General features: G+C 38.8%; 3 protein-coding genes and 1 long non-coding RNA gene across 6 annotated transcripts; 3 read left to right on the plus strand and 1 right to left on the minus strand.

Moving 5' to 3' along the window:
* Nucleotides 1-6298: 6298 nt before the first annotated feature.
* On the plus strand, nucleotides 6299-53662 carry LOC117287954 (collagen alpha-1(I) chain-like). The gene is made up of 46 exons (XM_033768615.1): nucleotides 6299-6468; nucleotides 27532-27545; nucleotides 27801-27869; nucleotides 28013-28063; nucleotides 28205-28258; nucleotides 28609-28686; nucleotides 29116-29199; nucleotides 30092-30136; nucleotides 30263-30316; nucleotides 30920-30973; nucleotides 31248-31958; nucleotides 32345-32398; nucleotides 32713-32766; nucleotides 33074-33127; nucleotides 33751-33795; nucleotides 34252-34305; nucleotides 34647-34691; nucleotides 35055-35108; nucleotides 35333-35386; nucleotides 35991-36098; nucleotides 36486-36584; nucleotides 37027-37125; nucleotides 37698-37751; nucleotides 37939-37992; nucleotides 38356-38409; nucleotides 38756-38809; nucleotides 39469-39522; nucleotides 39853-39906; nucleotides 40260-40367; nucleotides 41467-41520; nucleotides 42047-42100; nucleotides 42510-42563; nucleotides 43130-43237; nucleotides 44196-44249; nucleotides 44547-44600; nucleotides 45218-45325; nucleotides 45526-45903; nucleotides 46631-46702; nucleotides 46842-46913; nucleotides 47614-47631; nucleotides 48037-48120; nucleotides 48605-48773; nucleotides 49550-49653; nucleotides 50308-50373; nucleotides 50632-50838; nucleotides 51539-53662. The coding sequence occupies exons 1-46, from the start codon at nucleotides 6384-6386 to the stop codon at nucleotides 51686-51688; spliced, it is 4257 nt and encodes a 1418-aa protein (XP_033624506.1). The 5' UTR covers nucleotides 6299-6383; the 3' UTR covers nucleotides 51689-53662.
* Nucleotides 53663-63193: 9531 nt separating this feature from the next.
* On the plus strand, nucleotides 63194-127393 carry LOC117288440. Its single transcript, XM_033769302.1, has 71 exons — nucleotides 63194-63378; nucleotides 71294-71521; nucleotides 72002-72457; nucleotides 74628-75056; nucleotides 75295-75717; nucleotides 76669-77109; nucleotides 77364-77795; nucleotides 78505-78924; nucleotides 79480-79914; nucleotides 81079-81510; nucleotides 82260-82685; nucleotides 83140-83559; nucleotides 83845-83852; nucleotides 84316-84372; nucleotides 84641-84691; nucleotides 85264-85317; nucleotides 86560-86637; nucleotides 87476-87553; nucleotides 87927-87971; nucleotides 88739-88792; nucleotides 89362-89415; nucleotides 90190-90243; nucleotides 90660-90713; nucleotides 91614-91712; nucleotides 92050-92103; nucleotides 92903-92947; nucleotides 94139-94192; nucleotides 94873-94971; nucleotides 95374-95418; nucleotides 96004-96057; nucleotides 96544-96642; nucleotides 97330-97383; nucleotides 97915-97968; nucleotides 98570-98623; nucleotides 99829-99882; nucleotides 100469-100513; nucleotides 100900-100953; nucleotides 104540-104584; nucleotides 105693-105746; nucleotides 106760-106813; nucleotides 107245-107352; nucleotides 107472-107570; nucleotides 107724-107822; nucleotides 108491-108544; nucleotides 109269-109322; nucleotides 109583-109636; nucleotides 110489-110542; nucleotides 111238-111291; nucleotides 111875-111928; nucleotides 112449-112556; nucleotides 112699-112752; nucleotides 113417-113470; nucleotides 113875-113928; nucleotides 114338-114445; nucleotides 114906-114959; nucleotides 115534-115587; nucleotides 115753-115860; nucleotides 117399-117506; nucleotides 118564-118671; nucleotides 119411-119464; nucleotides 119903-119956; nucleotides 120620-120673; nucleotides 121062-121133; nucleotides 121289-121360; nucleotides 122105-122128; nucleotides 122287-122343; nucleotides 123058-123214; nucleotides 124053-124156; nucleotides 125165-125239; nucleotides 125796-126020; nucleotides 126353-127393. The coding sequence occupies exons 1-71, from the start codon at nucleotides 63282-63284 to the stop codon at nucleotides 126497-126499; spliced, it is 8778 nt and encodes a 2925-aa protein (XP_033625193.1). The 5' UTR covers nucleotides 63194-63281; the 3' UTR covers nucleotides 126500-127393.
* A 14401-nt stretch (nucleotides 127394-141794) lies between these two features.
* Nucleotides 141795-216432, plus strand: LOC117287750 (collagen alpha-2(I) chain-like). Of its 2 annotated transcripts, XM_033768252.1 has the most exons (69): nucleotides 141795-142009; nucleotides 147344-147571; nucleotides 151240-151698; nucleotides 152399-152863; nucleotides 153628-154050; nucleotides 156148-156570; nucleotides 156863-157297; nucleotides 158857-159288; nucleotides 160286-160711; nucleotides 161236-161655; nucleotides 162945-162952; nucleotides 164230-164286; nucleotides 165506-165556; nucleotides 166455-166508; nucleotides 166766-166843; nucleotides 169125-169193; nucleotides 169957-170001; nucleotides 171482-171535; nucleotides 172455-172508; nucleotides 172718-172771; nucleotides 174012-174065; nucleotides 174911-175009; nucleotides 175250-175303; nucleotides 177265-177309; nucleotides 177797-177850; nucleotides 178595-178693; nucleotides 178930-178974; nucleotides 179876-179929; nucleotides 180575-180673; nucleotides 181174-181227; nucleotides 182619-182672; nucleotides 183728-183781; nucleotides 184676-184729; nucleotides 185523-185567; nucleotides 186094-186147; nucleotides 188298-188342; nucleotides 189266-189319; nucleotides 190162-190215; nucleotides 191201-191308; nucleotides 191431-191529; nucleotides 191846-191944; nucleotides 193136-193189; nucleotides 193814-193867; nucleotides 194659-194712; nucleotides 195343-195396; nucleotides 196006-196059; nucleotides 196421-196474; nucleotides 197693-197800; nucleotides 198845-198898; nucleotides 199741-199794; nucleotides 200370-200423; nucleotides 201014-201121; nucleotides 201510-201563; nucleotides 202066-202119; nucleotides 203575-203682; nucleotides 203883-203990; nucleotides 204166-204273; nucleotides 204908-204961; nucleotides 205109-205162; nucleotides 205550-205603; nucleotides 206358-206429; nucleotides 206584-206655; nucleotides 207068-207091; nucleotides 209416-209472; nucleotides 210616-210772; nucleotides 212396-212499; nucleotides 213395-213469; nucleotides 213792-214016; nucleotides 214687-216432. In XM_033768252.1, the coding sequence occupies exons 1-69, from the start codon at nucleotides 141913-141915 to the stop codon at nucleotides 214831-214833; spliced, it is 7938 nt and encodes a 2645-aa protein (XP_033624143.1). In that variant the 5' UTR covers nucleotides 141795-141912; the 3' UTR covers nucleotides 214834-216432. The 2 variants fall into 2 exon arrangements, with proteins under 2 accessions (XP_033624143.1, XP_033624145.1); XM_033768254.1 differs by lacking the exon at nucleotides 156148-156570 and having other exon boundaries at nucleotides 141796-142009.
* A 19875-nt stretch (nucleotides 216433-236307) lies between these two features.
* On the minus strand, nucleotides 236308-240663 carry LOC117287747. Of its 2 annotated transcripts, none has more exons than XR_004518836.1 (3): nucleotides 240624-240663; nucleotides 239957-240060; nucleotides 236308-236329 (listed from the first exon to the last, which is right to left on the minus strand). It is a non-coding gene; the product is annotated as an uncharacterized LOC117287747 (long non-coding RNA). The 2 variants fall into 2 exon arrangements; XR_004518835.1 differs by lacking the exon at nucleotides 236308-236329 and adding an exon at nucleotides 238097-238135.
* Nucleotides 240664-288358: the final 47695 nt, after the last annotated feature.

Raw genomic sequence — 288358 nt, forward strand, 5'->3', positions numbered from 1 at the left:
AAATTGGCCATGAAGATCAGAACTAACCTTGAATTGCTCTAAAAATATTACAATCCATCTGGGCTGATTCTCCCACGGATATCCTTCCATTCTTTACGTCCAAAGACTCTGAGAGTTCATGGTTTGAAAAATAGAAAAAAAAAAATAGAGTTTTGTTCTTAAAAGTGCATTGTGTTACTTTTTAGGGCGAGTGGTTACTATTACAAAGGTGGAGCTACTACCCCAACCCCCTTTTTGCTGGTTATCTCACTGACTGTGTTTAAAGTTGCTGGAAATGTTTTCTATTATATCTTAATACTAATACTCGGTTCCTATATAGTGCTTTATCACACCTATAAAGGGGTGTATCAAATACACTTGATTTCTTGCAAAGTATGTGGAGCCGCGTTTTGAGACGCATTCCTTTAATAAAGCACCATGTCATGGTTTACACGGTGCTTTGGCGCAATACGCTGCTGATCAAACCAGGCACACCAGGGTGAACCTGGTGCTCTAGGTTCTTTTATGTGTGTTTCACAACATACAGGACTAACTGCTTTACGTCCCATCCGAAGGACAAAGCATTATGGTTAAGTGTCTCACTTAAGGACAAGGAGGTCATGACTGGGACTCGAACCCAGTCCACACTGTGTTGATCAGAAACACCAGAGCTTGAGCCAAGTGCTCTTAACTGTTAGCCCACGACACAGCACTGTATGACGTCTGGCTGGATCAGACATGTTATTCGTTTAACTTTAGTCTGATTTCCGTGTAGAATTTGTTTTGCCTTTGGAGAAAAGTGTGTACTAAATTGAAAATTTTATTTGAGCCTGCATGATGTTTACATGGAGAATAGCTCTTGTACTCAATAAAATTTTCCTATTTTTTTGTCTCCAATATTACCCAACTTCATGCCTGTTGTATGCGAAATTGTTAAATCTCTTCTGGTTTTCAGAATCCATTTGAAAAAAAAAAGGTAACAAGAATCTTAAGTCTCAAAGCAATGAGTGCTGTTTTTGTCCTACCAACTATTTTATCAAATATAAATTCATAAATACCTCAGACAGTTTCGCCATTCCTATTGGTGGAGAGCGCGTCACATGGGTGTGTATAAACCTTCACTTATGACCAGTAAAAAAAGTGTTGAAACATGGGCGTGACATGCGAGCATGCACCTGTGCTTATAAGACAGTTTCTTCATTCCTATTGGTCGAGAGCATTGGCTGAAACAGTTCACGCGATACGCGCGACGCGCACAGCATTCCCTTATAAGGAGTGGTGTTGTGTTAAAAGAAATTATTGAACAACTATAATTTTTGCATTTATTTTACTTTTTGACCGAAAAGGTTTTTATGAATTGGAAACAAAGTGTGTTGAATCGGTTTTCAACTAGTGGATTAAACCCGCCGAGGCCTGGTTCTTGATAATTTACCTCAACTTCTTCTCAGTAAAATTATCAAGAACCAGGCCTCGTTGGGATTAAACCACTTGTTGAAAACCTCTTCACCACACATTGATTCCCTTATTTCTTATATAGTCAGATCTTCAGGAGAAAAAAAAAAGCATGTTCTGCTGAGTCTATATTTAACTAATATATATCAGATCTTCTGAGGGATTTTTTGTTCCCCTCCAGGTGATCCTGAAAACTCAAAATGGCACAATCAGCAAACCCCACAAGTACTCTCAGAGGACTGCTGCCTGTAAATTCTGCTGAGCATAATTTCAGATATTGTGTTTTATCCATTACTTCAAAATGTTGTCACTTGCTGGTCTGGGCTCCAAAACAACCGCACAGATGTTGTCTTTTGTAAGACTTAAAGGGAAGTTACACTTTTGGTAATTGTCAAAGACTAGTGTTCTCACTTGGTGTATCTCAACATATGCATAAAATAACAAACCTGTGAAAATTTGAGCTCAATCGGTCATCAGAGTTGGGAGAAAATGATGAAAGAAAAAACACCGTTGTTGGACGAATTTATGTGCTTTCAGATAGGAATAAAAGACTTCTACTAGCTAGAAGTCTTGTAATATTTTAGTGAGAAATTACCTCTTTTTCAAAAACTATGTTACTTCAGAGGGACTCATTTCCCAAAATGTTTTATACTATCAACAGCTCTCCAATGCTAGTTACCAAGTCAGATTTTAAGTTAATATTTGTTTTGAGTAGTTACCAAACGTGTACCTTCGCTTTAAAAGCACTGGACACAATTGGTAATTACTCAAAATAATTGTTAGCAACTTACTTATATAACGAGCAATTGAGAGCTGTTGATTGTATAAAACAACGTGAGAAACGGTTTCCTCTGAAGTAACATATTTTTTTGAGAAAATTACCAACGGTGTCCAGTGCCTTTAAGTTTGTTCTTCATTCTAGACATGGGACTGTTCAAGATTTGAAACATTAAGAAGTCATTGAATTCTACTCTAATTTGCGTCTTCCCATGTTGACACAATTTCAGTTTGTTGCAGCCACTTGTTTTCTCCATTTTCAACAGGGAACAATGTTTTAAAGACAGTGGACACTATTGGTAATTGTCAAAGACCAGTCTTCTCACTTGCTGTATCTCAACATATGCATAAAATAACAAACCTGTGAAAATTTCAGCTCAATCGGTCATTGACGAGGCGAGATAATATGAAAGAAGTAACATCCTTGTCACACGAAGTTGTGCGCTTTCGGATGCTTGAAATCGAGACCTCAAGTTCTAAATGTGAGGTCTCGAAATCAAATTCGTGGCAAATTACTTCTTTCTCGAAAACTTTGTTACTTCAGAGGGAGCCGTTTCTCACAATGTTTTATACCACCAACCTCTCCCCATTACTCGTACCAAGTAAGTTTGTATGCTAAAAATTATTTTGAGTAATTACCAATATTGCTCACTGCCTTTAAAGCTGGGGATAAAACCTTCTTGAAATCTGAACAAATCATCTTGCAAATGGAATGTTTTCTTGTGTGTAATTTCCCTTGACAAATTTCCACATGGTTTTCAGGATAAGCAAGCAACAGCTGAATACCAGTAACAAGCAATATGCAACAAATGGATACTTGGCGAGTAACCCTGTTTTTATGGTGGAAGAAATTTCATGCTAAGCAGATTGTTGTGCTTAGCAGCTCTATGAAATTGGGCCACGTACAGCAACCAGACCACCAAATGATAGTTTGCTGTAAAGAGTAGAACATTGACTTGAAATAGTCCATTGTCAATTCAGGAAATTAACTATACTCTGATCTATTCAGTTATATAGGACTATAAAGTCAAGTGCTTGTGACTGATTGTTGCCAAGGGGTTATTGTTTCAATCTGTTTTTGGCCACATCATCTTTTAAGGTTAAACTACATCACTGGTCTACAGAACAGTAAATTCATTCCAATAGTTTCAAGACTAGTGAAAAAAAAAAAAAATCAGGTTATCCTGTTTTAGTTTGAAACTAAGTCGTTGCGAGGCCCGGAAGAAGGATGTAATGAAACATTACCGGAGAAAGGGTGCAAGCAATTAATGTGCAAAAGTGTGTTTCGAGACAACTATAAGCGGAAACATTTAATTGTTTTTTTTTTTCCCTGCCAATATTAATCATTATGGGAAGGTAACATTCTGCATGTGAATGGGCAAACATGTCTTTAAGGGTCATTCAAGCAACACACATGTAACATCAATGCCATGTTTTTCTCAGGAGCCATTTTATTGCTTACAGTTTTCTGCTACTGGGACGGAAAGTACTTTGGGTGCCATAAATCCTTGTACTCATTTTTGGAGCACATAAGAAGTTGTTGAAGGATTTTGTGGACTTTCATATGCATGCTTGTTCTATTTTGGTGTAATCAAACTAATATGCTGGTAACCTTGGTTGTCTTTAACTGTTTTACCCAAGTCCATGTATGACTGATACGATAAATACAATTTAAAAATTGCATTTTAAGGGGGGGGGGGGAATTACTAAATATGAAATTTGTCTAATGAAAGGTTCTGTCAGTTAAGAAAATGGAGAAAAGAAAAGCATAATTGTTTTTTGGGGATGAAATACTGCAATTAACAATTGTTAACCCTTTTCTGAACACATGGTTAATTTTTGGTGATTATCAGAGAAAGAAATTACAACCTGTTGATTGTTGTCTATGTAAATGTTTTGCCACTGAACCATGTGAAATGAAGTTTGTGATTGGTGAAGACACTATAGGCCTGTTTGGGGGGGGGGGGGGTTGGAATGTGAAATTGTTCTATTCTTTAAACGCTCAGTCTAATTGTTTGGCAAAAAAGAAATATGGAACTCAGCAACTTCATTCCCAAGGATTACCGCATAAGTAAAAGTTTCTTGGCAATAGCACAGATATCCAAAAAGAAGCTCTTTAATAATCTTGACTCATAGCACTAATAGCAAACTTTTATTTCCAGAGCAAAACGTTTAATGTTCCTGATATAATTACCAGAAAAATCCACCCCAGTATCCTGGGGGGGGGGGGGGTACCTGTGATGTGATGCACTTCACAGCTACTCAGGATTCGTGTAAACGTCTCCTTCCCCACAAAGGGATTGATCCCTTTAAAAATGAGTAATGTAACATTTCCAGACTTCCCTCCCACTTATTATTGTTAGACTCCAGAGCTGATGTCCTTCACAACAGCTTTACTTAGCGAGAAAAGAGTCCTCTTTAAAGTGACAGTTTCCTTCAATATTGCTTTAATACATCAAATGTTGTGGCCTTTTCAATATTGAGAAAATAGATTTAGCTGTTGCAAACTGCTTATAGATGCAAAACATACTAGTTTAGTGGCCCTATGATGGCAGGGTTTTTCTCAAAGGCTAATCTTGGTCTCGGGAGCTGGCTGTTCCTTTACTGCTGAAGTGCAGTATTCTTGATTCATTTGATTTTGTGCAATTTCAGCCCAATTTCATAGACCATTTCATAGACCTCTGTGAAATTGGGTCCAGATTGCACCAATTCTGCTTTAGGTAGAAATGATTGCTCAAAATTGATTTGTTAAGCAGAAACTAGCAGAATATTATTTTTTATTTTTTTAAATGCTAGTCAAAGGTTGTACATGTGGTGTGGCTGGTAACCATATTCTGGTGAGCATAAGTTTGTTGTGCTTAGCTAGGAATAGTTTTTGGTACAAAGAATGCTTACCCACACTCCTATTAAAATGTATCCCTTTTTTTCTTTAAGATTTTATAAAGCAGAAATTTGTTCCTGTTTTTAATTAACCAAATGTGGCCATGACGTGTCACAGCAGACATTAGTTGTGTCTACATGTAGTCACCCAGTTGTTTAGAAGTTTGGGGTTTTTAATTTTCAGTTTGTCTAGTGGACAGGTTTCCATGTCTATAAGGTTTTTTTGGTCAAATCTATTTAAAAAATGCCAAAGATATTTGTGAGTTGTTTGAAACAAACTTTGGGAATGCGTTTATGTTCGTGTATTGTCACAAAATATAACTTTTCAAATTTAGTATTTCATGTTTCACCTCACGCAAAAATGCACTTATGTCCACCCAACGTTTGTATACACCTATGTATGTGTGATAACTAATAGTAAAGCAACTCTAAGGTTGAAATCATACCGGAACTTCTTAAAGTTTAATTCTATTAAAATGGAAGTTATCTTATGTTTATGAAGATTAAATACAAGTGTTTTATCCATGACTCATTGGTCAGAAGAAACTGCTACCATAATTCAGTGAATATTAGTGAACAACTGCTCTGGATGACTAAGTATTACCTCACAACAAGCAAGATATTCTTAACTTTAAAAAAAATGGTTTTACACATTTTAAAAATAAAACAAAATATCAAAATATCACAAAATATGTTTGAAAATACTATGTCAAAGACAGGGAATGAACGTCGTTTTGGCAGTTGAGAATTCTTTTTTTGTTTGTAAGTGTTTATTTATTTATGATTGACTGGCACCATCCATCTAGTATGGCATATCCTTAATCACACACTAAAGGAAACAAAGTGAGTCACTAATCTATCTGAACACAGTGAACATCTAGAGATAATTGGGAAGAGTGTCTACTGTGTCAGCCAAAAAAGAAAACATCCATTACACAAAAAAAATGGCGACATAAGCAAGCAGTTCCGAACTGCTGACTTGACAAGGGCATACCGTTCCCCAAGCCCTGGTTTGGTTGGTAGAACCAGCAGCTAGCCTAGCCTCTACACAAATTGTCTGCTTGCTCAGGCCTTTTTCCTGCCTAGGTGTGTACAGCCAGCTAAACTACTACCCATAGGAGTTTTACAGGACTGTGATTGGACTAAAGAATGACCCCTATGTCAGCTATCCCATAATAAGAGGAATAAAACCAGCGGTATTTCTGTGTATCGGAGAGCCCCAGCCGAGGAACTGAACTGAGGCCACATCTCCAGTTTTTAAAACTTTATTGAAGGGACTACAGAGATTGTACATCATGTATAGCTTTGTAGGTCTATCCACCCGTTACAGGCGGTTACTCCTGGTCATAGCTGTTCTGTTCACCATAGCCGAGGCCCAATGTAAGTCAATTTTATTTTCTATTTTTTTCCCCCCCAAGTATAAAGTTTCCAAAGAAGTTGTGTTTTTTTTTTTGTATTCTTGATTCAATCTCATGCATGATGGTAAAGTCAACAAGCTTACTTGTGTGTTTGGAAACAAAAAAACTTTGAGCACAAACAAAACAAAATGTTTATGAAATTTTTTTATCCTGTGTTTTTCACAAAGTTTTTTTAAAATTTTATTGCATGCTTTTAAGAATTACTTACAATCTGAATGATGTTTTATCTCAAAGCACTTTTGAAATGCTCTGCATGCCTGCCTCTCTCCCACATACCCCCTAACGATCCTTGCCAAAATCGCTAAAAAATATTGTGGTTTATTACTTGATTAAAAATTATTTACGGACCCAAAAAAAAATTCAATTGTGAATGGGTATTTATCATCTGTAATCGTATATTCTTTTGTACAGTGGGAGAACTTGTGTGGACAAGTTCATTTGTTTTTTAAATAGTCTTTTGTTGTTGTTCTATCATTGGGCTGTACTCTTCGAAGTTCCAGTTTGAGAAAAATTCCTTCATTGAACAGACCAGTTGAAACAAAAGTCTACTCATCGCAAAGCAAATTATTGTACATATTTCCAGTTCCAACTGTTTGGTGATACTTTGTTTGAAAAAACATGTTGTTTTATCTATGAATACTTCCATGTCAAGAATTTTGGTTTTGCCGTAAGCGGCTTCTACCGATTGCAAACCAAACGCAGAATATGTTTTCCATAAATCAAGTCTTCAAAATGATAGAACGTCTGGTGGATATGAGTAACTTTAAGTTGTTGTTGATTGTACCCTGTTGTCCGTTGTTCTACTAGCTCCAAGGTAGTCCATCATTTATAGCCTCAGTGTGTTAGACTCTGGGAGTGATCAGATAGCAGTGGTTTGAAGTTGGTGAAAGCAAATCACACGTTGACTCGAGCGATGACATGTAAGGGACACTTGATCAGGAAATGATCATTTAAAGACTAAATCTTGATTCAGGACAGAGCTAATGGTTCCAAAACAAACACACTTCAAAACTGATAGAAGATCGTTTCCACTATTTTGAATTCTCTGATTGGATTAGATTGTAGCCTTTGTACAAAAGATCGTTGTAAGAATTGTCTTGAAAAAAATTTGGACTGATAAAAATCCGTTTATTTTATTTCTAATTGGTGAAACTGAAAGGAATCACTTGCTGGTGGTTGAGTTTCACATTTTGCAAACTTGCCTAAAGTTGATCTTGTCTGTTGTAAGAGAAAAACCGTTCAGAGAACAATGCAGATACTTATAAAGATTGTGTTCTATTTCTATCCATTTAAGTATTCCATGTTTTACCAGACATATCCCCTCCCCTGAAAACTAACCCTTGTGTGACCATAGCGGTCACAAGCTTGTACTGAAATGCCCTCAGTGGAAGAAAACAAAAATTATTGGACTGATTCAACCTTTTTTTCCAATGTTTCCCATATTAAGAAAATTAAAATCATTTGGTTCCTGAATAATTTTCACGACACTTTTCCTGAAAATAACAGGGCAAAAAATCAACAAGATTAACAATGCCAGGGCGTATGGTGATGATTAAATACATAAATTAATGGTCTTGACAGGACTACCTTTTTCTTTCCAGTCTGCTAAAAGCAATTAAACATTTTAAAAGAAACTCCCTAATGAAAAACACTTGCTACATTTACAATTTGTTCAACACCAATTGGAACACACTTTGCCAAGTATTGTCTTGTCTCGCCCCTGTTTAATATTCATGAAAGAGAGGGAGGAGTCAAGTTTTTGATTGACATTTGGTTTTTGTGCTTTGTAAGAAATAACTGCTGGCTCAGCAACTTGGATCAAAAGGCTTTAAAGTTATGTTTCTCTGCAAGCTCAATGAAAAGTTCCTTTGTTCAAATTTCTTTCTTTTTTACTAGGATTCATATGTAGTGATCTTGTTATTAGTTGTCGTCTTTGTTGAAGATTGTCATGAAGTTGTTGGAAGAGTTTCTATGTGACTTATTTTGTGTTTTCTTGAGATGTTTATTTGCTGGGTGGGGGTAGGTAGTTTCAACGGAAGGAAAATATTACCAAACCCAGTTTTATGTTGTTGAAGATTGTCTTGAAGTTGTTGGTAGAGTTACTACCTGTTTTGTGTTTTCTTTGCATGTTTGTTTGCTAGGGGTGGGTGGCTGTGTTGAAGATGGTTTCAGCACATGGACAATTTTACAAAAACCTAGATTGTTTTGGGGAACTTTTCAAAGTTGTGTGAGAATATCACTCGGTAAAGGCAGTGTGCCAAGTCTACCCAATTTGAACAGCTAAATCAGCAACTTTTTGTGAGATTCTTGAATGACCCTGAAGGATCTGGCAGATGCTGAGGTACCCTCTGACCTGACAAGGCTGATATTAGTTCCACTTGCTCTGGGATCAACCAAAAAGCTAATAACTCCCCTCCAAGATTGATTAGAGCAATTTAAACTTATGTTCCCCCCTAAGGATTGCCCTGCTCTCGTTTTTTGTTGTCTTTCTTTTGGTGAGCATGTAAGTTTAACAAGGCTTGATCGGGTTTCCAAATGACAAACCGAGCAACCCTGAAATTTGGGCCCCAAAGAAGTCTCCAATTGAACTCATTTCTTTGATAACAGTCATGGGACAAATATTTTGAATTATACCCTCCTCTTTTGTCAAGGCTACTGGTATTTCACATCATCTTGAAATATCATCAAAATGCAGGGAAAACAAAGTAACTTGAAAGATCATTTTTCAAAACTGTTTCCTCGGGGGGACACAAAGACCCAGCGGCCAGCCTGTCAGATTAGTTGAGCAGGCATAATGGCAAACAGCCATAAAACTTGGGGGAAAGAGTTAACAGAATTGACTTGTGACCTCGGTGAAGCTGGTTTGGGCCAATCAGAAGTTGCCTCGCAAAAGCAATTTAACAGCTGACGTTGCAAACTGGAGTCTGGGCCTTGCTCTACGGTGTAAAGGTTGGCCATAAAGGGGAAGTCACTGGGAAGGTCAAAATACAGATGGGTTTCCCATGGATTTGGATTTGGAAGGCCATTGAGGTATTTTTTTTTTTTTTTTTTTTTTTTTACTTACTACTTTTTTGTATACTACCCAGGGTTCCAAATTACTACAAAGAGAGAAAAAAAGGAGGTCACATGATTTTGCTCTGTCAGCAAATGCGTGGGGCAAAAGGCTTTTCTCAGCAATTTTTGCTCTGAAGGTAGTAAACTGTTGGTCGATCGCGCACACAGGTACACATGGGAGGCTCTGATTGGTTGTACTGTTGGTCGATCGCGCACACAGGTACACATGGGAGGCTCTGATTGGTTGTACTGTTGGTCGATCGCGCACACAGGTACATATGGGAGGCTCTGATTGGTTGAAAGTGTGTTAGTGTTCTCTTCTAACTGATTTTGAAGGAGAAAAACAAAGCCTCTGATTCGGTTGGGAATGTGATTCTGTTTCATTTTGTTGTCTTTGTATTGTAAATCAGAATGTAGTAGGCCTATGACATTCTGTAAACAGTTTCTAATTAAAAACTGAAATAGATTCAGCCACGCATGGATGTATTTTTATGAAGTAAAGGCAATTTCCTAGTCCAGGTTTCTTTGTTCAATTAATTTATATTTTAATTTTCAAAATTTTTATATAAGTCTTTTCCTTTGCAACCTGTTGGAGTTACTCTTCATGAAAATGAATACTCTGAGGTTAAAAGAAATTGCAAAGTTTTGCCTTCCATCTAGCAGTTTCCCTTCGACTACCAATTAATTTTGTTGTCGCTTTCATTTCTTGCATTGATCCCCCTGAAGTTTCTACTCATTGGTAAATTTAAGCACTTTGCAGTTGTTTGCTGTTTCATTGCAGAGCGATTAAGCGTTGAAGATTTGCAGTCATTTGAAAGTTGCAGTCATTCCAAAACAATAATGAATGAAAAAGTATCGCTTGTGATATCTGAACTCTTTGTTTTTATCAAAGATGATCACGAACTTAGAACGCCAGCAACTTTCATTACTGTAGATTATCTGTACTCGTTACTGATTTGGTGTTTGTTTTCTGTAACTTTTATGTTGCATTTGCATGGACAAGCATGTTGTACATACAAGTAAGCTATGGTGGTTTGATATTGAACACCACAATTTTTTTTCACTTTTCTGAAATTTACTTTTTTTTTTTTTTTTTTCTATTTCTAAAACTTTGGGCTTCTTTAGCTTTTCTCGGAATGATCATGCATGAGATTGAACTCTTTATCTAAAAATTCTTGTTGGCATGTTATAAGTGTTTTTTTTAATTGTATATTTTGTTGATTTTGTTCTTTTGTGTATTTACTGTATTGCATGTTTGCCTGTTTGAAATGATTTGTTATTGTATTGAATTGCATTTAAAATGTTATGCTTGTTTTTGATTTTGCATGATGTTGATGTTCCTGTGTTTTTTTAATTTTTATTTTATTTTTTTAATTGCATGCATGACCAATTGTTTGAAACTGTCTGTCTTTGAACTAAGTTTCTTTCCAAGATTTCTGTCAAGTTTCCACCTCTAAAACACATGTCTCAAAATTACTTTTGGACTGCATGATATGTTTCAGAAACTGCATGTCTCGTTTAATTTGAACTGCATGACAAACAAAAGTTACATGCGTGATGTTTTGTAACAGCAAATTTTGTTCCAAAAAAATAAGCGCACATTTATGTGCAGACATTGATAGAGAGAGAAATGTCTTCTCAAACGTTTTGCAGCGTTCCTTTTTTTTTCTTCGGGAAGGGCCAAAAACTTATAAATATTTGTAGACGATTGCCCAAATCGAACCCCCACCCCCATAAAAATCTTGAATATGAAGGAGCACAAAAAGTGTTATTAGATGTTCAATTTTTTAGATATGCTCTGTGATTGGTTAGCTGTGCTTGACTGACCAGTCATCAGCCAATGTACTCCAATCTAGTAATTAGGAGGAATTATTGGCAGAAATGTTGAGTTTAATGGTTTTGTTATTTGCATGTTTCGATTTCAAGTTTTAAAGGTTAGTGTTGATCCATTTTTAGATTCAATTAAAAAACATTTCATGAAAATGAATCCAGATTTCTTCTAGAATTTTTATTTTTTTTCTGTCGGAAGATTTAATTTGAAAATATTGTTTTAGACAATAGTATTTCTGCAAATATTCCATCTGAAGATTTTGTTCCGATCTTTGTTTCTTTCCATAAAACAAGTATAGCTAAACATTTTGCAAAATGGATCAACAAAAACCTAAGATTTCTTTCATTTCATTTTGATTTTATGTTGATGTTTTAGTTACTTTCTGTGCAGTCATTATGGTCCACTTGTTTCTCCTCCGGGACTCTGGCTTCCACTGATCATGTGACCCAAGTCACATGATTTCTTCCCTCCTTCAAGTAGAAAAGGCTCTACAGTTCGAACCTGGTGACTTTTCAAAACAAAGAGTTGGTGTTGTTGATTCCATATATGCTTTATCCATCTTCATACCCCTGTTTCTATGGCCTCCTCCCCTCTATTGTCATACAGAGCATTCTGTAGCCTCCCATGTCATTCTGTTGCCTCCAAGATCTGCAACCTGGTTGCATCATTTCTTACATTTTCCTCGTCTGTCTGTAACCTCCCCTCCTTATTGTAGTTTCCATATCATTCTGTAGCCTCAAAGATTTTTTGTGAAGCCTCCTGTTTTTACCCGCCACCGTTTTGTAGCCTCAAACCTCATTTTGTTGTCGCCCACATCATTGTTTTGACTTTTGTTGATAGTAGTTTTGACCGCTGTTTTGAAATTGTTTTTAAAGTAAGAGAAGTTTGTCTTTGTTTGATGTTGTTGACGGATTTTTGTGTCTGCTCTCCACACAACCATTAAAGTCTCCTTTGCCATTTTTGTATTCTTTGTTTGTTGAATTACGGAGAGTAGAGTGGCTTGGAATCTTGTTTGTGTGAGGATGTGAGTGAGGTTTTGTGTTTTTTAAACAGTTTTATGAACAGTACAGAAAACAATTTATCCACAACTAAAACTTCAATAGAATAAGTAAAGGTTGATGTAAACTTAAGAAAACAATAAAAGTATGAGACATGACTTTTGCTGACGTTGGGTTTTGACATAAAAACTAAACACAGACCCAGGTACTCAACCCAGGTGTAGTGCATTTGTTTTTTTTTGTATTTGAAACCTTCGAACATAAGTACATAAACATGTAAAATTGTCCTGGTCAAGACCAAAGTAAAAAAAAAAAAAAAAAAAGTTTGATGACAAGGAAAGTGGACCCGGAAATGAAAACTTTGAATTTGTGGAATACTAAATGATTAAAGAATATTTAGTTTTGGTCATGTCACCTTGAAATCTTTTGAAGTTACAACTTGGATTTATACCCATCCATCCATTGATTTAACACGGGAAAAAAATCCCATGATATCGTTGGTGGGCCTTAAAAATGAGAGGCGGTTTGCTGCGGAAAGTTTAAAAATGTTTGATCGTTCACCCTTGCCAAATAAAATTTAATATTGGCATTGATTGAGTTTAAAACACCGATTCAAAACGACTATTGAAAATTGTGATGATTTTGAAACTGGATAGTTCGCGTGCCACATTTTGGTTCCAGTGTTGCCAGGAGCTGAGGAAGATGCCTCGTCGTCGTCAACGTCGTACTCAAGCTCGACATACTATGAGAATCATCTTCCGTGTTTTCACTTGAACGAGCTCTACATGCACGGATCTGAGTGGAAGTATAATGATTGCACAACGTGCTTTTGCGATAATTCCACAACTAGATGTGACATGGAGAGTTGTCCGCGATTACCATGCTCTGAACCTATCAAGCTTGAGGGTGAATGCTGCCGAAAATGCCCTTTCTGTAAGTAAGCTTTTGAATCAAAGGGGAAATTAATTTACTTCTTGGTGGTTTTATTTAAGAAAAATAAAGATTAAATTCTTTTAAATTTAAGGGCCTTTTTAGTTAAAAATTGCATTCTCAAATTACTAAGGAAGTAGTGTTTTTTTAATAACCTATAAACTGTATAACCTTATAACCTAAATTTTGTTCAATCAAATGATGCCCATAAGAAATTCCAATGACATTGAAATGGCATTAATCATTTCCGGCCCCTATTTCTTGCTAGATGTAATGACAACTGCAGTATGTTTGAATACTTTTGTGAAATCAAATTATGCCGAAAAAGGAAGTCCGACAAAAATGAAAAAGCCACTAATAACTTCCCGCCCTTTTTTCTTGCTAGATGCAATAATAACTCAACTGTCGCCCTCATTGACGGGGGCCTCAGGATCTGTAGCAGAAGGAGAGGAAAACAGAGTCCAACTTGATCTCGGCATAAATTTTGTCGATTCACAAGATACCACATCAATAAATGGTAAAAAACTCTGGCAGTTAAGTGTCTGGACCAGTCGAGATAAAAGGGGCGAAGCTGCGAAGGTTGGTTTTGTTGAGCAAGCCTTCTCGACGGCCCAAGAAAACACACCCTTGCTAAAGAGGAGTCCATTTCGCTTTCGCTATATAAATTACCCGATGGACTTGACGGGTGAGAGATGTTCAGATGTTAAGTTCATTTGTGTGAGATTGGCACAGGGGGAGAAGCCAAACCCTGATTTTTTCTTCAGTGCTGAGCCGGATGATGAAGTGTTGAAGGAGTGTATTGAAGCACCTGCCTGTCATGGTAAGTGTGTACTGTAAAAAAAGTTGTCCGTTTGTCATTTAAAAAAAGTCAAAAGCAACTATTTGAAGTTTTCTTCATTGTATATTTTGTATGCGGTGACACCATGTGTATAGCTGCTTGCTGGGTAGATTATGTTCTTTTGAGAACTGTCTTGCTATTTATTCTAATGCTGCAGAATAGATTTCTTTTTGGAATTTGAGAGATTTCTTGGTTCCAAATAGAACTGGTTTAAGTAGATAATGCAAAATGCCGTGAGCCCTGAACCAAATAAACAATGATATCCTGACCATGAAAAAACTTAAATCCCACAGTTTTCTTCATGTTTTTGATGTTTTCTTCATATCTTCTAAAATGATCTGAATAAGAAATGATAATAATGCATTTTTACCTCAATATTTCTGTGGAGGGTGCTGCTGCAACTTACGCCTACAACAATATTTTCTAACTCTTTTGATTTCAGGTGTTGTCATAAGGGGTCTGACATGGAGCTACAAAGCAATGACTGTAATTGCTGGTCAGGCAAACCCACTCTTCATCAATGCAGTGGCTCACTTCACCTCCACCAGTAGTAGTGTGTCCGGGAACAGACTATGGCGTCTTGGTATTTTCGGATCCAAGAATGAAGAGGGGACCGGGGAACGGTTCAACTACGTCCGACAGACACTGCCAGCAGCAGATGCCAATATGCCGTTGGTGGACGGAAACGATATCAAGTATGCCGATGCTATGGCAGAGTTTGATATCGCAGCAATTGGCTGCAATGGATTCAATTATGCGTGTATGGAGCTGACGAAAGGGGACAAGCCATCCCCCGATTTCACACATTCGGTTTTGGATGACGAGGACGGTGACAATATTCTGACGCTTTGTGAAATGGCGACATGCAGAGCTGGTAAATATAACTTACAAATTGAAATAGTTTCCTGAAATCTTTTTCTAAAACTTTGCCTCAACTAGAAATACAACAACTGAAAAGTTAAATAGCTTTCTGCAAATGTTTTCAAAACTTTGCCTTATCTAGAAATACAACAACTAAAAAACTTCTACTATAAACAATCAAAAGAAAATAGAGAAAGACTATTCATGTAAATTGACAAGTTTCTTATTCTTGTTTTTGCCCAGTATCGCACATTTTAGATATTGACACTGAGCTTAAGTATGGGTCGATCCTTGATAGTCGTCCTATCAACCCCTTCAGCATCACCATGGAGATCGATGGTGGAAATGTTGGAGCGGCAGGCGAGGACCTCTGGAGAGTCAGTGCCTTCGGCAGCGAATCGCCCGACGGGCTCGGGGAAAAGTTTAACGTCCAGTCCCAAGTCCTGAACGAGGAGCAGCAGGACATAACGTTGGAACTTCTTCGACCGATGGATCTCGGTCCCGTCAATTTCAATTTTGACATGACCGATCTGACTTGCAAACAGGTCAAATACATGTGCTTGTCGTTCAGCAAGCTGGACGAGGCCACCACAGTGTTTTCGTTGCATCCTGTCCCAGACGAAAGCGTTCTCACACAGTGTGAACCGACTCATTGCGAGGGTAGGTAACAAAGTAGCATTTCAGTAACCTTCTTTAAAAATTGTAAATTAACAACATCAAGTGTGCACTTTTTATCTCTGTTCTGATTGAAACGGCTTTTTATTTGCAGTTTGTATGTAAGTGTTTAATGTAAAAAAGGATTTTAAAATCACTTGATGAAGGTATGGTGGTCCCATATCTCTGAATTGAAAATTTGTGCATAGATTGCAAATTTTTATCTAGAATATGCATTTTATTTAGTTTGTGTTTTAAACATTCAAGTTTTTATATGAGTTTCTTAGAAATGTGAATTTAAGATTGTGATGGTCTTTCTTTTTCTTGTTACTTTCTTCTTCTGTAGCTGTTTATGCTCGTCAGTTAGCCTGGGACTACGAGTCCGAGGAGATCACTCTAGGAATGAAAACTCCACTCGTGTTGAGTAGCACAGTCCACTTCACACCAACGGGTGAGAATGTCACAGGCACGGACCTGTGGAAACTCACACTCTTCGGAGGGAAAAACAAACGGGGGACAGGGGACAGATTTACTCCCACCGAACAGCTCCTCGATGCCTCCCAATCTGCTACACCCTATTATTCGGGGTCAACCCTACAATTCGACGGCATCTCGACCAGGTTTGAACTGGGGGCGTTGGGATGTGCCGAGTATGACTTCTTCTGTATGGAGTTCTCACAGGCTGAGAATTCTCAACCTGAGTTTCATTTGCTGTACGAGACGAACACGACATCTTTAGTTCATTGCAAGAGAATGGAATGCTCATCAGGTGAGTGCTTTAATGGCTTCAATATTGGTGTACTTAGTCGTTTTTGATTGAGGAAATCAGCCGGTAAATAAACACAGGAAGAGGATGCTTGACTTACTGTCGCCAATTGTTACGAGCCTTAATTAAAATCAAACTTCAAGAGAATAACAAGTTTTTCAGACACAGTTTTTAGAAAACACTAGGAAACGACGTCATTACTTATTCAAACCAAGGTTATAAAATTGAAAGGGTGTGGTTAAATTAGCATTGATAAGCCTTTGGAAGACTCTGCTTGGGTCGAAACGTCAAGCCATTGTCTATCTTTAGCCTGAAAATAATATATGCGGACATGTCTCTAACCTTTTAGTTTGAATTGCCTCTATTCTAGATTCTAATTTCGCAAATGAAACTATTTTTCGATCGAGCAGGTTTCAGAAATTTGATAAAAGGTCTTTAAAATATGTTTCTTTGGATTCGTCTTGCAGTGTTGTCAGCGGAAAACTTCCAAGCCCAACTCGTGAAGGGCTCCATTGTCGATGGCCGCCGCAGCAACAGGCTACAGCTCAGAGCCTCAGTTGACAGTACCGATTCTGGCATTGAGGGCGACGATCTCTGGAAGATGAAGGCTTACGGCAGCACAAACTCTGATGGGAGTGGGGTGAGGTACAACGAGTTGGACCAGGTGCTGACCAATCTTCAGCAAGACACGGGCGTGGCAGCTCATGATACCCTGAACTTTGTTCCTATCGGTCTGAATTTTGATATGGAGGAACTCGGCTGCAGCGAGGTGAAGTACATCTGCCTGGAGTTGCAAAGGGACCCCAGCTCATCTGTGATTTTCTCTCTGGAGTCTGAAGGCGGGCTAACGAGGTGCATGGAGTTGAGATGCGAAGGTGAGTTGTTTCATCAAAACCAGAAATTTAGTTTATTTCAATCGGAAATTCCTAAGCATTCAAGGAGCATGCAGTTGTGGTTAATTAAATGTAAATCTTAAAAAGTTTGAAAAATGCTCACTCTTAATGAACAAATAAATCAATTGTGGTTCATCTTCTTTTTGTATTTGAACTAAATCTAAACAATCGTAGGGTATTTTCTTTTCTTACATTTACAATTTTTAAACCCTGAAGAAAGGCACTCTAAAACTTTGAATTGGTGGGCAAAAGAAGATGTACAAAAATGTCCACATTATATTTATTGAGAAAATAGAATGAGCTGTTGCAAACTGTTTATCAACAAAAAGCACCTGTGGTATAAACGCAAATAATTGGTATGGCCTGATGGTTCAACCCTAGCAGAATCTGTCTCGAAAATATATTTATTTAAACATGTTTTTGTTTTGTCATTTAGGTGTTTATGCTAAGAGTGTTACCTGGGACTATCAACCAGGGAGTATTACCCTAGGCCAAGACAGTCCTCTGGTAGTCAACGCAATGGTAGAAATGGCCAACATGGGTAGCCCGATCTCCGGATCCAGCCTCTGGCAACTCGGCCTATTTGGCAGCAAGTCCCCAACAGGCGAAGGTCGACGCTTCAACGCCAAGAGACAGATTCTGAGTCGGAGTCAGGAAAGATTGGATTACGCCAAACTGGGCACCACGCTAGATTTCAGCAATACGGGCACCATCTTTGATATCGGAGCAATCGGCTGTACAGAGTATACCCACATCTGTGTTGAGTTTGAGCAGTCTCAGACGCCGAGGCCCGACTTTTATTTCTTCACCGAGGATGGCTCCTCATCTCTGGTTCAATGTCAAGAGAGATCCTGCAACTCAAGTAAGATTTAGGAACATCTGTTCTCTTTCCTCCTAGAAAATAATTGTTATCAAATTTTGTTGGTATTATCAAAGGTATTGAAAAGTGTGTATTTTTAGAAAAAGGACTTGGTCTAGTCTTTGATTTTGAAATGGTAAATCAAAGGACTAGGTCTAGTCTTTGATTTTAAAGAATCAATTACTTTCAGTGATCACACAAGACATAAACTACATAGCAAGACACTAATATCTTTCCAATCGTAACTGTTTTCTTTTGCAGATGTTGCTGTGAAGCCTTTAACCACCAACTTGCGAAGAGGGTCGATCGTTGATAATCGTCCGATAAACCCGATACGGTTGGATCCAATGATAAGCAGTGTCGATCTGGGTGTGGCTGGAACAGACCTGTGGCAGCTATCGGCCTATGGAAGTAATAACGACGATGGAGCAGGCACTCGCTACGCTGAGCAATCTCAAATCCTCAACCAGAGACAAACCAATAAGATGCTTCCCCCCGATGGGGACGAACTTGATTTTGGGCCCATCGACATGAACTTTGACATGACAGGACTTGGCTGTGCTGATGTTAGATTTATCTGCACAACATTGAGTCGAGATCCGAGGGCGAGTGTTGAGTTTACGCTAGAGCCCCAGCCAGATCAGTCTGCACTGACCAGCTGTCAGCCCTTAGTCTGTGAAGGTAAGCCACATCATTTTGTAATAATTTTGTTGTTGTAAAAAAATATGATTTCTTTTGTAATCATGTAGAGTCTTTGTGAGATGGATGTGAAGTTTTATAAGTGAAAGGTATTCTGATCAGTGCTCTACAATTTCTCCTCTAGGTATTTATGCTGAAAAGCTTGAGTGGACACTTGATACCGCAGAGGTTGTCCTGGGTCAAAAGAGTCCGGTCATCATCCATGCAAACGTGACAATGGCCGACTTGGGATCAGACATATCTGGCCAGAAACTTTGGAAGGCCAGTCTCTTTGGCAGTAAAGACCCAAACGGTGAGGGTGATCGATTCAGCGAGAGTGAACAGATCCTAAACCAAGAAGGTATCAGTCAATCTGCCCAACGAGGATTAACGATGGTCCTTCCGGACAGTTCCACTCTGTTTAATGTTGGAGCCATTGGGTGCACTAACTGGAGATACGCCTGTTTAGAATTTGGACAGATCAACAGCCCAAAGCCTCCATTCCACTTTTTCACAGTCGGTGGTGAGCCAACACTGATCAAATGCCAAGAAAGACCCTGCTCTTCAGGTAAGATAATTTGTAGATTAATTTTTAAGGAGATATTCATTGTTTTCAAACACTAATATGGGACAATTTGACAAATTATTAACATTTGGTTCTTCTTCATCTTCTGCCAGGAATAGATGTTCTTTAGTCACTGACTCAATCTTTGGTTATTAAATTAATTTGTGCAGTTTTTTTTTCGTAGTCTTCAAGCGCTACCACTACCTTTTTAGTGTTATCTATCAGACTTACATGGCTATTCTTATTCTGTTCATTTTCCCTTTAGCTCTAAAACTTAATCCACTGCAAACCTCTATTACATCTGGCTCCGTTGTTGATGGCAGACCGCAAAATCGAATTCAAATGCAAGTGTCAACAGATGGTAGTGATGTTGGTGTCGACGGAAACCGTCTGTGGGAACTAGCAGCCTTTGGTAGCAGCAACCCTGATGGATCGGGGACAAAGTACCTTGAGAAACGCCAGGTTCTTACCCCAGCTCAGGGCGACACTCCTTTGAATCCTGGAGAGCTCCTGGATTTCGAAGTTGTGGACTTTGATCTTGACATGAGAGACAACGGATGCGGGGAGGTTCAGTATGTATGTGTGGAACTCAGGAAAAATCCGAGAGCATCTGTGGACTTTGTCATCGAGCCTGTACCTGATGAAAGTGCTCTGACAAGTTGTCAGCCAGTCAAATGTGATGGTAAGTACACTCAACTCTAGCTATAAAGAAGTTCTGCGTGTAAAGAATACTCTTATCTCATTTCTGCTTTTGTGGTTTTGTGTTTTGTGTTCTCAGGGGAACAAAAGCTCTGGACTCAAATTCATAAAGACTCTTAGCACAAAAAAATCCTTAGCACAAGAAAAATTTCCTTGGCAAAAATGTTTACCATCCAGAATACAGTTACCATTATAGTCTTTTATACTCGAGTCTTTTCTTGCTTAACTAAGAATTTTTTTGAAGCAGAATATTCAGCTGAACAGCTTGATGAAAGTTGGAAGTAGCGATGCTGACATATTACAGCTTGGTCAGTTGATTTTTCTGGCATACTTCATAATACTCATACCCATGTTGTTTGTTTTGTAGGAGTGTTCTTCAAGTCACTTGAATGGTTGTATGAACATGACACCATCATGCTTGGTGAGGAGACGGACATGACCGTCTTTGCCATCGTTGAGAGCAAAGAAGCCACCAGAGATGTTGAGGGGGAGGGTCTCTGGCAGTTGAATCTCTTTGCAAGTCGCAGTGACGACGGCGTCGGTGAACGTAACCGCTTACAGAGACGTATTCTCAAAGAACCAACAGCTAGCCAGCCTCTTGCCGGTGGGACCCCCCTGAATCTCCTCGATGTCAAGGCATCGTTTGATTTGGGTGCGATAGGATGCGGTGACTATGGGTATCTCTGCCTGGAGTTTGAGAGGGGCCAACGTCCAGAACCAACATTTTACATGTTCACTGAGGCTGGGACAGAAACACTTGTCAGCTGCAAGCAACGAACATGCCAATCAGGTGAATAAAAAAATTAATTAACATAATTCTTTAAAATACTCCTTTTTTCAGGAGACATCCACATTAGTTTGAGAATTTATGAACCCCCAAAACTTGCATATCACGGTTTCTCAATTGAATTATACTTATTAGAAATCTTTCTTCTTTCTGAACAGCCATTGGTATATCAGGCATGGAGTCATCACCTATCTCGGGAGATGTTGTCGAGGGTAGACCAGTAAATCCGTTGATTTTCAACCTCTCGGCCATCCCCGCTCCAGACACATCAGGCCTCAGTGGCACAAACCTTTGGCAAGTGAGCGTCTTTGGCAGCGACAGCCCAATCGGCGAGGGCCCAGAACTGAATCCCCAGCAGCAAGTTCTCACTGGGGATCAGCTTGATTTGGACCTGGAACCAGGAAGCCCCATTGATTTCGGAGCTGTAGGCGTCAGCTATAACATGTTAGGCATTGACTGCGCTTCAATGGGTTATATCTGCGCTAGACTCAGTAAGAACCCTGCTGCGAGTATTGACTACACATTGGAAGGGTCACCAGATGAGAGCGTGTTGGTGGATTGTCAACCAGTGGATTGTAGAGGTAAGAAGCTTGAACACAAAGTTCTTATAATTATGTTCAGTTCTTTATGACTTCTGTTTGGAGAGCTTATTTCAACCTGTTAATTGTTATGAAGCTGTTGCCCAAAAAAATATGCTCTCATAATTGTACCTTTGTTTCTGAAGCAATTGAGCAATTCCATTTGTGTTCCACTCACAGGTGTTTTGGCCGAGGCAATGAGCTGGGAGTACACTGAAAGAAACACTGTGATCAACCAACCCAGTCCGTTGACAATTGACGCCATTATCTTCACAAACGATAGCCGGCAGTTGTCTGGTTCTGATCTGTGGCGCTTGGGTCTTTACGGGAGTAGAAACAATAACGGCACAGGCCCACGTCTCAACTACACTGAGCAGATACTGAACGCAAGAGCAGCTTCAACATCTCTACCCAGCGGGTACCCGTTGTCTCTACGGAGTGTGCAGACTGAGTTTGATATCGGTTCACTTGGATGCTCAGAATTCACCCACATTTGTGCAGAGTTCACCCAGGGGGAGAATCCATCCCCAGAATTCAAGTTTGAAATTTCTCGGGGAAGGGACGTTATAACTGAATGCATTGAAGTGGAATGTGCCGCAGGTAAGAACAGACAAAATCCATTCAGTTTGAAATCAAATCTTTGGATAGAATCCATGAATTACCCCTATCAAATTGAGCTTTCAGTAACTCTTTTTTTTTGTATTCACTCCTACAGATGTCATATTGTCTGGGCTTTCTGCTACAATGTCCGACAACAACGTTGTTGAAGGTTCCGGTAACCTGTTCAGACTTCTTGTCCGAGCCACGCCTGCCCAAGACTCAAAAGGTGTTGCTGGTACCGGATTGTGGCAGCTTGATTCATATGTCACCCCTGATCCGACATCAGATATCAAGCTGGCGCCACAGACTCAGATCCTATTAAAACCACAACAAGATCTTATCCTCAGACAAAGATCAATCCTAGACTTTGGGAGCGTCGATTACAAACACGATTTGACATCAGTACAGTGCAATGAGATGGGCTATCTATGTGTTGAACTCAGCAAAGGACCCTCACCGAGTGCTACGTTTGATCTGCTAACCGTACCTGAGGGAAGCATCTTAAAAGCTTGCAATCATTTGGAGTGTAAAGGTGTGAGGGCTAACAGTATTGACTGGTCCTACGAAGCAACCAACGTGGTTCCTGGCGAACAGACTCCATTCTCTATTCAAGCCAGTGTCTCAATGGCTGATGGCACGCGGGAACTAAGCGGAGACGGCTTATGGAGGCTTGGTCTCTTCGGAAGTCGGAGTCCAGATGGGATCGGAGAGAGGCACGACTTCGTTCATCAAACCCTCAACGACGATAAAGCAAGTCAAATGATCGAGTCTGGTAAAAATCTTGGCTTGGCTGACATCAATACACAGTTTGATGCTGGTGCTCTGGGATGCACTGACTTCAAGTACGTATGTGTAGAGTTTGCAAAAGGTGACAATGCAGAGCCCGATTTCAGCTTCACAGTTGCAAATAAAAGAAGTGAATATGCAGAGGAGAAGATAGTTTCCTGCAAACCAGCTCCTTGTGAAGCAAGTAAGTTCTACTTCATTTATTTTATCAAAAAAAAAGACAAATTTCATACATGTACCCTCTTATAAGCATGATATTATTAAACTAGAAATAGAAGTATTAAATGTAATATTTTATGGGTTTGCTCTTTCTTTCTCTCTCTCAAAAGGAGCTGAGTTTATCAACTTGAATGCAAATCTCATGGACACCAATCCAATCCTAGAGGATCATCGAGACAATGAGGTCTCCCTTTCCACTGTAGCTCTAGCTGGTCTCGACAGCAGCTCAGTCATGGGAGAGAACCTCTGGAAACTCAAATCTTACCTCTCCCCTAACCAAGACGGTAGAGGCAGGAAGTACGCAGCCACCGAGCAAATCTTATCCCCTACCCAGCAGAATGACCCGCTGAAGCCGGCTGGCTCTCTGATCTGGGATGACATGAGCGTGCCGCTTGACATGTCCGACTTAACTTGTTCCAAGACGCCGTATCTTTGCGTGACTCTGGAGAAGAACACGGACCCTTCAATGGAATTTACAATGCATGGAGTTCCAAATAATGGTATACTGACTGATTGCGTCGACATCACAAGTAGATGTGAAGGTATGCTGTTCAATTCCATCCATCTTTAATAAAACGTTTAAATAATTATACACTATTGAGAAGAATCCTGCTGTTTACGATAAACGACAACAAAATTGTTACTTTTTATCTTGCACAATTTTTTTTTCTTCTTTTGGACTTGAATAGAGTATACAAAATATTTATTGCAAGATAATAAAGTGGCTCATATTGCTTCATTCTTTCTGAAAGTTTGAAGGGTTCACTGCACTTCAGCCAACCTCATTAATGCATTGCACACAACAAGCTCCCACATCATTGTCCAATTAACCATGATGTCATCATTGTTTTTCCTAACACCAGGGGTGGTTGCCACGGGCATTGAATGGAGCCATGAAGCCAACAACTTCATGGCTGGACAGCCAGCTACTTTGAGCCTCAATGTCGCCATCCCAACCACAGAGGAGAGTCGTGACGTTGACGGCCTGGGGCTGTGGCGACTTGGCCTCTTTGGCAGTAGACAGGCGGATGGAGGGGGCCAACGATTGGGAAATGTCGACCAGATTTTGAACTCTTACCACCAGGCAAACGGCCTCAGCGGTGGGAACCCCCTGCAGCTCAGAGATATAACAACTCGATTTGATCTAAGTCAGATTGGGTGCACCGACTATCAATATCTGTGTGTGGAGTTTGACAAGGGGCAATCGGCTCAACCTGATTTTGCTTATAGAGTGTCGACGGGGGAGAACACGCTGGTTTCCTGCAAGCCACAACCATGTCGAGGTACTTTAATTTTGTTGTTAATCAAGTACATATTATTCTTGTTAACCTTTTTAAATTGTTGGACATTTTTGGTTTGAGTTGATATACTTGGGGACACTTTGAAAGAAAAACCAAACAAAACAAAACAATAAAGTGACATTCAGGTGAGAGTTGTGGTAACACCTTGTGTAAATCTCTTTTTAGTAGGATTAAACCAACACTCATTCAGAAATCATTTTCTCAATCTTCATTCATTTCACACCATATTAATATGTTGTTAGCCAAGGTGTCACAAGCAAAGAGTTTGTTTCACTAAAGACTTGACATTCTGATTTTACTTTTTTTTTGCACAGGTGTTTATCTCACTGGTTTGGTTAGCCAGCCGGGCGTAATGGAACTCCGAGAAGGGAGTACAACAAATGAAATTGAGTTCTCCTCGGTGGCATCGAGCTCTCCTCTTGGTGGCGGAGTGGAAGGCCTCAATCTCTGGCGGTTGGCTGTCTATGGAAGCAGCCGGCCGGGAGGTAATGGCCCCCGATACGGCTTCCAATCCCAAGCCCTGTCAGGTTATCAGAGCAGTATTCCTCTCCGGCACGCAGGAGATAGTCTGGACTTCCGCACCGTCCGAACCAACTTGGACATGAGAGGAGTCAGGTGTTCTGATGTGAGACACATCTGTACAGTGCTTAGTAAAGACCCAATGTCGGTGCCACCGTTTCAGTTGATGGCGATTCCAAGTGAAGAAGTGTTGAAGAGTTGTTTTCCTGTACCAAGACGTGCATGCACAGGTTAGTCCCGAACACTTCTCAGTTTTAATCGTTGAACAATTATAAGTGGCTATTGTTCATATATATTGAACAACTGAAGGAAGCTACTCTTCATAAGTTGGAATTAATCTGTGGTAATTTGTGTCGGATTTCAAGTTTTAGCAAATTCCTCTCTCTTTGTTTTCCTCAGGTCTGGTGTTAAGCAATCTTGATTGGAACATTGACAATGGAAAACTTCTCAACGACCAAGGGAATGATTTTGATCTGGATGTCCGAGTGGACTCCCTCCCAGGTGGTGCCCAAGTCACTGGGAGCCGCCTCTGGCGAGTGGGCACCTTCGGAAGTAAAAACGGCGATGGGACTGGAGACAGATTAGGCTACCGAGGGCAGATCCTAGATCGGCAGACAGCCTCTACTTCTCTCACCCCAGGCTCCTTCTTGGAAATGGACAACATTCCCACATCATTTGATTTCTCTAGGCTCGGCTGCGGGTTAGAGTATCAGTTCTTTTGTGTGGAATTCGCAAAAGGCTACAAGGCTGAACCGGACTTCAGCTTAAAAGTAGAGAGCGGCAGAGGGAACAGTCTAATCAAATGCAGGGAGGTTGAATGCAAGAAACGTAAGTTTGTGAATTGCTGTTAAAATATTTTTTGTTTAACTTCCTCCATATTTATAAGATATTGATATTGAAAATAAACCACTTCTTTTCTTCAGTATCTGTTATTATTATAGTATTACTTTTTATCTTGCAGCTGTGGAAATTGCACAAGTTAGAGCAGACATTGTAGGAACCAATCCAGCTTTGGTGGAGGGATCCACTTTCAATAGAGTGATGTTCACTTTCGAAGCAACCACAACCCCTGACAGTGGCTCTGTGTCTGGCGAGAGACTATGGGACTTGTCAATCTTTGGAAGTCAAAACCCTGTTGGTGATGGTGTCAAACATGCCCTTAAATACTCCTACAATTTCAATAGATATCAAGAGGCTAAGACGGCCACAGGAGGCGGTGTAATAAATTACGGTTTTGTTGACACCAATTTTGATATGACTGGCTTAGTGTGTAATGACATCAACTTTATTTGTGCGACACTAAGAAAACATGACAGTCCCTCGCCAGATTTTGAGCTCGTACCGGTACCCGATAATCGTGTCCTGACAGACTGCTTTAGAATCAAGTGTGATGGTAAGAAGAATTGACTGAAATTGTTCAATTATTTTTCATTTGAAATACACTAAAATTACCGCTGATTTCACAAGTCTGTACACAGCAAAGCCTGTTGACATTATCCCCTAGTTGGATTATCAAATGTAAACTAGATCTCAATCGAGTGAACTTAATCAACATATAAATATATTGAATTCACAACTTCTGTAAAAAGTGTTAAACTTAAATAAATAAATTGTTTTTTCCTTTTTTTTCCTGCAGGTGTGATTGTAGATGGTACTCGGTTAGAGCTGTCATCACAAAGTGAAGAGCTTGACCCTGGCGTGAATGAGATGGATTTCTCTGTTTCTGTTGTATCGAGTAACAATGGTGCAGAAGTCGAAGGCAATGACTTGTGGAGGCTGGAAGTGTTCACGGCTAAAGACAGGGATGGCATTAAGGACAAAACCGTCCTGCAAACTCAGTCTCTGACCCCCAACTTGGCGAGTAGAAATCTTCGCGCCGGGTCACAGCTGATGTTCACCAATCTTGCGGCGGAGGTGGATCGCAATCTTGTCAACTGCCAAGGGAAAACGTACATTTGTGTTAATTTATACCGTGGGGACAGACCCTCTGTTGATTTCAGACTCGAGGGTTCCTCAGACGGGGCTCTCACGAACTGCAAAGAAGTTAGCTGCGCCAAAAAACGTTAGTTAGTGGAAAAGAGCTACTTTCGAAGAATCTCAGAATATATCTGACACTTTTCCTTCGACTGTTTTTTGTTTACTGTTCTTCTTTCAAAAAGGAAGGTCTTGACTGTTCAAATTTACTTCTTTTCTCTGATAATGGATGAAAGAATGTGGTGTAGTGTACAGTGGAATTTTTATGTTTTTTTTTGTGTGCATGGTGTTTAAAGTGAGATACAAAAGGATTCTTCATGTTGTGTGAGTTACTGCAAGGTTTGTCTGAGGTTTACTTTTCTGCTTTCTGTTTTCTTGTCATTTGTTTGTTGGTCATATCATCTGTATGTCAAATCATTAACCCTCGTTGAGCAATATATCATCACAGCCAACAACACCACTCTACCAAAGAAGTGTCAATTCCCTCAAAAATTACGAAGCCAGAGTCTTGGTTAGCATTCTGTTTGACCCTTTTGGATATGTTTTCCCTCCAATATTAACTAGTTCTTTCTATTTTCTTTTTGTTCTCTCCTTCTTGTGTTGTTACCTGATCGCCTGGATCCTTCTGCCAACAGCTGCCAATAAAATTGTAAGCAATCACTTTCCCTTCTTTTATTGATTTAGCTCTGATACATTTTAGTGTTTTCCCCATAACTGTCAATATTCTATGCAAACAAGCATTTCTTCACTTCTATAAAATGTTGACTTTTAAAACTGATTTCTTTAACACTCTGACAATGATGTTTAGTACATTCTGTTTAGTCGTGGTCTTATCGAAATCATGAATTTTTGATACTACTTTCAAATCCTATTATTTATCGGGATTTTTGTTTTGTTGTGGCAGTTTGGCGCCAAGGGTGACCGAGGACCAAAAGGAGAGCCTGGAGAGGCCTTCGGAGGCGGTGGCAGCGGGGTGAGTATTTGAGAAGGAGATAATTTTTGGAGTAAATCGTTTTTATAAACTGTGTCCAGAATGTTGTTAAAGACTTGTAAAACGATAACCATGTTTTTAAAATAATTTGTTAATGTGTCTTTTCTTCTCACCTTCATTTACAGTTTGTACCAAGAGCTGGGCCACCAGGAAACCCAGGACCCCCAGGACCATCTGTAAGTATTTATGAGTTTGCATTTTTTGTTAAAGTATTTTTAATCATTCTTGTTCTGCTTCTTTATTTTTCACATCATTATTGTGTTTGTTTTGTAATCAACTTTGTTTCCCCCCCCCGTGTTTCTCCTTCTCCATGATAGGGATCTCGTGGTGAGATTGGTGATTCAGGACCATCCGGACCCTATGGACAGAAGGTGAGAATATAAAAATTACAAAAACCTTTTGATTGGTTTAGAGCACGCCACATGATATGTCTTAGTTTTACTGAAAAGCCGCAGGAGTGTGACATGCCATATCTGAATCAAACAGTTTACTATACCCTTGGCAACCAATACATTATACCGATAGCTACTAGTGTACTATATCAATAGCAAATGGTGTATATTTATAGAACACTCCTAGGATCACCTCGTTGTTTTAACCATAGCACTGAAAGCATTCAATATTTGTATACTGTCATATTGCCGACCTCTCTATCAATTCAACCTTGTAAAAAATATTTCTTGTTCATCTAAAAAAAAAATCATGTTTTTCATCCTTTCAGGGAAATGCTGGATCTCGTGGATTGAATGGACTTCCCGGTCAACCTGGACGCGCTGGACCACCAGGACCCCCAGGAACCGTATGTACTATTATACATATCCAGTAGTGAATGTTGCAAACTAAACCATTTTTGTTGCTGCTCTCTAAGTTTTGTCTTGAAGTTATACAAAAACGATATCTCATCAGAAAAGAAATGGTGCATGCACTGAATCCGTTTCAACTGAGAAAGCTGCATTTCCTTTACTTTGATTGTTCTGATTTTATCTGCTTTATGAAGTTTATATAAAGATGCATTCTGTATAGTGAAAAGTTGATGATGTTATATGAATCATCATATTTTTCACACACACAAAATAATTGTTGGCTTGTTTTTATTTTTGGCGATAAAAAACACATGATGGTTTTCAACACAAAAGACTGCATGCTTTTTTGTATAATGCCTTTTATTTTAAAGTTTAATTTATGTTCAATTGTTTTTTTTTTTTTAATCCTTCCCTCCCCATCACAGATTGCCCAGAGTGCCAACATTGGACAACAATCTTACAAGGGAGTCCTCCCAGGAGCCTACCAGTACCCACAAGCCTCCGTTCAAGTAAGTTCTGGTTATTTCAAAAATCTTCCTTCTTGGAACATTTTTTCGCTCTCCTTGCCCCTCCCCCAACCACATACCTTTGTTAGCAAAAGCAAAAGCAATGTTCATATTTAAGACTTTCTTCTCTCTGGAACTCCTCTCTGGAAGGAAAACAGTTACAGGCATGTGATTTCTCAGGATTTTTGTTCCTGTTATCAAAGTTCTTAAAGCCATGAGCCTTCAAGTTTTCTAAAGAAATCGCTTAAAGCCATTATACACTTTCGGAACAGAAAAAAAAAGTTCACAGATTTACAAATTATTTACAGGGTTTACAGAAGGTAATGGTAAAAGACTTCTCTTGAAATATTATTCCATGAAATGCTTTACTTTTATTAAAACAATTATCAATTCTCGACATCGAGAATTACTGATTTATAGTAAACACATGTCATGACACAGCGAAACAGGCAGAAACAAGGGTGGGTTTTCCCGTTATTTTCTCCCGACTCCGATGACCGATTGAGCCTAAATTTTCACAGGTTTGTTATTTTATATGTAAGTTGTGATACACGAAGTGTGGGCCTTGGACAATACTGTTTACCGAAAGTGTCCACTGGCTTTAAGAAAGAGGTTCACATTGTATGTAAACCTGTAGTTTTGTACTTCTGTTGATGCATACTTTCTGTTAATTTCCAACATGTTAATATCCCCGCATGATATTCTTCCTACTAATGTCTTGTTACCACATTACTACAAAGTAAAATGATTCTCAAAATGCTTTATACTATCGAAAGCTGCTATACTTCTTACCAAGTAATATTTTATTGCCATTAATGAAAAGTGATTACCAAACAAGTCCCTTCGTTTGTATTCATTTTTTAATATATTGCTGTTTTGACGTTTTTGTTTACAGGGACCCCCAGGACCACGTGGTCTTCCAGGTAGCGCAGGAAACCGAGTAAGTTGATGTTAAAACAAATCATAAGGTTTTTAATTCTCGATTCAATAACTATCATTTTGTGTGTTGATGATATGTGTTTGGGAAAACATTTGTTGACCATGATTTTTTTAATTTGCATTCTAGGGAGCACAAGGTTTGATGGGACCTGCTGGACCTACTGGTGAGCCCGGACCCTCTGTAAGTTGACTCCCCAAGTTGATTATATTTTGAGCAAGTCTCTAGTGTATCTTAAATAAAATACAACTTGATGGAAGACTCTATCTTCTCTCTTAAGAAAACCAAACTTGTTTTCAAATTGGATCCGAACGGAATTCTTGGAAATAAAAACCTCTGTTGCTTGGACATATTGAACAAGACTTCTCAACTCATTTCTGTCTGGCATCTTTTCCATTAAATTTCTTCTCCGTTCTAGTATCTTTCCTGTGAGTTCTATCAACAAGTCAATAAGCCTTTTTGAGGTATGGCGGACAAGATACGCGCATGTAACACGCCGCGACTGATGCCACGCTCACCATGTTGGTGGTCATTAGGTTTACGTGAAAACGCCGCGTCGCCTAAAATGGGCACTTCACTGAATAACATATGTTCTATTTCTATGGTCAATATGCACAAATTTACCACAACTTTACAGTGTTGTAGCATTGTGTCTGCCATACCTCAAAAAGGCTTATGAAAGCGATTGAAGCTTTACTTTAATGGTGAATTAACAATTAGATGCATCAGCTTTGGATCAAAGACCTGTTTTTTTTATTGGGATTTTGTTTTGTTTTTCTTTTCTAGGGACCATCTGGACCCGCTGGACCCCCAGGACCTCAGGGACGTGGTGGTGATGATGTAAGTGTTTGTTTCAAATAGAAATAAGTTTTAATCGTTTCCTATTGTAAATGATAATGCTGGAAGAATTAAGACCCTCTACTCCATAAACCAGCAGGCATTTTGATCAGAGGAAATTGAACAGAGGAACTATTTGATGACTTAAAAAATGTGCTCATTTATTTGAGTTAGATATAAAAAACCGTACTTAAAGAGGAACATAAAACTAAAGCATTATGGCTGAACAAACCGCATATAAGTGATTATTAATAAAGTATACTTGGGGATTTGATAGGGTGACGATGGCAAAGATGGAGCCCAAGGACCCTCTGGACCACCAGGAAGCACTGGACCAAGAGGTACCCCAGGCAGACCAGGATCAAGTGGCATGAAGGGACATGCTGGATTCCCAGGACTTCCAGGAATGAAGGGAGAGACAGGAAACAAGGGAGACCGTGGATCTGATGGTGCAACTGGCCCCTCTGGTGCCCCTGGTCTTCCAGGAGCCCAAGGTTCACAGGGAGAGAGAGGACGTAATGGAGCCCAAGGAGAGGCTGGCCCAGCTGGTTCTGATGGTTCCCCAGGATCCCAAGGACCTTCTGGCCCACCAGGACCATCCGGTGCCCCAGGAATGCCAGGACCATCAGGAGCAAAGGGAGATGCTGGTTCCCAGGGAGGACGTGGACCACAGGGTCTTCAGGGTGTACGTGGTGAGCGTGGATCAGATGGTTCTTCAGGAGCCCCAGGAGCACCCGGTGCAGCAGGACGTGATGGCAGCGTTGGATCCAAGGGAGCAACTGGTGCCCCAGGACCCATGGGCGCACCCGGATTCCAAGGAGCTACTGGAGCCCCAGGACTTCCAGGAGCAGTTGGAGCATCTGGAGCTAAGGGAGACCAAGGAGCACCTGGACCAAGTGGTGAGCGTGGAGAGAATGGACCACCAGGACCCACCGGTGAGAGTGGACCACAAGGAAGCCCAGGAGAGTCTGGACAAGATGGAGCCAGAGTAAGAACTCATCACATTTGTTTTTCATGTATTGCCCCTGAATTTGATTATCTTTAGTGTTAGGTATATTGCTAAACTTCATTTGTGAAAATTCTTATCAAGCCTCTGGTGCATCTTTGGAAGCCATGAAAGGCCAATAATTATAAACATTCTTGTATTTTGATCAGTAGTTTCCCGCCCTCGAAATTGCACACAAACTTGTCATTCTTAAACTAGCGTCTAAGTTATCACAATCATTGTTCTTTCCAGCAAAAAGATTTATTAATTTGAGCATCCAATTTACCTTGTAGGACCCTTGTAAAATTTGAGTTTTGAAAGTATCATTTTTGAATCTTTGTAAAATCAGAGTATTGTTAGTTTTAAATGATTGTTTTTCTTTTCCTCAGGGTTCCCGTGGATCCCCTGGACCAACTGGACCAATTGGTGCCCCTGGCGAGCGTGTAAGTAACTTTTAATCCATCACCCAAGTCTAAACAAGTTAAGGGTTTAACTAAGAGTATATGACTGGAGCTGGACTTAAATCTGTGATCCCCGGACTAACTTGCTGGCGCTGTACAAATTGAGCTATCTAGCCCCAAGGTTGGCAGTCTGTTTGGGGTACCATTCAAAAACCATTTAATCTTTAACTGCTATGTAGCCGGGGATCAATCCCAAGTTTAAGATAAAACCTGGGAAGCAATGAGGTGTGTGTATGTGTTTGTTTGGTTTTGTTTCTGTTCTGGAATTTACATTTGCTTGTCTTCATTTTTTCCAGGGATCAATCGGACCAATTGGAGCCCCAGGACCTGCTGGACCACAGGGAGCTAAGGTAGGTCTTGTTTATAACATGAGTAATTTGAAATTGTTTAAATTTTATATTCCTAAAGATCTTGTAAATATGTAATAAATAATAAATGATATGAATATTTATAATGCGCCGGTATCCATCACACAAGATGCTCATGGCGCAAACTGGAAAATTAATAGAAAGAGAAAAGTATAGTAAATACAAAGCTACTACAAGAACCAAAAGAAGAAGATTTGCTGAGTAACCCAACTTAGAAACGTTAACGGTGTTGAAATCATGAAGTAAATGGTGCAGATTCTAAAATAATTCTTTATTTTGTATTGTTTAGGGAAACACTGGAGAGCGTGGAGCCAGAGGAGAGCAAGGACAGAAGGGATCCGAGGTAAGTCCAGAATGAACAAAAAGTCTTGAAAAATGTAAAGAGTAAGAAAGATAATAACTCATGGAGTATCATTGCCGGGTGTTCTATGCACCCGACTCCAGCTCTGGGATTTCAGAGAGGGTTTTCTTTTTTCAGAGCTCTGGGTTTCCAGCAAGATGTGGATTTGAGTCCCGGTTGTAACACTTAACCTAACACTTAATGCTTCATCCTTTGGATTGGACATAAAGCTGTTGGTTCTGTTGGTCCCGTGTGTTGTGTAATGCACGTACAAGAACCCAGTTACACTTTTCAAGAAGGGTTTTGCGCGAGTATTTCTTGCAGTGGCTGCTGAACTAATGCACCCTCTGAGACGCTTTTGGATGAAGTGCTCTAAAGAACAATAATAATAATTGCATCTCGCTTCAAAGATGACAGTAAATACATACCTCAAAAATGAAAATAATACTTTGGGGATCTTGTGAGACATTTGATATTTGCGATCGTGGAAGTTAATAATATCTTTGATTTTTGTCTCGATGCTTACATCTTGAGGATGCTGTGATGGCCTCATCTGAGGAGAGAACAAAATGGAGGGAACTTTGCCATCTTATTCATGTTAAATTCTTTGTTCTTTCTTGTAATAGGGAGAGCCAGGACGTGCAGGAGAGCCAGGAATACCAGGATCACGTGTAAGTTTTTTATCAAAGTTCTGGAAAAGTATTTGTTGAAGAACCAAGCCATGTCCAAATTGCACATCCTTTTGGCTGTGGCTAACAGTAACTGTCAGGATCCAAAGAAAAAGTCATCAGTTGGTGCACAGCCTCACTATTGGATTCAATTTTGTGGTCTGACTCTGCATTTGAAACTTGTTGATCACAATTTATTGACAACAACAAATTCAGGAAAGTAGGACAATTATTGACAAGTATAAGTTTCGTCTGAACGACTTACTAGTATATCACTTTATTATTAAAAAAAATTCTTTAATGACAAAATAATATTCAATCTGAAAAGTTTCACACGTTCATGTTTCCAAGACAGAAGACAACTATGCTGTTGAAGTTCACAGAATCCTGTTTTGACAGAATGCTATCTTCAAATTGAAAATCATTTTCAAATTTGTCTGTTTTTTGTTTACTTTGTAGGGATTGACCGGAGCCCCAGGCAAAGAGGGACGTGATGGAAAGCCAGGACCAGCTGTAAGTATTTCTCCTCCACTCTCTGTGTCTCCGTTAAGGCGCGGTCACACAGGCCTCGATAATGAGAACGAAAACAAGAATCTTAACACAGACGCCCTTGATTGGTTGAATGAGCGTGGGGGGTATTCTGCGTGGAGCAATTCAACCAAAAGAATGCATCATCTTCGCGTCATGATCGTTATCGTTTTCTTTATCGCTGCAGTGTTTCTTCGGCTTTTACTCGAGGAAGTTGATTCCTGACTTCTAAAGATGCCATTTGTATGATTAATAAGAAGGCCTTGGATGAGTGCATTCTGCTTAAATGTGATAATTACCTCCATTTTTCTCTTTCTCATCAACAGGGACCATCTGGTGATGACGGTCGCCCAGGTAACCAAGGAGCTCAGGTAAAACAAAAATCTAGTCTTGTCTAAGCCAAGCATTTTTATTAAATGCTCTCTTGTTTGAAAATTTAAGAAATTACTCCGCGGTAACACAGTTAATCACGATCCTATAAGCTAAAGTAGTAGTCCCAGCCTATTTTCTATACCATCCACCCGGGTAATAGTTAATAAGCAGGATAGTTCTTTTCAGAACTGAGAAGTCTCCCGAACCCCCAAATTGATAAAACAGTATGATCTGTGGGAGTAAGGTGTTGCTAGTTTAAGTGAGATACATTTCTTGAAAACTAAGTTTTATCATGGGTCTACAACAAGTTGAATGAATGCCCATTTCTAAAATTAACTTTTTGTGTTTTATTTCTTTTCCAGGGAGCTCGTGGACTCCCAGGAATGCAAGGACTACCAGGAGCCCCAGGAGCAACTGTAAGTCGGCCATCTTTTCCGTTTTTGAGATCTTCTATTATGTGTTATTCCACCAGGTCATTTAAAGATAATTAACAAATGCATTTTTAAGCTTGTGTATTGTTGTTTGATTATGCTTTCTCAGTTTTCTACCTTTTATTTTAAGCTGGAAAGGTTGACTTTCAAATGTCAATGTTTAAAAAATTGATTACTTAATCCAGTTTTTTGTGTTTGACTTCCTAAAGGGTGACCGAGGAGCTGATGGTGCCCCAGGACCATCCGGTGCTCAGGGAGCTGCAGTAAGTATTAAAACCCTCTTCCCCATTCCAATCCTAAATTGCAATTCCTCCTCCATCTTTATTTTAGAGATATACTGGCGTCCTTCACATGCCCCCAAGGCAAAGTATATACCATTGGTTTTAGGAGCCATCCGATAGTTATAACCCTATTCAAATGTTGATAATATGTGCAAAAAAACTTTGTAGGGTTTTTGAGATATTTACCCAAAAATCTGGAGTGGTTTTTTACTTCCAGGAAGAATGATCCATAATTGGAATACACAATCTGTTTCTGCGTGAAACGCTTCTCAGGTTCAAAATTTGCTGAATCCCTTTCTCTAACATTCCTTGGAAGGAAATCAGTTCTCAAATTGATAAACATTATCAACAGTTGCAGTGCTTCTTACCAAGTTAGATTTTATATATTTTTTTTAGTGGAGTAATTATTACAGGTATATCCTCCCTCTAAAACATAGAAGGCTTACACTGACCCCCCCCCTCCTAAAAAAAAAACCCAAAACACCAAGTTGACAAGATGCTTTGCAAGCCATACATGGATGTAGAATTTTTTTTAATTATTAAGATGGAGGAATTATCACTGTTTTGTTTTATGTGAATTCCACAGGGTGAGGCTGGAAAACAAGGAAATGCTGGACCCCCAGGACCCTCTGGAAGCCCAGGATCTCAAGGAGAGCGTGGACCATCTGGACCCCAGGGAGCCGGTGGACCAATGGTAGGTATAACTTACTCCCAACAGCAGTCGCGGAATACTTAATGATAGGTTCGATAGGATGGAACAAATATGTACCTGAGTTTTACTTCATAAGATGCGGATTGCTATAAAGGAAATTAATGGGTCGCAATAACCAATCTACAAGGTATATTTTTTTGATTGGTAAAAACACAAGTACAAATGTGAGTTTCCCTTCAAATTTTGGCCCAAAGAGGCCTTCTTTTTCAGATAAGAAGCCATTAAAGAATGGCATCCACATTTGAATGACATGACCCTTTCGTTATTGTGCATAATAGCACTCCACAATGCTACAAATAGAAGCTAAATACTTGAACCACGGACGGTGTATAACTTAAGCCAATCTTGTGTTTTTTTTTCTTTCGATAGGGACCCCCAGGACCAAGCGGACCCGTTGGTGAGGTTGGACCTGCTGGAGATGTTGGACCACCTGGTGAATCTGGACCCTCTGGACCAATGGGACCACGTGTAAGTTACCACTTAAGAAGTTACCACTTTGTTTAATTCCAATATTTAAAATGAGACAGAAAATTTTTCCTAAACCGTTACCTGTCACTGAAGTGTAAGTTGGTAAACTGGTCATGCTGTAAATTAAAAAGTCATTTTTGTTTAGAAGATATGTTGTTGGATTGATTTAATATTCTGCTTCTTTGTTTGCTGCGAGTGCCATTGATGAGCCCAAATTGTGTTTCCTCTTTTTAAATACTATGCAAAGACTACTCTAAAATATAGGTGTCAGCTTAGCAACTTCAGATGGCGACATCTTGTTGTTTCCAGTTTCATTTCACTTCATAACTTTGTAGTCTTCACCATGTCAAGTCTTTTTCACAGTACCTCCCCTTCTTCCCCATCCAGTAATTGTAAAACTAGCCTTTTGTTAAACAGACTGTTTTCTTTTGTCTTTGCGTAGGGCGAGCGTGGATCTGGTGGTGAGCGTGGACCCGCTGGACCCTCAGGTCTTCCAGGAAAGCGTGGAACAGCTGGACGCAGTGGATCTGATGGAAACAAGGTAGGACTAGTCTTATTCATCAATCTATAAAAATCCTGAAACAAGCTCTGTTCTAGGTGCTTTATAATTGTTCACTGAAGCCGATTTCACAAAGATCTAAGATTGATCTGAACTGCAAATCAGTCGTGTGATGTCACAACACAAATCACTATGGTAATACTGACAATTTTGTCTTGCGATGAATTTAATTGCTTTGTGAAATCGGCTCAGATCTCAATAACAAGAGCTCTTTAATGGTGTCGATAATGGGCCCCTTTTGTTACATTTTTTTCAAACACATAACTTTGCGTTATGCGTAAATACAGTGTGCAGCATGTGAGTTTTCAAAAGTCTCTCGTGATTGGTCTGACAACCACTTCTGCGTAGAAAATGTTGAGCTCTACATGCAGCTCAAAGCCAACATATAATAATAATAACAATAATAATAATAATATGACTTGTAATGCGCACATACATGTACATTATCCACCCTGCTGGGTGTTCAAAGATGATGCCTATCTAAGAAATGTCATGGGAATCGCAGTTTTATGTGACCTTACTAAAGTCGTTTTTAATTATTTTCATTGTAACAGGGAGAGCCAGGACAGAAGGGAGATGCTGGAATTCAGGGACCATCTGGCCCACAGGTAAATATTCAATTATTCTGTGTTTTAATTTCTTTTCATTTATTTAAACAAATAACAATTTTAAATTTTAAACATGAAACAAGGTGTGATCTCCAAAATTTGCAAGAAAACCTACTTTTATTGATCGGTTAAAGAAAACAATTATTACAAATTTGTGATATTGATAAACTATTCATTTTGCTTGCAGGGAGCCCCAGGTGAGCGTGGACCCGCTGGACCATCAGGACCTGCTGGACCAGTTGTAAGTCATTTTGTTCATGAAATTCATAAAGTTCTAATAATTATTTCTGAAGATTACTCTTAATCAACTTTTTTTTTTGATACTACGAAAGTGGGCCAATGTTGTATACAGCAGTTATTTTTTCTAATAAAGGAAACTTTGGTGTCATCAACCGCACCAGGTAAAAGAATCAAATGATGAAAATCTGAAAAATTTGCAAGGTACTAATTAAAAAGGTCTCCTAGTTCAAACCTTGTTAAAATGTTCCACATTGCTCACCCTGCACACCTTATTGGTAGATATGTGCACTATAAACGACTTCATTATTCTTATAAACAATTGTGTCATAAGAGAAAAACTAATAAATAATCCTTTTATTTTCAGGGATCTGTTGGACCATCTGGAGCCCCAGGACCATCTGGATCTGATGGCGCTACTGTAAGTAATATTTAGTTTCTTTCATCTCACATTTTCGGTATTTTGGTGGAGGTCATCAAATACTGAATTTTTTTTGTTTGTTCAACTGCTCTTGTCAAAACAATTGTGTCTATTTGGACATTAAAATGGATTTGCAAATTGCATTGTTTGACTCAAAATTACGAATTTGTGTTTATATGAATGGAAAATGAATATGGAAATCAGATTAAACTGAGAAGCTTTGTTGTTTGTGTAATCTGTTGCTTGTAGAATTTGATAACAGTTAGGTATGAGTTTACCAAACAACTTTTCCTGTCGCTTCAGTTTTGTTGTATCTTAATTATTCTGATTTTGATTCGTTTTACAGGGACCCATTGGACCTATTGGACCATCTGGAGCTATTGGCATGCCAGGAGCCCCAGTAAGTAACACTTTACATTAAGTTGTAAACGATGTGACCTATGTTTACAATCAAACCGCCCTCTGTCGACAAAACACTGTACACGTCATGTTTCGCCGGACAAAAAGACGCGTAGTCATGGTAAAATTGCGCGTACTTTCTAGCTGGCTGCCGTAACACAAAGGTTTTGCCCAGTGGTATGTGCGCAAATCCTATTCTGGTTTTCGAGTGACGTCCGAGGTCACATCGTCTATAGTCCGGTCCTTCAGAACATCAGAACATCAGAAGATAAAAACAAGCATATACCTTTGGTCTTCGGATCCTGTACAGATAGATATATACAAGAAAGTAGCCTGTGAAAATTTCATTTCAAAAGGTGGTTGCGCTTTGAGATATCAATCCAGAGTGATTATGTCCACGCAGTAAGAATAATCCATAATTAAAATACACAATCTGAAAAATGTTTGTGACGGAAACATTCCTCGTATTCAAATATTTTTCCGTAACCACATATCAATGATATACTTTATAGTATCAAAAACTTCTGTACTTCTAACCACGTAAACTTGCCAATTTAAACCTTCTTCCCTTCAAGATAAAACATATTTCATTTTTGTTCTTTGAGATTGATAAAATGTTCCAGCTTAAAACTTAATCTTGTTTTTTTCTCCATTTTTTAGGGAGATGCCGGAGAACCAGGACCATCAGGTGCTACTGGACCACGAGGAGACACTGTAAGTTTTTGATTTCTTGTCTACTCTTTCCTTTAGAAATAGAAATATTCTTACAGCAAAGAGTTCAGTTTCTTAGTCGTGGACTATTTCTTCAGGAGAAAATGCCCCAAAACGAAGAGGAGTTGAATCAAGAACTGTAGCTAAAGATTTTACAGATTTGCCACCTCCTATATTCAATTCACTTAAAAAAAAAAAAGGATGATAAAAGTTAACACTTACCTTTTTGAAACTGATTTTGATTGATTGATTGATTGATGAGTTTTTGGGTTTGTTATTATTTATTTTGGAAAAGCTCAACCATTAATTATGTTTTGTTTTTTTTAAATGCAGGGAGAGCAAGGAGCATCTGGACCCCCAGGACCACAAGGTTTCGCTGGCGCCACTGTAAGTTTTGGTTACTTTAAAAAACAATTTCTTAAATTAATTAAATACATTTGTTATTTTATAATTTGTTGTTTTCTTAATTCTAAGTACCAGAAGTTTCCTCTACATAATTAAAAAAACACATTATCAAAAGTGAGTTTTTGAAGCTGTCATTGGAGGTTTTTGTTTGTTTTTTGTATAGTTACGTTTTCATAATTCTTGATAAGTACGAGAAATTTCCTCTAAAATATAAGTATTCTTACGAGGATTTTTGTTATATTAATTTTTGGTTTTTACCCATATACTACAATGTGGATTGTTGTTGTTGCAAACTGAGCCGCAACTGGATGTTTTTTATTTTGTTTGTTTGACAGGGCCGCCCAGGAATCCAGGGACAACGCGGAGAGAATGGACCATCTGGAGATAGAGGAGAGTCTGGACCAGCTGGACCAACTGGAGCCCCAGGTGATGCCGGAGCCCCAGTAAGTAGCCAGGGTGTCTTGGCCACCTTAACATGCTTGACCAACAGATTTATAATAAATTGAACATGCATATTGAACACAATCGACGTTAAATTTGCATCGGGGATAAACAATATTAATTTTGGTTTTTACCCATACTTCGATGTGTGTTAGCACTGTATACTCAGTACTTTCCCCCGAGTCCTGTGAAAAAATATCACCGGCATATTACTCGGCTGGGATTCAAATCCACGACACTTGAACACATTATCAATATGCGAGCAAAAATTTGAAAAGGAAGCAGCAAGAATACAATTAATTATGTTTGAAATCAGGTTGGCTTAGCTGTTTCTTTCTTTGTCTTTCAACTTCTGTGGAACCAGGATCAAATATCGCCAGAGCCTTTGCATCTTGAATGGGTTTTCAGTCTCTTGTTTTTTTTAGATTGAACAAAACTAAAACTGAACATTTCTTTGGGGTCCCCTATTATAATTAGCCTTGTTATTTACGCTTTGCTGGTGGATGTACAACAAAGCAAGTATAATTTTAGTTTTGCATCAAGGATAATTTTTTTTATTACCCTAACACCTATGTGTACTAAGCACTGTATACTCAGAGTTCTGTAGAATAAACCCACAAGCAGATATGCTGTTAAAGACCCTGGACACTATTTGTAATTGTCAAAGACCAGCCTTCTCACTTGCTGTATCTCAACATATGTATAAAATAACAAACAAATACAAATTTGAGCTCGATTGGTCGTTGGATTTGTGAGATAATAATGAAAGAAAAAACACCCTTGTCACACGAAGTTGTGTGCTTTCAGATGCTTGATTTCGAGACCTCAAATTCTAAATCTGAGGTCTCAAAATCAAATTCGTGGAAAATTACTTCTTTCTCAAAAACTATGTCACTTCAGAGGGAGCCGTTTCTCACAATGTTTTATACTATCAACCTCTCCCCATTACTCGTTACCAAGGAAGGTTTTATGCTCATAATTATTTTGAGTAATTACCAATAGTGTCCACTGCCTTTAACTTCATATAAAATCTGCTCAAAATCGACAACTCATGGTTAATAATTTGTTTGGTGCTAACTGTAAGTGTTTGATTGTTTACAGGGACCCGCTGGAGCAGTTGGCGCCCCAGGAGACCGTGGAGAGTCTGGACCACAGGTAAGCTCAAAGACAATGCTAAGCATCAGTTGCCTTAAATACATCAATTTAAATAATATTTGTGCTATTTTTTTGTGATGATATTTCATTTGTTTGGAAAACTGAAATCATGGTGTAGGATTGCTTTTATGCTGGCATTTTGTGATTATATATTTCCTTTTTTTGGAAAACTTTGAAATTAAGATGTAGGATTGGTTAACATTTATCCTAGTATTTTGTGAGGATACTTCACTTGTTGTGAAAAATGAAATCATGTGTTGTTTATCTGGAAGTTCTTTTGTCTATAATTATTATCGCTGGTTGCAACAAGCGTTGGAAAAGTACCAAAAACATTGCTTTTGATCGGACTGTTTTCTTTGAAAATATGAGATCCCCTCAAACTGTTATGCTTAGTTTCTTTAAAGCTTAACAAGTAGCTGATGAAAATTAGTTTTCTTATAGGAATAAATCAGTAGCATAACGCCAATGAAAATATTGTAGGATATGATTATGATGAATTCTTCAATTGTTTTTCTATTTGTTTTAGGGATCTCAAGGACCATCTGGACCCATGGGACCAGTTGGAGCACCAGGACTTGCTGTGAGTATTTTTTGATCATTTTAAGGATAAAAGTATTTGAAATGATGGGACCAACTTTGGGGTATTTCAACTGTTGGAACAAACTTTAGTTGCAGGTATTCTGGATTCAATCAAATGTTTACCACTTTAAATGTTAATGTTGCGATGAATTCAAATTGCGGATATTTCAAATGTTTTGTGTGAACAAATTTCATTTGTAGGTGGTTTGGGTTCAAATATCATCTTGAGTACTTTAAATGTTGGGATGATATAAAGAGTTGGATATTTCAAATGTGGGGGGGGGGGGGGGCGTTAAATTTGTTTGAGTATTTCAAATATTGAAGTAAGATCGAGGTTGCAGGTATTTAAAATGTTGAAACAAAAAAATTGTTATGAAGTTTGACTAATGGTTGTTTTTGTTTTATTTTAGGGACCAACTGGACCAGCCGGACCCTCTGGCCCATCTGGAAATGACGGACCACCAGTAAGTGACATTACTCTTATCTTGTCTGTAATTTTAAAACATAACTTGGATCTAGATAAAAAAAAGAAGAAGATTATTCAGCTCTGCTAATCTGTCGTCAGTCAACTATATTAAGCCATGTTTCATTGACACTACGAGCAATCTACAAAACATTTAATTGTAAGATGACATTATGCTTGCCTATGACTACAGCAAGCTAGTCAAAACTTCAAGACCCAAAAATAATTCACCCCATGCTAGTTTTGTTAACAAAGAGAAGTTCTCTTAATCCGCCAAGTGAAATAAGTAGTTCAGGCCGACTTCCTACCTTCCACCCAGATAGTAGTTTATAAGCAGAACAGTTCTTTTCAGAACTAAGTAGTCTGTAGAATTCTGATATCTACTCCGCGGCAGTAGATTCAAAAGCAAGACTTAGCTCCCAAAACAAAACTACATGGCAAAGTAGATATACACACGTGGTACATGTATGACTGCAAACCAAGTATACATTAATAGCTCACCATGCAACACCTCAATATATTCTTGAGCTGTCACTAAGTTTATCTAACTTTTTAACAACTATATAGGGAGCCCGCGGAGAATCTGGTTCCCCAGGCCGCTCTGGAGACCAAGGAGTTCAGGGACTTCCCGGACCATCTGGAGAGAAGGGAGACCGTGGAGATGATGGTGATGTTGTAAGTTTACTATCCATCTATCTAAAGACCCCTTTCAATACGCGCAGCGTACTCACATGTGCCTATCCTGGGTGTCATTTTGGGTGTCAATATCATATACAAACATGCACAAAAGAGAGTTGACACCCAAAATTACGCGCATGGTTCTGAGGCTCATTCTGTAATGTGTAAGAAATCAAGAGCTCCCCCTTGCATAACGAGAAACGCTAGAGGTGCTGAGGTCACTCGCACGTTTTTACGCACAGAGAACAGCTATTGTCCAATGATCTGCCTCTTTTTTCAGGTGCGACTTGATAGGCAATGGTTCTATCTTCCTTCAAGTACAGATTCTCTTGTACGCTTGGAGACTCCCGAGTAATGACATACTAAGTGGGTTGCAAAGGGTCCTCGGACTGTTCTCATACAACAGGCATCTTTCGTGCTGAATAATCAAGCACAAAGTCATACATGGGTAGGGTTTAAAAGATGCTGACGTCCTCTGTATGTCAGATGTTGAATTGAAGTGAGGATAGTTAGAAGATTCTTAGGAGACCTCAAGGGTCTGAGCAACTTAACTGGCGATTGTTCTGGCCACCGATTACATGAAACTGCTTAAGCTCAAAAAGTACAACAAAGTTATTCTTATCAGATTAAGTTTATCAGCCAAAGAACAATTCCACATATACCATCTGTGACTGGTATACAGCTCTTTTTTTTACTCAGCATAAAATTTTAAAGCGTATTTTCTGCTTAAGCAGCTCTATGAATTTGCACCGTTCAATTCCTTTGTGTACATTTGGATTCCCAAAATGCCGGACATGATAGGTGCATGCAAGTTCACTGCAAGTCATGCAATTTTCCATCCAATCTTAACAATTGAAAACATGCAGTTCTCTATTGATGTTGTTTGTAGATTTATTTTAAATAAATCAACTTATCCTTTTGTTTTACTATTGTTTTAATTCTTGTTTCAATCCAGGGATCTGCTGGACCCCCAGGACCACCAGGACCTGCTGGACAAATCGGAAACCTTGTAAGTGAAAAAGCAAACCAGATATTGATATTGTTTTTGATTTTCTAACAAATATTTTCTGGTATTTTATGAGAAAAAAACATTATTTGGATTACATGATAAATTTGATAAAAATGGTTTATGAATACTCAAGAAAACAAAAGTGGCTATGATACAAGAAAGCAAAGTAATTATGATATCTATTTGAGGACGGTCATGCATTGTCCAGCAAAACTTACATTATTTTTGACTGTATTGATTTTCTTGCCTCTTTCTTCAATGGAATACTTCAATTGTGTCTCTTTTTCGTTCTCCTAGGGAATCAACGGACCACCAGGACCACGTGGAGGCTCCGGCCCAGCTGGTATCAATGTAAGTATTTATTGCAATCTCAGAAGTGAAGTAGCCTTCTTTTGTTGCTGGGTGACGTGGACTGACATGTTGTACTTTACAAAATGTGGGGGTCGAATCCTAGCCTGGTCAATTGCTACACTGTAACATTCATTCATTCATTCATTCATTCATTCATGGTTTAAACATTCAAATTAATTAATGGCAGACAAAGGCTGAATTGCGGACATTTTGTACATCAAGTGAAAAGATAACAAGAAAGCTAGTCAAAAATGCAGACAAGAAAAAAAACCCAGTAAAATTCACAAGGCACAAATGAAGAGAGAACACTTGTGTCACTTGCAACACACTTTGCATAGTTGCTTCCCTCCACCCCATGAGTTCAAATGGGTACCGGCGAGAGTTAGCAGGCGGAATAGCAATATTCTAAGTTGTTTAATGCTATTTAAACCTGATATAAACGGCAGCCTGATGAGTCTTATTGGCTCGGAACAGACTTAACTTTGTCTTTTGTTTGCCTTACCTTGTGCATCTGGGGTAAAGCACTGATTTTGTCCAGAGTTTTGTTTATGTATGTTGTCAGCGCGTTGAGTATTTTTGATGTTGGATCTGAGCTCGTTTTACTTGTGAAATTTCAGGGAGAGGCTGGACGCTCAGGAAATGATGGAGCACCAGGAGAGCGTGGAGCTCCAGGAGCACCAGGACCTGCTGGCATTGCTGGACCATCTGGAGATGCTGGACCAGAGGTGAGTCATCAAGTCTTGGAAACTTTACAAGGAATTAACTTGGCGTTTTCCTCTTAAATGTTCTTCGTAATATGAGTTTACACTTAATTAGATAAGAAAACAAGTTGGATTTCATCGGTAACTAGAGTTGGTTTATTGTGCTCCAGGTAGAGGATTAATATTGTAATAAACACTAATGTTCAATTTGACCAATTCTACAGGGTGAGAATGGACGTGACGGTGCCCCAGGACCAAGCGGAGCTCGCGGAGATAAGGGAGACCAAGGACCAGGAGGACCAACTGGACCACCAGGAGCCCATGGCCTTGCTGGAGCCCCAGGACCATCTGGACCCGCTGGTGAGCGTGGAGACTCTGGCTCATCTGGACCTGCTGGACCCGCTGGACCCTCTGGAGCACGTGGAAACACTGGACCTTCTGGACCCGCTGGCCCATCTGGACCTGCTGGTGAGCGTGGATCTAATGGAGCACAAGGAGCTAAGGGACACCCAGGACAGCCAGGCCTTCCCGGAATCCAGGGACCACCTGGAGTTGCTGGAGAGATTGGATCCCCTGGTGAATCTGGTGCTGCTGGACAAAGAGTAAGTGCTCACGTTTTATATAGGAGGAGAGTCTTTTGTTTGGGGTTTGTTTTTCAAATAAAAAGTATTACTTAAAGGCAGTGTACACTATTGGTAATTGTCAAAGACGAGTCTTCACAGTTGGTGTATCTCAACATATGCATAAAATAACAAACCTGTGAAAATTTGAGCTCAATCGGTCGTCGAAGTTGCGAGATAATAATTAAAAAAAAAAAAAAAAACACCCTTGTCACACGAAGTTGTGTGCGTTTAGATGGTTGATTTCGAGACCTCAAGTTCTAAATCTGAGGACTCGAAATCAAATTTATGGAAAATTACGTCTTTCTCTAAAACTATGGCACTTCAGAGGGAGCTGTTTCTCACAATGTTTTATACCATCAACCTCACCCCATTACTCGTCACCAAGTAAGGTTTTATGGCAATAATTATTTTGAGTAATTACCATTAGTGTCCACTGCCTTTAAAGTGGAAATTCTTTCCCTGGTCAAGAACTGATCTCTCCAGTTTAATCCTCTTGCCAAAATAAGTTCACTAAAACCCCTTCCCTGTGAGCTATCCTACTTTACTAAGTAAACTATTTAAACACAGTGTTTCATCTTGGGTTTTTGTCTGTAAGTGAATCTTAAAACTAGCAGCAGATTACTTGAAAACTTGTCAGAAGAAACGTCTGAAAAAAGGGTAACATTGGAAGTTAACTGCCTCTTTCTCTCATTTCATTCTTATTCAGGGACCCCCAGGACAGCGTGGAAACAATGGAAAGGATGGTGTTGCTGGACCCCGTGGATTTGATGGACAAGATGTAAGATAATTTCTATATCTTCATTTCTTGAACTGCTCGTTGAAAGCATTTTGTTTATTATTTTTATTATTTTGTAGTGATTGAAAACACCCAAAAGTCTGAATCTAATACTTTTATGATTGTTTGCCTTTATGAATAGGGACCCCGTGGACCACGTGGATCTGATGGACCATCTGGACCCGCTGGACCTGCTGGACCCCCAGGACCCCCAGTAAGTTGGGAAGAAGTAGAATATTAATACAAAGACATGTATATAAGTCCATTACAATGCTCCCAGGGCCTTGACAAAAAAAGTAAACTTCACAAAAAATGTCATCAAAATACATACTTGCGTAACGAGTTTGAAATGGCGCCCTAATAAATATGATGTACAAGAAGTAATAACTCAATCAATATAAAACACATAATGGATACTTATAAGAATAGACAAGCAGAAAAACCTGGACATGCTGGGAAACCATAGAGTGATTGCTCCCACACATTAAGAATCAACTGAACACAAAACAAAATGTATCATCTAGACACAATTCAAGAGACTTTGGGCTAATTTCATAGTGCCGCTTAATATTAAGCAAATTTGTATGCTTACTAAAGCAGACAAATTTGCTGAAGCATAAGCATATTTCACAGGTTAGCAACAAAATAAGGCAGGTTGCTTGCGCGTTTCTAGGGATTCGCATTGTTGCGTCACTCATTTTCATAAAGTAAGCACCGGATGGTTGGCATGGATTTTTTGTGCTTGTGGTTTTAGCAGCGCTATCCATCTACCACCTGAAAATTAATATCAACCATTTTACATGATATGTAGCTATAGTAAGCACATTTCTAACTTGGAATTAGAGAATATGTGTACAATAAATTGAGATTGTTATTAACACATTTTCATGTTTTCTTGTTCTCTTTCATGACAGGGACCCCCAGGAGAGGTGGTAAGTGAAAACTTTCATTTTGATTTTACTCAAAAAAGTAATTTTTACTCATTTAAAGACTCAGATAATCTCACAACTTTAATTGAATTCAGCAATTTATTAGTAAACATACAAAGTGGTTTTAAAGGTAAAACAAAATTTTTCTTTCATGCAATGTTTTCAGCAAAAAAAAAACATAAGTAAGTTTTTGTCACTTACAATTTAACAAAAATAACATTTTGTACAGTTTTCTTTAACAACAATTTCTTTGAACAAAAGTCAAGCAAAATAGCTGCAGTAATCTATTTAAACTACATGGAGATTTCGTTTAACAAAATAAACCCACGAGAAGAAACTAGCTTTTGGTATTCATAATAACCACACACTGCTGTGCTTCATCTCTTGTTCATTCTTTCTTCCCAACAGCAAGCTAGCTACGGACTCTCATACCCATACGCCGCCAGCGCAGGAAAGGGATCAAGCGACCCATACGGTAGCTATGGTGGATATGTAAGTATTCAAAAGCTATCATTCATTGAATCTTATACTCATTGTGATTTACTGGGTTAGTTCTAGCAAACATTTTAATTCGCATTTGGAAAAGTTCACATTTGTAAAAAACTTGCAAGTGTGAGAACCAACACTATTACTCTCCAAATGTTCTTGATTTCATTGTGTTCTAAAGTGCAATGTCCTGGGTTCCTGGGGTGTCAAAATTCTTGGTATCCTAGACTGGACTATTCCACTTAACTGAGGGGGAGTCAATTCCTAGAGTTGTTCATTTGTGTGATGTGTGGGCTTTGAACTAGTTGTGCAAACAAACTTCAACATGAACTCTTTATCTGTCACCCTAAAAAAACGTTAGAAGCACCCATGACTCCACAAATGTGTAGTCTCTTGAGCATAATAAATTGTATGAACTTAAAATAAAAAAGAGAAAGTAAAGTGATGGGTCATGCATACTAAACAAAATTCTGTTGTTTAATTCCCGCAGTACGGAGACAAGCCAGTCAAGGGCAAGCCCATGGATAACACCGAGATCAGGAGCGCACTTGCCTCACTCGACAAACAGATCAACAGCATCCGCTCACCTGACGGCACCAAGGGCAACCCAGCACGTACCTGCAAGGATCTCTTCATGTGCAACCCAACTTTCCCAACTGGTGGGTAACCCCCCCCTTCTCCCCCTTTCACTGTCCACCCCTGTGCAGGAATCATATATTGGTACAGTTTACTGTGCTTTTCTGATCAGGGCCCAATTTCATAGTGCTGCTAAGCACACAAAAATTTGCTAAGCATGAAATTTCTTCCCTGATAAAAACAGGATTACCAGCCAAATTTATATTTACATAGTGCTTGTTACTGGTATTCAGCTTTTGTTTGCTTATTCTGAAAATCACATGGAACTTTGGTTGGTAAACCTGTTATCAAGGAAGAAATTTCATGCTAAGCAAATTTTTGTGCTTAGCAGCTCTATGAAGTTGGACCCAGTAGAGTGTGGTTTTGGGTCCCAATCTTGACACGTAAAGAACCCTGCCGTTGATTTCACAAAACTCTTCCTAACTTAGGATTAATCTTAGGACTTAGGACGAGTCCCAACCCTGCACTGTAGCATGCAGACCTTAAAATTAATCCTAAGTTAGGATGAGTTACTCATTCTAACTCGAAATAAGACGAGTCTTAACTCTTTGTGAAATCGACGGCAGCTCACTTATCAGTAAGAGGAGGGGTTCACCCTGGTGTTTTTCTGGTGTGGTTGGCTGCAGACTGCACCATACACCTTGTGAACCACTACATTGTGCTATCTAAATGAATGGGTCGCATATCTTGTCGAAAACAAATCAGCACTTTGAGACACCCTTGGATGTGATTTATAAGAAATGAAAATTGTTCCTACTTTTATTATCATTATTAATTCTTTTTATTTTATTTTATACAGGACACTACTACATCGACCCCAACCAGGGATGCACTCTTGATGCCTTCAAGGCCCAATGTATCAAGGAGACCGACGAGACTTGCATTGAGGCTAAGGATGTTGAGGTAGCTAACCCATGCCCCCCTCCCCTCCCCTTCTACCCCTATCTCTGAGCAAATGCCCCTCTTGAAGCGCGGTTTTAACGAGGAACTCAGAGTTATCTTGAAATTAGGCCGTATCCGAATTGGCGGCTACGGCTATGGCTAGGGCCGTGTCGTTGTGCATTGAAGTATAGGATGCCCTTAGCAACACCCATGGCAACGGTCGTAGCTGCAGCCGAAGCCACCAATTCGGACACGGCCATACTTTATCTCCAATTTGTATTGTGAGATTGCATGTTGCTTAGACCATTACCAAGCACATCTTAAACTGAACCATGAGGCAAACAAAGAAATGAAGTCTTGCTGATACATTTCACTTTATGTAAAGTGTGTTCTACAATTTGTCTTGTCTTCTCTAGGGTGCAGGGCAATGCCAGGTAACAGTAGTGTGCGCTCATTTTATAATAATAGTAATAAGTTTAATAGTACAGTATTTACATAGCGCCAACATTCATGGAAAAAAACAAGCTATAAGGCACTTTGCACAAATTGTCTGTTCCCTGCAGAGAGCATTGCAGTTAAAAAAGTAAACAAGACACTGTTTCAGAATGATGTGTTTTTTAAGGCTTGCTAAATTTTTGTTTTTTAATTAACCGTTTTGTCCTCTTTATCTTTCAGTACAAGACTGTCTTCAGTGGTACATCTAAGAGCGTCTACTTGAGCACCCTCAATGACGGCAAAGTTGTAAGTAGTTTAATTCAATGTTTTTCTTGACAGTAAAATAGGTCTGCTTTAACCAAGCTATCATTTTTAACTGGTCAAATCCGGTTTGACCAAGTTAAAGTTTTTAACTATCATTCTGTTAAACCAATTTATTATTTATAACCATCTCATCTGGTTAAACCAAGTAGGTTAAATCTGGTAGAAATCCTTTTGATACTTATTCATAACTAATTTGTCCTTGTTTTTTTTTTGTCTTTCCTTTTTTCCCCTGAAATTCAGATCGAGTACAACATCACCGATGCTTCCCAGCTTACCTTCCTCCGCCTCCTGACCACCAACGTCTCACAGACCATCACCTACAACTGCAAGAACTCCATCGCCCTCGGTGATGCCAAGAGATCTCTCAAGCTCCTCACCAGCAGCGACGTTGAGCTGACGAACGAAGAAGGGAAGAACCAGTACGATGTGATCAGTGACGAATGCACAGTAAGTTTCTATGTCTACCTTATTCAATAGACCCCCCTTGCGTATTATGTCGCAAGCTTAAACAACGCCCTCACTGAGGTCAAAGGAAGACATTCCATCAGCTGAAAGTTGCGCGTGTGGCGATTACAGACATGAACATATCCAGTGTTTGGCCCAGGGATGGCAGTTCATGGAAGGGGCCTTCTTTGTCTGTTTTAGTGGAATGATTGAGTTGAAAGAGACGTTATCATTATTCACACAGCAGCCAATACAGCAATTGAATAACTTTTTCTTGAAAATGCGCGCAAATTCCGAATAATGTTAATTGATATCTCATAATCTCCAGTTTGCTGTATTAAACAGCCTTGTGCTATTTCCTTTTTTGAAACTGTTTTTAAAGGCCAATGTTGCAACAAAATTGATGTACTTTTACTATTGGAGAGTTTTGCTTTCAAAGCCCAGAATTTGCTCTTCAGTTTGGGAAAGTCTGACTTGGCTCAATTTGTATGGAAGATATTTAATGTGTAGGTTCATCAGAGACACTAATTTCAACTGTTTACCTTATTTCCACACCAGGAAAGTTGCTGTAATATTACCTGATACAATTGAAATTCATAAGTAATGCTCTGCAGTCTCCGAAAGTCTTGACTTGGCTCATTTTTTATGTTTTTCTGCGACTCTGTTTTTAACCGTTTACTTTTTTTCTTTTTTCCCGCAACAGGTAAGAGATGGTGAATGGCACAAGACAAGAGTTGGTTATGAATCCACAACAAGAAGCAGCCGTCTACCGATCATCGACGTTGCCGCAGGCGATATCGGCGGTGTTCTCCAAGAGTTTACTTGGGAAATTGAGCCAGTGTGCTTCGTCTAAACAGTCTTAACCAATAACATTGACTCTTGTGTGAATATAGTAACTTCTCTAAATATTAAACATGTCTCAGTGCTAGCATTCATCAAGTAGCCAATTTTTTATGTCTGTCTTTTTTTTAAAAACCCCGTTCTAGAGAATGCATTGTCTTATTAAATGACCTCCTTAAAAGTAGAAATAAGCAAAGTAGACTGCCTCATTTTCATAAAAAAAAAAATACTTTTTTTTATTGATGTGCATTTCCAATGGTGCTTTAAGTAAATGTTTGTTTTTAAGTATTCAGTGTCTCAATGCATGTCCTACTTGAGCTTAAAAAAAATCCCATAACATTTGTAGATTAAAACACAACACACTATTCCATTGAAATAGATTGCATTAGAAACAGACTACTTTATGTATATCAGTTTCCTCGCCTTGACTGCAGGCATAGAAAGTACTGAAGTAAAATCAAACAAAACTGTTATATTTTGTAACTATTAAAGCCAGTTGCTGTGGGTAACAATATAAAATTTGAAATACTTTCTACGGTTTTGCATTTTATGAGGTGTGTTTAGATGTAGAGTGGTTATTTTAGTAAATAAATGACGTGTGCTTTGAAATTTTGTCCAGAAGGAAAGAATTATATCTGAAATGGTATCCATCAAAGTTTGAAGATTTCGTTGATTGATTCCAAGGTACAGGTCCAAAGTGTCACAATCTTGCCAACTGTATTTGTCCAACTGAAAAAAAAAGTCTTAAAAGTTTCTTTTTAAAAAACAAAATACTTAAAATTGAAGCAACCATGCTGACTCAGGTCGACCCTTGAGGAAGTTTCCTACATTCATAAACAAAAATTGTAGTAATCTATATATTTTTATAACAAGTAACCATTGTATAATCTACCAGTATATTGTGATCACACTTTCCAATTTAGTGTTTAGGACAAAATCATGCATGTTGTTTATACAAGGGGTTAATCCCTGTAAATTTAAAAAAGTATTGACAAAATATTGCTGCATTTTGAAAAGGTTAAATATACATCGTGCAAATGTCTTCCATGGGAAAGACTTGGTGCTTCTAAAAAAAAAAAACAGTTGTCTGAAAGTTGCCTTTTTCATTTCTCGGTTCTCTTCTGATTTATCTCCTTCTTCCACTAGAGGGCGTTGATAAACATGCTCAAAGGGGTATTAACAATGCAAGACCCCTCATAAAAATAGCTGTAATTTGTTGGGTAAAATGTGAACCCAAAGTGCAATTCAGCAAATTAATGTAGCAGAAAGAATTGGTCTTAAGTTGATCTATTTAAGACAACAATTCTTTGTTCTTCTTTAGTGATTTCTTGCCACAGCAAGTTGCCTCACTAGTATCCCATTGTGCAAGTTATCAACCTCTCAGCCTGTTGGAGGAAGTGAAATTGGTTTTGTATCAAAATATATATAAAATATTTGTACAAAAAGATTATGATTTTTCAGTTGCATGAATACACTGCCCAGCTAGCGCTTGCTTGCAGATAGTACAAACTCTCACTCCACGTGATTCTACTTTGTTCGTGTTTCTTGCTTCACCCTCTGAACCTTGTCTTTATGATCAAACTCACTCCACTCTACCCAAATCTGGCCCAAAAATATGTTCACAGACGAAGAAGAAGTTTTAAACTTGTGGGGGTTGGCAAAGCATCAAAAATTGTTATTTGTTTGGAGCTGAACCCCCCCCCCCAATTAAAGGGAAATTGATAAATCAAAGCAAGGGAAAGTCAAAATTATGACTTAGATCTCAGTGGTGCTCAGTCTTAATTATGATATACAAGCCATACAATGTATGACTTGTTCTAAGTCTATTCGTGAAAAATAATAATTTTCCTTCAGTGTTTCCAAAAGTAGATTGTCACAATATTACAGGAAGTCTGTTTTCCATTTCTTTTTTTTCCCCTTCAGAAAATTGTTTTGGATAAGGCCTGAAAGGTATATTAAAACCTACACCATTTGTACTTAAAAGTCAGCCCTTGTACGAAATAAAATGTTTCTACTTTATTCATCAAATCAAAGGACCAATATCATGCCTGCAACAGAGGAACCCCCCCCCCCCCCCACCCAAAAAAAAAAGTAAAAGTGGGGTTTTAGACGGATGCCAAGCAGCTCGTATGGCCCAAGAAATATCCGTTCGAAAAAGTAGTATTAGAAAGCCATTATATTTGGTTGTTAATGTTTGGGAAAGTATATGCCTTATATTATATAGAAGAAGAAAATCCCCAAATGCAATAACTGAACTTTATCACACACTTTTGGATCGATCAAGGCCAGCAGAAGGAACAAAATAATCTTGTTCCATGTTCTTGGAATGACTGACGGTTTTGGTAGAAAGTGGCTGGCATAAAGTGTTTTCCTTCCCGCCTAACAAAATCTTCCGCCCTCTCTAGTCTACGGCGGATAGTCTGCATTCATTGGCTGAAAATTTAAGGGTTTATCGGAGAGTCGTCACTGATTGGCCAACCGATCACGCGGGGGGGGGGGGCTGGTGACGTGAAATTGGTGTCTATGCTGGTGGAGTAGTTTGACGGACGACCATTTTGTACAATCCACAACGAATTTTAATTTGAGTACCTCGTCATGCATTTAATTAGGAGGGTAGTGACACTAGTGTTACAAGTTGTCAGCGAGCTGCATACCCGGTGGAACGCCTGCTGCCCCGCCCCTCCCCCGTCTTACTGCATGGGTGTTAAACATCCGTGCTTGGTTACGTTGGTGGCGCTCATTTCCTGTTCCACATTTTGTATTTTTCCTGCTCTCAATCTCATCCTGTCGCTTCGAACGAAGATGCACTGTTTACAAATTGTAACGTTTATAGATGACCTCTCATTAACTAAGCTCTACTCATTCATGAGTCATGACAAGATTCTTTCTACAACACCATTGTAATCTTTATGATTGATTTGAACACGCTTTTGAAAAGCAGTTTTTTTATGTCCTATTTTGTTTTGGAATTTGCCGGAGTTCTTCTTTCAACCCAAGGATGATCTCAACACATGATCGTATGAATTTGAAGTTCGGTAAGTAAAGCTACATCATGATCAGTCACATGGCCGGCTTTAGTACAGTACCCAATCCAATCACGTCAACCCCCCCCCCCGTTTTTGTCCAATACTTCGTACAATTACCCCCCCCCCCCTGCCCTCACAACCAGTTATTAATACTTGTCAAGCACGCAACTAGAGCTCATTCTAGAAAATAAGGTGCATCCTTATATAATGATTATAGTTTCTGGAAGTAGCACGCAACTACTTCTAGAAAATATCCTGGTGTCATGTGTTTTCAGTAGGATAACAGGAAAATTGTTCACAATCAAAAACTGAATGTTTTTTTTTCAAATCGGAAAAGTTTCCGTATGGCGCCACCACTTTTTCATTCGAAATAAAATAATATAGGGATTATAGTATCTAATTTACCTGATAGATATATCCCTTTTTGTAATAAATGAGTGAAAAAGTGGTGACGCCATACGGAAAGTTATCCTTTAAATCATCTATCCAATTTTTTAACAATAACACTTACACTTCATGGTGTGTTGAAATTTTTAAAGTTTTGGTTTTACGTTGTGAGAGACAGTCCGCCATTAACAGTGCTTAATGCATGCACGACAATGGAGCAACGTCATATGTTTTCACACCTTTCATTGGTTGGTATTTTATTGAATATTCCGAAGCTAGTATTGCGTGCAAAATAAATCAAAAACATTATTCAATTACTACTTAACAAATTTAATTACATTTTTGTCCCAAGGCATTATGGCTACTATATTAGAATCGAGAGATATCATAAGGCATGGTAGTAAAACACCCCATCCCCCTTAAAACAAATCCGTTTTCCCCCATTTTAGACCAGTAATGTTTTGTTTCAGGAGATAAGAAACCAATCTATGATATATTCTCTTTAATATAGACGTAATATTTTTTACGCTTATCGGAATTTATTACAGTATGCAGTTAATCACTTAAAATATTTTAATTTTTTCCTCATATTGGCACACCATAGAATCCCAAATAGTAACCACCTCACGTGATCCATCTAGTGACTAAAACAGAATGAAACTCAATCTTGCAGATAGTAATTCTGTTTTGAACTTTCGAGGTTGGATGATGTTTCTTTGACTCAATTTGAATGTTGGCATAATAATGCACTAGTGATTTGTACCAAAAATCAATCATTTTATAAACATTTGAGCATAACCAACGACAGCATGATTAAGCCTGATGAAAATACAGACTGTGAGTAAACTGCATAGCTTCTGTCACCGGTGCAGCTTGCACAATCTCGCGGTAAACGGGAATCAAAGTTGGGGACCGAAAACATATGAGGGTCGATAACGTATGACGCTACGATATAAGGCTCACGGGGGGATAGTTTCTAGAAGTAGCACGCAACTACCTCCGATCCGACCATGGTACAAAATCATTACAATGTTTTGTTGAGGTGTTCATGTGCATATCACTTATCAGTGCAGTCAGGGTATTTCTTTACAAAAGTCATGTGGGTAGGTTGGATAACTTTCCATGGCGCCACCACGTTTTCACTAATTTTTACAAAAAGGGATAGGTTGTCTGAATCTCATTGAGGTAAATTAGATACTATTATACAACACCCAAGCAGATCCTTGTCATTTGATTGGAGGATTGTCCGTCACGTGATAGCAAATAAAAGTACCATTGCACGCTGAGTCACTCGCCGTGCTTTTTCGTTCCATCCGAAAAGTACCATTGCACGCTGGCACGCTGCCAGCGTGCAATGGTACTTTTCGGATGGAACGAAAAAGCTGAGTAAAAACATCACTGCGTGCGCGTGTCTTTGGTAACGCAGCAGGTGTTACTGCAAGAAGGCATAGTAAAATTACTAGCATTCGGCTTCTACAGTTGAAATTGTTTGTTTTGAAAGTTGTTTCTTTCAATCAAAATGACAAAGTTCTACTTGGATGTTATATAAAACAAATAATGAATGTTTTTCATTCGTGCAATGGTGCGAATATGTTCATTCGTTGAAAGCTGGAATGTTCCATTCAACTCGGCTCCGCCTCGTTGAATAGAACATTCCATCTTTCAACTCATGAACATATTTGCACCATTGCACTCATAAACATTCATTATGTGTATACTATTATTTCATATCGAAGTGGTGGCGCCATACAGAAACTTTTCTGTAGGTTTTATTGATTGAAACATGGAGGAAGGTAGTTGCGATAGCGTAACCCTCCTCCCGCCATTGGGAGGGTTAGGGTTACATTATATCCCAATAGGAGGGAGGTAGACCCAGCTGGGGCGCTGTATTAATTTTTAAAAAAATTTGACATTATCAGTGATATTAAATATCAGTAGGCTATGACCGATAATGTCAAAATTTAGAAAAGAGGAATACAGCGCCCCCAGTTAGGCCTACTGACTCTAGGAGGAAGGAAATAAGAAGGAGTTTGAATGAAGGGGACTTCAAAAGGCGAACCTGGGGTAGGCCTTCTGTAGTTTATAACAACACCTCGTACATGTCGTAATCACCCAGGTCAAAATTGCAGTTGAACCCAGTTAACTGGGGTCAACTGGTTCATCTGGATAGTGACCAAACTCGTCCATTTTCCATATTAACCAACTGGTTTGGACTAGGTTTAACTGTGTTCAACTAGGTTTAAATTATAAACCAGTTGGTGTCTGTCCATTTTCCATATTAAACCAACTGGTTTTAACTGTATTGAACTAGTTTATCAACTGGTTTTCAACTAGTTCCAGTTAAACACAGTTTAACTAGGTTCAACTAGAATTTTGACCTGGGCACCGACACCTTATTATACAAACACTGTGCGACCTAGAGTCTGGGAGTTTGCGCGTGGGTGCACTTGGTTCTTCTCATGCAACTGAAGATGGCTTCATATGTCGTATGGATGCATAAAAAAAAGGTGCTTTTAAAAAAAAAATTCAAGCCAGATAAGGAAGCAGTGAAAATATGGAAATAAAAATCTGAAAATAAAAATCGCAGAGCCATGTTTTGCGATCATCCATTGCACGTGTGTAAAAAAAAAACAAGCACTGGTAGTATAAAAAGGAAATCACAGAAGAATAATGCGCCTCATTTGGAAGAAAGTATCATCAAAGTCAACAGTTTTTTCCATTTGCAACTGTGTTCATCTTAAACCCATGTAATGAAATGTGTAGCTTTCAAAATCTGTTAAAATTATACCCAAATCAGGAAGTGTAGACACTAAAGACACTGGATACTATTGGTAGTTGGCAAAGACCATTCTTTTCACTTGGTCTGTCTCATCATGCATAAAATAACAAACCTGGAAATTTGAGCTCGATTGGTCGTCGAAGTTGTGAAAGAAAAAACACTCTTGCACACAAAGTTGTGTGTTTTCCGATGCTTGATTTTGAGACCGCAAAATCTAATTCTGAGGTCTCAAGATCTAATTTGTGGAAAGGTACTTCTTTCTCAAAAACTATGTTACTTCGGAGGGACCCCTTTCTCACAATGTTTTATACTATCAACCTCTCCCCATTACTCATTACCAAGTAAGGTTTATGCTCATAATTGTTTTGAGTAATTACCAATAGTGTCCACTACCTTTAAAGTTGCAAAAGAATGTTAATTTTGGTTTTTAAGTACGTAGTAACAGTGCTAACACACATCAGTGTGTTAAAGGTTAAAAACCAAAGTTAATAAAACAATAAAGTGTAGATAGATGGTACAGAATTTGTTTTTATTCATTTTGAAAAATTGCATACGTTGTAAAGGATTTCTTGATGTTTTGTTTATTTGTTGTTGTTTGTGGGGCAAGGGGTTAGTTAAGTGTTATCGAGTAGATTTTTTATGTCTTAAAGTGAATTTATCATTGAAAGTTAGGCTAATCTCTTGAAGAACCCTCAAAGAAACAATTTCCTTGAGACTTTTACATGATCAGCTATCTTCAGCACATTGATGACCTTGACTGTTGAAGCTTTGACTAGGTCGGTTCTAACTGGGACAACATATCGTATTGACTGTTTTTTCAATTAGAGAGAGGTAGTACTGCTGTAGCGTTCTTGCAAATAGTGGCATGGCGTGGCTAAAGGTCAGAAGCATAGTCCCACAAGTACACAGTCAGCACTATATCCTACAATTGATGCAGTCTGGTGCCTAATTCCCCCTGGAGTCTTACTTGAACTCCAAATATCACAATTTAGAAAATATTTTAGAGGAACAAGGAATAGTGTAGGATTTGCATGCTGGAAGTGTAACTAAGAGAGAGTTTTGCTGTATTAAAAACACCATGTGAATATCTGGTTTGAGTAACTTGGTGGTTCTCAAAAGAATTGATCGGTCGGCCCTCTCCTTACCAATATATTATGAATGCTTACCAACACTTGCCAATGCCTTTACGAACGTTGCAAACGCTTACGCACGCTTTACCAACGTTAACAATGCTTACGAAAACCACCCCGAATTACCGTATTTGCAACATTCGCTGAAAATTGAGCGATCTTCGTAAGGAGGTGGGGAATAATTTGTGAAGTTTCTGAATTTGTTACCAACGCTTACAAAGACACGGCGAATGTTGCGAAGCTTGAGTGATTGTCAAATCCGATAGCATATTCGCTGGCATATTCGCCATGTGAGAGCAGCAAAAAGTGACGGATCTTCGTATAAGGAGGTGGAGAATGACTTGTGAACGTAGTGAATTTGTGGCGAATGTGGCGAAGTTTGAGTGACTGTTCAATATTTCCGTTCGTAAGCACATTCGCTAGCATATTCTCCCTAGTGTGAGAGTAGCATAAGCACTAAGATTCATCTTAAGATGAGTGAGTGCCAGCATTACCATAGTGATTTGCAGTGTGACATCAGACCTTGCTAACAATTAAGATTGATTCACAATCACAGTTTAAGATGAATCTTAGCGCTTTGTTATACTAACACAAGCTGGCCAGTAACCAGCTGCTGGCTATTAATTCATAGTTAAGATCACTCTAAACAATTACAATTGATAAGTTTGATACAACAAAAACACAATACAACAAAAACTATGGCAATACTGACAACTCATCTGAAAAGTAAAATCTTAGTGCTTTTTTAAATTGAGCAAGGGTATTCTTTTGATTCAGTCCTACCTTTGACTCCTCGACACAAAGAACAGGATTTGCTTCTAGAAATCTGACCAGATCCAATATTAATGGGGAAAAGATACCAAGGGGGCAAATATCCCTGTCTGATGACTAATGTATGGACGGAGATAAATGATAAAGTAGTCTACATTCATGAGAGTTTCTAGTTTGAAATGGTTTTGAGGCATAATGCCAGCTCTCGGGGCAGGGCATGATGCTTGCCCTTGGGGCAGGACATGATAGCCCTTGGGGCAAGTCATTATGCTAGCCCTTGGGGCAAGACATGATGCTTGCCCTTGGGGTAGGACATGATAGCCCTTGGGAAAGGACATGATAGCCCATGTAGCCCATGGGGAAGGACATGATGCTTGCCCATGGGACAGGACATGATGATAGCCCTTTGGGCAGGGCATGATGATAGCCTGTGTGGCAGGGCATGATGCAAGCCCTCAGGGCAGAGCATGACGCTAGCCCTTTGGGCAGATGACACTAGCCTGTGGTCATGAGATGATGAAAGGGCTAGCATGCCCTGCCCCAATGGCTAGCATCATGCCCTGCCCAGGGCATGATGCTAGCCATTGGGGCAGGGCATGATGCTAGCCCTTGAGACAGGGTATGATGCTAGCCTTTGGGACAGGGCATGACGCTTGCCCTTGGGGCAGGGCATGATGCTTGCACTTGAAGTTTAACATTTTTGTGTGAGTCTTTTTGTGAAACTTTAAAAAAAAATGTCTCACACAATGCCCTGCAATATTTCGACCAATCCAACCAAACTCTACAAACCTGAGCTCAGGTGAGAGATTTCACAAAGGGCTAAAATAAGATTGATCTTAACTGCAAATCAATCATAGTGGCTGAGTAAAGTGTAATCTGTCACAAAACAAATCACTATGGTAATTATACTGATAATTTGATTTGTGATGATTTTTTTATTGCTATGTGAAACCGACCCCAGGGCCTGATTTCATAAAGCCTTTAATCAGAACACTCTGCTGAGCAAATTTCTTGGCTCGCTAAGCAAGAAATGATCAGGGTACCAGTCCCACCAATGAAAACTGTATGGTATTCTGGCTGGTAATTTGTTTTATTTTATTTTGTTATATTTTGCAAGTTTGGGCTGTTTGAAAACTGATGAATAACACACCATGTTTAAAGTCTCACATTCCCAATATTAATCCAGGTGTGGATTTCACAAAGAGTTAGGACTAGTCTTATCTCGAGTTAGGACCAGTTACTCGTCCTAACTTAGGACTAGCCATACGTTTTGTATATCTCCTAGGACTAGTCCTAAGTTAGGACTAGTTCTAACTCTTTGTGAAATAGACCCCAGGTGTCCTTGTGTTAAACTGTGTGGAAGGCTTTGACCTTACAATGTTTTGCAATTTCGCTCTCATCTTATGTGTGCCAAAAGCCATGTTGCTAGATTGAGTGGAATGTCTTTTCCTAAATAGGACTATGGCAAAAGAGGGCGCCTTGCATGAAAGCACATTGGATCAAGCGATAGTATTTGGGCGCTGCAAGTCCCTCTCAGTACATCCAGAATGACTGAACTTTAAAGGCCTAAGAAGCTGACCTCCCCCCCCCCCCTGTTTACTGGCCTGGCTTAATCCTTGGACCGATGAGTTTGAAGAGTAGTATGCCTAATTGCCTGTGGATTTTTAAAACCCTAATTGTGCAAGAATTTGATGTTCTTGATAAAAAAATATCATACATGGTTTTTTTACCTCGAAAAGCAGGCTCTGTATTGATATTTTCACATGTGTGTTTCTTTCTTTAAGTATATAAATCTGCATAATAATAATGATTCTACCTTTAAAAGGGTGTTTTAGTGGATTTGAGTCCACACAATTAGGCAAATAGCTGTGCAATGTTTACCATTTATTTCACCACTCGTGTTTCTATGCAACATATTGAACAAGCTTTATATAAAAATCATGATGCAATTTATTTTTGATGTAATTATTAAACAGAAAAAAAATCAGGCATCCATGTGAAATATGTCCTTTGAAGGATGAATGAGAGAGAAGTGCCAGGTAAAAAGTCAAGTTGAAGTTTGGACTTGTGGCCAAGTCGTAAAATGTTTGTTGCGGTGGTAGGGTAACATCCTGTATGCGACCAACAGTTGTTAAACTGCTTCTCCTGTGAGACTTCTGCTCTAACCATTTTGGGCAGTTGTTGAGACTCGAGAGTCAGCTGTTTTTGGAGAGCCGAGTAGTTGCGTCAGAGCCATTGCTGCTACAAACATTTAACGGTTTGTTCACAAGTCTAAAGCTGATCTTAGAAGGAGAAATTTGTCAATCTACCTTTTTGAAGTATGGATTTGATGTTTGCCACATGGGGATTAGCCAGGCCCATGTTTTATTCTTGCTCCATGGTTTATTTAAACTACTGAGGTGGTCGCTGGTCCAGATCCCGCTCTTGTCAACTTTTTCTTAGTTCAACCCAAAGTCTTTGCTCAACCCAAAATAATGTCAACTTTTCTATAAAAGCCAATTTTTCTTAATTTGTTTTTCAAATTAACCTAGTCAGTTTCCCTTATGGTTTATTACTTGATTTCTGAAATAAAATGTTGCATCTCTTTAAGGTTATTCCTGCCGCTTACAAAGTTGTATCATAAACTTGGGCTAGATCCCTGGCTGTTATGGCAGTTACAGGTTGTACAGCTTCTGACTGGCACCACCACACAAAGAAATTGACAAAGTGGGGAGACCGCCCACATTGCAGCTAGATTATGGGGAGGTTGTAGGTTCAAATCCCGCTTTAGCCAACTTGTCTTTGTTCAATTCAACCCAAACTCAATTAAAGTTGACACAGTCAGTTTCCCTTGTCATGAAAGAAGTTTATCAGGCTGGTAAATTATCAAGTTTGTAAATGAATTTGAAAGTAATTGGCTGTGTTTGTAGACAATTGTTTTTACAAAGTTTCCCCTGTGTTTTGTTACTTCAAATTAATGAGTGATAAAAATGTTGTCAACAGGGAAAATTCACCCATGATTGTTGTCATTTTTTGTGTGCTTGCCTTATTTACAAAGCTTGAACTTACCACTTACTTAGCCACAAAACGAATGACCCCAAACTATACAATGGAAACACAGATCCTGTTGGCTTGTTTCTTGGTGTTGAACAAAGCATTCCCAAAAAGGAAATACCAAATCATGTGGACCTTGACTTAAGATTTTATTATTTCAGTAATGCCCTGTCTATGCCTTAACATGTGTTATAGATATACTCCAGTCAAGAGAAGGCTTGCAGAGCCTATGGGGCTGTGGTGTCACCTTACAACATGCAGCCAGTACTGTGTGACCGAGGGAGTGTCTCTACATGCACTACTCAGCACAAAAAACAGCTTCCTTCCTATTGGCCGAAGGTCTGGCCATGTGGATCCATCCATCCCATAATAGGCAGATAAAACCAAGCTGCACCAAGTGCTGAGCGAGCCTGCAGCCACTGAAAGTTATTGGCAGCTAGATATTCCACATTGATTCTTGGTCACAGAGATTGTACAACCATGTATAGCTTTGTGGGCCAGACAGCCAGCTATCGCTGGGGCCTGCTCCTTCTTTTAGCTGCCGTACTTTTTGTAACAGCCCAGGGTGCATCATCATGTAAGTAGATAACTTTGTATTGTTTCATTTTGCATGAAAACAAAAAAAACCTACCAAAAAATCTCTAATCGCCCAAAGTATTTTTTTTTGATTTTTTGTTTTGCTTATTTTGGGGGTGAATTTGACTGAGATATATCTCTCATGCATGATGGTCTTTCAAGTTCACTTGTGTGTCCCTTGCTCTCTTTTATACGGATTACATTGAATCTATTCAACTATGATTACTGTAAGGAGCAAAAAGGTTATATAAAGTGGTATGGTGGCTATTGTTTCTTGGGTGTAAAAGGCCACAGTTTTTCTTGTAATAGTATCGTAGGGAATCGTGGAATGGAAGTTCCATTTGTTTGTTCAGTCTTCTTTAATTTACTTTGTTAAACTCATATTTGTATGTATGTTATGTAGCTTTATTTGAAGCTTTGCATGGTGTGGATCTAAATAGGAAGTAACTATAACTTTATTGTAAACTTGCGGGTGAAATCATTAATAAATATCTTTTGGTTAGAAGGAGTGTCGGTATGGCGGCTCTTTTCAGAGCCAAAACTCGTCCGAAAAGACTTTTATACAGTTACCTACAAGTTTACTTATTCCAGTATTCTGCTTGTCCAATATTGTGAGTTAAAAGTTGCAGATTCCATACTTTGTTCAGTGTAAAGACATGTTTTTTTACCTACAAAATGTAAAATGTTTTGAAAAATAGACAAAGTGTAATGTTGATACTCTGCAAGGGCAAAACCAGTGACTTTTCTTTTGCTGAAGGCAGGTTCATTCAACCGATCTAGATAGGAATAAACATTGGTATCATGTCAGCTTTGTTATTTAGTGTTTAATCTAAACTCTATATGGCTAGAAACGACAATCATTCAGAAAACTTTTGACAAAATATATTAAAATGGGTTCACCATCGATAGGTTGACTGAAGGGGAAAAAATAATGAATTTGATAAGTTTTGGAAAATATCATTTGTAAGCACATTTGTTGGCTTAAACTTGTGATGTTCAATTTAGTGAAATAATAATTTAGATTTGTAAAAGAGAACATTACTACCAAACATGCATGATATTTTTCCTATTTAGGTCTGATTGCAGATTTTTAGGCAGTCAGAAATAGTGGCAAAATCATTCCATAATAAAAACTCTATGAAGAGCCTAAATGAAATTTGTACTTAAAAATAGGGAAGACTGCAGAATAAAGCTTTTATTATTAAATTTTTCTGGCAATTGATCATTAAATTTATTCTTTTCTTTGGTTGGGAAGAGTTTGATCCTACACATTAAAAGCTATGCTAGGGGAGACCAGCTTCACAAAGAAGAGTTTTGTTTATATGAAAGGGGGGGGGGGGGGGTTACGCGGCAGACAAACATAGTAACAGACAAGGACTCTTGTATAGGATTTAGCAAAAATTGCCAGCTTGCAGTATTATAAGTATCTTGGGAGTGTTGGTGAAGTTATGTGGCATCTGACCTCGGCTAAGGTCACAGCTGAGGTCAGACACACAGCTGGGGATAGGGTTGTGAAAAATGGCTTACTCCTGCAAATTGGACTGGGTTTACTGCTAGCCTTGCAGTAAATGATTGATTTTGAGGCGCCCACTGGGACAGCTTGGGAAACTGAAAACTGCCATACTTGCATTATTAACACTCCTTGGGATTTCTTTAAAAACTTAGTTTACATTTTAACAGTTGTGATATGTTGAAGATGTAGCACTTAATTAAACAAACTGAAAGGATTCGTTAGACTTGATTTGTAGGCTTAATACAACTTTAATAAGAGTTTAAACAAAAATACTATGCTATGACTATGCGGTTAGCGCTTCCAATCTGAAAAATAACTTTCATTTTAACTAGACATCAAACCAAACATGTCTACCTCATCGGAAAGCCAGGCCAACCAAAGGACAGATTATAAATAGAAAAAGTTTGATATTTTTCCAAAACCTCTGAGCAAAATCATTCATGGGGTAAAATATTTTTGGAGAACCTTCAATAAAGTGGTAGAACGAGGGTCACTCCCAGTACCATGCACCTTTACATGTGGTTTTCCCATCAAGTCCAACGAGAAACCACTGCTGCTGAGTTGTCAGTGTGGGCGGAGCCTATTCAGATGACCTGGCAGGTTAGACATGATTGACATGGTATCAAGGAAGTTGGAGGCGGAGCCCAGCAGGAGTCCTGGGCCAATCACAGGAGAGAGGCACACCGTGCTGGGCTCTGTGATGCTATACTGGTTACAAGCATGGAGCTTTAACAAGCAAGCTGAAAAACTGCAATACAGCAAATTGGTCCAGTAGAGAAAAGTGTGTTATTCCCTCTCTAAATTTTGATATTCTTACTAAGTGGCAGCATAAATATTGAATAGTTGAGGATTTATTTTACCATAACTGTTTGAAACATGACTTAGACAAATAATCTGAAAAAGGAGAAGAAATAAGACAGGATTTATTAGGCCTATTGTATCGATTAAGGTTGGAAAACATGTTGGAAGCTAGCTAAGCAGGAAATATTATCAGGATAACTTATAAACACGGGCAGCTAGTTATTAGCTCTGCTATTCTTTATTTTAGTTCATTTGAATTTGTTTTTGTTTACCTTTGTTTTAGTTTGAGGTTGAACTTACATGTCTGAATTGCATATTATTTTATTTCAAAACACATAGGGCTATTTCTTTTTAAATTGCGACAAATTCTTTTTACCCAAAGTAAATCAATTCATATGCAATGCTCTGGAAAATCTTGAAATGCACAAAAGGATGAAAAAGGTGCCTTTTAATTTGTTTTCTTTTCTTTACCAGCGGACACTTATCCGAGAGAAACCACTTTCTTGGCTATAACTTTCAAAATAAGTTTGGTAAAGGGAATTACTTCTATGGAGAGACTGAGAATGAATGCCTTTATTTCACTATTAGCTTCAAACTTCATATTTCATTCAAAAAACATACAATCTGTGCTCAAACTGATTTTTGAAGTGAAATTTGAACATAAGTTATGAATAAATTCAGTTACCTTCACTTATCTAAGGTATCTCATGAAAAAAAGATGAAAGTTTAGAAATAAATTCTTGACTAAAACATTGTTAAAAACTAAAAGTCATGTTTGAACTTTATTTGATTTACTTACAATTTTGTAGCGAGCTTCTTTTTCTAATTTTGTTTTGGTTTTGGTTTTGGGGGGTGTCCATAACAAACACAGAGTTATGGTCGTAGCTTGTTTGTACATGTAGAAACATAGTTATTGAAGATGATCAAAGAATCAATTATCTTTTGAGCACAGAATGTACTTGTCTTTATCTATGTTTGTTAGCTTGACTCTTCATTTTAGAGACTGACTTTTTTTCTCTCCTTCTTCTCACTGAGATTTCAAATTGTTCATAATATCAGTCCATCGTTAGTTTTCACCGTGTGGATTCAATGAGTCTGCATGACCATGCATGAGAGTAGTTGACATACAAGTTAGCTTGTAACTTCCAGGGGTGGGGTTCAAGGTGGCTAAAAAAGGTGGTCAAATCCTTTCAAAGAAAAGGGGGACAACAGCATTAACTTTTCTTCACCTGTATCAAAGTGCCTACCTGATTTGCCCCCTCCACCCCTCAAAAGTATCCCTCAACCCTTGAGTGTTTACCATAGTATAAGGGAGCGACCCTCAGAATTGTTTTTAAAAAAGAGTGGAGCTTTGAAAAGTCTTAAGTTTGTGAAGGAATCGCAAGTTATTTTTATTTTATTTTTTTTGGGGGGGGGGTTAGATTTTTGTATAACTTTTAAAAGTGTTTGATGTCACTTTATGTACATTCATTTTTCTGAGGGAAAGGGTTGATCTTAGACTGTACCATTCATGCATGGGTGAGCATCTCATCCAGTTACAAAGCTTCTTTGCATGTTTTCCGTTTTTTATGCACGTTTTATTTTTTTATTTTTTTGTGCATTGCATGTTTCCAAAGTAGCTCATTTTGCCATATCTGCATGCATAGTGTAATTTTGTTGTTTCTTTGTTGAAAATGTTGTCATAGCATTGTAGAAAAACTTCATAATTTGTGTAATTGTTGTTGCATGAATTCCCACTCCCCTCCCAAAACTTTTTAAATTTATTTCTTTACACATATTTTTGCATTGACACTATGAAATGCAGCCACATTTATCGACTGCTTAAAGGAAGTCCATGTAATTGCATGTAAAGAAAAATATTCAAAATACACAATGATACTTTTGATTGTGATGAAGACTTTGGAGATAAAACAGAATAATTAATGAAATTACATTATATAAAAAAGCGAGAAATACAAAAACAATGTTATGTTTGGAAACAATTAATTTGTCCCACATTCACATGAACTAAAAACAACAATACTAATATATTTCATATGTTACTAATGCATTTTGATTGGCACTTCATTCTCTTTCTCACTAAGTGGATATTTGTACTTTTGTATTGATGCATTTTGTTTTTCCTGATTCTTTGCTGCACAAAGTGCTCCAAAGCCTTTTCCCTCTGAAGATTGATGTTGATATTTTCCAGATTGTGGTCACACTAAGGTGGATGCAAGAATTTAGATGTTATGCCGAGTGTAAATTTTGTGCATTATGCTTGTGTTGTGAAATAAAATTAGAACAGCCGTGGTAATTTTATTGAATGGTGGTCTTATATCAATGTAACCTTAATGGTCTTAAGGTTCAATGGACATTTTCAAAAACATTTCCACCAAAATTCACATCCCATTAATAGTTTTAGTAAAACAAAGTATAGACAATGTAGCAATTTCTGTTGAGAAATAAAGACAAACAAATTGGACCAAGGTCATACATTTAAGATCTATTTTATGTATTTGAAAGCGTCATTATCAGACATGTACTATCTATTTTACATACTCAAAAAGGGCCATCAATTTCTCATGTACAAGCCATTGAATACATGTTATAACGAGAGGGCATTATCACTCTAACGAGAAATACTATTGACTTGGAGATGTACCAAGGCAGCACAAATTGGCAAAACACATATTTATGCTAATATTTGTTTCTATGCAAAATTTTGAAAAACTCACAAAACTGGTCATTTTAGGTTCAAAAAGCAAACAAAAGCAGGCACTGAAAGAGTTTAATGCCTTTTAATTGGATATGCAGTAAATGTGTCTCCCCATACAAAGAACATACTACAGTCTTGCAGTAAAAACTCATTGAAGTTTGTTTGAGAAAAGATTTGTCAAAATTTAGATAATTTCCAGCCTTGTTATGCAATATATTTCAGAGTAGATAAACAAGTCTTGTCAGCATATTTAATTAACAATGAATATCATTAAAGTTTTAAAAAACTGTTTAAAAAAAATTATAACTCAACTAGACTTCAGCTCAAAGTTTGAAGGTTAGAAATTTGACAGACTTGTTTGTGCTTTTTGGATCTTCTTTTTATCCTGGAACAGACAGCATAAGTGTAGAACCCCGGGTATGGGGGTAAAGTTTGGGCAAAACAGTGGGGAATTAAAAAAAAAAACACCATTAACAGAAAGAACACCCAAGTATTAACCCAATATTAGAAATTGTACTTATGTTTTTAACTGTGTAAAAGTTTCAGCGAATCAAAGTATTTGCCCCCCCCCCCGATAACCATACATCAATGGCAGAAAGTGCGTGAACAAATGAAATGTTGAACTTTTAAAAATGCACACGTGAAAATCTGTAGTCTGTTTAGAATGCCCAAAGTTTCAGGCAATTAAGTTTACATACTTTCCCCCCAAGCATAAGCATGTGGCCAAAGTCTGACCAAAAGTAACTTAAAAACTGGCCTGAAACGTGTTGAAATAGCCATATAAACAATTGTGATTAATATGAGACAGAAATAATAACAACTTGTCCCTTTTAAGAAAGTCTTAAAAACTGTCAAAGAGTTTTAGTAAAATTTAAGTGTAATTTAGTTGGATTGTATAGTTTAAAAGGAAGGTACATTTTTGGTAGTCACTCTTAAAATTAGTGGAAATAAAAACTTAATTTTTTAGAAATACAGGAGCTTTTGATAGTATTAAGCATTTTGATAATTATTTAAAAAAAAAAACTAAAAAAACAGCTCCCCCCCTCCAAATTTGAATCTGAGAAATATTACTTTCAGATATGTTTCTCAGATTGTGTATTCCAATTACCGATAAACAAAAATGCTAACAACCTTTATCTACATTTATAAAGGTTTAAAACAATCAAACGGTTCCTAAAACCAAAGGTATACTTTCCCTTTAAGCTGCCATCATATTTTAAGTGATTTAATTTTTAAATGATTCCAGTACTGGATTTTGTACACAAATGTGCAACTTTCTTGACAACACAGTTTTCTTCTTTTAAACAAGTTCTTTTCCGAGATGAAAAATATCAGACACTTAAGGACAGTATTTAAAAGTGGTTTCATTTGATGTTGAGCAGGTTGCATACTTGTTCAGTTAGATTTGTTAAAGTTAGTTCGGTATATATAAGTTTATTTATAATAAACACATCAACATTGTATAATTTGATGCAACACGGATGAAGGTCATCTGAAAGGTAAGTTGAGAAACATTGATTGAATTTTTAATTATTTGTTCCCTGTTTTTTAGCCCTAAACTGAACTTAAAGTTTGAAACTTAAAAGCTTTAGGAGAAAGTTTTTTAAAGCTACTAAAAGCATAACAGAAATGAAAAATAATGGTATGGTATAAAATACAAAAAGATAAAATTGGGTAATAACCCACCAGGAAAACTGAGTGGGTAAATTTGAATTATTTTTGGGATAGGCAAAGAAAATTTGACTATAGTGGGATTGGAACCTGTGGCCTCCAGTTTTAGCGTGCTTGTACTTCCCCTAGCCCAAATGTTGTTCGTAAATTTAGAACTTGGCATTTGTAGAGGACCAACATAAGTGGTAGATTGCTCAGTGACAATTGGTAGATGTCCCATTCCACTAGGATATTTTGCTGAACAGAATAAAAAAAAAAAAAAATAATAATAATAATCAGTGTTTTGTAAAGATGAGAAAATAGAATTAGCTGTTGCAAACAACTTACCAACCAAATGGACCGAGAGTATAAATGCAAAAAATAGTTTTTTGTTTTGTAAAGATCAGAAAAACGTTTTCATTTTCAATCTGATATTCATTCTGAAAGGTCACTAATTGCACTTAAATAATTTCAGAGGCCGTCAAATAACGAGATAATGCCCCCACAACACTGTTGCTTGTATGTCGTCTTCTTTCAAATCTAGAAATTGAAACAAAAACATTATATGATTGGGCAATAGGAAGTTTTTCTGTGGTTTGAATTATTATTAAAGGCACTGGACATTATTGGTATTTACTCAAAATAATTGTTAGCATAAAAACTTGGTATTGAGGAATGAATAGCTGTTGGTATAAACCATTGTGAGAAACGGCTCCCTCTGAATTAACGTTTGAGAAAGAGGTAGTTTCTCCCTCAAATATTAAAATACTTTGGTGAAAATACTGGTCTATGACGATTACCAAAGGTGTCCAGTGCCTTAAAAAATTCCACTCATTAAAGGGAGGGTATACCTTTGGTAGTCACTCCAAAAATTAATGACCCAAAAAACTTGCTTGCTAAGAAGCACTGAAGCTGTTGATAATGTATAACACAATAAGCATGAGTGAGAAACGATTCCCTTCTGAGGAATGTTGTTTTAGAAAAAAGGAATTTAAAGACATCCAAGAAGTTATTCTGCATGAAAGGTTTCTCAGACTGTGTATTCCAAATACTGAAGATTTTTCCTGCGTGGACACAACCTCTCAAGATTCTCAGCAAACAGTTACAAAAACCAAAGGTATACTTTGCCTTGATAAACAGTATGGTATGTTAATTCAACACACAATGATGACAATGAAATATAAACAACCTGAAATATAAACAATGATTTACTCTCCCTTTAAAAGTTGTCTCATAAAACATGTTTTGTTTCAGCGTCGAGTTCAAGCTCAAGTGGTAGTGACTCTGGTCCTCTAAGTAACTTACCATGCCAAAATAATGATGGAGACATTTTTCAGCATGGAGATACATACAAAATGACAGAGTGCTCATTTTGTTCATGTGACAATTCAACCCTGAGGTGTGAGTTTGAAGCATGTCAGCCCATTAGGTGCCAGGAGCCCATCAAGTTTGAGGGTGAATGCTGTAAAGCTTGCCCTTACGGTAAGTGCATCCATTTTTGGTGAACTTGTAAATGGTAGGATGTAATTGACTATATTTTTGACTGTATAAGCACTTTAGATTTAGATCGTCTTGCTGTCTACTGTGTGGTTATTTTGCATCAGTGACGAAATACATACAAACAACAATGGGGAAAAAGTTTGCTCGCTTCCTTTGCATAAAATGAGTTTGGTTCACAAGTGCCATCATGCTGTAAAAAAAAAATATGGCAATATGGCAATTGAGGAAAGAATAATTTTTCCACAGTTGAGAATGACTCTTTGGTAACCCTTGTAATGAGCGCTATTTGAAGGTTTCCATCGTTTTTAAGGTTTAAAATCGATTGAAAACATGATCCTTAAATATTTAAGTGTTTTCATGGATGTTTTGGCTTTTAATTAGAGATCCTGTTTTGTAATCAAACGAAGAGGTTCTCAAATCACAGTGGCTATTGCTTTCTAACTGACTTTTTGTATTAAACAGTTGTGATTGCTGACGACGTAACGCCAAGGGTAGAGGGTGGTGCCGAGTTCCGTGGTGGTGCTGAAAATGAAATCGCCCTCGACGTGGACGTGCACTACATTGAAACGTCTGAAACGACGAGTGTAACTGGTCAAGGTCTGTGGACGACGAGACTTTGGATGAGTCGCACGGAGGATGGATCACAGGAACTTGAAGGGACGGTAGTCGAAGAGGCTCTGACCGAAGGACAACAGGCGCAGGACCTGAAGAAGCACCCAAGTGGCAGGCACGTAATCCGTGATGTCAGATACCGTTTCGACCTCACCGATTACACCTGTGACGATGCCAAGTACGTCTGCGCCAGGTTCGGCAAAGGTCCAAAACCTGAGCCAGCAAAATCCTTCCTTACCTTTTCCTTCTCTGGGACTCCTGATGAGTCTGTTCTAACTGGCTGTTCTGAGGTACAGAGGTGCCAAGGTAAGACATTTGAGATCTGGTTGGTAAAAAAGAATTCCGCTGTTCTGTAAAAAAGAAAAAAGAAAGAAATCAACATAAAAAAGTGGTTTCCTCCATTGGGAATCGTAGACTTTCAACTCCTTAAACTTTGTAGACCGTCGATTTGAGTTGATCTTGACATTGTGGCAAACATGTTGAAATAGCTACGTAGACCTGACATAAAGAAGCAACTTTTTAAAACTTGCTTGGTAAATGTCTTGGGGGAACAACAAAATTTCAAAGCATTTTCAGGAGACACAATCAACTGGAAGATCAATTGAAACTTGTTACAGAAGCAAGGATCGTCAGCTGCGGAAGCATTGTTGAAGTTCATAACCATTATACTCTTGACTGCATTAATATCTGTCTTGACTAATTGTATTGATATTTTTGTATTATTTTTATTCCATACATTACCATCTACATGTACATCAATAGAAACGGACCTTCGACATCATTCTTGTTTTCACTTGTGCTTCACATAATCACATCAGACAAGAAGATTGCAAAGAAACTATTCCAGGTTTTCACAAACGAAAACGATCTTCATTTTGACATTGTTCCGCCATATCATATTCATCATTTGCATTTACATATATACTTTGTATTAAAAGTTATGTCTGACATAAGCATTGCACACTTCATTTTACTTGTTTTCATTTCTCACTTGCACGTATGTGTAGGTATTGAAGCTGTGTGTAGACCATTGTCATTGTTTGGATCTGCACCAATTCACCATTATCAATCAAATTGTTTGTTTCACTCCATTTTGTCCATTTTTAATTTCATCTTCTGAAGAAAAAAAAAAGGCCTTGAAATTTGTTCTTGGAGAGGCACCACAGTTTCACTCTATTAAGGGCACTTCTATGGGGATAATTCAAACTTGCATAAGAACCCAGGTCGAAATTCCAGTTGAACCTAGTTAAACTGGGTTTAACTGGAACTAGTTGAAACCAGTTGATAAACTAGTTAAACACAGTTAAAACCAGTTGGTTTAATATGGAAAATGGACAGAAACCAACTGGTTTATAATTTCAACCTAGTTGAACACAGTTAAACCTAGTCCAAACCAGTTGGTTAATATGGAAAATGGACGAGTTTGGTCACTATCCAGTTGAACCAGTTGACACCAGTTAACTAGGTTCAACTGGAATTTTGAACTGGGAACTTCGCAAAGGGCACCACAGCAAAAGCTCAGGGCACCACGCCAATAGCTGTGGGTGTAGTGGGCTATTTCAAGGCCTGAGTGCTTCTAATTATTGAACCATTTTGATAGAAAAAACACAGAAAAAGAAAAAAAATATCATTTAAAAAATTGTTAATTTATAACGATTTAGATTAAACCATTGCACCAGTAAAAGTCGCTTATCTTTGTGTGAAAAAAAAGTGAGCATTTCTCTTATTGTGAAAACTAAATCCCAGCCGTTTGTAATGATGATGTCAATTTGCCCTGCAATAGCTGGACTTATTCACACGTTCCTGAACATCGAAACCATTGCCTGATTCATGTAGACCTCTTGACCTCAAATTGACCTCTGACCTTCTTCAAAACAGATTGGTGAGTTTAGACCCAACCATCTAGGAAAGGCTTATGCTGACAAATAAATCTGTTAGAGGAAAAGGTTAAAATTTGATTTGTAATCAATTGTACACCATGTTTTTCACTGTATTTTTCACTGTATTTTGCCATTGAATCACCTGTAGTATGTCATTCATATCGGTTTCATTTCATTTTCACTCGAAGTGACATTCTGTGGGATCAGCCTTGTTTCAGTGTGATGTTTTTATTGTTTTCACTTCACTAACATCAGAACATGAATGCACTTGTCTCAACTCATGAAATCAATCAGAAATCATCATCAGTTTTGATCATCAATTTAATCAGGATCACCAAAGACCTTACGTGTTTATGTTTGACACGTACTTAAACTATTGACCTCTTGCACGCATGTCACACACGGCGACTGTTCCACGCTCACCATTTTGGTGGTCAATAGGTTTACGTTCAAACGCAGCGTCGCCTAAATCGCGCGCTTCACTGAATAACACACAATGACATTGACCACCAAAATGACGCATCCCAGATTACTCTGATGATGACGTCAAGTGAATTAGGTCAATAGAGATGTAACATAGATCATCATTTCCACAGGAGTTACGATCCGAGGACTGAGGGCCTCTGGTAGAACCAACAATCTGGTCGTCGGACAATCATCAGATGTCACCATTGATGCAACAGCAACGTTTACAGATGGTAGCAGAGACATCTCTGGTAGTGGTCTGTGGCGGCTGGGTATCTTCGGTAGTAAAAAAGCTGACGGCAGAGGTGAGAAATTTGACTACCAGAGTCAGACTCTGAGCTCATCCCACCAGGCACAACCTCTCACCCCAGGAGGATCCAGGGAAATGAGCTTCACTGGGGCTAAAGCCGAGTTTGACTGGCTGTCTGTTGGATGCAACGGATTCAACTACCTCTGTTACGACTTCTCCAAGGGACCTGATACTAATCCCGACTTCTCGTTCAAGTCTCTTCCCACCGGCGACACGATGACTCTTTGTAATGAGCAGCAGTGCAAAGCAGGTTTGTACAAATTGTAAAGTTTCTTCAACATTTGAATTCCATCGTCCACTGCTTTGTCTTTTTTTAAGAAAAAAAAAAACATTTTCAAAATAATGAGACATCATTCAATATGTTCACTCCCACAAATCAAAAAGTTTCCTTAGCATATACATTCCAATGTTTCAGTGCTCTGTTTTCTAGGATTTTTTTTTTCTTCTCCAAAGTAACGAGGCACCATACCAACTTATTACTTCCACAGGAACTACAATCAGCAGCACCAGTGCCCAACTTAACAGTGGAGAAGTCGCAGATGGTCGCGCCGTCAACCCTTACTCTGTCTCATTCAGTGCCAACGGTGGTGGCACTGGCATCGTTGGAGAAGGCCTGTGGTCTATGAGTGCTTACGGAAGCACCAACGCAGACGGTTCTGGCAAGATGCTCGGTGAGACGGCACAGCTTTTCAACCAACGACAGGCCGATATGAACTTCCTGCCTGCACAGAGCACCCGCCTGAACTATGAGAATGTTGACTTCAACTTCGACATGACGGGACTCACTTGTGAAGATGTCAAATATATCTGTCTGAAGATGGCAAAGGGAGAAACTCCCGAGCCAGAGTTCAGACTCCAACCTCAGCCTGACGAGAGTGTCCTTACGAGCTGTGTGACAGCAGAGTGCTCAGGTTTGTCAAATCTTTCTACTTGTTATAATAACTGTTATTCTAATAAACTAATAAGCATTCTCTCAGGGTTTTCTTTTTGTCATTAGTTTTGGGTAAACAAAGATACATTTACTAGAGCAGGATTTGAACCTATAACTTTTTGAGTTATGTGCCAGCGCTGCAACTAAGCCGTCTAGTCCAAATGTTGGTGGCCTCCCTATTGTGGTTTATTACTTAAAGTTTTGTGACTGTGGTGAATACTAGACAATGCACCATATGATAGCTGACTGCCCACATTTGATTGTGGCATACAGTCTTTCATCAGGCATCAAAACCCGCCATCAACTGACTGTAATACTTTATTAGAGCCATTATACACTTTCGGCACAGAAAAGAAAAAAAAAGTTCACAGATTAACAAATAACTTACAGGGTTTACAGAAGGTAATGGTGAAAGACTTCTCTTGAATTATTCCATGAAATGCTTTACTTTTCGCGAAAACATTAAATCAATTCTCGTTGTCGAGAATTACGGATTTATTTTAAACACATGTCATGACACGGCGAAACGTGTGGAAACAAGGTTGGGTTTTCCCCGTTATTTTCTCCCAACTCCGATGACCAATTGAGCCTCAATTTTCACAGGTTTGTTATTTTTTTTATCAGTTGTGATACACAAAGTGTGGACCTTTGGACAATACTGTTTACCGAAAGTGTCCAATGGCTTTAAGAGAGTGATACAACGTACTACATCATCATCACTTCAAGTTTGTTTTCAAGTACAAGAATGCATAGCTTCCGAAATTGCTCAAAATAGTACAAAGAAGAGGAAAGCACAACAAATCAACTGCTAAATTACATATTGTCTGATACCCAGGATACGCGTGCACCAAGCAATTGGTTTAGCAAATAGATTTCATTTAAGATCTTAAAGTATTGATCCTAAAATGTTTTGAATTTTGTTTCTGTGCAGGAGTCATTGCGGATAGATTTGAGTGGGATTACTCTTCTACAAATCCCATGCCTGGTCGACAAACGCCTGTAAACTTCAACGCCCAGCTGTCAACAAGATCCGGAAGCCGTGACTTGTCCGGCAGCGGACTGTGGCGTATGGGCATGTACGGAAGCAGGAGTCCCGATGGCAGTGCAACGGATCGTTTCGGCTACGTCAGCCAGGCTCTCAACCCTGACGGCGCATCAACCATGCTTGACGGCGGCTCTACAATGAACATCAGGAATCAGGAAGTTGACTTTGACATCGGATCCATCGGCTGCAACGACTATGGTTATGTGTGTGCTGAGTTCACCAAAGGAGACATGCCAGAGCCTGATTTCAGATTTGAAGTGTCTGGCCGCTCTGACACCATGATTGATAACGTCTTAACGTCTTGCAAGCAACAGAAATGTTCAGCACGTAAGTTACTCAATCTTGTATTACGTAAAATACTTGCTCCTGATAACTAGAGCAGGCTATAGTTGAATCGTTGAAACCAATTAAGAACTCACTCTGCGATAGTGAAGTCAATAGCGATGGAAAAGTTATCAACGATTTTTGTTATTTAAAGCTATTTTTTTGAAGAAAAGAAAATTGTGTACTTTTAATGTTTTTAAACATTTAATGTTTGAAAATAAACCATAAACCTTAATTTTTCTGATTGGTCATCGCAGGTGCTGTCTTTACTGGTTTGGAGACTTCAATCCGAGGGGATGGTCCAGTTATCGAAGAAAAGAAGGACAACACACTGCAAATGGACATTACTGGGGTCACAGGTGAAGGGTCAACTGAAGTGTCTGGCAGCAACCTCTGGACGGTTGGCCTGTACGGAAGCGCCAGGGCTAATGGGCAGGGTCGCCGACTCGGCTACCAAACCCAGATCCTCGACCAATCCCAGATGGATCAAACCCTCCAGATGGAATCCGATCTACCCTTCATGAATGCTCAGGTGAACTTTGACATGACTGGACTCCAGTGCAAGGACGTCAAGTATCTGTGTGCTGAGCTGGGGAAGAATCGTAACGCTAAACCTGACTACACATTTGATGCTGTTCCAAACCAGAGAGCTCTGGTGTCTTGCACTGAACTCGGTGACAGATGCAAAGGTAATCTTGATCTCCACACTCTCACCATGTTAATGCTGGATCTGTAAACATATGAAGATCAATTCAGTTTGCTAAAATATCCTATAAAATATGTATAAATAAAATGATTTTTTTTGTCATTTATAAGGCCAGAAATCAATGCGTCCGTCATGCATTGTGCAATGCATTGTGTGCGCTAAAAAAAAAAGTGCAAGCCATGCAATACGAATAGTTTTTACGGATAACGCAGTATCTAATATGGATGTGGATTTATGTGCGCTGCGCGACTTTCATTTTTGCAAATGACGCACATATGCATTAGATAGAACGCATGATGGATACACAGAATTCTGGCCTTTTGATTGATAAAAAACAGTTTTTATTATACATGTAAATGTGCAATGCTTTAAAGAAAAAGTGAAAGATTAGAAAAAGTCAAACCAATACTGATTAATCAGTATTTAAAAAGATACTGATCAAAACGTTGAGTTATCTACCACCGCTTCTTTTTCAGAACCCACACAACCCTCTCTAAATAGATTTTCACTTAGTGTTTTCGCAAGCCCATCAAGCTGAAAAGTATGTTTTCCCTCAAACACAAAGTGGAAAGTTAACTCAAATATGAGGGAAGCCTGTTTCTGCTGAAAATCATGTATCTGAATTATATGTGTTTGAACCAAAAGCATCACATTATTAAACTGACTGTTCACTTCTTTGATTTAAAACCCAGGTGTAACTCTTACTGATATGGATTGGTCATACGAGGCTGGCAGGAGACAGTATGGAATGACAACCCCAGTGACTATCGATGCAACCGTACGGACCACCCCACAAAGTCGTGAACTTCAGGGCTCTGGACTGTGGAAGATGAATCTTTTCGGCAGTCGGAACGCAGACGGTTCTGGCATGAGACAACCGGAGCGTACACAGGTCTTGGATTCCTACAATCAGGCCAGAAGTATGCCAGTCGGAGGGCCAGTCGAGTTCACCGATGTCGGTACCAGTTTCCCGATGGAACAACTCGGCTGCGGAGAGTACAAATATCTATGTATGGAGTTCACCCAAGGAGACTATCCAAGTCCGCAGTATGCATTCAGGACATCTGGCCCTGGCGATTCCATCGTCAGCTGCAAGACTGCAGAATGTGGAGGTTTGTATTGTTTATTGATAGATATTTAGGATGGTGGCGGCCATCTTGTTCTCCATTCCTCATTCAAAATCAATAGAACCATGCTGAGGCTGAAAGGAAAGCATATTTCCTGAATGAAGAACTGGAACCCTGATTATCATTTTTTTTCTTTTTTTCGGGAGTTAATGAACAGTGCAAGAAAGTGCTACATGGCTGTTTAGCTCATCTCAAACTGTAAACTTTAACATTAAAAGTAGCAAGATACTTGTTCACATACTTAGGTCAAGAATATGATGCTTCTACAAGTGAACTTAAATTATTCAAAATTTTTGTACGGATCTTTTCTGTGTAACGACAGTTATCAGGGCAGTTCTTGATCAAAGTTTTGACACTGTCCTGCCAGCCTTTATTGCCCTTTCTCCCCACACCTGCTTCACCATGCCCAGACTTGAAACCCGATCAGTCCAGCCATTTGATGGGGAATAGAGCTCCTACAGGCCCCACTGAATTCCCTCAAACCCAATACAAGAGGAACAAATCTTAATATCCTCTCAAATTGCTTGTATGTCTCAACAGGTGTGTATGTATCTGGTGTTGACTCAACTCTCCTTGGTGGTGATCTCTACGAGGGAAAATCCAGCAACTCTTTACGGTTTGATACAGTCGTACAGACGACAGACGCGAGCACTCCCGTCGTCGGCCGTAATATGTGGCGCCTGAACATGTACGGTAGCCAGCGTTCCAACGGCCAGGGGCCTCGCTACAACCAACAAGACCAGGTCCTGTCTGAGTACTTCAGCAGCCGTGAGCTGATGACCCCAGGGGAGCCCATCAACTTCCAGACGATTGACGCAGAGTTCGATATGACAGACGTGGACTGCAGGAAGATGAAATTTCTGTGTACGGAGTTCAGTCGTAACCCAGAAACCGCAGTGGAGTTTGAGATGACCCCTGTCCCCAATGCGAAGGTTCTCAAAGACTGTATGGAGATTCCTGAAGACATGTGTAAAGGTAAATTAAAGAGTGTATGTACTTTTTGTAGGACAAAAAACACAATGTCCACAGATTTACACTAAACTTACCCAGTTTGAAGATAATGATAGTAGAAACCTTCCCTGAAAATATAACTTGCTGAGGTGCTGTAGTTTTTGGGAAATGAGTAAAACAATGTCATAAAAATAATTTTGGTCTCATGAGACGAAATTTATTTTAAGCATTTACAAACGTATTTTCATGACGTTGTTTTACTCATTTTAAAAAAAAAATGCAGCACCTCAGTAAGTAATATTTGAAGGGAAGCTTTCCACTATCATTATCTTCAAACCCTGTAAGTTTAATGTAAATCTATGGACATTTTGTAAAAAGTACCCAAATCCATTAAGATTGGTGCTCAGTAAACTGCTCAGTAAACTCAGTAAACTGGATTTCACAAAGAGTTAAGACCAGTCTTATGTCGAGTTAGGACGAGTTACTCGTCCCAACTTAGAACTAGCCTTAAGTTTTTAATATCTCCTAGGACAAGTCCTAAGTTAGGACTAGTCCTAACTCTTTGTGAGATCAACCCAGGTATAGCAATATTTAATCGTGCGTTAACCAGCACCCATGAAACGTGGCAGGATTTCAGCATTGTTATCCTTGGTCTTAGTTGTTGCTATAATCTCATTTTGTTAGAAAGTAAAACCTCAAACCAAAAAAGAGTTTTCAAGTTGTTAATTAATGTGTATGCCACAATAGTACCAGGGTTGCTCATCTGTAGGTTGCTATACAAAAGCTTGCCTAAACTTTTTGAATAAGCAACTGTCTCTGCAGTCAAATTTCAGCAGTATCTTGTGACTTTAACAATTCACAAATCTAACTCAAAAATGGATTATTGGTCCAACACATCTTGAACTGGAACATTAACAACAAAAATAACAAGTTCTTGTATAGCTCATTTAACAATATTGATTAAATTGATTAAAGGCGTGAGCTTGAAGTGAAGTTTAAGTAGGATTTGAAATTTTGCATGGTGGAAATACGATATAGAAAGGTTTGCGGTAACACCATGTAATGACTATCTCTAATGAGTTGGGGTGGTTCTGAAAAGAACCGTTGGTTTCAACTCTACGTTTCGATCAGTATGCTCTGATCGTCTTCAAGTGAAGTTTGTTCAACTTCCATTTTGTTTTTCTTCAGGTGTGATAATCGATGACATGGATTGGACCATGAAGGTACTGTCCGACAGTGTTGTATCTGGCCAGGCCTCACCCATCAGACTCGGCATCAACATCGACTCAAGAGCAACTGCAGGCAGTGCCAATGGTGACACTCTGTGGAGAGTTGCCACATACGGTGCCACCAGGCCCGATGGTAAAGGCAAACAGATGGGGCTTAGACGCCAGATTCTTAGCCGTGACCAGTCCAACCGCGACCTGACCGCTGGAGACACCCTCTCCTTTGAATCGGTGGATACCGAGTTTGATTTGTCCGCCCTCGGCTGTGAATCTGAGTTCCAGTACCTCTGCGTTGAGTTTGCCAAGGGACTGAGAGCGCGACCGGACTTTAAGTTCCAGACCGCTGATGGAGGAGAAGTTATAAGAAGATGCAAAGACCAAGACTGTCGCAAAGGTTAACAAACGCCCTTACTTTTGTTTTTATTCAAATAGGTTTTCAAAATACTATCATTGATTATTTTATTTATTTTATTTCAATTTTTCGGACAAAAAAAAGAAAAACAATAAAACAAGCACAGGCCGTCCAGGGAAGGGCAAAAGTAAAAAAAACTGTCATCAAAAAAGATGCGCCCTCCCAGACCTAGCTCATAAAAAAACACATTTACAAACTTGATACAAACTTTGAAAGGATAAATACCAGGGGCCTTTCTCAAAGCTCGGCTTGGGCTCCGGCTCAGGCTTAGGCTCCGCGTGCTGTGTATGCAGCTTGCATTTAACCTGCATTTTGGAGCAGCGCGTATTGCACGGATATCAGCACACGGAGCCCGAGCCATAGCCCAAGCCGAGCGTTGAGAAAGGCCCCAGGTTTCAATTTGCATCAATATTGGGTTGAACAAAAAGCTGTTTTCTGGAGCAGGATTTGAACCAGCAACCTCTGGATTAGTGCACAGGCACTCTAGCAACTGAGCTATCTAGCCGTTTTGTTGACAGTCTCCCTATTTCGTTGATATCCTTATCTTGGTATGCCAGTTATCAATAACATATCATCTTCAACTGCCATACGTATGGTAATGCAATATTGTTGGGCTTTTCTGGATGGTGCACGAAGACGGGAACATGATAAGCTGGGGCTTAGCTCGAAGAGCAAAGAAATCAAATTTGTAGCGGGCAAGATTGAGAGTAATTTTGGCTTTTTATTTACAGGTGTGAAAGTGAATGGCTTGGAAGTCATCACCAATGATTACTCCATCCTGAAGGAGAACGATCCTTACAATAGAGTCATGTTTAACATGAAGGCATTAACAACCCCAGACAGTGGTGGTGTTTATGGAGATGGTCTTTGGGACCTCACCCTGTTCGGAAGTGACAGCGAGACCGGTATGGGCCGCCGTCTAAACGCCCAGAGAGGAGCATTCAGCAAGTATCAGGTCAACAAAGACGCCTACCCAGGGGAGAACATTGACTTCGGAATGGTGGACACAAACTTCAACATGCAAGGCTTGTCTTGCAGTGATGTACGGTATATGTGTGCCGAGCTGACTCAGGGTGCCAGACCAGAACCACCCTTTGAGTTGTCACCCGTACCGGATCGTACCGTCCTAAAGAAATGTTTCCGTCAAAAGTGTGATGGTGAGTACAATACATTCATAAATTGATGATTACCGATCAAGAGGAAGAACAGGTAAACCGAAAAGTACAATTAATAGTTTCGCTTTTGAAACTCCCTCTCCTGTGTTAGTACAGTGTACATCATCTTATTTTCTTTCAGCAAACAAATAGTTTTGGTCTAAAAAAATCATTATCCAAAACGTTTGGTTCTTCAAAACTCAGCAATAGCACACCACATGTACTAATTACATCAATTTTGCTCAAAATACTTGGATGTCAAACAAACATTCCACTGCTTAAGCGATCACGCCATCATCAACGCGCCATATGGCACTTGTAGTAGTAGTGTAAGTCGAGAAAACATTTGTACATTTGTCTGAGATCCGGGTACTAAGGTTCCATTTTTAGCATAAGTGCGGATTCTTATTGAATTCCAATCATTGATTCTCTTAAATTGAATTTCCTTCTGATCCAGGTATCACTATTGACAGCACTGATCTACGTTCCGATAGCTTTGACATATCGGACGGACAAAATGAGATGGAATTTGACGTCTCAGTCACCTCCAATCCTAACAGCGGCGACGCAACCGGAAGAAACCTCTGGAGGCTGGAGACCTTCATCGCCAACACTCCCTCCGGACGCGGAACCCGCCGAGTCGTCAGCCGACAGAGCCTGACCCCAGAGATGGGAAGCCGGGATCTAAGAGCTGGCTCCCGATTGACCTTCAATAATCTCGCTGCACGCATCGACAAAGAGGACGTACCGTGCGAGGAGGGAGGCGGATATATGTGTGTCGAGCTGTCACGCGGGGACACTCCCTCTATACCTTTCACTCTGTCCGGGGCCCGCGAGGGCGCAATGACCAAATGTAGAAAACTAAACTGTGTCAAGGGTAAGAGGTCATGACGCCTACCTCGGCGGCGTGTGTGAACAAGCAATTGTATACTTTAGTTGTCTTTAACCCCTGTGTGACCACAATGTGCAAAGAAATCAACATCTATCGCTAATCCTAACTATAACATCCTGTAATCTTGTAAAGTTCATGCTAATCTGATGATGTGTGTTTTTCTATTTTATTTTGGTTGATATAATAATGTACCTTTTCTCACAACTGTTTGTTTTCTCTTCCTTGCCTGTTTTCCATCGGTGCCCTCTTGATTTGAATGGATGCTCACAGCTGTTAAGGTAGGTAATGGGAGTTGAAATGAAATGATGAAATGTTTAAACTATCTCCTGAACCTTGGTATCAAAAGTAACAGTACGATAGAGTTCATTTCAGTTTAGTTCTGTTCAGCTTATTTTCCACTCAATCATTACAAAATGCTACAAACTATGGTATTGTATACTCATTTGATGATTTTATTCATTTTAGTCATTTAACCTTAAAAAAAGTCTCCTTATTAAGCAAGCTTGTTTGGTGGAGACCTCCAATATTAATTTTACTGGGTTATGGAAGTACTGAGTAAGAACCTACAAGTTTAATCTAGTTTTACATGTAGGGAGATACAATACCATTTCTAAGTATGCAATCTTTGTTTGATTAGTTTTTGGTGTATGTCTTTTTTTATTGTGGGGGGTGGGAGGGGGTGGGGCGTGAGCGAGGAATTAATGTAATATTAACCTTTGCTTGATTGTGTTCTTTTATTAGCCCGAAAAAGGACCCAGGGGAGATAAGGGCCCCCAGGGTGAGCCTGCCGAGATGCCTGTAAGTTTGTTTTCTTACTTTTGTTAAAAACATAAGAAATCATAGCACTTGCATTGTCCAATGTTTTTTTGGAATCACAGTATGCAGAAATTTACTTTTCCAACTGTGGACCCTACTGTCCACTTTAGTTACAGGTCCCTGGTTTGAATGTGTATACCTACTCGCCAAAACACAGTGATCATTATGTTATGAATACACACAGATTCGTCATTGTTTGAAATAGAACAAGAAACTAAAGCAACAACTTTTTTTTTTTTTTTCAATGTAGGATATGGCCGCCTATTCACCACCCGGACCCCTTGGGCCAGCTGGACCTGCTGTAAGTAAAAATCAGTGATTAAGCTATTTTTTCTATTTATTTTATTTTATTGTTAAACAAGTTTCCCCCAATCAAACCTACAAGAAGAAAAATATTACAGATGAAAATAACTCAGTGGATCTCTGAAGGTTGGAATTGATATTCCTCTTGAAACAGTCTATTATTGTAGGATGGAGGGAAACATGCACCAGGCAAGAAATTGTTAAAATTGAAAAAGTCGCCTTGGAAGTCGCCTGTCACAAGGCATAAAAGGCCTCTCCAGATACGGGCTACACGGAAGAGTGAAAAAAAGGAAGCAGAGATATTTTTAAAAGAAACCCGTTCTCCTTGTGAAGTTTGCATCTCTTTGAGATGTCGCAAATAGGTTCTGGGGTCAATTTCACAAAGATAAGTCTAGGCTAGTCCTAAGTTAGGACGGGGAACTCGTCATAGCTCAAGACAAGGCTAGTCTTGTGTGAAAACACTTTGTGAAATCCACCCCTGGTGTTGAATCTCCAATGTTGCTTACATGTATTATCTAAAGCCTAAATTAATTGCAGCCTGACTAACACAAACTTGACTTCATTTTACAGGGTCCAAATGGCCCCAAGGGATACCCAGGCCGTATGGGACCAGCTGGATTCAAGGTAGGTAACCACTACTTGTAAGCATCAATCTGCCATCCCCTGCTATAAGCACCAATTTATTCTGATAATTTCTGGTTATGGAAAAACCAAGAGCGCCTCATAAAGTGAACCTAATCACTGTAGCTCACAAACCTGGGGAAACCTGTAAACAAGGGTGCTTGTTTGTTTTTTTGTTTTTTTTTAAATGGAAATGCATTTCTTAGCAAAAAATATTTCTGTTTCTCCCCGAAGAGCTGCCAATTCTCCCCAATTATGCAGAAAGTTCCCTGAAAAAAACCCCCCATCTTTCCCTGTTCTGATGAAAAATCTCCCTGATTAGTGTAACGTTTTTCTTATTATGTTGAATGTAATTCTTAATATCTCCCTGACACAACCAATCAGAGCATTGATTGACCTGCAGTGGATCCATTGAACCCCTATGAACAAGCCAGCTCTTCTCTTACCTCTTCAGTTTCCTGACGATGACTAGAGCAAGCTAGTCGAAACGTTGAGACCAATTCAGAACTGACTCCGCGGCAGTACAGTTAATTACGATCCTATAAGCTAAAGTAGTAGTCCAGTCTATTTTCTATACCATCCGCCCTGGTAATAGTTAAAGCGCGAGACAGTCTCCCGAACCTCTACTCTGCGGCAGTAGAATAAAGCAAGACAGTTCTCTAAGAACAACTCTACCTGGCAAGTAGATACACACATGGTGTTACCGCAAACCAAATATACATTGATACCTCAGCATGCAATGCCTCAAATCCTATATACAAATATAGATTGTTACCTCACCTTGCAATGCCTCAGAATCCTATATACCCCTGATTGTTGTACAAAATCTCCCTGATTTCAAGATGTAAATGTTGGCAGCTCAACTACCCCCAGTCCTTTTCGATTTGAACGTGAAACAATTGGATGCACTTGAGGTTATCTGTATTCCATCCAAGTCCCCCATCAAAAGGGAGGCAAGAAATGTTGTTGGAATATAACCTTTTCATTCAAATGCATTAATGTACAAACAGAGTGCTAAATCTCCCTAACTGCGAGAAGCAAAATGTTGGCATCTCTGATACCCCCAGTCCTTAAGAATTTGAACGTGAACCAATTGGATGCACTTGACGTAATCTGTATCCAATCCGAGTCCCCCATCAGAAAAAGAGGCAAGACGTTTTGTTGAAAGGTAACCTTTTCATTCCAATGCATTTATATACAAACCGTGTTTGATTTGCTTTGTCTGGTTTCATCTTCGCTTCACAGGGTCCAGATGGAGACACAGGAGCACCTGGACTTCCCGGAGTTGATGGAGCCCCTGGACAGCCTGGACCCCCTGGAGAGGTAAACTTTAAATGACTACACCTCATGCATATGCATGATCCAGAGCCCAATACTCTCACTTGTCCATTCACCATCTTGAGTCGGATCCTGTTGACCATGCGCACACGCCCGCAAGCCTCGAAATGGCTCACAGCAACTGCCCTGGTGCCCTGTGCTTTTGCTGCGGTGCCCTCTGCAAGGTTCCAACACAATTTTCCATTTACATTTACCAGAGGGAAAACTTGCTGTGCCCCTTCAAAAGCGTTGCTCAACTCCTGTGCCAGTATTAACAAAACACCGTTTATCGTAATCATTGTAGTTACACCTCATATATAGATTCCTCAAATCTGATTGGTTAAAATTGAGACGTTGAAATAGCTGGGCCCCCCTTTTTCTATGAATATGACATCATAGTTGAGCAATCGACTGTGCCTGCCCTTAAACAAAAAAACGGAACAGTCACAAATAGGCTGCTCGTGTGTAGGCTACTGCCTGACGATAACGTTCCGTGTCAAGGCGCGAACTGTGACCTTTCTTCGCAGACGACCTTTCACCATAGTCAGGATTGTTGATTAGAAGAATCTTTAATATCATTCAGTATATATTATTTGGTATATAATTCGCTTTGATATTGACATCACCGAGGGCCTATAACTTTACCTGTGCCGATTATTAAGCAGTCAATATTTCTATACTGCCAATTCTGTTTTCATACCGTTCTATAAGTAGTTGGTTTTACCAGTAGTTTGTGTAGCTTTGTACATTGAAGTAACTTGAATAAAATTCCCCCTTCAGGGGGAAAAAAAAACCCTCATCTTCAAATTCATTGTTTTATCTCCATATTTTGTTCTCTTTCTAGGCCCTCGCCCCAACCTACCAACAACAGTACCAGAGCAAGGGACAGAGCATGGGATATGCACCTCAGCAAGTCATTCAGGTAAGGCTGGTTTCCCCAATTTGAATAACTCTAATAATCTACTTGAATTGGACATTCAATTAACCAAAAAATAACAGGTGACATAAAACATCAGTTTTATTATTTTTACCTTTAACAGTTCCTTGAACAAAAATCCAGGTACAAATCGAGAGTAGAAATATTCAGAAAATGCGATCAACTCTTTTTGGATCGGTTCTTTTCTTAAAGAATCCATAAAGAAGACATGTACAGCAACCAAAAAATTACTATTTGCACCAAATTTATTTTGCTGCATATAATAAGAAGAAAGTTGGTACAAATCATAGTTGAATAATCCGTAAAATGTTTAGAGATCAGAGTTGGTATAATTTTGTTTTATTTTCTGCTCCTTTAGGGACCACCAGGACCACCAGGCGCCCCAGGACCATCTGGACAACGTGTGAGTAGATCCTTCAAGATTAAAAATCTTTCAAATGTCTGAAGTTGGTCCATAGAGTGAAATCTAAGGGAAAGACAGATATGTAGAAACAAGATTCACCATGAGAGTGGTTTGACCAAATCTGTATGATTTGAAAATGTACTAGTGTGGCCATCTTGATTTTCTCCCATTCGAATCAATGAAACCAAATCGAGGCTGAAAGGAGAAATAGTCTGGTTTCTTTTTGACACAATGAATTTTAATTTTGGTTTTTACCCATACACCGATGTGTGTTAGCACTGTATACTCAGTACTTTCCCGAGTCCTGTGAAAAAAATATCACAGGCACGTTACTCGGGTGGGATTCGAACCCACGACCCTTGCAATTCTAGAGCAGTGTCTTACCAACTAGACTACCGAGGTTGCCCGGCAGCTAGAGGCAGTTCGAATCCTATGTTTTGGCAGCGGGTACCGCAACGATATAATAGATAATAAATTTGCATCGGGGATAAAGAATATTAATTTTGGTTTTTACCCATACACCGATGTGTGTTAGCACTGTATACTCAATGAATTTTAGCATTCAATACGGTCTGTTGATTACAAGGAGCATGACCAAGATGGTGGCAGCATTTTTATGGTGTATTTGGGGTTAAGACTATCCTGAACGGAGTGGCTGAAAAATCATGGGGGCCAAACCATCATTTGTGATTTTGTGTGATTTTTATGTTCCGTGTGTTGAATACATTATTGCAGCTTCTTATACATGTCATATTTTGCCTTAACAGGGAGTTCGTGGAATGGCAGGCATGATGGGAGAAACTGGATCAGTTGGACAACCAGTAAGTCTTTCTAAAATAGACTTCAAACATTTTCTGTCTTTGGAGGATCAATTGTCCTTTATCCTGAAGTTTTCAAGCGACACACTATACAACATACTTATGTCAGAGGCACTTTGATGGAAAGAGTAATTTTTTTACCCTGTAAACTCACTTTCTCATCAAGTCAAATTATTTTGTTTATAAGCAGATGTTTCAAAACAAATATTTAAATAAAATATGTTTCAAAAGTAAATTAGCTTTTCCCATGAATTATGCAAATTACTTTCATGCACATGTACGGACACTGTTGGTTTGCAAAAGCAATTGAGACAGACGCTCAAATGTGTATGGGTCGCGCCATTACATTAAAAGCCCTGAACAAAAAGTGGTGTTATGTGTGCAGTTTACATATTTTATGGGAAAGATTTGGTGCATTTAGTTCCCTGACAAATTACATAGTTACATAGTATTAAACATAGTTTAATGTTAAAAACTTGTTGGAAGTGAATTATTTGTTGAAGAGAATACCAGTTACTTGTTTGTGGTTTTGGTTCTGCTGTATGCTCACGTCTATTTTGATTCTTTTTCAGGGATCTTCCGGCCCACCAGGACGTAGAGGAGAAGATGGTGATGAAGGCAGAGAGGTTAGTGGTTTAAACTTTCTCATCAAGGTAGAGTGAGGAATAGTGGGGTTGCGTCAGTGAGAAAAAGTGTACAAATCTACAGGGAAAAAGTGTGACAAGCCATTCTGAGATTTGACACTTCAGGTTTGGGTAAATGTGTGTGAAAACACCCAAACCAAACAGTGCACTACTATAGTGTCCACCATACCTTTCCAAAAATGGCTAATGGGTTAACTTGCTCTAGTTAAACAAAAAAGGACTAAAATTCGGCGGGAAAAGTGGGTGGTTGGGGGTCATCAGTGAGAGAAGTGCAACAGGTTAACTTGCTCTTTTGACATTCAAACATTTGACTAAATCAAAATCTGTTGATTTGTTTGGGTGGTTATATCTAGCTGACTGTGTAGAATGTTCTTGCAAGAACTTGTCTTGATGTTATTCTACAACTGCAAAGTAGATTTCCGAGCCCGGACGGGAATGGGGGTGGGGTTCTTTTGTTCTGAAAAAGAACTGTCCTGCTTAGTAATTTCTACGAGAAGTTAGGACGGAAATTAGCCTGCAGGCGATCACAAAACGCTAGGATCAATCCTGCCTCGGTAAGGACGAGTCGCCCGTCCTAACTTAGGATGGGTTCAATGCATCCTACGTATTTGGATACAGAACTTGGTCTCAAAGGAGACCAAGTTCCTACAAAATTTCAGAGGGATGACCAACAAAGAAAAAAATAAATGTTTGTATTAAATATTTAGTGTATATAGAGTGAAGAATAAAGCCAGTATTATTAATGTTTTGTTTTAGGGCAGCGATGGTTCCACTGGTGCCGTTGGTCGTGCTGGAGCAGCCGGACGCCAGGTAAGTTGAAGAACTCATTGCCATATAATCTTTAGAGACAGAATAGATTCAGCTCAAGAGTTAATGCATAACAAACCCATTTGCTGTTACTTTTTCACAATTAAAGTGTTTTTGAAAGGAAGTTCTAACTAAGACTGAATTTCAAATTTCAAATTGTTACAGCAAAGCTGAAGAGCAAAGCTAAGATTGTAATCAGGAGGCAGCTTTTCAAACAAACTAAGTTTTGAATATTGACACAGAACCTCTTTTAATGAGAAACATATTTTGATTATAGAACTGAAAAGTTGATAAACAAAACAAAAACGGAGCATAGGATCTGAGGTAAAAAAAAAAATGCAGCACTCTGTTGATAATTTGATAGAAGATAGTTGTAAATTTACCGCGATTAATTTTATATGTTTTGTTTTCTTTCTCAGGGTGCAAGTGGATTCCCAGGAAGACGTGGAGCTCAGGGACACAAAGGATGGAGAGTAAGTCTAGTTTCTTGTATACAATAGTAATCAACCAATGTAGATATTCATGGCCAAAAAGAAGCCAGGTTGTTTATAGCTCCAGCCTCTATGCAACGTCACAGCCCGAGTTTTTGCCAACCCAGATTGGAAAACTATGGAAAGCCATAAGTGCAAATTAAGAAAAGATCGCTATTTCTGTTAACGATATAACAAAATTTGTTGATTTTGTTTAAAACAAAACAACTAATTATGAGAGGTATTTTGTTTGATTAAATGTTTTCAGAAAATGTTCAATTTTGTTAAAAAATCTGTTTTTTACGATCTAGTGTTTTACTAACATTCGGCCAACCATGCTAACCAAGGTGGTTTGTTTATCAACAAAAAAAAGGTCTGTCTACAGACATTTCTTTTGCAAAGTCACAGCCCAAGTCTTTGCCAACCGCTGTTCGAAAACTATGTAAAGTGATAACTGTAATACCAAAAATGCATGTTGATAGCTACAGTTCGTAACGATGTTACACAATTATAAACAAATAGCGTTGAATTTGTTGGAAACAAAGCAACCAATCATTGGAGGTATTTTGTTTACTTGACAGTTTGCAGACAAGTTTGAACTAAATGTTTTGCTAACATTCGGCTGTCCACGCAAACCAGTGCTATTTGTTTATAAAAATGGAAAGGTCTATTTTATTACACGTGTTGGCATAGAACAACTGGGAGAAAAAAACCCATGATTTCTGTGAAATTCAGGTCTTTAAAACAATTGTAGATAAGTCCACGAACTACATGTAGAAGTAAGAAAAACTGAACCAAATAGTTTCAAGGGTTGATGTAGTTGGTAATTTCAATGCCTAAATACAAACTGTCCATTTGACATTCATGCTGTCGGTGTTTTCACACTCCAATCTTTGTGTTTAGGGTGGACGTGGCAAGAAGGGAGTCCGTGGTGATACCGGTGCTCTTGGAGAGAGCGGAGAAAATGGTGCCCAAGGATCTGCCGGAGCCTCTGGAGCCAGGGTAAGAGAATATCAAAACTCTAGACACTCACTTGCTCCTTTTGAACATCGATGGATGTGGTTTTTAAGAAGCATCTGCTTCAATATTGAGTTTCATTGTTTTATTTGTTTTGTTTCGCATAAAGGCTTCTACATTATGCGCTGAATAAATGCCTTGTATTGTTATAATGAGCGATTTTAGACAATATTACACACAAATGCATGCCTTCTTCAGGAAAGAACAAATGCCTTAGTTGTGTATTATTTATGATTATGCATGTGCACACTCACTTTCTGTTGAAACAGGACAATATTTTTGATGACCAGTTTAATTTTGGTATAATTTTTCTTTTGACTAGGGAGAGCGTGGAATTCAAGGAGAGAGGGGAGAGCGTGGATCCCGTGGTGTTGCTGTAAGTTGATTTTTTTCCCCCTTTTTACAAATCATTCTATGAAATAATATTACTGAAGAAAATCACCATTCAAATATAGGTCAACTAAAAGGTTAAGGGTCCTGCAGCCGATTTCACGAAACGCTAGGATTAACTCTAACTCGAGTTCGGATGAGTAACCCGTCCTAACTTAGGATGGGTTCATAAATTGGTGTCTGGGTGAAGCACTAATTATTGTCTTAATATCCTTGATGTAAATTTCACATCTGTTCAATTCACACCTATTCAAGTCAGTTTGACATGTATTTCCTTATTACACAATGCACTTGTATACATATAAAGAATGTCGACTGAACAAAGATATAATATCAAGAACTACTTACAAAAGAATTATGAAGTTGAGGCATATTCAAAAGTTTTAAATTTTGAAGAAATGGCTTATACAACAAACGAGTGAACTCCTGAACAGAACTTAAGTTAGAACAATTGATGCAGAGTATATAGGACTTGAACTGCCTCTAGCTGTTGTACAATGTCAGTGGTTTCATGGGTTTAGTGGTATGAATTCCACTCTGGGATGGCGAAGGTGGTAGGTTTAAATCCCACCTACATGTCTGTGGATTGCTTTCAAAATATATGGGAAAGCACTGAGTATACAGTGCTAACCACACATTGGTTCATTAAATTAAGTCTCTTAAATATTTTTGATATTTGCCACTTACTCTGGAAATCGGTTAATTGTTTGTGTATTTGTTTTTATAAGCACAAATAATGATACAAATTGACTCAGTAACATGCATGTTTTATTTTAATTTTACAGGGAACCAGAGGCCAAGATGGTAACGATGGTGAGATCGGAAACGCTGTAAGTATACAATAAGTGTTTAACCATGTTAGGCCATGATCAACCCCCGAATGTGGCTAAAAAATGGGGCTAGAAAATGCCTTTCAAGAGAACATCTTGCATGTTACATTATTTTTGGAGATTCTTATCAATATGAACCTGCTGAATCCAAATATGATTGTTTCCTTTCCCAAAAGTGTGCACAAAGGGGTGAAAATATACTGGTTAAAATGTCCTCCTTCAGTTCAATTCAATAAAACTTGTATTTCAGTATTGGCTTCACATGATGATAAAATACATATTTGATGTTTTTATAACATTAACAGTGACAGTTATAAACAGTAGCCAACATTATTAACAAATTAGAAAGGCAAAAATTAGGGTTTGATGAAGCCTTTGCTTTAGTACCCTAACCTATTGACAGACTAACACTGCGTATAAGACTAACAAAGACAAAGACAAGGGACAACAAGTTGATGATCTCATTTTTATCTTCAAGTATGCGCTAATCCACCAATCAGATTTGCAGAATGGAGTGGTGATAAAAACCTATATTGCACGGCTAATATCACTACCTGTGTCTTGTGTGTTCTACATGTATGTCATGCGCCAAGTTTGCATGAAGATAAATGTGTTATCACACACTCTCGTGGAAATACAGAAAATATAGTGTGTCTGCGTCCCATATCCAACTCGGGCCTTCGGCCTCATTGGATATGGGACGCAGAAGCGGTGTTTGTTTCCGTACTCCACTCGCGCTTGTATGATAACTTATAGTGTACCAACAATACAACAAATTTGCAAATTGGTTAATTAGAAACAAACATACAGATATATATAATTAGTAGCGGGCGCACTGGTGATGCTGCTTGCACATCTGCACGGGACCGCAAGATGACAAGCGCGTCATTCTGCACGAGCGTTGAATATCAAAAGCCGTTCGAGTTTTTTTGGTATTGAACGCTCACGCGATGCTGTTTGTTCAACTTACAAAATGGCCGCACAAACACACGCTTTGCGATGGCTGTTTTGTCAACCTAGAAAATGGCCGCCTGTGTGCATGCCGGGGCGCGTACATGTATATAGGCCAGTGCGCCCTCTAGTTCTTATATATAACTCTATGGAAACAAATGATTGAGATGTGGATTGATGCCAATATAGTTCCTTATAACGAAAACTAAAAACTTGTTTATCTTTCTTTCTTAAATGAAGGGACCAGTCGGAGCCTCAGGAATCATGGGAGCTGTTGGTGCTCCAGGTCACAAGGTAGATAAAAAAACTATGTTTTGTTTGTTTGTTTGTTTGTTTGTTTGTTTGTTTGTTTACCTAAAATGTAAACTATTACATGGTGCTATGCAAAGGAATTGGCCTTATTTATGTACTTCAAAAACGTAGCTCCGCATCCATAGTACCTTACATGAAAATACTGGAGGTTGAAGTGCCTGGAGCGTCACTGAGTGACGGATACAAGCGCTATTTAAGAAGCCACTATTATTTTTGGTAGTATATAACAATATTTCAATAAATTTGTGGTAACTTTTACATATAGATGTATCTCAAGCAGTTTAAAATTTTAAAACATCCCGGGGTCGATTTCACAAAGAGTTAGGACTCGTCTTATCTTGAGTTAGGACGAGTCCTAACTTAGGATTAATCTTAAGGTCTACATGCTACAGTGCAGGGTTGGGACTCGTTCGTAGTCCTAAGATTAGTCTTAAGTTAGGAAGAGTTTTGTGAAATCGACGGCAGTATCACACAGTGGGAACTTCACAGGCAAACTTCTCCGGTTGTTTTTACCTCGGCTGTTTTTTAATTAAATAAGCTTACAGGTGGTTTATACCACATTCAAGTTTTGTAGGTATTACCATTTGAATCCACAGTATATTTATTATATGTGTTTGTGTGATCCACACTTTCTGATTTTTGTCAATTTTTGTCACCACCAGGGTGTAGCAGGAGAACAGGGTGAGAGTGGTCTGCAAGGAATCGCGGGTCTCCGTGGTGAGAGCGGTGCAGATGGTGCTCCAGGTCAGACTGGTCCAGCTGTAAGTTTCGCTTAAAAATAAGGGAATAAAAGGGTAATGATGAGTTCTTAAACGACCGTTTAAGAACGAGTCACTACTCTTTTATTCCCATTCATAAATACCCTTTTGTGAAAAGGCGAGACGGTTTCACAATTCTAGACAATCTGCCACTTGTTTCCTTTGCGAGTTGTTGAAGTTTGCAAAATTGTCAAAATATTTTGTTAAAATGTTTTGTTCGCGTTTTGGTGGTGTGTATACGCACATGTACACACATGTCTACCACTCATAGCTATGAATTGCGTCCAGCGAAGCAAGCCTGTCTTCAATAGCTCCAGCTGGTCATTATCAACCCTTTCAACAAAACACAGATTTGACCTATTATCTTAAATTGATTGAATTCCTTGTTTCCTCCTGATGTTTTAGGGATTCGCCGGCAAGGATGGAGAGACTGGATCAGCTGGTGACATGGTGAGTGTCATCTATTACTCATACCCAGATGGTTATTTAAGCTTGTTTGATTCACCATGAATGCTTCGTAAAGTTGGGGAGGTAGTGCCTTCTGCTCTACCAACCAGGCTTCTGATGGATGGTACCCATACCTACATCCTTATGGACTGTAAAGGGGGAACCCTGTTTCAGCCTAGGAGTAGGTGACAATGATTAATGGAAAAGAAAATGTAGCCCGCACCTTAAAGTGGCCTTCACGCCTTTTAGTGTCTGGCAACTTGCATTAAAACAAATAGTATTGGAATAAATAACAGTCTTGATCATTGACTTAGGCCAATTGATATCTAGTTCATATAACCAAGGCGATTGACTTTAATTGCTACTCTTCACCAAGGAGTGAGATTTTAAAAATGGGTACAGATTGTTAATGTGAATGCACTAATATTGGTTACCTCATAAGGTGTTGATATAGCATCAGAAATTATCAAGACCTGAGGGTTGTAATAGAGACGCTCTACTTAAAAAGTTCCGTACAATTACCTTATTAATATCAACTCTCTTGTAAGACAAAGTCTTGACTCTCTGTTTTTTCTTTTTAACCTACAGGGAGCCGCTGGTGCACCCGGTGGTGCAGGTATGACTGGAGCCCGAGGATCAGCTGTAAGTATCTCTTTTTGATACTTGTGTCCTTAAGCAAGACACTTAACCATTGCTTCGTCCTTCGGATGGGACGTAAAGCCGTTGGCCCCATGTGTTACGTAATGCATGTAAAAAAGAACCCAGTGCACTTATCGAAAAGAGAAGGGGTCCGCCCCGGTGTTCCTGTCTGTGGCTGCTTAATGCACCGTAGCACCTTGTTAACCCTTACAAGGTGCTAAATAATTGGGTCTCAGAATTCATCACTTCAATAACCTATCTTTCTGAAAGTTTGTATATACTCAGCGCCTTGAGTACCTGTTTGGTAGATACGTGCGCTATATAAGACTTTGATATTATTATATTATTATTATAATTCAAATAAGAATTGAGACTTTCAAAAGTTTTATTGACCCGATTTGTATTGCTTTTTGGCTCGTGTAATTCAGTTCTCATGAACTTGTAAAACTCTGTTATGCTGAGTATTGACTGTTGTTGCTTTTAACACAGGGAAGCCGTGGTGCCGCTGGCGTTGCTGGTGAGGCCGGAGCTCAAGGGTACGCCGGACTACAGGGTTCACGCGGAAGCGATGGTGCCCGTGGCGCAAGAGTAAGTCAAACTTTGTTTTCTTTCACAAGGTTTAGAACATTTTCACTCCCGGGAGTGATTGATCTAGGCGTGCCTTTTTTCTTAGCATGCCTTGCTTGCTCATGATATTGGTTCATAGCGCTTGAAAGGTTTGAACAAGAGAGCACAAGTTGTCACTTTTGGGAGCAAATCGGCATTGTTTTTTCAGTACACCTCTACCAAAGTTTGGTGACAAGAGGTATCGATACAGCGCACTGCCAGAATCTGGCACATTTTAACTGCATGTAGGCCTGTGGCCGATCCACTCTACACGCCTGTTCAAGTTTGGTAACCGGCAAAAGAGGGATCAAGTCAAAGACCACCTTGTCCCCTCTTTTTTTTCTTTGATCTTGTGATATGTCTAACTCTATACAGTTTAGGGTGACTGCGGAAACTCAAGATTCATTTGAAATGGACTCACGTCAAAATACTTAAATTTTTGACATGCGATTGCGCCATACAAGTCCTCAAAAGTTGTTGACAAGCATGCACGCAAAATAGTCATTTTTGGGAGCCAATCAGTGTTGTTTTTCAGTACATCCCTACCAGGGGTTATAGTGATGGTAGCAAGGTATCGATACGGTGCGCTGCCAATTGTATCTAGGCTGAATAAGCTGTTTACAAACAACGCACCCTCACTGTTATTCTTTCTGTTTGCTTTGATTCCAGGGAGCTGTTGGAGTCCGTGGAGAGGTTGGACAAGACGGTTCTGATGGTTCTGATGTGAGTCTCTCTGTTCTGATTACTGTTTTATTTCTGCTATTTTTTCTTGATTGTTACCATATGTCTGTTTTGTTACTTAAAAATATAATAATTCTGAGGAATAATTTCAACCCTTTTATTAAATTCTCCTGACGATAACTAGAGCAAGCTAGTCGAAACATTGAGACCAATTCAAGAATTGACTCCTCGGTAGTACAGTTAATTACGATCCTATAAGCTAAAGTAGTAGTCCCAGCCTATTTCTATACCATCCGCTGAGGTAATAGTTAACAAGCAGGACAGTTCTTTTCAGAACTGAGAAGTCTCCCGAACGCTCGAACAATCTACTCCGCGGTAGTAGAACAAATCAAGACAGTTCTCTAAGAACAAACTCTACATGGCAAGTAGAAACACACATAATTTATTGAACTTATTATTGCGCTCTCACCAGGACTAGCCTGTTCGAGAGCGCTTAACAATTTAACACATGGTGATACCGCAAACCACGTATATATTTATATTTTCCTCCTCACTTCTATTTGTCCTCTTCAGGGTCCCGACGGTCCAGCTGGACCAAATGGTGCTCGTGGACCAATGGGCGCACGTGTAAGTACTACAATTTAAAAATGTTGAACATTAGAAATCTCACATATACACATTTCTCGCCTATGCCAAGAGGGTTTTTGCTAGGCCTCCTGGTTTTCTTTTATGAGCTGATGTGGCTTTCTACTTTAGGCGCCCTTGCGTGCCAGCAGCTTGAACATTGTAACAGTGTTGTTCACAATTTAGCGTCTCAGCTGCAAGTAAGGATGATTAGCCTCCCAAATCATTAGTATAAAATGCACTTCTAATGGCACGGTTGGTTTGGGTGGCACGGTTGACTTGTGCGTAAAGCGCTCGCCTTTCACCAAGGTGACCCCGGTTCGATTCCCGGTCGGGGCCATATGTGAGTTGAGTTGTGCGTTGGTTCTCTGCTGTGCCACAAGGGTTTTCCAGACTATCCGTTTTTCCTCCCTCAGGAAAAAAATCAAACACTTTCGATCTTGGCTGTGCTCCGTGGTCATAATGGGTTGATGTGGCTGGCAGCTGAATGCGCCATTGCATGCCTGCTTCTCGAACACGTTGTTGCCGCGTCGATTAGCCCCCCAAATTATTATTATTATTATTATATTGTGATAATCTTTTTCATTCATTGATTCTCTATTAGGGAGGTGTAGGTGCACCAGGACAACGAGGCATGGCTGGAGGAATTGGACTACAGGTAAGTCATTTGTGGATGAAGCAAGGATTGCAGCATGGAAGATAATAATAGACCTTTATCGTGGCGTGGCTTTCTTGATTTTTCTCTATTCCAACTCATTGTAACCAAACTGAGGCTGGATTTCTTGCATTTTGCCTCGTGGTTTATTTGATTCTCTGTTTCATCACAAACCGACCTGGTCTTGATGAAATGGCTGAATATTTAAAACATTTTTGTATGTATGTATGTATGTATGTAATGATGAAATAATAGTCTGGTGCCATGAATGTTGCGCAATGTGCACATGTGCACCCTGCTGGGTGTTCAAGGCGCATTAAAACCAAAAGCAAGCGAAAGAAAACGGACACAACTAAATTAGCCCTTGAAAACCTGTGACATAAGATTAGTTTTGAGACGAGATTTTAGTCTTTGTGGAGTCATTTATCAGTTTGGGAAGCTAGTGAAGAAACCAAGACACTGGTTAAAAACAAAACACTTTCTAATTTTCCCTTTTACCCTGTCTCAATATCCTTTCCGGAGCAACTGTTTTCTATAAAAGCGGGGCACATTTGCTCAATCATAGCATGAGGCAGTGGTCTCTGTTCATTCTCCCAATGCACAACGCACCTGTTGGAATTGTTTGCGCATGAATTAATAAACATAAGTTTGATTGCATTTTTGCTGTTTCTTTTAAAGACGCTAGATTTCTTATCTCCCAATGCCTAATGAACCTGTTGGAACTGTTTGCACAGTAATTAATAATTAAACATAAATTTGATTGCATTTTTGCTGTTTCTTTTAAAGAAGCTATATATCTTATGCATTGTGCCCCAAATATCCTACACCCTCTGATGTGCTGTCCCCCTCAAGATCATTTTTGACCGGTCGTGACACTTGTGTCCCTGAGCAAGACACTTAACTACAATTGCTTCTCTCCACCCAGGGGTAAATGGGTACCTGTGAGGGCAGAGATGGTTCTTGTGATTGATTTAGCCGAGAAGCGCATATTAATGTTGCACAAGGCTGTATACTCCCCACCAGGGAGCTGAGATGGGTTTAAGGAGTGATTTAAGGCCCAGTGACCAGGGGTAATAATGTGAAGCGCTTTGGGACGCCCTCCGGGTGTGAAAAGCGCTATTTAAAAACGGGTTATTATTATTATTACAAGTATTGTGTACATTGTATTTAGTGAGAGATGTTAATTTTGTTGTTTTTGTTTTCACCAGGGAAATTCCGGAGCCCAAGGAGCTATTGGTGCCCCAGGAGAGAAGGGAGATGCTGTAAGTCTCTTGAGATTGCTCATGTCACAATCACTCTAGTTTGCATTTAAAAGACGACTTGTATGTCCAATGCACAATTTCACTCACTAACTATACAGCATATTAACCCAGAGATCGTCTGCTCAGTGCGATGAGGTCGTTTAAAACACCGGACACCTTTGGTAACTGTCAAAGACCAGTATTTTTACTTGGTGTATCTCAACTAATGCATATAATAACAAACCTGTGAAAATTTTGACTCGATTAGTTGTCGATGTTGTGAGAGAATAATGGAAGAAAAACACCCTTGTCGCACAAGTTGTGTGCTTTCAGATGCTTGATTTTGGGACCTTAAAATAAATTTCTGAGGTCTCAAATCCAAATTCATGGAACATTTTTAAGTGAGAAAGAGTTATTGTATTGCAATATAATCTGTATTGACACAATAATAGAGAGAGTAGAAGAAAGAAAGCAAACTCAGAAATTATGAATAATAAAGAAAAAAAAAGCATCAATGCCCCCAAATTGTGTGTTAAAGACCAGTTTTTAAGAAAAAAATGTATGATCGTGTTTTGATATGTATTATTTCTTGTTTTTTAATGTCTAGGGTTCCCCAGGACGCGTAGGAGATGCCGGAGTCCCAGGAGCAAGAGTAAGTAGAATTTTTCTTTTGCTTTTTTAAACTCCCTGTCTAAAATCGACATCTTCCACTTGTCTTCTTAATTTTCCCTTTCCCCCCCCGTTGTCAAAGTGGCGATTTTTCACCTTTAGGCTGGATTTGACAAAGGGATAGTATAATGATTTTGCAAGAGTAATTAGCAAATTTGTTACCATCGTTGCTTTTAAACTCCCTGTCTTAAATCAACATCTTCCACTTGGCCTCTTCTTTTTCCCTTTTCCCCCGTTGTCAAAGTGGACATTTTTCACCCCCAGGCTGTATTTTACATAGGGATAGTACAAAGATTTTGTCCCTTGGTAAGTTTTAAACTTGAGAACAGACTATTTTTAAAATTTATCCTTGATGTTTTGTGAATACAGGGTTTGCCCGGATCTGATGGACGTGCTGGAAACGACGGAAAGCCAGGACCTGCTGTAAGTTTGGAACTAAATGAAGTTGTTAATACTTTATAAATAATTTTGTTTTAAACCAACACTTCAGCAATACGTTTTGACATTGGAATTTTTTGACGAAATACCTTTGCTACATGTATACAGTCGACTCCCGTTATTACGAGCTCGCATGTAACGAGGTTCCGGTTATTACGAGGTTTTTTGCCGGTCCCGAACTGCCCGGTGCGTGTTTCAATGCATTAAAATATGGATTATATGAGCACGGAAGTAGCGAGAACACGGTTATAACGAGGTAATTTTGCGGTCCCTTGGAGACAAAATGTATTGTTTTCAGACGTTTGTAGCGAGGGCCTGGAATAAGTGTGTAAAAAAAGCTTACCTTCGTAAGAGAAATGACATGAAGCCCTTAAACCCCATGATCAATACAATAGAGGTGATAATTGCATGGTGCTCGTAGAGTGCCACCAGTCTATTCAACGGACTGGTTTACCCAAGCAGACAATAGAGGGCTTAAATCACGCGCGTGGCTCAAAACCACCAACGGTTTAGTCACTGACAATCCTTCTCAATTTCAAAAACATGCCGCTTACTTAATAAATTCATGTCGGCGAACGCACTCGGCAGTATGTAGGGGTTCTAATGATTAATCCTTGCTCGTATCATCCATGCAAAACTTCAAAAACGTCACCGCTGTTCGAGTTCTTTTTTTAGTAGAGCCCCTTTTTCAATTAAAAATAGCCCAAACAAAAGATTTTCTAAAACCCCCTCCTGAGTGAGTTGCACTTCAAACAATTTACCGCATCAAATGATTATAAAAAGGGGTACATTTTGGGACCATCTCTCATACGTTCATCGTAACTGTAACTGCCACATTCGTAAAAGAAAATGGCTAGCATCAAAACCAAGCGTAAGTGTCTTACCCTCGATACCAAGATGGAGATCATCCGGGCTGTGGATGCGGGGGCAAAGAAAGCAGAGGTCGGTCGCCAGTACGCCATCGTCTCCAGTACACTGTCAACCATTTTGAAGAACCGAGATGACATCAAGTCAAGATTTGAGTCGTCGAAGTTTCAACCGTCAAGAAAAAGATGCCGCACTGCTTTGCTGGAAGATGTTGAGGAGGCACTCCTACGGTGGTTTCAAGGGATGCGCGCCAAAAATCTTCCCGTCAACGGACCTCTCCTTCGCGAAAAAGCAGAGCGGCTGTCCGAGATGTTGGGGCACGGGAACTTCCAAGCAAGCTCGGGTTGGCTTTCCCGATTTAAAGAGCGGCACGGCATTCTACACAAGCAGATCTGCGGGGAAAGTGCCAGTGTTGACCCGACATCTCTCACGACCTGGCTGAAAGAAACCCTTCCCGGCATCATCCGTGGCTACGAAGCCAAGGATATTTTCAACGCTGACGAGACTGGTCTTTTTTACCGCCTCACTCCAGACAAGACTTTGTCATTTAAAGGTGAACAGTGTCATGGTGGCAAGCAGAGTAAGGAGCGGATGACGGTGATGCTGTGTTCCAACATGGATGGTTCCGAGAAGCTCAAGCCACTTGTCATCGGGAAGTTCAAGAACCCACGCTGCTTCAAGAATGTCCAATCTCTTCCGGTGACATATCGGGCCAACCGAAAGGCATGGATGGTCTCAGATCTTTTCACCGAATGGGTCCGGCGTTTGGATCGAAAGTTTTCCCGTCAAAGTCGCAAGGTTCTTCTGTTCGTGGACAACTGCGCGGCTCATCCAAAAGTTCAAAACCTTCAGGCCATCACTCTGCAATTCCTACCTCCAAACACGACTTCCCATCTTCAACCCATGGACCAAGGTGTCATCATGAACATGAAAGTTCACTATCGGAAGCATTTAGTGAAAAGTCTCCTTCACAGCTATGACTCAGGTGAAACTCCCAAACCTATTGACGTTAAGCAGGCAATTTCAATGCTTTTTGAAGCATGGAAAAACGTGAAACCGGTGTCAATTGGGAAGTGCTTTGCAAAAGCAGGGTTTGTCGAAGATGGTGGAGAGACTGACGATGATGGAGAGAACGGAGACGGAGACGAGGAGACGGGTGAAGATGAGGCACAACCTGACAACATCTGGGAACGTATGGCCAGGCATCTCGATCTCCCCGCCGTCTCTTTTAACGATTATCTCAACGCAGACACAGGTGTACGGTGTACGGATGAGCCGACGGATGCTGAAATCGCGGAGCAAGTAGCAGTGGAGATGAATGGAGAAGAAGAGGAAGAGGAGATGGAGATAGAGGAGGAAGATGATGGTGACCAACAGCCAACAATGTCCCTTCGAGAGGCACATGACACCATGCCCAAACTGCAAGACCTCCTGTACAGCCTGAAAGACACCAGCAGCGAAGTCTTTGCTGCCCAGGCTGTGCTGAGTGCCTTCCTCGCACAGAAGATGGATAAAGTCAAATCGCAGCGCAAGATCACCGATTTCTTCCAGAAGTAGAGGAGAAAAATTTAACCAAACCGGCTCTTTTCAGAGCCACCACAACACAAAAGAGATTTATTTCATGCAATGTCGTGTCCTGATTAAATGAATAAAGGTTCCCCGTTTCCAAAAAGAAAAGAAAAAAAAGAGAAAAAAGTTGCCCTTCCCCAAGAGAAAACAAAGGTTGCCCTTCCCCATTATTTAATTTTTAAAAGGAGAGAAAAACAAAGGTTGCCCTTCCGGAATAATTAATTCAATCAAATGAAAAGACAGAGATGATTTAAAAGACACAGATACGCAAAGATAATCAAAAATAAAATTATTTTAAAAGACACAGATACACAAATATTTAATGAATTAAATACTGAAATAAGAATTAAAAGGAGAAATTGAAAAATTAAACAATACAATATTATTAAAAAAGGAAACGGCAAAGTAACTGATAATCAAAAATAAAATTATTTTAAAAGACACAGATACATGTACACAAATAGCTTCCTTCAGTCCATGTGCAACTTAACTCCAGAAACATCTCGCTGGTGTCCCACGCTTGACATGCTGTTATCATGATACTCCATGTCGATCACCAACGAAAATGGACGTTCAGTGCATGCATCATGTTCATACCATGCGCTACGCGGCAGAATCCACTCGCTCTGGACGGCAAGTTGACATCTCTTTGGTATATTGTTATCATAAATTGTACCAAATATTACATTTCCCTGATTAATCACTCAATATAAGACATTTAGCAATGATATTCTTGTGTACAAGATGCTCGTAATGGCTGTTCTGATAAGCAAACAGCTCCGCGCAGGCTAACACAAGTGTATATGCATGTACATGTACATGTACACGTGTTGTGTGCATGCACAATGAAGACGTATGTATCTATATTTAGCGCGCTCCGGTTAAGACGAGATTCGGATAATACGAGGAAAATGGGCCAGTCCGGCGGACCTCGTTATAACGGGAGTCGACTGTATATTACAAATTGTGTCCGCTGTTTCAGTTCTTTTGGATTCCTTTCCCACTCAAGTCAATTCTTTGTTCACCCCCAAATTCATTTCAAAATTTACCCAGTTAGTTTCCCTTGTGGTTTATATTGATATTTTGAACATAATCTTTTAACAGTTTATTGATTTTCTTCTCTTTTTTTACACAGGGCACACAAGGAAACGATGGAAAGCCAGGACCATCAGGCCAAGTCGTAAGTAGTTTTTTTTTGGTAACAATTCCTTTTTGTCAGTGCAAAAATAATGTATCTCTTAAAACTGCTTTTACATTACACGCTGGTTGAAAGTGTCATATTGTTGTATCTTGCTTCAAATAAATCACAAAACCAATAGGCGCAGAAATTTAGCTCTTTTGTGCGAGACACAACATTGTTGCTCATTTGAGATATGAAGTTTTAGCTCTGACACGATTTGTCATTGATAGCTTTAATCGCTTCATGAGAAATATTAAACTTTTTACACTAACAACATCCTCAACCCACGCACTCTTGACAGCAAACTCACCTTGTCTCTAGCAATGATAACATTCTTTCGTTGAAGGATGAAGGAGAATTAAGTTTTGTCAACGCCACTTGCAGCTTTCTAAGAAATTAGCTAAGGGAGTGGTAGTAAAGCTTAAGAGAAAATATAAACAGTGAAAGAGCAATACACCCCAACATCATCTCTAGTTTTTTTTACACCGGTCTCACAAGCTTGTATCTGTTGTAATTATTTTTTAATTTAAAAGGAAGGTACACGTTTGGTAATTACTCAAAACAAATGTTAACTTAAAAACTGACTTGGTAACAAGCATTGGAGAGCTGTTGATAGTATAAAACATTTTGGGAAACGACTCCCTCTGAAGTAATTTAGTTTTTGAGAAAGAGGTAATTTCTCACTAAAATATTAAAAGACTTCTAGCTAGAAGTCTTTTATTCCTATCTGAAAGCACACAAATGCGTCAAACGAGAGTGTTTTTCCTTTCATCATTTTCTCGCAACTTCGATGACCGATTGAGCCCAAATTTTCACAGGCTTGTTATTTTATGCTTATGATGTGATAAATCAAGTGAGAACACCGGTCTTTAACAATTACCAAACAAGAACAGTACCTTTTAAAAAAGATTTTGTGTGCAGAAAGCGTTCAAACTATCAAATATTTTCAAAGGAGGGGTGTTGCAAAAAGCTCAAGAGTTTGCATTCTCTTGGAGACTACAAAAACACATACAAGGAAAACCTGACCTGAGTTTTATTTTAATAGTCTGGATAGACTGAGTAGTAAGTTCAAGAAATGATGATATTTTTGTTGGTTGTTTCTTCACAGGGACTTCAAGGCGAGCGAGGTGGCCCAGGATTACCAGGAGCTAAGGGATCTACCGTAAGTTTAAGTCAAGTCTTTTGAGTAAAAAAAAAAGTCTTTAGGCATAATTGAAAACAACATCACACAAAGTGTGTTATTTTATTTACTGATGTTACAAGTCATTTAGCATTTTTTTAAATTTTATTTTAATGTCTTTTATTTGTTTGTAGATATCTTGAGTTATTATTGTTATTATAGTGGATTATACTTGTTTGACTAATATTGTAAAACAACAACAACAACAACAACAACAACAATAAGGAGGTAAGGTGAAGCAACAAAAATATAAATGGATAAACAATAAGATGGTAGAGACACTAGTTGGTGAGACACAGTTCTAGAGTTGCAAAGGTTGTGGGCTTGAATCCCACCCAAGTAATACATGTATGCCTGTGATTTTGTCCACAGAGCTCGGGGAAGTACTGAGTATACAACACGCATGATTGTACATGGGTTCAAAACCAAAATTAATGATAATAATAATAATAATAATAATAATAATAACCTTACTTATAAAGCGCTTTTTACAAAAGCGATACAAAGCGCTAACGAAATACAATAGCAACAAAACAAAAGATAAACTACATGCTTTACAGACAAAACAATGCAATTAACAATGATACAATCTAGAGTAACTTAGGATAGAGGTGGGTTTTTAATTGGGATTTGAAGGAACTCAGGGAATTGGCTAAACAAACAGATTGAGGGAGACGATTCCAGCATTTTGGCCCAGTTGCAGCAAAAGCTTTAGAGCCTACATTGGTACGTGATCGTGGGGCATTCAATACAACAGCTGAAGTGGATCTTAAATTATACAGAGACTGGCGGGTGTGGAGAAGGTTGCTCAGATAAGTTGGAGCTTGGTTAGAGAGTGATTTATATGTGAGTACTGCGTTCTTATATTCAATCCGCTGCAAAACTGGTAGCCAATGCAGGGTCTGGATGTATGCGTGTATTTCGGTTTCTTGTAGATAAGACGGGCGGCTAAGAGGGTAGATGTTTTATTTATTGTTATTATTTTTATTTTTCAGGGAGAGTCCGGAAGACGAGGATCTGCTGGACCTGCTGGAGCCAGAGGACCTGCTGTAAGTTTTTTTTCGTAGAATTTTATTTACTGTCTAGGGGTTTAATTTCATGGCTCTGCTTACCGCCGAACTCTGCTTAACGATCACCATTCTTCGCTTACTGTGCAAGCGCAACATTTCTGCGCTAGTTGTGTAAGTGACGAAGGCCTCGTCAATCTGGAGTGGTTGCGTCCACGCAGGAAGAACAATCCGTAATTGGAATTCACAATCTGAGAAACAGATCTTACAGAAATGTTTCTCAGATTCAAATTTGGGCGAGGGGGGGGGGGGGATAAAATTGATATAAATTTATTATATATTTGTTTATCACATTACTTTGACACTATTCTGCAGAATCGTATTAAACCTCTTAGTGATTTTCACGTTCCGATTTTTACACAAAAAATTCTAAATTAATTTAATTAATTTATGGTGCGTTTTTTCTTCTTCAGGGAGATGTAGGCGGAGACGGACCCCAAGGTATTGCAGGACCCACTGGAGCACAAGGTTCACGCGGTGATTCTGGACCTCAAGGATCTCAGGGACCTGGAGGACCAAACGTAAGCTATTCTCACTCCTGGCTCTTGTCTTGTATACACTTAATTTTGGTTGAAGTAGTTTGCTCCATCTGTTGAAAAGTGACTTTTTAAAAATTGTGTGAAATGCTTATCCCCACCAGGGACAAATGGGACTTACCGGAGCACGAGGAGCCAAGGGAAAGAGAGGAGTTCCAGGAGTCGCAGGATCAGCTGGCCAAGCCGGACCCCAAGGGATGTCTGTAAGTTTCATTTTCAAAAGTTCTCAAACATCTTCTGAAGCCAACCATGATATGTATCTCTGAATTCGATCAAACATTTCAAATACTTATTTAATGTTAACTTCAAAAATGAAAATCTACCTTTTATAATTTTTTGACATTTCTATTTTTCAGGGAGACCGTGGAGCCCCAGGAGCCATGGGTGTAGCTGGAGCCCCAGGATCTGAGGGAGAGACTGGTGTAGATGGACGCGACGGATCATCTGGTGCTCCTGTAAGAAAACTTTGTTTCCAGAAAAGTTTCATCCATCCTGAAAAGCCCCTTTCACACAAGACAAATTTCCTGGGAAATTGCAGGATTTTTTTTTTTTTTTTTTTTGGGGGGGTCTTATTATGAATCGCTTACCCTTGTAAACTCCTGGCAAATATATGCCTGGGGTTATAAATGAGCTTACCTCGGGGGCCTGTGTTAGTTTTTCTCAGGACAATTTAATCGTGCAAAATGAATGTGGGTTGGGATTCAATTTCCTCAGAAATGTCCCCTAGCCTTATTTTGTGGACGTTGTGTCTGTAGTCACTACTGTTCATAGACAACAAAAAATGTGACAGATGAGTGTTACTGAGGGTTTTAAAGAAAAAAGTGTGTTTGGACAGTGAATATATTCTTGGTTTGCTTTTGTGTAAAAAAGGCAGTTGCTGGGGGTGTTGCTGAAAAATAAGTCAAACAACGGGAGAGCAAAGAGAAGTTATGAGTTCAAGGAGCACTAGTAAATGGCATTTCAACCCGTAGTTTCAACGCCCAAAATGTGATATATTTTAAGACTGGAATGACGTAAGAAACACAGGAGAGTGACAAGTTTCATCAGGATGAACAATGAATAAATTAATAATTTTAATAAATGAGTAATAAATGTATGTTCTCTTTTTTTTATGCTACAACAGGGTAACAAGGGTGCCTCTGGTGATGTTGGACGAATTGGAATTCCAGGACTTCCCGTAAGCAACATTTCAAAATAATAATTTGAATGAAACAAACAAACAAACAAACAAACAAACAAACAAATAAACAAGTATTTCTATCATTATACTAATTGGTTTATTTCACGTTTATCACACAAATAAAAGCTTCACAGCCTTAAGAAGGCTGAATTGAGTTTCGTTTTTACATCATTAAGAAAAGTTACAAATTATCTAAGCCTGTATACTAAAAGAATGTCACAAAAGGTGGAAGTGCACTCTCTAATTTGCTTTCTTTTGGGCCACATGTTTGGCTTCATTCCAGTTGTAACCTTTCTTGGGTTTTTCAATAGTATGGCTCCTTGTCAATTCTCAGGCCGTCAAAAGTTAATGGCCTAACGTTTCAGAGTCTTTCTCTTTCTCAGTTTAGTCTTTGAGAAAGCCTCTGCTGAAACAACAGGCCATTAACTATTTTTTTTACAAGTAATTTTGGCGGGTAAGCGTTGTATTTGTATTGGGTCTTTTCTTTGTATGGGCACTCCCTAACACAAGCTGTGCTTACTTGGTTGTTGCCCCCTATTCCCTGCACTTTGTGTATCACTTTGTTAACAGTGTATTTATATTGATTTAGGAATTGGAAATAAATGCTGTACTGAGCTGAACTGAAGCAGTTTGCAACAGCTTTTCTCATGAATTCTTTTTGGCCCTTGTTTTTTCCAGATAAATTGAATTTGTTGTATTTTTTTGTTGTTGTTGTTGACAGGGAGCCCCAGGTGACCGTGGTGGTGTAGGACAGATGGGTATCTCCGGAGCACCTGTAAGTTACCTTGATCAAAAATGTACACTCTTTAAATTACCAAGATCAAAAACTTATACTAATTCCAGGTCCAATGACCTTATACACCTGACTAGTCACAATAATTTCTTGTGTGTCCTTTAATTTTTCACGTGTTTTGAATCTTAGTGACTGAAAAATTCGAGTATTCTGAAATTAAAACGCTTAAAATTTTCATTGACTTGTCATTTTGTAGGGGATTTTTCACAAAATGTTATAATGTCCTTCTACTTTTTGTTTAGGGTTCACAAGGATCCACTGGCAAACGCGGTATTTCAGGCAAGGCAGGATCAAGAGTAAGTGTCTTCTATGTCTTAACTTTGGTTTTCATTCTGCTTTTTGCCTTTTTTTGTTTGAGAAAAAAGAAAAAAAACCAAAGTAGAATGTTGTACTATTGATTTCAGTGAAGATTTCACAGCTTATTTTTTCCAAGATTTCTCAGGTGTTCTTTTGTTTTACAGGAAAAATAATAAAAGTTGTGGAGTCTTAGTTATTGGTAAATACAAGTATTCTGTTAAGGAAAACATATAAAATATTTATGAACTGTAAGTTCTTTAGGAGAATGTTCACAAAATATAGTTATGAAGTCTTGTTGTTTCAATGTAACATTCTCAAGTACAATTGTAGTGTTAACGATCTTAAACGCCCCACTTGGTCTTCAGAGCTTAAGATTTATGAATTACAGGGTGAAAGATGAAAACATACAGTGGACAAAATGAGATACTAAAACAGCGCTGTATTTGCCTTCTCACTAAGTGTATCTTAACATATGCATAAACTAACAAACCTGTAAAAATTTAACTCAATTGGTCTACCAAGTTGCAAGAGAATAATAATGGAAGAAAAAACACCTTTGTCCCACAAGTTGTGTGCTTTCAGATGCCTTGAACTTGAGACCTCAGCTGAGGTCTAGAATTCAATTCAAATATTTTAGTGAGAAATGACTTCTCTCTCAAAAACTACGTTACTTCAGAGGGAGCCACTCTTCACAATGTATGGAGAGCTGTTGATGGTATATAACATATTGGTGTATACTATCAACAGCTCCCCATTGCTCATTACCAAGTAAGTTTTGATGGTTGCAATTATTTTGAGTAACTACCAATAGTGTCCAGTGCCTTTAAATGGTTCCTTTTTATTGGTTTCAGGGCAACACCGGACCCCCAGGCCCAGCTGGATCAACAGGACTTAGTGGAGAACCTGTAAGTTTTACTCAAACTTTATTTAGTCAAGCCAGTGTAGGTCAAAAAAGTTGGAACGATTTACCTGATCATATTTAACCTTGAGCATCTTAAAGATGGTTACAGGCGCATTATAAATGCTTATTATTTTTAATATTATGATTACTATTTCGTAGGATTTAAAACTTTGCATGGTGGAAATATGATAAAGTAAATGCTTACAGCAACACCATGAAATTATAATCTCTGAAGTGAGACCGGGTGGATTCCTGTTACATTGGCTGAATGAACAGTATGACAGAAAATTCGGCTTGAATTTAGAAAAACTTGTTCGTGAACTGTGAAGTAATTCCAGTGTAAGACACGCCCACTTTATACAAACTGGCTCCACTGAATTACCAGAAGCCCATAGGAGTTGCAATGAGCTAGTTATTCTTTGATGATTTATTCAACTAAAGTTTGATATTTTTGAACTTTTTACATACATTAGAATGAACAAAGACCAGACGCGTGTTGTGAATACTGGTGTCTTAGTTTGAACCAATTAGTAATGAGCACCAGATTTGGCAAATTGAAATCCGAACCCTCCTATCACCCAGACAGCATTAGAAAAGTATATTGTGCTATTGTTATGTGATGCATCTGCTTTTACATAGTCATTTGAAATTCATGCTGTTTTTTTTTTTTTTTTTTTTCCTCTTTTTTTTTCCTCGCAGGGAGACATCGGCCGATCTGGACGTACTGGACCACCAGGACCCAAGGGCAACCCTGTAAGTTTACACTTCAGACACATCAAAATGCTGTAGCTATTCACAGGGCTAGGATCTGTACCCATTATATTAGACTACATGAGTGTGCTTTCAACAGGAAATTTTCTTGCATCAGAGTTAAAGGTTTATCTTATTTTTTACTGCCTGTATGTTGTGTTCTATTATCGGTGGCAAATTAAATAATGGTAAAAAACAACAATGAAAAACAGTTTGTTAATTTGTTTTGCATCATAAACCTTATCGCAAATACTCGCTATATGCCCTGTAGGCTTCGAATGAGGTGCATGCTGGTCTAGCTAGCTATCAAGTTCGATCGCTAGCTAGACCAGCCTGCACCTCATTCAACAGTTCGAGCGTGATGGGTATTTGCGAAAAAGGTCTATGTGAATTCGCTTAACATTTGCCATTGTGAGGTAAAAACTACGGCATGTTGGGTCAACAGGTGAACATCTTGTTATAGGTGGAAGTGAATCTTGGCCCTGATTTAAGAAATGATGGGTTTGTGAGTAGGTCATTGTTTCATTGATTTAATTGGGACTTTCTTCAAAAATTAATTTTATTTTGTATGAATTTTGTTTTCAAGGGAGAGAGAGGAAGTGCTGGACAGCGTGGAGCCCAGGGTATCCAGGGAGGACAGGTGAGTTACCTGAAGTCTTAACGCACGAAATTATAAAAACATTGGGATGGGAGACACTCCAGGACCGAAGGGCCAAACTCAGACTGACAACACGATTCTACTCCAACAAAACCTTTAAAGTTCCACTAATATTCATTCAGCCAGGTTTCAACATGTCAATCTGGATCCTTTTCTTACAAAGTCATCACTTCATAGATTATTATCATCATTCCCACAAAGACTATACTTAAATGGAATCAATTTCATCATTACATCATTACATCACTCGGCACCCTGCAACAAGATATTCAAGACGGCATAGACACCCTAAAACTGGAAACGTTTATTTCAATTGCCCACCAAATATTAAACTGCTGCGCACCCTGACCCTGGGTCGACAACCCGATGGGTGATGCTTTGGTGTCGGATGTGAAGTGGTTAAATCTTTGCATGGTAGACAGACAGTTAGTCAGTAGGGTAACTTTAAGAAGGTTTCTGCAATGAAAGAGCTTGACTCTTGAAATGTTTTTTTTTTTTTCAGGGATCACAAGGAGTTGTCGGAGCCCGTGGAGAGAAGGGACCCAGAGGTTCCGTCGGTGAGGCTGGAGTCCAGGGTAGCTCTGGAGCAACTGGACGCCCCGGACAAGCAGTAAGTTGCCCCAATCAATCTCAGCTTAACAAACTGTTCACTGGTAACACTATAACTTTCAATGCACATCATCAATGTCAAACAGGTTAAGTCTCTTGTTGAAATGCGCCGGTTTAAATATTGGTTTCTTGTCTTTTCTCAGGGAGCAACTGGAGCCCAAGGAGCACGTGGAGAGGTTGGCTCACAAGGAGCTGTCGTAAGTTATTTCTTTTGAATTACTTGATTATTTTGCTCTCAATATACAGCCTTAAAACAGTTGCAGTTTGACACCAGATGACACCAGTGATATTTCATTATAATCGTGTTTCATTATTAATTTTTTTTATTTATTTGAATCTCATTGCGTACTGCTTAGGATTTTTCCCCCATTTTTTGTTAAAGTTAAAATTCCCATTTTACCTTACTTTGTTAGAGAATACATATGAAAGGCATGATTTAAACATTGAGTGGCCAAGGCAATGTCAGTTACCTGCTGGAGTTTTTACAACATAGACTAGTCCGCTGTCTGAGGGGAATTCCCCATTGACTTTTATGTACACAAACAAGCCTTAGTCTGTCCTGTAGTAATAATGTTGTCTGACACAATGACACAAATGGCCCCAATATTCATGGCCCCGCGTCTAAAATGGTGGAACACAACCCCAAGCCCGTCTGAAAGATTGTTTGATTGCTCTCAGTTAGTTTACCCCTCGGTATATGACTAGTATATTGGGATAAGCGTTGGTAGTTGTCAATTAGCATGAGTTTATTTCAACAATCCGCTCTTGCCCGTTTTGGGCGTTAAGGTGAAGGAAACAGATAAAGAAACAGAAATCAACGCAGCATTTTTAAAAGTGTTTTTTTTTCTCTGATGAATTCAGGGACCTGGAGGAAACAACGGCATGCCTGGACCCCCTGGACCATCTGGAGTTCCTGTAAGTACAAATGCATTGGTGCTATTTTTACCGATCTTGTTTTCTTGACAGTCACTTTAGTATTATTTACTTCTACATTTTGACAAAATCTTTTCTTCTCTACTTGGATAAATTGGCTTTTATTTCCTCAAATTCTTCAATATGTCTGTCAATTTAAATTGAACTTGGAGCATTTTGAGTGTAAAAAAGATGTCTTTATAAAGGATGTCTTATAAATAGGGTTGCATTCGTATTGCACTAATCCAGTTATAAAGTGTTTAAGTATTATGAGATTGGGGCAAATACATATTGTCTGATGTTTTATTTCTCTTTTTTTCTGACATATAACGTTAACTGATATAGACTGTGAGAGAATTATATGTGTGTTAACCATTTAAAGAAATTTGATTTGTCTTTCTTTGTAGGGTGCAAGAGGAGAGGTTGGACCTGCTGGCTCCAGTGGCAGAACCGGACCAACTGTAAGTTTGTTAACAAATATTAAAACAATAAAATGAACATCTGTTCTTTTTTTGCCTCCGGTTGATTTGTAACTGTGGTGAAAAGTACTTGACCCAAGCTTTGGTGTGTCTAATGGCGACACCGTTTGGAGTTTGTTTTTTAAACTTTGTTTTTGCTGTATGTAGTCCTCTTTTGTACATCAGCATTATCAAGCACCGAAAATATGCTTCTCTGCCATTTAAAAACCACTCGCCAAAACCAGAGAAGTATGTTTGCATAAGGTTGCCAACGTTCGCTAACAATGGCGGCGCACAACTCGCTCCACTGTTTGCGAAAAAAGGCGCAAATGGCAAATTGTTTGCGCGAGTGGAACGCACCCCAGTTGTGGACATTCTTTATCAATGCTTCTCTTGTTATCCATCATTACAGGGATCACGTGGAACACAAGGAGTGAAGGGTTCCACTGGTATCCGTGGTGTCCCAGGACCTCAAGGACAAACAGGATCTTCAGGAGACGACGGTAGAGATGGTGCCACCGTGAGTAGCCATGTTTTTTTTCCCCCTTGAAATACAAGTCAGTCAAAACTAAACTGGGGCTTGATGGAATGTATTCTTACTTCTACATAGATAAGTGATATTTGAAGCTTTGAATGGTGTAAGTCAAAAGAAATAAACTATAAATAAGAGTAAACTTGCGGGTGCAACATGTAATATATTTCTTTTGAAGGAGTGTTGGTTTTGAAAAGTGCCGGTTTGAGTTTGACATTTCGAGCGGTATACTCTGCTCACTTCAGGAGAAATGCGTCATTCTAAATGTAGTCAATACTACTGTGTTTGATTTGCGTTTGATCAGTGTCAATGAATTTTGGAATGGAATAAAAACACAATAGCTGGTACTTTTAGACAACTTTTCTTTGAACAGAATCTCTGGGAGGACAGAATTGCCGTAAAACCAGTACTGTTGACTACATTTGTGTCTTTCTTTTTGCATTTTTAGGGACCTGCTGGTGCTGCTGGTGCCCCAGGACCCTCTGGAATCATCGGAGCTCTTGTAAGTACTCTTTTTCTCTATTCTTAATTTAGTTGAATATATACGGCGTGACGTGGACGAGCAGATAAGAGCACCATCCTCTGGTGTTTCTGATCAGTCGATATCTGGGCCAAATTTCATGGAACTGCAAGTAGAAAATGTTGCTTTACACATTTCTTTTATGCTTCAATAAGCAGGATTCCACTTAAAGATGCTACATGTAAAATGGTACTTAAGCTAATAACCTTCCTGATAAGCATATTTTTGTTATGCTTAGCTAGTTTTGTCTCTATAAGCAGCGCTATGACATTGGGCCTTGGTCAACTATTGGATGGGATAACTTCTGTATGTTCTTTAGTTTGCCAATATTCTAAATGCCAGCTAAGTATATAACTGCAGATTTATTTGGTGGGTCTCTTCTAAAAGAAAAAATTGACATTTTAAGAACTTGATGTCCCAAGGAACAAGACAAAGCTTTCTTAAGAATGAGTTGAAGACCGAAAGAGTTGGGGATAAAGTTTTGTCAATAAGGTTGTGAACTCTCAGGATGTGTAGCTTTTGTAACACGTGTATTTTTGTTTCATTTCAATTTCAGGGTGGCATGGGATCTATGGGAGCCCCTGGACCCGCTGGTGCTGCTGGACGTCCCGTAAGTTTTCTTCCACCACTTGGTCCAGGATTTCTGATTCTGAAAGTGTTATGCTAACAATTATTTTGAGTAATTACCAATAGTGTACAGTGCCTTTGAATTGATTAGTATTAAAACACAACCACCTCTTCTAATTACCCATGATTTTATACTTGACTTTAACAGGGTGCTGATGGATCTGATGGTAAGCGTGGATCAGCCGGTCAACAGGGACCTGGTGGACGCATGGGAGTACAAGGTATCAAGGGACCCACAGGACCAAGGGGGTCAAGTGTAAGTACAACCACAGAAATCCTTTGCTCTATCTGAGACGAGAATTCTCAAAACCACTCATAGGTACAAAAACCAGATCAGGTGCACTAGCAAGGCCCACCAACTATTCTACGCTAACAAAGAGCAAGTTCGAGTGGGCACATTTTGTGGTTGACGCACTCACTCGAATGACTCATTTGGAGGTGTATAGAAATACATGCGCAGTGACGCACTCACTCGAATGACTCATTTGGAGGTGTAAAGCAATACATGCGCAGTGACGCACTCACTCGAATGACTCATTTGGAGGTGTATAGAAATACATGTGCAGTGACGCACTCACTCGAATGACTCATTTGGAGGTGTATAGAAATACATGCACAGTGACGCACTCACTCGAATGACTCATTTGGAGGTGTATAGAAATACATGCGCAGTGACGCACTCACTCGAATGACTCATTTGGAGGTGTAAAGCAATACATGCGCAGTGACGCACTCACTCGAATGACTCATTTGGAGGTGTATAGAAATACATGCGCAGTGACGCACTCACTCGAATGACTCATTTGGAGGTGTATAGAAATACATGCACAGTGACGCACTCACTCGAATGACTCATTTGGAGGTGTATAGAAATACATGCGCAGTGACGCACTCACTCGAATGACTCATTTGGAGGTGTATAGAAATACATGCGCAGTGACGCACTCACTCGAATGACTCATTTGGAGGTGTATAGAAATACATGCACAGTGACGCACTCACTCGAATGACTCATTTGGAGGTGTATAGAAATACATGCGCAGTGACGCACTCACTCGAATGACTCATTTGGAGGTGTATAGAAATACATGCACAGTGACGCACTCACTGGAATGACTCATTTGGAGGTGTATAGAAATACATGCGCAGTGACGCACTCACTCGAATGACTCATTTGGAGGTGTATAGAAATACATGCGAAGTGACGCACTCACTCGAGCGACTCATTTGGAGGTGTATAGAAATACATGCGCAGTGACGCACTCACTCGAATGACTCATTTGGAGGTGTATAGAAATACATGCACAGTGACGCACTCACTCGAATGACTCATTTGGAGGTGTATAGAAATACATGCGCAGTGACGCACTCACTCGAATGACTCATTTGGAGGTGTATAGAAATACATGCGCAGTGACGCACTCACACGAAATGGTTAAAGACTAGAGCACATTACCACCAGACGTCATATCCATCACATATATTAAGACCTTTAAAGTAGCAGTCAAACCTACCTTAAAAGCAACTCAAAACAATACCACACGAACCCACTCTAATTGTTTGGCTCTAATTCAATTCAATGCACATTTATTTTTCATGTTGACAATGACAAATTAAAAATGCAATTGAAACAATTAACAATTAGTACAATCATGAAATTATTGATGCCTCATGGTTCAACAATAAAATGTAGAGACATTTAAAGATAATAAGAGTGTGAGAATATAGATCCGGATCCAGATCCTGTGGAACTCAAGTTGAAGCTTAACATTGTATGACATTTGAATCTAACAGGGGCGTGATGGAGACACTGGACCACAGGGAGCTCAGGGACCTAGTGGACCCACTGGTGATAAGGGAAATGCTGGTGCCCCAGGAGCCATGGGAGCTAGAGGAATGAATGTAAGATTTTCTTTTTTAAACCTAAGCCATGTGTGAATCAAGTGACTCTGGCTATGGCTATGAACGTGTAACCACAACATTGAAAAGTGCGGCTTTCCAGTAATCCGGCCATAGCCACTGGCTGAAGTAATTAATTCGCACACAGTCTTACTCAGTTTGATTCACTATTTAAGAGTTCCATTATGCTTTTACATTTTGTATACTTGATTTGATCAATTCTTGTTAGCTTCTCAAGTAGATTTTAAGTGTTGCCCTTGATCCACTATGCACAAGTAGTAGTCCCGTTCGATTTCCTACCCTCTGCCTAGGTAGTAGTACATTAGTTTTTTTTTTTTGAACTTACGAATTGCCCAAATTCCCAAAGAATATAACCTGCGGCAGTATAGTAAATAACAAGACAATTGCTCTAAAGAACGTTATCTACCCAACAAGAAGATTATTCACCACCAAACAATCCAAACAATGTTGATACCTTTTCATGCATTGCCTCAAATCCAACATATGTTACCATGTTGTCAACATGTTTATTACTAAGTAGGATTTGAAACTTTGCATGGTGGAAGTAAGATATAGAAAAGTTTGCGGTAACACCATGTAATGACAATCTCTCAATGAGTTGGGGTGGTTCTGAAAAGAACCGTTGGATTAACTCGACGTTTTCGATCAGTATGCTCTGATCGTCTTCTGGATCGTCTTCTCCAGAAGACGATCAGAGCATACTGATCGAAACGTCGAGTTAATCCAACGGTTCTTTTCAGAACCACCCCAACTCATTTAGAGATTGTTATTACATGGTGTTACCGCAAACTTTTCTATATATATATATATATACCCTATTCATTATATATATATATATATATATATATTTATTACTAATGTGAACCTTTTTGTCATAACCCTAGAAACTAACCTTTGGTGGGAACTGACCCATAACCTTTGACTTCTGATGAGACTTGACCCATAACCTGCATACTTGAGCAGATGTATGTTTGAAAGTAGTCGTTTATAATTCAAATGTTTGAATTTGTTGAAAATATTTCACATCTTTATTCAAAAGGGACCCGGAGGACCCGCTGGTGCCAATGGAGAGCGTGGACCTCGTGGACCCGCTGGCCCCGCTGGTGTACGTGGCAGTGCTGGACCTGATGGTGCTATGGGATCTGCTGTAAGTTTCAGAAATGTTCATTTATATGCCAGTAGCAGGACAGAGTAGAGTAGCTGTTTAGCTGATAGTTTTAAATGATTCAAAATTACTATTGTAAATAAATATAGATTTTTAATATACATGTATGGCCAGGTATTCTGTTTGTTTTTGTATTCTGTGTTTTTATGCCAAATAAATAATGATAATAAAATAGTGCTATTCTCAATTATGGCACAAGTCTGAAATTTCTTGAATAGCAGATTTGCGTCAAAAAATCTGCACTTTGACCATTCACCTACCTCGTATAGACTTTATTCACATGACGTCATTTGAGTTTGGCGCTCTCGCCAAGAGTTCAAAAGGAAGATGTTCAATGTCCAGCCATGTGCACTGCGTGTGCAAATCTGCGAGTTTCCATGGTTTCATCATCACTTAACCTCTAAGATGGCGGCTGGATGACGTCAATGCAAAAGGTCCATATGAAATTTTGTATACAAGATAAACAAATTGGTATCTCTTCGGGCGGTGTATGTGCTTCAGTACTGATCAGAACTATAGTTGTTTTTAATTCATTCCTTTTTCTTTCCATGGTTTCATCATCACTTAACCTCTAAGATGGGGGCTGGATGATGTCAATGCATAAGGTCCATATGAATTTTTGTATACAAGATTAACAAAATGTTATCTCTTTGGGCCGTGTATGTGCTTCAGAATTGATCAGAACTATAGTTTTTTGAATTCATTCTTTTCTTCCCCTCAGGGACCTGCTGGACCAACTGGAGCTAAGGGAGAAACTGGAGCCAATGGAATCACTGTAAATATATTTTTATAAAAACTCCCTTGTTCTCTATTATCACCTTGTACTTGAAATCATAATCTTCCTCATGAATGATTTCCACCATAACTTCTTTAAAAAATTATATGCGGAGCATTTTTTTCTCATCAACAATACATATTCAACCTCCTTGAAACCACAAAAAACGGCCAAATTGAACCAGTTTATGAGGAAATATGTTTTCATAAGAATTAAGTTGTTATCAAGTAATATAAACCACTGGGGAAACTGACTGGGTAAATTTGAAATGATTTGGGTTGAACAAAGACAAGGTTACTGGAGCAGGAATTGAACCAACTACCCTCTAGATTAATGTGCATATAGTTTTTAGAAAGTTTTCTGTTTTAAACTATTTGGTGAAAGAGAGACAATCAGTGAAATAAAACAATAATGATTATTTTCCTTTTTTCTCAACAGGGACACAAGGGATGGAGCGGTAGCCCAGGAACCCCAGGACCAGCAGGACCACCCGTAAGTATTAACTGTAATAATTTTTATTGGTAAAATTTCCTGAAAATGTCCAGGTGGGATTCATTTTCATAATTTCTGGAATAGTGTTGTGAGTACACGACAGGATATTGTTGTCAGAATAAAGCCATGACTTAAACAGTGTAAGACAACAACTGTTTACATAATATGTTCTGGGAATTCTGAGAAAATGTTGAGCAACTGTAAGCCACAGCCAATAATCAGTGCTTATCAGCAATGGCTTGCTGGAACCACGGACTAGCAGGATCTCTGGCTTTCCTTTTATGCCAAATACAATGGTGGCAGTTGAGCAATCTAACACAAATTTGCTTTGTCTGACAAAAGGATGAAGTGGGAAATACAAAATAATCTCTGGAATAAGGGAGAATTTTTAATATGAATTCCAGTATTCGTTGTCCCTTTTTGATACGAGGTGAAGAACAGATTTATTTGTCTTTTATATGTATATACACAAACGATTTGCTGATAAACACGCCATCAACATTTATTTTTTTTAAAAATGTGGAAGAGTAAAGCAGTAAAAACTTTTAAATTAGAAATCAGTTTATCTTCAAAATTGTTTTGTCTTTCTTGCGACTCGATGCAGAAAATAAAAATGTCATAAACTAAATGGATTTATTTTGGATTTGATTTGTTTCTACTTAGGGCCAAGCTGGAGGACGTGGACCTAATGGACGACCAGGACCTTCTGGACCTGCTGTAAGCGCTTAATATTTTGAGAAAAATATAAAATTTTCGTTGAACAATTTGTTTTGAAAATTCAAGTGGTAGGTTTAGCAATTTTGTCAACACTAAAGCTGGGACAATATTACTGTCACGTATCAAAAATAAGATTCTTTATGTTTTTTTGAAACTCTCAGTTTTTTTAAATGAACTGTGCTGATCATTTGCTGATTTTGTTCTTCTATTTTTTCAAACTCTCAGTTGAATCAATATTTTTTTTGTGATTTTGAAAAATTTTGGAATGAAAAGTGCTGATCATTTGCTTATTTTGTATTTATTTAAAAAAAATCTCAGTTAAATCAATTTTTTTGTGATTTTGAGCATTTTTGGAATGAAAAATGCTGATCATTTTGTTTTCATGTAGGGTCTTGACGGACCAAGCGGCAGAAATGGAAAGTCTGGACAACAGGGACCTCGTGGTATGTCAGGACAAGGTGTAAGTACAAATCAATCTAAAATATTCCTCTATTTTTATCTTTGATGAAACTGTTTTTCTAATCCAGAGCAGAATATTTCAATGACGTGGTTTATTTTGAAGGAGTCTTCAAATAAGAATTTCTTATTTTGTTTTTCTTTTTCTTCCATGAACAGGGATCCCGTGGATCTGATGGACGCTCTGGACCTGCTGGACCCCCAGGACCTCCTGGCCCAGCTGGAGCCCCTGTAAGTAATCAAACTTTTTCTAGTACTCATTGTGGTGTGTCACAGCCCAAACTCTAGTGTGTCTAATTTGTGGAGTGTGGGTTCGAGTCCCGGCTGTAGCATTTGTGTCCTTTAGCAAGATACTTGATCATAATTGCTTGTTCCTGTGTACTTGGATTGGTACATGTATGTGCTCGTAAAAGAACCCAGCCGTCGATTTCACCAAACCTTTCCTAATTTAGGATTAATCTTTGGACTACGATTGAGTAAAGTTCCGTATCCAAAGATGTAGGACGCATTGAACCCATCCTAAGTTAGGACCAGTTACTTGTCCTAACTCAAGATAGGATTAATCTTAGCGTTTCGTGAAATTGGCTGCAGAACACATTACATGGAAGAGTAGAGATTATTATGTTTCTTGTTGACATAACAATATTAGCACCCTCGCTTACTGTTTTTTTTTTCCGGTTAGTAAGTTTCAATGATTAAGTGCACTTATGAATCATCCTTGGTTTCCTTTCCAGAAATATATTATTATTATCCTCGGAAAAACATCTGTGATTGAGTTTGGAGTAATAGATGAAGTTAATTCTGAACAATCGGGATGAGGAAGAAGTTGCAGTAGCAATTTAAGTTTTAGAGCAAAACAAGTTATTTGTTATATGCAATTTCATCTCCTGGAAGTTTCAATATTTATTTGGTTAATTTCTTCAGGAAAATTCTTTTCAGTTTGTATAAAGTTTCTATGTCTTTTTTTCTACACAGGGAGCTCTCAGCTACTCACAAGGAGTAAGTATTCATTTTGGAATCGCATTCTTTAAATTGTCACAAAATTCACCATACTTGCAAAATGTTAATTGCAACATATAGCATGAATGAATAGTTTTTCAATTTTGTAGAGATGAACCGAAACATGAATTATTATTGTAAATTGTTTTTATCAACAGTACTCTGGCCCATCAGCTGTTAGCGGCAACAAGGGAGCTAACCCATACACTTCTTATGTGAGTTTTTATTTATTTATCCCCTTTTTTCCCTCTCAAGTTTTTTTGGTTATATTCTTTTCACAATAAAATATTTTGCAAACCAACCAAATGGATTGATGGTATAAATGCACAAAATAGCTACTGGCTTGACGTTTCGACCCTAGCAGAGTCTTTCATGAAGGCTAAATGACAACACAACCAACATGACCAGGTAACTGAGTGTATCATAAGCAGTGAAGTGGAAATACATGCATGGGGTAGAAAACTATTATTTAGTAGAACAACTTGGTTCACTTCACACACAGTCAAGGAGAGAGTTGTTTTATACGGGAATATCAAAAGTTGCTTTTCTCAATTAAAAACTCACCTTACAACAGCATGCTTCTTCAAATTGATGCCGACTGTTTTCAAAGCACTTATTCGCCGAGCACCAACATTCTGGACATCCTCAACATCTCTATAAACCATTCCACAACCTTAAGTCTTGAAATATATATATATTTTTTTTTTCCAGAAAGTAAAATTCGCACCTTGGGGGACAGATAAACTTTTCTTCATTAGTGAAAGTTTAAAATTTGGTAGAATTTTTGTTATTGACAACTATTTGACCTAGCAACATCTATTACTCTGTTGTCTTTTTCTCAAATGCTAGAATATTAAAATTTTGGGGAAAAAATAATTTTTTAGAAACTATTTGACCTAGCAATATAATACTTTGTTATCTTTGTGTAGTACGGAGACGATGCCGAGATTGATGAGGATGACTTTGAGAGCCGTATCAAGCAGCTCCGTGTACGCATGATGAAGTTGATGCATCCCAACGGTGAGGCAGACTATCCCGCCCGCTCCTGCAAGGATCTCTTCAAGAACTACCCAGTATTGCCTGATGGTATGTAGCCCCTTATTCATCACCTCTGGGACCACTCGCCAACTTATACAAAAGTCTGTTATAGCAGCTGAACAGGCTGAATTACAACCAACCTCATCACGTCGAGCGCCATGTACAAGCTTGAGCCTGCTCGGTGATTTTTGTCCAGATATTTCGATCCAGCATGCAGGAGCTCAGCTCCTCAGCGCTGGCCAAGCTGGTGTCTCGTTTCAGAATTACAATACCTCTCACATTCTGAAACTACAAATAAATTAATTGCAAACTTGCGGGTACATCCAAGTGTAAATCTCTTTTGTTGGAGTGTGGCTCTGAAAAGAGCCGGTGTGGTCTCGACATTGCAAACAGTGTTCTCTGCTCGTCTTCAGGAGAATTAGGTTCCATTTTGTTTGTTCTCAACTTAGTTACACATGTAACATTAAGACTTGAGCAGGATTAAAGGGAAGGCACACGTTTGGTAGTTACTATAAACAAATATTAACTTAAAAACTGACTTGGTAACGAGCATTGGAGAGCTGTTGAAAGTATAAAACATTGTGGGAAACGACTCCCTCTAAAGTAACATAGTTTTTGAGAAAGAGGTAATTTCTCACTAAAATAATAAAAGACTTCTATTCCTATCTGAAAGCACACAAATTTGCCCAACAAGGGTGTTTTTTCTTTCATCTTTTTCTCGCAACTTCGATGAACAATTGAGCCCAAATTTTCACAGACTTGTTGATTTATGGTTATAATGGGATACACCAAGTGTGAACACTGGTCTTTGACAATTACCAAACGTGTACCTTCCCTTTAATCAATTAGCCGATTTGTAACCGAGTTGTTCGTTTTTTCTTTACAGGTTACTACACCCTGGACCCAAGCGAAGGCTCCTCATACGACAAGTTCACCGCATACTGCGTCAAGAAGACCAACGCCACCTGCGTCTTCCCAGAGAGGCAAGAGGTAAGAGAAACCTTAACAACTAATGAAAAAGACTGGAGTCAAAAGTCCTTGACCTACAGAGAAGCCAGAACCTAGAATTCACTCACCCTCCTCAGAATTAGTCTAATATTGCCATGATGATCTGTCTTTCACCTCTCTCAAACAAACTTTTGTATGTTTCATGGAAAATTTAAAATTGAAATCTTGGTAAATTACGTCTAATAAACTTTTTATAATGAATAGGGTAGATGGCCTTAGCTTTCGATCCAATCCGGACCTTCTTCAGAGGCATAATAAACTTTTTATAGATGTACCAAATGATTTTCCTCCTTAAAAGCTTTCATAATTATAGTTTGGTCTAACCCTTGCACAAATGCTACTTTAGTAGTTTTTAGTTTTGTGAAAACTCTGTTTGAGCAAATTCATTCAACTCAACTCAATGGGCCATATTTTTGACCGCGTGAGGGCGCTCTCAATCACTTCCGGGGGTATATTCATTCATACGCAAAACAGTTTTTAAAGATTGGAACACATTATAACCACAGACATCTAATCCATCACAGACAATAAGACTTTAAAAGGAGCCGTTATAATCCACCTCTAAAGCAAATTGAAACTACGGCGCAACAAAAGTGACCGAACGCCTATTAATTTGTGCAGGGCGAATCGCGTGTACCCCCGGAAGTGATCAAAATACTATTTATAGCGCCCCCGCGCGGTCAAAAATAAGGGGCATTCAATTCAACAATGGTTTATTAAAAATATGACTGGCAGCTAAAAACTTAATTAACGTACACATGTGAACTGAAATTTAAGAAAAATTTAAACATTAACAGGTCATTAACCAATAACTTTAAACAAAAACTATATAATACAAGAGCATTTTACAAAAAGTTTTAAAATTAGGACCCGGAGACAATAATAAGATGTCTTACCACCAGACCACCGAGCTAGCCCAATGTCTTAGAGGCAGTTAGAATCCTTAGCAACATCTACTTTTATATTTGTTATACTTTCAACTCTTCCCAGATCCCCAAGGCAACTTACTATCTTGGCGAGCCAGAGGAACCAATCAACTTCTCCGATATGCACAATGGATCAGTGGTAAGATAAGAAATTGACGTCATTCATAAATTGATTTTACAGAATGTTTTACTTTTATTAAAGCCATTGGACACTTTCTGAAAAAAATGAAAATTAAAAGTTCACAGATTTACAAATAACTTACAGGGTTTACAGAAGGTAATGGTGAAAGACTTCTCTTAAAATACTATTCCATGAAATGCTTAACTGTTTGAGAAAACATTAAAACAATATGAATTCACGATAGCGAGAATTACGGATTTATTTTAAACACATGTCATGACACGGGAAAACAAGGGTGGGTTTTCCCGTTATTTTCTCCCGACTCTGATGACCGATTGAGCCTAAATTTTCACAGGTTTGTTATTTTATATATAAGTTGTGGTAAACGAAGTGTTGGCCTTTGGACAATACTGTTTACCGAAAGTGCCTAATGGCTTTAACATATTGGTTACATTGTTATAAATGAGAGAAACAACAAAAAGGCAATGCTGAGATCTATAGGATTAGGGGTTTGCACTGTTTGTGTCAATAAAGAAAAGTATGTTGATTGTTGATATTTTCTTTGTGTTTCTAGATCACCTACAACGTTAAGCCCGTTCAGTTGACCCTCCTGCGTCTCATCTACTCCCAAGCCAAACAGAATGTCACCTACCACTGCAGAAACTCCAACGCTGTCCTAGACCGTGATGGAAGATCCAGCAAGGCTCTTACCCTGGTAGGACCCCAAGGTGTACAAATGAGCATCAAGAGTACAAAGAACGACTTGCAGTACGAAGTAGAAGGAACAGACGAATGCCGGGTAAGGAAACGCTTTGGTTGCATTTGGTTTATAACTCTTCACCCACAAGCAAAAGTTGAGCTGCTTCCACTCACATTAGGGCCCTTTAAAGGCACTGGACCCCTTTGGTTAATGTCAAAGACCAGTATTCTGACTTGGTGTGTCCCAACATATGCATTAAATAACAAATCTGTGAAAATCTGTGAGAATAATTAAAGAAAAAACACCTGAGAAAAAAAGTCTTATGATATTTGAGTGAGAAATAACCTCTTTCTCAAATGCATTCATAGTTTCATAATTAATGTTGATGACAACAATTTAATTAATCTGATTTACACCTTCATTCTCCTCAGAAACATGACGACGTCTGGAGAAAGACCACCGTTGTCTACACAACCAAGAAGACCGAACGTCTACCCCTCGTTGATGTTGCTGTGATGGACGTCGGAGAAAGCAACCAACAGTTTGGAATAAATGTCGGTCCTGTCTGCTTTTCATAAAAATGTTCTGTCCAGTGTTGACTCTATAGTAGCGTAGAATTTATTCACAGCATTAGCTCATGGGGAAGTCTTTATACTTTTTTATAAACCTATAGGGTAATAGCCTCAGCTCTCGCTGCTGTTTCAGAGTCACACTTTAAAAAAAAACTGCTTTAAAAAAAATTAAATCACAACTAAGGTTAGTTGATGTAAAAGAAACTACCGGCGTTGTTTTTGTGGTGCTTTATAAAACTTTTTACTAAAAAAAAAACATTGGAAATTTTGAAGGTGTGTGTACGGAGTGTTGAATATTTCCAGGTCGGGCAACAGCGCTTTTTGGTTGTTTAAACGTCCTGTGAACTGCTTGTTGAAAAGACAAAACTGGTGCTAGAATCCTTGGTAGGCAGGCTGGCAATGAGCTGTTTGACTGACTGCCAGGGTTGTCCCTTGATAGGTAGTAGAACTATATTTCTCCTTTAAATGTTTTAGTGCTGATAAATGTCCATGTTTTGAGAGGCGGCAAAATGCAGGGCTTCAAAATATCATTACATTTTCTTTCTTATTAACAATCAGTAAAATCAGTTTTTACTACAAATATTACAAACTTAATAGATATTGAAAAATGTACTTCTTCCAGTTAAGTTTTCTGATGTTATACTTATTCTATAATACCAGTACTTCCTTAATTATGTATCCGTTGAAATGAAAAATCGCAATTTTTCCAAACTGATTCAGAAAAATATTTGACAAGTTTATACATCTACATTTAAACGCGAAGTAAGAGTCGTCTTTTGACTAGTTCACACTTACATACATCTCCTTATCTTTCGTTATTAATAACCATACATCTTGCATTTTTGCTGCTTCTGTTGTGTGTTTTATTTAGACTTAATAAAGCTTCCCTATGTCAGAAAGTGTGTGTCGTTTAAGTAAAGTTTTTATTTAATTTCAATGCCCCTTATTTTTGACCGCGCGAGGGCGCTATAAATAGTATTTTGATCACTTCCGGGGGTACACGCGATTCGCCCTGCACAAATTAATAGGCGTTCTGTCACTTTTGTTGCGCTGTAGTTTCAATTTGCTTTAGAGGTGGATTATAACGGCTCCTTTAAAAGTCTTATTGTCTGTGATGGATTAGATGTCTGTGGTTATAATGTGTTCCAATCTTTAAAAACTGTTTTGGGTATGAATGAATATACCCCCGGAAGTGATTGAGAGCGCCCTCACGCGGTCAAAAATATGGCCCATTTAATTAATGTTTATTTGTCATGATCAACATGCAAATAGCGCTCTCCTATTCTGCACTCTTGCAAGTAAATCAACCAAACATACGCTAAAAACCTATTAGGGTTTTAAGTGTATATGTTTGGTTTATTTACTTGTTTATACTTTGTTAAACCAAAGTATAAATAATTTGGGGTTGGACATAAAAAATAGACATGTGACCTCCCGATTGGATGAGTTCAGACCCAAATTCTTGTGAATTTACCCAGTCAGTTCCCCTTGAGAGGGGCAGCGACGCGTTTACAGCAGCTAAAGCAAATACTCTACTTTTATCCACCCAAGCATTTTTGTTTTTACAAGTTAAAAATCAGATCCAAACCCACCAAAAATCCTAGCCTTGATCTATGAACCGTCGAGTTGGCGACGTTCCAAAGTTACAAAACAAAAAAATCTGGCAAGATTGATCAGCTTTAAGCTGCTAAAGATTGGTCTTTGAAGATCAAGTTAAATGGATAAAAAGTTAGTCTATAATCGACTGTTTCTCGTTAAAAACGTGTGAACACAACATCAGGGATCAACAACACAGTCAAATCACAGACCGGACCGAGGATCACCGCCCTCTACGTCAAAACTGGTTTTTAGTTTAGGTACGTGGGGTATATAGAGAGTGTGAAAAAGAAAGCAGACGACACTACGTGAGAACACGAGCCGAGCTAAATCTTTTGAGTATGGTTTCCAACAAATATTGCAACAGAACTGCTCCAGAGAGAAACAGAGAGGAAAATGTTGATGTATTCAGTAGCGTAAGTTGTTTCTTATGTTTTTGTCAGTTAAGTTTGTTTTATTATTTAGTCTGACAGTGACAGCGGCCACGCCAACAAGTCATGAGTAGGACAGCTCGACCGTCCTGACACATGGTATTGCCGTTGTGAACTTCATTTAAAAAAAAAAAAAAAAATATCTCATTTAACTCACTATTTTTGTTCCCATTGCAAATGAAAACGTGGTGGCGGGTTAAGGAAATGACTGTCCTTTCTGTATTCTGCCACCACATTTTCATTAATTTTTACCGAAGCAACAAAAGGAATAGATCTAGACCAAGTGACTGGGGCGCTAGATTCCCTTTCCCCGTTATCTTTATCATCGGTCTATATGACCGATAACGTCAAAATTTCGAAAAAAGGAATCCCATCCATCTAGCGCCCCAGTAACTGGGTCTAGCTTTGTAAGAGATATAAAATTTGCATATTCTTTATCCCAGATGCAAATTTTACAGATCTCTTAGTCTTACTCTTAGTCTTAGTCTTAGTCTTAGTCTTAGTCTTAGTCTTAGTCTTAGTCTTAGTCTTAGTCTTAGTCTTAGTCTTAGTCTTAGTCTTAGTCTTAGTCCTACATCAGTCCGGTACCCGCTGCCAAAACATAGGATTCGAACTGCCTCTAGCTACCGGGCAACCTCGGTGGTCTAGTTGGTAAGACACTGCTCTAGAATTGCAAGGGTCGTGGGTTCGAATCCCACCCGAGTAACATGCAGGCTGTGATATTTTTTCACAGAACATGGGAAAGTACAGAGAGAGAGAGAGTATTGCTAACACACATCGGTGTATGGGTAAAAACCAAAATTAATATGGGTCTAGCTTGATCTCAATTCTCATTTTGAGAGAACTATCCTGGTCACTGGTGTCATGGATTTTCATGTCAGTAGGATAACGTGAAAATTTTTCACAATCAAAAACTGAGTGATGTTTTTTTGAATCATCTATCCAACCTTTTTACATTGCACTTTTTCGTGTTGAAATCTTAAAAGTTTTTGTTTTACGTTGCAAGAGATAGTCAGTTGAAGCACAGTCCGTTGAATTGAAGCACAAACATTTCAAAACAATCTGTTTTTCCCCAATTTCAGTTACAGCAATATTTGGTTTCAGGAGATGAGAAACCATGGAGGTAGAAATAGAGACCCCAATCTGTTTTTTCCTCTTAAATGTAGACATAATATTTATAACGTTTATCAAAATTTATAACAGTCTGCAGTTGATCAAAACAATTTTTTAAATTTCTTTTTCACTTAAAATATTTAAATTTATTTCCTTCATTGGCATGCCATAGAATCCCCAAATAGCAACCACATCAGGTGATCTATCGGAAAAGTTTCCGTATGGCGCCACCACTTTTTCATTCGATATGAAATAATATAGTATCTAATTTACCTCAATGAGGTGGTGGCGCCATACGGAAAGTTATCCGATACTTTCGAGGTTGGATGATGTTTCTTTTACTCATTCGTGATTGTTGGCATAATAATGCACTTGGTGATTTATAAAAAATAAAAAATAAATTAATGTTTGAGCATAACCTACAACAGGAAACTTTAATGTCAGCATGATGAAGCCTGACGAAAATACAGACCATCATAAGTAAACAGCAGAGCTTCTGTCACCGTTGGAGCTTGCACAGTCTTGCGGTAAACAGGAATCAAAGTTGGGGTTCGAAAACATATGAGGGTCGACAACATAATATGACCCTACAATTCATGTCATGTAGATCACTGATTTTTTTTTTACGTCCTAACTTAACAAATGAATAAGTGGTGGCAGGATTGCAGAAAATTTTCCCAAATTAAATCCTTAAATTACCTCTGTCCAGCAAAAGAGATCATGACAGAATGTATAGACTCACAGGCACATACAAATTGTCAAAATCTCTAAGAAAATTAAGAACAATGCTGCCCGCTACGCCAGTGCGCAGTAACACTTCATTAGTTCCTTTGATTGGGCATGTCTGAGTGTGCGTTAGTTCCGTTTGTGCAAGCTGGGTGTTGTCATCGAAGCAGCAGAGTGTGGGTTCAGTACCCGGCCAGAACATTTTTGTGTCTTTGTCCATCTCGGCCCATCATAATTGCTTATATAATTTGAAAGATGGGAACGCATAGATTTGCCTTAACAGCCAGGCTCATGCCTAGTGGATGGACCCATGCATATCATTACACTCACAGAATATAAAGGGGGGTAACGCATGTTTCATCCCCATGAGTAGGCTGGCAACATGCCTGCCCTTGACAAATGATGCAGTTGATAGCCCAAATCAGTCAAAGACACTGGACAGTGGACACTATTGGTAATTGTCAAAGACAAGTCGTCTCAGTTGGTGTATCTCAACATTATGCATAAAATAACAAACTTCCTGTGCAAATTTGAGCTAAATTGGTCGTTGAAGAACTTTGCGAGATATGTAAGAAAAGACACCCTTGTCACACAAAGTTGTGTGCTTTTGTTTATGCTTGATTTTAAGATCTCAAATTCTATTTCTGAGGTCTCAAAATCAAATTCGTGGAAAACTCCATTTTTATAAAAAAACTATGTGTCTTCAGAGGGAGCTGTTTCTCACAATGTTTTATACTATCAACCTCTCCCCATTATTCATTACCAAGTAAGTTTTTATGCTCATAATTATTTTGAGTAGTTACCAATAGGCCTAGTGTCCAATGCCTGTAAGTGTTGCCCTCACCTTGAAGTGGCTGTCCAGCCATGTGATAAACACAAAATTATATTCCGATGTTGTTTAACAGAGAATAGCGCCCTTACCTACTGAACCTATACACTATAAGTGGAACAAAACTCAACACTGCTAATCAAACCTTGCAGTGTCACAATGATCTGCCTAATATTGAACCAAATTGATCTTAAAGGGTGGCTGCAGTGTTTTTTTTATATTCATTTAAACGCTTAAAATGACTTTTTAAACCTGAATTTTTAAAAATATTTTTTATTAAATGCGCAAGTATTTTAAAAATGGTTTTCAAGAGATTAAACGTTTGCATAAACGTGACGTCATGAAGGTAACTCGAGCCGTCGGACCCCCTGGCTGTGTGCATATAGAAACGTGTGCACTGTGTGGCCTGGTACCTAGGCGCGTGTAGTTAGGGACCAGACTCTTTTTGCCGACGATATGTTTGAATTCCCGAGGTGACGTCGATTGTAGGGGCGGTAAGTATCCACAAAAGGGGGGGGGGCATGACTTATTCGCTCATTACGCAAGTCAGATATGTCGGGAATAACAAAACACATTTTATTGATGTTCAATACATATATATCAGAAATAAATGACATCAAAATTAACTGTTTTATTTTAATTCATTGTAGCATCCCTTTAACTAGGGGGACTCGAGGGGGCAAATGCGATGCCCCTCTTATAAGTTGTAATGCCACTGGATGTCAATGAATATAAAACATCATCTAAAACATGCTGTTAATAAATCTAAATAAATAATTACACACCCCCCCCCCCAAAACCCCCCCCCAAAAAAAAAAAAAAACACCCCCTCCAAAAAAAAAAACCCAACCACGACAACCAACAACCCCCCCCCCAAAAAAAAAAAAAACCAAAAACACCCCCCTCCAAAAAAAAAAAAAAACCAACACCAACAACAACCAACCCCCCCCCCAAAAAAAAAACCCCCCCAAAAAAAACACCAGGGTTATCTCATTGCCAAGCAGCAAGTAACACATTCCATCACCATGGGACAACTTTGTTGACTTTTGACCTCTTTGAAGACACAAGTCTCTAGCTCTGGAATAGGGTCCAGGGAAAACCACGATTGAACACCCAGGTGTACCACCTGCTCAAGTGGATCTGACATCACAAGGCAACACACCGGGATAGATATCAAGTTTGTCAAATTGGTGCAAATAATAACCTTGATGACTTAAGCAGTACACACTGTGTGCTGCTGTTTTTGTCAGCAAATGACCTTGTTAAACCTCATTTTTGTTGATGTTATATTTCTGCCAGTTTATTTATCTGTGATTGGAATATTTGACCTACCATTATAAGGTCGAGAGTGCAGTCAACATAATTACATCTTGGACAAATGTATTTTTGTTTGGTGTAAATACCACTTTAAATTGAGTGGTATTAATTTGAAAGCACACTTGTGACAGGAATAAGTGTTTCATCTTTATGATTAAAATTTCAGTATTATAGTTTGAGAGTATCTAACAAATGGAAATAATTAAGAAAGTATTATTTCCTAAATGTCCCAGGAAAATAAATCTGCCCAGAAGGTCATTGAAACTATGTAAAAGTGTTTTTATATCCCCGATGCAAATAAAATTAACATGTATTATATCGTTGCGGTACCCAGTGCTAAAACATAGGATTAGAACTGCCTCTATTTTCCACATCAAATAGGGCGTCCATGACATCACGATTCCTTTGTCGCGCGGGTTTGTTTGACCTCACAATTTTCAGAATTTGGCTTGGAGTGTTGCAGGATAAAAAGATTTTTACCATGTTTTAACATGAGGTACGAGACAAAATTGTTATATGTTTTTTTCTGTTTCCCGTGGACTGCATCTATTACAAAAAACTAACAATTATTTATTTCTGAGCATTCTGTAGCCGCTGTTTAAAAGCAAATTCTATTTTCGCATTGATTGAGCTGTTGCATTATCCCTTTTGGTGTACCTCCTTATCCCCTTGTTCTCTGTTACATTTTGTATTATATGTTACAGGTTGTCAAGATGTTATCAAGATGTTTAAACAAACAATTTTTATGATCTTCTTTTACAAAAGTAATAAAGTATGTGGTGTTGCCTAGCGGTTGAGAGCACCCGACTCAAGCTCTGGTATTTCTGATCAGCAGAGTGTGGCTTCGAGTCCCAGACGTGACACTTGCGTCCTTTTAAGCAAGACACAAAACCTTAATGCTTCATCCCTTGGATGGGACGTAAAGCCATTGGTCCCGTTTGTTGTGTACCTGCATGTTAAAAGAACTGAGTGCACTATATCACAAAGAGAAGGGGTATGCCCGATGCGGGTGTTCCATATTGCGCCAGAACACCTCATAAACCATTGTAAACATGATGCTATAAAGGAATAGGTCTCATACCTCAAGATAAAAATAATAATAATAATTGTGGCTTCTTATATAGCGCACATGTCTGTCACCCAGTGACGCTCCTGGCGCTATAACATACAGTATTTCCTGCCAGATGTTGGACTATGTTTGAATTGTGAGACCTAATTCTGATAGCACCATGTAATGCTTTACAAGGTGCTGTGGCGCAATTTGCTGCCGATCGGACCAGGAACACCGGGGCGAAGGACGAAGCAATGGTTAAGTGTCTTGCTTTAAAAGGACACAAGTGTCACGGCTGGGGATTCGAACCCACACTCTGATCTGCTGATCAGAAACACCAGAGTTGAATTGGGTGCTCTTAACCGCTCGGCCACGACACTGCCACAAATGTAGCTCAACATACCTTGCAGGAAAATTATACAGGGTGCTTTGATACGCCCCTAGGGTGTGATAAAACACTGTATATGAACTTATTATTATTATTATTGCTATTTTTGTGAGATATATCTAGGCCATGGTAGACTTGTTCTACTTCCCCCTCTCCATCCTCTCCGCTGGGATTCAGAACTTGTTGGAGTTTCGCCAAAATGTTCCAATTTCGATAACAATGTTACATTTCAAGGTCACTACCCAATCTCTGAATTTGTTGTGGAAAGCTGTGTAGATATAAAATGTAGTATGAATATTTTATAATTCTTTTTTTAATTTTGTTGTTGTTGTGAGCTTAACTTCATTAACCTGTGTTCTATACCTGGATCCAGTTTCTATGGCCCTGCTTATACATGTACTTGGACATTCTTTTCAGTGTTACTGCCACAATTGTTCTGCGTAGAAATATAAAAAACAAGAATGGTGAGCCGACAGACACAAATGCACCACTGACAACAGTCATCGTTCGGACAACATTCTTAGTGTTATTTCTAGGACTACATTTCTATTGCTTTAGACATAATGAACTTGACATTTTGCCGGGGGGGGGGGGGATCCCAAGACCAGTCCACACACTAAGTTTGGAGTTGGTATTTCATGTCCAATTTGAGTTATTGCTTGGAAATTTTGACATTATTTCTTGCTATTGAGATCCCCCTTCATCAAATGTCAAGGAAAATATGGAAAAGAAAGGTTGTCTGAGTAATTACTTGAGGAGTTGGCATATTAATTCAAATCTTAAGAATAAGTAAAGTGCCTGTGTCCACTAAGTTTGAACATTTTAACAATTTGTTCAATTTTTTGTTGACCCACCCACCAACTCCAAACTTTGATTTTTTAAATTTGTTTAATGGCTTCATTATGTAATCTATTCAATGAGAACAAAGTAATGCATGAAATGGACCAGATATTTGGTATCAAAAGTCTCCAATATCAGTCATTTCAATGGCTTTTCCTAGCTTAAACAAACAACTTTGTAGTTGAATCAGTAATGAAATTGAGGATCTTGCCCTGCTGTGTCTGAATACCCCCAACTCGGTTTCATTTTTTTGACCCACCCACACACAATTTTGAAAATGAATTGATTTTGTTTGCATGAACTATGCTGATTGCCCCTTTAAAATATAAAATTTGTATCGAAAACACTCAACAAACAAAAATACTTAAAAAAAACGATTGAAACCTATCTTTATAATGTATGTTTTTATAGAATTGCCAATCATGTCTTTAAGAAAGGGGTAGTGGCCAGACTCACCTTTTTGACCTAACATGCGTTAAAAGTGTTTAATCGCAACTGTAAATTTATTTTTTACTCCAAGGGAGACTGGCCCGGGTTACTTATGATGGATAAGTCAATTACCTGCATTTATTCTGAAGGAGAGGATCTCCTTGAGAAAGTGAAAGTGGCCTAGTTTTCTTAACTCTTTTAAGTAGAACAAGCTCAAGCAAAGCATTAGAAATGTTTTTTTTTTATTATCAGGGATTTCGTTAAGATGATATTTTACTTTGGTAGGCCATTGTAAAGGGAAAGAGTAAACCTGTTTATCCATGTAATGTGAGAACATATAATTTTGATTTGTTTGTTTTTGTTATGTAGAGAGAGTGCAAAAGAGTTCAACCAACTTTTATTGTTAAATTTTTGCTGGAAGCTGAAACTTCTCTGAGCGATTTTAACGAAACAAACCACCATTTGATTGGTCGAACACGTAACGTGTGACCAACATTGTTTTGCCGAAAAGTTTCTGTCGCTAGGCATCCAAATTTTATATTGGACAGGTGTCTACTGCCTATCCAATAAGGATATTATTGGATGCTTTGCAACTTGGTAAAATATGGCTTCATCTCATAAAATGGAATAGTCTAGATTTCACTTTGTGATTAGGCCTATACTTTGCCACCATGATCGATATTCTTCCAATTTTTGTACGATATTTCAAGGTAGACAACTGCGCTGGTCCTTTGATAGAATGACAAGATCTGGAAATTTGCAAATTCTTTAATGTAAGAGGGATGGTATAATACTCCAAACAAATTGAGCAAAATAAGATTGATCCAATGTCACATGTTTCAACAGAGATTCCTCAGTTTAACTAAACCAGATGCCAGAATAGTTTCCGATATTGATTCAATTTCAACTGAAAACACCAGCTGTTTACACTACCCTCAATGCCAGTGATGTCTTGACCTTACGCTTGAAGACATGACAAGTTGCCATGGACACTAATAGCATAACTCAGCCTTAGACGTCCTGGGGTACTTGAAGGAACCCTTATCCCCCTGGGTAACTTAAGACTCAACGTTTTTCATCTCAGTTTACAAAGGGTGCCCTCCAACTTTAAGAAGAGATGGCTTGAATTTCATTTTTTGGGAAAAGCTTTTAAAGTAGAAGTACATGCCCTTTTCTGGTGCAAAAATAAAAGGAGAACCATATTGGCATTGAGAGTTATGGCTTTTAAAACTGTTTGGTAATGGTTAGACTTTTATAGACCGATCCATTAAGCTTCGCCCCATTGCGTATTGACCAATTACAGCTCAACAAAGGTCCGACAAATAAGGTCCGACGTGCGTGTGCGTATCTTGGCGCGTGCGGCAGAATTGTGCAGAAAGGCATTGGAGAGCCCCATGTGTTCTTGCTCACAAGTACGTTGTGGGCGGAGCCTACTGGATCGGTCTATTGGTTTTACAGTTGAAGTATTTTCTCTGCTACTTCTTACACCAAGGCAGAAATATAGGCCTATATGTGTGCATAGCCACAATCGTACACATTTTTGGGGTCCATTTTTATGAACAGCGGTCTGAAAACCACTGATGTGTATAGCAGACTTTAAATCTCAATGTTTTTATGTCAACTAGCAATTGCTGTGTCAATGATGAATTAAAAGTACTTGAGTTTGGTCTATACAAGATTTACACGAGTTACTCAATGTTTTATCTGTTATTCATAAATACCTTAGACAGTTTATCCATTTTGATTGGTCGAGAGGGCATCGCGTGGGGGTGTCTAAACCGATGATATAACACCAGTAAAAAGTGTTGAAAATCAGGCGTGACACGCGAGCTTGCACCTGTACTTATGAGACAATTTCTTCATTCCTATTGGTCGAGAACAAAGGCCGGGACAGTTGTGCCACATCATGCGATACGCACGACGCGCAGAGCAATCCCCTCATAAGGAGTTGTTTACCCGAGGGCCCTTCCATTTCATAGCTGGAGGGGTGTTGTGTTGAAAGAAATCTTTGAACAATTATAATTTTTGCATTTATTTTACTTTTTGACCAAAAAGTGTTGATGTTTTTTGACCGAAAGGGTGTTTATGAATGGGAATCAAAGTGTGTTGAATCTGTTTTCAACTAGTGGTTTAAACCCGCTGTTTTTGTTTCTCTTCCTGTCAAGCAGAAATTTTCTTAAAACTTAGAGATTGAACTTCTTTTTTTTTTGTAAATGGTTGCACCTTAAGGTTTTTAGTTTTTCTTAAGTTATAGATCATGTGTACAAGTTCACCTCAACCCTTGGCAGGGCTGAGTCCTGAGCCCCGGACACAATTGCATCTGACATGGGAATTAAAACTTTCTTGGGGCAAGTTGAACCCAGTGTTAAAGTTGCCTGGTTGGCTACCTTACAAAAGCTTAAGAGCAAGTAAATTCTTTGAACTAAATTCTGAGAAGTTGTTTTTCTGTTTTGCTTACTTTGTTGATATACGAACAATACAAACAAACATTTGTCTGCCAATTGTTTGCCAATTAATTGATTAAACTCTTCAACACATGATAATGATTTTGATTCAAATTTAGTTCATGAATAACTTCATTTTTAAAATGCGTTAATATAATGGCTGTACATAATTTGCACATGTATAGTTATTGTAAAACAATGCCTGTTGAAGATTGAAGTTATTTTAGCACACTTAAACAGTTTTTTTTTTTTAGATACTTGGAAGAAATTTAAACCATACTGTGCAACAAGTAGTGATACTACCCCCCCCCAAACCCCCCCCCAAAAAAAAAAAATTTCCAGGTCAAAATGGAGGATTCAGAAAAACCCATTGATGTAAACTACAGATGTAGAGGTTAAAGATGAAGTTGTTACAGAGTCCTTCAAAAATACAATTTTGTTTTGTATTACTTGGTAACAAAATAAGGAATATTTCCATACAATGTAAACCAACCCTTAACCAGATAGAGTCTGGCCCATAATCCAGGTTCTAAGCTATTGGTTTATTGCATTATTACTGGACAGATATAACTACTTATAATTCAAATACATTATAGGGTTTTGTAAACAACTTGATCTCTTACCTTATAAGTTGAGGCTGCTTGACATATGACATTGTTACTGTAAAAACCATCATTGGGGTCACCTTGCCTACCCGAGAAAGCCCGGGGTTGTTTTGAGATATGTAATGGGCTTATTCTGGTGTGTAACTTATAGGTTTTCCTTCTGTATGTAGGTAGGTTTGATAAATAACAAAAGATCATACACAGGGCTTGAATCTTACAGGAAACGGCATGTCTAAAGCCAGTGATTTTAGCATTGGCAGGCACGGATCCAGGGGGAGGCCCAGAAAAAAAGAAAAAAATTCAGAGAAAAAAAAAAGGGAGAAATAGGCAAGAGGAAAAATGCCTCTTCATTTAAATTTTCTGTATCAGGATTATCACAAGGCCCCAACAATATTTTGTGGACAAACTTTTACTGCATTATTTGTATTACTTTTAAGTCATTTCAGATGAAGTTAAAGGACCACGATGCCTTGGATCGGACGAGTTGGTATATTAAAAGCATTTGAAACCGTTTATTATGAAATGCATATGGTTAGAATGATGTTTTAAAAGTAGAATATAATGATCCACACAAGTATCACTCGAAACTGCACGGTTTTCCTTTTACGTCGCGAACTATCACAGTCGGCCATTTATGGGAGTCAAAATTGACCGACCATGTTAGTCGACAGGGTAAAAAGAAAACCACGCAATTTCGAGGCATATTTGTGTAGATCATTGTATTTTACTTTTACAATATCTTTCTAACTACATTTTACAACAAACGGTTACAGAACGATTTTCAAAGTCCAACTCGACCGATCCAAGGCAACGTGTTCCTTTAAAGAAATGTCTCTGAAAATCCAGAGAGCATTTACGGCATAAAATTTTGGTGTACAGCGTAAAATTCAGCATTTAACTGAAAGACTAAAGAGATGTGTGTGATTAAAACTTTCTAGAAGTCCCACGTTACTGTACATAAAAGTTCCAGTAAAATTAGACAACTGATATTGATCAAAAGTGGTTACAAAGTGTTTCTTGACCTCTGTATTTAAGCACACAGAGGCTTGATTTTTCGACACAAAAACTCCAACAACTCAGAGCTCTGCGTCCTGGACCACCACTGGGGCTTCGCCCCTGGACCCCACCAGGGGCTGTACGGCCAACCCCTAGACCCCACCCCTTAAATTTCTTTAGCAAAAAAACCCATACTTATTATGAGTACAAAGTTGTGACCCCCCCCCCACATGTCTTTCGAAGAGAGCATTATTCATTTATTTTCTTTGGGGGTTTTTCTACATGGGAGTTAGTTTATCCTTGACTCACTCTTTTTTGTATATTTTGTAAGTCTCCATTTTGGGTGACACTTTTATTCTACCAACAAGTCGTGTACAGGACACTTTGAAAAAGGTGACCCAGGATTGGAACCTTAATTTATTTTCATCATCATTGTCCAGATTAAAAATTTTAATATATGATATTTAAACTGTATCTAAACATTCAGGTTTCTGTGACGGAAGCAGCTTAATCTTTATTAGATAATTAACAAAAATCTGGTGATGACTAGCACCGTTCCATTTTTTTAATAATGAGATTTTGAGACAGAAAACAAATTGATTAATATTGTTGATTGTTGTTTACAGACAAGAAACAAATGGAGAAGAACATGCTGCTGTTTATCAGTCAACAGAAGAAGAAAAAACACTGAGATTTCCACTGGGATCAAAATGCCACACACAATCTATCTGCCCTTGAACTGTTTTACTTGTTGACCAAATGTCAAGGTAACAGATGAAGCGTTTTTTTTTGTTTTTTTTAAAAGTTGTTTATCAATTGTTTTAAAATGAGAGTGGTTCAATGAAAGTGAGTGAACTTACCCTGTTTCATCTTAGGGCATATTTCCAACGAGAGAAAGAAGGTGTGTATATTTATTTTTTACTGTTGGCATGCATTTAGAACCTATGTCATTCAACAAAATTTGCATATAATAAGTCGCAATAATTTAATCTTGTTTTTCTTAGTAAAAATTAAGACAGATCACATTAAAATATACAATAGGATAACTTGATTGAAATTAAGAGAAAAGACATTGGAAACTGGAAGAGTTTAGAAAAAGGAGGGATGGGGTGGCAACAGTAGATGTATACCCAACTAAATATTAGTACTACCTTGTCTGTAAAATATGTCTGGAACCCATCAGGTACAAAATATGTTGCCGATTTCTGACATTGGTGTGTAGACTTTGGAAAGGCCAAAGTAACAGTTATTCCAGGGAAATCAATCTTTAACATCAATTGCTCACTGGGGAGTAAATCACTGTTTCCAGACGTGATCTTGGGACACTTGAATGTGTTGTGTATACAGATTGGAATTTATTTGAACTGGAGGTGACCACCTTTAGCAATTCAACTTCTCTGTATGTGGAAAGGGGGGTGTGGGCCGAACTTTTTTTGGAATTAAATAAAAAATTATAAATGGATTGTACAGGTTTTGTAACTGGACCCCCATGTTTTGCTTCAATCCTATTTAATTGTATTGTCTATACATACCTTTAGACTTTTTCTGTGAAAGTTTCATTCCAAAAGGTATTTTTTGAGATATTGCTTGAAATCTCGCAGGAAGAATAATCTGAAATTGGAATACACAATCTGAGAAGAGTTACTGTCAGTAGTGCTTCTCAGAATAATATTTTTGGAGAATGACAAGTGATATCTTTTTCCCATAACCGCAAAACTTTGAAGTGAAAAATGTCTGAAATGCATCCTATCCAAAGCTACTGTAAATCTTTTCCAAGTATTTTATTATTGCTATTAATTTTCTGAATTACCGAACATTTGACTTTGGAAAGTGCAGTAGCTGTGGATACTGTTGCATTTGAGAAACATTTCATTTGAAGAACCGCGGGTATGGACCAAATATATCACTCCCCCCCCCCCAAAAAAAAAAAAAACCCCAGAAGAAAACAAGAAAATTGGAATAGAAGAGGCCTTAAGGCCCGGTCAAACAGGCCTTGATAACGAGAACAAAAACGATTTTTTCGTTCTCGTTATCGGGGCCTGTGTGACCGGGCCTTTACCTGTAACGCTTTTAGGATATTTTGCAATACCTAAGAAGTGAGACCACCATTTAAAAATGAAATTTTCATGGGTTAGTTTTATTGTGTATATCTACATTTACATAGGATTGAAACATTTGAAGGTTCCAAAAACAAACTTATACGAACCCTTTTATTGAAAGTTTAGAAGAAAAAAATCCGGGTAATTGTTTGAAACAACATTTTTAGGGTTGGGTGGGGAGGGGTGGCTATCAGCCAAAGCTACAATGCACAGTTCAGGTCCCCATCAAAATAACTAGCAGAACAAACACTTTTCCCCCACTGGAGTGTCTGGGTTTACCATCAGGGCACTGTCTCAGAATCCCACTCCGTGTCACCTTACAACAAAAACACAAGACCCTCCCATTGGTTGGAAGATGTAGCCCCAGTGTAGCCGGCCATCCCATAATAGTCGTATATAAGGCCGGCTGCAACAAGTGGTGAACGAGCAAGCCAGGTGAGTCCTCTCCCTGGTTTAGTAGGTTAAGAAGAGGCTGGCAGTCCTGGAGCCTGGTATATCTTGTTGATTGTTATTTTGTTGGTTAGTCTGGACCACAAAGATTGTACATTCTTCAGTATGTATAGCTTTGTGGGCCTTCGATGGGGCCTGCTCTTAATTCTTGCTGTACTCTGTGCCTCTACTGCGGCTCAATCAAGTGATTCATCAAGTGATGGTAAGAAAACACATCCTCATTTTTAATCTGTTTTAAAAATTAAAAACTAAAAATTCCCAATTTTCTTTAACTATGTTGACTTATGCAATGGAAACACAACCAGCTGGCTTTTTTTAAGTATCAGTTTGTTTATTGAATATTCATTGACTATCAGAAGGCACTGGACACATATGTTGGTAATTGTCAAAAACCAGCCGTCGATTTCACAAAACTCTTCCTAACTTAAGACTAATCTTAGGACTTAGGACGAGTCCCAACCCTGTACTGTAGCTGTTATAATAGTTACAAGGTTGGTACATGCAGACCTTAAGGTTAATCCTAAGTTAGGACGAGTTACTCGTCCTAACTCGAGATAAGAGGGAGGAGTCCTAACTCTCTGTGAAATCGACGGCAGTACTCTCACTTGGTGTATCCTAACATATGCATAAAATAAAAAACCTGTAAGAATTTGGACTCAATCAAATGATTGGTCATAAAAGTTGTAAGATAATAACGCAAGAAAAGACACCCTTGTTGCACAAATTTGTGTGCTTTTTGTAAAAAATTTGTATTTTGTGAGTGAGGAGTTTCTGTGACTATATTTCAGTGAGAACTGTTTTGTTCTGGTATAGAGAGTTTGTTAGGTGTAAATTTTAACATCATTTATTTCACAACTTGTAAGCAAATACAAGCACAATTTGGCTTAGATTTTAATAGATTGCATTAATTATTTGTTGAGGATCTTGCATGACATTTTAACTGATACAAAAGAAAGCATTTTGTCAATAATATCAATAATATCAAGAAACCTTGTCTAAGTTTCAACATTTGTTGTCATAACCTCAGTGAAAAAGCCTCCCAAAATGCCTTAAATGTAATTTCCTTTATTTCAGTGCTTGAAATGCATGAACCTTATACTCTCATACATCTGACATTTAAACAAACAAAACAAATCTTAATTTCCATTTTGTCTTCATTTGTTCATTTATCGAAGACAAAAATTACAGAGGAAATCCAGAGTGACTTAGCATTCCAAGTTTATACATAACATTACAACAATGAATAATAAGAACAACTAAATATTTCTTAGAAGTTAATGAAAACACTTTTTTTTTGTTAGTTTTTTTTTTTTAACTTGTTTTCATCTTTATTTTATTATTTTAAAATCATGATTTTGAGTGAACTGTAGAATCTGAATTTAAATGTGTTGTTAACATATCTGTAAAACAGTACATCTAATTAGATTTCCATTGTATAAATTAACTGATAAAAGAACCAGTCTTAAAATGAGCTCCTTGAACAACCACTCCTTTAAGTAGACGAAGCCAAGTTATGGGTTGTCCCTGGAGTTGACCTTTTAGAATAGTGTGCTCATGAGAACAAGGTCGCAGTAAAATAGAAAACTGCCTGTGTCAGCAAAGGTGTTGCACCAGAAAACCTAGCGTCAGCAACTACTTAGGAACAGAAATAGTGCAATTTAGCACATACAGAGCCAGTTGTGCTGCACTAGGCTTGTATTCTAATTACCTGTTGGGGATGAGGTAAAATTGAGGAAAAGGTTCAAGGGGTGGAATTTGGAGGGAAAATTCATTAAACCACAGGGCTTGTCGCTCAAAACATTTACTGAATGAGAATTGTATTTTCCTAGCCCAGAATTAAAATGAGAACAACAAACTCTTCCTGACACAGTTTAAAGACAGGTTGAACTTTTGGTAATTGTCAATTGTAGTATCCAACCATGCATGTATGCATAATGTAACCAACCTGTGAACAAATTAGGCTCAATTGGTTATCGAAGTTGCAAGAAAGGAAAAAACACACCCTTGTTCCCTACAGTTTTGCGCTTTCAGATACCTGAGAAAGGCTTCAATGCCTGAAGCCTTTCTCAGATTTGGTGGTGAACAATTACCTCTTTCTCTAAAACTGCATTACTTCAAAAGGGTGATGTTTCTAACAATATTTTCTACTATCAACAGCTCACGAGTGGTCTTTAACAAATCTTTTTCTATGGTAATGAGTTTTTCGCGTAACTAGGTATACCCTCATTGTAACATGCATTTAACTTTTTTTTTTTTTTTTTTTTTTTTTTTTTTGGGGGGGGGGCGCTAAGGTTCTTTCTTTCTCTCTTAGAAAGATTGGGACTTTTGTATGTTTTGAATAAAATGCAAGGGAGGTTGTAGGGATCTAATTCTATCCCAACAATCTGAAAACCTTATTTGGCGAATTGTTTAAAATAATAAATCATTGCTTCCACTTTTTACAACTGAAACTTCCTGTTTGTTTTAAGGGCATTGCAGGACTGGTTGTGTTGAAATTCCCCTCAATTTGTGCAAATATTCTTGAGAGAAGAAGAATCAACCCCAAATGAAACAAAAATCTTGCCCTCTTTCACTTCAGTTATTGTAGGTGGGTTGAGCTACCGGTAGTCATTACTAAAACAAAAACAGTCTGGACAAGATAGATGGTCGTAATTGCCCAAGCATCAAGTGGAATCATCGCAGAATTTATTGCAAAATTTCCACCAATCTCTTTGGATGCCCTTCCCAGTCCTGCATGTTTGTTTTTGAAAGGGCAAGGGCACCAAGGCATTTTCTCCTTGGTAAAAGGCACCCTATGGGGAAATTGTTGAGATTGTTATCTTGGAGAGCTGCTTGTCGCGGTTGCATGAGGCGGTTTACTTGCAGCCAATTCAAGACAAACTTGTCGAACAAAATTTCACATAATTTTCTTCGAGTTGGACAACATGCAGATTATTTAGTTAAGTTGCATAAAAGTTGACTGTCAAAATTGCCCCTGATCCATTCCATACCAGGCAACTTTTATTGGCAACCCACTTTTACAAGAACAAAATATGCAGATGACTTTCTCTTAATTAGTCCTAGGGATATTAATTAATAAGAGGCTTTTGGGGGTTGAACAAAGAATTGACTAGAGTGGGAATCGAACCATCGACCTCCGGATTAACGTGCCGGCGCTCTAACGACTTAGTTATTTATGTTGGCGGTGTCCCTATTTTGTCAATATCTTTGTTCGGGGGTGCCAGTCAGAAGCCCTACAACCGTTAACTGCCGTGTAGCCAGGGATCACACCCAAATTATGATACAATCTGGGAAGCGGCAGCCAGGGGATCACCTTAAGGGGATGTGACTTTTTGTTTCAGATATCAATATAAAACACAAGGGAAACTGACTGACTGGGTAAATTTTTGAAATGATTTTTTGGAGTTGAACAAAGAATTGACTAGAGTGGGATTCGAACCATCGACCTCCGGATTAACATGCCGGCGCTCTACCAACTGAGCTATCTAGCCCTATGTTGGCGGTGTCCCTATTTTGTCAATATCTTTATTCGGGGGTGCCAGTCAGAAGCCATACAACCGTTAACTGCCGTGTAGCCACTGATCACACCCAAATTACGATACAACCTGGGAAGCGGCAGCCAGGGGATCACCTTAAGGGGATGCGACTTTTTGTTTCAGATATTAATATAAACCACAAGGGATACTGACTGGGTAAATTTTGAAATGATTTTTGGAGTTGAACAAAGAATTGACTAGAGTGGGAATCGAACCAACGACCTCCGGATTAACGTGCTGGCACTCTACCAACTGAGCTATCTAGCCCTATGTATGTTGGGGGTGACCCTATTTTGTCAATATCTTTGTTCGGGGGTGCCAGTCAGAAGTAATACAACGGTTAACTGCCGTGTAGCCAGGGATCACACCCAAATTACGATACAACCTGGGAAGCGGCAGCCAGGGGATCACCTTAATCGGTTTTCAACTAGTGGTTTAAACCTGCCGAGGTCTGTATCTTGATAATTTACCTCGACTTCGTATTGGTAAAATTATCAAGAACCAGGCCTCGTTGGAATTAAACCACTAGTTGAAAACCTCTTCACCACACATTGATTCCCTTATTTGGAGCAAACTAGGGTGAACATGCTCTGTTTCAAAATGTTGTATAGATGTGTGTCTTGACATGTACTTTTGATGTGTACATCTATTACCTTGACAATTTTTAAAAAGGTGCGATTTCAAAATGCTATAAGTGACAGTTTGTTTTGCAATGATACACCATTATTAATAATAATAACAAATTCTTATATAGCACATCTCACAATAACCGTATCAATGAGCTTTACATTAGTGCCCCTGGTCGTAGGGCCAATAACATCCCTTATTTAAATGTTTCTCAGCTCCCTTAGGAGTACACAGTCCTGAGCTGCCTGTAAGGCGCTTGTGGCTTTTCATACACAATATCAACCTCTACCCTCGCAGGTACCCATTTTATACCCCTGGGTGAAGAGAAGCAATTATAGTAAATATCTTGCTCAACGACACAAGTGTCATGACCGTGATTCGAACCCACACTCTGGTCACCTGTTCCTTTTTGCCACAGGCTGGCTGGGTATTTCATACAGTTTTGTAAATTAATATCCACCTTTTTATTTTCTCAGTTTTTATACTTTGTGTATTGTAACTTTTATTAATTTACTATTGTTTTAATATCAGTGCAAAGTGTAATGAACAAAAAATAAAAAAATAGGTGTGTCCTCGATTAAAATGCTTACTATCCCAGAACAAATGGATACCTTTTACGTAAGGGATTGTTGATGTGAATGACTAGCAACTTGTGCGCTAATTGGCTTTGTGATGTGTCTTGGCCGAGCGGTCTAATTCACCAGACCCATGCGCTCTTGTGTTGTCAGCAGCAGAGTTTGGGTTCGAATCCCGGTCATGACATTTGTGCACTTGAGCAAGGCACTAATTAGCAATAATAGCTTCATAAAACGTTATGAAGGTAAGGTGTACTCTGTTCTACAGGGATGAGATTATTCAGACTTTTGGCTGAATTCAGACCTTATGTCGGCCTGGTGAAGAAAATCAGGCAATATTTTTTTTCGACAAATTAAGAAATCCTGCTCATTGGTCTACTTCTCTAGTGCTTTGGGTACAGTTTCCAAAAGCTCCTTGGAATCTATAACCCCAGGGGTTACCAAACGGTAAAATGGCATCATTTCAACATACCTTTCAATTTGTATCCAAGTTTCAGACTTTTTCGTTAGTAATGACTCTCATCCCTGGTTCTACCAGCTACATGTATGCTTAAAGTGGATGAAACCCATGCCTACATCCTTACTTAGTGAGAAAGGGGTTAACCCTGTTTCAGCCCCAGGAGTAGGCAACGTGCCCCGCATGGCAGTTGATTTGGGTCAATGGCTCAAATCAGTTAAGTGTATAGCCCTAACCTTGGGAGTGCCCATGGCCTTGTGATTTTAGGCGGTCTCTCTCTCATAAAAAATAAACAATAAATGGTGAATGTACTTTAATGATAAGTTCTCTTTTGTCTACAGGGTCATCGTCTTCATCCTCTCTCTCAAGCGGCGATGTTACAACAAAAGATTTGCCATGCATGCACGAGGGCCAACTTATCCTTCACGGCGAAACCATTCAAATGACTGAGTGCTCGGCCTGTTCTTGTGACAACTCTACACTCAGCTGTAAATTTGAAGTCTGCCCACCCTTGACATGTCGGAACAGGACCAAGTTTGAGGGTATTTGCTGTAAAGCTTGCCCATACAGTGAGTATAATTAATTCATACTTATTGATCCTGCCGTCGATTTCACCAAACTCATCCCAACTTAGGATTAATCTTAGGACTTAGGACCGGTGCAGTTTTCTATCTGAAGACATACATGTAGGACGCATTGAACCCGTCCTAAGTTATGATGGGTTACTCGTCCTAACTCGAGCTAGGATTGATCCTAGCGTTTCGTGAAATCGGCCGCAGGTGATTTACCCTGGAATAGTTATCACAGAATTTTCCTCCAACATCTAAACCTGGAATGTTCTCCCTTGTCTCATCCCCATTTGGGTTCTTGGCTTGTTCAGTGCTCGAGTTCGCTTTTCTGAGAATCCTTGTCTTCACAACTCCCAAAAATGAAATGATGAAACAATAGAAAAGATTTGGATTTGGTACGAACTGGACCGGTCAAGTGGACAACTGTCCTGTTGTCCTCTAGGGGAGGGTGCCCTACTCAAACAGAGTCAAATGCTGAGGTCTATTGAGACCATTCCCCTTTTACAAAGGAACTAAGTCCTTTTTTACATTTTTTTTATGATTTATTATTGGAATGAATTTTGACCAATGATACTATGTAAAACTTGGCATTAAAGAATAACAAAATTACTAGAGCAGGATTTAAAAGTTTTTGGTTTAACGTGACAGCACTCCACCAACTGAGCTAATCAATTATTTGCCTATTTTTGTCAATGTCTGTGTTTGAGGACCAGTCAGAACCCATACAAACATACATTAACTTTCATTTAATATCATCACAAATATCAATATTCTCCTACAATTAAATATTCATTCATAATATTTTCTCAAAGTTTCAAGTCATACAAAGTTATAGTATTATAAGTTCGCTGATTAGCGCAAGGTTTATATCACAAATACTACTTTTTTGTTATTGAACACGTGGGTGTAATAATAATAATAATATCGTCTTATATAGCACACGTATCTACCAAACAAAGTACTCAAGGCGCTGAGCATATACAAACTTTCAGAAAGATAAGTTATTGCAGTGATGATCTCTGAGACCCAATTAAGTAGCACTTATAAGGGTTTACAAGGTGATACGGCGCATGAAGCAGCCACAACCAGGAACACCGGGGGAACCCTTTCTCTTTTCGATAAGTTGACTTGGTTCTTTTGCATGCGTTACACAACACATGGGACCAACGGCTTTACGTCCCGTCCGAAGGACGAAGCAATGGTAAAGTGTCTTGCTTAAGGACACAAGTGTCACGGCTGGAGATTCGAACCCACACTCTGCTGATCAGAAACTTAAGAGTTTGAATTTGGTGCTCTTAACCGCTCGGCCACGACACTTCCACATATGTGTGCATACTTAGATATTTGATATTGGTCCTGTCTTTTTGTGTTTTCATGAAGAGGGAATTGTATGACCTAGATAAGTTTAAGTTTCATGAACAGCCAGTTGCAATAAAGTACAAGACGAGCTGCACACTGACCTCTTGCACTGTTTTCAAGAAGAGACAATCGTTAATTCGCAGTAAATTACTCATTTGTTGAACAAACTTTCATCATTTAAGATTTCCTCTTTCGTTGCAAAATATACTTGGTAAACAGTCTGCAAAACACTGATTTCAAAAATGATTGAAATCAAACGTAAGTTTCTCCACAAAGAAATTTTAACTGCAGTGGCAAAGGAAACTGACTGCTCTAGTCAATTTTTCTTTGTTCAATCCTAAATCATTTGAAAATGTACCCAGTCAGTTTCCCTTGTGGTTTATTATTTGATATCTGATATAAAAAGTCGCATCCCCTTAAGTACCGTCGGAACAGGTATTGTTTTCGTCGAGATTTTTATTATTTTTATTATTAGCTGTTCCGATCCAGTCGGAACAGCTATTGTTTTCGTCGAGATTTTTATTATTAGCTGTTCCGATCCAGTCGGAACAGCTATTGTTTTCGTTGAGATTTTTATTATTATTAGCTGTTCCGACATACCGTCGGAACAGGTATTGTTTTCGTCGAGATTTTTATTATTTTTATTAGCTGTTCCGACCTACCGTCGGAAGTACACTGCAATTTTTTAGACTGTTTGTAGTTATAGACTCATTGGGGATTGGAGATTAATTTTGAAAAACCGTGACCTCAAGTTGACCTCTACTTCTGGGTCAACCCGATGTGGGACAATATCGATTTTCAAACTTGTTTAAGTTAGAGACTCCTTGGGCATTTGAGATTAGCCTTAGGTTACCGTGACCCCATGTCGACCTCTACTTCCGGGTTAACCAGAAGTGGCACCATAACTCAAGACACTATTCAACATTTTCAAACTTTTTTTCAATTATAGACTCCTTGGTAATTTTAGCACATAATCCGAGCAAAAGAACACGGAACAGCTTTGTGTTTGTTCACAAACACCTAATGTCTAGTTTGTTTTATTTTTAATTAACTTCCACCTAATTGATGATTTTCCCGCGCAACACAGAAAGTACAAGTTTTTGGTTACCACTCCTAAAATTAATGGCAATCAAAACTTACTTGGTGAGAAGCTTTCAATTGGAGACTTTCCAACGCTAGGTGGCAGCAGACATACCGGGTAAATTTCCATTGTTTACGTAGTTCTGAACATGCGCATAATTCTGAGAACAATGGATTTACCCGGTAAGTCTGCTGCCCTCTATCGTCCCAGAAAGTCTCCCATTGTATAAAGCATTCTGAGAAAAATATTACATTTATAAATTATGTGTTTATGGAAAAAGTTGTTATCCCCGAAAATATGAATGTGAGAAACGCTACTGTTAGAAATGTTTCTCTGATTGAGTTTCCAAATACAAATTATTCTTCCTGTGTTGACTTAACCCGTCCTGATTCTCGGCAATTTTTCAAATATGCAACTTCCTAATTTGTAATGCATATATTAGTACATTTTATACAGGATTAAAACAATCAAACAGTTCCAAAAACAAAAGTTTTACCTTCATGTTTAATTCAAAGCTTAGAACTGACCAAAAAAAAACATTCAGGTCAAATTACCCATAAGTCAGAACATGGCATCTTTGAAAAGAGCGGGAAGATTTTCTTCTTTTACTTAATTTCGACTTAAGTGTGGGAAATAATAGTTATTGTTTGGATAGACCTGTCTTTATCTGGATTGGTCTAAGCAGCTATAGACGTAATGTGTTATTATCAAAGAGCTATATGTATTGACTAGAGCACTATTACCTCGTTATACACGCACTAAGGTTTTGAAGCCGTGTGGGCGCATCCATGTTAAAGTAGAAACCAATACAAAAGCTTGAAATTTTGTACGGCAATTGTACGGCTATTTGCATGTAAGTGCCTTTGTTCTTTTCTATGTGTCATCGAAGCATAAAATGCAGCAAATCTGAACGCACAACCTGCCGAGCAGCATGTGCGTCAGCTTTAAAAGGCGTGTATACTTTTTTTAGTATGTCTGCAATAAGTCAAAGTTACGGTTTTACAGTCGCGCACGTAAGCGCACACGCCAAATGTAAACAAAATCGCGGCAATGTGTGTTCTCTTAAAGCTAAAATCGTTTCGTAGTCACGCAACACATCAAACATGTCATCGCCTAGGGTGGCTTCAAAACGCAGAGCAAGTTAGCGCTCTAGTCAATATAGCTTTATGGTTATTATCAACTGTGTTACATTTTGTTGACCCTCTTAATTAATGGTTTTCTCTTCAAGATGTAACGATCACGGATGTAGAACCAAAGCTTGCCGGAGATGCCACCATTCAGGAAGGAATTGAGAATGAGCTCCCCGTCGATCTCGATGTGACGTACTTATTCAATCCAGAAGCTACAAGTGTATTCGGCCAGGGTCTGTGGACAACGAAAATGTGGATGAGTGACATGGAGGATGGTTCCAATGAGCTCTCAGGTACTGTCGTTGAAGAAGTTTTGACTGAAGGACAACAGTCACAAGACTTGAAGAAGAATGCGGCGAGACCCGTGTTCGGAATTGAAGATATCAGGTACCGCTTTAACTTGAAGGACCACAAGTGCGCCGATGCCAAGTATCTCTGTGCCAAATTCAATAAGGGGCCCAACCCTGAAGTTGAGCGATCCTACTTGACATTCCACTTTAGAGCCTTACCCTCGGAGGAGGTCCTTACTGGGTGTACTGCAATAGAGGATTGCAGAGGTAAGCCTGTCTTTTGAAAACCAATTAGAAACAATAGACCTGTCTGTAATACAAACAATTACATTTAAAATAAATATTTCTTATTTTGGGGAAATGAATGATATAATCCACTGAAATAGTAGAAAATTAGGTTACCACCCAGAATACCCAATATCAGGGCCCAATTTCATAGAGCTGCTAAGCACAACAATTTGCTTAGCATGAAATTTCTTCCTTGATAAAAACAGGATTACCAACCAAATATCCATGTGATTTTCAGGATAAGCAAACAACAGCTGAATACCAGTTAAAAGCAATATGCAACACATCCAATTTGAATTGAGGATAAGTATGGATATGACTTACTGCAAATTGGGCCGCACCTTTTAACCGGTAGTAACAAGTAACAGTTAACAAGTGATAAAAATGCTTATCAATATTATATGAAATTTAATTGTCATAAGAGACTTTCTGGGACTATAGGTGGCAGTAGACTTACTGGGTAAAGTCATTGTTCTTAGAATTATGCGCATGTTCAGAACTACGTAAACAATGGAAATTTGCCCGGTAAGTCTGCTGCCTCCTAGCGTTGGAAAGTCTCCCATTAAATAATGGCGGCCAAACATCTGATTAGGTGTTTTGTCATTAAACCTAATTATAAGGAACTGTAATGGAAAAAACACTGCATAGAACTCAAATTTGATTTGTAACTGTGCTTTAGGAGCCGCCGTTGTGCAGGTTAACAATGTGGAGCCATCAGTACCAGGAGGTCCTGTTATAAAGGAGGGTAATGTCAACAACATCGACGTTGATCTGGGCATCGACTACGTCAACAACGAACAGACCACCGATGTCTCTGGCCAAGGCCTGTGGACATCCAAGATGTGGGTGAGTAGCTCTAGCGACGGTGGTTCTGTACTCTCTGGCACTATGCAAGAAGAGGTCCTGACAGAAGGTATGCAGTCACAGGCCCTGACAAAAGACTCTTCCAATCGGATGAACTTCAGGGGTGTTCCTTACCGGATGGACTTAACAGGAAAGAGCTGCAAGGAGGCCAAGTTTATCTGCGCTAAATTCAACCAGGGAAAAAATCCTCAGCTTGACAAAAGATACACTGACTTTGAGTTTGAAGGTGTGCCAACTGAGAAGGCCCTGACTGGATGTGCTCCTCTTGAAAACTGCCAGGGTGAGTGATTGCCATCTTTAGTGCTGTATATCTTAAGTGTGCCAACAAGGGGGAAGGGGGAAGCTTCGCCCAGTATCTGTCAGTGGTGCTGTGTTAATTTTTATAATACACTGTAGGTATTCTGCCTCTAGCCACTGGGCAATCTCGATGGTCTAGTTGGTAAGACACTGCTCTAGAATTGCAAGGGTTGTGGGTTCGAATCCCACCCGAGTAATATGCCTGTGATTTTTTTTTCACAGGACTCGGGAAAATACTGAGTATACAGTGCTAACACACATCGATGTATGTATATTCTTTATCCCCCTATGCAAATTTAACATCTCTTATAGAAGGTATTCTTGTTTAAAGGCAGTGGTAATTACTCAAAATAATTATCAGCCTAAAACCTTTCTTGGTAAAGCGTAATGGGGAGAGGTTGCTAGTATAACAAACATTGGGAGAATTGGCTCCCTCTGAAGCAGTACTGCTCTGAAGTAATGTAGTTTTTGAGAAAGAAGTAATGATTCGAGACCTCAGATTAAGAGTTTGAGGTATAGAAATCAAGCATCTGAAAGCACAACACTTCGTGTGACAATGGTGTTTTTTCTTCCAGTATCATCTCGCAACACAGGTTTGTTATTTTATCCATATGTTGAGATACACCAAGTGGGAAAACTGGTCTTTGACAATTACCAAAAGTGTCCAGTATCTTTAAAAACACTCAAATGTAAAATGCTGGATTTGATGTTAACTTTATGTTTTGATGTGATTTCAACAAAAAACAGGGGTTACATTCACCAACATGAACTGGGACCGTGAGCTGGGCCAGGTGCAGTATGGAGTACCCACCCCGATGACCATCTCAGCTGATGTCTCCACCACCCCAGACAGTCCATCAGTTGATGGTTCCGGCCTGTGGAAGATGAACCTCTTCGGCAGTAGAAGCATGGACGGTTCCGGGGACAGGGTCGCTGAACGTTCTCAGATTCTCGACAGCTTCAACCAGGCTAAACCACTGCTTGACGGCAGAACTCCGATCGAGTTCTCTGATATCGGCACAAACTTCCCCATGGAGGAGCTTGGATGTGGGGAGGTCAACTATTTGTGTTTGGAGTTCACCAAGGGAGACAAAGCCAAACCTGACTACTCATTTGGAACACAAAGTGGAGACGAGTCTATCATCAACTGCAAAGAAGAAGACTGTCGAGGTACCCTTATTCAAAAAAATTCAAATATAAATGTATTTATTTTGTGTGTGTAAATTGTCTTTCGACAACTACTTTGAAATTTCGGTTGTAAACTAATAGTTGAACCTTGCATTGGGTTTCGTTTCTGCTATAGCCAAATTTTTCAATTAAAAACATGAATGAAATTTAAAAACTTTAAAAACAACTAAGAAGTTAGTATACTCTCTTCGTTATTAATCTAATTCTCCAATGTGGTCCTGGTTCTGTGGAATTCATTTCCTGATGGCTGCAGAACTCACATGAATCTTTCAAGAAACTGTTGGCCATCTTTGATTTTGATTTTGCATGTTTGTTGGACACATTCTAGCACTTTGCAACCTCTTGAATGGGCGCTCTGTAAATGCCAGTTATTAATAATTGATAATGTACACTAGTTATTTAGAGTATGGGTGGGAACCATCAGAAGGGTCTTGCATTGCAAGAAATTTGGTTGGCTGGTTTTTGAGGTGTGAACTTTGTTCAGTGTTTCAGTCGGAGGAATCCTGTGTAAATTGGCAAGATGACTTGTCTCCACCAAAAACATGGCAAGGAAACTGGCAGAGATATCTTGGTTTTTCTCGATCAAATATGTCCTTTGATGCTTAAAGTTTGACAAATTATGTCGAAAAAGGCTTGTTTCTTGAGGGCTCTTCAGTGCTTATCATTGAAATATGAAGTTTTTCTTTTTTTAGCATCAACACAAATTTGTTTGAATGTGTGTCATTTCCGAGTGGTTTAGTACATCGGACTCAAGATCTGTTGGTTGACTCACCAGAGTGTGGGTTCCAATCCTGGTTGTGTTCTTTAAAAAGACACTTTACTGTAATTGCTTCTCTTCACCCAGGGGCAAATGGGCACCAGAGAGGGTAGAGATGGTTCGTGTGGTTGATTGCATGAGCTAATAGTGTGCTAGACAAACTTGGCAGTACATGCTGTATACTCCCCAGTGATCTGAGTTGGTTTAAGGAATTGTTTTGAGGGCCATGAGCGTCACTGAGATTTGGTAAGAAGCCAAAACTATGACTAGAAGCATTTTTCAATTTTTGTGCAGCTCTAAATTTTTCTGGTAGTCCTTGTCCCTGTCTGCTTTTGGAAGTGGCAGCATTTTGTTGGAGCATTTGGGCCTTGAGACAATCGACCATGTGCAGAACAAGGTGTCATTTGGTTTTACGCTCGCACTGATGTGTATAAGCGCTGTATGCTCAGTACTTTCCCCAGAGTTCTGCCAAAAAATAAATTCACTTGCCAACTTGGTCAGTCTAATTGGTACAAACTAGCAAAGAATGGCAACGGTCCTGGGTTTGAATCCCACCCTAGTAATATGCCCGGCTGTGAAATTTCTTTTTGTTAGAAGTCTGAAAAGTATCGAGAATAACAGTGCTTACACACATGTGTAAGCGTAAAAACAACATTTGTTATCCCCAATGCAAATTTATTATCTATTAATTTCTAGATGTCAGCTAACGTGGTGCACTGTCTATTTTAATCACTATTTGTGAGAGCTGTTTTGTTATTGTGACTAAAATCAAGATGAAATTTTCAGATTTTAAGATTTTTTTAAATATACCTGTTAGAAAGGAGAGTTATTAGGCACCCTTATTCTGTATTTAATTTTTTTTTAGACAATTTGTCACAAAATAAATAAAGAGCCATTTGTGAAAGCAGTTTGGTACATTTCATCAAGTGCGCCACGTTTGATGATTTCTTCTCAAGCTCCAGTTATCATAACATTACTTTTGAATCATCTTCATGTTCATTTTTTTCATAGTTCATTCATATTCAGAACTTTAAGATGATCTGTGAAATTTGCATGTAACAAAATTAAAATTCACGACTACTCCTTTCATCTAAAAGCTTTCAAAGAAAATTACAAGATCCCTGAATTAAATTGATGCAATCTTTGTCTTCTCTGGTTTTCTTGGTCTCCATCTATTCAAAAATTCTTGCTGCAAAGTTGAACAGAAGTCTTGGGGCAAACCCATCAAGTGTGCCACGTTAGGTGAATCTGTTACCATTCGAGCTACTCTCACTTTGTTCGGACGCATTCTGAGTGTTGGTCCGATGGACCTTCTTTTACAGGAGTGGAAATAACTGGTATGGAGTGGTCTCGTGAGCCCGGTCAGGTTCAGGCTGGTGTCCCGACTCCACTATCGATAGCTGCTGATGTTTCCTTCACCCCGGAGAGCCCAAAGCTTGAAGGAACCGGCCTGTGGAAGATGAATCTGTTTGGCAGTCGCAGCATGGATGGCTCTGGCGACAGAGTGTCCGAGCGATCTCAAATACTGGACAGTTTCAACCAAGCGAAGCCACTGCTCGATGGAAGCACGCCGATCGAGTTCACAGATATTGGAACCAACTTCCCAATGGAAGAACTTGGATGTGGTGATGTGAACTATCTCTGTCTTGAACTGACTAAAGGAGATTACCCAAACCCAAACTACCCATTTACCACAAGTTCGGGTGAAGATTCAATCATTAGCTGCAAGGAAGAAGAGTGCAGAGGTATAGCTATTTGGTTTTATTGTGCACAAAATCTGTCCAGCAAGGCCATGTCTCTCTTGTATTTTGTCGTGTCTGACTTAAAGCAAATGCATTGACCCCTTGCGCACCGTGCAGCGCACTTACCTGTGCCTACCCGGTACTCCAATCCTGTTCAAAATTAACACAAAGGATTTGACCCCAAAAACGTTTGAAACGGTAGACATGAGGTGCATTCCGCATCTGCAAGGGGTTAATACCGGATATAATTTTGCTTCTTCATTGTTCTGTTCATGTTGATGTTGTCTTTAAACAGGTGTATTTGTGTCTGGTGTGGACTCTACTCTCATCAGCGCTGACCTTTATGAGGGTAAAGAAATTAACCTGGTCCAGTTCGATACCATTGTCCAGACTACAGATGAGAGCTCTCCTATCGTCGGTCGCAACATGTGGCGTCTGAACCTCTACGGCAGCGAGAGAGAAAACGGCCAGGGTCCACGCTACAGCGAGCAAGAGCAGGTCCTCTCCGACTACTTCAGCAGCCGTGAGCTGATGAACCCAGGGGACACTCTGGACTTCCGCACCATCAACACGGAGTATGACATGACGGATCTTAACTGCAAAAAGGTTAAGTTCTTGTGTACTGAGTTCAGCCGTAATCCAAGTTCTTCAGAGATGTTTGAGTTGACTCCAGTTCCCAACGAGAGTGTCCTTAGAGACTGCATGGATGTCCCGGAGGAATGGTGTAATGGTAAGTCAAACAATTACTATAGACTGTATCAAATAATAATAATAATAATAATAATAATAAGAGGAAGAAATACTTAAATAGCGCAGTCAGTACTGCAAGTACTCTCAATGCGCTTTACAAAACAAATAAACAAATTTATTCAAAGAGAAAGCAACAAATAAACTTTTAACAGTACATGTATAAGATTACAAAAAAAGATTGAGTGAACAATCCCCTTTGTTGTTAGGAAAGTGGCCATATTGAAGGGCAGGCCGAATGCGCATCTATGCGTGTCCATCAGAGAAGCACGCAGCACACAGCGTTTCCGGTTTGATTTATATGGAACACGCAAGCACACGCAAACGCTCACAGATGCCATATTGTAGGGCAGGTATTTTAGTGGTAGCATCATATTCCATACGATCAATTAGTGTAGGCTAGTCGAATGTTGAGACCTCTTTTATTTACCTTAAAAGACTTTTCTCAAGAAGTCTCCTTGATCCAAATAGTGAAGGTAGTAGTTAAAGGCAGTGGACACTATTGGTAATTGCTCAAAATAATTATTACCACAAAAACTTACTTGGTAACAAGCAATGGGGAGAGGTTGGTAGTATAAACCTTTGTGAGAAATGGCTCCCTCTGAAGTAATTTAGTTTTCAAGAAAGAAGTAATTTTTCCACGAATTTGATTTTGAAACCTCAGATTTAGAACCTGAGGTCTCAAAATCAAGCATCTGAAAGCACACAACTTTGTGTGACAAGGGTGTTTTTCTTCTTTAATTATTATTTTGCAACTTCGGCGACCAATATTGAGCTCAAATTTTCACAGGTTAGTTATTTTATGCATATATTGAGATAAACCAATTGAGAACACTGGTCTTTGACAATTACCAATAGTATCCATTGTCTTTAACAAGCAGGACAGTTCCTTTCACAGCTGAGAGTCTCTTGAATTCTGAAAATCTACTCTGTGGCAGTAGAATAAATAGCGAGACAAGTTCGCCAAAAAGAACATACACAGCAAATTAGACTTATCTAAACATGGTGTTACTGCAAACCAAATATACACCTCATGTATCCTAACAGACTCCGCTATAAAGTCTCGCACGTATCAAAATTGCGAAAACAACTTGAACGTAAACTGTTATTCGCTTGGCTTAAACCAAAGTGCATGCGCCCATAACGGTCGCAAACGGCTGCAAGATTTGACCTACTTCCATATTTACACAAAAAGGGGTGTGAAAGTTGTCAAGAATTGAAATTTTCCATGGTTACATGATATTTACACTTGTAAAACACAACATTCATCAACAAAAGAAGTCATGTTTTGGTGTATTGAGAGTTTGCAATTACAGAAATGAATGGTCTCTGAAGAAATGAGAAGAAAATTATTTCCAAATATTTGCTCCCAAGGAGTGAATAAGATTTGAAACTTTGCATGGTGGAAATATGATATGGAAAGGTTTGCGGTATCACCATGTAATGACTATCTCTAAGAGACTTTGGGTGGTCCTGAAAAGAACCGATGGTTTCAAAGGAGATAATACATGTACTTTGATGAATTTGTACGTCTTTCCATAGGTGTAATTATTGATGACATGGACTGGAACATGGAGGTGATGACTGATAAGGTTCTCCAAGGCCGCCCAACACCCGTTAGATTCGACGTAGATGTTGAACCAAGACCAAATGCAGGTAGTGCCAGTGGAGATGCCCTCTGGCGTGTAGGCGTGTATGGTGCAACCCGTCCCGATGGTAAGGGCCCCCGAATCGGCCAAAAGCGGCAGTTCCTGCCACAAGACATGTCAGGTCGTGACCTCACCGCCGGACAGACGCTTACTTTCTCGGATGTGGATACGGAGTTTGACCTGACCTCAGTGGGCTGTGAGTCTGAATACCAGTACCTGTGTATTGAGTATGCCAAGGGTCTGCGTGCCCAGCCAGACTTCAAGTTCAAAGCTGCTGACGGGAAAGATGAAGTCACACGGTGTAAGAAGCAACCATGCCGCAGGGGTAAGTTAAATTTATTTTATTTGTTTTTTATTGTTTACTTCATTTTATAATTTAAACAGGCGAACCTTACGTAAATTGGCGTGAGGGAAGAATTCTAAAGAAAAACAAATAACTTGCCAAACACGCCAAACAACAATAGCAGGACACTTCATTGCCAAGCATCTCTTATTCTAATAGGAAAAATGTGCTTAGCACCACGGTTACAGGGTGTTCCATCCTACGATATTTCAAATTTAAAAAAGAACCCACAAAAATAGCCTCCATGCTATATTAGCAAAATGGAGAAAAAGAAGAATGCTTGAGTACATTGTATGTAGCAGTAGGCTATTTTCTTCTAGTTACCATACATTAACATAAAATTTGCATTAGGTTTGGCAAAAAAAGTACGTGGCCTGACATTTCAACCCTAGCAGTCAAGTCTTTCAAAGATTTATAATAATAATAATAATAATATCGAAGTCTTATATAGCGCACGTATCTACCAAACAAGATACTCAAGGCGCTGAGTATATACAAACTTTCAGAAAGATAGGTTAATGCAGTGATGAATTTTGAGACCCAATTATTTAGCACCTTGTAAGTGTTTACAAGGTGCTATGGCGCATACAGCAGCCACAGCCAGGAACACCGGGGCGAACCCCTTCTCTTTTCGAAAAGTGCACTGGGTTCTTTTACATGCGTTATACAACACATGGGACCAACGGCTTTACATGTACGTCCCATCCAAAGGACGAAGCAATGGTTACATGTCTTGCTTAAGGACACAAGTGTCACGGCTGGGGATTCGAACCCACACTCTGCTGATCAGAAACACCAGAGTTTGAATTCGGTGCTCTTAACCGCTCGGCCATGACACTTATGACAACACAAGCAGTCAAAAAGAAAGAGAAAGTTTCTTATGGACCCAGCTGATTTCAAACCAATCTCAATGTATACATTTGTAGGTAGAAACACAAGTTATTTTGTATATGAATTTTGTTCTTCCTTTCTTTATAAGGTGTTATGGTTGAAGGGCTTGATGTGATGGGTAACGATTATTCAGTCATGAAAGAGAATGAACCCTACAATCGCGTCATGTTCGACCTGACCGCCTTGACTACTCCGGACAGTGGGGGTGCTGAGGGAGATGGCCTGTGGGACCTTAACCTGTACGGCAGCAACAACGAGAACGGTGTCGGCCGACGATTCAACGAGCAGCAGGGAGTGTTCAACAACTACCAGAAGGGCAAGGATGCCTTCCCCGGTGAGAATATTGACTTTGGCATGGTGGACACCAACTTCAACATGAGGGGTTTGACTTGTAAGGATGTGCGCTACCTCTGTGCCGAGTTGGTCCAGGGCGACAGACCAAGTCCACCATTTGAGTTCACCCCTGTACCCGATCAAAGTGTTCTGAAGAAATGCTTCCGCCAGAAGTGTGACGGTGAGTGCTCAAGTGATTTTCAAAAGAGGCGAAATTATAAGAAATAAGCATTTCAGTCATTTGTTTGCCCATTTCAGGAAAATTGAGGATCTTGGAGGGTCCAAAGGTCTATCAAAGCCCACAAGTCAATTCAGAATTAACTTTCGTATATTGTAGTAAAGCAGAGTCCAATTTCAATGAGCTGCTTAAGCACAAAACAAAGCTTACTAGAATAAGGTTACCAGCCAAAATACCAATTCACATGTATCTTCTGTGACCGATTTCCTCTTCATTTTTCGCACAGCAGATTATTTAAAAGCAATATGTTTAGTTTCTGTTTAGTTCTTGGGACAGTACAATTACAACAAGCAGAGGCCGTCCAGGGAAGGGCAAAAGTATATATGACGTTTGACCTTCTTGCTCTAATGCGGCCATACTTACATTTATGTTTTCTTTTCAGATTCACCCATTCTTCTTTGACCGAATCCAAATGCGATTGTCACCCTAATTCTTGCTATCTAAATAATGTCTTGATTTATTGACAGGTGTAACGATCGACAGCACCGATTTAAGAGGAGAGGATTTCACAGTTGATGAGAACACCAACGAGATTGAATTTGACGTGAACGTGTACGCCAACCCGAACAGCGGTGATGCCTCCGGCAGGAACTTATGGAGGTTGGAGACGTTCATCGCCAATACCCCAAATGGAGACGGCAATCGTAGGATGCTGGACCGTCAGACACTCACACCAGAGATGGGGAGTCGGGACCTCAAGTCAGGGAACCGATTAGTGTTTAATAACCTGGCAGCCCGCATCAACAAAGATGATGTGCCGTGTGAGGAGGGAGGTGGCTACCTATGCGTAGAGCTTTCCCGTGGGGATAACCCATCCATGGATTACACATTGAATGGAGCAAGAGAGGACTCCTTGAAAAAGTGCCGGAAATTGAAATGCGCCAAAGGTAAGATTTTGGTTGCAAATGTAGGAGACAATATGAGCGCCAAATTAGAGCTCTGGGGATTTTGAGCAGCAGAGTTTGGGTTTGATACCAGGTCTTGACAGGTCCTTAAAGACAATGGACACCATGGCAGGTCCTTAAAGACAATGGACACTATTGGTAATTGTCAAAGACCAGTCTTCTCACTTGGTGTAGCTCAACATATGCATACAAAAACAAGCCTGTGAAAATTTGAGCTCAATTGGTCGTCTGAGTTGTGAAAGGAACTATGAAAGAAAAAAAACACCCTTGTCGCACAAAGTTGTGTGCTTTCAGATGCTTGATTTCGAGACCTCAAATTCTAAATTTGAGGTCTCGAAATCAAATTAATTTTGTGGGAAAAACTATGTCACTTCAGAGGGAGCCATTTCTCACAATGTTTTATACTATCAACCTCTCCCCATAACTCATCGCCAAGTAAGGTTTTAAGATAATATTTATTTTGAGTAATTACCAATAGTGTCCACTGCCTTTAAAGGTACTAGACAACTTTTGTAATTGTCAAAGACCTATTGGTTGACATATGCATAAAATAACAAACTTGTGAAAATTTGAACTCAGTTGGTTGTCGTAGTTGCGAGAAATTAGTGGAAGAAAAAACACCCCTTGTCGCACAAGTTGTTTCAGATGCTTGAATTCAAGACCTAAGCTGGGGTCTCAAATTCAATTCAAATATTTTAGTGAAAAATTACTTTTTTTCTCAAAGACTACGTTGTTTCAGAGGGAGCTGTTTCTCAAATGTTTCTCTATACTATCGCCAGCTTTCAATTGCTCGTTACCAAGTAGGTTTTTATGCTAACATTTATTTTGAGTAGTTACCAAGCAATAGTGTCCAGTGCCTTTAAGCAAGATTCTTAACCATTATTGCTTTGTCCTGCAGATGGGACGTAAAGCCATAGGTCCCGTGTGTTGTTATACAAGTTAACAATGCACGTAGTAAAAGACCCCAGTACACATTTATCGAGAGAGAAAGGGTTTGCCCCAGTGTGTCTGGAAGTGTGTTCATCATCAATCGTGGTTTGAAAGCTGCACTAAAAGGAAAGAAGAAAAAGAAAAAGAACCTTTTGAAGATGGTTCATATTTGCATCAACTGTATTAAGTAGTAGTCTGTTAGATTAAAAATTACTAAGTTCATTTACCAATCAATAATAAAGTAGTATCATATTTTAATTAATTTTTGTCTCTTCTTTTCGTTCAACTTATTTGCGGTTTTGCTTGATGGACTGCTTTTGGACAACTTTGATCTTCAACAGCACAAGTGGTGAGTCTACAGAATATTTCTTGATACCTTACTGCTCCTTTTCTACTCCCTTTCAAAAAGCATTAATACAAGAAAATATTGTTTGTCTTTTATTAAAAAAGGAATAAAAAATCAAAGGCCATTCTCTTTTGCTTAACACACAAGTTCAACTATGGAACAGCTTGTACTTGGCAAACAAGATTGCATAATTTGATAGATGTTAGTTTTTCATTGGGCATAACAATATGTAATTTGTTTTTAACCTTACACTGATGTGTATTAAACATTGCACACCCAGTACTGTCCTGAGTTCTGTGAACAAAAAGTGCATACCTTTTATTATTACTGTTCATCTGGGGTTAAAGCAAACAGGAATAGAATATTTAGACAGCAATCGCAAACCTCATTTTGAAAATGCTGAAGATTTACACCTCTAAAACAGTGCTAAAAAGATTTACCAGAGTGGGGTTAAAACCTGTGATCTCCGGATTAGTGTACTAGCACCAATGGTCGAGTCACATTTCAGCAATAACGATAACAATAACGTCGCAAAGAGAACGCATTCTATTGGTTGAATTGGTTGAATTATTTGTTTCTCTGTTTCATCACAAACGGCTGTGGTCTTCATGAAATGGCGATATATAAAACTTTTTTATATTTATGTGATCCCTGGTCATATTACACCTATATTGCAGGAACTTCACGCTTCCCATTCGACAACGTATTCAATTCAAAATTCTACTTATCGCATTAAAATCTCAGATCGACTTAACTCCGTCTTATGTTGCAAATCTCCTTGTACCTTAAGCCCCCTCTCGCACTCTTCGTTCTTCTGCTAGGTCCCGTTTAACTATGCCATTTCCGCTTGTGCTCCTAAACCTTTGAACGCTTTACCTAATAACATCAGATGCTGTAGTTCTCTTCCACTGTTTAAAAACTTGCTGAAAACGCATTTATTTGAATCCTCATACACTTAGCTTGTTACATGTCTTGACAGTAGATTATTCATTGTATAATTTGTTATCATGTTCTACATTTCTTTTGGTTGTATATGTATTGTTTTTTGTTCTGCGCCTCGGAATAGGGTCTTGTACACTAGATAGATGGCGCATTATAAATGCATTATTATTATTATTATTATATGGCAGTTACAGGTTGAATGGTCCCCTGACTGGTACCCTAGACCTCAGATAGGGAGACTGCCAAGACTGGGACTAGAAAAAAGATATTCACAAAATAGGAAGGAAGCTTGCCAAACAACAGTTATTAATCAAACTTTTTCTGTTTCGAATTTGCAGGTCGAAAAGGGACCTCCAGGTAACAAGGGATATCCAGGGGAGCCAGCTCAAATCCCGGTAAGTTTATTTATTCATTCAGGCTTTAAAAACATCAAAAACACACAGCAACAAATAGTACAAATGTAAAAAAAATAAATAAAACACAGCTATACAAAAATTCAAGCCTAGGGATTGCCCCAAAGCAAACCAAATCATTATCAAAAAGAGCAATCCCTTGAGGTATTTAAGTATAAAACATAAACAAGCCACCAAAAAGAGGAACATTTTTGAAATAAAGGAGACCACGTACAAATATAAAAGGTGCATAAAATATTTCTGTTTATTGATGTGAATCAATTTTGACAGATTTTCCTGAGTTATATTTCTTTTGGCAAAATCCATCCCTAGTTATACTTGTGAGACCAACAACTTTAGAAAAGTAAGCAGACTTAATCTATTGACCCAATTCACCTGACGTCATCATCAGACTAATCTTGGATGCGCCATTTTGGTGGTCAGTGTCAACGTGTGTTATTCAGAGAAGTGCGCATTTCAGGCGACGCGTATTACACGTTAACCTATTGACCACCAACATGGTGAGTGTGGCATGAGTCGCCGCATGTGACGCGCGTGCAAGGCATCAATACTCTTTAAGATTGCAAGTTCTGATGACAAAAAAAAAACTGTGTGCTTTTGGCAATAAAACGGATAAGAGAACCGAACTCAAGCTCTGCTGCTTCTGTGCAGCAGAGTGTGGGTTCGAATCCAGGTCGTGACACTTGTGTCCCTGAGCAAGACACTTAACTATAATTGCTTCTCTCCACCCAGGGGTAAATGGGTACCTGTGAGGGCAGAGATGGTTCTTGTGATTGATTTAGCCGAGTAGCGCATATTGATGTTGCAAAGGCTGCATACTCCCCACCAGGGAGCTTTTAGATGGTTTAAGGAATGATTTAAGGCCCAGTGACCAGGGGTAATAATGTGAAGCGCTCTGGGACGCCCTTCGGGTGTGAAAAGCGCTATATAAAAATGGGTCATTATTATTATTATTATTAAAACGATCAATGCGGGACTTTTGAGACACTAGGTGGCAGCAGACTATACCAGGTTAATCCATTGTTCTTGGTAAATGTGCCCTTGCTCAGAACTACGTAAACAATGAAAATATACCTGGTAAGTCTGCTACAACCTAGTGTTCTAAAGTCTCCCACTCAATTTAAATCAAATTCATGTATTAATAATCAACACTTTAAGAAAAACTTTTACATCGCTCTCTATGTTTGTATGCATTTTTCAGGCTGAATTGATGCAGGGACCTGTAGGAGTTCCAGGCCCATCTGGACCTCCGGTGAGTTGAAAAATGTTTGTTCAGAATTTCTCTTGTGTTTAAAAAATAAACGAGCTTGGTAATCACTCTGAAAGCTTAGAATTTTTTCCAATTAGTTATTGAAATCTTGTGTATATTTTTGACAGGACCCTAAATTGTAGCTGTTTATATTAAAAGGAAAAAAAGGCTTGGAAACTTTACAAAATGCTCGAAAATGTCCTTTGTTACATGTATTCTCCAGAAAAAGACCATAACTGAAACTGGTTGCAAAGTCGAGTAAAAGAGGTCCTTATCACAACGTGTTGCCTCAAAATTATCTTGTCAAGTTAAAACTGCTCTTGTCAGAGGTACTGCGGCCCAAAAGAGATCCTTAAAACTAACAAGATTTTTCTACAACATATGATTTGATTTCTATGTAAATCTTCAACAAGGACTTGTAGCTCAAAATATGTACTTTACAGTGATTTGGTGCACATGAATCGATAAGAAAAATGCCTACCAATTGTTTGACGGTGATAAAAGCACTAAGAGATGTGTTATCTCATTTATAAATTATGGGTAAGTAGTCTTCCATAATCACCAGAGTTATCATACTGTACAAACACAAAACCGCTGAACTTATCCAGTCATGAATTTACTGGCCAGATGCTAAAATCACTGGCCTCGTGCCAGTGGTCCAGCGTAATATTTCGAGCCCTGATCACAAAGACTGGTCAATGCATCTTCTATGGGCTCTTGGAAATCAGTGAGCTAGTTTGTGTGGCCTAAACAGTTGAGTTGTGTCACACTGATGATACTATAAGCCACTTCGGAATGTCAGTGGCGCACAGACATTGCGCAGCTGGAACTCCGAAGTGGCTTATTGCAGAGAGGTTGTTTCTTTGACTTTTTCTTTTTGACTGTTTTTTTTATTATGTAGGGCACTTCTGGACCCAAAGGATATCCGGGTATGATGGGATCTCCTGGAATGAAGGTAAAAACATAACGAACTTGAACTTTTTTACCTGCATATTGGTAATAACTTAACGGAGTATCTTTAGCCATGTTATAATAATGTTTCAATTGATGTTGTAGTCTGTATAATGCTTTAATTGCATTTGATGCTTTTGTTTTGTTGTTGCCAATACTGGAATATAAGAAAAATGCCTAAACAACTAAAGTATGTTTAACCAAGTTTAGATGTACATTAACATTTGTTGGCTTTGAATTTGTCCAATTCAACCACAATAGGGACCAAATGGAGACTATGGACCTAATGGATACCCAGGTGTACCAGGCGGTCCTGGTCCACCAGGACCCCCCGGTGAGGTAAGTCTGATTTAAAATAAAAAACAGTTTAAAGGAACACGTTGCCTTGGATCGGACGAGTTGGTCTATAAAAAGCGTGTGAAACTGTTTGTTATGAAATGCATATGGTTAGAAAAATGTTTACAAAGTAAAATATAATTATCCACACAAGTATCACTCAAAATTGAACGGTTTTCACACGTGTATCACAACTTATATATAACATAACAAACCTGTGAAAATTTCGGCTTAATCGGTCATCGGGAAGTCGGGAGAAAATAACGGGAAAACCCACTCGCGAACTAACACGGTCGGCCATTGGACGAGGTAAAAAGAACACCAAGCAATTTCGAGGGGTATTTGTGTAGATCATTGTATTCTACTTTTACAACATTTTTCTAACCATACCGGTTTTACAAAAAACTGTTACAGGACGCTTTTCAAGAAGAAACCTCTAAGTTGTATTTTATTGTTTGAGTTTCAATTCCTTGGGCAGGATTGCTGAGAAGGCCAGGCCAGCCCATCCATAACAGAAATAACAATAAAAATAATAATAGAATATTATTCATACCGCGCTCATGCTATGTTTCTAAGCGCTATGGTGCTAGGGTCCTTGAAGACTAATAGTAAACCGGGTCAACAGCACCAAAATATAGAGTGACTCTGTCTTGAACAGCTGTTTAAAACCTTGCAGGGTATAGACCTTATGCATTGACGTCATCCAGCGGCCATCTTAGTGGAAAAACGGTGACGAAACAATCAAAACGCACAGATTTGGACGCGCGGCGCACAGGATTGGCCAATGAACAACCTCCTTTTGACCTCTAGGTGAGGGCGCCCTCCTGAAATGATGTCATGTGCATAAGGTCTATTGGCAGGGCGATAAGAGGCCTTGCTTTTGGCTTGGTCCTTTATTGCATGGCCGAGACCCTGCTGGTTTTAAACGGCCGTTTCAGACCTTGTTCAACCTCTTTTATTCCCTTATTAAAAAAATAGTGCAGACAGTATTAAAGTAAAGAAGAAAACCAAAAGAAATGCTTTAAATTGAAATGGATAGTTACATGTAGTTGTTAAACCAACCTAGTTAATGTTTACATAATCATTCAAAGTCTGAATCCAGCATCTATAGGCTTGACAATGCTGCATCAGCAAAAGCAAAACAATCCTGAATTTGTCCCCAAAAATGTGATATTTTTGTTAGTTCACAAAATTTGAGGGATAAGAAAATAAATGAAGCGATTTTAACTACTTTAAACTTTAGGTTTTTAAAGCAGCACCAAATGCATAGAACTGTTGACAATGTACTGATTTGGGCAGGAGCTTCTGCCTGTCATTTATCTTTATTAGCTAGAGTGCAGACTTTTTTGTGTGAAAGGTTGTGATTTACACTACAGCCTCTTTCCCGTCAAAGGTCTGTAGCCACCCTCTTTCATGGTAAATGTGCCACCAGTTTGTCCAACCGGGTTCCTCCTATCAGGAAGTTTGAACGTGGGAAACCAGGCTTTCTGCTTCTTCTTACCCATACGCTCTCACATTGCTGAGGTGTTGAACATTCCAACAGTTTAATCCACTTGCTGCACCTCGTTAGATCAATCTTGCCTGGTCCATGTTTCCCTCCATCCGACAATCTAGACTGTTTGAAGAGGAATATCAATCTCTACCTTTAGCTTCCCTGAGTTATTTTCATCCTAAATGTTTTGTTTTTGTTCCTGTAGCGTCTTACCAAGTGGCTTTAGCCATTTGAGGTGAACTTGCATAAATGTGTATACATCTTAGATAGATAGATAGATAGATAGTTTATTTCTTTTTACATTCGTGGCCAATGGCCAAATTACAGTAAAAATTACAATACATACAAAAAGTACTTTACATACAAAAATAGTTACAAATAAAAATGTACTGCTAGTTTATATAAAAAATATGTCGCCATTGGAGGCTTTATTAAAATTTACAAAGAGACGTGAACAAACCACCATCGAAACACACACAAATGAAATGACTACCTATTAAGTAAATTAACAAAAGAAGGAATGGGACTATTTTTTTTAAACATTATTTTGCTGAGGAGTGCCTTATGGTATGAAACAAAGTATGACTAGCTCTAATGTTCTGAATTTATTGTTTACCTAGAGGAGATTTATAGCCTGAGATTTTGATCCAGACCACCCAGACCTTCGCAGAGGCATGTATGGATACATTTTAGGGATACCCATGGATAACAAATCCAACCTTTGTAACCATTCAAACGTGTTTCTTATGTGTGTAACTCGTTTTTTCTGTCATTGTTTTTGTGTGCGTGCAGGCTATTGCTCCCACATATCAGCAAGCTCCCAGCAATAAGATGGCCCAAGCACCTCGGCAAGTAGTGCAGGTAAGCTTTTTCTAAACCTTTTGCGACGGACACATTTTCACACTTTACAGTGCGAGTCAAAAAGAAGTTGACCGGGGAATTGGTGATGTGTTTTTTTCAAAACGAGCAAATGAAACTCTAAAATTCAGTAATGAATATCTTAACAAGCACTCTCTCCTGCTTATTAAAAGAAAATCGTAGAAATTGATCATTCCTAAGAGGAGTTATTTCTATTTTTTCAAGCTGTCCACGGAATACTTGTCATAACAAATGTAAGCATTTTAGTTGTGTACTAAAATTAAAGCCCTGCCCTTTAGTCGAGCAATAACATTCCATAGAAAGCTACAAACTGGATTGCTCTCAGTAAAACAGACATAACCTCTCCTAGAAATTATCAAGTTGTTACATTTTTTTCTTCAGGTACATGTAAGTAGGACAGTATGCTTGTTTAATATGTGCTTCACTGTGGTTTTGAGTGTAAAGTGAATTTTGAGTGCTTGACATAGTATTCTGTTCACTCAACATTTTATTTTGTTCAACAAAAATAATGTTTTGTGTTTCCCTCCAAAAAAAAAAAATGTTTTGCAAATGTTGTGGGTTTGAATCCCATCCAAGTAATTTTTCTGTGTTGTTATTTTTTATGAAATACGACGAGAAAAAAAATACTGCGTATACAGTGTTCAAGGGAAAGGGTTAGGGTTAAATCTTTTTTTACTTTCATAACACCCTTTTGGGCACCAATCAAATTTTTCTCTACCAACTTGACTGTATTGGTTAATTTCAGGGACCCCCGGGACCAGTTGGTCTCCCCGGCAAGGCAGGTGAACGGGTAAGTGCTTGTTAGCAAGACGTTTGGTGCAGCTTCAACTGTCTTAAAATATGATCAAATTACAGATTTTTCATATAACAGGCCGCAAAAAAACCAAACATACCTTTCTGACAAGAGACAGCAATGTGTAATATTTTTCAAAAGAGGGTGCCATTTGTTTGCGACAGTAGAGATTTAATTACAGGATACAGTGATTTTTGCAAGTGTTTTTTAAAAGTACAAACATCATTTGTATGTGTACACTTAAAAAGCTTTACTCGCACGACTTCTTGCGTCGCTATCTGTGAAATTGAAAAACTATATCTGAGGTTTCAATGTTGGCAGTCATCACAATCTGATTTCTAACCTACTGCTTCATTCTTTGTCAGTCTTTTGAATCAAAGGATTAGGTATTTTGAATACTTGGCTCAGATTTTTGGGAAAAGAACACCAAACTTTGCGGTTACTTGTAAAGCCCTCTTTCCTCATTTGTATGTGTAAACAGTTATATGCAGAGTCACAATCTTGGGTACCCATTTTTTCATGCCCATTTTATTATTATTATTATTATTATTATTATGGTTTATTTATTAACTGCACTGGCGGCCAAGCAGGCCGAAAAAGTACATTTACAAGTAAAAATATTTTGTTAAAAAATATATATAAACACACATTAAAAATCTTGATTCAACACTGGTGGTCAGGCAGTCCAAAAAAAAACGTATTAAAAGTAAAACTGGTACATATATAACAAAATTTTACATACCACAATAAAACCACAAAAGCAATTACAAAAAGCTCGAAAGCTACATGAGAAAGGCACTAAAAAGATTAAATAAAAAATAAAAAAACATAAACGCACAGCAAATGTATGGTACTCATCTGGAACAAATGAATCTATGGCAAACTACGAATTTATGGCAAACTACGAATGATGTAGGGGATGGTGGACATTTTGTATCTATCTGTTCGACACTTGGGCATGAGAAGACCAGACAGGGTACTAGACCTTAATTGTCTCCTAGAGAACAACAGTTTGAAACCACTGATGTTGCAGCTATCTCATTGTTATTTGTTTATCAATAAACTATTGCTGTGTCAACGATGATGACTGAAAAGTGATTGAGTTTGTGGAATACAAGATTTGCAAAGAGTCACTCAATACTTAACTGTTGTTTATTTTGGGGTCTTTGTAACGGACTGTACTCATAAAAGAACGATTCATTAAGCTCCGCTCCTTTGCGTATAGACCAAACACAACCCATTGCAAAACCGAAAGTCCAACACTATAAGGTCCGACATGCATGCGGGTATGCTTGGCCCGCGCGGCAGAGTTGTGCAGAAAGGCATTGGAGAGGTTCACGCGTACTTGCTCACACATGCGCCGTGGGCGGTGTATTGTGGCTGTGTACTTTTGCAAGATCTTTGACTCTTTGGTTTTATTCAATTTCCTCTCAATTGATGCCAAACTGACTTTTAAACTGATGTTTTTTTTTCCCAGGGTGCTATGGGAATGAGAGGCCAGGCTGGAGATTCAGGACCTGTTGGTCAATCCGTGAGTATATGAAGACACCGTATGTTGTTGGTTCAAGATTGATTCATGTTTCTTTTTAACAATACTGCGTTTTTAGGATAAATCTGAAAACGGGCCTATATATTAATTGCACATGACGTCATTAAAGAAACGTGCACACAAAAAGCCGTCATTGGCTAAGAGTCACGGGTAGCTCAAACAGGCATACACTTTTCGATTGTTTATCATCAAATATGCAATCCATCCATGATAGCTGTTAATAATATTTATAAATTTACAAAAGTTGCAAAACGCTGTACATTATCTACAAATAAACACAAAATGACAATAACTTTTTAGCATAAAAGCAAATGAGTTTTTAACATGACTTTGAAAGATTCAAGAGATCAGGGGCCAATTTCTTAGAGCTGCAAAAATTTGCTTAGCATAAATTTTTATTTTTTTTCCCTTTGATAAAAACGGGATTACCAACCAAATTTCCACGTGATTTTCAGGATAAGCAAACAACAGATGAAAACCAGTAACGAGCAATATGCAACAAATAAAAACTTGGTTGGTAATCCTGTTTTTATCAAGGAAGAAATTTCATGCTAAGTAAATGTTTGTGCTTAGCAACTCTATGAAACTGGGCCCAGGCCTGTTGTATGTAAAGAGGTAGATTGTTCCGAAACGTAGGTGCACTGACCGTGAATGCTCGTTGGCTATACCGCTTGTAGGTGCAGGTGACAACCACAAATGAGAAGTAGAACAAGAACGCAAACTGCGCGAACTGTGAGCTTTGATAGAAAAAGAAGAAAAAAATGGAAATGGAATTCCTGTTGTTAATTTTTCAGTTACAAAGTGTGAGCAACTTTTATTCCATAAGCAAAAGAAAAATTATTTTGGTTTTGTTCAAGAATTTTGTGACAGTGATTTGACTCTCCTTGACTTTCTTTTTTAGGGACCCTCTGGACCAGCAGGACCACGAGGAGAAGAAGGTGACGACGGCAGAGACGTGAGTGTACACCAGCCTTGAAAATTTCACTCTCCAGTTTCTCAATTCAAAATAAAAAATAACAATAAAATTGATTGCTCTTGTTTTTTACCCTTATCAAAGTAGTTATCATCACATGGTATCACCGCAAACTGAATACACATTAGTAACTCATTATGCAATGCCTCGAAACCAGTGTATATTTTTGCTCTGAACTCTGTTTATTTCAGGGAAGTGATGGAAGTACTGGGTCTGTCGGAGCACCTGGTGCCCTGGGAGGACAGGTAAGTTAAAAGCTTAGCTCTCCATTTAATAATAATAATAATAGGAACAATAATAATACCAAAACTTATATAGCGCCCTAATCATGTAAACATGCTTTAGGGCGCTGAATATGGAAAAAAAGACAAACTTACAAAGGAGTAAAAAATTCTTAAAAACATTCAACCAGTAAGTAAACAAACTTAATAAATAGAAATCCACAAGTATTAAAAATGCAATTGGGTCTAAAATCTAAAATACAAAACAGTATTGCACATTGCAAGCATTAACAGTAGGTTAACAATATACATAGATTATTGAAAATTAAAAATTGTTACTACGAATAACATTCTCCAGAAGACGGTCAGGCACACGTACTTAATAATAATAACATTGGTTGATCAAAAATGACAGTAAAAACCACTCTCCGATTGAATGATGGGTGTGTCTTTGATGTTGTTTCACCATAAATTCTGGCTCATACTTTCTGCGAATGCAAATTTAAATGCAATACAAATTCTGACGTCACACACGTCACTCGCAAAGAATAATTTTTTTAATGAATTTTTTTAATTTTAATTTCATGGTTTATTTATTAAAACACTGCAATACAGCGGCTAAAAAGCCGAAATGCACAGTTTACAAAATAGTCATTAAAAACATTACTATTAAATTGTAAAAAAAATAATTATAATGATGTATAAACACACAGGCAACAAATTTGTGACAGAAACACATTAAAGAGACATGTTGCCCCAGATCGGTCGAGTTGATCACCAAAAAGCGCCCGAGATCGTCCCCCACTTTAAACTGCATGCGGCCGGATAGACAATTCGAGAGTAGAGCAGAAATATCCACACAAACACCCCCCGAAACTGGACGGTCTTCCCCCACGTCGCGAACAAACACGGTTGGCCACTCCGCGTGTCAAAATTTTGACTCCGCAAAATGGCAGACCACGCCAGCTCACAAATAATTCATAATTCAAATCAGTCCTCAATGCCTCAGCGTACCCTGGATATGGTCTCATCACTTTTCATAGCAAAATGCAGAGAGGACAGTTATCAGAAAAATGACAACATACACTGTATTTTGAGCCACCGCGTTGACGTGACATAACTGAAGTCGTTCGCACTTCAACTTCTGTGTGCATGCCCAACTTAAGTCTCTAAACAGCCACTAGTTAAATGTTGGTTCTTGCTATAATTTGACCAAAGCTTTCAACAACACTTTGATCAAATGTTTGTTTGTTTTTTCTCCCAGGGTGCAAGTGGAAGGCCTGGAGCTCCTGGCCAGCAAGGTCACAAGGGCTGGAGGGTAGGTCACATGAAAATGTTTCCATTATTTATTGTTGCAAACTTGCAATTGGCTTCAAATTTGTTAAATTAAGGGAAATGAGATACAGAGTGTGCTGAGATACTCATAGAAATCTGAGAAAAAATAATGTGAAAGAAAAAAAAATGCTGGGAAATGAAGCAGGGGTATTATAACCCTGCATAGAATAGTTGAAATTTATAAAGGCCAACTTTTATAAATTTGCCAATCCTGTGCGCTTGTTTCACTGCCTATTTTCAAGAAAGCACTTAAAAAACATTGTTCATTTGTTGTATTATCTGCATTGCTATTCTTTGGTCTAAATGAAATGGCGTTATATAAAAACCCATTGTATTGTATTGTATTGTATTGTATTGTATTGTATTGTATTGTATTGTATTGTATTGTATTGTATTGTATTGTATTGTATTGTATTGTATTGTATTGTATTGTATTGTATTGTATTGTATTGTATTGTATTGTATTGTATTGTTTCTCACCCTTTGACTGCTTCCTACCATGAAGGGAAGGTTTGCTAATCACTCTGAAAATTAATGGCAACAAGGAGCCTGCAGCAGCTTTTAATAGTATAAAGCATTTTGAGAAACATTTCACTTCAAAGTAAGGTGGTCATGTGAAAAGGTATAACAAAAGTTTGGGCCCCAAAACTGTACCTTGAGAAGCATTATTGTCAGTAACATTTCTTGGATTAGGGTTATTTTTCCTGCCTTGACATATGGGCTCCGGATTATCGGCATTATCTCAAAAACGAGACCACCTTGACATTTTCACACGAAATATAGTTTTTTAAAGTTATTCCTGAATTATTTTATAAATTTTGCCAACAGGGTGGAAGGGGTGCTAAGGGGCTTCGTGGGGACAACGGTGAGTTCGGTGACAGCGGTAATGCTGGAGCAACTGGCCCGGCTGGAGCCGTTGGTGCTAGAGTAAGTATCATATTAACCAATAGATTGTGTTGAGTAACCACTTTGTTGCTAAACAAAGTGGCCATTATTGTAGGGCAGGCCAGATACGCGTCTAAACGCGAACATCAATGAAGCACGCAGCACGCAGCGTGCCCGGTTTGATCGTAGATATAAAATTTAATTGGTTGAAGATGCATTATACTATTAAACTGAAATAATTACATGATCTTGTTATTAGTGTTTTTTTTATTTTCACTCTAGGGTGAGAGTGGTGCCCAAGGAGAGAGGGGAGAGCGTGGAGCTCGTGGAGTTGTTGTGAGTAACATTCTCAGCATTTTCCCCAATATGTCAAGATTTCACACATGAGTGACATAATTTATTCCCTGCCCTATACATTGAAAACATCATGTCATACAAAATGCAAGAGTAATGATATTGATGATAACTAATGTAATTATAAAGTTTAGGAAGTCATGAATGAGATTTGTCCTGGAAGTTGTTAGAGATGGGTCTGGTGTTAACCTTTTATAATAATAATAATGATAACAATATTTATTAAGGCAAAACATTCATAAGTACATGTACATGTACACACATTAGAAATATTTTAACAGACTAAAATAAATAACAGGAGAGTGCAAAAGTTAAAAATATAACTGTCGCTAGAAGGCGTATGTCTCTTTAATTCCAGAAAAGCCAGCAAAAATATATGTTAAGGCAAGAAAGGGCAAGTAAAAAGCACAGAAGATAATATACAAGTCAATGAACAGATATAAATGGCCTAAGAAGAGCCTAACAAGCATAAAAAGGAAGACAGAAATAGTGTTTCATCCATCCTGATATTGTTAGGAGCAGTGTTTAAAAAGGAATAGTGTGCAGAAAATGTTCAAGAATTGTGTTTAAGTTTTAGATGTGGGATGCAAACCCCAACTGGGGGGAAAACCTAGTAGGGACTGGAAACCCAATTCGTATGCAATCTCCTGTTTGGGATTTGACGTGAACGGCAGAGAAGATATCTCTGAGTTGTCATGAATTCAATGCGCCGAAGTGGCGGTTTCCTTAAAGGATTTGGGTACTTTTTCAAAATGTCCATAGATTTACATTAAACTTACAGGGTTTGAAGACAATGAAAGTGGAAAGCTTCCCTCAAAATATTACTTACACATGTACTGAGGTGCTGTATTTGAGAAATGAGTAAAACAATGTCAGGAAAATATGTTTGTAAATGCTTAAAATAATTTTGGTCTCATGAGACCAAAACTATTTTCATGACATTGTATTACTCATTTCCCAAAAACTACAGCACCTCAGCACGTAATATTTTCAGGGAAGCTTTCTACTATCATTATCTTCAATCTGTGTAAGTTTAGTGTAAATCTGTGGACATTGTGTTTTTTGTCCCACAAAAAGTACATACATGTACACCCTTTAAACAAGTCGTTGGCGGCCAATAAGAGCACCGAACTCAAGCTCTGGTGTTTCTGATCAACAGACAATGGACTGTGACCAGGGGTAATAATAAAAGAAGCGCTTTAAAGGCAGTGGGCAGCATAAAACCTCACTTGGTAACGAGTAATGGGGAGAGGTTAAAAGTATTGTTTGTGAGAAACGGCTCCCTCTGAAGTGACGTCACAAAAGAAAAGGCATATGAAGGCAACGGAAGACTTTAAATGTTTCCATTGTACAATCTAGTTTTGAGAAGTTCTCTTTAATAAGGTTATTGACATCTCACAATATAATTTTACCAGGCACTTATAGCCAATCAAAACTGTAAATTGTTGTTGCTACTGACGAACCAAACTGCTTGGTCCAACCACTTGAGTGACAGAAACAATTGTAATGTCTTTCCTCATTCTTTAAAGACAGTGGACACACTCAAAATAATTATTAGCATAAAACCTTACTTGGTAACGAGTAACGGGGACAGATTGATTGTGAGAAAAGGCTCTCTCTGAAGTGCCATATTTTTTGAGAAAGAAGTAATTTTCCTTGAATTTGATTTCGAGACCTCAAGTTTAGAATTTGAGGTCTCGAAATCAAGCATCTTAAAGCACCAAACTTTGTGTGACAAGGGTGTTGTTTATTTCATTTATATCTCGCAACTTCGACAACCAGTTGAGCTCAAATTTTCACAGGTTTGTTATTTTATGCATATGTTAAGATGCACCAAGTGAGAAGACTGGTCTTTGAAAATTACCAATAGTGTCCACTCTCTATAAGACGGCCTTCGGTTGTTGTTATTATCTTTACAATTTCTATCTCTTTTTATTTTACAGGGTACAGCTGGACAAGATGGTTCTGATGGGGATGTTGGTAATGCTGTAAGTAAATGTTGACCTTCTAGAAAACCATTGGAATAATTTGAGAATACATTTATCCTGATTTACGCTAGTAAATCATTCCTTGTTACTATGCAACGGTTAACTCTGAAGCGTCTGTTTTCTTTCTACGATTGTGTTTCTATGATTGGTTTACTAATTTTGACTTTTAATGTTTTTATGAATGGTTTATACTACTACCGATTTGCTAGAACAGTTAACTACTTTTTGATTGCTAGTGGTTTACTACTTTGGTTTACTGACGATTGACAACTTAAGATTTTTAAGCAGTTTGCTATTTTTAATTTGCTAAGGGTTTACTATTATTATTCATCAATGATTCACAACATTTGGTTTGCGAACGGTTTACTACTTTTTATTTGTAAAGGGGTTTATTATACTTTTGATAGTTTTTAACTTTTGGTTTGCTAATGGTTTATATTTTCGGTTTGATAATAGTTAACAACTTTTGATTTCCATTTTATTTTAGGGACCAGTTGGTGCATCAGGTATCATGGGCCCTATGGGTCAAAAGGGACACAAGGTAAGGACTTTCAATGGGAAAGTATTTAAATAAGGGAATAAATGTGTGGTGAAGAGGTTTTCAACTAGTGGTTTAAACCAAACGAGGCCTGGTTCTTGATAATTTTACGGAGACGAAGTTGAGGTAAATTATCAACCACTAGTTGGAAACCGATTCAACACACTTTGACTCCCATTCATAAAAACCTTTTCGGTCAAAAAACATCAACACTTTTTGCTCAAAAAGTAAAATAAATGCAAAAATTATAATGTTCAATGATTTCTTTCAACATAACACCCCTCCAGCTATGAAATGGTAAGGCCCTCGGGTAAACAACTCCTTATACATGTAAGGGAATGCTGTGCGCGTCGCACGTATCGCGTGATGTGGCACAACTGTTCCGGCCGTTGCTATCGACCAATAGGAATGAAGAAACTGTCTTATAAGCACAGGTGCAAGCTCGCGTGTCACGCCCATGTTTCAACACTTTTTACTGGTCATTAACAAAGGTTTGATACACACCCACGTGACGCGCTCTCCACCAATAGGAATAGCGAAACTGTCTGAGGTATTTATGAATAACTTCTTTGTCACCCAATGTTTCCAATAAACACACCATGCGAACACAGAGAGTGACTGTTCAAATTAAATCCCAACCATTACCAATCCTTTTCTGTGATCAGTATCCAATGTTAATAGCAGTTGCTAATTTTATCACTCTATTGGAACTAACATTTTGTCTGCATATGTGTTTGTCGCCACCAGGGTGTGACAGGAGAACAGGGTGAAAGTGGTCTGCAAGGAATCGCAGGTCTCCGTGGTGAGAGCGGTGCAGATGGTGCTCCAGGTCAGACTGGTGCTGCTGTAAGTTTTACTCCAGGTTTTGGTTTGATAACAGCAATGCATTTCAGATGAAAGTAGACAGAAACATTTTTCACAAATTCACTCCCATCCACATTCGCAGGTCGTATTAACTGGGCTTACTTACTTGAATCCAACAAACTGGTACTGTCGCTACTTCATACTCTACTGAGTTGATGTGTATTAGAGATCAAACGAGCTGATGTTTAATTTAGATTTGATTTATTTTTTGATACAAGGGATTTGCCGGAAAAGATGGTGAGGCTGGAGCCACTGGTGACATGGTAAGAAAAATGTTCATGTAATTTTGTCAACACATATTCCTTTTTTTTTCTTTTTCTTTTTTAAGAAGCATAATCCTAGATTTACACAAAGTTAAGTACTTCAACTTCAAGGTCTGGGGTCGATTTCACATAGAGTTAGGACTAGTCATAACTTAGAACTAGTTCCAGGCTAGTCCTAAGTTATGACGAGTAACTCTTCCTAACTCGAGACAAGACTAGTCTCTTTGTGAAATCCACGCCTGGTATATTAAGAGCAAAGATCTACTGAAAGAGTTTAATTCAAATAAAACAATATAAACCACAAGGGAGACTGACTGGGTAAATTTTGAAAATGAATTTTGGGGTTGAACAAAAATCATTTCAAAATTTACCCAGCGAGTTTCCCTTGTGGTTTATATTGATATCTTAAACAAAAAGTCGCATCACCTTAAGGTGATCCCCTGGCTGCCGCTTCCCAGGTTGTATCGTAATTTGGGTGTGATCCCTGGCTACACAGCAGTTAACGGTTGTATGGCTTCTGACTGGCACCCCCGAACAAAGATATTGACAAAATAGGTACACCGCCAATATAGGGCTAGATAGCTCAGTTGGTAGAGCGCCGGCACGTTAATCCGAAGGTCGTTGGTTCAATTCCCACTCTAGTCAATTCTTTGTTCAACCCCAAAAATCAAATAAAACAAGTGTAATTCGATTGACCTCTTGCATAACAAAGAACATACAAATGCCATTCCCACCATTTTGGGCTTCACTTCCTTCTGATGAACATTTTCAAAAGATCTACCAAGTTTTAATCTTCTTCATTTCCTCTGGACAGAACTGTGAAATTCACCATTGAAGCTTTTTTTATTTAAGGAGCCAGAAGTACGTGTAAGTAACTTTTATTATTTTATTTGTGAAACAGGGAGCTGCAGGAGCCAATGGAGGTGCCGGCATGACAGGTGCACGAGGCCCAGCGGTAAGACAACGAATTCGATCAAACTAAATATGTTTTCTTTTCTGTCTTGTAGTGCTTTGATTTTAAAATTGCTATCCAGATTCTGATTGACTTATTGTTTGAATTTATTCGGATGAAAATACAGCAAAAACATGCAACAAATACATACTCAACAACAGGAGAAAATATATATTTAGTTTGCGGTAACACCATGTGTGTATCTACTTGCCAGGTAGAGTTTGTTCTTAGAGAACTGTCATGCTTTATTCTACTACCTTGCAAGTCAATACACACATGGTGTTACCGCAAACCAAATATATAGTAATACCTCATCATGCAATGCCTCAAATCCTCTAACAGGAGTAAAGACAATGAAATAAGAAAAGCCAAAATAGAACACAAGATAGTAATACTGCACCAAATTATTTGAGGATAGTCCAAAAAGCCAATAGCTGAGACTTATTACTAATTGGGTTCCTTAAAAAAAAAAAAAAAACGGCAAAAACTTCAACAAGAAATGGAAGTACCAAAAATAGACAAACCTAGTCAAGAGGGAAAAAAACAATCATTGAAAACAAAGAAGGAGAACTCAAAATGAATTAAATAAATAAACAATTAAAAAAAGTAGTAATCATTATTAGTCATTATTTTGTGTCAAATTATTAGGGAAGCCGTGGTGCCGCTGGTGTCGCTGGTGAGGTCGGACAACAAGGCTACGCTGGACTTCAGGGTTCCCGTGGTAACGCTGGCGCTCAGGGAGCAAGGGTAAACGTTTTGTTTATTTTTTTTACAATTTTTGAGTACGGCCACAAAACTCGGAAATTATACACCTTTTCTGTGGGCCATGTGTCTACATTGAATTCCTTGAGTCACTAAACTTAATGGATCAGAAGTTAATTTGCCTGGGGTGGATTTCACAAAGAGTTAGGACTAGTCTTATCTCGAGTTAGGACCAGTTATTCGTCCTAACTTAGGACTAGTTATTCGTCCTAACTTAGGACTATCCATGCAATTTGTATATCTCTTAGGACTAGTCCTAAGTTAGGACTAGTCCTAAGTTAGGACTAGTCCTAACTCTTTGTGAAATCGACCCCTGGGGCATTTAGCAGCACTGTTTGAAAAAAGCATTTACTTGGAGATAACAGGTGTAAGTTGCTAAAGGAGCGTTGCCGTAATGTTCCTCAAAAATACTTTTCCTTATTTTCAAAAGGGAATAAATCTGTTGAATATGTTTTGAGAGTGTTTTTTCTTTTGTTTAATAACAGGGAGCTGTTGGTCCAAGCGGTGAGGCCGGTTCAGATGGAAGCGATGGTCGAGAGGTATGTTAACATTTTGTTTGTTTGTTTGGTTGTTTGCTTGTTTGAATGATCTTCCCATTGAGGGTACTTGACAAACTCCCACAAGAGGATACAAACACTTAGCTGGCAATAGGCATAACAAAAATTGGTTTAGCGTCTATGATATTATGAATTGCACAAATCAAGAAATTGTGATTCAGTAGCTAGACGACAATATTTATTCTAGTCATTGTAAAATCAGCGGTTAGCTGGGGGATTCGAACCCACAACCTTGTGATTGCAAGTCCTGCAGTCTAACTACTTGACCACGGTGACATGAAATGGTGCACATATATGTCGTACAGTGATGCTCAACGCGCTTTAACAGTATTTCCTGCAAGGTATGCAGGACTGCGTTTGAATTATGAGATCCAGTCTTTTAACGTAGCATCATGTAATGGTTAACAAGGTGCTGTGGCGCAGTATGCTGCCAATCCAGCCAGAAACATTTGATGCATTTGGCTGACAACAGTAGTAGGGGGCCAATAATATGAAAACATGGGCCATCATCAAAAACCAAACAATAATAGTTACAACTTTTTATAGAGCACTAAACACGAAAGTTTCTAAGCGCTATAACCAGATTAACAAAACAGATGGGTTTTAAGTTGAGATTTAAAAGTGTCCAATGAAGGAGCTGCTTGAATGTGGGTGGGTAGCATGTTCATGCTTGTACATGTAGGTGCCAATTTCAGGAAAAGCAAGGGCAAATTTTGTTTGAACAGAAGGTGCTATTGACCCAGTTGCATGACGAGGAACGTCCCTGTTACAAAATGCGTTACTACAATTTCAGCCGTTGTTTGAGTCAATTCCTTTGCGAATATTCTAACTCTGAAAATGGCAGACAGGATAGCTGCGAGTTAATTGCCCGGTGTGCCGTGAAAATGGTTGATGGCTGCCAGTATGAAAGCCGTCCATCCAATAGGGCCAATATAGAGCCAAGGTAGGGTCCATATGGAACATCAGGGCCAATATAAGAACAAAGAGTAGAATTATGTTTGTCACTTATGTTGATACAACAAATTCTCTCTCAGGAATTTATGTTTTTCGAGTAACATTGGCTATTGGCCCCTTGCACGCGCATCACACGCGGCGACCAATGCCACGCTCACCATGTTGGTTGGCAGTTAGGTTTATGTGTATTAACGCCGCGTCGCCTAAAGTGCACACTTTACTGCATAATGCACAGCATAGAGTTATATATGAAAACGCACAGTGAAATTGCCCACCAGTATGGCGCATTCAAGATTTTTCTGCTGATGACGTCAGGTGAAATGGGTCACTATATCTCTTTGTTACTTTTTTCTGATTAATTTAAATGTGTTTATCAAAACTGTTTATGCTTAGTATGAAATATTCTTATTTAATTTCAGGGTGAGTCTGGCCCCACTGGTCCAGCTGGTGCTCGTGGATCCACTGGCGCTCGTGTAAGTAAATTTTTAAAGCAACGTCTTCTTTAACACTCCAGCAACACAAGTTTGATCCTATAGTCTGTGTGTTTTTCAATTTTCTTTTATCAGAAATTGAGTTGTTAAAGGTGGGTCATAGAATCAAAGAAAGATACAATTAAAGCCACATGCGAAAGTTTCAGCTGGATACAGTGTTGTCTGCTTGCTGAGAAAACTGAAGAAAAACTGTTATGGTATTTCACAAAATGAGACTCCATCCACAATTAGCATGGTATAGATATAGAAGAGTTTGCGGTAACACCATGTAATGACTATCTCTAAATGAGTTGGGGTGGTTCTGAAAAGAACCGTTGGTTTAACTCGACGTTTCGATCAGTATGCTCTGATCGTCTTATGGAGAGTGCTGGACTCTGATGCTGCATGGTGCTTAAGTACTGGGCGGCGAATTAGCATGGTAACAAACAGCTGGTAGGCCTACCATCCACCTCTCTGGCTGCTGTATTCGCAAATGGACACCAACACTCAGAAATCCGAGACTCGGACTCAAATGTTTTGGGGTAAACAAGTTATCCAAAGCGTAAATACTTTGAGGGGAATCCTTTTTCCAAAGCATATTTACTTTCTGAAAATAATTTATTCTATCAACGGCTGCAGTGCTTCTTGCTAAGTAAGTTTTTATGGTCATTAATTTTTACAACAAATGCTCTCCTCTCAATGTTTTAAATGGTTAATTGTTATTAAAAAATTCCCCTTTTTGATTGCTTGTTTGAGTGCTTCTTGCTCGGTAAGTTTTTATGGTCATTAATTTTTTACAACAAATGCTCTCCTCTCAATGTTTTAAATGGTTAATTGTAAATATTAATATGCATGTACTCTAAGGCGATTGCTCTTTTGGATAGTGATTTGGTTCACTTTTTGATAATTCTTAGGCTCCTGTCTGTTCTTTGTATTTCAGTACGTCCCTTATGTTTTCAGAATGTTTTGAACACATTTCAAGTAACTTTTCTTGAGCCTAAAACTGTTCCTATTACAAGCTTCTGTCATTGACTGGTCCTATTGTTCTTTTACTGCAGGGAGGGGTTGGTTCACCAGGTCCTTCTGGCCCAGGTGGCATGATTGGCATGCAGGTTAGTATTTGAAGACAACAAAAATATGTTTATTTGCAAACTTTTCGAGTTGATTTTGCTTTACTTTGTCGTTTTTAAAAATGATACACATGTCAATTTAAATCTTTTAAACTTCTTTCGTGTAATTTTTGAGATGTTTATAAACCTAATTGAAACCTAATAATTAAAGGAATGAGCAGTGTACAACAAATCCTAATGGTACTCTGGTGGGTTCAAATCCCACTCAAGTATCCCATTTTTCCCCATAAGGAATTGAACAGCACTGAGTATGCAGTCCATATTACGCATCAGTGTAAGGGTAGAATGAGCAGCGCACAACAAAATCAACAGGGTACTCTGGTGGGTTTGAATCCCACTCAAGTATCCCATTTCTCACCCTAAGGACTTGAAAAGCATTGAATATTCAGTCCATATCACACATTGGTGCAAATGTAGAATGAGCAGTGTACAACAAAATCAACAGGGTACTCTGGTGGGTTCGAATCCCACTCAAGTATCCCATTTTTCCCCCGAGGGCTTAAAAAGCATTGAATCATTTTATACAGTCCATATTACATATTGGTGTAAGGGCTGGATGAGCCTAGTACAACATAATCAACAGGGTACTCTGGTGGGCAAGTCCCACTTGAGCAGCTTGTGGACCTTTTGCCCTCAGGACTCGGAATATCACTTATATTTGATGGGTTAAACTGGTAGCATAAATCCGAGGGATATCAAACAACATTTTGGAGGGGCATATTTGTTTTAAGCTTGGCAAATTTTAGTTTTAAAAGTTCAAATTGTATATTCTTTTTATATTTTCTAAAACATACTTGCAAATTTGTATAAACATACAGCTGTTGATGAGTGCACTCTATGTTTTAATAACACAATATAATGTTGTTTTGTAACCAGGGTAACACTGGAGCCCAAGGAGCTATTGGAGCACCAGGAGAGAAGGGAGATGGAGTAAGCTTTTAAAAATTTTCATCCAATTGTTTATTTAAGTGTTACTTTTACTTTTGCATATGAACATATTTACTGTACATCAAACGTAGGCAGACAGTTGAATCGTAAAAACGGTCATCACGTCATCAACCTTTTAGGCCAAGTAAAATAAATAACATGTTGCTCGTCCCCGCCCGCCTCGGTTTTGGTTATTTGTTATTTTAGGACATAATTTGAGGATACACAGAGCATACTCATAAAACCATCTTCAAAATCGATATGGCGGCCATCTTAGACATGGTGGCCATCTTGAAAAAAATAACAAAAAGTTTTAAATAACAAATAACAAGGACCTCCCTCACCAACTTTTTCAAAAAGTCCGGACGAGCAACATGTTATTTATTTTACTTGGCCTTACAGGTACTCCTAAGCACTTTTAAACCTCAATTAAGGAAAGGGTGAGTCTTTGAGATATTTGGAAGAGTAAGTAGAGGCAGCTTGACGGACATGAAGGGAGGGATCTTCCTAAAAGCAAAAGCGAAATCATGACTAGATTTCTTCGCTTGCATGGATATGTTTATGTCAAAATCCTAATAGTTCCTTGTCAAACAGACATTGTTTTACCATCCATATTTACAAACTGGCCGCTCACTTATCTTACATAAACCCTCACAGAAAATCCTTTCATATCCACCACAGGATTTATTGTAGTTAACTTTACCAAAGTTTAAAACGCCTCTTGCGGAATGTTTTCTCTCTTCATTGTGGATTTCTCTGTTCCATTGTTTCAATTTGGATTTCTCTGTTTTTGTAGGGTCGTCCTGGACGAACTGGTGATGCTGGAGTGCCTGGACAAATGGTAGGTAAAATCAGACCATTAAAGGATGAAAGTATGCCATGGTGACAACTCTCCCCCCCCCAAAAAAAAAAAAAAAAGTCGGGCAGTTTTTAAAAATAATGAATCTGCATTTAAAGTCTGGCATAATATTCTTCCTCGTGGTTTCCATTTTTTTTTTGCCCTTGGATGAATCGGGAAAACAATTGTTATTAATAAAGCCCTGCAAAGTCTACTAAAGCTTATACCATATGGTCAATGTATACATAGGTTAAGCCCATGTACATGTACTCAATAAAATGCCCCTACTTTTTTCCATGGACCAACATGCCTGAGAAGTAAAAACAACCACCAATACATCCGCCATGATGTTATTTGCATTAGATATCTCAAGGAGTACACTTGAAACTCAGTTGACTAGAGTGCAGTTTTTTTTTTTGGAGCAAGTGCCTTTACATGCCTGCATTGGCAGATACCGGCGCTATATAAGACTTTGATTATTAACATTATTATCGTTATTATTTTTTATATATATTTTTATTTATTAAAGGGTGCACAAGGATCAGAAGGCCGTGATGGAAATGCAGGCAAGCCAGGACCAACAGTAAGTCTTATTTTTTCTTCTTTTGATCGTTAACAAATACATCCACAATTTTTAGAGACCAGGGGCCGATTTCACAAAGGTCTCAAATTGATCGTAAATTCAAATCAATCGTAGTTGCTAAGTAAAGTGTGATGTCACAATACAAATCTCTATGGTGATATTGAAAATTTGTCGTGCGATGAATTTTATTGCTTTGTGAAATCGGCCCCAGGGCCCGATTTCATAGCGCTGCTAAGCACACAAATTTGCTTAGCATGAAATTTCTTCCTTGATAAAAACAGGATTACCAACCATATTTCCATTTGTTGCATATTGCTGTTGTTTGTTTATCCTCAAACCCAGGTGGAAATTTGGTTGGTACATGTAGTTCTGTTTTTATCAAGGCCAAAATTTCATGCTAAGCAAATTGTTGTGCTAAGCAGCACTATGAAATTGGCCCCAGGTGGTTCTGTAAGATCAGGTGGTTCTGTCACAATATAATAATAATTACACAGCATTTGTAAAAGTCACTTAAACTGATATAAAAACCATTCAAAGGCGCCGGTCAAGATGGAAAAGAGGGAATTCTCAAGTGGTAGGAAAAGCAAGGGTGAACAGGTGTGTCTTTAGGTGTGTTCTTTAATATGACCATAAATCGTGAATTTGTCAAAAATAAATTAGTACAAATGTCTAGATAACTCTTGTTAGGTATAAAACTTGCACTGTTCTTTAATTGGTTTGTTGACATGGAAAACATGTTGAATAGGAGACTTTCCAACGCTAGGCGGCAGCAGACATACCGGGTAAATTTCCATTGTTTACGTAGTTCTGAACATGCGCATAATTCTGAGAACAATGGATTTACCCGGTAAGTCTGCTGCCCTCTATCGTCCCAGAAAGTCTCCCATTGGTAAATATAGAAGACTGATTTAGATGTGAGTGACCCACTCTTCTATTGTTTCCATCACTGAGAACAATAAACAAGGACCAATGAGTGGGAAGCCCTGCCGTTTGTTTGTCTTTAAAAGCAAAGGAGGCCTTTGGCTTTTGGAACTTAACTTATTTAAATGTGTACAAAATACAATAAAGCCAACCTGTGAACATTTTACTTCGAAAGGTGGTAGTATTGTTAGATATCAATATAGGAAACTGACTGGGTATTTTGAAATGATTTTTGGGGTTGATCAAAGAATTGACTATAGCGGGATTTCGATATATTAGATATATAGGTTTCAGTGGGATTCGATATATTAGATATATAGGTTTCAGTGGGATTCGATATATTAGATATATAGGTTTCAGTGGGATTCGATATATTAGATAAATAGGTTTTCTCAGTCAAATTTGGCATATGAGCAGCCATTTTAACCTCCAAGCTATTCTATATGCGCAAAATCGATTGCTACTTAAAAGGGTCATTCGGTTTTGTTTTATGATAAGTAAAATATAATGTTGCGTCAGTCGATTAAACAAAATAATCATTCAGTTTAACAATTCATCAAATCAGCATTTAAACTCGCAAACCCTTCTTGAGGCGTGTGTGTCACGAAAAAAGAATGACGATACGTTCAATTGAACAGAGTGCTCAAGGAATTTGGCTCAAATCAAAACGAATTCTGAGTTTGAAGCTCAGTAACAACCGGAGAGGCAAAACAGCTTTAATTCGAACGCATGAAAATGACATTGGCTGCTCATTTGTCGAGTTTGACCAAGAAAACCTTTATTATAAAAATGTGGAGCGGAGATGCCCTCACAAGAAGGATAACCTGTATTTGGAACACACAATCTCAGAAATGTTTCTCAGATTAAATTATTTTTGAATCCCCCTCTCTAAAATCACATTCTTATAAAGTGAATTGCTTCTCAAAATGTTATTCATTATCAGCAGTTACAGATCTTCTTACCATAGGAGTTTTTATGGTCGAGTAATCCCCCAACTATCAAACAACATGAAGACAGTTTTAGTGCAGCAGCTTGCATGCAGTGGTCGTTTGTCGGGGATGACAAAGCCCAAGTGCTTGATTTTATCTAAATCACATTTTGTGTTCCTCAATTATTTTTTGCATATGAAAGAAATCAGAAAAGAATGAGTATTTTTACATTTAAAAACACATCTGACAGATCTATCATGGTTTAAAATAAACAATGCAATGTTTGTGTTTTTCTTTCAGGGACCAGGTGGAAATGATGGCAAACCAGGACCCCCAGGTTCATCGGTAAGTTTTCTTGAAAATGTGACGGTCTGATTAACTATACCTCATACATGTTCATGATCGAGAGCTGAAGTCTTATTGGTTTTTAACTCGCGTGTTAGATTCTATAATTTGCTGTTTACCAAGTTAGCGCGCGAGCATGTAGCATATTATATGCATGCAGCATATTATATGCATGCATAGTAGACATTCGCATGTGAAACAGCCTGCCACGCATGCTAAGTTGGGAAGAAGTGCGAACTGCGAGCCAGCCACATGCCTTTACCCTTATGGACTTTGAAGGGGTTAAACCTATTTTAGCCCCAGGAGTAGGTGACAACATACTCCCCTGGTGACAGTTGATTTGGTGGACAGCCAAACTCAGTTTAGTGTTGCCCTCACCTTCAAGCGTTTGATCATCTTGAAGTGGCCATCTACATGTAGCTTTGTGATTTCTCATAAATTATTTTTGTTTGATGCGCTTTACAAAGCAATCATGTCGCGCAGGTGTTATCAATCTGCTTGAGCATCGTTGGCTACATACACATTAAAAGTGGGTGGTGCACATAAATGTCAAACCGTATTTTCTTGCACTCGATGATGCTGAATTAAAGTATAAAGTGCTTGTGTATAGCATTACATATAAAACATGGTTTGTTTCAAGTTGACAGTCAATATTAGCTCCACTTGTTATTGGAAGTTGACAAACTACATGTACATTGTCAATATCTAGTACCTTGTTATATTTGTATACTGCTTGTTTAAATAATCTTGGTGTAAAATGATAACTATGGCATGATTCTAAAAAGTACAGTTTTACACTGTTTTCAAATGACACACTCATAGAAAATCTCTTAGGTTTTAAACTGATACAAGTTTTTTGATCACCCACTCAAATATAAAAAGAAAATTTGTTTAGGATTTTATTTCAATTTGTTTTTCTGTAGGGACTTCAAGGAGCAAGAGGAACCCCTGGCCTGCCAGGAGCACCAGGAGCAACTGTAAGTCACAAACAGGCAAAATATTATTAGCTGATGCAAACTGCTTACCAACCAAAAGGACTTATGGTAGATGCATACAAATAGTTAGCGGCCTGATGCTTCGACCCTAGCAGAGTCATTCTGGATGGGCTCATTTGGTCTTCAAACTGGCTAGAACATAGATGAAAGAAAACACCTTTGTAGCAATAAATTGTGTGCTTTCAGATTAGATGCCTGAAAAAGGCTATAAGCCTGACGCCTTTATCGGATTCAAATTGGGTGAAAAATAACCTTCTTCTCCAAAACTACAGGAATTAAGGGGGGTTGTTAAAAAAAAAATAATAATAATAATAATAATAATAATAATGTAATATCAACAGTTCTCCATTGCTCTTTCCCAAGTAAGTTTTTATTGTCATTTATTTGTGGAGTAATAACCCAAAGATGTACCCTCCCTTTAAAGACACTGGGCACTATTGGTAATTGTCATAGACCAGTCTTCTCACTTAGTGTATCTCAACATATGCATAATATAACAAACCTGTGAAAAGTTGATCTCAATTTGGTCGTCGAAGTCGTGAAATAATAATGGAATTAAAAACACCCTTATTACCTGAAGTTTTGTGCTTTAACATGCTTCATTTCGGGACCTCAAAGTCTAACCATAGTCAAATATTTTAGTGGGAAATTACTTCTTTCTCGAAAACTACGCTACTTCAGAGGGAGCCCTTTCTCACAATGTTTTATACCATCAACCTCTCTCCATTACTCGTTACCAAGTAAGTTTTGATGCTTACAATTATTTTGAATAATTACCAATAGTGTCCAGTGCCTTTAAAGTCTTGTTTTGTTTCACTCCGCAGGGAGAATCTGGTAGGAGAGGATCTGCAGGTGCCCAAGGGCTTAGAGGACCATCTGTGAGTTCTTTTTATTGCCTGCATTATTTCTTTTGGCAAGCTGTGGTTTTCTCTTGACGTAAAGTTAAAACAACAACTTTGAAAATGACCAATGATGTCTAAATTACTTACAGAAAACAATTAGATTCTTTGGGGTTGAACAAAGAAAATTTTTCGAGAGCAGGACTTGAGCCAATGACCACTGGATCAAGGTGCCAGCGCTTTACCAACTGAACAATTAAAATCCTTACAGATAACAGTGTAAATTTATTTCACTATTGTGTGAAAAACATTGTGGAATTAGGCAATCCCTGTATACAGTTTGTTAATTAACAGACTTTGAATTTGATTTACAGCCTTTCCAGAACATTTCTCAGTAGATTTTTCCATTTTTTGACATTGGTAACAATAGGCCATTTTTGATCTATCAGGTCTTCCGATCCAATCTTTAATGACTCTTTGGTGTGACCTGGTCCCTATTTTCGTAAAGCTTTAAGCAGAAAGTTAGTTTCTGGGCCTAGCAAAAAATGAATTGATGGGTACCAGTTGCAGCAATGGTAACTGATGAGCAAGTTTTTGTGTTTACAGACTAAATTATTTAGGGCCTAGCTAGCATGTGTAAAACCTGACATACTTACAGTTTTGTAATCTCGGGCATAATGGGGCAATTCAGTGAGTGGATGGCTAGGTGGTTTTGGGCGGTACAGCGACTAAAGGGTTTGAAGTCATTAAATATAGTTTGTTAACTATAACTTGTTGAAGTTAGATCTGGTCCCACTCGTTTTGATTTGTTTAATGTAACTTTTTGTTTTTTGAAAACAGCATGAGGGTACTTAAACTCATTCATGCAATGCTTCCTTAAATCTGAGGAAATTTCAACCTCAGAAACCAGTTTGAATTGTTACATTTGTAGGAAATGTGGGATGTACGTGTACTAACAAAGAATATTGGTATGAACTCGTTCCAATGGTTTAGTAGAAAGTAATGTATTCATTCACTGATTCAGGGAGATGTAGGCGGAGACGGACCCCAGGGTATTGCAGGACCCACTGGAGCACAAGGTTCACGCGGTGATTCTGGACCTCAAGGATCTCAGGGACCTGGAGGACCAAACGTAAGCTTCTTTTCTCTTCAATACCTAACGTTATGGTAAATTTATATTTGCACAATTGCACTTTTCTATTTCTAATGAAAAGTGACTTTTTAAAAGTTGTTTGAAATGTTTATCCCCATCAGGGACAAATGGGACTTACCGGAGCACGAGGAGCCAAGGGAAAGAGAGGAGTTCCAGGAGTCGCAGGATCAGCTGGCCAAGCCGGACCCCAAGGAATGTCGGTAAGTTTCATTTTCTAGGATCCTAAAGCATTTCTAAAGCATTACCAATGTAGCCGACCAAGCAAAGCGTGGCAGAGCTCCGTGTCGAATGGCATGCAACTGCCAGGAGACGATGCAAGGGACACAACAGACAGGGCCAAGTGGAGGAGAGCCACATGGAGAAAGCAGGCCAACCCAGAACAGACTTGACAAAGGTCTTAAAACCAACATGATGATGATGATGAACCATGGGATCTCTGAACTCGGTCAAACATTTCGAGTTCTTATCCAGTGAAATCTACCCTTCACACCAATTTTGAACATTTTTATTTTTCAGGGAGACCGTGGAGCCCCAGGAGCCATGGGCGTAGCTGGAGCTCCAGGATCTGAGGGAGAGACTGGTGTAGATGGACGCGACGGATCATCTGGTGCTCCTGTAAGATAAATAACTTCTTAAAATTGGTGTCTTAAAGAATGGGGTTTAGAGTATGTTTTGAAATAGCTATTGACTAATAGTTTTTGGGTGATTTCACTGCCTTGATATCTAAGGCCATGTCATACAGGGCAATGTTTAACAGGCAACTTTGGAGCAACCGCTTTTGTATACATAAAGACTGCGTTGGCTGCACAAGAGAGATTATTAGCTGTTTCGTAGCGAAGCGCAGCGAAACAGAAACAGCTCTTGTTTTTGTTAAAGTTTTTTTTATTATTACTATTTTTTTAATTTGTCATCTTCTTTTTATTAAGTGCTGATTTGCAATGTTCCTAAAGAGCAATTGCAATGAAACTTTCAGTGATGAAAGGTATTGGTGCAATGATCATTGCAAAACAAGGATGTCATTATGACATCATCAGAAGTCACGTGACGTCATCTTAAAGGTGTTGTGTTTTAAGTGTTTGAAAATTTATAACAAATCAGCCACAAGAGACCGTAGGTTTCTGTTTGCGGGGTTGGGGAGGGATAAATTAGGTCTTCATTTTGTTTCGTGTGCGTGACCTCACAGGACCTCTACTTCCGTTTGAAACAGGAAGTGCCACTTTAATTCAAAAGTGGCAAAAAGTATGAAGTTGCTTTCAACGATGTTAGTGCCTGGCAAGGGCGGGCAGTTCAAAAAAAATATCAATGACGTCACGAAGTGCAACAGCGCCCTCTAGCGACAGGTTCAAAACTTGTCAAAATGGATGTGTGTGGTGAAGTTTTTTGTAATCACTTCAAATTTTACACACACGTTTACTGTCAGGCAGCCATCATATGTGTGAAGTTTCAATTCAATGACGTCATCGGGGGTCACATGACGCAGCCTTAAAGGTGCACTTTTTGAACTAATATAACTAAAATAATTTGAAAATGTTATTAACGAAACAGCTCTGCATTTGTGCACAAATGCAATTATGTCAAGTTTTTCACTGTATTTACCATCCCCAAGAAACTAGTGAGAAAACTGAAATGTGAGTGGATTTCCTTCTTGGAGACAACTTGCCCGGGACTGTTGCCTGTTAATAGCCTTTTGTAACATGGCCCTTAATGTGACATTTGTCAGTTTTTTTGATACTTAATTTCATCAACCTTTTGAGTCATTTCAAACAAAGCATTGAGATTTGTTGTTTTGTTTTCCTCCCATTTCAGGGTACAAAGGGAGCATCCGGAGACGTTGGACGTATTGGCATACCTGGTCTTCCAGTGAGTTGATATTTAAAGGAACACATGGCCTTGGATCGGACGAGTTGGTCTATTTAAAGCGTTTGAAACCGTTTGTTATGAAATGCATATGGTTAGAAAGATGTTTTAAAAGTAGGATATAATGATCCACACAAGTATCACTTAAAATTGCACGGTTTTCCTTTTATGTCTCAAACTATCACGGTCGGCCATTTATGGGAGTCAAAATTTTGACTCCAATAAATGGCCGACCGTGTTAGTTGACAGGGTAAAAAGAAAACCACGCAATTTCGAGGCATATTTGTGTAGACCATTGTATTCTACTTTTACAATATCTTTCTAACCATATACATTTTACAACAAACACTTACAGAACGCTTTTCAAAGACCAACTCGACCGATCCAGGGCAACGTGTTCCTTTAAGCACTGCTTTGAAAATAGAGCAAGGTCTAGTCCTTGCTTTGGATAACCAAACTCCTATGCTTGACATTTTGCCTTAGCTGGTCAAATTATTGCAACTTTATAATAAAAATGTAACAAACCACAGGATGATGTGTCCAAACAATGTGGTTGGAATTCTGTCTACAAGAACGCCCAATAAATTTGTTACCACATAATAATAATGTTGTTGTTGTTATTTACAGGGAGCCCCTGGTGATCGTGGAGGTGTGGGACAAATGGGCATCTCTGGTGCTCCAGTAAGTGGTATTCTTTTCAATAATATTTTCCTTTTAGACATTTAAGATATTGAAAATGAGAAAAGTAGATATTCAAAAGTAAAACTGGGGTTCAATTTCACAAACAGTTAGGACTAGTCCTAGGAGATACAAAAGACGTGTGGCTAGTCTTAAGTTAGGATGAGTAACTCGTCCTAACTGGAGATAAGACTAGGCTTTAACTCTGTGTGAAATCCACTTCAGATCAGCAAATCTGTAACATTTCCATTTTGTTGTTTATTTCATTGATCTTAATTCTGTAAACACCATCTGCTGTACTCTAGCTCAAGCAGGGCCCAATTTCATAGAGCTGCTTAAGCAAAAAAAATTGCGTACGCACGAAAATAGCTCGTCTATTTTACACATGTAACTGGCTAAAATGTCATGCCATATACATTGCTTGTAACTGGTATTTAGCTGTTGTTTACTTAACAGAACAATTGAGTGTAGTCTTGGCCGTTAATCAGACTTTACTAAGCAAGGATTTTTTTCGCTTAGCAGCTCTATGAAATAGGGGCCAGGGCTTTCTGTGACATGTACGTGCAGACCAAGCTGAACAAATATTCAAAGTTAAACAAGTTCGTTTTTAGCAACCCTTAGAACTTGGTCATGGAGCTGGAATTTTTTTAAAGTGGGGGATGGAATTCCAAATCCTATAGGGCCTGCAATTGAATATGCTCTGTCACCAGGTTTTCTGATAGTTCAGGTATTTTAAAAGCTACCTTTGTTAATGCAAGTTCCCAATATTCTTGTTCTCGCTAAAATGTGCGTAGGGATCACAAGGTGCAAGTGGTAGACGTGGAGAAGCTGGCTCAGCTGGATCAAGGGTAAGTGAAACCTTTTTTACTCCCACTCATGTTCAAAATTTGTATTTTAAATAGTTTAGGATTGAACAAAGAAGAAAAAATTGCTACAATTCTGGCCATAATTCTTGGGCCAGGTGACACAAGACAACAGATAGACACCCTTCCCTGCTCCCCTGCTCAATTAAGTTAGGAGCGCAGACCAAACAATGACAGCCAACATTGAACAGGGGCTGGCATGGGGGGTGGGGGTCAACGAGATCGTAGACTGGGGTTTGAACTAGCGACTTACAGATTAACATGCTGGCCCCTACCAACTGAGCTATCTAGCCATATGTTGGTAGTGTCCCTGTTTTGTCAACATCTTTGTTCTGGGTGCCAGTCAGAAACCATGCAACCTTAAACTAGTGTGTAGCCAGAAATACTGGTACCACCCGACCTGGGAAGTAGCAGCCAAATGATCACCTGATGGGGATGCAACTTTTATTTCAGATATCAAGTATTAAACCACAAGAGAAACTGACTGGGTAATTTTTCCCCCTTTTTTGAGAGGTGGGGTATTGGAAAAGGACTTGCTGTCTTTTTTTATTTCGTAAATGCACATTTGTTGAAAGTTTCTTTGTTTTGATTTCTGCTTATTTTTAATTTTATCAGGGATCCCCAGGACCACCTGGACCAGCTGGATCAACTGGACTCAGCGGAGAGCCGGTAAGTTGATAGACTTTCTGTCCTAAAGTTTTTGCATGGTTTGACATGGTTAGGAAAATAGTGTGTTATTATTATTATTGTAATTATCACATCATGCAAAAGGAAGATAACATTTTTTCTTTTTGTCGGTAATTCCTTTAGTCGGGCTGCGTCCCATCTCCAGGGTCTTTCACAGGATCCTAGGCTGTTCCCAGAATCACCGTTTTCTTTAACAGATCTACACTCAAAGTTGTCTCTATTCCATCTAGACATTTCCCCAGTGCTGGAATGGCGACCTACATGTACAGTATGGCTTCTTGTCTCATCAAAGGAACAATGCAATTATGGTCATGTATCTTCTTGCTCATGAACACAAGTGCCATGACTAAGACTTGAACTCACACTGATCAGAAAACAGCAGAGCTTGAGTTCGGTGCTCTTACCTTCTCAGCTGTGAAACTACAACAACAAAAATGTACTTACTAAGGAGAAACAGATTTGTAACAGTTTCTGTTTTTTTTTTTTGAGATCATGTGAACTAAATTTGTCCTTGTGCTTGAGTAATATTGCAATTAAAAGTGTATTTTAAAAGTATGTATAAATAATTATTGATATTGTGTGTTTCTGCAGGGAGATATTGGCCGATCTGGAAGAACTGGTCCCCCAGGACCCAAGGGAAATCCTGTAAGTACATGTAAACTGGTAGCCTGTTACGGCTGAAATCGGAAATGATGTACATGGCCACAGCAGCAACATCAGATAGGAAAACAGACCAGTCTCTTGGAAAGGCATGACACTCTTCATTTATTAATGTAATTTCGTGCCCCAATAATAATGCTCACCACAAAATTTGTCTTCTTTTTTCAAGGGTAAATTATTTCAAATTAGGCATTTTAAAATGATAGAAATTAACCATTTTCAAGAAACATAGTAATGGCTGGATAGAGGTTAATGTAACAATATTGTGAAGGTACTACGAATATGTCTACCGATATAGTATTATTACAAATATTTTGTTGTTGTTATTTTTGTTGCTGTGATTTAGGGAGAGAGAGGAACTTCAGGGCAGCGTGGAGCTCAGGGTATCCAAGGTGGACAGGTAATCAATAACTGATTCATGGAATTTGGCAATTTATTGAATATTATCAGATACCACAATAATCATGTTTCCAGGGATGTGATTTCTCTGTTTTTCAACCATAAATAACCAGAATTATTTTTAAACTCCCTACCCCTCCCCCCCCCAATTTTTATTTTTGTTGTATTTTATATAGTTGATGTTTAATTTACTTCAACCACTTAATAGATATTCAATAGATGTTTTTTTGGATCAAATTCATAAGAAAACAAAGATTAAACCATATGGAACACACAGATTGCAGAGTGGGGCTTTCAAAACCAAAGGTTAATGATGGAAGCAGGCTTTGTACCCTTAAGCTTTCGCTCGTTATCTTTCACGCTCTGCGTGCGCAAGCCTTCACGCTCTGCGTGCGCAAGCCTTCACGCTTTGCGCTTATAGTTCAGGTTTTTTTCCAACAGCCTATCACATCCCTGTTTTGCACACAGAATTTGGAGCTATATAAAAAAAATTCATTATCATTACAAAGGTTTTGAAAACTATTTACAGACAAGTTTAAGTTTTTGATGGACACTCCCGACGTTTTTGTTTTTACTGTTTTTTAAAAGAAAATCAAACTGTGTGATTATTTGTTTTTGTTCTAAGTTAAATTTCTTTCAGTATGACTGATTCATTAACTCATTATTTTGTTTTTATAATTGTTACCCTCCCCAGGGTTACGGGGTGTGTTCCAGTTTGAATTAAACATAAAACAGTACAATACAATTACTATTATTATTATTATTAGCTGGTTTATTCCATAGTGGGTTTTCAATGTTTCAATGTATGAGAGGGTTCCCCCAACACCCTGTGCATTTTTTTAGTGTCTTTTATAGTTGTTTATCTAATATTTATTGTTTACTTATTGTTGTTTTCTTATATAATGTTCCTGTATGTACCCTGTGTTGGTGCAATTTTTGTTATCTTGTAATGCCACATTCTTCAGCTTTGTGCTGCCTGTTGGTTTTTTAATAAAAATGAATGAATGGATATATTACCTCTGAGCAATAATAACTTCTTGCTGTGGAATTATAAAGAGATATCTGTAGCACCAGAAGAAAACCGTGCAGGACAAAAAATCGATACACGGCAAAAACCACATGTACATTACTTTATACAAATTATTGTCAATGAAATTTAAAAAACTTTCAAATGAATTTGTGTCTGAGATTTGCGTCCTTTTGTGGTGAATGTTTCCAGGGACCACAAGGAGTTGTCGGAGGCCGTGGAGAGAAGGGACCCAGAGGTTCTGTCGGTGAGGCTGGAGTCCAGGGTAGCTCTGGCGCAACTGGACGACCCGGACAAGCAGTAAGTCATCTATTTTTTATAAGGGACAGATCTTTCTTGTGGAAAACAAAATGCAGTGTTTCAGAAATCTATCACAATTTGCCCCTTGTTTTAAATGTTGGTAATTTTTTGTTTGGGTCAATTGATTAAACTGTGACCATCGGTAAGCTTTGAGTTTCTGACAAAATCAGACTAAATTTTTAATTTTTTTATTTCAAACTACATGTAGAGTTGATCTATTCATATAAGGAGTGTCAAATAGTTAGGTCCAAACTTGTCATAAAATTATATTCTCAAGAAACTTGCGAACAATAAACAATATATTTATTCATCAGACACCTATCTAAATGCAAAGCGTACTGTTGGTTTTTGGAACTGTTGTTTTTATCATTTCGAAATGTAGTAAATACAATAAAACTACCCTGAGAAAATTCTAAGTTTGAGGTCTCAAAATCAAATTCGTAGAAAATTACTTCTTTCTCAAAAACTACATCACTTCAGAGGGAGCCGTTTCTCACAATGTTTTATTACTATCAACCTCTCCCTATTACTAGTTACCAAGTAAAGGTTTTATGCTAATAATTATGTTTAGTAATTACCAATAGTGTCCACTGCCTTTAACTATTAGAGAAATTACCGAAGGTATACCTTCCCTTTAAAGACAATGGACACTATTGGTAATTGTCAATATCTAGTCTTCTCACTTGGTGTATCTCAACATATGCATTAAAAAATAAACCTGTGAAAATTTGAGCTTGATTGGTCATCAGAGTTGGGAGATAACTATGAAAGTAAAAACACCCTTGTCACACGAAGTTGTGTGCTTTCAGATGCTTGATTTTGAAACCTCAATTTCTAAACTTGAGGTCTCGAAATCAAATTCGTGGAAAATTACTTTTTCTCTAAAACTACGTCAATTCAGAGGGAGCCGTTTCTCACAATTTTTTATACTATCAACCTCTCCCAAATACTCATTACCAAGTAAGGTTTTATGCCGATAATTATTATGAGTAATTACCAATAGTATCCACTGTCTTTAATTATTGTTAATTTGTTCATTTTCAGGGAGCAGCTGGAGCCCAAGGAGCACGTGGAGAGGCCGGCTCACAAGGAGCTGTTGTAAGTTATTTCTTCCGATTTACTTCACTATTTCAATTTTGTTGAACACCAAATGATTCCATATTACTCATCTTATAAATGCATTAGTGATAATATTTAATAAGAATATTTATTCGGGCAATCACATTTACATAAGCAGTTATTATACAGTGCATCGTCTGAGACTAGCAGGGCATCCAAGCACCAAATAACCTGTCTCTCAGTTTATAACCTGGTCACCGAAACAGGGAGAAACAGGGGGAGACAAAGGCTTAGCTATACAGATGTAGTTGCTAGGGACGTTGGGGTGCTTCCAGCTGATCTTCCCAACCTAATGATAGATAGACAGGGATGGGCAAGCCTCAACATGATTCCGACCTCGGTTGACTAGAGAGAGAGAGAGATACAGTGCTTTATCGCAACAGAGGGCATCTAAAAATACTCATTAGTTTTTTGTCTACATTATTTTGATAGTGTTTTGGTTTACGTTAGGTGCTGGGGCACAATCTGTAACAAACCAAAGCAGAACACACTCGGACAAAGCCCTTCTTTTACCAATAAGTCATGCACTACCATACCACGGACCTACGATGTTGTTACATGTATGTCTTATCTGTAGGACACAGCAATATTGGTTAAGTGTCTTGCTTATATAGACACAAATGAAAAGACTTGGATGCGAATCCAAACTCAGCCGATCAGAAACACCGGAGCTCGAGTAAAGTACATTTCACTGTTCACCCATAACACTCCACAGCAGCTTAATGAAATTAAACCAATGGTCTTGATGGGCACTGTCATTATTACATATTTCATTATGGCTGAGAATATTGTTTTCTTGTGTCTTTTTCTAATGAATTTAGGGACCTGGTGGAAACAACGGAATGCCTGGACCCCCCGGACCATCTGGAGTTCCTGTAAGTAGCTAGGAATTAAGATAATAAATACCTTTTAGAATTATCATAGTAGTTTTCCCTAGATTAAAAATTAAAAGGAAAACATTCCTGGCATTCCTGGAGCAGTTATATCTTTGCAGGAGGAATAATCTGCAATAGACTGATCCATTAAGCCCCGCCCGATTGCGTATTGACCAATCACAACGCAACGAAGGTCCGACAAATAAGGTCCGACATGCGTGAGCGTATGCTTGGCGCGCGACAGAGTTGTGCAGAAAGGCATTGGAGAGGCTCACATGTTCTTGCTCACACGTGGGTCAAGGGCGGAGCCTAATGGATCGTTCTAGTGGAGAAGCGTAACTGTCAGTAACGCATCTCAAATTCAATTTAGGGGGGGATTAAAAGTGATATCTTTTCTCATAACCACAGTACTTTGAAATGAATTGATTGTCAAAATGTGTTGTACTTTCCAAAGCTGCTGTACTCTCTAACTAAGTATTTTTTTTTTATATTGCCATTACTTTTTAGAGTCATTCAAAAACATATGCAAGCCCTTTATAACCATTTAAAGAAATTTGATTTGTCTTTCTTTGCAGGGTGCAAGAGGAGAGGTCGGACCTGCTGGCTCCAACGGCAGAACCGGACCAACTGTAAGTTTATTTGTTATTGCAGAAAATAGTTAACAGCCTGACGTTTCGACCCCTTGCAGAGTCTTTCTCGAAGGCTAAATGACAACACAACAAACGTGTACAGCAGCCGATTTCACAAAACTTTATGGCGCAACTTGCGCCATAAATGTTGTGCAAGTGGACTTACGCTATTGCGCACAGTTTTGTGAAATCGGCTGCAGGTAACTTGGTGAAATATAACCAGTGAAGTTATATCATAGATGATTTTACGATAATTGCGGTGGTCCACTTTGTTGCCATACCATGAAACAAAAGTACTAACAAACCTTTTTGACACACTTGTCTGAAACATTACCAGAATTATTATAATAATAACAATAGTAATCATTTTAGAAAGGAGTGTGAGGAAAGGGGAGTCTGAAATTTATTTGCCATCTTGGAGTTTGGCTTGAAACAATAATAATACCAATAAATATTTATTTTGCACAATATCCACCTAATGGAGTCAAAGCGAACGAAAAGAAAAGAAAAGCAACAGAGGGAAGAGGGAACATAGGGAAGATTGATCGACACTTTTTGTCATCTCTACTTATTTTCTCTCATCAATACAGGGATCACGTGGAACACAGGGAGTGAAGGGTTCCACTGGTATCCGTGGTATCTCAGGACCTCAAGGACAAACGGGATCTTCAGGAGACGATGGTAGAGATGGTGCTACAGTAAGTCTTTGTTGCCTGCATTTTGGAATTAAAAAAATTGTTAGAAATTGCCGATAAAATTTAAAGAAAGAAGTCACAAAAAGAGTTGATATCCTGCTTATCTCTGGATATATAATATAATATATATAATTAAAATAGTCAACCAAAACTGACTTGGTAAACTTAAAAATGAGGAACAATTTATTAGAACGGATTTGAACCCATTATAGCCCAGAAGTGAATAATGTTCATGGAAAGTGCTTTGCCTTGCTGTTTGTGAAATCTCTTTTAATTCTATTTAACTTAATTTTATTAAAATAATAATGAGTATGAACCAAAATTTAAAAATAAAATCGGTTTAGATTGTACACATTAATTTTGTTTTATAATAAAATGATTTTTTATTTAGGGACCTGCTGGATCAGCTGGTTCTCCTGGACCATCTGGCATAATTGGAGGACTTGTAAGTATCAACATTTCACACTTCCGTCAACACACATGCAGAAGTTTGACAACAAAAACCATACTATTTTACAAGATAAAACATCATGTTAAGAAAGAAAGGTCCTTGCTCCATGGTCGGGTTGGTGTATTGGTGTGTTTCCTCGCCTTCCACCTCTAGAGCCCTGGTTCGTATCCTGCCGGGGGCACTACCTGGATTGGGTTTCAATCAGCCCCTAACTGACTCCAACATATAAAACTGAAACCTCCTTCCTTGTCGTCTCTCCATTGGGTTCTTGGCTAGTACAGTGATTAAGCTCACTTTTCTGAGAGTACTAGGCTTCACGACCAGAATAAAGTAAATCAAATTACTACTTTAGAAAACCAAGGAGCAGGTCTTGATACTTGTTTGTTTCCCTTTGCGATATCATTAAGTTTGTTGTTGTTTTGTACCCGTTTGTAATGTGTTATATATGTAATTTACTGCATATTTGAATGTGGATGTCTTTTTTGTCATGGTCTAGGGAAGCATGGGATCTATGGGAGCCCCTGGACCTGCTGGTGCTGCTGGACGTCCCGTTAGTATTCTAATTTTTTATTATCTACCCCCTTGCATAGCCTGACGTCACACTAATCGAGGGCTCGTGAATTACTCACGCCAGAGATCTATCGTTGTCTGGAGATTCACAGTTAAATTTGACGTACTGGTATATGTTTATAAATATAAAGCATAGAGTTACATATAAGAACTAGAGGGTGCAGTGGTGATGCTGCGTGCACAAACGCGACGGGACCACAAGGAGACACGCGTGCCATTTTGTATAAAGATGACTGTTTTAAGCACATTAAACTATGAGTATTTTTGTGTGTATGATAAATACACGCTATGCGATGCTGTTTTTTTAACTTGCAATATGTCCACATGCCTTCTAGTTCTTATATATAACCCTATGATCTCAATCCAAAACCTTTTCTTATCCTTGTGGCGGACCAACCTACCTCTTGCACTGACATCACATGCGACTACCATAAGATGAACCATAAAAAGCAGACCCAAGTTTGCCTATGACATTGGTACTCAACAGTTTCGGAAAGAGAAGAGAATAGAAATCATTTCATTCCAACGAATTCATATTCTTCTTACTTCGATTGGTGTCCTCTGTCAGTGATGTTACGACAGAGTTGTCCCTAGATCTCCATGTCCCTCATGCATGCAGATACATATTTCATCTTCAAAGCTCTGAACGATCTGTCGCCTGTCTACCTGAAAGACTGCATTGCCACCCATGTACCATCTAGGGAAGCCCTGCGATCGAGCCGGGACGTTACTCGTCTTTCCATTCCAAAGAGTAGCAGGCGGATAGGCGATGGATCGTTCAGTGTTTTTGGGGCAACTCTCTGGAACACATTACCAAATACCATAAGGTCCTCTCCAACAATTTCTGCTTTCAAACGCAACCTCAAAACTTATTTATTCTAGTGTATTATAATTATTTGCTTTTTGTTTGTGTGTAAGGCGCAATGATAATTTTTGTGGATTTGCGCTATATAAGAGCTGGTTTTATTATTTATTATTATCTACTGTCACAAACCTGCAGTGTCCCTTCCTTGTATATCTACATAATTCAGGTGACCTTGACCCCTTCAGGATCACCCAAGCTTGGGCTCCCAGAGCACAGGCTTGCTGGCTGGAAGCTCAGGGTGGCGATAGCAGTGCCCTGCAACCTTTACTCCTCTTGTGCAGATTTGGGCACTGAGCTTGAAGAACCCAAGATAGAGATTTGAGTTTGGTATATGCTCTTCGGTATATGCTCTTCCCTCCCGACACCAAGCACCTGGGGTAGCATTCTGGTGTAGCAACCATCAAGTTGCATTTCTAGAACAGATGTTTATGTCCATACTTCGCATTCATATTGTAGCACTGATTCAACGGTGGCTGCGAAGATGTGGTCTATTTTGAAAAGGTTTTACAATATCTTAAGAGATCTTCTGAAGAAAAAGTTGTTACCTTAGGTATTTGCTTTTTTTAACAGGGTGCTGATGGATCTGATGGTAAGCGTGGAGCAGCCGGTCAACAGGGACCTGGTGGACACATGGGAGCACAGGGTATCAAGGGACCCACAGGACCAAGGGGATCAAGTGTAAGTACCTTACTAAGGAAACAGCTTATGATTTTTTGTCTCGTGAGACCATTCAAAAGATTTGTTCTTTTGTCATTTCCTGAAACATATGGAACCATCGGCTAAGATATAATTTTGTTTTCAAGTATTCAATTTTAAAACTTGTACAGGTCCATTCCAGCCGGTCTTTAATGTTACTCTGGTTTGTTGATATTATTCAGGGTCGTGATGGAGACACTGGACCACAGGGAGCTCAGGGACCTAGTGGACCCACCGGTGATAAGGGAAATGCTGGTGCCCCAGGAGCCATGGGAGCTAGAGGAATGAATGTAAGTCCATCAGCAAAATGTGTCTCAAGCATCCATAAACTTCACTCATTCAGTTTAAAATTGTTGTTGACTGATTGATTGATTGCTTGATTGCTTGATTGATTGCTTGATTGATTGATTGATTGATTGAGATAGAAACACTTAACATAAAATACTTGTTTTCATTTTGTATAAGGGACCTGGAGGAGCCGCTGGTGCCAAGGGAGAGCGTGGACCTCGTGGACCCGCTGGCCCCGCTGGTGTACGTGGCAGTGCTGGACCTGATGGTGCTATGGGAGCTGCTGTAAGTACTTTACATTTATATGAAAAGACATTTTCACAATTACATAGTTTTGTAGAAATGAAAGGAAATTTAAATACTGTAAATATAGCAACTTTTTGGGGGCAGGGGTTTTACCCATACACCGATAATAGCACTGTACACTTTTCCGAGTCCTGTGCAAAAATTTTTCACAGGCATAAGTCTTGAGTGGGATTCGAACCCATGGCCCCTGCAGTTCTAGAGCAGTGGTCCACAAACTAGACTACCGAGATTGCCCGGTGGCTAGAGGCAGTTCGAATCCTATGTTTTGGCAGCGGGTACCGCAATGTTATAATATATGTTAAATTTGCATCGGGATAAAGAATATAATTTTTTTTTTTTACCCATACACCGATGTGTGTAAGCACTATATACTTAGTACTTTCCATAGTCCGAATATTACAATTGATTGATAAAATGTTTTATGTAGTAAATGTTACATTTAGTTTTGAAATGCTAAAATGTGAATTTTTTAAACATTAAAAAAAATGTTTTACAAATAGTGTTCATGAAATGCGCATGAAAGCAACCCATATGAATTTCAATAATAGAGTTTGCATTTTATCAAGTATTGTCTGTTTGTACATATTACAAAAAACTGTTTTGTGTATTCTAGGGGCCTGCTGGACCCGCTGGAGCTAGAGGAGAAACTGGGGCTACTGGAATCACGGTGAGTCTACATTTCTGGCAGCAATATTTCCAGACATATTGAAATTTTCTTTTAAGTTGTTTTCATAAACACTTTGATTCATATCGATAAAACTACTCCAGTAATAATGACAGTTTTTAACTAGAAATCTGTTTTGAATCTTAACAGGGCCACAAGGGATGGAGCGGCGGCCCAGGAACGCCAGGACCAGCAGGACCTCCGGTAAGTAAGAATATGGAAACATTTTCTGACTTTTATTTTGTCTTTTACCGTGGTTGGTTCAATTTTATGAGGTCAAGATAAGTTTAACAAATTACATTCTTATGCATATTCATACAGTGTCAGTTTCTGTTTTATTTGATGAATATTTAAATTGCAGTGGTCCATTCAGGATACATCATCTGAGTAAGACTTTGCATATTCATACTAATTGTTCTCAATTCACAAGGCCAACTCCTGGTTCACATCATACATATTCATAACAATATCCTCTGGTTCACTAAGCACTCTGTTCTCCGTAGAGCGCTATATAAATGCTTCATATTATTATTGTTATTATGTGCAATGAAACCCCTAATTTTAATTCATGATTCATTGTTTTTTTTACAGGGCCAAGCTGGTGGACGTGGCCCCAATGGAAGACCAGGACCCTCAGGACCTGCTGTAAGTACAAAATCATTTTGTAAATGTCACACAATTTCCATTTCAAAGAAAAAAGATCTAAAACATGTAGGATTTGCACTATCCCCTGTGCTTGTTCCTACTGACACGGTTCAGTGAGCACACACCCCCCACACACCACCCAAGGCTCCACAACAGGTTTCACCACGCATCATCGAGTTCACCTCCCGCCTCTATTTCCCGCCTTCGTGCATCACCGCTGATCCGCCGCCCAGTACTTAAGCAGCATGCAGCATCAGAGTCCAGCATTCTCCAGAAGACGATCAGAGCATACTGATCGAAACGTCGAGTTAATCCAAAGGTTCTTTTCAGAACCACCCCAACTCATTTAGAGATTGTTATTACATGGTGTTACCGCAAACTCTTCTATATGTAGGATTTGATCGTGTCGTCGAGTCAGAGCATCAAATACTTTTAAGTAGTGGTGGTATTAAGAAGAACCGGTGGTTGACAACTCAAAACCACCACTACTCAAAAGAGATTTGCACATGGTGCTACCGTGAAACCTCACCTGATTATACTCCCAACATGCATAGTTTCAAATCTTACATTGTTGTACTCAATCATGCAAAGTTTTGAATCCTACTTTTTCAGAAGTAATTTTTTGCCTTAATAATTTGGAAACTCAAGTGTATTTCTGTAAATTGTTACACACATTAGGTTACAAAAAGACACGTTGTTGAAACTGATTGCATGAAATATGAATGATAGTTTTTGTTTTGATTTGATTGTGTAGGGTCTTGACGGACCAAGCGGCAGAAATGGAAAGTCTGGACAACAGGGACCTCGTGGTATGTCAGGACAAGGTGTAAGTACAAACCAGTCTCAAATAATCCTCTATTTTTATCTTTGATGAAACTGTTTTTCTAATCCAGAGCAAAATATTTCAATGATGTGGTTTATTTTAATGGAGTCTATTATAAGAATTTCTTGTTTTGTTTTTCTTCTTCTTCCATGAACAGGGATCCCGTGGATCTGATGGACGCTCTGGACCCGCTGGGCCCCCAGGACCCCCCGGCCCAGCTGGAGCCCCTGTAAGTCTCTCTCACACTTTTCTCTCCTGGCTTACAATTAGTGACAAATAATTGGAGTAAAACAAACTGACTTGTTAAGGTATGACGAAAGACAGTACAATTGTGTGTGTGACTCTAGTGGTTGGACCAAGCAGTTTTGTTCAGTGGCAACAGATACTTACAGTTTTGATTGGCTAGAAGTAAGTGGTAAAATTACATTGTGAGGCGTCAATAACCTTATTAAAGAGAACTTCTTAAAACCAGATTGTCTAACGGACACAGTTAAAGTAATCTTTTGCCATCATATGCCTTTTGTTTTGTGACAAATATTGATGAATTGTGTGTTCAGAGAAACCATAAGAACTTATAAGAAATATGTTTTCTGAAATGTACGACTAAAAGTTTGTTTTATTATTTGTTTCTCTTTGCACAGGGAGCCCTCAGTTATTCACAAGGAGTAAGTATACGTTTTGAATGTTTTTCAGCTAGATGTTGTTACAAATTATAGGCCGACCAAAAGCAACTCTGTTGTTTAAACGGATTTGGACAGTCAAAACCAAGAGTCTTCATTGGATTGGTTTGATGATGACGATTAAAAAAAATCTCTTGATTTGTAATTTGTAATTCATGAAGGCAATAGGCCTGTAACCTGTAGGTTTGCTACCCATAGGCCTGCAAACTACGGGCCAAACCTGCAGGTCAGTAAACCATAGTTTTGTAACCAACAGGCCTGTGACCCTGAGTTTGTATAAACCCATAGCACTGTAACCTGTAGGCCTGAAGGCAGGTAGCCCTTAGTCTTATAAGACTAAACTGCAGCGTGCTGGCCAGTAACCTGCAGGCCAGTAAGCCATAGTTCTGTAACCAACAGGCCTAGTTCTGTAACCAACATTGGTGTTACTATATGAGAAAATGATTGTATAAATATTCTTGTAGCCAAAAGACTAAGGCCATAATATATGTAAATGACTGTTTAAAACCAGCCACTATGTGTTGCAGGTGCATTACATCAATCAATCAATCAATGTGCATTTATTTTCCATGTCGACAATAACAATTAAGCATACAGTAGAAAACAAAATAATTTTGATGAGTATAATAATGAGGGACGGATGCTTTTGTATATTTCCCTGATGGGTTTAATTGTGTGTTGCAGGCGCAAACGCTTTGACTTTTACACACAATAGCGCCCTCAGTTGACTCGTCGTAAGGCCACGCAGCATGGTCACCAAGTGAGCTTCCTCTTTTCTCTATGTGCCCAGATGGGTTGGTTTGTCACAAACATCCCAAATGGGTTTGATTGTGTGCTGCAGGCATATTACATACATCCCAAATGGGTTTGATTGTGTGCTGCAGGCATATTACATACATCCCAAATGGGTTTGATTGTAGGTCAGTAAACCATAGTTTTGTAACCAACAGGCCTGTGACCCTGAGTTTGTATAAACCCATAGCACTGTAACCTGTAGGCCTGAAGGCAGGTAGCCCTTAGTCTTATAAGACTAAACTGCAGCGTGCTGGCCAGTAACCTGCAGGCCAGTAAGCCATAGTTCTGTAACCAACAGGCCTGTGACCCTGAGTTTGTATAAACCCATAGCACTGTAACCTGTAGGCCTGAAGGCCAGTAGCCCTTAGTCTTATAAGACTAACCTGCAGCCTGCTGGTCAGTTACCTGCAGGCCAGTAAGCCATAGTTCTGTAACCAACAGGCCTGTGACCCTGAGTTTGTATAAACCCATAGCACTGTAACCTGTAGGCCAGAAGGCCAGTGGCCCTTAGTATTATAAGCCTAACCTGCAGAGTGCTGGCCAGTAATGTGCAGGCCAGTAAGCCATAATTCTGTAACCAACAGGCCTGTGACCCTGAGTTTGTATAAACCCATAGCACTGTAACCTGTAGGCCAGAAGGCCAGTGGCCCTTAGTCTTATAAGACTAACCTGCAGCCTGCTGGCCTGTAACCTGCAGGCCAGTATGCCATAGTCCTGTACCAATAGGCCTGTGACCCTGAGTTTGTATAACCCCATAGCCCTGTGACCTGTAGGCCTGAAGGCCAGTGGCCCTTAGTCTTATAAGCCTAACCTGCAGCGTGCTGGCCTGTTACCTGCAGGCCAGTAAGCTGCAGGCCAGTATGCCATAGTCCTCAACCAATGGGCCCGTAACCCTGAGTTTGTATAAACCCATAGCCTTTTATAGCCTGTAGGCCTGAAGGCCAGTTGCCCTTAGTCTTATAAGACTAATCTGCAGCCTGCTGGCCAATAACCTGCAGCCTGCTGGCTTGTAACCTGCAGGCCAGTAAGCCATAGTCCTCTACCAATAGGCCCATAACCCTGAGTTTGTATAAACCCATAGCCTTGTAACCTGTAGGCCTGAAGGCCAGTGGCCCTTAGTCTTATAAGCCTAACCTGCAGCCTGCTGGCCAGTAACCTGCAAGCCAGTAAGCTGCAGGCCAGTATGCCATAGTCCTCAACCAATGGGCCCGTAACCCTGAGTTTGTATAAACCCATAGCCTTGTAACCTGTAGGCCTGAAGGCCAGTAGCCCTTAGTGTTATAAGACTAATCTGCAAACTACTGGCCTGTAACCTGCAAGCCAGTAAGCCGCAGCCCTGTAACTCGCAGGTCTTTTACCCATATTATGTATGTAACCTGTAACCCATAGGCCTGTATGTAACTTGTAGGCTATAACCCAAAGGCCTGTAACCAACACCCAGGTACCGATATACCATAATAAACAAGATCGGCCCAAAAAATCTAATCTTTTTAACTTGTTGATTGTTTCCACAGTACTCTGCACCAGCAGGTGTCAGTGGCAACAAGGGACCCAACCCATATAGTTCATACGTAAGTTTTGGGCTTTCTTCAAAATTAGGGTTCATATGTAATTCATTTTATAACAACGCAAAATAGTTCCTATTTTGGCATTTTTAAATCTTTATAACCAAAGCAGTGTAAAAATCATTTAAAGATAATATACAGGATTGGTAGGGCTGACTATTAGTCACAAACAATCCTTTTTGTGAGTCAGGAGAAACTGTTACAAAACAATGCAAGAAGCAACCTAAATCAGTTGCCGTTCTTTTAGGTTTTCAGATCAAGACTTCTTGAATACGACTTAAATTCAGAGGGAAATGTTTGACAGAAAAAAAGGTCTTGTATAACTTTATTGACAGCAATCCTGCATCATACCTTTCAGATAACTTGTTCAAACATACTAAAGAGATAGCTGTTGCAAAGACTTGTGGTTTCTGTGTAAAAAGCTAATTACTGGGGTCGAAACGTGAGGCCACTTCCACTTTCTGCACAAAATATTATGTTTACGAAAATTACACTTGATGACAAAATAGTCAGTTATTGATTGGGATTGGAGAATCAGAATCTAACACTGGATCATCATGTTGTGTATACAACGAACTAGTCAAAGATGAATACATTGTGATCAGGGCCCAATTGCAAGGCATATCTTAAAGACACTGGACACTATTGGTAATTGTGAAAGACCGATGTTCCCACGTGGTGTATCTCAACAAATGCATAAAATAACAAACTGTGAAAATTTAGGAGGGAATTTTTGCCTGTGCATGTGTGTAGTGTAATACTTACTCATATGGCTAGTGATGAAAATTGGCACTTGTAAAGTAAGTGGAAAATGGTGAACCTAAGCGCAGAACTACTGCGGCAAGCAAAGCCATAAAAATTTGCTTAGCATGAAATTTTGGCCTTGATAAAAACAGTACCAACCAAATTTTCACCTGATTTTCAGGATTTAAGCAAGCAACGAATGAACACCAGTAACAAGCAATATGCGACAAATGGAAATTTTCTTGGTAATCCTGTTTTTATCAAGGAAGAAATTTCATGCTAAGCAAATTTTTGTGCTATGAAACTTTGGCCCTGCATGGTCCATGCAAGCTTTTGTGAACAACTGTTACATTTAAAACTCACAAAATCCCCCACCATAAACTGCTCTGTTATTCACTTCTACAGTATGGAGATGATGCCGAGATTGATGAGGATGACTTTGAGAGCCGTATCAAGCAGCTCCGTGTACGCATGATGAAGTTGATGCATCCTAACGGTGAGGCAGACTACCCCGCCCGCTCCTGCAAGGATCTCTTCAAGAACTACCCAGTATTGCCCGATGGTACGTTAAGAGTAGTTGAGAGTTTACCTTTGGAACCGTTTGATTGTTTTAATCCTGTATAAATGAAGACGTTTGTGATAAAACTTCATATTGTGAAAATTTCATTTAAAGATGCTATGTCAGATATTTTGCCCCAAACATTAAAAAATAGATTTGTTTGAGTGAATGTTACCACCCGCTCTAATTAAAAAAAAGTTTATCTTTATACTTTTAATAAATAATAATAATAATAAAATGAACACTTATAGTGCGCCGGTATCCACCACAAGTGATGCTCATGGCGCAAGGAAGAAACACAAAATTAATGAAAAGCAGCTGTGAAAAAGTGGGTTTTGAGGGCCTCTTTGAACTTATGAATAGAGGACATGTTACGGATATTAAGAGGCAGATTATTCCAAAGTAAAGGACCAGCATGAGAAAAAGCCCTGTCACCCCAATTGTTGTGGGTGTGAGGAACAACCAGTAATGACGAAGTGGATGATCTAAGACATCTTGAAGGATTGTAACGGGTAATTAATTGGCAATTATACTGAGGAGCAGAACCATGTAAAGAATGAAAAACAAGCAGAAGTAATTTGTATTGAATGCGATATTTAATGGTCAGGAACCATGACAAAAAATTTAAAACGTTTCTTATAAAACACATAAGAATTGGTCACGTGATATATTGTTGGGATGGCGACAAAAACTAATTTTGAGCACTTTATTTCACTGCTACTAATAATTGGCAGCATTAGCATATCATGAAACATTGGTGTTGTTACTATATGAGAAAATGATGGTATAAATATTCTTGTAGCCAAAAGACTAAGGCCATAATATGTGTAAATGACTGTTTAAAACCAGCCACTATGTGTTGCAGGTGCACTACATCAATCAATCAATCAATGTGCATTTATTTTCCATGTCGACAATAACAATTAAGCATACAGTAGAAAACAAAATAATTTTGATGAGTATAATAATGAGGGACGGATGCCAGATAACTTAACAGTAATTTGAAGATAATAGCCGTACAGAAATTAACGTACTAGTCAACATGCAGGAAAAAAGTTTTAGCATAATGCTTTTGTATATTTCCCTGATGGGTTTAATTGTGTGTTGCAGGCGCAAACGCTTTGACTTTTACACACAATAGCGCCCTCAGTTGACTCCCCCGTAAGGCCATGCAGCATGGCCACCAAGTGAGCTTCCTCTTTTCTCTATGTGCCCAGATGGGTTGGTTTGTCACAAACATCCCAAATGGGTTTGATTGTGTGCTGCAGGCATATTACATACATCCCAAATGGGTTTGATTGTGTGCTGCAGGCATATTACATACATCCCAAATGGGTTTGATTGTGTGCTGCAGGCATATTACATACATCCCAAATGGGTTTGATTGTGTGCTGCAGGCATATTACATACATCCCAAATGGGTTTGATTGTGTGCTGCAGGCATATTACATACATCCCAAATGGGTTTGATTGTGTGCTGCAGGCATATTACATACATCCCAAATGGGTTTGATTGTGTGCTGCAGGCATATTACATTGACCCCAGACGGGTTTATATAAATGTTGTTTGCCTTGTTACATAGGAGTTCCCGATCATTGATGTGCTTAATTTTGTTTTCTTCACAGGTTATTACACCCTGGACCCAAGCGAAGGCTCCTCATATGACAAGTTCACCGCATACTGCGTCAAGAAGACCAACGCCACCTGCGTCTTCCCAGAGAGGCAAGAGGTAAGGAAAACCATGTCATCAGAGAAATATTTCCAGTGCTTTCCATTTGTGGTCTCTTCAATAATTAGGCATCGACTAATTAAAAGAAAGACACACTGTTGATAATTATTGTAACAAAAATAGTTTTATTATCAAAAACATTTAAGTTGAAACTTGACATGTTAAATCCTAACATCATTCCATTTTTTTTTACAGGAATTCATTTTTTTAAAATACAAATATGCTTTGTTTATAATTCTTACAATAGGAGTTGTAAATCCTCCCACACTTATATTTTAACATATTAGGTTTACATGTTCTGTGGAGGTTGTGAGCTCATTTATAATCAGTGTGTTTTAATCACTATCTTATAACTGCCATTTGTCTATAACAACTATGAAAAGTGCACTGTTTTTATAAAGACAGTGGACACTATTGGTAATTGTCAAAGATCAGTCTTCTCACTTGGTGTATCTCAACATAATGCATGAAATAACAAACCTGTGAAAATTTGAGCTCAATTGGTCGTCTAAGTTGCGAGATAATAATACAAGAAAAACACTCCTGTCACACTAAGTTGTGTGCGTTTAGATGGTTGATTTCGAGACCTCAAGTTCTAAACTTGAGGTCTCGAAATCAAATTCGTGGAAAATTACTTCTTTCTCGAAAACTACTCCACTTCAGAGGGAGTCGTTTCTCACAATGTTTTATACTACCAACCTCTCCCCATTACTCGTTACCAAGTAAGGTTGTGAGCTAATAATTATTTTGAGTAATTACCAATAGTGTCCACTGCCTTTAAACGTCAAAAGTAACTTGGCTCTGCTTATTTTCCTTCCTAAAGGATCCTTTCCCCGCATTTTCCTTGTTTCTCTGACAAATTTGTTCTACTTTCTTAATTTTTCATGACATTTAGATCCCTAAGGCAACCTATTACCTAGGTTCCCATGAAGACCCGATTGCTTTCTCAAAGATGCTCAATGGCTCAGCGGTAAGAATCACATCATTTAATTTTCAGTATTTTTCATTTCAATTTTATTTCATTTAATGGGCTTTCTCAAAAGAATTATTATACGCCCTCAAAATGCTACTTTGAAGTAAATATCAAAAAATTGTGAGACCTATTTTATATCTTTTCCCAGCAGTGACTTCGGGCTTCTTTCTAATCCCAGCATTGACTTTGACCTTCTTTTCAATCTAAATATGAGAGTGACTGCAGCAAAAAATAGTTGATGTATTGCTTTTATCAGTTTTTTTGGTAACTTCTTTTGATCAGAAAACTCTCTGATTGTATTCGATAACTGTTATTTCAGATCACTTACAGCGTTAAGCCCGTTCAGTTGACCCTCCTGCGTCTCATCTACTCCCAAGCCAAGCAGAATGTCACGTACCACTGCAGAAACTCCAACGCTGTCCTAGACCGTGATGGTAGATCCAGCAAGGCTCTTACCCTGGTAGGACCCCAAGGTGTACAAATGAGCATCAAGAGTACAAAGAACGACTTGCAGTACGAAGTAGAAGGAACAGACGAATGCCGGGTAAGGAAATATATTTTAGTGCAAAATGAAAAGTAAAAGTAGTGCTTTCTGCTTTAACGGCTAGGCTTCGAATTGAAGATACCCAAGCCTACATTCGGATGGACTGTGAAAGGGGTGACCCTGTTTCAGCCCTAGGAGACCTTGAAAGCGCCTTCAGGCCTTGTGTGTCAGGCGACTTGTATACAAAACAAATTAAAAACCTATTCTTGTCCAAGGCACAGTTAGCAGTTTTTTGTCAAAACTTATTTCAGTCTTTTAAGTTGCGATTATTGTTATCTCTTATCAGCATCTGGAAATCATACCTGAAATTAATGTGTTCAATTTGTCAATCCATCGTTAGATTTATGAGGGACCACTTCAAGGTAATTACTCAGATGCAGTAAGCTCTTGCCGGGATTTAATTTTTTTTTTTAAATGGATATTGTAGAAGGTTTTGTGATGTCCAGAGGAAGATGATTCCACATCTTAAGGTTCAGCATAGAAAGGCCATGATCCTTTGAATTGCTTCTTGAAATGCAAAGTTTGGAAGCAGAAACATAAATTTGATAGACAGTTGTGGCATTTGGAAAGAGAAGAGAACTGAGACAATGGAATAAAAACACAAACCTCTCGTCAACTTGAAATCTATAGATGATTCATTTGCCCCTTTAATTTGTTGTTAAATTTACAGGAGCATGACGACGTTTGGAGAAAGACCACCATTGTCTACACAACCAAGAAGACCGAACGTCTACCCCTCGTTGATGTTGCTGTGAAGGACGTCGGAGAAAGCAACCAACAATTTGGAATAAATGTCGGTCCTGTCTGCTTCTCATAAAATTTTTTAAAAACTGCCTAGTGTTGACTCTATTGCAGTGAAGAGCACGATTATTGCAGCAAGTAGTTCATAGGGAAGACTTTATTATAGGGTCAGTGTGTTGGTTCTTCCTGCTTTTACAGAGTCACATTTTTAAAAACTGCTTTTAAAATTAAACTTGATCAACTTTAGGTCAGAGTTGTACTGATTGTCATGGTGCTGTTTTATTACGACTAAAATATTGAAATGTTTTGTACGAAAATGCATATTGTGAAAAGAATAGGTGCTAATTACCACTTAGATTTTGTGTCTGCAGAGAAGAGAGTTTTCAAGGGAAAGTACTTTTGTTTTGTTTCAGGGGTGGGGAGTAAAAAAAACTTCCATCCTGTGGTTTAAAAAAGAAAAAAAACCCAAAAAAACAACCAACCTGTGAAGAAATAATTGTAAATTGAACCCCAGCTTAGTGAGGGATTTTGTGCTAGTTCTCAAAGGCCGTTCTCACTTTGATTGTAGCAACACTGATGTATGTGGTCTTCAAAATGTGGTTTCCCCTTGACTTTGGTACTATTTCTGATGGGGATGATTGAAGGAGGACTTGTACCGTTGTAGTACGTGATAATCAGTGAGCTTTCAGTTTACAAATCTTATACATTGTCTTGAATGGAAAGAAAATGCAGATTGTGTATTTTGTTCTGTAGTTTAATGGAAAACAAAATCTCCCTATAGTGCAAAGAGAAGAAATTTGTATTCATGTTGTTTGCTTTTGCACAATATATAAAAACAATTTTAAACAATGAAGCATTTTACTCGGACAAAAATCAGTTATTAGTCTCTATGTGCCCTTATTGGAATACACTATACAGACAGATTTACCCTTCTTCTTAAGAGTTTAACTATGGAATAAATTTCTTTCACTATTTGTTATTAGAGATATGATGAAAATCCATTAAAGTTCTCTGTTTCCAAAACAAGAGGTTAATTTTGGTTCAATTTTATAAAACTGGGAAGGATTAACAAAAAATGCTTTAAAATGGACTTGCTGTGTGGAAAGTAGCATGGTTCCAGTCATGAGCAGTTTCACAGAGCAAGGTGTGTTTGTTGGCTGGTAACTTGTTTGTGTTTTGACACCAATAACATAGCCATGTTGAGCAGTTTTGCCAGGAATAGCAGTGCCAGGTATACATTGTGCTGGTTATCGCCAGAGATCCATGATCTGCCTGTAGAATTGATCACTTTTCATGACCTGGTTGGAGTAGAACTGAGTGGTAAGCACCGCCAAGAAATTGACTGTGCTTAGAATATTTTATTGCTAAGCAAAACAAGTCACTCCACTCGCACCAACTATTAACTTTATGATCTTTTGGCTGGTAAACAATTTCTTCTGAGCAAGTTTTTGTTATTTACATAATCATCTTTTGTGTGCTTACATGTTTTATTAAATCGGGCCAAGACAGGTCATTATGTTTAATGTTATCAATAACTAGTAAACAGCCTTTTTGAATACTTTTTGAAGTGTCCTCTCTTACCTTGGTGGTTTTTATGCTCTTAGTTCTGCTTGTTCTTCGCTTCTGTGTCTGTGTTTGTATTTTTTAAATAAAATAAAGCTTCCCTATGTCAGAATTTTGTGTGACTTTTTGTTTGTCAGTTTTTAAAATTGTATCTTAAACTTGCATGTATGGTTAGGCCTAAAGTTAGTTTGAATGCATTATCTTTGCTTAAACTTACGATAGTTATCGTAGCGTAAATGAATGAAGGCCCATATTGTTCATCCACTGTGTAGCTATAGGCACAATTTTACAAACACGATGGCTGGCTCTAGGATGCTGTTAACCCAGTCTAGCTCTTGCACAGTGTAAATAGCGCACAACTTTTTCTTTTCTTCTTTATTTCTCTTCGCACCTTGCACCGTGGACCTCTGACCTCACCAACGCACCACCCCAGTTTAGCTTCCTACGTGAGTTGTGTAGGGATTATTCAACTCAAGACGATTCCTCTGAAGATGAGTTGTCAGTATGACCTTAGTGATTAAGGTAGATAGGATACAAATATAAGACTCTCGTAACTCTTTGTGAAGTCGGCCCGAGTCACATCTGTTGGCCTATGGGTATAATATTTTAAGCTACAGCAAAAGTGGGACTAATTGGCTCATACATTTAAGCACACATAAAATCTGGAGGAAAAATAAAACTTAGTAGCCTGACGTTTTGACCCAAGTGTGATATTTGTCGAAGGCTAAAAATGAATATGAAACTTATTATTAAGCTTTTGCCATTTGCATGGTAGGGCCATACTGATGTCCAAAGATTTCAGCCACTCAGGTTTATTTTTGTCGCTGCTTGATCGAGTTAATGGAAGTTATAAGTTTATGAGAGCAATTAACAAAAAAATGATTGTATAACTCAATTCTAATCAGGTTAGAATGCAACTGCAACAACCATCCGATCTATATCAAAGTTGAAATTCCCGCCCTTTTAATTGTATTGTAATGTATTATGCTTTATTCCAAACTGGAACACACCCCATAACCCTGGGGAGGGTAAGAATATTATAAAAACAAAATACATTGAATGAATAAGTCATGCGGAAAGGAATTTAACTTAGAACAAAAACAAATAATCACACAGTTTTCTTTTAAAGCAGTAAATAAAAAGACGTACTTGGCAACGCAAATAATAATAGCTTCATCGGGAGTGTCCATCAAAAACTTAAACCTGTCTTCCCTGGCAAGAGTTTCAAAGCCTTTGTAATGATCAATAATATAAGCCAGCAACAGAATATTCCTAATGTCGTTTTATAAGGGGCAATCTAGCAGGAAATGGATTTCTGTTTCAACATCAAGGTGACAATGCGGGCAATTTTTGTTTGGCTCGACTCTAACCCAACATACCTTCCTATTTCAATAAGTAGCTTGTGTTATTAAGAGAGCATCTGAAACGGACCAAAGAATGGCGATAAGAAGGCTTGTTAACACATTGTAAATATAACTCAAACTCAAACTGGGCTTTGAAAATACGGTATGTCCTGAGCTTACTCTTTTGGCCAGATTCAGTTCTACAGTCATTGTGCAATCTATTGTACCATTTGGAAATAAACACATCACATAGTTGTTGAACAACAATACGATTCACATTCCTTCGGTTTGCAAGCTCTGGTATGTTCACTGGCATGTTACAGGTGACTGAATCAAAGTATTTTCTAAGCATAAGAAATACTGATGGTCTGTGGTTAATAATAATGTTGTTATTCACGAATTTACGACATTGTTTCAGGATTTGCTGATTTGGGGGGTGGGGGGGGGGGGGATTGGCCTACTCATATACAGAAATAATTCATCTGACTGGATTGCAGGCCGGGAGAAGCATGGAGCATAGACAAGTTTATGTCTTCGTAGGAGCATAATGCCGTTCGTACTACATCACGCGCATGCACATCGGGCAAGGCATGCTGGGAAAAAATGTTACCTCGTCCCCAGCGCCTTGCTTTAGACTGGCCGCTGGGTATGGGGCCGAGAGAAGGACAAAATGGTGCGCCGAGATCGATCACCCCTGGGTACGAGGTTGATGAACCCCTTTACTCCCCGCGGCCATTTTCTTTCTGAGCGCGGGCATCGTGTGTTCCACGTGTGTGTGGAGAAAAAACATATTTTCTGCAACTATTTACATCGAAAACCGACATCAAAACTCAACAACTTCCACGATGAGAACTGCACGGATGTTGATAGAATCTTCTTAATCAGGTAAATGATTCATGTGTTAATGCAAAAGAGGAAATTTGAGGGGTTTTCTAAGACAAGATTGTCTTGGCAATATGTAACAGTCAAATCATTGTCAGCTTATGATACCCAAGACAAATTCGAAGAAACATAGATTGTGTTTAAAATGTTTATTAAACCACTGAATTCTCGCTCAATACAAGTGAGGAAAATATTGTAAGGGACGGATAGACCCACATCGATTTTGCTGATGAATTCTGACGCTTTACACTATACGTTTTTTGTTTCTTCAACTCCTTCAATGCAAGTTTTAAGACTAAAAGAGTAAAATCACAGGGTGCACATATTTGTCTTCAAATTGTTTTCTTGTGTGTTGGGAATTAGATTTGACGACATGAAGTACTGTACATGTCTAACCCTGGTAGGACGTCAGTCAGTGCCACTGTACAAAATTTCGCATTGGTACGGGACCTTTATACCCTGGACTCCGTCGCGTTGCCTGCATCGGAGGAGTCCAATCTGGGCTATGTACATGTCATGTGTACGTGGAGACAATTTAAAGGCCCCTGAACATGCTGTCCTGAAGTAATTTTCCCAATGCCTTATGCTTTCTATATCCCCTCATTTGTATGAACACTAATTTACATCTATACTCTAAATATAATTTTGTTCTTTTTCAGAGTTCGTGGAATCTGATGTTTCCCTTTCATCAAGTGTATGCTGCCTCTCCCTGCATCTTAGCAGTCTTTACAGCCACAACAGCAGTCACTGAGGTACAAAGCCTCAACCATTCTGTAAGGCAACCAAAATGTATCATTTTCTATTACTAGCTGTAGTGCCAGAATAATTTACACATTTGCCAAACTTTCTTCTCTCATACTTTTTTTTCTCCTAAGACCCAAATTATTTAGGACTTCTTTTTTGTGGGGCCTCCGAAGAATCAGTTAAATTTCTATTACAAACTTTCATTTAGGTCAGCCCCCAAGGATTTTGAGAGAAAAAAATTAGTTTGATAATAAAGCATTCTATTAAATAGCAGTACAGTTTATCTGATACATGGTAGTTACTCCAAAAACTAATTACCATGAAAACGTTAGAGCACTGGTCATATTACAAAAATGTTGTTGGAAAAACACCCTTTAAACTAAAATGTAGTTTTAGGGAAAGTGGTAATTTTTTTTTCACACCCAAAAGTTTGAATCTGAGGAAGGCTTCAGGCATAAAGCTTTTCTCATGCATCTAAAAGCACACAATTTCATGCATGGAATATTGGGTTTTCTTTCATAATTTGTTTTCAACTCTGATGACCATTTTAGCCAAAACTTCCATTGGTTTGTTATTCATGCATTTATTGAGGCACACCAAGTGAGGAGACTGTTGTTTGATAATACCAAAATTATCCCAAACCTAAATTATTTTCTAAAAGTTATTTTTAATTAATTCATCAACACCAAGAAGGCATCAGAGTTATAAGCTATTCATAGAACCAATAATTGTCAAAATATTAGGATTCATCAGAAAATAATAAGCAAACCAGACTAGATTGTTTATTTGAATTTTCAAGACTTTATTTGAACAAACTTTAAATGTCTTCCAAAGAAAGAAAACAATAACACTCAATTAGTGCATCCACACTGTTAGACATTACCCCCACCCACCCCAACCTCAAGAACTTGATTATGACTATGTTGTATGTTATGTTTCCTTAATGTTTTAATTAAAACAAATTTTGTTTTTGTGGGTGCTTTGGCACTCCTATTGCTTCCTTACTATTCATTTTGATAGTTGCTTAAATTGATGGTTGGAAATTATGCCAGTTGATGTATTATTACTGTTTGAAAACCTCATTGAAATTATTTCAATTTGTTTTGTTTTTGTAATGCACTTGTCAAGTGCCACAATTCAAAAATTGTATTTGTAAAATCAAATACAGCTTTCATTTCATACTATTTTTTATTAAAATTATTGAAAATGTGTAGTTTCAAAATTCAACTTAAACCCCAAAATATCCGAGAAGAAATATCAGCTGGCAAATGACAACCATAGCTAAGAAATATAAATGATCAACCAAGGAAGAAATGTAACCTGTTTTATCCAAAAGGAGTCTACATGGCTAACAAAAAGACTAGTTTCATGAATTAACTTTTTGGTTTCTGCAAACTTGCAAAATATTTTTTTTGTGCTTTTTCTTCACCTTACAAGAACTCAGAATATTTACAGAATCAAAGCGTTTTTTGTTTCTTTTCAAACAAATCTAATTAAATATGACTCCTTTATGGTTTACAGGTTGCATTTCTTACTTATAAAGAAGGTACAACATTGGTATTCATATACTGCATATAGAGTGCACAAATTTTGACACAAAAAACGTTATCTCAAACTTGCAGCGTTTTCATAACACATTTCTTTATTTATTGTTTAACTCAATACAGTTTTTACATCAAGTGGACATTTAGATGAATGTTTACTTGCATGCTTACCAAAATTGAAGGTAATGCATGTTCACTAAATTCCCGCAATAAATTTATAAGTTCCATTCACAATAGCGTAACTACCAATGTTGTATCTTCTGTAAAGGCCGCATCTTATAGCTTGTTCTGTGACTTTATAATCGCAATCTTGGAAAGTTTTTGAAGTCCACAAAGGGACACAGAGAGTCGAAAATTACTAAGTGTTTTTGTCAAAAAATGACTAAGTCCAAAAAAAGACTAAGTACAAACATTGAATATGAGTTTCTGTTCAAAAAATGTCTAAGTACAAACCATGGCTAGTTTTTTGGTCGAAAAAATGACTAAGTCCACAATAGGACACAGAAAGTCAATAATTACCAAGTGTTTTTGTAAAAAAAAATGACTAAGTCCAAAAAAAGACTAAGTCCAAACATTGACTATGAGTTTCTGCTCAAAAAAATTACTAAGTCCACAATAGGACACAGAAAGTCAATAATTACTAAGTGTTTTTGTCCCAAAAATGACTAAGTCCAAACATTGACTATGAGTTTCTGCTCAAAAAAATTACTAAGTACAAACAATGGCTAGTGATTTGGTCAAAAAATGACTAAGTCCACAATGGGACTCCATTTTATTGTTATTTAAAGTCACAACAAGCTATAAGACGATACCTTTAATAAGGGGCTGTATTCCATTTTGATGTACCTAGCTATATAATCTAATGGTAATTTGAATTTGACGTCTTGTATAAGTGTCATGTGCAAATTTCTAGTTGATTACATTGTTGGTGTACATTACTTTGGGATACAGTCTCTTCTGCACCCCTATAGGGGGTGCACTTGGTTGATCAATATTTTAATAATAGGGGGGGTAGGGCCAAACTTTTTACGCAGTTAATTTCGAACCGTACAACGGCACGAGAAATATTTTTGGCTGACTTAGTCTATATAAAAAAGGCGTTTTTTAAGGGATTTTTTTGATTTTTTTAAGCACCACTGAACTGTAGAAGCAGCAGAGTTGCGCAAACGTGTGTGCCGGTCGGTGTGGCCAACTACTATCTAGAAAGTGAAGCGACTTAATGATCTAAGTATTAATGGAAGGAAAGCATTTTATTAAGTTAAATCAAGTTAATGTTTCATTGATAGTCTGTTTTACCAATGTCCTGCCTTACATGATTGACAAACTAAAAAGATTGTTTTAAGTCCGAAGCCAAAAACAAACTTAAGATTTTTTTTTTCAAAGTCCAAAACACAAGTCGGAAAGGATTCTGTTGCCCGTTAAAATGTTTAATGAATCTGTATCAAGTGTACCATCGGACGTCTCCCCCTGTTCGGGCAAACACGTCGCTAAGTTCTTGGAGTAAAGTTTCAAGTTTGAATTTTGGTTGAAGTGTAAAAGGACGCTCCCACTCCGTCACCGATTGAGTCCTGTACCATCAGAATAACGAAGACTTCAACCCAGATGATGATGCGCTGATCAGAGAAACAAGATTCCAACATGGCGGCTGAACTTGAAAAATTTTGTGAATTTTTGTGACAAGCACAAAAAAACAGAACAGCATACTCAGGAATGTATTGGTTTCACTTGCATTAGAAGTACTACAATTTTTCATAAATTTGTTTCAAATCAATCATAAGTTTTGGATTTGTTAAAACATTGCAACATTTTAACAGTGTGTGTGATTACACGTTCAAATGAAGTCAAATTTCAAAGTCAAAAATGAGGTTATACACAAACATCAGATTTGCATCTTCATTGCATTGAGTATCATTACAGGAGATATTGTAGATGACATTGGGTTTATGGAGGATAACTAGACTGAGAAAAAAACAACTAACCTATCTCTAAACAAATTCTAAACTCTTAAGTACAACAAAGTTTCAAATCCTACGGAACTACAAATTGCTAATGAAGTCCCAATAAAGTATTGAACATCTAGGATCAACAACTACTCCTACTGATTAACTTCATGTAAGCCTGCAAACCAACAACTGCATGCTAGTGATTTTCGCACCAATTTTAAATTACAATGTTTTTGCGTAAAAATGAGTCCGACGTCGATGTCGGAAAATTAAGGTTTTATCAGTGACGATAAGATCCTAAGTACAACAAAGTTTCGAATCCTACGGAACTACAAATTGCTGATGAAGTCCCAATAAAGTATTGAACATCTAGGATCAACAACTACTCCTACTGATTAACTTCATGTAAATCTGCAAACCAACCACTGCATACTAATGATTTCGTACCAATCATAAACTACAATGTTTTTGCATAAAAATGAGTCTGACGTCGATGTCGGAAAATTAAGGTTTTATCAGTGACGATAAGATCGCTGATAACTTGGTGTATTTTCCATCTAGAAAGACACCTGTGATTCTGCAAACAGTGCATGACTAAAGTAACAAAGTGACGTCTTATTTAGATTACCTATTCCTGCTGTGTCTTTTTGGCATAATATTCATAACAAAATCAATCTAACAAGCAAATTGAGAAATAACTAATTTAGTTATTTGTTTAATAATTCTACACTAATACTGGACTAGTGTTTATGCTTCGTATAACTACCTAGCCATGTGACAAATTACTATGTTTGTTCCGAGGTTTAACTGAATAAGTCTACACTAATACGCTAATAAACACCTAGTTTGATCCATTGTACACTTCGCTGTTGTACATGTTGAGACGTTCTCATGTTAACCATAAAAGAATTAAAATTATTGATGGACATCGCACAAAATTTGTCTCGTTTCAAAGAGATCTTAAAAATAAAATAAAATACAATTGTTGTACTGACAAAAAACTAGTAGGTTGCATTTGTTCCCAACAGTTCTACGGGTTACATATCTTAAACTTGCCAACTCTTTTTAGAACCTGTCAAAATATTAATGACCAAGTGTCTTTGTCACTTTAACAGCCTAAATAACTAGAGAAACAAGATTCAAACATTGCGGCTGAACAAATTTTATGAGTGTTTGTAAACCGCCTGAGTGTCGTCACCATATTCAGCTGGAAAAGGGTTAACCAGTTGTAAAAACTGTTTACAATTATCAATAATTAATACCCTGAAGGATTGAAAACACCTAGTGCAGCTAAATTACTATGTTTATGAAAAATGTATACAAATCATGCACACCACAGTGGCAGTATTTGTTAAAAAAGCAATGTCTATTGGTCAACATCATTTTGTAAATCATTTCCTCAACTGATTGTCGTTAACATACCTACTGTAGAATCTGTCATAAAGCTGACCACTCAAAACCTACAATGGACAACCTAGTTAATTGGTCACTGAAATAGACCAATAGTTAACGTCATAGACTGAATATTGTCAACCAGTTCAACAGGGGTTTTAACTAAATCTAAAATCTAAACACTATTCTAACTGACGAAGGAGTGTACATACAACCTACTGTGGCTGAGAATTGAACCGGTTACAATTACCTAATGCACAACGGCATCTATCTAAGCGACGATGTTTCTTCTATAAAGGACCCTGTTAACTTCCTACACAATCCCAATGTCATCTTTGATATCTCCTTTTGATACAGTCAAAACTTCTTAACACAAGTGAAACCAATGTAAAAGCCTGAGTACCTGATTGAAATGTGAATAGCCATGTTCAGAATCTCGTTTCTCCGACCCTCGCACCAACATCTGGGTAGAAGTCTCCGTCATCCGTCAAGTTCAGAGGCTCCCTCAGATCAGAAGAGGATGTCCAGTGTAGAGAAGTTGCTCAAAAAGTAGACCCGTTTACACAGGAACAGTATAGAGAGACGGGTACCAACTTAGGATAACAAAATGATCAGGTAAAAAATGTGCAAAAAAGTGCAATGGTCCTCAGTCCTTGACACTTTTGATACAGGCCCCCAAAGACTTCAACAGGCAACCAAATCCTTTCTTTCTTAGGTTTCGTTTTTTTGTCGGAGATCGAGAAAGTTGAAATAGTTTGTCAATCATGTAAGGTAGGACACCGGTAAGACAGACTACCAGCGCCACATTAACAAGATTTCACTTAATAAAATGCTTACCCAACCATTAACTCTTGGATCATTAGGTCGTCACACTTTCCAGATAGTAGTTAGCCACACCGACCGGCACACACGTTTGCACAACTCTGCTGCTTCTACAGTTCAGTGGTGCTTTCTACAGCATTTAATGAATGGTAACCAATTAATTTACTACATAATTTTTCAAATTATAAAAACAGCCAAGTACAACATTTACAATCCTTGAGTTGAAATAAAGTTATCTCTGAGATTAGATTTTTTTTTGTATCAGCTGATGCAAAAAAAAACTCAATAAAATTTAGAACTGTTAACTATTACTGTCGCAGCAATGCAAAGAAGAAAAAAAAAACATTTTCAAATGAAGTTTGTGACTGTTTCGTAAAAAATATTGTACTTTTTAATTTTGAATTTGGACAGGTGTAAATCACACTCGTCCAAACATGTCATGCCTAAAATGAATAAATTTGGTTAAATTGATGACGTACTCGTATTTCATTTTGAGTTTGGACAGGTGTGCATCACACTTATCCAAACATGTCGTGCCAAAAAGGAATAAATTTAGTTAAAATGATGGCGTACTTGTATGTCATGAAGATTGGTCCCAAGAATACAACTTTAGGATGTGTTCCGCTTGCATTAATTGTATTGAGTGCAAGTTGTACTTGGCTTCACAATCATCAAAGTATCAATATAGGACCAGAGACACTCCCACAATTTGAGTCACAAGCAAATTTTACAGAAAACAAAATTTCTGTAAAATTTGCTAAGATATTCCAACTCTGGGAAAAATCTAGAAAAGAAGAGTTTTTAAAGTGAGCAAAGTTTTAAAAGTAGTAGCGGGAAAAAAATTTGCCAAGAGAGTAAAAAAAAAAAATAAGAATTTAGAATTTTGTATTTTGGGAAGTAAAGTCGAGCATTCTATATGAAAAATGTACGCATTTTGTATATAAAGTAATGTGAACTCATTTCGTGGGAATGTCTCAATAAAGATAATTTATGTAAAATACACAAATATTTTGCAGTTGTGACCCAAATTACCAAAAAGGACAAATCTTTTCGCATTGTCGTATTTCTTGTCCCAAAATTAAGTTTAAAGCCAAAATTAAGAATAGCTTTGACAGTAATTTATTTTGCGTGTGTGGCCAACACAAAGAATGATAAGCGAAATATTTCACGTAATGATTTGTCTTCTTCTTTTTGTGAAGTTGGATCACAGATGCAGTCAAATGCACAATCATGAATAAATCCAGGCCTGATACTTCACGGAGGCAACGAAGGCGATAGCCTCGATGCCCCTGGTCATTGCCTTGGTGCCCTTGAAATGATCCAGTACAGATTTACAATTTCCTCATAGGGTGCGTTTTACCAAGGAGAAAATGCTCTGGTGCCCTTGCCTTTTCAAAAAAGAAGCATACAGGCCTGTTGGTCTATAGAAACAATTCACAACACATGATTCAAGATTTATCATTGTGTTATTGCAACAAATACCCCAGGTGGGAAGGGGGGGGGCACAGGTAATATGGCAAGTGGCCATTTCTGACATACAGCCGCAAAGGTTTACAGTAATCTTACCCCACAGAGGAAGGGTCAGTGGTCACACGGCAGGTGGATTAATAGAAAGTACCAATCATTTCCCCCAGGTAGGAAGGGGAAAAGGTCATGTATGTACATATGAACCTCAACATTTAGTTTGCTATGACCCAATCCCTAGCAGAAAGGGATGAAAGTCACGTGTGGTGGTAGTGGTACAACAGTAAGCCACTAATATAAAACGTTACTAAGTTTGCTGCGACACAATCCCTAGCAGAAAGGGATGAAAGTCACGTGTGATGGTAGTGGTACAACAGTAAGCCACTGATGTAAAACGTTACTAAGTTTGCTGCGACACAATCCCTAGCAGAAACGGATGCAAGTCATGTGTGGTGGTAGTGGTACAACAGTAATCCACTAAACTAGTACTTTACTAAGTTTGCTGTGACCCTATCCCTAGCAGAAAGGGATGAAAGTCATGTGTGATGGTAGTGGTACAACAGTAAGCCACTAATGTAAAACGTTACTAAGTTTGCTGTGACCCAATCCCTAGCAGAAAGGGATGAAAGTCATGTGTGATGGTAGTGGTACAACAGTAAGCCACTAATGTAAAACGTTACTAAGTTTGCTGTGACCCAATCCCTAGCAGAAAGGGATGAAAGTCATGTGTGATGGTAGTGGTACAACAGTAAGCCACTAATGTAAAACGTTACTAAGTTTGCTGTGACCCAATCCCTAGCAGAAAGGGATGAAAGTCATGTGGGATGGTAGTGGTACAACAGTAAGCCACTAATGTAAAACGTTACTAAGTTTGCTGTGACCCAATCCCTAGCAGAAAGGGATGAAAGTCATGTGTGATGGTAGTGGTACAACAGTAAGCCACTAATGTAAAACGTTACTAAGTTTGCTGCGACCCAATCCCTAGCAGAAAGGGATGAAAGTCATGTGTGATGGTAGTGGTACAACAGTAAGCCACTAATGTAAAACGTTACTAAGTTTGCTGTGACCCAATCCCTAGCAGAAAGGGATGAAAGTCATGTGTGATGGTAGTGGTACAACAGTAAGCCACTAATGTAAAACTTTTTTAAGTTTGCTGTGACCCAATCCCTTGCAGAAAGGGATGAAAGTCATGTGTGATGGTAGTGGTACAACAGTAAGCCACTAATGTAAAACTTGTTTAAGTTTGCTGTGACCCAATCCCTAGCAGAAAGGGATGAAAGTCATGTGTGATGGTAGTGGTACAACAGTAAGCCACTAATGTAAAACGTTACTAAGTTTGCTGTGACCCAATCCCTTGCAGAAAGGGATGAAAGTCATGTGTGATGGTTAAGTTTGCTGTGACCCAATCCCTTGCAGAAAGGGATGAAAGTCATGTGTGATGGTAGTGGTACAACAGTAAGCCACTGCTAGAGAACACGTTGATAGGTTCCTAGTTTGCTATGACGCAAACCCCTAGCAGAAAAGGACAGCTCAGTCATTTAAACAGGGCAAGTGCACCAAGGTGGTTTTTCTTGGTAAAGGGCACCTCTATGGAATAATTGCAAGAACATTTCAAGGGGCACCCAGGCAATGACCAGTGGCAACGTTGCCTCCGTAATGCATCAGGCGTGTCGTAGTAACAGTATCGAGGATGACATTTGTGCAATGACCAACTCTCAGGAGAAAGGGAGTTTTAGTCTTGTCATGACCCGTAAGTTCCTAAGTATGCCATAATCCTAACCAGAGCTAGAAGGCTTTTATCATAAAAGATGTGCACTCAAGTTTCTTGTTCATTCTTTCAATCGATTAACCCACCCCAGGGGTTAGGGGAGGATCGATTAAAACAACAATTGATGACGGTAAACAATTCAATTTCAGATACTCATTTTTTGAAACAAGCTATAAAGCACGAGTTATCGCAAACTAATGTAAGCAACACTGACAGTTTAAAAACACCTTTACCACAGTTCGGCCATTTTGTCTGGTTCCCGTGTACCGATCAAAACCCGCTCGAAACGCTCAAAGTTTAACAAAAAGGAACCAGACTTAATTTTGTTGTCAAGCCTCATTTTGTTTCTTGAGACAATCCTGATGGCACTGTCAGTGATAAAGGATCCTTATCTTATTTAAGTACCCATACTGGGATGGATGCTCGGCCTCCTCATCAGCAACACATCTCTCTGGCATCAGGTGGTGGTCGTCGTTGTCGTCGGTGGTGATTTCATCTCCTTGTTCCAGTGCGCTCTTGCCTCGAGTTCCTCTCAGTGTAGACCGATCCGAAGATGTTGATTCTCTTCAGGAGTACTCAATCTCTTGATGCCTGTAAATAAAAAATAAAAAAATAAAAAATTAACCTTTGACCCTAACCATCTTGGGGTCGATTTCACAAATGGTTAGAAAGATGAAATAAAACAGTGAAAGTTTCAGCAAAGTAGGTTAATTGGTTCTACTTGCTGAGAAAACAGAAAGAAGCAAACCCTGTCACAGTAGCGATGCTTTTTTTCCCAAACATTAAAAAAAAAAAATTGCCAAGGGTTTCCATACGGACACGAACCCTTTGTCACTGATTTTTGCTGCGCTGTTTTCACAGGTAAAATATAAAACCTCTGAAATAAAACGAACCTGTTTGTATATCAAAAAATTGGGAGGGGTTTACGTTATTTTTCAAAATTTTAATGTCAACTTTCAATTTGAAGTAGCGCAATTTTCAATCAAACACAGTTAAAAAATCGGCCAGGGGTTTCCTTACGGGTGGCGAACCCTTTGTCACTGAATTTTTGCTCTTCTGTTTTCAGAGTTCAAAATATAAAACCAAATAGTTGGGGGCTTGTTTTTCAAAACTTATAAATCACCTTATATAAAGTGGCACATTTTTCAATGAATAAACCAGTCAAATAATCGGCCTCCTCATCAGTAAGACATCTCTGTGGCATCAGGTCGTCATCGTTGTCGTCGTCGCCGGTGGTGATTTCATCTCCTTGTTCCAGTGAGCTCTTGTCTTGAGATCTCTTAGATGAAATAAAACAGTGAAAGTTTCAGCAAAATAGGTTAATTGGTTCTACTTGCTTAGAAAACAGAAAGAAGCAAAACCCTGTCACAGTAGCGATGAATCCATCTAAGGTAAAGACTTCGATACATCAACAAACTATGTTTGCTTTTTCCCCAAACATTTAAAAATAATTGGCCAGGGGTTTCCTTACAGACTGTCACTGATTTTTGCTCTCTGCTTTCACAGGTAAAATATAAAACCTCTGAAATAAAACGAACCTATTTGTATATCAAAATATTTGGAGGGGTTTCCTGTTATTTTCGAAATTTACCAAATGTCAACTTTCAATTTGAAGTGGTGCAATTTTCAATCAACACAGTTAAAAAATCGGCCAGGGGTTTACTTATGGGTGGCAAACCCTTTGTCACTGAATTTTTGCTCTTCTGTTTTCAGAGTTCAAAATATAAAACCAAATAGTAGGGGGCTTGTTTTTCAAAACTTATAAATCACCTTATATGAAGTGGCGCATTTTTCAATGAATAAACCAGTCAAAAAATCGGCCTCCTCATCAGTAAGACATCGTTGTGGCATCAGGTCGTCATCGTTGTCCTCGTCGCCGGTGGTGATTTCATCTCCTTGTTCCAGTGAGCTCTTGTCTTGAGATCTATAAGTGTAGACTGATCCGAAGATGTTGATTCTCTTCAGGAGTACTCAATCTCTTGATGCCTGTAAATATTAAAAAATATAAAAAAAAAATACTTTTACATAAAAAAATGAACCTTTGACCCTAACCATCCTGGGGTCGATTTCACAAATGGTTAGAAAGATGAAATAAAACAGTGAAAAGTTCAGCAAAATAGGTTAATTGGTTCTACTTGCTTAGAAAACAGAAAGAAGCAAAACCCTGTCACAGTAGCGATGAATCCATCCAAGGTAAAGATTTCGATACATCAACAAACTATGTTTGCTTTTTCCCCAAACATTTAAAAAATAATTGGCCAGGGGTTTTCTTACAGACTGTCACTGATTTTTGCTCTCTGTTTTCACAGGTAAAATATAATAATAATAATAATAATAATAATAATGCATTTATAATGCGCCATCTATCTAGTGTACAAGACCCTATTCCGATGCGCAGAACAAAAAACAATACATACAACAAAAAAGAAATGTAGAACATAATACAAAATTATACAATGAATAATCTACTGTCAAGACATGTAACGAGCTAAGTGTAAGAGGATTTAAATAAATGAGTTTTTATCAAGTTTTTAAACAATGGAAGAGAACTACAGCGCCTGATGTTATTAGGTAAAGCGTTCCAAAGTTTAGGAGCACAAGCGGAAAAGGAACGATCGCCATATGATGAGGAAGTTCTAGGAATAGTTAAAAGGGACTTAGCAGAAGAACAAAGAGTGCGAGAGGGGGCATAAGGTACAAGGAGATTTGCAATATAAGACGGAGTCAAGCCAAACTGGGATTTAAATGCAATAAGTAGAATTTTGAATTGAATTCGTTGTCGAATGGGTAGCCAGTGAAGTTCCTGCAGTATAGGTGTAATATGATCATGTTTTTTAGATTTTGTTAAAACACAAGCGGCAGCATTTTGTAAAAGTTGTAGTTTGTGGAGCTGGTGTTCGGTAACTCCGTATAATAGGGAATTACCATTGTCAAGGCGAGAAGTGACCAAAGAATGAATGATAGTAGCAGCAGTTTTATGTGATAAGGTTTTTCGAATGGTATTAACAGTTCTTAAGTAATAGTATGTCGATTGACAGATTCTGCTGACATGTTTATCCATGGATAGTGTGTTATCAAAAATAACTCCCAAATTACGCGCACAAGGTGAGGCCTGAATAGAGGCACTGTCAACATGGATGTTATGATTAATGATTTTATGGCGTTGATGTTTGGGAGTTATAATGAGAAATTCAGTGTTATCATCATTTAGTTTTAGCTTGTTAATTGTCATCCACGACTTAATCTCAGATATGCAGGCTTCGGCACACTGGCGAGCCGATTCCTCACTATTGGGTCTGTTTAAATCAAATGGTAAATAGAGCTGTGTGTCATCTGCATAGGCATGTACCCGCAAGCCATGTTTACGAGCAATATTGGCAATTGGGCTAGCATAGATTGTAAAAAGCAACGGCCCCAGAACTGATCCTTGGGGCACGCCGTAAGGGAGTGGATCAAAGTCAGACAGGACACCAGCAATGTTCACTGACTGGGTCCTGTTACTGAGATATGATTGTAGCCACTTCAGAGCTAAGCCCTTGACACCAATTGATGCAAGGCAAGAATAAAGTACGTCATGGTCAATGGTGTCAAAGGCTGCAGAAAGATCAAGAAGAATAAGAAATACACCAAATTTATCATCCAGTTCACATAAAATATCATTTTGTACCCTCAATAAAGCTGTTTCTGTACTGTGGTATTTTCTGTAAGCTGATTGAAAGTGTTCATATAGGTTGTTAGAAGATAAATGATCAATGAGCTGGCATGCGACAGCCTTCTCAACAATTTTTGACACAAAATTTAAATTGGAGACAGGACGGAAGTTCTTTAAAATGTCAGGGTCAAGTGATGGCTTTTTTAGGAGCGGTGTAACTAGTGCGTTTTTAAAATGGTCCGGGAAAATTGCTGTTTCGAAAGAGTTATTCACAATCCTTGTGATCACAGGTGCCAATATATTTATATGGTCTTTAAGCATCCATGTTGGTACAGGATCCAAGACACACGATTTAGATGGTGATCCAGAGATAAGTTTAGAAATCTCTGTTACACTAACAGGTCTGAAATGTTCGAAAACTGGGGAAGTACATGTAGGGGGACCAGTATCTAATGTGGGAGAAGAAACTGGAACTATGTCTAGGCCTTGACGAATTGTGTGAATTTTTGTAATGAAATAATTGTTAAATCTTTTAGCAAGTTGAGATTGACATGTATGTGAAGGTAGTTTCGCTTTCCCTTTTTGATGCAGCAAACTTTCAACAACTTTGAACAATTCTCGTTGGTCCTTGCACTGGGATACTTTGTCATGGTAGTAGTCAAATTTAGCCTGGACAATCATATTAGTAACAACAAGACACTGTGATTTAAAAAGTTGCCTATCAATTTCAAGTTTCGAAGTGCGCCATCGCCTCTCATATCTTTTCCTAAGCTTTTTTGCACTATCGATATCAGGAGTGTACCAAGGATTAGATGCACGGATTGTAACAGAGCGCTTTTTCAGGGGGGCATGCTTATTGAGGATATTTGTGAGGGTGGTGTCATACTGGGCAACTAGTTTATCTAAATCAGTTTCAGGGGCGGTGATCAAATCACTTAACCTGATATCATGTGAGATAGCATTCTTATCAATTGAACTCCACTTTCGATAAGTAATAACTTTCCTCTGAAATAAAACGAACCTATTTGTATATCAAAATATTTGGAGGGGTTTCCGGTTATTTTTCAAAATTTACCTTGTCAACTTTCAATTTGAAGTGGTGCAATTTTCAATCAAACACAGTTAAAAAATCGGCCAGGGGTTTCCTTACGGGTGGCGAACCCTTTGTCACTGAATTTTTGCTCTTCTGTTTTCAGAGTTCAAAATATAAAACCAAATAGTAGGGGGCTTGTTTTTCAAAACTTATAAATCACCTTATATGAAGTGGCGCATTTTTCAATGAATAAACCAGTCAAAAAATCGGCCTCCTCATCAGTAAGACATCTTTGTGGCATCAGGTCGTCATCGTTGTCCTCGTCGCCGGTGGTGATTTCATCTCCTCGTTCCAGTGAGCTCTTGTCTTGAGATCTATAAGTGTAGATTGATCCGAAGATGTTGGTTCTCTTCATGAGTACTCAATCTCTTGATGCCTGTAAATATTAAAAAATATATAAAAAAAATACTTTTACATAAAAAAATGAACCTTTGACCCTAACCATCCTGGGGTCGATTTCACAAATGGTTAGAAAGATGAAATAAAACAGTGAAAAGTTCAGCAAAATAGGTTAATTGGTTCTACTTGCTTAGAAAACAGAAAGAAGCAAAACCCTGTCACAGTAGCGATGAATCCATCCAAGGTAAAGATTTCGATACATCAACAAACTATGTTTGCTTTTTCCCCAAACATTTAAAAAATAATTGGCAAGGGGTTTTCTTACAAACTGTCACTGATTTTTGCTCTCTGTTTTCACAGGTAAAATATAAAACCTCTCAAATAAAACGAACCTATTTGTATATCAAAATATTTGGAGGGGTTTCCGGTTATTTTTCAAAATTTACCAAATGTCAACTTTCAATTTGAAGTGGTGCAATTTTCAATCAAACACAGTTAAAAAATCGGCCAGGGGTTTCCTTACGGGTGGCGAACCCTTTGTCACTGAATTTTTGCTCTTCTGTTTTCAGAGTTCAAAATATAAAACCAAATAGTAGGGGGCTTGTTTTTCAAAACTTATAAATCACCTTATATGAAGTGGCGCATTTTTTAATGAATAAACCAGTCAAAAAATCGGCCTCCTCATCAGTAAGACATCGTTGTGGCATCAGGTCGTCATCGTTGTCCTCGTCGCCGGTGGTGATTTCATCTCCTTGTTCCAGTGAGCTCTTGTCTTGAGATCTATAAGTGTAGACTGATCCGAAGATGTTGATTCTCTTCAGGAGTACTCAATCTCTTGATGCCTGTAAATATTAAAAAATATAAAAAAAAAATACTTTTACATAAAAAAATGAACCTTTGACCCTAACCATCCTGGGGTCGATTTCACAAATGGTTAGAAAGATGAAATAAAACAGTGAAAAGTTCAGCAAAATAGGTTAATTGGTTCTACTTGCTTAGAAAACAGAAAGAAGCAAAACCCTGTCACAGTAGCGATGAATCCATCCAAGGTAAAGATTTCGATACATCAACAAACTATGTTTGCTTTTTCCCCAAACATTTGTGACCCGCTCTGACGGAATGAGGAATGTCTAGTAATGTTTCATTTCGTGTAATTTGACACCGAACATAATCATAACAAACAATTAATGAAAATTATTGAATTTTTTAATTTTTTTATTACTACACTTTTAGGTTGCCTAAATCTTGATTAAACTTACTATGGTCTTACCTTTTCGTCAAAAGATTACTAAAGATGTAAAAACAGACGATTTCTGAGCCATGTTCTTGACGTAATTATCCAAAAATGTTCCAAATCCCACGGGACAGACAGCGAACATTCATTGAAAACACCAAATTTGGCGAGCGTCGCAAAACTTTTCACACAACTTGCATAGCGCCACCAAGAGTACCATTGGAAAGCCAAAGATTAGAGGTGTCTAAATATAGCCACCAAAAACATGTGTCAACACTGAAAGGGGTTCAAAGGTCACCAAAGGCAAACCCTGTTTTATCAGCGATGACATCTCCCATTCATAAATCCGCGTCGCGAGATTTAGTATGGCTCACAGACCGAGGCGTTGTTTATCCATGCAGCGTGAGAGTCCGATCACCCGACCCGGTCTTGTTGCCATAGCTAGTTGCAGCGCTGGTAATACGACAATGTACACACGAACACTGCGCGGGTACCATGCACAAACTTTGCTACACGTACGACGTATGGAACAGTGGAATGTTTATCGAACGTTGGGAAAACAGTGTCTAATTTCCATCATTGTTTTGTGGTTTTTCAAGGTTGAATTGTTCCAAATCAAAATAATTCTGAATGTTAAAGGAATAATCTTTCAGTTAAACTTCATGCTGGGTAAGAAATTTCGCTAAAATCATGAGAAACATGCACGGGGAAATTGCGAATGTTCCCTGGTCTTCAAGCCGAGTATACCCGTGGGGGTTGATGCTATGCGCTGAGTGACAGCTGTCTTTACTATGTTTTGACTTGACGGAACAAAACTCGCATTTCAAGTTGGAAATATCAACGCAAATTGCTCCAAAAATTCAGGTAAACATTGTCAAACTTATTGGTGAAATTGTCTACACATTATAATCTAACTTCTCGTTGAGTTGTTTGTTCATTTTGGTAATTTTGTTTGCCTGACTACGGGGGGTTAAAAATTGATGTTTTCATTATCGTAAACAAAAATATTAATATTATTTTAATGAGTGTGTGAGACGTCGCGTTTTTTCAAATTAATTTTTATGGAGTTTGTGTTTTCCAAAACGGGTCGTAAAATTAAGCGTCAAGGGCGTCGAAAATTCCACATTGTTTCAGACAGGAAGGTCGTATGATCTTGATTTTTATTTCATTTAAAATATTAAGATTTGCTTGTTTGGAATATTATGAAATATGCAAATGTGAAATTCACTAGACAATCCTCATTTCGTTAGAGCGGGTCACATTTAAAAAATAATTGGCCAGGGGTTTCTTACAGACTGTCACTGATTTTTGCTCTCTGTTTTCCCAGGTAAAATATAAAACCTCTCAAATAAAACGAACCTATTTGTATATCAAAATATTTGGAGGGGTTTCCGGTTATTTTTCAAAATTTACCAAATGTCAACTTTCAATTTGAAGCGTTGCAATTTTCAATCAAACACAGGGGTTTCCTTACGGGTGGCGAACCCTTTGTCACTGAATTTTTGCTCTTCTGTTTTCAGAGTTCAAAATATTAAAATATTCAAATATTTGGGGGCTTGTTTTTCAAAACTTTTAAATCACCTTTTATGTAGTGGTGCATTTTTCAACGAATAAACACACCCCAAAAATTGCCTCCTCATCAGTAAGACATCTCTCTGGCATCGGGTCGTCGTCGTCGCCGGTGGTGATTTCATCTCCTTGTTCCAGTGAGCTCTTGCCTTGAGTTCCTCTCAGTGTAGACTGATCCGAAGATGTTGATTCTCTTCAGGAGTACTCAATCTCTTGATGCCTGTAAATAAAAAAATAAAATTACTTAACCATCCTGGGGTCGATTTCACAAAGAGTTAGGACTGGTTCTAACTTTAGGCTAGTCCTAAGTTAGACGAGTAACTTGTCCTAACAAGATATGACTAGTCTTAACTCTTTGTAAAGTTCACCGCAGATCCTTCACAAGATCCAATTGCATGTTTTGTTGGTTTCTGTTTTGCTGATGGATGCACTTGTAACCATATTGTGCTTTAATAATAACAATATTAAAAATTATAATAATCAACGTATTTATAATGCACCTTTTCCAAAGGATACAAAGCGCCAAATATTTTTACTGCAAGGTGAGTGGGACAAAGATTTTGAAATTATGAGACCTAATCCTTAGCACACCATGTAGTGGTTTACATGGTGCCACGGTGCATACAGCAGCCACAGCCAGGAACACCAGGGCGAACCCCTTCTCTTTTTCGATAAGTGCATGCACTGCGTTCTTTTAAATGGGACCTACGGCTTTACGTCCAATCCGAAGGGCGAAGCAATGGTTAAGTGTCTTGCTTAAGGACACAAGTGTCATGGCTGGCGATTCGAACCCACACTCTGCTTATCAGAAACACCAGAGTTTGAACTTGATGCTCTTAACCACTCGGCCATGACACTTCCGACAACGATTTACACACATGTCATATGAACGGTGAATTTCTGCTTGTACCAATCCGCATGTAGCACTGAAATCCGTCATTCAGTGACGCTCGTGGCTCTTCAACAATGTTACCCCTTATCACTGGACCATTTATTTCATTCATCAAACCAACTCAGAAATTGCCTGTGCAGCCAAATATGTAGTGATAAATAAATCACAAGAACCATCTCTGCCCTCACAGGTACCTACTAACCCCTGCACAATCTATGGAAACTGTATGATAAACCTAAAAGGATCTACAAGCCTAAAGCCCGGTTCATACTTCCTGCAAATGCGAACAAGTTTTGTTGTCACAAACTCGCAATGAATCACTCGCAACAGTTGAACTGTGTTCAACCTCTTTGAAACATTCGTTAACTAAACAGGGCTGGGTCGCCAAAATTCACTTTGCATTTGCAGGAAGTATGAACCAGGTTTAAAGTCACCTGGAAGTGGTATTTTTTCAAAATAAAGCTTTTGTCACTAATATATGTGTTTTGATGAGTGGAATGTGAATAAACAGTTAACTAAGGTTTAAAAAAATCAGTTCTTATGTTATTTACAAATTTAAGAGTAGACCCCGACCCGAGAGGGCGCTGTTCGTGACGTCAATCGAGGCAGACTTTGCCTGTAATGCGTAGAGTAAACACAATTGCAAAGTACATGTACGGACCAAGTCGTGAGTTTGTACGTTTCAAAACAACAACAAAAATGTTTTTTTCCGGCAATGCCGACCAGGTGTATTGCTGCTGAATGCAGAAAAACACTTTTTGAAATGTACCATCTTACGACTTGGACGTACATGTACTTTGCACGTGTGTTTACTATACGCATTGCAGGCAAAGTCTGCCTCGATTGACGTCACAAAAGGGGTAGGCGGAGTCAGCCCCCCAAACAACTTTATATATTTTTTAAACATATAAATCGTGATAAACAATTACTAACAAAATTGTTTTATTGTTCGTAAGCATATACTCTTATGTTTGAAAGAAAACAAATTCTATTTCCAGGTGACTTTAAGTAGTGATTAACTTACTTGCATGATGGGCAGAAATAGATGACGGTTTGTCCTTCATCAGCTGATCGTGTTTGCCTGGTGTGGCAATGAAGTCCATCGTGACGGCACTTGGCACATGCCCTGTCAATCTGAAACCAGACCAGATACAAAAATGAAATTAAGAAGTGATGAAAAATAACCAAGCATTGATAATACGCCTAAAAGGTAGAGCCATAAGTTTTTTTGTTTTGTTTTTCAATGATTAATGGACAAAACATAGAAAGAAGAAGTAAAACTGTGAAAGTTTCAGCAAAACAGATCTACTGGTTCTACTTGCTGAGAAAACAGAAAGAAGCAAAACCCTGGCACAGTAGCGATCAATCAATAAGAGGTAAAGATTTCGATACATCAACATAAAAGGTTTGCTTTTTTTCCCAAACATTTTAAAATAATTGGCCAGGGGTGTCCTTCCGGGTGGCGAACCCGATTTTTATCCTCTGTTTTCACAGGTAAAATAAAAAAACCTCTGAAATAAAACAAACCTATTTGTATATCAAAATATTTGGGGGCTTCCGTTTCAATCAAACACCGATAAAAAATTTACCAGGGGTTTCACTACGGGTGGCGAACCCTTTGTTACTGAATTTCTGCCCTTCTCGTTTCAGAGTTAAAAATATAAAACCAAATATTTGGGGGCTTATTTTTCAAGACTTGCCAAATAAATTACCTAATATGAAGTGGCAAATTTTTCAATTAATAAACAGCAGTTAAAAAATTGGCTAGAGGTTTCCCTATGGGTGGCGCACCCATATCACTTAAGTTTGCTCTGCTAAAGAGTTAAATACAAAACCTACGATATAAAACTGTTTCTAACCAAATATTTGGGGGGGGGGGAATTTTCCAAAATTACCATATTATAAAAAAAATGACAGTTTAAAATGAAGTGGTACATTTTTCAATTAAACACAGTTAAAAAAATTGCCAGTGGTTTCCCTACGGGTGGCGAACCCATATCACTGATTGTTGCTCTTCTTAAAGGTTAATTATAAACCTTCTGAAATAAAACAAATATTTCTCACCAAATATTTGGGGAGGGGAGAGGGTAATTTTCAAAAATTACCAAATTATAAAAAAAATCGCCTTTTAAAATGAAGTGGTTCTAAACACAGTTAAAATATTTGCCAGAAGTTTCCCTACGGGTGGCGAACCCATATCACTGAATGTTGCTCTTCTTAAGAGTTAAATATAAAACCTCTGAAATAAAACAAAACTATTTCTGACCAAATATTTGGGGTGGGGGAGGGTAATTTTCAAAAATTACTAAGTTATAAAAAAAAAATTGCCTTTTAAAACGAAGTGGTACATTTTTCAACTAAAACAGTTAAAACATTGGCCAGAGGTTTCCTTATGGTTGGCAAACCTTTATCACTGAATTTTGCTGTTTTCAGAGGGATAAAACCTCTGAAATAAAATAAACAAGTACCAACAAAGAACTTTGGGGTTGCTTTTTTTTCAAAATTTACAAAATGATAAACCACCTTTTATTCAAAACGAAATTGTGCCTTTTTTTTCAAACCATTTCATAATTGACCAGAGGTCCCCCTACAGGTGGCAAACCCTTTACACTGATTCGTTTTTGTGTCTTTCCTGAAGAAAAACAAAATGGTGAACCTAAATATTTTGGGGGTTATATTCTTCAAAAGAAACCATATGCAATAAATCACCTAATAAATTCATCTATTTTGCATCTTTTTTTTTCATAAACCAATTTTAAAAATTCAGAGTAATATAAATGTTGAAACCTCTGAAAGAAAAAATAAAAATAAAATGTTTTGATGGTTCTAGCAGGGGCAACTAAACAACAATAATGTACAAACATTTCTGTATGTAAACATCAAGATATAATATAAACCTAAACAATTTGGACAATTCCTAAGACATGTAAGATAAAACTCCAGTGTTTCACTCACCAGTGTTCCTAGGTCTTTCTGGTCGACGACCTCCTGACGACCTTCAACATTCTTGTGAGAGTTGAGACGCAGGTATGAATGATAGACCACACCATGTAATGCAGCTGTAATGAGAAGGAAGACAATAAGTGACTTTTCGGATAACTTTCCGTATGGCGCCACCACCTTTTCACTCATTTTTACAAAAAGGGATATCTCATTGAGGTAAATTAGATACTATATTATTTCATATCGAATGAAAAAGTGGTGGCGCCATACGGAAACTTTTCCGACTTTTCATTCATTCAAAAAATGCTGTCTGTGCTATTACTTGGTAGTGATATAAAATATGCGGTCATCGCTGAGTGATACAAAGAAAAAAAAATCACTGATAATATTAATAAAAACAACTTTACACAAGTGTTACATTTTGTTGAAAATCTGTGAAAGGAATGTAATTTTTATATCCTAAATAAAATAAAAAAATAGTCAATATTTTTTGTCAACTACAAATTATGTCACAGGTCATTTACATCATCAGACTCAAAGTCATTGAGCTGAATTTGCATTAATGTGTTTAATATTCAAAGTCTGAGTGTTGCGACAATAACGCACAAGTCAAGGGGGTTATTACACACAACTTTACAAGCTCCGGTTTCCACAATAAATATGTAAATTCCAAACTTACTTTTTGCATTTACTTTGTGAGCACATGTCTTGCACTTCATAACTACCGTTTCTTTTTCAGGAAACGGTAAAATGGAGCGAAATGCGGGCAAAATTCTCTCGAAGAAGCAAGTCACTTCTCTCCGTCCATGTTTTTGAGAAATTCTGATACCGCATGCGTTTCTGAATGGGACACACGTGATTTATCAAGCTCGACTTCATCTATACGTTCAGCGTTGAATTTGGTTTAGGGTATCTGACTAAGTATTTAAATAGGAATCGCGCCCTCTGTCGGCGGATTGTAGAGTCTCCCGCGTAAAGTTAATGAGCCTGCATTAGATGGTTAATTGATGCACTTGCTGGATGATTTTGATTAATTCTGGTTAAAAATACCACTCTATGAAAATACCAAGCGCAACAGGATAAAAAAATTAAATTAAACAAACAATAATTATCCCCAAATACGAACCACACCACGAGAAATCCCTTCCAAATACTACTAATAATCATTATAGAACCGTTACAAAAGTTGTCACTCACAAAGATGAAAAAAAACAAAGAAATAATATTATTATATGATTTTGTTTAACCATGATAATGCTGGAAAATTGCCCCTCGCTATGTTTATGTTGAAATATGTTTATGTTGAAGTTGTCTTACCATGTGTGTCCTCAAATGCATTTTGTTATTTTTAACCACTGGGGTAATTTTACATAACAATAAAAAACAGTTATTTTAGTAAGTTGCTGCTGGGGGATTAGCAAATTGTTTTTGGTTTGAAGTTTCTAATTCTAGATTCGCTTGCAATTCTTTTAACTGGCTTTCGGCGAGAGCAGACAAGTGAAGGAGACCGTTGCAAATACGCCTAAAATAAAGCAATAACGTTTTGTCACAAACTTCCATCCTGCCTGCGCCTCTTGAATTTCACCGACTCATGTGTGTAGCAAATTTTCCCCAAATTTGAAAGGCAGTCGACACTATTGGTACATACTCAAAATAATTATTAACATAAAACCTTACTTGGTAACGAGTAATGGGGAGCTGTTGATAGTTTAAAACATTGTGAGAAACGGCTCCCCTCTGACGACGTAGTTTTCAAGAAAGAAGTAATTTTCCACGAAGTAGATTTCGAGATCTCGGATTTAAAGAACTTGAGTTCTTGAAATCAAGCATCTGAAAGCATACAACTTCGTGTGACAGGGGTGTTTTTTCTGTCATTATTATCTCGCAACTTCGATGACCGATTGAGTTCAAATTTTCACAGGTTTGTTATTATTTATGCATAATGTTGAGATACACCCAGCGTGAGCAGACTGGTCTTTGACAATCACCAATAGTGTCCACTGCATTTAACAGCCAAAGCAACAAACGTATTACCTTTCTCCAGACATAAAAATGTGTTTTTTGCAGTTTAACAAGTAGGTTTTATGATTATAATTATTTTGAGTATAATTACCAAACTGCTATAAGAAGAAATACCAGTCACAAATAATTGTACTTTTTAATTTGCCTGATCAAGAAAGGTTTTATGACGATAATTATTTGGAGTAATTACCAATTGTGTCCACTGCCTTAAAGGCAGTGGACACTATTGGTAATTACTCAAACAAGTTATAAGCATAAAACCTTTCTTGAATACAAGTAATGGGGAGAAGTTGATAGTATAAAACATCGTGAGAAACAGCACCCTCTGAAGTGACGTAGTTTTCGAGAAAGAAGTAATTTTCGACGAATTTGATTTCGAGACCTCAGATTTAGAATTTGAGGTCTCGAAATCAAGCATCTGAAAGCACAAGGGCATTTTTTCGCTCATTATTATCTCGCCACTCGGCTGACCAATTGAGTTAAAAATTGTTTTATTGTTCGTTAGCATTATACTCTTATGTTTGAAAGAAGAAAACAATTCTATTTCCAGGTGACTTTAACCCTCTAGTCCCTGCACCACCCGAGTTTGCCGAAATAATTTGTTTTCTTCTCAAAATTCTTGCAGTTAATTACTGAAATCGTAGTTCAACATTTTTAAAGATAGCCAAGGCTTTTTATTTATAAATAAATGCACATTTTTGACCCGTTCGGTAATATTTGTACAAGTCCTCATGGGCGAGCAATAAACCCCCTCGTTAAACACCCACGGTAATATTTATGGCGATTATTTTTGTATGATAAAATGGACACAATAACTTTTCAAGGCTTTTATCTGGCTCAATGCTCATACTGATCAAATGCGAACATCACCATGATGTTACAGTTTCCTTTGTGTTTATACTAATAAGCGTTTGGTGGGGTTTCATCATCATTAGCTTCGACAATTCAACTGTGAAGGGGAAAATTAATAATGATCTATAAACAAGTAGATGGATTCACCAATGCGTAGGCCTACTATTGACTATCTAGTTTTATTTTGATGTTTCTTTTTATTCTACAAACAAAAGCTATAGCGAGGTTTCCTCCTACCGCATAAAACAGTGTATCGCTTTAGGTGGCTGGCGGTCCCGTGGCTAATTGGTTATAAAAGAACATAACATGGTTGTTTTGTTTTGGCACTGGACACCTTTGGTAATTTGTCAAAGACCAGTCTTCTCACTTGGTGTTTCTCAATATTATGCTTAAAATAACAAGCCTGTGAACATTTGAACTCATCTTGCGCACTCACAAGAGATTTGTTTTGTTGGAATTTATACGTCGTTCATTTTCAAAGAGTAAGCACCGGAAGGTTAGCAAAACTTTAATGGGAGACTTTTGGGACGCTTGGTGGCAGCAGACTTACCAGGTAAAATCTATCGTTCTCGGTCATGTGCGCACGCTCAGAACTACGTATAACAATGGAAATTTACCTGAAGTCTGCTGCCACCTAGCGTCCCAAAGTCTCCCATTGTGTGTGTTTAGTATTACGGTTAGCAGCGCTATGAAATGAAAATCGCACAGTAAACACAACATCGGCCATTAAGCAGCGCCATGAACTTGTACCATGGTAAATACATTGTTCTCGGTAATTGCGCATGCTCAAAACTACGTATGATCGATAGACCTTTTCGCAAAATACCATTACGCAAGCGCAGACTGTTGAATGAGGTGCATTGTGGGATAGATATGGATCAAATTTGATCACTAGCTAGACCACAATGCACCTAATTCCAAGCTTTACGCGCGCGCCCCAGTATTTGCGAAAAGGTGTAAGAATTATACGTTAGGTGGCAGCAGACCTAGGTAAGTCTGCTGCCACCTAGCGTTCCAAAGTCTCCCATTCAAAGTACACAATAATTTATTGCTCTTATAGAGGTCACTGCTCATCCCTGGTGGAAGGTGGACTTGGGGACCAACCACTGCCTCGGTCGTATCACCCTTGTCAACAGAGGAGAGTGCTGTAGTAAGTTCACATTAATTTTTATTTTCTCAAAGATGTTATTTCAAGGACATGGCTAATTGTAATAGTAGTCTGTTTGCAAAAAGATTTGTTTCAAGTCCCGTTCTCAAGCGAGAGGTTCGTAGCATATCCGCCATCAAAAAGTAGCTAATGCCGAGAATTAACCATTCTTGATTTGGATTTAACACAACTAGAACAATAATTGGGGGAGTTTTCTGATGTCAGGCTAGCTTGCAAGGTGTGCCGGAGATTCGGTCCACTATTATGGGAAATTTACGATTCAAAAGATTCATCCGCTACAGTATCTGGCATAAATTCACGAGCCTCGAAGTGTGATGTCAGATGTTCAGATGGGCGTGGTCCTTGCAATACAGCTTAGGCGGGCGAGAGCGCTGTTTATATCATACCCTTATAACAACGAACGAAGAACGCCCATGCTTTGACATATTTAACGTTGTTTAGATTGAGCAATGATTTCGGGTCAAATTGACCCGTTGTACTTTTGATTTTCTCTGTGCACAAATATCCCGTAGGGAGGCTTGTTGAGTTCGTTTCGGAGCACAGCCGCCTACTTTTAATTTTCGGTATCAAGAAGTATTGAAGCCGCTCTAAAACTTTGAAATTTGAATTTAGGGACATGCCAGGATGACGCAGGTAAAAACTGCGTCTCTCCTAATTGAGCTTTTTTCTATCAAGAAGTGTGCAAGTCGCCCTAAACCTTTAAAAAATTGACGCAGGAACATGCCAGGATGACTAAGGTACAAACTGCATCTCCCTAGCATTTTTTGTTCCAGAGTTATTCCAGAGCGTTGCTGAACATTTTTAATTGTCCGGGCCTATTTTTTGAATGACCCCCTTATTGTTGGTTGGAATCCTGACTGCGCCGTGTCTTTGTATACGTTGTATACACGCACAGTGTACGTCAATTTCTGATGGGTGCCTGCTCGCGCCGTCGCATCTGGCCCCGCCTTAAAAATCGTCAGAGCATTAAGTTTTGTACGAGAGGAAAGCCCTTGAACATGGCAATCCTGTGGTGGTAAAATTTTGAAAATTGAGCATGATGCGGGGATCGAAATTACCCGTTGTACATTTTTTTTTCTCTCCGACAGCTCTGTGCACAAAACTTGCATAGTGGAGGTTGTTGAAATCGTTTCTGAGCAACCCCGCCTACTTGAGCTTTTTTCTATCAAGAAGTGTGCAAGTCGCCCTAAACCTTTAAAAAATGGACGCAGGAACATGCCAGGATGACTAAGGTACAAACTGCATCTCCCTAGCATTTTTTTGTTCCAGAGTTATTCCAGAGCGTTGCTGAAAGTTTTTAATTGTCCGGGCCTATTTTTTGAATGATCCCCTTATTGTTGGTTGGAATCCTGACTGCGCCGTGTCTTTGTATACGTTGTATACACGCACAGTGTACGTCAATTTCTGATGAGTGCCTGCTCGCGCCGTCGCATCTGGCCCTGCCTTAAAAATCGTCAGAGCTTTAAGTTTTGTACGAGAGGAAAGCCCTTGAACATGGCAATCCTGTGGTGGTAAAATTATGAAGATTGAGCATGATACAGGGATCGAAATTACCCGTTGTACATTTTGTTTTTCTCTCCGACAGCTCTGTGCACAAAACTCCCATAGTGGAGGTTGTTGAAATCGTTTCTGAGCAACCCCGCCTACTTGAGCTTTTTTCTATCAAGAAGTGTGCAAGTCGCCCTAAACCTTTAAAAAATGGACGCAGGAACATGCCAGGATGACTAAGGTACAAACTGCATCTCCCTAGCATTTTCTGTTCCAGGGTTATTCCAGAGAGTCGCTGACAGTTTTTAATTGTCCGGGCCTATTTTTTGAATGACCCCCCTATTGTTGGTTGGAATCCTGACTGCGCCGTGTCTTTGTATACTTTGTATACACGCACAGTGTACGTCAATTTCTAATGGGTGCCTGCTCGCGGCGTCGCATCTGGCCCCGCCTTAAAAATCGTCAGAGCATTAAGTTTTGTACGAGAGGAAAGCCCTTGAACATGGCAATCCTGTGGTGGTAAAATTTTGAAGATTGAGCATGATACAGGGATCGAAATTACCCGTTGTACATTTTGTTTTTCTCTCCGACAGCTCTGTGCACAAAACTCCCATAGTGGAGGTTGTTGAAATCGTTTCTGAGCAACCCCGCCTACTTGAGCTTTTTTCTATCAAGAAGTGTGCAAGTCGCCCTAAACCTTTAAAAAATGGATGCAGGAACATGCCAGCATGACTAAGGTACAAACTGCATCTTCCTAGCATTTTTTTTTCGAGAGTTATTCCAGAGCATTGCTGAACATTTTTAATTGTCCGGGCCTATTTTTTTGAATGACCCCAATTCTATGGGTGCGTTCGTTTAGCTTTCCTGGGTCGACCCCGGTTTGTGGCGGTTCTTTTTTCCAGGACGAACGTGTGCAGATAATTACCCACGTTCGTCCTGGAAAAAAAAACACCACACACCGGGGTCGACCCAGGGAAGCTAAACGAACGCACCCAATGATTGTAGGCAATAGTATACAGGGTACCCGTCCAAGTGATCTCATTTATGGAAAGCATGACATGCCCCATATAGGGGCAGAGGGTACCCCCCCCAACCAATCCCCATTGTTCCCCCCCCCCCAAATTCTCTAAAGAATTCCTGATTTTCCAAGCACACATTGAAGGCAAGATAAATGGGCATCAATGCTGTGGTGTCTTACCAACTAGACTACCGAGGTTGCCCGAACTAATTGAGAAATTTAATCTTACAAATTATTAAATCTGGTGGAAAAATATAAAAGGTTACGCTCCGGAAGTGTCAGGCATTCAGGCGCCGGTTCAGTTAATGGCACACACTGGCCCCTCCCCATTGCCATATAGGACCCTTCAGGACTTGCATCCGACCCAGAGTACATCCCCCCCTGCCTCGAACCCTAGCCACTACGCGGGCCCTGTCCCTTTAGGGGAGAAAGCAAGGCAGATCCCAATCACACTGTCCCATCAGGGGCAGCAAAAAGCCTTGAATCTATATTAGAGACAGACGGTATTCGAACCCGGACCGGATGATCCGAGTTGCTGAAACAGTCCCAGCACCTCACGCACTGCGCTACAGTGTTGGTGCTTAAAAACTGATGTTTTCATGGTCATAATCAATAGACCGATTGGCTCAGTGCCTCACGTGACAATAGTGGGTAAAATGTAAACAAACACGGCGTACTGCATATAAACGTGTTATAAGAAGACACGATTACTGTTGCCATTTTTGGCTCAATAGAGACTCAATTCTTGAAATCACTTAAGTATATTCCGGAGTTTGTCATATGAGACCTTACCAATGGCTAAACAATGCCAGTGAGGGTAAACAAAGTTCCACCAAATAGGAAATTCCAAGAGAATCTTCACACGATGTCATGTGTTTGTGCACGGAAAGTGTGGTTTTACATGCCCTCATTCTAATGATTTTCCTGCCAATATTTTCAACAAAAAAACATAATTATGAAGCTGCAAATCCCTTTATTTTCACCCTCAAATATTATTTGATTGGAAGGGGTAGCTGTCAGCTATGAGTCGGACAACTTCGCGATCTCCCTTATCACAGCCCAACTTCACGCCGTGCACAACGCAAAATCCACTGCGCGTGAGGAGCTCGCTCAAACCCCAGTAATTTACGTAGTCTAACCCTACTCTCAAAATAAACCTCTTTTGTAGTAGAATACTGGAAACATCAAACAGTAAATGTGATTTAAATCAATGTCAAAATATTCAACTTTATAAAAAGGGCTCCGTTTTTAGTAAAAAGTGTTATTTATTGAAAATACAGCCAATATTGTGATCCATCGGTACGAGTCTTCACATGTCTTTACTGTGTAGCTGTGTTTTTCTATACCCACTATAGGGCACGTGATCACATGTAAACATTGGTAGCGCAATCGGTCTGTCTATATGTCATAGGCAAACACTACCGCCATCTTGGGAAACCGAGGAGGCCTAGAGTTAAACACAAACATTCAACCTGCCAATCTGAACGCCTTTAGAAGTTTTCATTAAATATAAATATGCAAGGTTGTGTACCGGCCACATTGCTACAAAATGGTGGTTCGGGCGGTTCTGATCATGCGCATCGGGACATGCATAATTTTATGGGCTATTCCATCTCACTGCCGTACCGAAGAAAGGTTTACCCTCTCGGATATAGGTTAGGTCAACTGGGACCCGGAATCCTTTTGTTTTGTATTTGAGCTGCTAAAGTATGTCAATTTGTGCCTTGCCTAGCCGGCTGAACTTTTAAAGTTACATTCACCTCGTCATATATAGGCCGTGTCCGAATCAGCCAACGCGGCTCCCCCTTTGATTTGGTCTTCAATTATGTCCATAACAACACCTTAGAAACAGACGGAATCAACAAAGCTTAAAGGCACGGACACTATTGGTAATTGTCAAAGACCATTCTTTTCACTTGCTGTATTGCATAAAATAACAAACCTGTGTAAATTTGAGCACAAAGTTGTGTGCTTTCAGATGCTTGATTTCGAGACCTCAAATTCTAAACCAAGTGGAAATACCAATTACTTCTTTCTCGAAAACTACGTCACTTCAGAGGGAGCCGTTTCTCACAGTGTTTTATACTATCAACAGCTCCCCATTACTCGTTACCAAGAAGGTTTTATGCTAATAATTATTTTGAGTAATTACCAATAGTGTCCACTTCCTTGAAGTCCAAGGTCGGCTAAACACTCATGGATATAACTTTTCCAGAAGTTGAGATTATGTGTATATATTTATTTTAACGATTTTCGCCTTAAAGGAACACGTTGCCTTGGATCGGACGAGTTGGTCTACAAAAAGCGTGTGTAACCGTTTGTTATGAAATGCATATGGTTGGAAAGAGGTTTTAAAAGTAGAATACACTGATCCACACAAGTTTGCCTCGAAATTGCGTGGTTTTCCTTTTACTGTGCGAACTAACACGGTCGGCCATAAATGGCCGACCGTGTTAGACGACGAGGTAAAAGGAAAACCGTGCAAGTTCGAGGCATGTTTGTGTGGATCATTGTATTCTACTTTTACAACATCTTTCTACCCATATGCATTTTATAACAAACGGTTACAATCTTTTTTCAAAGACCAACTCGACCAATCCAAGGCAACGTGTTCCTTTAAGTCGATTTGTAAACAATACTGAATTTACAATTGATGTTTTTTTATAACTGTAGAATATAATGTTCATAACTTATTACCATTTTCTGTTTAGCTGATATAAAAAGCTATTTATAAATACCTCAGACAGTTTCGCTATTCCTATTGGAGGAGAGCGCGTCACGTGGGTGTGTATAAACCTTTGTTTATAACCAGTAAAAAGTGTTAGAACATGGGCGTGACACGCGAGTTTGCACCATCTGTGCTTAAGACAGTTTCTTCATTCCTATCGGCCGAGAGCAACCGGGACAGTTGACCACTATTCCCTTAGTTATAATGTTCATAAATACGCCTGGCAGTTTCGCTATTCCTATTGGTGGAGAGCAAGTCACGTGGGGTGTTTAAACGGTTGATATGACCATCTGGGGCTGGTTATAACCGGTTGTTTTCGGATAGCATTTGTGCGGGTTATCCCACAACCTCGTTCCCAGGGTTGATCGATCTCGCCGTGCCATTTTAGCCCACGGATACGAGGACGCAACAGTTGCTTTTGAAATCGTAAAGAACCACATACACGTTGTGTTTAATTTCACGATGTCAAAGTGTGTTTAAAAATGTACTTATTTTCAATTCAATTAAAAATTAATTACCAAACGTAATTGTTTTAAGTAAGATCTTGTAGTCAGTGTAAAGTTTAATGTATAGCATGCATGCGATTTATTAGCCAACCGTATAGCAAGTGATAAAATATTCTGAGAGAGAAAAATATAGTTAAGTAAGTTTGCTTGTTACGTTACGTTTTATTTTCAATGACACAAGTGTACAAAGCTTCCCCCTACTAATGTGTGGACATGAATACTATCCTCAGTCGTAAATTCATGAAGCGTCAGACTGTTTTCTTCTTCTCACTCAGCGATGTTGTTATCACTGTGTTCAAGTGAATTACTTAAAGGCACTGGACACTATTGGTAATTGTCAAAGAATAGCCTTCACAGTTGGTGTATCTCAACATATGCATAAAATAACAAACCTGTGAAAATTTGAGCTCAATCGGTCATCGAAGTTGCGAGATAATAATGAAAGAAAAACAATCCTTGCAACACGAAGTTGTGTGCGTTTAGATGGTTGATTTCGAGACCTCAAGTTCTAAACTTGAGGTCTCGAAATCAAATTCGTTGAAAATTACTTCTTTCTCGAAAACTACGTCACTTCAGAGGGAGCCGTTTCTCACAATGTTTTATACCATCAACCCCTCCCCATTACTCGTCACCAAGAAAGGTTTTATGCCAATAATTATTTTGAGTAACTACCAATAGTGTCCACTGCCTTTAAAGGCACTGGACACTATTGGTAAATTGTTAGGAGTTGTTTTTTTTACTTGGTAACAAGCAATGGAGAGATGTTGTAAAATATTGTGAGAAACGGCTTCCTCTGAAGTAACGTATAGTTTTTGATACAGAAGTAATTTCTCACTAAAGTATTTAAATTGAATTCGAGACCTCAGCCGAGGTCTCGAATTCAAACATCTGAAAGCACATAACTTGTGCGACAAGGGTGTTTTTTCTTCGAGTATTCTCTTGCAACTGCAACAACCAATTGAGTCCAGATTTTCACAGATTTGTTATTTAATGCATTTGTTGAGATACACCAAGTGAGAAAACATGGGCCCAATTTCATAGCGCTGCTTAATGTTAAGCAAATTTGCGACACTGTAGCAGAAAAATGTCCTTAAGCCTTAGCGTATTTCACAGGTTAGCAGAAAAATTGGGCGGCCATATTGCGTGTTTACGGCGGATTTGCATTGAGACATCATTTATTTTCGTGCGGTAAGCACCAGAAGGTTAGCATGCCTTTTCGTGCGCTTGCGGTTAGCAGCGCTATGAAATAGAAATTGCAAAGTAAGCACAAAATCGGCCGCTAGGCAGCGCTATGAAATCGGGCCATGACCTTTGACAATTTATTACCAAAGGTGTCCTTTAGATACGCTGTTTTCCAATACTTTCCCAAATGCTTCAAAATGATTAAGCTACGTTTTAGAGTGCAATGCCATTATTATTTTGCACAGGGTAGTTTGCATATGACGTCACACTTTCAAACAGCGCTTTCACTGAGGCAAAAGGGGGCATATCATTGGACGACAGCTGCTTTTGGTGCTTGAAAATGTGCCTACCAGCAGCGTAGTTATGGCTGTGTCTCAAGCAAGATGATGGAAATTGTGGATGCGAATTGTGCGGAGGTGCCTTCCAGCAGCGTAGTTATAGCTGTGTCTCAAGCAAGATGATGGAAATTGTGGATGCGAATTGTGCGGAGGTGCCTTCCAGCAGCGTAGTTATAGCCGTGTCTCAAGCAAGATGATGGAAATTGTGGATGCGAATTGTGCGGAGGTGCCTTCCGGCAGCGTAGTTATAGCTGTGTCTCAAGCAAGATGATGGAAATTGTGGATGCGAATTGTGCGGAGGTGCCTTCCAGCAGCGTAGTTATAGCTGTGTCTCAAGCAAGATGATGGAAAATGTGGATGCGAACTGTGCGGAGGTGCCTTCCAGCAGCGTAGTTATAGCCGTGTCTCAAGCAAGATGATGGAAATTGTGGATGCGAATTGTGCGGAGGTGCCTTCCAGCAGCGTAGTTATAGCTGTGTCTCAAGCAAGATGATGGAAATTGTGGATGCGAATTGTGCGGAGGTGCCTTCCAGCAGCGTAGTTATAGCCGTGTCTCAAGCAAGATGATGGAAATTGTGGATGCGAATTGTGCGGAGGTGCCTTCCGGCAGCGTAGTTATAGCTGTGTCTCAAGCAAGATGATGGAAATTGTGGATGCGAATTGTGCGGAGGTGCCTTCCAGCAGCATAGTTATAGCTGTGTCTCAAGCAAGATGATGGAAATTGTGGATGCGAATTGTGCGGAGGTGCCTTCCAGCAGCGTAGTTATAGCCGTGTCTCAAGCAAGATGATGGAAATTGTGGATGCGAATTGTGCGGAGGTGCCTTCCAGCAGCGTAGTTATAGCTGTGTCTCAAGCAAGATGATGGAAATTGTGGATGCGAATTGTGCGGAGGTGCCTTCCAGCAGCGTAGTTATAGCTGTGTCTCAAGCAAGATGATGGAAATTGTGGATGCGAATTGTGCGGAGGTGCCTTCCAGCAGCGTAGTTATAGCTGTATCTCAAGCAAGATGATGGAAATTGTGGATGCGAATTGTGCGGAGGTGCCTTCCAGCAGCGTAGTTATAGCTGTGTCTCAAGCAAGATGATGGAAATTGTGGATGCGAATTGTGCGGAGGTGCCTTCCAGCAGCGTAGTTATAGCTGTGTCTCAAGCAAGATGATGGAAATTGTGGATGCGAATTGTGCGGAGGTGCCTTCCAGCAGCGTAGTTATAGCTGTGTCTCAAGCAAGATGATGGAAATTGTGGATGCGAATTGTGCGGAGGTGCCTTCCAGCAGCGTAGTTATAGCTGTGTCTCAAGCAAGATGATGGAAATTGTGGATGCGAATTGTGCGGAGGTGCCTTCCAGCAGCGTAGTTATAGCTGTGTCTCAAGCAAGATGATGGAAATTGTGGATGCGAAGTGTGTGGAGGTGCCTTCCGCCCCGCGGCCGCGCGTCTGCAAGGGTTCGTTGGAAAATACCTTAAAACCTATGGGAAACGTTTAAAGGTGCACCAAGGAGGGCCAAACCAGGGCAACAGAGACATTGACCTCCATGGCATCCATGTAATTCCAGGCTTGTGTGTAAAAACAATTCACTGGTGATTATATCTTATGTATAACCGAAGTTCAGTGTTAATTTTGTGACTTTATCAAGTTGTATTTGAAAACTTAATATTGTACAGTATGCCGTTAAATACTCTAACAATCTGCTTGTAGCTATTAAACTCGCCATTATTATTATTATTTTAAATAAAGAACTCACGTCACGTTGTGTGATTTGGAATAATGATATCTTTAAAGTGAATATGTTTATTTTAGTTTATTGTTTGAAATCAATCTGTTTGCTATTAATACATAAAACTCCTGTTTATCACAGATCAGCCAAACATAAGCCAGGACCCAAACGAAGAGCTACTTAAAGGTAGTGGACACGATTGGTTATTACTCAAAATAATTATTAGCATAAAGCCTTATATACTTGAAACTGAGTAATGGGGAGAGGTTGATAGTATAAAACATTATGAGAAACGGCTCCCTCTAAAGTAACCTAGTTTTTGAGAGAGAAGTAATTTTCTCTCGAGTAGATCGACACCAAGAGTATTTGCTCCACATATTTTTTCCCCCCAAAAATTAAAGGGATTCTTTGTGTTTTTCTTGAATCAAATCTCAAGTAATGGGGCTAGGTTGATAGTATAAGGCCGTGTCCGAAACGACGACTTCGGCTACAGCTACGTCTAGATCAGCGCGTCTACCAGTGTTGAAGAATAGGCAGACGCGCGCGATCTAGCCGTAGCTGTAGCCGAAGTCGCCGTTTCGGACACGGCCTATAACAGTGTGAGAAACGGCTCCCGCTGAAGTGGAGTACTTTTCGAAATAGAAGCAATTTTCCACGAGTTTGATTTCGAGACCTCAGATTTAGAATTTGAGGTCTCGAAATCAAGCATCAGAAAGCACACAACTTCGTGTGACAAGGGTGTTTTTTCTGTCATTATTATCTCGCAACTTCGATGACCGATTAAGCTCAAATTTTCACAGGTTTGTTATTTCATGCAGATGTTGAGATACAGCAAGTGAGAAGACTGGTCTTTGACAATTACCAATAGTGTACACTGTCTTTAACCAGCACAACAACTGCTTATCCAAGATTACATCGGGGATAAAGAATATTTATTTTGGTAACCATACCGATGTATGTTAGCAATGTATAGGCCTATACTCCCCGAGGTCTGTGAAAAAGCCTTAGGGAGCCATTTTGTCAGCCACTTTCTTGATGGTGAATCTGTGGACTCGGGTTAAATCGGGGGAGAGTACAAGGGGCGGTTGTCAAAAATGGTCGGCCGTCTGTGTCTCTCCGCATTCGGCATACTCGAGGGTGCCAACTTCATCGGTAGGCCTACATCGGCCACCTCTCGTTATCAGGCCACGTTCGTGCGAACTGCGAACTACATCTGTTGACTGACGAATCCCGGAAGAGGAGATGTTATCTCCGCCGATAAGTGTGTTTGTTGTATTGTATTATCATTATTGCTTCATGGTATTATCCCAAGGTATTTTTATTATTGTTTCGCCCGCCTTCCCCTTTATTTATTTCAACCACTGCATTTCTGGTATTTACTTTGTACTGCTTAGGAATGTCTAGTATGCCTGGGTATACCAACGTAGTGGGTGTTGGCTGCGTATTTTATGCTTGCAGCGAACACCTTAAGCTCATTTCTGTTCCTGATTCCGTTGTGTTCTGTTCGAGTTTATTTTAGTTCTACTCAGGTCTCAGACATGTAATTTTCCGTAGCCATCTCCCGTAAGTAACCTTATTCTGTTTACAACTGTGTTATTTCTAGCATTTACTTCCATTATGTATAAATATTCTCTAGTTAAACCTTCACAGACAAAACTTTCCTTGATACACGCACGCGGGGCCTGCATGCGATTGAGGGCGCAATTTATATTTTGCGAATTTACTGTTCGTGCGTGTGCCAGTGAGCCTCCATGGTAAACAAGAGAGAAAATAGTCAGGTGCCATAGGGACTCATTGGTCACGTAGTGGAATGCTTCTTTGAGCGCATCTGGCTCAGCGGTACTGAATGGGTTAATATTGATCATACGATTCGGAATTGAATGTACAGACACAGATATCCATACAAATCACTCTAAAAACTCCTGGTCCGACTTGACCCGGATTCCGTTTCAAAATGATTCAGAAATGGGTCAAACTGACACATATTACAAGTATAAATCTCTTTGTAACCAGTTTCAGGGTCAGCCTCACACAGAAAACAGTCAGCCTGACCCAGATATTTGTCTGGTCCTAATGGATCTAGAGCAGCCACATGTTTTTGCATTTTCGGGATTTACGCGATTCGTCCTGCACAGTTTTAATCCGCGTTCGATCACTTATGTTGCGCCGTATATTTTTATTAAGCTGTTTTATAGAGGTGGGTTGTAACGGCCCCTTTAAAATTCTTACTGTCCGTGATGAATATGATGTCTGTAGTGGTAATGTTTTCCAGTCTTCAATAATTGTTTTGGGTATCCGTGTAACATCGTTTGTCACAATAATGGAAATGAAGTCCCTCATGGTCTCAACGAGAGTCATCCTTTCGTCAGCAGTGAAATTATCACTGCGTTTGCCTTTTATCAGCCATGGCTGTAGAGTATCGAAGTAACAACCTGCTGAAGATTTCTCTATACTGAGGCGTATCATACATGTTCATCATGTTGCGCAATCCTCTATCTACATTACAATGTATTTAACAATAGGGACCACGGTTAATAGGTTTAGACTGTCCGCGTTACACAAGGATAAGCAATTATTTGAGATATTTCGTAAGACTTGCTTAATTCAGGTGTTTAATACGGGGCATTACATTTCGAAGTTGAAATAGGACGGTTTTCCACGAAAATTTGTTGTTTTAATCTTTTTTTTTTTCCTTCTCCATTTCAGAGATTTCGGGGTCGACGATGGACATTCAGTTTTCAATCACCAACATAAATACGAGTGATATTCAGGAGCAGAGTGATGAACAGCTGCTGAGGGATCAGCTTGTTGTTGAGGTGAAGACAACCATGTTCTTCTGTCCGTTATTTTTCATATTTATAATCTTTTCCCTTGATTCGAAATATTTTTCATATTTATAATCTTTTCCCTTGATTCGAATTAACTGTCGTATTTTACTCTGTCTTTCACAGTAAGATGATTAAATTTTGTGGATTATTGACGGCTGTTTTTCAACGCCTTTCAGGTCAATGAAATGCAAATGAGAAAATGAAACAAATGACGTTTTCATGAAACCCCAGAATATGTGTTGTTTTAATTGTCTTTTTTTTCTTCCTACACTTCTTGTTCAGCGCTTAGAAATCTTGTATTAATGGCTGTACAAAATGCATGTTATTATTATTATTCCCTTGAACAAAGCAAAACTGCTCATTTCTGATCGGAGACACCTTTAGAGAGAGGTCAACCATAGGGGGAAATGCTACTTTTATTTTTTAGAGTTATTTGTATATATGCCATTTGTTGGTAGGGTCTGGGAAGGCTTTGATGACGGTTTTTTTTGTTTACTTATGCCCTACCCTTGACGGACCCTGCCAACAAAGAGTTCTGTCCGATGATTTTAAATTAAAATAATAAATAAATACAGATTTTTCCTTTTTTGCAGATTGAACGCATGTATTCGACTACAACAAATTACGAGTTTACGGTAAGTGTTCATTTTGTTAGTAACAAGAGACTGACTTAAAGGCGCTGGACACTTTTAGTATATGTCAAAGACCAGTCTTCTACAAACCTGTGAAAATTTGGGTTCAATTGGTCACCGAAGTTGCAAGAGAATAGTGAAAGAAAAACACACTTGCTGCAAAGGTTTGTTTGCTTTTCATATGCAAAGACTTCAGCCTGAAGTCTTTTATTTTTTTTGGTGAGAAATTACATCTTTCTTTACTTCAGAGGGAGCCGTTTCTTACAATGTTTTAAACTATCAAAAAATCTCCAATGGTCGTTCCTTAGTAAGTTATTTATGCTAACAATTATTTTGAGTAAATACCAATAGTGTTCAGTGCCTCTAAAAGTAACTGTGAACCAACAGGTGAAATATCTGTCATACTTTGGCATCTTTATCTCAACTTTCATTGGATTAAAACAGCCATCAAATAAATTATTTGGCTTTTACTGTACTCTTATTTCAGAAACGGCAGCATTATTACGGATGCCAAACTGGACTTTACTGAAGGGCTAACAATTATTTTGAGTATAATAACTAATTGTGTTCAGTGCCTTTAAACATTCTCGTACAGAATTGTGACAACCTCATCTCGTTCTTGAACGTTGAGGGTGTCAGCAAATTCCAGTTTGGCATCCACAATAATGCTGCCTTGTCTGAAATCGGAAGAGTGTCAAAACAAAATGAATTATAATACGATGGATGTTTTATTATGATGAAAGCCAAGATAAAGACGCAAAATTATGACAGATATTTCACCTTTTGGTTCACAGTTGGCTTTTAAAGACAGTGGACACTATTGGTAATTGTCAAAGACCAGTCTTCTCACTTGCTGTATCCCAACATTAGATAAAATAACAAACCTGTGAAAATTTGGGCTCAATCGGTCGTCGAAGTTGCGAGATAATAATGAAAGAAAAACACCCTTGTCACACCAAGTTGTGTGCTTTCAGATGCTTGATTTCGAGACCTCTATTTCGAGACCAAATTCTAAAACTGCAATTGTAACAATTCCAGTGGTACAGAAACTAAGAAACAAACTTCATTCAATGTTTTTTATCAATATATTGTTATTAAATGTCATAGTGCTGTAACTCGTTATTTCACTGACTTTGTAAGCGTTTCACTCACTTTATGAACTAATTATAGGTGTACTGACTATAAATCTTCACAGGTATCACAGTTGCAAAAGTAAATCTTATTTACAAAGGAATGCTTTTCAAGCTTTGTAACTTCATGACGTCAGTGACAATATAACAAATGTGTAATAATTTGAAATAACTTTTGAAACAATTTTGTGGAAACAAGGTCGTATAGTTGGTTCCTGTTGATAAGAATACCGTGGCGGTGGAGATGCTGGACGAACCACCTTCTGCCGTTGGGGGCGTCGCTGTCAGACCATAGACCTTTTCGCAAATACCATTGCGCAAGCGCAAACTGTCGAATGAGGTGCATGCTGGTCTAGCTAGTACCCAAATTTGATAGTTAGCTAGACCAGCATGCACTTCATTCCACGTCTGTTGTGCGCGTACCGAGTATTTGCGATAAGGTCTATGGAATCCTTCCTGCTGTCAAAATACATGAGGAATGGTGTGCCGTCTTGTGACTGAAAGAGAGATGAAAGAGTAAACGGGGAAAAGTTTATTTTAGGCAATCTTTAAAAGCAGTGGACACTATTGGTAGTTACTCAAAATAATTATCATCATAAAACCTATCTTGATTACGATTAAGGGGAGAGGTTGATAGTATAAAACATTGTTAGAAACAGCTCCCTCTGAAGTGACGTAGTTTTCGAGAAATCAGTAATTTTCCATGAATTTGATTTCGAGACCTCAAGTTTAGAACTATTTTTGTACAGTTGTTAGGTTACAAATTAGTCAATTTATAAACTTAATAAATCCACCAATAATTCCACCAACAAAACTCACTCTTCTTTTTTTAAAGTTACTTAAAGTCTTCATGGTTTGTGATTTTTGTCTTGTTGATGGCTGATGTGGTTTAACCAGAATCAGATTTTAAATTATTAGCAGTGACGCACCCGGGATTTATTATTTTGGGGTGGGGCCCAAATATTTCTTTCGAAGATTGTAAAAAAAGAAATCAAAACAAATAAAACAAACAAATTGGATACCTTGGAGGGGCTGGGATCAATCCCCTAGACCCATCGTCCCCCAGTTAATGATCCCAGTTAGAGATTACATCAAAGTTGAGATGGAGAAGCTGTCTGCCTTTCTTCAGTAGATCATCACAAACTTATGCAGTCTTGCTTTAAAGCCATTGGACCCTTTCGGTTCAGAAACAAAATAAAAGTTCACAGATTTACAAATAACTTACAGGGTTTACAGAAGGCAATGGTGAAAGACTTCTCTTGAAATATTATTCCATGAAATGCTTTACTTTTTGAGAAAACAGCAAAACAATATAAATTCTCGTTAACGAGAATTACGGATTTATTTTAAACACATGTCATGACACGGCGAAACGCGCGGAAACAAGTGTGGGTTTTTCCGTTGTTTTCTCCCGACTCCGATGACCGATTGAGCCTAAATTTTCACAGGTTTGTTATTTGACATAGAAGTTGTGGTACACAAAGTGTGGGCCTTGGACAACACTGTTTACCGAATGGGTCCAATGGCTTTAACCCCCTGTGAGTGAATCTTGAACAACAAATTAATGCATAAGAACTTTCTTAGAAATCCTCAAGAACAATTTATTTACCATGCTGCATCTCTGACTTTAGGGCCCATTTTGGTAGGGCTGTTCAGCAGCAGATTTTGTGTTAACTGTGCGATTTCCATTTCATAACGCCGCTAACCGTATAGCACACGAAAAGGCATGCTAACCTTCCGATGAAGTCAGAGTGCAGCATGGTAATATTTTTTTTACCATCTTGGAAAGAATTTTGTTTGGGAAATATGCCCCCCCCCCCAACCCACAACCCAAACTAAATCCTGGGTGCGTCACTGCTGGTATTTTAAAGTATGATTCTGGTTAGACCACATCAGCCCTCAACATAAAAAATCCCAAACCACAGTTTTAGTAACTTTGGAATTTTTTTCTTTTTTTTATTTATTTATAATGTGACTAATTTGTAACCTAACAACTATACAAACAGAGTCTTAAAGTTGCAAATTTTGAAGAGCCCAGTTGTTTTTTAGTTGATTCTGATAGAGGACGACATGCTATATCAGGTGATTTTCATTTCGTTGATTTTTGGAATGATGCGTTTATTCAAAAATTGGGTCAAAGGTCACGATAACATATTACAGATCACAGTGACTTGTACAAAAAAAGTCATAAAGTTGTAAATTTTGAAGGGCCCAACTGTTTCTTAGAGGATTCTGATAGAAGAAGACATGCTCTATCAAGTGATTTTTATTTCGTTGATTTTTGGAATGATACATTATTTCCAAAACTGGGTCAAAGGTAACGATGACATATTAAAGATTACAGTAACCTACATTTCTGAAAATTTATTTTTACAAAAGAATTGATTTGAGCATGCAATTCTCATCATTTTGATAACAAATTTGCATATTATGTGATAAAAATTGACATGGTTATGACATATTTTTACCAAAAAGGTGGTATTTTACCCTTAAAATTGAAGATTTTAGTGGTTTCTGCCATGACCACATGGTAAGTCGGATCGGGCTAAAAATTGTTGTGCATTTATTGCTCATTAGGACCTACAAGCACAGCAATTATCAAAATCGGAAGACATGAGGTAAAAAAGTGTGTTGGTCTGACATGGAATGACCCATGTATGACTTTATTATAGTCTGTCCTTTAGATTATAGGTCTAGACCTAAACAGAAACGTGGTAACTTTGGCTCTGGCTTCGGTTCCAAATTAAATCTGGTCAGGGCTTATGAAGCCACTATGCAGACAACGCTGGTTTTAAAAAGCATCCACTGTAAGTCAGAGTCTGCAAAAGCCGTTTTTCGAAAAGACCCGCCGACTGTCGAAAAGAGATTGAGCCCTCTCAATTCTATGGGTGCGTTAGTTTAGCTTCCCGTGGTCGACCCCGGTGTGTGGCTGCTTTTTTTTTTCCAGGACGAACGTGTGCAGATAATTACCCACGTTCGTCCTGGAAAAAAAAACACCACACACCGGGGTCGACCCAGGGAAGCTAAACAAACGCACCCAATGATTGTAGGCAATAGTAAACAGGGTACCCGTCCAAGTGATCTCATTTATGGAATGCATGACATGCCCCATACAGGGGCAGAGGGTACCCCCCCCCAACCAATCCCCATTGTTCCCGATTTTACCAGCACACTATTGTCCTCTTGTACATAAGTACCCACCCCCCCCCCAATTCTCTAAAGAATTCCTGATTTTCCAAGCACACATTGAAGGCACGATAAATGGGCATCAATGCTGGAAGTCGCCGTTGACTATAATTATGTATGATTTGTATTAATGTATTATGTGTTATTTTAGTCCTCAACTATTGTAAACTGTTTTTTAGAATTTTAAAGAAGTGAAGAGACACGAGGCTGGCTGTCAGTTTTAAGAGCTAACAACAGACCGATTGCGTCACATGACCTACGTGTATAGTGGGTATTGGATGTAAACAAACACGGCGCACGGCGCACTGCAAATTTAGAACTAATTGGGGAGGGAAGTGTGTGTGTCTAAGTGAAAACCACATCTATAATATTGTAGCGCGTCTTACGAGAGAGATGGATAGAATTTGGCTTTCCCAATCTCAGTTTTATTCCCGTCTTCATTGAAACAAATTCTTTAAGTGAATCACAACAAATGTTGGAACACCCAGTTGAGATCAGATACTAGTCCTACTAGTATGCGTGATAAATAATAACAACATACAATAATAAGTATATATATAAATATATAAAGAAAATTAAATTTGGTTTTTACCCATACACCGATGTGTATTGGCACTGTTTACTCAGTGCTTTCCCGAGTCCTGTGCAAAAAAATATAACTCGGGAGGGATTCGAACCCAGGACCCTTGCTATTTTAGAGCAGTGTCTTACCAACTAGACTACCGAGGGTGCCCGAACTAAGTCAAGAAATTTAGTAATACAAATTATTTAATCTGGTGGAAAAATATAAAAGGTTACGCTCCGGAAGTGTCAGGCATTCAGGCGCCGGTTCAGTTAATGGCACACACTGGCCCCTCCCCATTGCCATATAGGACCCTTCAGGACTTGCATCCGACCCAGAGCACATCCCCCCCTGCCTCGAACCCTAGCCACTACGCGGGCCCTGTCCCTTTAGGGGAGAAAGCAAGGCAGATCCCAATCACACTGTCCCATCAGGGGCAGCAAAAAGCCTTGAATCTATATTAGAGACAGACGGTATTCGAACCCGGACCGGATGATCCGAGTTGCTGAAACAGTCCCAGCACCTCACGCACTGCGCTACAGTGTTGGTGCTTAAAAACTGATGTTTTCATGGTCATAATCAATAGACCGATTGGCTCAGTGCCTCACGTGACAATAGTGGGTAAAATGTAAACAAACACGGCGTACTGCATATAAACGTGCTATAAGAAGACACGATTACTGTTGCCATTTTTGGCTCAATAGAGACTCAATTCTTGAAATCACTGAAGTATATTCCGGAGTTTGTCATATGAGACCTTACCAATGGCTAAACAATGCCAGTGAGGGTAAACAAAGTTCCACCAAATAGGAAATTCCAAGAGAATCTTCACACGATGTCATGTGTTTGTGCACGGAAAGTGTGGTTTTACATGCCCTCATTCTAATGATTTTCCTGGCAACATTTTCAACAAAAATATATTATTATGAAGCTGCAAATCCCTTTATTTTCACCCTCAAATATTATTTGATTGGAAGGGGTAGCTGTCAGCTATGAGTCGGACAACTTCGCGATCTCCCTTATCACAGCCCAACTTCACGCCGTGCACAACGCAAAATCCACTGCGCGTGAGGAGCTCGCTCAAACCCCAGTAATTTTACGTATTCTAACCCTACTCTCAAAATAAACCTCTTTTGTAGTAGAATACTGGAAACATCAAACAGTAAATGTGATTTAAATCAATGTCACATTATTCAACTTTATAAAAAGGGCTCCGTTTTTAGTCAAAAGTGTTATTTATTGAAAATACAGCCAATATTGTGATCCATCGGTACGAGTCTTCACATGTCTTTACTGTGTAGCTGTGTTTTTCTATACCCACTATAGGGCACGTGATCACATGTAAACATTGGTAGCGCAATCGGTCTGTCTATTAGAGCCCATGTCATAGTCAAACACTACCGCCAACTTGGGAAACCGAGGAGGCCTAGAGTTAAACATAAACATTCAACCTGCCAATCTGAACGCCTTTAGAAGTTTTCATTAAATATAAATATGCAAGGTTGTGTACCGGCCACATTGCTTCAAAATGGTGGTTCGGGCGGTTCTGATCATGCGCATCGGGACATGCATAATATGGGCTATTCCATCTCACTGCCGTACCGAAGAAAGGTTTACCCTCTCGGATATGGGTTAGGTCAACTGGGACCCGGAATCCGGGTCAAATCTGACCTTTTGTTTTGTATTTGAGCTGCTAAAGTAGTATGTCAATTTGTGCCTTGCCTAGCCGGCTGAACTTTTAAAGTTACATTCACCTCGTCATATATAGGCCGTGTCCGAATCAGCCAACGCGGCTCCCCCTTTGATTTGGTCTTCAATTATGTCCATAACAACACCTTAGAAACAGACGGAATCAACAAAGCTTAAAGGCATGGACACTATTGGTAATTGTCAAAAAACCATTCTTTTCACTTGCTGTATTGCATAAAATAACAAACCTGTGTAAATTTGAGCACACTCGGTCATCGAAGTTGTGAGATAATAATGAAAGAAAAACACCCTCGTCGCACAAAGTTGTGTGCTTTCAGATGCTTGATTTCGAGACCTCAAATTCTAAATCAAGTGGAAATACCAATTACTTCTTTCTCGAAAACTACGTCACTTCAGAGGGAGCCGTTTCTCACAATGTTTTATACTATCAACAGCTCCCCATTACTCGTTACCAAGAACGTTTTATGCTAATAATTATTTTGAGTAATTACCAATAGTGTCCACTGCCTTTAAGTCCAACCTCGGCTAAACACTCATGGATTTGATTTTTCCAGAAGTTGAGATTATGTGTATATATTTATTTTAACGATTTTCGCCTTAAAGGAACACGTTGCCTTGGATCGGACGAGTTGGTCTACAAAAAGCGTGTGTAACCGTTTGTTATGAAATGCATATGGTTGGAAAGAGGTTTTAAAAGTAGAATACACTGATCCACACAAGTTTGCCTCGAAATTGCGTGGTTTCCTTTTACTGTGCGAACTAACACGGTCGGCCATAAATGACCGACCGTGTTAGACGACGAGGTAAAAGGAAAACCGTGCAAGTTCGAGGCATGTTTGTGTGGATCATTGTATTATACTTTTAAAACATCTTTCCAACCATATGCATTTCATAACAAACGGTTACACACGCTTTTTGTAGACCAACTCGTCCGATCCAAGGCAACGTGTTCCTTTAAGTCGATTTGTAAACAATACTGAATTTACAATTGATGTTTTTTCATAACTGTAGAATATAATGTTTATAACTTATTACCATTTTCTGTTTAGCTGATATAAAAAGCTATTTATAAATACCTCAGACAGTTTCGCTGTTCCTATTGGAGGAGAGCGCGTCACGTGGGTGTGTATAAACCTTTGTTTATAACCAGTAAAAAGTGTTGGAACATGGGCGTGACACGCGAGCTTGCACCATCTGTGCTTAAGACAGTTTCTTCATTCCTATCGGCCGAGAGCAACCGGGACAGTTGACCACGATTCCCTTAGTTATAATGTTCATAAATACGCCTGGCAGTTTCGCTATTCCTACTGGTGGAGAGCAAGTCACGTGGGGTGTTTAAACGGTTGATATGACCATCTGGGGCTGGTTATAACCGGTTGTTTTCGGATATCATTTGTGCGGGTTGGCCCACAACCTCGTTCCCAGGGTTGATCGATCTCGCCGTGCCATTTTAGCCCACGGATACGAGGACGCAACAGTTGCTTTTGAAATCGTAAAGAACCACATACACGTTGTGTTTTATTTCACGATGTCAAAGTGTGTTTAAAAATGTACTTATTTTCAATTCAATTAAAAATTAACTACCAAACGTAATTGTTTTAAGTAAGATCTTGTAGTCAGTGTAAAGTTTAATGTATAGCATGCATGCGATTTATTAGCCAACCGTATAGCAAGTGATAACATATTCTGAGAGAGAAAAATATAGTTAAGTAAGTTTGTTGTTACGTTACGTTTTATTTTCAATTACACAAGTGTACAAAGCTTCCCCCTACTAATGTGTGGACATGAATACTATCCTCAGTCGTAAATTCATGAAGCGTCAGACTTTTTTCGTCTTCTCACTCAGCAATGTTGTTATCACTGTGTTCAAGTGAATTACTTAAAGGCACTGGACACTATTGGTAATTGTCAAAGAATAGCCTTCACAGTTGGTGTATCTCAACATATGCATAAAATAACAAACCTGTGAAAATTTGAGCTCAATCAGTCATCAAACTTGCGAGATAATAATGAAAGAAAAAAACATCCTTGTTTCACGAAGTTGTGTGCGTTTCGATGGTTGATTTCGAGACCTCAAGTTCTAAATCGGAGGTCTCAAAATCAAATTCGTTGAAAATTACTTCTTTCTCGAAAACTATGGCACTTCAGAGGGAGCCGGTTCTCACAATGTTTGATACCAACAACCGATCCCCATTAATAGTCGTCACCAAGAAAGGTTTTATGCTAAATAAATATTTTGAGTAATTACCAATAGTGTCCACTGCCTTTAAATGCACTGGACACTATTGGTAAATTGTTAGGAGTTTTTTTTTTACTTGGTAACAAGCAATGGAGAGATGTTGTAAAATATTGTGAGAAACGGCTTCCTCTGAAGTAACGTATATAGTTTTTGATAAAGAAGTAATTTCTCACTAAAGTATTTAAATTGAATTCGAGACCTCAGCCGAGGTCTCGAATTCAAACATCTGAAAGCACATAACTTGTGCGACAAGGGTGTTTTTTCTTCGAGTATTCTCTTGCAACTGCAACAACCAACTGAGTCCAGATTTTCACAGATTTGTTATTTAATGCATTTGTTGAGATACACCAAGTGAGAAAACATGGGCCCAATTTCATAGCGCTGCTTAACGTTAAGCAAATTTGCGACACTGTAGCAGAAAAATGTCCTTAAGCATTAGCGTATTTCACAGGTTAGCAGAACAATTGGGCGGCCATATTGCGTGTTTACGGCGGATTTGCATTGAGACATCATTTATTTTCGTGCGGTAAGCACCTGAAGGTTAGCATGCCTTTTCGTGCGCTTGCGGTTAGCAGCGCGATGAAATAGAAATTGCAAAGTAAGCACAAAATCGGCCGCTAGGCAGCGCTATGAAATCGGGCCATGGTCTTTGACAATTATTACCAAAGGTGTCCTTTATAGACGCTGTTTTCCAATACTTTCCCAAATGCTTCAAAATGATTAAGCTACGTTTCAGAGTGCAATGCCATTATTATTTTGCACAGGGTAGTTTGAATATGACGTCACACTTTCAAACAGCGCTTTCACTGAGGCAAAAGGGGGCATATCATTGGACGACAGCTGCTTTTGGTGCTTGAAAATGTGCCTTCCAGCAGCGTAGTTATAGCTGTGTCTCAAGCAAGATGATGGAAATTGTGGATGCGAGTTGTGCGGAGGTGCCTTCCAGCAGCGTAGTTATAGCCGTGTCTCAAGCAAGATGATGGAAATTGTGGATGCGAATTGTGCGGAGGTGCCTTCCAGCAGCGTAGTTATAGCTGTGTCTCAAGCAAGATGATGGAAATTGTGGATGCGAATTGTGCGGAGGTGCTTTCCAGCAGCGTAGTTATAGCTGTGTCTCAAGCAAGATGATGGAAATTGTGGATGCGAATTGTGCGGAGGTGCCTTCCAGCAGCGTAGTTATAGCTGTGTCTCAAGCAAGATGATGGAAATTGTGGATGCGAATTGTGCGGAGGTGCCTTCCAGCAGCGTAGTTATAGCTGTGTCTCAAGCAAGATGATGGAAATTGTGGATGCGAATTGTGCGGAGGTGCTTTCCAGCAGCGTAGTTATAGCTGTGTCTCAAGCAAGATGATGGAAATTGTGGATGCGAATTGTGCGGAGGTGCTTTCCAGCAGCGTAGTTATAGCTGTGTCTTAAGCAAGATGATGGAAATTGTGGATGCGAAGTGTGTGGAGGTGCCTTCCAGCAGCGTAGTTATAGCTGTGTCTTAAGCAAGATGATGGAAATTGTGGATGCGAATTGTGCGGAGGTGCCTTCCAGCAGCGTAGTTATAGCTGTGTCTCAAGCAAGATGATGGAAATTGTGGATGCGAAGTGTGTGGAGGTGCCTTCCGCCCCGCGGCCGCGCGTCTGCAAGGGTTCGTTGGAAAATACCTTAAAACCTATGGGAAACGTTTAAAGGTGCACCAAGGAGGGCCAAACCAGGGCAACAGAGACATTGACCTCCATGGCATCCATGTAATTCCAGGCTTGTGTGTAAAAACAATTCACTGGTGATTATATCTTATGTATAACCGAAGTTCAGTGTTAATTTTGTGACTTTATCAAGTTGTATTTGAAAACTTAATATTGTACAGTATGCCGTTAAATACTCTAACAATCTGCTTGTAGCTATTAAACTCGCCATTATTATTATTATTTTAAATAAAGAACTCACGTCACGTTGTGTGATTTGGAATAATGATATCTTTAAAGTGAATATGTTTATGTTAGTTTATTGTTTGAAATCAATCTGTTTGCTATTAATACATAAAACTCCTGTTTATCACAGATCAGCCAAACATAAGCCAGGACCCAAACGAAGAGCTACTTAAAGGTAGTGGACACGATTGGTTATTACTCAAAATAATTATTAGCATAAAGCCTTATATACTTGAAACTGAGTAATGGGGAGAGGTTGATAGTATAAAACATTATGAGAAACGGCTCCCTCTAAAGTAACCTAGTTTTTGAGAGAGAAGTAATTTTCTCTCGAGTAGATCGACACCAAGAGTATTTGCTCCACATATTTTTTTCCCCCCAAAATTAAAGGGATTCTTTGTGTTTTTCTCGAATCAAATCTCAAGTAATGGGGCTAGGTTGATAGTATAAGGCCGTGTCCGAAACGACGACTTCGGCTACAGCTACGTCTAGATCAGCGCGTCTACCAGTGTTGAAGAATAGGCAGACGCGCGCGATCTAGCCGTAGCTGTAGCCGAAGTCGCCGTTTCGGACACGGCCATAAAACAGTGTGAGAAACGGCTCCCGCTGAAGTGGAGTACTTTTCGAAATACATGTAGAAGCAATTTTCCACGAGTTTGATTTCGAGACCTCAGATTTAGAATTTGAGGTCTCGAAATCAAGCATCAGAAAGCACACAACTTCGTGTGACAAGGGTGTTTTTTCTGTCATTATTATCTCGCAACTTCGATGACCGATTAAGCTCAAATTTTCACAGGTTTGTTATTTCATGCAGATGTTGAGATACAGCAAGTGAGAAGACTGGTCTTTGACAATTACCAATAGTGTACACTGTCTTTAACCAGCACAACAACTGCTTATCCAAGATTACATCGGGGATAAAGAATATTTATTTTGGTAACCATACCGATGTATGTTAGCAATGTATAGGCCTATACTCCCCGAGGTCTGTGAAAAAGCCTCAGGGAGCCATTTTGTCAGCCACTTTCTTGATGGTGAATCTGTGGACTCGGGTTAAATCGGGGGAGAGTACAAGGGGCGGTTGTCAAAAATGGTCGGTCGTCTGTGTCTCTCCGCATTCGTCATACTCGAGGGTGCCAACTTCATCGGTAGGCCTACATCGGCCACCTCTCGTTATCAGGCCGCGTTCGTGCGAACTGCGAACTGCATCTGTTGACTGACGAATCCCGGAAGAGGAGATGTTATCTCCGCCGATAAGTGTGTTTGTTGTATTGTATTATCATTATTGCTTCATGGTATTATCCCAAGGTATTTCTATTATTGTTTCGCCCGCCTTCCCCTTTATTTATTTCAACCACTGCATTTCTGGTATTTACTTTGTACTGCTTAGGAATGTCTAGTATGCCTGGGTATACCAACGTAGTGGGTGTTGGCTGCGTATTTTATGCTTGCAGCGAACACCTTAAGCTCATTTCTGTTCCTGATTCCGTTGTGTTCTGTTCGAGTTTATTTTAGTTCTACTCAGGTCTCAGACATGTAATTTTCCGTAGCCATCTCCCGTAAGTAACCTTATTCTGTTAACAACTGTGTTATTTCTAGCATTTACTTCCATTATGTATAAATATTATCTAGTTAAACCTTCACAGACAAAACTTTCCTTGATACACGCACGCGGGGCCTGCATGCGATTGAGGGCGCAATTTATATTTTGCGAATTTACTGTTCGTGCGTGTGCCAGTGAGCCTCCATGGTAAACAAGAGAGAAAATAGTCAGGTGCCATAGGGACTCATTGGTCACGTAGTAGAATGCTTCTTTGAGCGCATCTGGCTCAGCGGTACTGAATGGGTTAATATTGATCATACGATTCGGAATTGAATGTACAGACACAGATATCCATACAAATCACTCTAAAAACTCCTGGTCCGACTTGACCCGGATTCCGTTTCAAAATGATTCAGAAATGGGTCAAACTGACACATATTACAAGTATAAATCTCTTTGTAACCAGTTTCAGGGTCAGCCTCACACAGAAAACAGTCAGCCTGACCCAGATATTTGTCTGGTCCTAATGGATCTAGAGCAGCCACATGTTTTTGCATTTTCGGGATTTACGCGATTCGTCCTGCACAGTTTTAATCCGCGTTCGATCACTTATGTTGCGCCGTATATTTTTATTAAGCTGTTTTATAGAGGTGGGTTGTAACGGCCCCTTTAAAATTCTTACTGTCCGTGATGAATATGATGTCTGTAGTGGTAATGTTTTCCAGTCTTCAATAATTGTTTTGGGTATCCGTGTCACATCGTTTGTCACAATAATGGAAATGAAGTCCCTCATGGTCTCAACGAGAGTCATCCTTTCGTCAGCAGTGAAATTATCACTGCGTTTGCCTTTTATCAGCCATGGCTGTAGAGTATCGAAGTAACGACCTGCTGAAGATTTCTCTATACTGAGGCGTATCATACATGTTCATGATGTTGCGCAATCCTCTATCTACATTACAATGTATTTAACAATAGGGACCACGGTTAATAGGTTTAGACTGTCCGCGTTACACAAGGATAACTAAGCAATTATTTGAGATATTTCGTAAGACTTGCTTAATTCAGGTGTTTAATACGGGGCATTACATTTCGAAGTTGAAATAGGACGGTTTTCCACGAAAATTTGTTTTTTTAATCTTTTTTTTTTTCCTTCTCCATTTCAGAGATTTCGGGGTCGACGATGGACATTCAGTTTTCAATCACCAACATAAATACGAGTGATATTCAGGAGCAGAGTGATGAACAGCTGCTGAGGGATCAGCTTGTTGTTGAGGTGAAGACAACCATGTTCTTCTGTCCGTTATTTTTCATATTTATAATCTTTTCCCTTGATTCGAAATATTTTTCATATTTATAATCTTTTCCCTTGATTCGAATTAACTGTCGTATTTTACTCTGTCTTTCACAGTAAGATGATTAAATTTTGTGGATTATTGACGGCTGTTTTTCAACGCCTTTCAGGTCAATGAAATGCAAATGAGAAAATGAAACAAATGACGTTTTCATGAAACCCCAGAATATGTGTTGTTTTAATTGTCTTTTTTTTCTTCCTACACTTCTTGTTCAGCGCTTAGAAATCTTGTATTAATGGCTGTACAAAATGCATGTTATTATTATTATTCCCTTGAACAAAGCAAAACTGCTCATTTCTGATCGGAGACACCTTTAGAGAGAGGTCAACCATAGGGGGAAATGCTACTTTTATTTTTTAGAGTTATTTGTATATATGCCATTTGTTGGTAGGGTCTGGGAAGGCTTTGATGACGGTTTTTTTGTTTACTTATGCCCTACCCTTGACGGACCCTGCCAACAAAGAGTTCTGTCCGATGATTTTAAATTAAAATAATAAATAAATACAGATTTTTCCTAAACTATTTTTTTTGCAGATTGAACGCATGTATTCGACTACAACAAATTACGAGTTTACGGTAAGTGTTCATTTTGTTAGTAACAAGAGACTGACTTAAAGGCGCTGGACACTTTTAGTAAATGTCAAAGACCAGTCTTCTACAAACCTGTGAAAATTTGGGTTCAATTGGTCATCGAAGTTGCAAGAGAATAGTGAAAGAAAAACACACTTGCTGCAAAGGTTTGTTTGCTTTTCATATGCAAAGACTTCAGCCTGAAGTCTTTTATTTTTTTGGTGAGAAATTACATCTTTCTTTACTTCAGAGGGAGCCGTTTCTTACAATGTTTTAAACTATCAAAAAATCTCCAATGGTCGTTCCTAAGTAAGTTATTTATGCTAACAATTATTTTGAGTAAATACCAATAGTGTTCAGTGCCTCTAAAAGTAACTGTGAACCAACAGGTGAAATATCTGTCATACTTTGGCATCTTTATCTCAACTTTCATTGGATTAAAACAGCCATCAAATAAATTATTTGGCTTTTACTGTACTCTTATTTCAGAAACGGCAGCATTATTACGGATGCCAAACTGGACTTTACTGAAGGGCTAACAATTATTTTGAGTATAATAACTAATTGTGTTCAGTGCCTTTAAACGTTCTCGTACAGAATTGTGACAACCTCATCTCGTTCTTGAACGTTGAGGGTGTCAGCAAATTCCAGTTTGGCATCCACAATAATGTTGCCTTGTCTGAAATCGGAAGAGTGTCAAAACAAAATGAATTATAATACGATGGATGTTTTATTATGATGAAAGCCAAGATAAAGACGCAAAATTATGACAGATATTTCACCTTTTGGTTCACAGTTGGCTTTTAAAGACAGTGGACACTATTGGTAATTGTCAAAGACCAGTCTTCTCACTTGCTGTATCCCAACATTAGATAAAATAACAAACCTGTGAAAATTTGGGCTCAATCGGTCGTCGAAGTTGCGAGATAATAATGAAAGAAAAACACCCTTGTCACACCAAGTTGTGTGCTTTCAGATGCTTGATTTCGAGACCTCTATTTCGAGACCAAATTCTAAAACTGCAATTGTAACAATTCCAATGGTACAGAAACTAAGAAACAAACTTCATTCAATGTTTTTTATCAATATATTTTTATTAAATGTCATAGTGCTGTAACTCGTTATTTCACTGACTTTGTAAGCGTTTCACTCACTTTATGAACTAATTATAGGTGTACTGACTATAAATCTTCACAGGTATCACAGTTGCAAAAGTAAATCTTATTTACAAAGGAATGCTTTTCAAGCTTTGTAACTTCATGACGTCAGTGACAATATAACAAATGTGTAATAATTTGAAATAACTTTTGAAACAATTTTGTGGAAACAAGGTCGTATAGTTGGTTCCTGTTGATAAGAATACCGTGGCGGTGGAGATGCTGGACGAACCACCTTCTGTCGTTGGGGGCGTCGCTGTCAGACCATGGAATCCTTCCTGCTGTCAAAATACATGAGGAATGGTGTGCCGTCTTGTGACTGAAAGAGAGATGAAAGAGTAAACGGGGAAAAGTTTATTTTAGGCAATCTTTAAAAGCAGTGGACACTATTGGTAGTTACTCAAAATAATTATCATCATAAAACCTATCTTGATTACGATTAAGGGGAGAGGTTGATAATATGAAACATTGTTAGAAACAGCTCCCTCTGAAGTGACGTAGTTTTCGAGAAATCAGTAATTTTCCATGAATTTGATTTCGAGACCTCAAGTTTAGAACTATTTTTGTACAGTTGTTAGGTTACAAATTAGTCAATTTATAAACTTAATAAATCCACCAATAAATCCACCAACAAAACTCACTCTTCTTTTTTTAAAGTTACTTAAAGTCTTCATGGTTTGTGATTTTTGTCTTGTTGATGGCTGATGTGGTTTAACCAGAATCAGATTTTAAATTATTAGCAGTGACGCACCCGGGATTTATTATTTTGGGGGTGGGGCCCAAATATTTCTTTCGAAGATTGTAAAAAAAGAAATCAAAACAAATAAAACAAACAAATTGGATACCTTGGAGGGGCTGGGATCAATCCCCTAGACCCATCGTCCCCCACCCCCCCCCCTCCGCCTTTTTTCGGATGCACCACTGTGATTATCAATGATCCCAGTTAGAGATTACATCAAAGTTGAGATGGAGAAGCTGTCTGCCTTTCTTCAGTAGATCATCACAAACTTATGCAGTCTTGCTTTAAAGCCATTGGACCCTTTCGGTTCAGAAACAAAATAAAAGTTCACAGATTTACAAATAACTTACAGGGTTTACAGAAGGCAATGGTGAAAGACTTCTCTTGAAATATTATTCCATGAAATGCTTTACTTTTTGAGAAAACAGCAAAACAATATAAATTCTCGTTAACGAGAATTACGGATTTATTTTAAACACATGTCATGACACGGCGAAACGCGCGGAAACAAGGGTGGGTTTTTCCGTTGTTTTCTCCCGACTCCGATGACCGATTGAGCCTAAATTTTCACAGGTTTGTTATTTGATATAGAAGTTGTGGTACACAAAGTGTGGGCCTTGGACAACACTGTTTACCGAATGGGTCCAATGGCTTTAACCCCCTGTGATGAATCTTGAACAACAAATTAATGCATAAGAACTTTCTTAGAAATCCTCAAGAACAATTTATTTACCATGCTGCATCTCTGACTTTAGGGCCCATTTTGGTAGGGCTGTTCAGCAGCAGATTTTGTGTTAACTGTGCGATTTCCATTTCATAACGCCGCTAACCGTATAGCACACGAAAAGGCATGCTAACCTTCCGATGAAGTCAGAGTGCAGCATGGTAATATTTTTTTTACCATCTTGGAAAGAATTTTGTTTGGGAAATATGCCCCCCCCCCAACCCACAACCCAAACTAAATCCTGGGTGCGTCACTGCTGGTATTTTAAAGTATGATTCTGGTTAGACCACATCAGCCCTCAACATAAAAAATCCCAAACCACAGTTTTAGTAACTTTGGAAATTTTTTCTTTTTTTTATTTATTTATAATGTGACTAATTTGTAACCTAACAACTATACAAAAATAGTCTTAAAGTTGCAAATTTTGAAGAGCCCAGTTGTTTTTTAGTTGATTCTGATAGAGGACGACATGCTATATCAAGTGATTTTCATTTCGTTGATTTTTGGAATGATGCGTTTATTCAAAAATTGGGTCAAAGGTCACGATAACATATTACAGATCACAGTGACTTGTACAAAAAAAGTCATAAAGTTGTAAATTTTGAAGGGCCCAACTGTTTCTTAGAGGATTCTGATAGAAGAAGACATGCTCTATCAAGTGATTTTTATTTCGTTGATTTTTGGAATGATACATTATTTCCAAAACTGGGTCAAAGGTAACGATGACATATTAAAGATTACAGTAACCTACATTTCTGAAAATTTATTTTTACAAAAGAATTGATTTGAGCATGCAATTCTCATCATTTTGATAACAAATTTGCATATTATGTGATAAAAATTGACATGGTTATGACATATTTTTACCAAAAAGGTGGTATTTTACCCTTAAAATTGAAGATTTTAGTGGTTTCTGCCATGACCACATGGTAAGTCGGATCGGGCTAAAAATTGTTGTGCATTTATTGCTCATTAGGACCTACAAGCACAGCAATTATCAAAATCGGAAGACATGAGGTAAAAAAGTGTGTTGGTCTGACATGGAATGACCCATGTATGACTTTATTATAGTCTGTCCTTTAGATTATAGGTCTAGACCTAAACAGAAACGTGGTAACTTTGGCTCTGGCTTCGGTTCCAAATTAAATCTGGTCAGGGCTTATGAAGCCACTATGCAGACAACGCTGGTTTTAAAAAGCATCCACTGTAAGTCAGAGTCTGCAAAAGCCGTTTTTCGAAAAGACCCGCCGACTGTCGAAAAGAGATTGAGCCCTCTCAATTCTATGGGTGCGTTAGTTTAGCTTCCCTGGGTCGACCCCGGTGTGTGGCTGCTTTTTTTTTTCCAGGACGAACGTGTGCAGATAATTACCCACGTTCGTCCTGGAAAAAAAACACCACACACCGGGGTCGACCCAGGGAAGCTAAACAAACGCACCCAATGATTGTAGGCAATAGTAAACAGGGTACCCGTCCAAGTGATCTCATTTATGGAATGCATGACATGCCCCATACAGGGGCAGAGGGTACCCCCCCCCCCAACCAATCCCCATTGTTCCCGATTTTACCAGCACACTATTGTCCTCTTGTACATAAGTACCCACCCCCCCCCCCAATTCTCTAAAGAATTCCTGATTTTCCAAGCACACATTGAAGGCACGATAAATGGGCATCAATGCTGGAAGTCGCCGTTGACTATAATTATGTATGATTTGTATTAATGTATTATGTGTTATTTTAGTCCTCAACTATTGTAAACTGTTTTTTAGAATTTTAAAGAAGTGAAGAGACACGAGGCTGGCTGTCAGTTTTAAGAGCTAACAACAGACCGATTGCGTCACATGACCTACGTGTATAGTGGGTATTTGATGTAAACAAACACGGCGCACGGCGCACTGCAAATTTAGAACTAATTGGGGAGGGAAGTGTGTGTGTCTAAGTGAAAACCACATCTAGAATTGTAGCGCGTCTTGCGAGAGAGATAGATAGAATTTGGCTTTCCCAATCTCAGTTTTATTCCCGTCTTCATTGAAACAAATTCTTTAAGTGAATCACAACAAATGTTGGAACACCCAGTTGAGATCAGATACTAGTCCTACTAGTATGCGTGATAAATAATAACAACATACAATAATAAGTATATATATAAATATATAAAGAAAATTAAATTTGGTTTTTACCCATACACCGATGTGTATTGGCACTGTTTACTCAGTGCTTTCCCGAGTCCTGTGCAAAAAAATATAACTCGGGAGGGATTCGAACCCAGGACCCTTGCTATTTTAGAGCAGTGTCTTACCAACTAGACTACCGAGGGTGCCCGAACTAAGTCAAGAAATTTAGTAATACAAATTATTTAATCTGGTGGAAAAATATAAAAGGTTACGCTCCGGAAGTGTCAGGCATTCAGGCGCCGGTTCAGTTAATGGCACACACTGGCCCCTCCCCATTGCCATATAGGACCCTTCAGGACTTGCATCCGACCCAGAGCACATCCCCCCCTGCCTCGAACCCTAGCCACTACGCGGGCCCTGTCCCTTTAGGGGAGAAAGCAAGGCAGATCCCAATCACACTGTCCCATCAGGGGCAGCAAAAAGCCTTGAATCTATATTAGAGACAGACGGTATTCGAACCCGGACCGGATGATCCGAGTTGCTGAAACAGTCCCAGCACCTCACGCACTGCGCTACAGTGTTGGTGCTTAAAAACTGATGTTTTCATGGTCATAATCAATAGACCGATTGGCTCAGTGCCTCACGTGACAATAGTGGGTAAAATGTAAACAAACACGGCGTACTGCATATAAACGTGCTATAAGAAGACACGATTACTGTTGCCATTTTTGGCTCAATAGAGACTCAATTCTTGAAATCACTGAAGTATATTCCGGAGTTTGTCATATGAGACCTTACCAATGGCTAAACAATGCCAGTGAGGGTAAACAAAGTTCCACCAAATAGGAAATTCCAAGAGAATCTTCACACGATGTCATGTGTTTGTGCACGGAAAGTGTGGTTTTACATGCCCTCATTCTAATGATTTTCCTGGCAACATTTTCAACAAAAATATATTATTATGAAGCTGCAAATCCCTTTATTTTCACCCTCAAATATTATTTGATTGGAAGGGGTAGCTGTCAGCTATGAGTCGGACAACTTCGCGATCTCCCTTATCACAGCCCAACTTCACGCCGTGCACAACGCAAAATCCACTGCGCGTGAGGAGCTCGCTCAAACCCCAGTAATTTTACGTATTCTAACCCTACTCTCAAAATAAACCTCTTTTGTAGTAGAATACTGGAAACATCAAACAGTAAATGTGATTTAAATCAATGTCACAATATTCAACTTTATAAAAAGGGCTCCGTTTTTAGTCAAAAGTGTTATTTATTGAAAATACAGCCAATATTGTGATCCATCGGTACGAGTCTTCACATGTCTTTACTGTGTAGCTGTGTTTTTCTATACCCACTATAGGGCACGTGATCACATGTAAACATTGGTAGCGCAATCGGTCTGTCTATTAGAGCCCATGTCATAGGCAAACACTACCGCCAACTTGGGAAACCGAGGAGGCCTAGAGTTAAACACAAACATTCAACCTGCTAATCTGAACGCCTTTAGAAGTTTTCATTAAATATAAATATGCAAGGTTGTGTACCGGCCACATTGCTTCAAAATGGTGGTTTGGGCGGTTCTGATCATGCGCATCGGGACATGCATAATATGGGCTATTCCATCTCACTGCCGTACCGAAGAAAGGTTTACCCTCTCGGATATGGGTTAGGTCAACTGGGACCCGGAATCCGGGTCAAATCTGACCTTTTGTTTTGTATTTGAGCTGCTAAAGTAGTATGTCAATTTGTGCCTTGCCTAGCCGGCTGAACTTTTAAAGTTACATTCACCTCGTCATATATAGGCCGTGTCCGAATCAGCCAACGCGGCTCCCCCTTTGATTTGGTCTTCAATTATGTCCATAACAACACCTTAGAAACAGACGGAATCAACAAAGCTTAAAGGCCTGGACACTATTGGTAATTGTCAAAAAACCATTCTTTTCACTTGCTGTATTGCATAAAATTACCCTGTGCAAAATAATAATGGCATTGCACTCTGAAACGTAGCTTAATCATTTTGAAGCAAACGATACTGTCCGAATGACGACAACCCGTTCGGATCATTTCGGATAACTTCGAGAAGAAGGAATTCCTCCTTTTTGGTTACGTGATTTTGGGTGATACCGGACCCTAAATTCGACAGAGCCTAGTCGGAGATTTTGGGGTCTGGGAACCAGACTACTTGATTTCGGGACCTAAAATTCAAAATCTAATGTTGAGGTCTATTAAAGGAAAAGTACACGTTTGGTAATTACTCAAAAGAAATATTAACTTAAAAACTGACTTGGTAACGAGCATTGGAGAGCTGTTGATAGTGTAAAACATTGTGGGAAACGACTTCATCTGAAATAACGTAGTTTTTGAGAAAGAGGTAATTTCTCACTAAAATAATAAAAGACTTCTAGCTAGTAGTCTTTTATTCCCATTTGAAAGCACACAAATTCGTCCAACAAGGGTGTTTTTTCTTTCATCATTTTCTCGCAACTTCGATGACCGATTGAGCCCAAATTTTCACAGGCTTGTTATTGTATGCTTATGATGGGATACACCAATTGAGAACACGGGTCTTTGACAATTACCAAACGTGTACAGTGCCTTTAATCAAATTCGTGGAAAAAAATTGTTTTCTTGAAAACTACGTTACTTCTGAGGGAGCTGTTTCTCAAATTGTGTTATACTATCAACCTCTCCCCATAACTCATTACCAAGAAAGTTTTTATGCTAATAATTATTTTGAGTAATTACCAACAGTGTTCATTGCCTTTAATTTCAGCACTACTAATTACCAACAGTGTTCATTGCCATTAAATTCAGCACTTATAACGAGGTCTTAATTTTGTCTGCCACCCACAGGTCACAAACAGGTACAATTATTACATTTCATTCATGCCTTTATTTGTTCATTTACTTTCCCGATGACTTTTGACGAGTTGTGCTCATCTTGATTAAACAGAGTACGCTTGAAATGTTTCAGGTCATTAACACATGAATCTCAACACCCCGGTGCAAGGCGTGTCATTCCACAAGCGGCCATAACGCATCTCCACACAAGACCCTTTTACCGCTTCAATTATTTTGACCATGAAGTCTTGGCTCATACGCCAGTTGGGAGTGGTCTGCCAAGGCGTGACAAACTCTGACAGTATACAGTTCAGCTTCATCAAAGGTCTTATCATCCGTCACAAGAAGGTAGCAATGATCACCAAAATTTGTCTATGGACTGATGCAGGACATGCATGGAAATACAATCAGGAAATGCATCTGAAGGAGAGCTCAAACAGTGAAGTTTGCCGCCATTTTGAGCGCCGAGTGATAGCGTCTGAACACGGCAGGACGTGTCTAACTCAGCAAGTGGTAAGCTGTTGTACGCCGTACCCCCACCTGTCTATAATGGGTGCGTTCGTTTAGCTTCCCCCGGTCGATCCCGGTGTGTGGCTTTTTTTTGGTCCAGGACGAACGTGTGCAGATAATTACCCACGGTTGTCCTGTAAAAAAAAAAACGCCACACACCGGGGTTTACCCAGGGGTAAGCTAAACGAACGCACATATATACTATAATTTAATTGTATTGTAATGTATTTGATTTTTTTTCCGAAACGGGGAGGGTAAAATTGTAATAATAAATAACAATTAGTGAAGAAGTCATAAGGAAAGGAGTGTGAAAGGAACACACTGCCTTGGATCGGTCGAGTTGGTCTTTGAAAAGCGTTTGTAACAGTTTGTTATAAAATGCATATATGGTTTAGAAAGATGTTTTAAAAGTAGAATACAGTGATCCACACACATTTGCTTCAAAATTGCGTGGTTTTCCTTATACTTTAAGAACTGACACGGTCGGCCATTAAATGGGAGTCAATTATTTGTTTACTCCCATAAACGGCCGGCCGTGTTTGTCGACAAGGTAAAAGGAAAACCACGCAATTTCGAGTAATACTTGTGTGGATCATTATATTCTATTTTTAAAATATCTTTCTAATCATATGCATTTTCTTAAAAAACGGTTACAAATGCTTTTCAAAGACCTACTCGGCCGATCCAAGGTAATGTGTAAAGCCTTGTTTACACAGTTTGATTTTTTAAACGGTAAATAAAAAGACATACTTTGCGACGCAATGAATAAATAATAATAGTAGTAACATAAAATTTATAAGGCGCGCAGTATCTGGAATAGATCGATTCAAAGGCGCCGGAAGCTAGTCAGCTGACAAATTAAACAGATGAGACTTGAGGTTGTGTTTGAAAGTAGAAAGATCAGGTGTGGCCCTCAGCTCGTCTGGCAAGGAATTCCAGAGACGCGGTGCGCAGCTGGAAAAGGCACGGTCTCCGCAATGTAGCAATTATAGCTTCATCAGGAGTGTCCATCAAAAACTGAAATCTATCTTCCCCACCAAGAATTTAAAAGTTATATTATTTATTAATAACATAAACCAACATAATATTCATAAGGTCGTTGTTTAATGGGCAATTTAAAGCAGAAAATGGATTTCTGTTTCAACATCAGGGCGACGATGCGGGCAATTCTTTTGGCTTGACTCTAACCTAATAAACCTCTCTATAGTTCAATAAGTAGCTAGTGTGAAGAGCATCTGAATTGGGCCAAACAATGGCGATATTATAATTAACACAACGTAAATAAAACTCAAACTCAAACTGGGTTTGAAGATACGGTATGTCCTGAGCTTATTCTTTTGGCCAGAATTAGTTCTATAGCCATTATGCAATCTATTGTACCAGTTAGATTTAAACACTGAACGTTCTACATTCCTTTGGCTATATAGATGGTACTGTACCTTTTAAACATGAGAAATACCGCTGTTTTGTGGCTAAGGCCTTGCGTTTGATCACAAAGGACCTTTCTCTGTGGTTGTACAGCATTGTTATCACCCAATTTCAAGCATATGTACAAAGGAAAACGACAAAATTCGTCCCGGAATAAATCGGGTGTACGTATAGTCCTGGTTCAAGACTCTCCTGGATTTGTAACAAGAGAGCGCGCTATCACCCCCAACGCGCTATCAACCACGAACCGCTATCACAGGAGAGTCTTGGCACATTTCGTTAAATCTCCCTCAAAATCGGGGGGAAACATAATGCGCGTGCGTAGGTTTCCCGCAGAGTCCGCCCCCTTTTTTTTGGGGGGGGGGGAGATTTCGGAGCACAGCCGCCTACTTTTAATTTTCGGTATCAAGAAGTCTGGAAGCCGCTCTAAAACTTTGAAATTTGAATTCAGGGACATGCCAGGATGACTTTTGATTTTTCTCTGTGCACAAAAATCCCGTAGGGAGGCTTGTTGAGTTCGTTTCGGAGCACAGCCGCCTACTTTTAACTTTCGGTATCAAGAAGTCTGGGAGCCGCTCTTAAACTTTGAAATTTGAATTCAGGGACATGCCAGGATGACGCAGGTCAAAACTGCGTCTCTCTATCGTTTTTAGTTCCAGAATGATTCAAAAGCAAAGCTGAAAGTTTTTATAAGTCCGGGCGTTTTTTTTCACCGCATATATTTGTTTTCTCCAATAATGACCACATGCCGTGTGTTTCATGCATTAAATGTCCCAAATTTATGGGGTGTGTCGGGTGTACTCCCTGGCCTGTAGCGTCGCTTTGAAAATTCAGGGACATGCCAGGATGACTTTTGATTTTTCTCTGTGCACAAAAATCCCGTAGGGAGGCTTGTTGAGTTCGTTTCGGAGCACAGCCGCCTACTTTTAACTTTCGGTATCAAGAAGTCTGGGAGCCGCTCTTAAACTTTGAAATTTGAATTCAGGGACATGCCAGGATGACGCAGGTCAAAACTGCGTCTCTCTATCGTTTTTAGTTCCAGAATGATTCAAAAGCATAGCTGAAAGTTTTTATAAGTCCGGGTTTTTTTTTCACCGCATATATTTGTTTTCTCCAATAATGACCACATGCCGTGTGTTTCATGCATTAAATGTCCCAAATTTATGGGGTGTGTCGGGTGTACTCCCTGGCCTGTAGCGTCGCTTTGAAAATCCTCATAGCACTAATTTTTGTACGAGAGGAAAGCCCTTGAAATTGTCTATCCAATGGGTTACAACTTGTTAAGATTGAGCAATGATTTTGGGTCAAATTGACCCGTTGTTCTTTTGATTTTCTCTGTGCACAAAAATCCCGTAGGGAGGCTTGTTGAGTTCGTTTCGGAGCACAGCCGCCTACTTTTAATTTTCGGTATCAAGAAGTCTGGAAGCCGCTCTAAAACTTTGAAATTTGAATTCAAGGACATGCCAGGATGACGCAGGTACAAACTGCGTCTCTCTATCGTTTTTAGTTCCAGAATGATTCAAAAGCATAGCTGAAAGTTTTTATAAGTCCGGGCGTTTTTTTTCACCGCATATATTTGTTTTCTCCAATAATGACCACATGCCGTGTGTTTCATGCATTAAATGTCCCAAATTTATGGGGTGTGTCGGGTGTACTCCCTGGCCTGTAGCGTCGCTTTGAAAATCCTCATAGCACTAATTTTTGTACGAGAGGAAAGCCCTTGAAATTGTCTATCCAATGGGTTACAACTTGTTAAGATTGAGCAATGATTTTGGGTCAAATTGACCCGTTGTTCTTTTGATTTTCTCTGTGCACAAAAATCCCGTAGGGAGGCTTGTTGAGTTCGTTTCGGAGCACAGCCGCCTACTTTTAATTTTCGGTATCAAGAAGTCTGGAAGCCGCTCTAAAACTTTGAAATTTGAATTCAAGGACATGCCAGGATGACGCAGGTACAAACTGCGTCTCTCTATCGTTTTTAGTTCCAGAATGATTCAAAAGCATAGCTGAAAGTTTTTATAAGTCCGGGCGTTTTTTTTCACCGCATATATTTGTTTTCTCCAATAATGACCACATGCCGTGTGTTTCATGCATTAAATGTCCCAAATTTATGGGGTGTGTCGGGTGTACTCCCTGGCCTGTAGCGTCGCTTTGAAAATCCTCATAGCACTAATTTTTGTACGAGAGGAAAGCCCTTGAAATTGTCTATCCAATGGGTTACAACTTGTTAAGATTGAGCAATGATTTTGGGTCAAATTGACCCGTTGTTCTTTTGATTTTCTCTGTGCACAAAAATCCCGTAGGGAGGCTTGTTGAGTTCGTTTCGGAGCACAGCCGCCTACTTTTAATTTTCGGTATCAAGAAGTCTGGAAGCCGCTCTAAAACTTTGAAATTTGAATTCAAGGACATGCCAGGATGACGCAGGTACAAACTGCGTCTCTCTATCGTTTTTAGTTCCAGAATGATTCAAAAGCATAGCTGAAAGTTTTTATAAGTCCGGGCTTTTTTTTCAAGGCATATATTTGTTTTCTCCAATAATGACCACATGCCGTGTGTTTCATGCATTAAATGTCCCAAATTTATGGGGTGTGTCGGGTGTACTCCCTGGCCTGTAGCGTCGCTTTGAAAATCCTCATAGCACTAATTTTTGTACGAGAGGAAAGCCCTTGAAATTTTCCATCCAATGGGTTACAACTTGTTAAGATTGAGCAATGATTTTGGGTCAAATTGACCCGTTGTTCTTTTGATTTTCTCTGTGCACAAAAATCCCGTAGGGAGGCTTGTTGAGTTCGTTTCGGAGCACAGCCGCCTACTTTTAATTTTCGGTATCAAGAAGTCTGGAAGCCGCTCTAAAACTTTGAAATTTGAATTCAAGGACATGCCAGGATGACGCAGGTACAAACTGCGTCTCTCTATCGTTTTTAGTTCCAGAATGATTCAAAAGCATAGCTGAAAGTTTTTATAAGTCCGGGCTTTTTTTTCAAGGCATATATTTGTTTTCTCCAATAATGACCACATGCCGTGTGTTTCATGCATTAAATGTCCCAAATTTATGGGGTGTGTCGGGTGTACTCCCTGGCCTCTAGCGTCGCTTTGAAAATCCTCATAGCACTAATTTTTGTACGACAGGAAAGCCCTTGAAATTGTCCATCCAATGGGTCTAAACTTGTTTAGATTGACAATGATTTCGGGTCAAATTGACCCGTTGTACTTTTGATTTTCTCTGTGCACAAAAATCCCGTAGGGAGGCTTGTTAAGTTCGTTTTAAAATATCTCTCTAATCATATGCATTCTATAACAAACGGTTTAATACGCTTTTCAACGCTATAATTGCTACATTACACATCTTTTACAACAACGTAACATCAGACCAGGCCTTAGATCATCATCATCATCACACATACTCTATGTTCCCAAAACTCGTCTGGCAAGTTACGTAGACCGTGCCTTTTACAGCTGCGCACCGCGTCTCTGGAATTCTTGCCAGACGAGCTGAGGGCCACACCTGATATTCTCTCCGACAGCTCTGTGCACAAAACTCCCATAGTGGAGGTTGTTGAAATCGTTTCTGAGCAACCCCGCCTACTTGAGCTTTTTTCTATCAAGAAGTGTGCAAGTCGCCCTAAACCTTTAAGAAATGGACGCAGGAACATGCCAGGATGACTATGGTACAAACTGCATCTCCCTAGCATTTTTTGGTCCAGAGTTATTCCAGAGCATTGCTGAAAGTTTTTAATTGTCCGGGCCTATTTTTTGAATGACCCCCCCTATTGTTGGTTGGAATCCTGAATGCGCCGTGTCTTTGTGTACGTTGTATACACGCACAGTGTACGTCAATTTCTATTGGGTGCCTGCTCGCGCCGTCGCATCTGGCCCCGCCTTAAAAATCGTCAGAGCATTAAGTTTTGTACGAGAGGGAAGCCCTTGAACATGGCAATCCTGCGGTGGTAAAATTTTGAAGATTGAGCATGATACTGGGATCGAAATTACCCGTTGTACATTTTGTTTTTCTCTCCGACAGCTCTGTGCACAAAACTCCCATAGTGGAGGTTGTTGAAATCGTTTCTGAGCAACCCCGCCTACTTGAGGTTTTTTCTATCAAGAAGTGTGCAAGTCGCCCTAAACCTTTAAAAAATGGACGCAGGAACATGCCAGGATGACTATGGTACAAACTGCATCTCCCTAGCATTTTTTGGTCCAGAGTTATTCCAGAGCATTGCTGAAAGTTTTTAATTGTCCGGGCCTATTTTTTGAATGACCCCCCTATTGTTGGTTGGAATCCTGACTGCGCCGTGTCTTTGTATACGTTGTATACACGCACAGTGTACGTCAATTTCTAATGGGTGCCTGCTCACGCCGTCGCATCTAGCCCCGCCTTTAAAATCGTCAGAGCATTAAGTTTTGTACGAGAGGAAAGCCCTTGAACGTGGCAATCCTGTGGTGGTAACATTTTGAAGATTTTGAAGCTTGAGCATGATACTGGGACCGAAATTACCCATTGTACATTGTGTTTTTCTCTCCGACAGCTCTGTGCACAAAACTCCCCTAGTGAAGGTTGTTGAAATCGTTTCTGAGCAACCGCGCTTAATTGAGCTTTTTTTTATCAAGAAGTGTGCAAGTCGCCCTCAACCTTTAACGAATGGACGCAGGAACATGCCAGGATGACTATGGTACAAACTGCATCTCCCTAGCATTTTCTGGTCCAGAGTTATTCCAGAGCATTGATGAAAGTTTTTATATATCCGGGCCTATTTTTTGAATGACTATTATTTTTGGTTGGGTTCCCTGACTGCGCCGTGTGTTTGTGTACATTGTATACACGCACAGTGTACGTCAATTTCTAATGGGTGCCTGCTCACTCCGTCGCATCTAGCCCCGCCTTAAAAATCGTCAGAGCATTAAGTTTTGTACGAGAGGGAAGCCCTTGAACATGGCAATCCTGTGGTGGTAAAATTTTGAAGCTTGAGCATGATACTGGGATCGAAATTACCCATTGTACATTGTGTTTTTCTCTCCGACAGCTCTGTGCACAAAACTCCCATAGTGAAGGTTGTTGAAATCGTTTCTGAGCAACCCCGCTTAATTGAGCTTTTTTCTATTAAGAAGTGTGCAAGTCGCCCTAAACCTTTAAAAAATGGACGCAGGAACATGCCACGATGACTAAGGTACAAACTGCATCTCTGTGGCATTTTTAGTTCCAGAGTTATTCCAGAGCATTGCTGAAAGTTTTTAATTGTCCGGGCCTATTTTTTGAATGACTATTATTTTTGGTTGGGTTCCCTGACTGCGCCGTGTCTTTGTTTACGTTGTATACACGCACAGTGTACGTCAATTTCTAATGGGTGCCTGCTCACGCCGTCGCATCTAGCCCCGCCTTAAAAATCGTCAGAGCATTAAGTTTTGTACGAGAGGAAAGCCCTTGAACTTGGCAATCCTGTGGTGGTAACATTTTGAAGATTTTGAAGCTTGAGCATGATACTGGGACCGAAATTACCCATTGTACATGGTGTTTTTCTCTCCGACAGCTCTGTGCTCAAAACTCCCCTAGTGAAGGTTGTTGAAATCGTTTCTGAGCAACCGCGCTTAATTGAGCTTTTTTTATCAAGAAGTGTGCAAGTCGCCCTCAACCTTTAACGAATGGACGCAGGAACATGCCAGGATGACTATGGTACAAACTGCATCTCCCTAGCATTTTCTGGTCCAGAGTTATTCCAGAGCATTGCTGAAAGTTTTTAATTGTCCGGGCCTATTTTTTGAATGACTATTATTTTTGGTTGGGTTCCCTGACTGCGCCGTGTGTTTGTGTACATTGTATACACGCACAGTGTACGTCAATTTCTAATGGGTGCCTGCTCACTCCGTCGCATCTAGCCCCGCCTTAAAAATCGTCAGAGCATTAAGTTTTGTACGAGAGGGAAGCCCTTGAACATGGCAATCCTGTGGTGGTAAAATTTTGAAGATTGAGCATGATACTAGGATCGAAATTACCCGTTGTACATATTGTTTTTCTCTCCGACAGCTCTGTGCACAAAACTCCCATAGTGGAGGTTGTTGAAATCGTTTCTGAGCAACCCCGCTTAATTGAGGTTTTTTCTATCAAGAAGTGTGCAAGTCGCCCTAAACCTTTAACAAATGGATGCAGGGACATGCCACGATGACTAAGGTACAAACTGCATCTCTGTGGCATTTTTTGTTCCAGAGTTATTCCAGAGCATTGCTGAAAGTTTTTAATTGTCCGGGCCTATTTTTTGAATGACTATTATTTTTGGTTGGGTTCCCTGACTGCGCCGTGTGTTTGTGTACATTGTATACACGCACAGTGTACGTCAATTTATAATGGGTGCCTGCTCACGCCGTCGCATCTAGCCCCGCCTTAAAAATCGTCAGAGCATTAAGTTTTGTACGAGAGGAAAGCCCTTGAACATGGCAATCCTGTGGTGGTAAAAGTTTGAAGATTTTTAAGCTTGAGCGTGATACTGGGATCGAAATTACCCATTGTACATTGTGTTTTTCTCTCCGACAGCTCTGTGCACAAAACTCCCATAGTGGAGGTTGTTGAAATCGTTTCTGAGCAACCCCGCTTACTTGAGCTTTTTTCTACCAAGAAGTGTGCAAGTCGCCCTAAACCTTTAACAAATGGATGCAGGGACATGCCACGATGACTAAGGTACAAAGTGCATCTCTCTGGCTTTTTTAGTTCCAGAGTTATTCCAGAGCATTGCTGAAAGTTTTTAATTGTCCGGGCCTATTTTTTGAATGACTATTATTTTTGGTTGGGTTCCCTGACTGCGCCGTGTGTTTGTGTACATTGTATACACGCACAGTGTACGTCAATTTCTAATGGGTGCCTGCTCACGCCGTCGCATCTAGCCCCGCCTTAAAAATCGTCAGAGCATTAAGTTTTGTACGAGAGGAAAGCCCTTGAACATGGCAATCCTGTGGTGGTAAAATTTTGAAGATTTTGAAGCTTGAGCATGATACTGGGACCGAAATTACCCATTGTACATTTTGTTTTTCTCTCCGACAGCTCTGTGCACAAAACTCCCATAGTGAAATTTGTTGAAATCGTTTATGAGCAACCCCGCTTAATTGAGGTTTTTTCTATCAAGAAGTGTGCAAGTCGCCCTAAACCTTTAACAAATGGATGCAGGGACATGCCAGAATGACTAAGGTACAAACTGCATCTCTCTGGCTTTTTTAGTGTCAGAGTTATTCCAGAGCATTGCTAAAAGTTTTTAATTGTCCGGGCCTATTTTTGAATGACTATTAGTTTTGGTTGGGTTCCCTGACTGCGCCGTGTGTTTGTGTACATTGTATACACGCACAGTGTACGTCAATTTCTAATGGGTGCCTGCTCACGCCGTCGCATCTAGCCCCGCCTTAAAAATCGTCAGAGCATTATGTTTTGTACGAGAGGGAAGCCCTTGAACATGGCACTCCTGTGGTGGTAAAATTTTGAAGATTGAGCATAATACTGGGATCGAAATTACCCGTTGTACATATTGTTTTTCTCTCCGACAGCTCTGTGCACAAAACTCCCATAGTGGAGGTTGTTGAAATCGTTTCTGAGCAACCCCGCTTAATTGAGGTTTTTTCTATCAAGAAGTGTGCAAGTCGCCCTAAACCTTTAACAAATGGATGCAGGGACATGCCACGATGACTAAGGTACAAACTGCATCTCTGTGGCATTTTTAGTTCCAGAGTTATTCCAGAGCATTGCTGAAAGTTTTTAATTGTCCGGGCCTATTTTTTGAATGACTATTATTTTTGGTTGGGTTCCCTGACTGCGCCGTGTGTTTGTGTACATTGTATACACGCACAGTGTACGTCAATTTATAATGGGTGCCTGCTCACGCCGTCGCATCTAGCCCCGCCTTAAAAATCGTCAGAGCATTAAGTTTTGTACGAGAGGAAAGCCCTTGAACATGGCAATCCTGTGGTGGTAAAAGTTTGAAGATTTTGAAGCTTGAGCATGATACTGGGATCGAAATTACCCATTGTACATTGTGTTTTTCTCTCCGACAGCTCTGTGCACAAAACTCCCATAGTGGAGGTTGTTGAAATCGTTTCTGAGCAACCCCGCTTACTTGAGCTTTTTTCTACCAAGAAGTGTGCAAGTCGCCCTAAACCTTTAACAAATGGATGCAGGGACATGCCACGATGACTAAGGTACAAACTGCATCTCTCTGGCTTTTTTAGTTCCAGAGTTATTCCAGA

The sequence above is a fragment of the Asterias rubens genome, chromosome 3 (genome assembly GCF_902459465.1).
Source record: "Asterias rubens chromosome 3, eAstRub1.3, whole genome shotgun sequence".
Lineage (NCBI taxonomy): Eukaryota > Metazoa > Echinodermata > Asteroidea > Forcipulatida > Asteriidae > Asterias > Asterias rubens.

Excerpts from the sequence above, each read along its gene's own strand:
- LOC117287954 (XM_033768615.1), top strand. The coding sequence starts at position 6,384 with ATGTATAGCTTTGTAGGTCTATCCACCCGTTACAGGCGGTTACTCCTG. Across the intron at positions 30,974-31,247 it reads AGGGACGTGGTGGTGATGAT|GGTGACGATGGCAAAGATGG; the intron begins GTAAGTGTTTGT and ends GGGATTTGATAG. Across the intron at positions 40,368-41,466 it reads CAGGTGATGCCGGAGCCCCA|GGACCCGCTGGAGCAGTTGG; the intron begins GTAAGTAGCCAG and ends GATTGTTTACAG.
- LOC117288440 (XM_033769302.1), top strand. The coding sequence starts at position 63,282 with ATGTATAGCTTTGTGGGCCAGACAGCCAGCTATCGCTGGGGCCTGCTC. Across the intron at positions 98,624-99,828 it reads CTGGAGGAATTGGACTACAG|GGAAATTCCGGAGCCCAAGG; the intron begins GTAAGTCATTTG and ends TGTTTTCACCAG. Across the intron at positions 119,957-120,619 it reads CAGGACCAGCAGGACCACCC|GGCCAAGCTGGAGGACGTGG; the intron begins GTAAGTATTAAC and ends GTTTCTACTTAG.
- LOC117287750 (XM_033768252.1), top strand. The coding sequence starts at position 141,913 with ATGTATAGCTTTGTGGGCCTTCGATGGGGCCTGCTCTTAATTCTTGCT. Across the intron at positions 180,674-181,173 it reads CTGGCGCTCAGGGAGCAAGG|GGAGCTGTTGGTCCAAGCGG; the intron begins GTAAACGTTTTG and ends GTTTAATAACAG. Across the intron at positions 190,216-191,200 it reads AAGGGCTTAGAGGACCATCT|GGAGATGTAGGCGGAGACGG; the intron begins GTGAGTTCTTTT and ends TCACTGATTCAG.